The 277,178-nt window shown below is 42.4% G+C and overlaps 37 protein-coding genes and 1 non-coding gene across 65 annotated transcripts; 14 read left to right on the top strand and 24 right to left on the bottom strand.

The window, feature by feature from the left end:
• Positions 1-4,609: 4,609 nt before the first annotated feature.
• Positions 4,610-4,945, bottom strand: LOC135428675 (cuticle collagen 2-like). The gene has a single exon (XM_064682754.1). The coding sequence runs from the start codon at positions 4,943-4,945 to the stop codon at positions 4,610-4,612; it is 336 nt and encodes a 111-aa protein (XP_064538824.1).
• Positions 4,946-10,554: 5,609 nt separating this feature from the next.
• mst (misato mitochondrial distribution and morphology regulator) lies at positions 10,555-12,599 on the bottom strand. The gene is made up of 3 exons (XM_064682762.1): positions 12,429-12,599; positions 11,642-12,365; positions 10,555-11,578 (listed from the first exon to the last, which is right to left on the bottom strand). The coding sequence occupies exons 1-3, from the start codon at positions 12,507-12,509 to the stop codon at positions 10,665-10,667; spliced, it is 1,719 nt and encodes a 572-aa protein (XP_064538832.1). The 5' UTR covers positions 12,510-12,599; the 3' UTR covers positions 10,555-10,664.
• Positions 12,600-12,726: 127 nt separating this feature from the next.
• Positions 12,727-13,630, bottom strand: Mpv17 (Mitochondrial inner membrane protein MPV17). Of its 2 annotated transcripts, none has more exons than XM_064682763.1 (2): positions 13,483-13,630; positions 12,727-13,427 (listed from the first exon to the last, which is right to left on the bottom strand). In XM_064682763.1, the coding sequence occupies exon 2, from the start codon at positions 13,411-13,413 to the stop codon at positions 12,907-12,909; it is 507 nt and encodes a 168-aa protein (XP_064538833.1). In that variant the 5' UTR covers positions 13,414-13,427; positions 13,483-13,630; the 3' UTR covers positions 12,727-12,906. The 2 variants fall into 2 exon arrangements, with proteins under 2 accessions (XP_064538833.1, XP_064538834.1); XM_064682764.1 differs by having other exon boundaries at positions 13,573-13,591.
• Positions 13,631-13,757: 127 nt separating this feature from the next.
• On the bottom strand, positions 13,758-14,974 carry LOC135428668 (uncharacterized). Its single transcript, XM_064682748.1, has 2 exons — positions 14,827-14,974; positions 13,758-14,772 (listed from the first exon to the last, which is right to left on the bottom strand). Exons 1-2 carry the CDS (start codon positions 14,848-14,850, stop codon positions 13,843-13,845), a joined length of 954 nt encoding a protein of 317 aa, XP_064538818.1. The 5' UTR covers positions 14,851-14,974; the 3' UTR covers positions 13,758-13,842.
• Positions 14,975-15,234: 260 nt separating this feature from the next.
• Hlc (putative ATP-dependent RNA helicase DDX56) lies at positions 15,235-17,594 on the top strand. The gene is made up of 4 exons (XM_064682783.1): positions 15,235-15,386; positions 15,450-16,192; positions 16,395-16,856; positions 16,912-17,594. The coding sequence occupies exons 1-4, from the start codon at positions 15,324-15,326 to the stop codon at positions 17,333-17,335; spliced, it is 1,692 nt and encodes a 563-aa protein (XP_064538853.1). The 5' UTR covers positions 15,235-15,323; the 3' UTR covers positions 17,336-17,594.
• Positions 16,234-16,326, top strand: LOC135428728 (small nucleolar RNA Z30a). Its single transcript, XR_010436301.1, has one exon. It is a non-coding gene; the product is annotated as a small nucleolar RNA Z30a (small nucleolar RNA).
• A 183-nt stretch (positions 17,595-17,777) lies between the features above and the next one.
• LOC135428726 (proteasome maturation protein-like) lies at positions 17,778-18,345 on the top strand. The gene has a single exon (XM_064682825.1). It carries the CDS (start codon positions 17,844-17,846, stop codon positions 18,216-18,218), a length of 375 nt encoding a protein of 124 aa, XP_064538895.1. The 5' UTR covers positions 17,778-17,843; the 3' UTR covers positions 18,219-18,345.
• Positions 18,346-19,875: 1,530 nt separating this feature from the next.
• slgA (proline dehydrogenase slgA) lies at positions 19,876-32,123 on the bottom strand. 5 transcript variants are annotated; one of them, XM_064682818.1, is made up of 13 exons: positions 31,944-32,123; positions 29,631-30,531; positions 26,042-26,163; positions 25,557-25,643; positions 25,293-25,477; positions 23,790-23,825; positions 23,317-23,381; positions 22,999-23,177; positions 21,648-21,822; positions 21,419-21,580; positions 21,154-21,345; positions 20,890-21,067; positions 19,876-20,824 (listed from the first exon to the last, which is right to left on the bottom strand). In XM_064682818.1, the coding sequence occupies exons 2-13, from the start codon at positions 30,222-30,224 to the stop codon at positions 20,619-20,621; spliced, it is 2,181 nt and encodes a 726-aa protein (XP_064538888.1). In that variant the 5' UTR covers positions 30,225-30,531; positions 31,944-32,123; the 3' UTR covers positions 19,876-20,618. The 5 variants fall into 5 exon arrangements, with proteins under 5 accessions (XP_064538888.1, XP_064538887.1, XP_064538890.1 ...); XM_064682817.1 differs by lacking the exon at positions 26,042-26,163 and adding an exon at positions 26,903-27,024 and having other exon boundaries at positions 31,944-32,118; XM_064682820.1 differs by lacking the exon at positions 23,790-23,825.
• Positions 32,124-33,669: 1,546 nt separating this feature from the next.
• Positions 33,670-45,554, bottom strand: LOC135428721 (translation factor waclaw, mitochondrial-like). Of its 3 annotated transcripts, none has more exons than XM_064682814.1 (4): positions 43,300-43,441; positions 37,811-38,969; positions 37,648-37,729; positions 33,670-36,161 (listed from the first exon to the last, which is right to left on the bottom strand). In XM_064682814.1, the coding sequence occupies exons 2-4, from the start codon at positions 38,893-38,895 to the stop codon at positions 34,854-34,856; spliced, it is 2,475 nt and encodes an 824-aa protein (XP_064538884.1). In that variant the 5' UTR covers positions 38,896-38,969; positions 43,300-43,441; the 3' UTR covers positions 33,670-34,853. The 3 variants fall into 3 exon arrangements, with proteins under 3 accessions (XP_064538884.1, XP_064538885.1, XP_064538886.1); XM_064682815.1 differs by lacking the exon at positions 43,300-43,441 and adding an exon at positions 41,107-41,232; XM_064682816.1 differs by lacking the exons at positions 33,670-36,161; positions 37,648-37,729 and adding exons at positions 43,535-44,956; positions 45,012-45,554 and having other exon boundaries at positions 38,804-38,969; positions 43,300-43,471.
• A 1,381-nt stretch (positions 45,555-46,935) lies between these two features.
• On the bottom strand, positions 46,936-49,447 carry Sep1 (Septin 1). Its single transcript, XM_064682824.1, has 4 exons — positions 49,300-49,447; positions 47,980-48,172; positions 47,664-47,922; positions 46,936-47,600 (listed from the first exon to the last, which is right to left on the bottom strand). Exons 1-4 carry the CDS (start codon positions 49,360-49,362, stop codon positions 46,976-46,978), a joined length of 1,140 nt encoding a protein of 379 aa, XP_064538894.1. The 5' UTR covers positions 49,363-49,447; the 3' UTR covers positions 46,936-46,975.
• A 379-nt stretch (positions 49,448-49,826) lies between these two features.
• sol (small optic lobes) lies at positions 49,827-60,061 on the bottom strand. 3 transcript variants are annotated; one of them, XM_064682811.1, is made up of 9 exons: positions 59,971-59,993; positions 59,344-59,770; positions 57,870-58,663; positions 56,818-57,811; positions 55,272-55,513; positions 51,980-54,039; positions 51,650-51,916; positions 51,426-51,568; positions 49,827-50,512 (listed from the first exon to the last, which is right to left on the bottom strand). In XM_064682811.1, exons 2-9 carry the CDS (start codon positions 59,700-59,702, stop codon positions 50,335-50,337), a joined length of 5,037 nt encoding a protein of 1,678 aa, XP_064538881.1. In that variant the 5' UTR covers positions 59,703-59,770; positions 59,971-59,993; the 3' UTR covers positions 49,827-50,334. The 3 variants fall into 3 exon arrangements, with proteins under 3 accessions (XP_064538881.1, XP_064538879.1, XP_064538882.1); XM_064682809.1 differs by having other exon boundaries at positions 59,344-60,061; XM_064682812.1 differs by lacking the exons at positions 56,818-57,811; positions 57,870-58,663 and having other exon boundaries at positions 59,344-60,057.
• Positions 60,062-60,570: 509 nt separating this feature from the next.
• LOC135428707 (probable ATP-dependent RNA helicase DDX10) lies at positions 60,571-63,242 on the top strand. Its single transcript, XM_064682796.1, has 2 exons — positions 60,571-61,044; positions 61,099-63,242. The coding sequence occupies exons 1-2, from the start codon at positions 60,676-60,678 to the stop codon at positions 63,163-63,165; spliced, it is 2,436 nt and encodes an 811-aa protein (XP_064538866.1). The 5' UTR covers positions 60,571-60,675; the 3' UTR covers positions 63,166-63,242.
• A 546-nt stretch (positions 63,243-63,788) lies between these two features.
• RhoGAPp190 (Rho GTPase-activating protein 190) lies at positions 63,789-76,135 on the bottom strand. The gene is given in 15 exon segments (XM_064682813.1): positions 63,789-65,753; positions 65,828-65,972; positions 66,074-66,205; positions 66,284-66,677; positions 66,742-66,797; positions 67,200-67,430; positions 68,635-69,072; positions 69,487-69,531; positions 71,895-71,963; positions 72,051-72,293; positions 72,355-72,376; positions 72,378-72,534; positions 72,607-73,192; positions 73,263-73,957; positions 74,843-76,135. Coding segments are annotated over 15 exon segments (4,695 nt in total). The 5' UTR covers positions 76,126-76,135; the 3' UTR covers positions 63,789-65,554.
• Positions 76,136-79,616: 3,481 nt separating this feature from the next.
• Positions 79,617-94,075, bottom strand: LOC135428727 (uncharacterized). Its single transcript, XM_064682826.1, has 4 exons — positions 93,326-94,075; positions 89,778-92,847; positions 83,280-88,632; positions 79,617-82,505 (listed from the first exon to the last, which is right to left on the bottom strand). The coding sequence occupies exons 2-4, from the start codon at positions 92,794-92,796 to the stop codon at positions 79,784-79,786; spliced, it is 11,094 nt and encodes a 3,697-aa protein (XP_064538896.1). The 5' UTR covers positions 92,797-92,847; positions 93,326-94,075; the 3' UTR covers positions 79,617-79,783.
• Positions 94,076-94,319: 244 nt separating this feature from the next.
• Positions 94,320-95,922, top strand: Rpt3 (26S proteasome regulatory subunit Rpt3). Its single transcript, XM_064682822.1, has 3 exons — positions 94,320-94,480; positions 94,578-94,658; positions 94,717-95,922. The coding sequence occupies exons 1-3, from the start codon at positions 94,457-94,459 to the stop codon at positions 95,836-95,838; spliced, it is 1,227 nt and encodes a 408-aa protein (XP_064538892.1). The 5' UTR covers positions 94,320-94,456; the 3' UTR covers positions 95,839-95,922.
• A 372-nt stretch (positions 95,923-96,294) lies between these two features.
• On the bottom strand, positions 96,295-98,689 carry SrpRalpha (signal recognition particle receptor alpha). The gene is made up of 3 exons (XM_064682797.1): positions 98,467-98,689; positions 97,722-98,396; positions 96,295-97,662 (listed from the first exon to the last, which is right to left on the bottom strand). Exons 1-3 carry the CDS (start codon positions 98,581-98,583, stop codon positions 96,529-96,531), a joined length of 1,926 nt encoding a protein of 641 aa, XP_064538867.1. The 5' UTR covers positions 98,584-98,689; the 3' UTR covers positions 96,295-96,528.
• A 555-nt stretch (positions 98,690-99,244) lies between these two features.
• Sec61gamma (Sec61 gamma subunit) lies at positions 99,245-100,422 on the bottom strand. Of its 2 annotated transcripts, none has more exons than XM_064682760.1 (2): positions 100,280-100,422; positions 99,245-99,764 (listed from the first exon to the last, which is right to left on the bottom strand). In XM_064682760.1, the coding sequence occupies exon 2, from the start codon at positions 99,731-99,733 to the stop codon at positions 99,527-99,529; it is 207 nt and encodes a 68-aa protein (XP_064538830.1). In that variant the 5' UTR covers positions 99,734-99,764; positions 100,280-100,422; the 3' UTR covers positions 99,245-99,526. The 2 variants fall into 2 exon arrangements, with proteins under 2 accessions (XP_064538830.1, XP_064538831.1); XM_064682761.1 differs by lacking the exon at positions 100,280-100,422 and adding an exon at positions 100,190-100,208.
• Positions 100,423-100,463: 41 nt separating this feature from the next.
• Rcd-1 (Required for cell differentiation 1) lies at positions 100,464-102,183 on the top strand. The gene is made up of 5 exons (XM_064682759.1): positions 100,464-100,622; positions 100,762-100,832; positions 100,906-101,475; positions 101,569-101,660; positions 101,763-102,183. The coding sequence occupies exons 2-5, from the start codon at positions 100,773-100,775 to the stop codon at positions 101,947-101,949; spliced, it is 909 nt and encodes a 302-aa protein (XP_064538829.1). The 5' UTR covers positions 100,464-100,622; positions 100,762-100,772; the 3' UTR covers positions 101,950-102,183.
• Positions 102,184-102,651: 468 nt separating this feature from the next.
• On the bottom strand, positions 102,652-104,022 carry LOC135428682 (pyridoxal phosphate phosphatase PHOSPHO2). The gene has a single exon (XM_064682758.1). It carries the CDS (start codon positions 104,009-104,011, stop codon positions 102,914-102,916), a length of 1,098 nt encoding a protein of 365 aa, XP_064538828.1. The 5' UTR covers positions 104,012-104,022; the 3' UTR covers positions 102,652-102,913.
• A 651-nt stretch (positions 104,023-104,673) lies between these two features.
• Positions 104,674-121,084, top strand: e(y)3 (enhancer of yellow 3). The gene is made up of 12 exons (XM_064682727.1): positions 104,674-105,294; positions 108,437-111,386; positions 112,701-113,967; positions 114,032-114,336; positions 115,901-115,998; positions 116,080-116,235; positions 116,317-116,766; positions 116,856-117,131; positions 117,358-117,583; positions 117,664-117,904; positions 118,529-118,717; positions 118,796-121,084. Exons 2-12 carry the CDS (start codon positions 108,480-108,482, stop codon positions 119,614-119,616), a joined length of 6,936 nt encoding a protein of 2,311 aa, XP_064538797.1. The 5' UTR covers positions 104,674-105,294; positions 108,437-108,479; the 3' UTR covers positions 119,617-121,084.
• LOC135428673 (uncharacterized) lies at positions 106,404-107,768 on the bottom strand. The gene is made up of 2 exons (XM_064682753.1): positions 107,612-107,768; positions 106,404-107,539 (listed from the first exon to the last, which is right to left on the bottom strand). The coding sequence occupies exon 2, from the start codon at positions 107,526-107,528 to the stop codon at positions 106,851-106,853; it is 678 nt and encodes a 225-aa protein (XP_064538823.1). The 5' UTR covers positions 107,529-107,539; positions 107,612-107,768; the 3' UTR covers positions 106,404-106,850.
• Positions 115,846-122,193, bottom strand: LOC135428655 (pyridoxal phosphate phosphatase PHOSPHO2). Of its 2 annotated transcripts, none has more exons than XR_010436291.1 (3): positions 117,200-117,287; positions 116,293-117,126; positions 115,846-116,188 (listed from the first exon to the last, which is right to left on the bottom strand). XR_010436291.1 is itself a non-coding variant. In XM_064682728.1 (3 exons), exon 1 carries the CDS (start codon positions 122,105-122,107, stop codon positions 121,328-121,330), a length of 780 nt encoding a protein of 259 aa, XP_064538798.1. In that variant the 5' UTR covers positions 122,108-122,193; the 3' UTR covers positions 115,846-116,188; positions 116,293-117,126; positions 121,303-121,327. The 2 variants fall into 2 exon arrangements, 1 of the variants encoding a protein (XP_064538798.1); XM_064682728.1 differs by lacking the exon at positions 117,200-117,287 and adding an exon at positions 121,303-122,193.
• Positions 122,194-124,289: 2,096 nt separating this feature from the next.
• schlank lies at positions 124,290-135,482 on the bottom strand. 2 transcript variants are annotated; one of them, XM_064682804.1, is made up of 6 exons: positions 134,503-135,482; positions 127,127-127,247; positions 126,361-126,582; positions 125,944-126,281; positions 125,717-125,870; positions 124,290-125,140 (listed from the first exon to the last, which is right to left on the bottom strand). In XM_064682804.1, exons 1-6 carry the CDS (start codon positions 134,685-134,687, stop codon positions 124,922-124,924), a joined length of 1,239 nt encoding a protein of 412 aa, XP_064538874.1. In that variant the 5' UTR covers positions 134,688-135,482; the 3' UTR covers positions 124,290-124,921. The 2 variants fall into 2 exon arrangements, with proteins under 2 accessions (XP_064538874.1, XP_064538875.1); XM_064682805.1 differs by having other exon boundaries at positions 125,726-125,870; positions 134,503-135,477.
• Josd (Josephin domain containing) lies at positions 129,656-130,456 on the top strand. Its single transcript, XM_064682779.1, has one exon. It carries the CDS (start codon positions 129,767-129,769, stop codon positions 130,364-130,366), a length of 600 nt encoding a protein of 199 aa, XP_064538849.1. The 5' UTR covers positions 129,656-129,766; the 3' UTR covers positions 130,367-130,456.
• A 229-nt stretch (positions 135,483-135,711) lies between the features above and the next one.
• On the top strand, positions 135,712-144,432 carry Spt6. The gene is made up of 6 exons (XM_064682803.1): positions 135,712-135,869; positions 136,003-136,087; positions 136,790-137,016; positions 137,088-137,207; positions 137,281-137,435; positions 139,140-144,432. The coding sequence occupies exons 1-6, from the start codon at positions 135,831-135,833 to the stop codon at positions 144,205-144,207; spliced, it is 5,694 nt and encodes a 1,897-aa protein (XP_064538873.1). The 5' UTR covers positions 135,712-135,830; the 3' UTR covers positions 144,208-144,432.
• Positions 144,433-144,814: 382 nt separating this feature from the next.
• Positions 144,815-147,272, bottom strand: LOC135428717 (cytochrome b5). Of its 2 annotated transcripts, none has more exons than XM_064682807.1 (4): positions 147,055-147,269; positions 146,907-146,995; positions 146,734-146,805; positions 144,815-145,098 (listed from the first exon to the last, which is right to left on the bottom strand). In XM_064682807.1, the coding sequence occupies exons 1-4, from the start codon at positions 147,160-147,162 to the stop codon at positions 145,011-145,013; spliced, it is 357 nt and encodes a 118-aa protein (XP_064538877.1). In that variant the 5' UTR covers positions 147,163-147,269; the 3' UTR covers positions 144,815-145,010. The 2 variants fall into 2 exon arrangements, with proteins under 2 accessions (XP_064538877.1, XP_064538876.1); XM_064682806.1 differs by lacking the exon at positions 144,815-145,098 and adding an exon at positions 145,211-145,325 and having other exon boundaries at positions 147,055-147,272.
• A 389-nt stretch (positions 147,273-147,661) lies between these two features.
• Ubi-p5E (Ubiquitin-5E) lies at positions 147,662-150,193 on the bottom strand. Its single transcript, XM_064682776.1, has 2 exons — positions 150,040-150,193; positions 147,662-149,214 (listed from the first exon to the last, which is right to left on the bottom strand). The coding sequence occupies exon 2, from the start codon at positions 149,201-149,203 to the stop codon at positions 147,830-147,832; it is 1,374 nt and encodes a 457-aa protein (XP_064538846.1). The 5' UTR covers positions 149,204-149,214; positions 150,040-150,193; the 3' UTR covers positions 147,662-147,829.
• A 564-nt stretch (positions 150,194-150,757) lies between these two features.
• Positions 150,758-175,959, top strand: shi (dynamin-1 shibire). Of its 7 annotated transcripts, none has more exons than XM_064682770.1 (17): positions 150,758-150,776; positions 151,530-152,110; positions 157,191-157,264; positions 157,347-158,103; positions 158,216-158,332; positions 158,419-158,647; positions 158,728-158,885; positions 158,983-159,089; positions 161,075-161,268; positions 162,302-162,421; positions 163,722-163,733; positions 166,254-166,457; positions 167,500-167,593; positions 167,661-167,797; positions 167,880-168,022; positions 171,749-171,895; positions 175,181-175,959. In XM_064682770.1, the coding sequence occupies exons 2-17, from the start codon at positions 151,965-151,967 to the stop codon at positions 175,260-175,262; spliced, it is 2,721 nt and encodes a 906-aa protein (XP_064538840.1). In that variant the 5' UTR covers positions 150,758-150,776; positions 151,530-151,964; the 3' UTR covers positions 175,263-175,959. The 7 variants fall into 7 exon arrangements, with proteins under 7 accessions (XP_064538840.1, XP_064538839.1, XP_064538843.1 ...); XM_064682769.1 differs by lacking the exon at positions 150,758-150,776 and adding an exon at positions 151,152-151,416; XM_064682773.1 differs by lacking the exons at positions 150,758-150,776; positions 171,749-171,895; positions 175,181-175,959 and adding exons at positions 151,153-151,416; positions 171,543-171,679.
• Positions 175,960-179,433: 3,474 nt separating this feature from the next.
• Rop (Syntaxin-binding protein Rop) lies at positions 179,434-187,932 on the bottom strand. Of its 2 annotated transcripts, none has more exons than XM_064682731.1 (8): positions 187,746-187,932; positions 186,040-186,222; positions 185,820-185,975; positions 185,432-185,541; positions 182,279-182,798; positions 181,963-182,198; positions 181,721-181,888; positions 179,434-181,654 (listed from the first exon to the last, which is right to left on the bottom strand). In XM_064682731.1, the coding sequence occupies exons 1-8, from the start codon at positions 187,771-187,773 to the stop codon at positions 181,247-181,249; spliced, it is 1,809 nt and encodes a 602-aa protein (XP_064538801.1). In that variant the 5' UTR covers positions 187,774-187,932; the 3' UTR covers positions 179,434-181,246. The 2 variants fall into 2 exon arrangements, with proteins under 2 accessions (XP_064538801.1, XP_064538802.1); XM_064682732.1 differs by lacking the exon at positions 185,432-185,541 and adding an exon at positions 184,686-184,789.
• Positions 187,933-188,482: 550 nt separating this feature from the next.
• Positions 188,483-194,564, bottom strand: Alp12 (Alkaline phosphatase 12). The gene is made up of 5 exons (XM_064682729.1): positions 194,284-194,564; positions 189,601-190,589; positions 189,067-189,530; positions 188,703-189,007; positions 188,483-188,643 (listed from the first exon to the last, which is right to left on the bottom strand). The coding sequence occupies exons 2-5, from the start codon at positions 190,510-190,512 to the stop codon at positions 188,510-188,512; spliced, it is 1,815 nt and encodes a 604-aa protein (XP_064538799.1). The 5' UTR covers positions 190,513-190,589; positions 194,284-194,564; the 3' UTR covers positions 188,483-188,509.
• Positions 194,565-195,097: 533 nt separating this feature from the next.
• On the top strand, positions 195,098-198,105 carry Efhc1.1 (EF-hand domain containing 1.1). Its single transcript, XM_064682795.1, has 4 exons — positions 195,098-195,264; positions 195,324-195,871; positions 195,936-196,206; positions 196,281-198,105. The coding sequence occupies exons 1-4, from the start codon at positions 195,214-195,216 to the stop codon at positions 197,751-197,753; spliced, it is 2,343 nt and encodes a 780-aa protein (XP_064538865.1). The 5' UTR covers positions 195,098-195,213; the 3' UTR covers positions 197,754-198,105.
• Positions 198,106-199,598: 1,493 nt separating this feature from the next.
• On the bottom strand, positions 199,599-203,490 carry eIF5 (eukaryotic translation initiation factor 5). Its single transcript, XM_064682726.1, has 3 exons — positions 202,568-203,490; positions 201,887-202,369; positions 199,599-200,901 (listed from the first exon to the last, which is right to left on the bottom strand). Exons 1-3 carry the CDS (start codon positions 202,778-202,780, stop codon positions 200,176-200,178), a joined length of 1,422 nt encoding a protein of 473 aa, XP_064538796.1. The 5' UTR covers positions 202,781-203,490; the 3' UTR covers positions 199,599-200,175.
• Positions 203,491-203,635: 145 nt separating this feature from the next.
• On the bottom strand, positions 203,636-206,809 carry LOC135428718 (myb-like protein G). Its single transcript, XM_064682808.1, has 3 exons — positions 206,290-206,809; positions 204,543-204,639; positions 203,636-203,789 (listed from the first exon to the last, which is right to left on the bottom strand). Exons 1-3 carry the CDS (start codon positions 206,807-206,809, stop codon positions 203,741-203,743), a joined length of 666 nt encoding a protein of 221 aa, XP_064538878.1. The 3' UTR covers positions 203,636-203,740.
• Positions 206,810-218,488: 11,679 nt separating this feature from the next.
• Polr3A (RNA polymerase III subunit A) lies at positions 218,489-228,199 on the top strand. Its single transcript, XM_064682768.1, has 7 exons — positions 218,489-218,640; positions 218,713-220,571; positions 220,641-220,786; positions 224,647-225,064; positions 226,151-226,586; positions 226,651-227,689; positions 227,758-228,199. The coding sequence occupies exons 1-7, from the start codon at positions 218,597-218,599 to the stop codon at positions 227,962-227,964; spliced, it is 4,149 nt and encodes a 1,382-aa protein (XP_064538838.1). The 5' UTR covers positions 218,489-218,596; the 3' UTR covers positions 227,965-228,199.
• LOC135428692 (brachyurin) lies at positions 222,078-223,177 on the bottom strand. Of its 2 annotated transcripts, none has more exons than XM_064682778.1 (2): positions 222,987-223,177; positions 222,078-222,919 (listed from the first exon to the last, which is right to left on the bottom strand). In XM_064682778.1, the coding sequence occupies exons 1-2, from the start codon at positions 223,125-223,127 to the stop codon at positions 222,191-222,193; spliced, it is 870 nt and encodes a 289-aa protein (XP_064538848.1). In that variant the 5' UTR covers positions 223,128-223,177; the 3' UTR covers positions 222,078-222,190. The 2 variants fall into 2 exon arrangements, with proteins under 2 accessions (XP_064538848.1, XP_064538847.1); XM_064682777.1 differs by having other exon boundaries at positions 222,079-222,922; positions 222,987-223,169.
• A 3,301-nt stretch (positions 228,200-231,500) lies between the features above and the next one.
• LOC135428665 (GRAM domain-containing protein 2B-like) lies at positions 231,501-275,829 on the bottom strand. 7 transcript variants are annotated; one of them, XM_064682745.1, is made up of 10 exons: positions 273,324-273,455; positions 272,549-272,608; positions 257,709-257,778; positions 242,842-243,156; positions 235,088-235,476; positions 234,453-234,556; positions 234,027-234,390; positions 233,462-233,973; positions 233,262-233,381; positions 231,501-232,147 (listed from the first exon to the last, which is right to left on the bottom strand). In XM_064682745.1, the coding sequence occupies exons 2-10, from the start codon at positions 272,568-272,570 to the stop codon at positions 232,001-232,003; spliced, it is 2,043 nt and encodes a 680-aa protein (XP_064538815.1). In that variant the 5' UTR covers positions 272,571-272,608; positions 273,324-273,455; the 3' UTR covers positions 231,501-232,000. The 7 variants fall into 7 exon arrangements, with proteins under 7 accessions (XP_064538815.1, XP_064538812.1, XP_064538810.1 ...); XM_064682742.1 differs by lacking the exons at positions 257,709-257,778; positions 273,324-273,455 and adding an exon at positions 275,423-275,829; XM_064682740.1 differs by lacking the exons at positions 257,709-257,778; positions 272,549-272,608; positions 273,324-273,455 and adding an exon at positions 265,004-266,158.
• Positions 245,870-247,229, top strand: LOC135428667 (sperm flagellar protein 1-like). Its single transcript, XM_064682747.1, has 2 exons — positions 245,870-246,987; positions 247,047-247,229. Exons 1-2 carry the CDS (start codon positions 246,210-246,212, stop codon positions 247,076-247,078), a joined length of 810 nt encoding a protein of 269 aa, XP_064538817.1. The 5' UTR covers positions 245,870-246,209; the 3' UTR covers positions 247,079-247,229.
• Positions 248,238-249,562, top strand: LOC135428713 (sperm flagellar protein 1-like). Its single transcript, XM_064682802.1, has 2 exons — positions 248,238-248,269; positions 248,327-249,562. The coding sequence occupies exon 2, from the start codon at positions 248,366-248,368 to the stop codon at positions 249,125-249,127; it is 762 nt and encodes a 253-aa protein (XP_064538872.1). The 5' UTR covers positions 248,238-248,269; positions 248,327-248,365; the 3' UTR covers positions 249,128-249,562.
• Positions 275,830-277,178: the final 1,349 nt, after the last annotated feature.

Raw genomic sequence — 277,178 nt, 5'->3', positions numbered from 1 at the left:
GAATTAGGCACATTAAATCTATTATCAGACAAGTTTATCTCGTCTTTTTGGCTTCGGGTTAAGTGTCAATTTGGGCTGACTTTGGGCTTTGTCTTGTTTACCCAAAGAGAGGGAGGAATTAGTTATTAAGCCGAGCCAACTGTTGTGCCAGTTATCCACAAATGAATCCATATTTATTTGGCTGTTATTGAATTTACAATTTGCCAGTACAAATTGAGGTTAGGTTGCACAAAGAACAGGAACTAACTCATGAACTTGAAAAAGGGCTTTGAACTAGTTCAAAGTCACAAATATATACAACAATTTGTTCAATTTATGCCAAGGAACCACTTTTCGAAATAAAATTTTAATGCATTTTGCAGTGTTGTAAAACAAATAAAGAGTTTGCTTTTAAAGTGTGTTTGAAATGAATTACAATCGATTACACTTTTGAATCGATAATTATATTTTTAGCATCTAAGCTTCACATCAAAAAATCTTCATCTTGTGTGACAAATATTCGCTTTAAAACTTTTTTTAACGCGAAATGCTAGACCTCATTGAAAGTGAAGCTAAAGCAAATATAAAACATTTGCGATAAGTACATAATTAGATTAAGGATTTGTTACAAAATGGATCTATCCATATATACACTAAAGTAAATATTTCAGCTTCATACCAAACGAGAAAGTAAGAATATCTTGGGCATACCCCAGATTTAATGCCCTTGTAAACATTTGCCTTACGGTATTGCAGATATCGAGAATGGTGAGGCTCTCAAATGCTGAGCTAAATGAAATATTTTTCCATACAAAGAACTCATTTTTCGACCGATTCTTCCCATGTATGTCTGTATGCATGTATGTATGTGGGTATGTATTTATGTATGTATGTATGCATGCATGTATGTATGTGGGTATGCATTTATGTATGCTTGTATGCATGCATGTATGTATGTGGGTATGTATTTATGTATGTATATATGTATGTATGTATGTAAGCGTGCATGCATGTATGTATGTGTGCATGTATTTGTTTGTATGTATGCGGATATATATAAACATATATAGTTTGTATATATGTACGTATGCATGTATGTCTGTATCTATGTATGTATGTGCGTATGCATATACACTTAGTTTTATATGTGTATGTATGTAAGTATGTTTGTCTCATCACACATTTCATTAATATATGTTTGTATAAATGTATGTATGTATACACGAATTTTTGTAAGTTTGCATGCATATATGCATGTGTATGCATATATATGTAAATGAATGCATGCATATATTTTCTATGTTTATACGCAAGACCAAGTGTAGCTGCGCTGCAAATTACAAATAAAAAACGTATTCTCAACTAATGCCCTACTACTCGATTCTCATAAAGTCAAGTAAGTCTCAGGCTAAGGCTTCATTTCATGCAAAGGAGGCGGCGGCTTGCGCAATCGAGGAGGAGGCTTCAACTGTGTAGGAGGCAGTGGCTGTGGCTTTACTGGAGGCCATTAAAAAAAGTGGTATGTATTATAAACATAACTATGTCCCATTATATTTAAAATAAAAGTAACAACTTTTACAATCGTATGCATGCATTGTAGTTTCCATTTTTGGAAATATTGCTCTACTATGCGATTTTCGCTAATTCGAATAAGATAATAAAAATTATCTTTTTTTTGTTTTCGCAAAGAAATGTTTATATAAAAGTTCGTCTCCCGTCTACTGATAGATAACGATTTAAAAATCGTGTGCTGGAATTTACAGGTGAGTACGTAATTACAAATATTTATCTCTATATATAAAATTGATCGGCCTCAAGCTCAGTTTCAAAGATCTTTGTTTAGGTAATGCTTCGGATTCAAATTCATTACTGAATCTTTAAGGAAATCGGTGGATCAAATATTTGTTGGGCGAAGTTTTAAATTTTGTCCAATGAAACTTCTTTTCAAAGCCCTAAATAAGAACTAAATGAATATGTGTTTCAGCAATTTTGGAAATTTCACCCGCAAGTGTGGAAAATGGGCGAAAAAAGGTTGTAGGAAAGGTATTTGTTTACATTACGATCGGTTTCCAAATCATTTTCAGAGATTTATGTAAAAGCTTCTTTCATTTTCATTGGGAGAAACAGTTGATACCAACTTTTGGCTATGTATTTTGAATTTGATGCAAAAGACTTGGCACGCCATCAAATCAACCTGACACTTGTTGCTAAGCAATGCAGAAGCAGAAGTTCAAAAAACAATTGGGGAACTAGTCACATGTCAGGAACAAACGAGCTCTTGTTACCATCAAACTGGTCAGCTCGTAAATTAAACGAGTGGACTTCAATAAGGTCTATTGATTCGATTTTCCATTTGATTTAAGTACTTGCTGGAACTTAATCATGAACCGAAGCGAACCGAACCGAACCGAAGCCATTTGCCGTATGGCCGAAAGCAAAACAAACTTAACAAAGTTAACTTCATTTGGCCGAAGGCGTCATTTTAACTGTTGCTTACACCGCAGCGCAGTTCCTTAAGGCCTCCTCTAGTCCCACTCCCCCCTCTAGCTGCCACAAGCAGGTTGTCCCTTCTGTCGTCCTTGTCGACATTTCAATGCCTTTTTAATCTAGAACAAAAGCAAACTTAATTTGCCGCAACATCTCCGATGGGCGCAAGAAAACCCAACGACTTTGTCTGCCAGGACTCCCCCAGCCGTATACCCCATCCTTGCTACGCCCAAGCCACAAGTTCCTCTGCTCTCTGCCCCTGGAACTCCGTCTGTAACTCCAGCGACGACGACGACGAGTACGTCACTTGGCACATAATTTAATTACAAGGGGAAGGTAGCTCCCTGGGCCTCGGCCTGGGCAAATTGTTACTTTGATCTACGCCCGCTGCGCCCGCTGCGCCCGCACTTTGTGCAACACTTGGCGGCACTCACTTCGAGTGTTGAATGAGCAACAACTTTGGAGTGCAACGCGTCCTGAATTGTAATTAGTGCCACGCAGCCCGCCAGCTGCCTGTTACGGATAGTCTAGCTCGTGGAGCCGGCTCCTCCGGCAGCTCCAGCAGCTCCGACTGCCTGGCCAGGGCGGTTGGTTCATTCACTTGATTTGTGGAGTGCGCATTTGTAATTGTTATTACGTGTTAAATGCAAAAAGTGACCAAGTTCCAGGACGCCAGGACTACTCCAGCACCAGCACCAGCTCCAGCTCCAGCTCCAGCTCCAACCTCAGTTCCAGTTCCGGCCTCAATTCGGTTTTCAATTTTCCCACTTAAATGCGTTATCGACGCTAATTGCTTAACGCTTGACGCGTGCTTTGATTAATTTCCAACAGCTTTATTCAGCCTTGAAGCTTCATTTATGTAACACCATATTAGCCTTAAAGTTCTACGAAGCTTTCCACCGCATTATCTCCAATTTATCGCTGCATATCGATTAATTTTAGCCTTGATATAGAAGAGAAATCTAGATGTTTATCGATCCATATCGATTATTTGTACGCTCGACAATCCGCGATGCACTTAACTTACATCCTGTTGCAAAAGGGGCAAAAAAGCCATAAACAAAAAAAAAGCTGACATTCTATTTATAAATAATATTCCAGTTTTAAATTGAGTTTTCGTGGGATCACATCGACACAGGTAACGCCTGCATAATCTGGCATAACTTCATCCAAATTGCAAAATTGCAAAAAACAAAAATGCAAGAAAGTTAGATTATCCTTGGCATGGTGAAGTTTTAATGAGCTTGAAGACATTTGCTTTACGGTTTTTGCAGATATGTAAGAATAGGGAAGCTCGTAAAGAATAAAACTTATTTTTCGACCAATTCTTTCTGTAGAGCTATATAATATAGAAGTGCGATCTTGAGACTTGGTACATAGCTTGGTCAGGATATCTCGATAAACAGAAAAGCTCTCCCAATAAGTTTTGACCGATATATGACATAGAGGCCCGATCCGGCATATGTACTGTCTGCAACAGAAAGACGCACCTATTCGCAAAGAAACAGATAGACAGATAGACATGGACAATATCAACTCGACTGTTGATGCTGATCTAGAATATGTTATCTTTATGGGCTTGGAGATATCTCCTTTTATGCGTTACACGTTTTAGGACAAAATTATTATACCCTCTATAAAGGTATTAAAACGTATCGCTCAGTTTTAGAAAACAAACTTTTTTAACCTTTTCGTACGATCTTAAGACAAATATCGTATCCTATAAAATCCATTATTTTTACGCACAACTCTAAAGTTCTTCAATTTAATTTATAATAAAGACATTTTGAGTTGAATTCAACACAAAATTTCTTTATTTTCGATTGAAATTAAAGATTTTTGATGGTCAAAATACTATGCAAAATTTGTGAAAGTAAGGAAATGTTGTGCACTTCGCTCAAATTTCCATTCGTTCATTTGTAACAAGTACTTTCAAAGTTTAAAGAACTTGACTACAATTTTTCATTTTGAAGATAATTTTCCCATAATACCATTTAGCTGTGATCTCATATAAATGTTCTTTAATCATAATATATAGATTTTTTTGTGTGTTTGCATGATCTCAAGTGAATTGAAGCCGATTAACTTCTGCTGCAGCTGTAGTAGAGCTGACGAAAAGAATCCAGAAAAACTGTAGCAGAAACTAAGCAGCAGCCGTGGAATCCTCCGTGGAGATCTCGGTAGTAGTTTCCGTGCTGCTGCTGTCGTCGCTCGGGGCTGCCGTTGTGCTGGTTGTGGATGTCGAGTTGGATGGTCCCCAGCCGCCGGGCGGGCCGCCAGGACCACCGCCGGGCGGACCACCAGGACCACCAGGACGACCGCCGGGCGGGCCGCCGGGACGACCGCCGGGCGGACCACCAGGACGACCGCCGGGCGGACCACCTGGACGACCGCCATCATCACGTCTGGGGCCACGAGGTCCCTGAGCGGCTGCGACGGCCACGACGGCAAGCAGAGTTATCAAGATCAAGGCACGCATTTTAATGAATTTCTTCTTAGTCGATTCCAAAGCTGACTTATGCCCAACTCAGCCAACGGGGCCCCTTATATAGCGATTGTTCGGCTCTACGGCCGGAAAATTACCCGCCGTACAGCTGTTTCAATGCTGACCCAACCCAGCTTGTGTAAATTGACGTCAGGTTTTGGTATTTCGATAGAACCGAGCGTAGCCATGTCTAGACTTAAGATCACATGAACCACAATGGATCACAAATAATGACAATAGAGCAAAATAGATCACAATAGACTGCAAAAATGCTAACATAACCCTGAAATTTCTAAGCCAAGAAAAACTACGTGGATACATCTCGAGCATCCGACGGGAATCGAGTTCTGTTTAAGCCTCAATGCCTTAAGAAATATCTTGATAGACAATAGAAAAGTCGGAAATTCCTGACTGGGAGATAACTTTCGGGTCGTAAATATGACAACCTCACATGTGTAAGTACCAAAGCTCAAGGCCATGACTCGTAAGTAATTTACATCAATTTTTTGGGGAGAAGAGTATCGAATAAGTGAAATATTCGGGATCTGTGCATATTATACGAGGCTGAACATACTAAATTTGGCGTTTCTAGCTCTTATGAGCTGCTAGTTAGGCTATCAAAAACAGAATATCGATATCGATTATTATCGATTTCATGAACATGGAATAAGCTATCGATAATAATCTGCGCATGCCAGTTATAACCATAACTATACTGTAACATATAACGTGTGGAACGATGAGGGGAGCAGAGGCTTAGGTAGGGTATCGCTGTGCTACCTACTCAAATATTTGCATATATGTATGTACATATATGATCGGTAGTCAAAGAATAGGTTGTTGTTGCTATACTGTGCTGATGTGAGAGCAGCTTCCCGACCAGGTCAGGTGTTGCCTACCCTATCATGAGCAACTGGGCCACCTGACCAGATGTTAAATTGTAAGTAAGCACTTAGACAAACTATTAATGATAAGTCAATATAAATATCTACTTTTTATATAATTTTGTCTGTAACATACAATAAAAAATAACATTATTTACATTTACATTTAATTGCATTAACTGTAAGCTACAGCAAAGAAAAAGTCTCCTTTAAATGCCGACAACGATTTGTGGTTGCAAATACAAAGCCTTGCAACATCTTTCTAGAACCTAAGATCATATATTATACGATTATAACACGTGCTGAACATTGTTAAGCAGCAATATGATCGACTAGCAGATACCCAGGTTTCATCTTCAAATTGACTCTTAGAAAATGGCTCTGCTTGCGCTTACCTCAGATCTACCCATACAAGAAAATGGTTGCCTAAATAACTACTGTGCAATATGCTCGACTAGCAGATACCCTAGATTCAGCTTTAAATTGCCTGGACTTACTTCTTCACTCATATACTCACATACTCTCATACTTCACTCATGCATCTTAGAAATTGGCTCTGCTTGCGCTTGCCTCAGATCTGCCTATACCAAAAAATGGTTCACTTTATAACTAATATTCTTTTTACTCGATCAATTAAAGAATTTCAGTGCATAAAGTAGACCAAAAATCAAGAATAGAACTCTAAGACGGACTGATTTTTAAATTTTAACAAAATTTAAATGTAATTTATTTGAGTGTTGTTTAACAACACTAATCGATTCAATCGAAACGTAAAGAATTATCGATAATGTGAAAACAACTTGATGTACAACAAGTTAAAAGCCTTCTCGCAATCTGCTCAACATACTCTCAACGATACTATTCCCATTCCACACGATGAGTATATGCCCTTTTCATCATTATTCCTTGTATACAGGGTATTAACTGCCACAACATCGACCAAGTGCAATTGAAAGATAATATTTCAAGTGTTTTGTAGTTGCAGGCACAGGCACAGGATTCTATTTGAAGGCGAGCGACTGTGCTGCATATTAATGCAGCTGGCTTCAGTTTACGGGCCGCCTACACTTACCTTACGAAATTAAACGAATGAAATTAAAAAAAAAAAGGAAGTAATAAAACTAAGGAGGAGAGAAAAATGTATATAAAATAAATGCAAGTCAATTTAAAATGCGAAGCACAACTTCCATTAAAGACGTTGGCATAATTTTAATATCAAGCTTTGGGCCGAGCCCTTGTTTCCCCGGCAGCTGCTGCCACAGAGACAGAGAGAGACAGTGATAGAGAGAGAGAGAGAGAGAGAGAGGGGGAGGGAAACACAGAGAGAGCGAGAGTGTGGGAGTTAGCTCAAGGAATTGTGTGCCAATCAAATTGAAATTTAATTTGCACAACAATGTGGCAAAAGGGGCACCAAACGAGGCCGTGCCCTCGCTTGAACCCAACTGACCCCTTTAAAGAAGAGAATTATTAACCTCATCATATCGTTGTGCATCCACAACATAGTCCGGCCTTTTATCGGCTGCTCGGCACCACTTCATCTTTGTTAGGCCATCAAATTGTGATTTACTTTCGCTGAGATTTCAATTACGGCCGCTTTATTGCCAATAAATTTTCATATAAATTAGGCAAACGAAAAGTTCGAATTGCCGAAAAACCCAACCCCAACAAAAAAAAAAAAAAAAAGGAAAACAAAAAACAAATACCTCCCCCTCTTGACAAAAATATAAAGGCTTGAATGGCCGCGCGCACGTAGTCAAAGTTCAAAGAGCTGCACAAAAAAAAGAAATCCTTGAAAATTTGCAGCTATACAAAAGATTTTTGCCGTTAAATCAATTGACGCCTCTTTAAATCAGGCCACTCGCCAGTCCGGAGTTCCCAGCGTTGACAGTGGCTCATCGGAGGCGAAAGCACCACAAAGTAAACCCTTTAGCTACCCTGTATTCCCACAGGCAAAAGGTAGCATTGGTCTGTTTAAAGCAACCTATATGAATTCAATTTGTAGTAGCAAATACTCGCTCGAAAACAAACTAACGAATAAATATATATATATATAAATATCTAGTATCTGTTATCTTAAAGATTGCTTCCACATTTAAAGTACTTTCCTCTCTATTAATAACTTAACAGAGTTTAGAATAAATCACTCGCTGCTCAACGAATGTAACGAACTCGAGCTACTCGCTCAAATGAAACAAACGAATGCCTGCATTTGGAATAACCGAATTCAAGCGAGTCTTTTGAATGTGAATGCCAACGAGTGTCGATGCCGAAGGAAACAATTAAACGAATGCAAATATCTGTAAGCCTGATTACATTACAGTAGAAATATTTTGTTATGCATATAAATTATCTTTCATGTGGCATTTACGAAAGCTTCCTATATTTGAATGTATATCAAATGTTTTAAGAGCTGCGATTTTGTTCTACTCATTTTTATATTCATATTCATTACGGTTTTTTTTTTGTTACTTGTGAGCTGTGCAAGCCAAAACTTATTGCTGCTCATTACCAAATTTAAATTACTTTCAAATTTCTTTCCTAATATTTTTCAAAGTTCAAATGATTCGAAAAGTTGAAGCCTCTACTTTCAAGTGTTCTCGCTCGATCTTCGTAAAGAATACATTAATTTGCCTTGCCATTTATCTTGGAGTTGAACCAATTTTCAGCTGTCAGTTATTTGTTAAGCTATGCAACCTTAAGTTAACATAAGCCATTAGCGGATATTACCCGGCTTCGCTTTTATTTCAAATTCAGACATCACCTTTTCACCTAAAAATTGCAACTTGCCCGTAATATATTGAGGCCCCATTTACACCAGCTGCTGTCAATCAAATGAAGCGACAGGACGAAGTGCGCCATTCAAGTTAACCCTTTGACTTGCAGCGGCCAGAACAAAAAGCTGGTCAACACTTTGAGCACAACACCAACAACAACACCGTTGCCTAACATTGCATTGGGGGGGGCTACGCTAAAAGCTAATGGAAGCCTCGCCGTATACAATGAAAGCTCCCTTTGGCGGATATCTCCTTTAACCAGCCGACATTTTTTTTCGACCGCTCTTTTGACCGAACGCGTACCGAACGGAAAAAATTCAGTTTTTTAACGTGTCAAGCGAACAAAATTCCGGAAAATTGAACTTAACAATTAAATTATAGCACGAAATCGAAGTAATGCCCATATTTACATACTTTTATGTAGCCGATATTAATAGGATTTTGCAGATATTTAAGGAACACATTAGAACTATTAAGTGCCGAAATTGATTCTGATATCTTGAAAAACAAAAAAGTTTTCCATACAAGAACTAAATTTTCGACCGATTGTTGCTATGACAGCTATATGATAAAGTGGTCCGATTTGGATACGATTCTGCATATTTATGGGGAGCATAGCGAATCTAATAAATGCCGAGTTTGGTCAAGATATTTTGAAAAACAAAAAAGTTTTTCTTACAAGATCTAAATTCTTGCCCGATCGTTCCTATAGCAGCTATATGATATAGTTATCCGATATCAATATAATTTTGAGCATACGTGAGGCGCATAGTAAATCTATTAAATGCCGAGTTTGATCGAGATATCTTGAAAAATAAAAGAGTTTTCCTTACAAGAACTAAATTTTCGGCCGATCGTTCCTATGACAGCTATATGATAAAGTGGTCCGATTTGGATACGATTTTGCATATTTATGGGGAGCATAGCGAATCTAATAAATGCCGAGTTTGATCAAGATATTTTGAAATACAAAAAAGTTTTTCTTACAAGATCTAAATTCTTGCCCGATCGTTCCTATAGCAGCTATATGATATAGTCATCCGATATCAATATAATTATGCGCACACGTAAGGCGCATAGTAAAACTATTAAATGCCGAATTTGATCGAGATATCTTGAAAAATAAGAGTTTTCCTTACAAGAACTAAATTTTCGGCCGATCGTTCCTATGAAAGCTATATGATATAGGGATGCGATTGGGATATTATTTTGCAAATATTAATGGCGAGCAGAGCGAAACTAATATATGCCGAGATCGGTCAAATTATCTAGGAAAACAAAAAAGGTTTTCTGACAAGAACTAAATTTTCAACCGATCGTTCCTATAGCAGCTATATGATATAGTTATCCGATATCAATATAATTTTGCGCACACATAAGGCGCATAGTAAATCTATTAAATGCCGAGTTTGATCGAGATATCTTGAAAAACAAAAAAGTTTTCCATACAAGAACTAAATTTTAAAACAATTGTTCCTATGATAGCTATATGATATAGTGGTCCCATTCGTCCGACTCCGACATACATATGAACTGCCCACAACAGAACGACGGACCTTAAAACTGGGAGACTAATTCCTATAGACACAGACGGACATGGCTATATCAACTCTGCTGTTGATGCTGATCTAGAATATATATACTTTATGGGTTCGGAGAAGTTTCCTTTTATACGTTACACATGACAACTTTTTAGAAGGGGATCAAAAGTACCAATTCATATATATTGGTACAGTGCTCTAATAAATCTAAAAAGTACCATTTAATTGGTAAATTGGTACATTTCTACCACATGTGGCAGCCGGAATCACAGCATTAACATGTTATTAACAGAACATGAATAATAACATGTTTTTATCAAGAATGCTCTAAAAGTTCTATAAGAGCTAACAGACAAATGAAAATATTTAATAAATTTACCTGTTAACATGTTCTTTGTGTGTGCTAATGTTTAGGTCTTTACGAATCCAGGAACGAATCCTGTTAATAGTGTGTTTATTTAAATGTGTGTGTGTGTGGGTATGTGTCTGTCTATCACAGTTGACGATTCCCGCCTTAGAGATACTGGGAATCTTCGTAATTGTCACGAAACTCGAGTAGCTTATCGACCGCCGTTTCGTACTCATCCCGCTCGAAGCCCGACTGAGAGTAACCCTGCAATTTGGCCACCTGAACGCGATGTGTTTGGGCGTGCAGCGCATCGAGATGCTGACCCAGCTTGCTGGAGTTCTGTATCGCAGCCAAGGCTGGTGCGCTGGCGACACGTGACTTCGGCTCACGCTGCGCCTCACCGGGCAGCATAAAGCCATCGGTGGCAACGCGTGTCTCAAAGATCTCATAGGGGAACGGCAGCTGCGTCTTTAGTGGCAGCGGCGTGGCGGCGGCATGCGTCAGACTGCCATGATAGGCACATTGATAATACAATTGGAGCATTTGGGAGACGCTGTCGCATTTATAGGCGGACATGCGCAGCTGTGGCCCGGCCAGCTCCAGGGGACGCTTGAGCCGTGCGTAGGGAATGCCGCGCGCTACAACCGACTGTACAATATGCGAGTTGCCCGGCTCACAGCCAGGCGTGAGCTGTGTGAACAGCGGACCACTCGCACCCTGGTCCAAATAATCAATGAGATCCTGTTCTTGCTGCATGCCCAAGGGCAGGGCCAATGCAGCCGCGGTCATTTTGCGGCCAGAGGGGCAGACGCGATCGCAGAAACGCAACAGTGTTTCGGGCGTCTGGCGCAGACGATAGCCGAGCGTAACTGTGTCCAAATATGCCGCCAGCACGGCAGAGCTCTGATACAGATTGTCCGGCTGCCAGTGCAGACCGGGCAGCTGGCGCGACTGCAGCGTGTTATTGCGCCAAATGGTCTCCAGCGTGGACAGCGGCGTAAACATATTCGCCTGCTCGCTGAGATGATAATAGCTGAGCACGCTGTTCGCCACACGAATGCCGTGGGCGGTGCGTGGGTCTGCAAAGCACAAGCAAAGATTTAGTCACAGTGGATAACAGAGAAAACCTAAATAGTGCCCACCTGCTTGGGCATAGGCGATGTTGCGTGGATAGTGCAGCGGCAGGACAAAGCTGGCGCGACTGTATTCATCATTCAAATGCTCTAGACACTTGCTGGCCAGTCCACTGAAGCCATCATCAATGTCAAAGAGCATCTGGAAGCCCTGCAGTCCATCGCATTCCTCGGCGTACATGCGTATGCGATCGCAAAAGTCCTCGTTAAAGGACACAGATTGCCACAATTCCACGCCGGCGGCATGTGTGCCCAGCACCTGGACGTCCGGCTGACGCACCAAACCGTGCAGCAAATTAAACGAACGTGGATGGTAACGTGCATAAAGATAGTCCGCCCAGCTGTTGCAGGTACCAGCCAAATTGTAGTCCTTATCCTGCGTATTAACGGCGCCCTTAAGCAAATCCTGCTGATATTCGGACAATGTAGCGGTCGGCTGCTTGCGTACATCCAGCTCACCGTGCGTGGACAGCTTATTCTGTTCGGCCAATTCTTTGACTTTCTGGATTTCATCAGCATTTTGCTCATCCGCCAACTGCAGATAATTGCCATACAGCTCACCCACAACGGGCAGATGGCCCAGCGTGCCCACAAGATCTACGGAGAGCATGCGCGGCGTATAAGTCGTTTGTTTCTGATCATTCCGACCCTCTCTGTAGAGTATGTCATTATGGGGCAACTGCTCCTCAGACACATTGCCGCTGTTCTCCTGATCGTACACAAAGTTTGCCTCCTATGGACATGAGGCAGTGAAAATGTCGACCACTTGTGCGTGACATTTGGTATTGTTGCTTACCTGTTGGTTCCAGAAGTGTGCGCCCACATAATTGGCATATGTACCAAACTGAAATGTCAGTATCTCACGTGTATGGTCCATGTTGTACTTTAATTATGACTAATTTAAGCACAAATTGTCATTGAACGCGCGCAGTGGGCAGCTGCTAAGCGTACCTCTTATCGATTAATGACTGAACTAGTATTTTTTATCGATAGAAATGTCAGCGCAACGTGAACACGTGAATGGCACTCGAACAGCTGATTTGCGCCCAATTTTCAAAAAGTCATCCATGCCCCAAAAATTGAACTCAGAACAGTTTCAGAAACCTGAACGTGTTTACTTGATAACCAAAAATAAATTGGTTGCACAATTTTATGAGTGTACTTCTGTAAGTTGAAGCGAGTTGCTACATAATTATCTTTCAGTCTATTTTAGTAGCGGCATGTATTTACCACACTATTCAGGTCTCTGTGGAGCTACGAATTCATTGGCCATCTTATCGTTCGTTAAGCATCATCGACAAGAAACAATTCCAAAAGAGAGCAATTACTTGCACATAGATGACTTGATACTGCACGGGAACTAAAGTGAAATTAATTGTTTGCGCCAATGGCCACACCATAAAACTTCCTTTCATTATCGTAAAATAGTTTTCCTTTATCCGTTTCACAATCGTTTCATGCTTCTCGCCATTGATATATGGCACCAGATACGACAGAAGCAATGTAAATGGGGGCGCAAAACAGCCTTGATCGATTAACATCTTCTTGATGCCGCGCTGCACTGTTGACTGCTCCTTGACTACCATAGTATCCAGCGCGCCGTACCATTTGCGCAACGAGGGCCCGACAAGGACCAGGCCGAGTGCACTGAACCGTGCCGTGCGGCCGGCGTTCCAATCCTTAAAGTCCCTCTTCTCGACGGCCATTTGTGCGATCATATCACCAGCGCCCATGATGAGAGCCACATTCAGACCCTCGCGTATGTAACCGGACAATGCCATTTTGATTCGTGGAGCTGTAAATGCAATTACTTAAATTAACATATTGGTTTAATTCATACAAGTGCATACAGTTAATTAGGACGCGCCCCGTAACGATTGTTAATTTTGAATTTCCCTAGTTTCCTGTTCGACACAGCCTATTTAAAATATTTAGCCAACCTCAAACAATTCAGATTGCTTAGCTGCCAAAATAGTGTTGACACACAAGCAATCGATTACTTCAAAGCAGACACAATCGGATATCGATAAACAACGCACATGTTGCTGCCTCTTCTCAATCAACCATTCACACTGCAAATGCATTTATGCACAAATAACACCTAACGGCAAAAAAAATTAACAAATTTATCTTGTTACATATATTTAAAATATTTATGTACATAATACATAGCTAAAACGAGAGTTTATGATTTATGTAGTCTTGCGTCTTTACAGCTTCCTCTTTTTTGGACTGTTCAGCGGCAAATTGCCATTGGGCTCCAGCTTTTTCTTTTTCTTCCGCCTTGGCACCACATCGTCATCTTCCACTTTAATTTCCACTTCGCCATTGACTTTGTGCTTGGTGGACTTTTTCTTGATGGGCTGCTCCAATTGGGTTATCTCCTCATCGCTGTCCATCAGTTCCACATAATCGGGATGCGCGCTATCCTGCATGAATTTGGGCGCCACGCCCGTTAGCACCGATTGCCGCACATCGTGCTCCTTTTGGGCCAGCGTCTGCGTGGTGCTCAGCAATTTCCTGCGTATCTTATAGAAATTGCTGGTGGTACGCAATTTCTCTTTCACTTCGGTGCATTTTTTATCCGCATTTCGCAGCTTTTTCGACGTTTTCTTGTCGATCTCAATGCGCGTCTTGTAGTCACGTCCAAAGAACGGATGACGTACGGGCAATCGAAATTTTGGAGGTCCACTGGGTTTTGGAAATTTATTTGCTTCCCCGTCGTCGCCAGGTCTTTCCATATTCAAACGCCGACTAACTACCACATGCCCGACTAGTGGCAGCAATCGCACCGCATATTTGCCCTTGTTGTTGGCATAGCCAACGGAATTTGTCAATGGGTGCTCGTAATGGGTGGTCCGCACCTGAATGTCGCCCACATAACGACGGCCGGGCATCTTGATTCGCTTGCCGGCCAATGCATCGATATCGATGCCCTTGGGGCATTGCATTATCCAGGCATCGTGTATGGCCGGATCAAAGCATTGTATGGGCTCGCTGCATTCGGCCGAGAAGCGATCCGCCTCGATTGCTGCATATTCATTCTCTTCCAGAAATTCACTTTTGCACTGCCTGTGAAATTGGCGAACTATCTTCTTTTCATCTTTAACCACACCGTTCTCCACCTTCAATCGTATCACCTGTAAGTGTATTCAATGTGTGAATATTTGGACTATCCAATACCATTTACGTACTCTCTTCGTATCATCGTGCTCCATTTTAAATTGCTTAATTTTTATAAACAACTGAGAAATACGCGAGACCAAACGCTGCAGCGCCCCTGCACGTGCGCTATCTTGGGCAGTGTTGAGCAATTTTCGAATATATATATATCGATATATTTATCTTAAATTCACATTTTGCTTGAATGCCTATCAGAAATACTTGCTTGCATCAATTACTTCCTTGTTTATTTTAAAAAAACTAGCCTATTTAATTGTATTTAAAAGCAGAGAAAGCAATTTGGTATTTTTTAAAAATGCCTTGTTACCAATATACTACCAGATTTGGTGCAATTGAACCGCATGTTAAGTGTTTTTCGCCAGAATCTACATATCGATTAGCCCAGTTCACAGATGATTTGTGATATCGATAAGTTTTTATTTCGTTTTGACATTTCCCAGCACTGCACGGCCTTCATGTGCTTCGCGTGTTACTGCCGCACGCATTTTGCACAGTTTTAGCGCTCGAAATGAGCCAAACACAGAAATTGCTGCAGTTCCATGAACTGGAGCTGGACCAACGCATACTCAAAGTACGTACGCATCCATTTAGTATATCATGACTTTGCAAAACTAACGCCAATTCCGTGGAACAGGCAATTGCGCAGCTCGGCTGGGTGCAGCCCACGCTTATCCAGTCGACGGCCATCCCGCTGCTGCTCGAGGGCAAAGATGTGGTGGTACGTGCACGCACTGGCTCCGGCAAGACGGCCGCCTATGCGCTGCCGCTCATACAGAAGATCCTTAACTCGAAGATGAATGCCAGCGAACAGTGTGTCAGCGCCCTGGTGCTGTGCCCCACCAAGGAGCTGTGCCGGCAGTCGCGTCAGGTCATTGAACAGCTTGCCGAATCGTGCGGCAAGGTAGTCCGTGTGGCAGACATTGCCGGCAGCTCGAATGATGTGGCCACACAACGGCATGCGCTGGCCGAACGACCAGACATTGTGGTTGCGACGCCATCCAAGTTACTGGCGCATGCGGATGTCGTCGATTTGCAGCACATTGAAACGCTGGTGGTGGATGAGGCGGATCTGATATTTGCCTTTGGCTATGAGAAGGACTTTAAGCGGCTGATCAAGCATTTGCCGCCCATTTACCAGGCGGTGCTCGTCTCGGCCACCATATCCGACGATGTGGCACGCATGAAGGGTCTGTGCCTGCACAATGCCGTCACACTCAAGCTGGAGGAGCCGGATCTGGTGTCGCTCGACCAGCTCACCCATCAGCGCATACTCGCCGAGGAGAACGACAAGCCGGCCATATTGTGTGCTCTGCTCAAGCTAACGCTCATCCAGGGCAAGAGCATCATATTCGTCAACAATGTGGATCGATGTTACAAGTAAGTGGAAGCTAACAACTCCTGCCGGTACACCCATCTACTCCAGCTGATGACACACAAAATCTTCAATGGGATTGCGCAGTTGGTAACAATTGGCGCACGCATGACCATAGACTAATCTTCTCTCTGATGGCAGCTGCTGCCCGCACAGCTGTGGCTATTAAATGCAGCTATACTATAGATACACTTTCGTCTTCCGTAGGGTGCGTCTGTTTCTGGAACAGTTTGGCATACGCTCGTGCGTGCTCAATTCGGAGCTGCCGGCGAATATACGTATACACACCATTAGCCAATTTAATAGGGGCATCTATGACATCATTATTGCCTCGGATGAGCATCTGCTGGAGAAGCCGGCGGGCAAAACAAAGGACAAGTCCCAACGGGATCACGAATCGAGCGCCTCGCGTGGCATTGATTTTCAGGGCGTGAATAATGTCATCAATTTTGATTTTCCCCGCGATGTCACCTCGTATATACATCGTGCTGGCCGCACGGCGCGCGGCAATAACAAGGGTTCGGTCCTGTCCTTTGTCAGCATCAAGGAGTTACCTGTTAACCAGGCTGTAGAGGAACGATTACGCTGTTCCCTGGGCAAAGAGCCGCACCTTACAGTGGACGCCCTGTCGGACGAGCCGCAAAAGCCCGCTGGCGAAGACATCATAAAGTAAGTCAAGTGGCAGCAGCTTGTGCCAACTAATTCTAATAATTTTTACACTTAGACTCTACCAATTCAAAATGGAGGAGGTGGAGGCATTCCGCTATCGCGCCCAGGATTGCTGGCGCGCTGCTACCCGTGTCGCTGTCCACGACACACGTATACGGGAGATCAAAAACGAAATTTTGAACTGTGAGAAACTGAAGGGCTTCTTCGAGGAGAACAAACGCGATCTGCTGGCGCTGCGGCACGACAAGCCCGCTCGCACCATCAAAGTGCAATCGCATCTCTCCCATGTGCCCGACTACATATTGCCCAACGCCCTGAAGCGCGTTGCCCTGGCTCGGCCCAACACGCAGGCGGCCAAACCGACGCGCACGACGGGCGCCAAAAGTGCCTACCAGCGACAGAGCAATGATCCCCTAATGGTTAGCGAGGTGGACTATGGCAAGCGACGCGGTGCGCCCAAGCGGAGAAAAGCCAAATAATTGGCAGCACTTGGCCAAAAGTTGTTCTAGTTTTAGCTCTGGTTATCTTTAAGCGTAATAGTTTCTATACGAGCTGTGAATGCGGCGGATGCAGTGTCAACTCCAGCGTTAATTGTTTTAGGCTCAAACATTTAGCTACGTTTCGACCATTCAAATTCAAAAGGCACTTGCAAAACTGTTTAACACAAATCGTATCAATGTCGGAAAGCTATATATATATATATGGCTTGGTCGAAAATAAAGTTTTGTGTCTTATAAACCATACCGTATTTAATCTTCGTGGTGAAAGTAAATGTTCCTTCTAATTAAAGTAAAACTCTGTTTGACTAAGTGAAAGCTGTTGCTCTTGAGATCCCTTGGATCAGGCGCGCATTGGTCCAACTCCGCATGGATCATCTCTAATCATCATCTCCAGTTCGGAGTGATAAGTTTTTGACATTGTCAAGTATTTCTCACAGATCCCAATTCTCGAGTATTACACAAATTTATTTAGAAATTTCTTCCTAAAATGTTCCACAACGTAATGAGTGCATCCGGCCGGGCTGTGCTGCCCACCGAGCTGAACTGTTTCAGCGAATTGGCGCACACCCATCGTTTGTCGGATTCGCAATTATTTTATGAGGATTACAAGTTTCACACGAACATGCAAATGATGCGCAATCGTGACGGCTTGGGTCCGCCTTTAAAGAGGGGCATGGAACGGTTCGCTGCCCGGCAAACGGGCCGGCTACCCTTTCTCCGATCCAGCAACTTGATGGAGAATGTGCTCACTGGTCGCTTGGAGGATATCTCCTTTGAGGACGTACTGAGCCAGCCCCAGCATGATGAGCACTTGCATCGGCCGCACATCATCGTGGAGCGGGCCATGGGCATCTCTCTCTAGAAAACTACCTTAATTCATTTTCTGTTGCATTAACGTAAGAAAAAAGAAACCAGCCTGTTGCACCGTAAAAAAAAACCCCAAACAAGAGGCAATAGACTAGTAGATACCCTAACCCGCGCCGATCTACCTGTGCTGCGCTTCTTCACTTTGCTTCACTTTATGGTATATGCATGTAAAAGCATCGAAGTCAGATAAATATAAATATGGCACTCAAGGCACAAAATTAGTTTGCTCCAATATTGGGGTTAATAGGGAAGGGTAGCCAAAATATAAAATATCTCTAATCCGTACATATATATATATTATAAGAGAGCCTACATACCAAGTTTTGTTAGCTGTTCGTCGGGCAGACCAGAGATCAAGCCAGTTTCTGCATCCAAAGAAGAAAACGTGATCTATAAAAACAAAAAACAAAAGATTCATGTTTCAAAATATTTCGTTCCATCTCAAGCATTTGTTGTGCTCCCTTTCCAATTCACGCAAATACATGCACAGAAAATCTCGCCTTTTAGGGTGAGCCAAAAAATAATCATATTTATATGATATATTGGATCTATTTGGGGTATTCGATAGTGCAGATAAAAAAAAAAAAAAACATATTTTTAACATTTTATTATTGTCATTGAAATAGTTAACATTCATACAATTATTGGTTTTTCAATTATTTATTATTGTTTATTACATATGCAATGTATAGTTTCGTATATAGAATTACACACATATCATATTTAACTGCAATTTTACGTTATGCCATATATAATAATGAGTGTATATAGAATAACTATGAATATTTCTTCATAAAAAAAAAAAAGAGTACGTTTCAATTCGGTTCGATTACGCGCAATTACATCAAGCACACTGAAAACAACAAACTAGACAAAAACACAACGTCAACAATTTGCGGGTTGGGCGCGGAGAGTATATAGTGGGAAGGGGGGGGGGGGGGGGGGGGGTTGTAGTGTTTGCTAAATAATAATAACAATTGAAAATGTGTTTGCTATTCTTTTTATATATATATATATATATATATGTATATAATTTAGTAAAATTATTATAATAAAACATTCAGTTAGGTTTAGGTTAATCCCTGGGTGGCAACATATACATATAAACATATATATTGATGGTTGCTGTGAAAAGAAACAAATGCAGCGACGACTAGGCCGAGGCGTTCTATCGAATACATATATGCACATTTATGTATGTCTCTCGCTATATATATATATATATGTATGTATATATATATAGGTCTAAACTACAGTTGTTATGCTTAAGGAAACAATATATAAGATCACACATATCGAGGAAATAAGCAGCAGCAGTTGACAACAATTGAAATAGAATTCACTCAAGAAACTAGTCTAAAATGCAGCCACGTAAATATATGTATATATATATCTATATAAACACTTTGCTCTCACACATATATATATATATTATATGCTCTTACTTATAAGTTTTGCTAAAAATGTGGTTTGGTTTACTATTTGTTCTATTATTTTTTTTTTTTTGTGTTTTGTTATTTTTTTTTTCGTTTAACTCGCGCTAGATAACTTTACAAACATATTTTGGTTTACGGCTTTTATTACATACTTGTTTTAATATATATATATATATATATATATGTTTTTTTTTTCAAAACACACGCATAACTTGATAAATGTTGCAACAAGAAGAGATACAAATATTAATGACTTATATCGAAATACATATGCAAGCAACAGGTTCATTAAATAAAATAATTAATATGCATATGGTTCGCTTCTCTTTGCCGTCCGTCTCTTCATTTTGTATGAGTTTGCTTTCTTTCAACTTTTGATAACATATACATGCGTTTATGTATATACATATATATACATACAAATATTTGTATATATATAGATATACATATATATATATATATCTATATATATATTTACACATATATATGTATATATACATATATATATTTAGACGCATACTGCGATAAAACACGTTGAATACAAAATTATAAAGTTTTACATTCTTTAGATCTTATTTTTATGCTGCTCTGCAGTTACGTGTATATTCGGCGCATATCTTTAAATATCTATATATATAAATCGATTTCCATATGGGAATCGAACGCATCTAACGATAGAACACTTAGAATGTAAAAACAAAAGAATAAAAAAAAAAAAAGGTGCGCACACACACAATCCACAAGCGGGATTTATCTCTGTTGTCTCAGGCGTGTGTGAGGTGTTCTTTAGTCGGGTTGTTATTTAAGTTGTTGTTGCTGTTGCGGTTGCTGTTGTCAGGTTTGTCGCTCGGAGATGTCTGTGTATTATTTATGCTATATTCGTTTATCGGTCTGCCCGGACAACATAATAAATCGCAAATCTCGCAACCAGCTGAAGCCGGCGCCGGAGCCGGAGCTGCTTAGATGGGCACATAGTTGCCCTTGGGCTTGTAGAAGAGCTGGCCGCGGAACAGACGACGGCGTATCTCGCTGGCGAGCAGTCGTTTCTCCTTCTTGATCTTCTTCAGAACGCCCTTGTTCTCCTGGGCGCGACGCGACAAATAGGGCAGTACCTCCTCAACGGGTCCATAGGGTATATACTTGTAGGCCGAGTAGCCGGCCTGACCTGTAAAGCGAAAGATTACGCATGAGCCAAAGGTTTGCATGGAAAATATGCATAGATGAACTCACCTAGCGGGAAGGTGATGTAATCACACATGCCCAGTAATTGACCAAAACAGATGACCTTGTCCTCCGGTGAAATGCCAATCGATTTCATATTCTCGATGGCAAAACGGACGGTATCCTCATTATGCGACGCAACCATAATGCCAATCTTGCGGAAATCATCGCCCGAATCCTTCAGCAGCTGCAGAAACAGAAACAGAAACAGAAATTAAAAATCAAATTCAATTTGACGTTGCTTTCGAAAGTGTCATCGGTTTTGGTATTTGCCTTGATGCGACGCAAACACTCGGCCAGTGTCTTGTGATACATGTCTGTGGTGGCCTCATAGTTGGGGTTCACGGGATCGGCATAGCCCAGCGCCTGTGCGCGTCCACGCTCCTGATCCATATAGGCGCCACGTACCAGCTTGGCACCAAAATAGAAATTCTGTCGTTTAGCCTGCTCCAAATCGGTGACCACCTGAAATACAGATCAGTTCAAGGATTAACAAGGATTTAAGTAATTTAGGAGTAGCTTGGTGATCTGAGCTCACCTCACGGTAGGCCTCACGCAAATAGCACTGATAGGTATTGAATACTATGGCCTTGTCCTTGTTATATTTGCGCATCATCTCCAGCGTAATGCGTGAAATCGCTGGCTGGAAATAGGTTTGCTCCGCATCAATCATAATGCGCACGTCCAGCTCTTCGGCAGTCTGTGAGATATAATATCATATGAGTTATCGATTCCTATTCGATCTATTATCCATTCTATATGCTTACCTTTACAATTGTGTTTAGACGACGTATCATGTTTCTAAACATCTCCTCCTCTTTGGGCGCTATTTGTGAGATCAGTCGATGAATTGCACCCGTTATCGGATCGGGCACGCGAAATGTGTCGCTCAGTTGTGAATCCTCGTCCACAATGCCCGACCAGGGAAACAGATGCAGTATACTAGATGGTAGAGAGCGGGCAGAGTTTGATAAAATCAGATTTTAAAGAGCGCAAGCTACTTTATCGAAAGGTTTGTCTAAGGTCTGCACCTTGTGCGTTTAGGGAATTGATAGATTAGTGATATGTTGCTCTGCTGCTTTGCATTACAATGAACCTCTTGATGCTCGAAAAACACAACCATCCCAACTAATATGCAACAATATTTGCTCATATTCTTCCTATCGCACCTGAGCTAAACTAAGCGAAGCCAACCTAACCCTATGTTAAGTAGCCTAACTTTAATTAATCGGAACTAAACTACACTCAACTAAACTAAAGCAACAACCTAACATTTTTACATTCATTTACATTGAGCAAATAAATATCAATTGAAGTCACATTAGAAAGTCATAACTCTATAAATACAGTCATATATTAGCACAAGCTAAAGCTCAGCTGAATAAATTAGGCGAAAAAAGTTAAATTTAGACAGACCTAATAAAAAGTGCTAACAAGTAATTAACTTTTTTAATTAACATAAACGAAAAAGTAGGTTTATCTTCGGCAGGCCGAAGATCTAATACCCTTGCAGATGCAACCTTTTCATAACGATGGGAGTAGGTGTAGTAGGAGTAGGAGTAGTAGGAGGAGTAGGAGGAGTAGGAGGAGTAGGAGGAGTAGGAGTAGTAGGAGTAGGAGTAGTAGGAGTAGGAGTAGGAGTAGGAGTAGGAGTAGTAGGAGTAGGAGTAGGAGTAGGTGTAGTAGGAGTAGTAGGAGTAGTAGGAGTAATAGTAGTAGAAGTAATAATAGTAGGAGTAGTAGGAGTAGTAGGAATAGTAGGAATAGTAGGTGTAGTAGGTGTAGTAGGAGTAGTAGGAGTAGTAGGAGTAATAGCAGTAGTAGGAGTAGGAGTAGGAGTAGGAGTAGGAGTAGGAGTAGGAGTAGTAGGAGTAGTAGGAGTAGTAGGAGTAGTAGGAGCAGTAGGAGCAGTAGGAGCAGTAGGAGTAGTAGGAGTAGTAGCACTAGTCGGAGTAGTAGGAGTAATAGCAGTAGTAGGAGTAGGAGTAGTAGTAGGATTAGGAGTAGGAGTAGGAGTAGGAGTAGGAGTAGGAGTAGGAGTAGGAGTAGGAGTAGTAGGAGTAGGAGTAGGAGTAGGAGTAGGAGTAAGAGTAGAGTAGAGCAAATGAATATACGCACCCCTCCTTGTCGGATGTAACGTTCCGCAAGAACTGCTGCACATCCTTGTTGTCGCCAACGCTGGCATAATACTTCTCGAGATCCTTGATGGTCTTGTGATGGGTGAGTACGTTGCCCTCTCCGCCGACAAGTGCCTCCATGTATTTACGTGTGCGCATTATGACCTCGGATAATTGCAGCTATTAAAGCAAAGGGGAATGCAATTAAATATAGAGCCCAGCCACAAATGGATGCAGTTATCTAAACACTACTCAACTGTAGGGTATATATAAGTATATATACTACTCATACCTTATATAATATAGAATATATACTCACCAGCAGCTGTGGACGGCCCAGGGCGGTCAATTTGATGGCTGTGATGCCAGTTCCGAAGGTGGCGCCTGTTGCAAGTTGGTCGATCGATCGGGTTGTTCGGAAATGAGAAGCATTTGAGAGGTAAACGTGAGTGCATGAATGCAAGGCGAGTAGCAATACGAGGCGAGCCACGGCAGAGGCGTGGCAAAAGGCGTTCAAGTCAATTTTAACTACTCGGCAATCGATATACTACAAGCACACACACACACACACACACGCACACACACATATAAATATAGTTTACATAATAAAAAATGAGCTACAAAAAAAATGGCAAACTAAATCAACGGAAAACTAAATAAATCAAACACACAAAGCAAATGCCAAATACGAGATTTGGCTTTCGGTTGCGAGTTTATTTTTTTTTTATTTATTTACGTTATTTGCTTTTTTTTTTTGTATGTTTCAATTTAACGTTAATTTGAACGGCTTACCCGTTGCCGCAGCACGCGGCTCTTTCCTATCGTCGTCTGGACACACACACACACACACACACACACACACACATGCACACAACAAACATTTGGTTTTGGTTTTCAATGATTATTTGAGGTTAGTTCAATTCCACAACGTTTCATTTTGATTTTGATTTTTGAGGTTAATTCAATTCCACGTTTCATTTCGATTTTGATTTTTGAGGTTATATCAATTCCACGTTTCATTTTGATTTTGATTTTAGAGGTTAGTTCAATTCCACAATGTTTCGTTTTGATTTTGATTTTTGAGGTTAATTCAATTCCACAACGTTTCGTTTTGATTTTAGAGGTTAGTTCAAGTATTCCACATATTGTTAGTTGCGTTTATTGTTAATCATTAATTGGTTTCATTTTCAGAGAGACAGAGAGAGAGAGGAAGAGTCGGTGCCGTTGGTTTTGTGAGAAAGAAAAATGCATTCGAGAGATAAATTAATCAAAATTATAATTAAATGAATCAAGTTATCGCAAGTATACAGAAAAACTAGAAGCTACAAATGTGTCCAATAGAAACTAAGAAATTGTGCTGTTAACTCTTCGGCGTGCCAGAAGTTAAGATACCCCTTGCAGACATATTAAATGATCCCGATTTGAGCTAAAAGACGATTCTATTCAAAATTTTCCAGTTAGTTGACATGTTTCCCACATATGAACTGCTTGACTTCAGCAAAAGGCGTAGTGTATAAATGTTTATTTCTCAGATAATCTCAATTATTTTCGCACAAAGAGAATGTAAAATCTCATTTATGCCTAATGTTTAACCTTTGTAATACCAAAAAGCAAAGCAAAACCCGTTTTGTCAAGTTTTATTTATCACAGTCCAGTTTCTGATTCATTTTACGACCTGTTCCCGAAGCACATTTCCGCTTGAATCAAATTTTCCGGTTCGTAAATAAATACGCATTTATCATGTTAATTAATCATGTTAATTATTTGGCATTTATCGAATTTTTTACATATCATTGAACTCAGCTCAAAGTAAAGGGCGATTCGTAAGAAGGGGAACATTGGAATGAAACACTCGCGGGCGGAACAGCTGGAATTGGGCCGACATATTGTTTTTACATGCTAAAATACTGTACTTTCTTTTTCTTTGTTTTTCGCGAGTTGAAATTAATTTGATTTTAAACCATTTCCCTGTTTAGCCTCAAAAGTGACGAACCTAACCTCAAAAGTGACAAACCTAACCTCAATATTTAGAAGTCGATAAAAAAGAAATATTGTAAGCTAAAGTACAACTATTGCCGGCGGCAAACTAATTTTAGGACCCTTGCAGGCAAACAAGGTAAAGGCAAAAAAAAAAAAAAAAACAAAAAAAAACAAGATTAAGCTAAGATTAAATTAAACGGAAATAGGAAACACAGGGTGGACAGGGTGCACAGGAATGCAGCACAGGGTTGCACAGCACATGCTTTTGATTTGCTTTTGGAGATTGATTGAAAATGATCCAGAAGAGGAGCTTACCCGACACAGCCTCCAGACACTTGATGAATATCTCCATGTTGCGTTCACAGGTCGCCTCGTTCAGATAGAAATAGGTGCGTGCGCTGCTCACCTTGTAGCGACGATCGGCAAAGGATTTGTCCACATGATACTGCGGCAAGGCGCCCGCGTCCTGGGCATTATCACCGGTGCTCGAAACGGAAGATCTGTGAATAGAAGAAGTGAACGAAAAGCGTTTGTGAAAAATTGTTTTATTTGCAACTAAATCCGGACTGTGGCACGTACTCAACTTCACGCTTCTCGGCCTCCTCCTGGCTGATATCCTCTTCGACGGAATAGTCAAGGATGGGCTTGACGCCGAACGAGCGAAGTCTGTGGCGGCGGCGTTTACGAGGTGGGGCAAAAGATTAGAGCGAATAAAAAATGGAGCATTAGAAATGCGGCTTAATAAAACGCGCTTTAAAAAACAAGAGGCTAAAACGGGTGCGGGGCAGGTCGAAGGGCGAAGGGGGGGTGGAGGTGGGGTATATTTGTTGCTGTGCGTGTATTTGTGAGTTTGTGTGTGTGGGATTTGGTATGGGGCGAGGGGGGGGGGGGGGGAAGTGTTCCCAAAATCAACATGCCACATGCCACAAATGAGCGTCGCATTAGATCAAGTTAGTTGGGTTTTAACTGTAAAGTTAAGTTCAAGTTTGAATGACATAGTTATTATATGTATATGGGTATGATAAAAAACAAAACACAAGCGTTTGGATATACGATTTGGGCACCTCTCGAGCGCGGGGACAATCGTGTGGCGATTCTCGCCGGCCACAAAGTGCCCGTAGAAGCTGGACTTCATCAGAATCACAAACAGTTTGCTGCCCAGCACGGCGCGAGCGACTTTTAAAAGCTTTTTATTTTTCAGAAGGGAGAAGCGTTGCACATTGTTTATCGGTTGTGGTTATCGATAGCAGTACGATTATGTTGATTGTAGGTTAAGTTTTATGTTTATCGGTTAAGTTTATTGATAGCAGTACGGTTATTTAGTTTTAAGGTAGTTGCACATCGTTAATCGGATTGCAGTTATCGGATAAGATTATCGATACCAGTACGGTAATGTTTTAATTTGAACGAAGAAGCGTAGCACATCGTTAATCGGTTCAGTGAATCGATAACATTGCGTTCACGTTAATTGTTATGAAAAGGCAGAAGCGTAGCACAGCGTTAATCGGATAAGGTTATCGATAGCAAATGTTATCGATAATAGTACGACAATGTTTTATTTTAAAGGAAGAAGCGTAGCATATCGTTAATCAGATAAGGTTATCGATAGCAGAGGTAATCGACATCAGAGATTATCGATAACAGTACGGTAATGTTTTAATTTTAAGGAAGAAGCGTAGCACGTCGTTAATCGGATAAAGTTATCGATAGATAACAAGCGTAACACATCGTTTATCAGTTATGGGTTATCGATAACCGTACAGTTGTGTAGATTGTCGTTGTTTTATCAGTTTATATTTTTGTTTTTTATACATAGCGCAACAGCAAAGCAAAAGTCGAATGGAAGAGAAAAGAAAAGAAAAAAAGAAAAAAGAAGAAGAACAAAAATATGGTGTTAGTGGATTCAATAATCGTTATACAATTACCTTTCCAATGTGGGTATTATCTTGATCTGATCCTCGCCAGCGACAAAATGGCCATAAAAAGTTGCCTTCATCAATGCTGTAAATAACCTTTTACCCAATACTTTGTTTGACCATTTCATAAGCTGCGATAATTTCGTTTTTAGACAAAATTTTAAAGATTTGTTTTCGTTTTTATATTTATATAAATCAAGGCATATGTATGTATATATATATATATATATATATATATTGGGTTTTAAAAGGAAATTGTAGAAAATTTCAATGTACAGAAAAAACGCAACGAGCAAAAGAAGGGAAAATGAAAATATCGCATATCAAAAAGAACTCATGTTTTCCTACCTCAAAACAAAACAACAACTCATTCATATACGACCCTCTCGCTCGCACACCCACGCCCACGTCATCTGGGCAAAGATCGAGGTATATTTGTCACCTTTTTTTTTTGCTGTACATTTGGCTCTCTTAAGGTACATAAATCATTTGGAATGCCGCCAAAGCAAAGACATATGCAAAGAGTGCGAGAGAGCGAAAAATCAACAGACGATCGTGTCAAGGCCAAGCGCGATGACACAGCATGAGGCGAACTTGCGGCGAATATTTGAAGAGAGCGAGGGTTTGGGTCTGAGCAGGGCTGAGCTGCACTACGCGCGCCTTCTTATGTAATTAAAATGGGAAACGTCAAGCAGCTGCCGTCAAAGCTCATAAAACAAGAAACCGAAAAAAAAAACGCTCACAGGAGCTTTTTGACAGGCACGTGTGATGGACTAAACGAACCGGTTAAAAAGACAAAAGGGGGTGTGGGGGCAGACTCTGACAAGCCAAAAAGAGCAACTAACTGTGTACATGCCTCTTGTGCGTGTGCGTGTGTGTGTGTGTGTGTGTGTGTACTTTTTCAAAACTGGTTACATAAAAGTTGGCAGCGCTGCTGTCTCGAGTACTTTTGTTTTAGTTGTTCTCTTTTTTTTTTCGGCGAATGCTGAAAAGCAAGCACAGGTGTTCGATTTTGAGCTGTGGCCCCGCGTCACGAGACCTGCCAAACAGACGAGCGGTAAAAATAGAATCGCGAAAAAAAAACACACATAAGAACCATTAACATGGCTATTAAGTTGCCAACAAATATATGTGCACATGTACAAAAAAAAAACACATTAATTTGTTGCATTTGCAGCGCTGCGATTACTGCAATTCACGTTAATCAATTTTCCATTAAATCGATCAAACTGTAAACTGTGTAATAATAATCGATAAGCAAATATGCAGGCAACAAAGGCGAAAAAACACACCCACACACACACCTACACGTATACGTAATAATACAAACACAAGCATATATATTTACATATACGAGGGAGAGAGAGTCGTGTTTGCCGTTTTGATTGGCGCACTTTTGGGGGCCTGCCTGTTAAGCATTTACATATGCATGCCCACACACACATACAGATTCAGGTGTGCATATGTGTGCGCCTGACCGACCGCCTGACGCAGCTGGCGTCTGCTCGGCTGGCTTGCGCGCAGTAAAAAGCACCGTTCAGCAACGGCCTCCAACAAGGTCATCAAATGCATTTGATTCGCACACCCGTTGAGTCACAAATTCATTCGCATACACGCTGTGCATCCCCCCTACACAGACACACACACACACAAACACAAGCCAACCAATTGAGGCGGCAATTAGCGCTGCATTCACTCAAATGTTGATGTGTCATTTAAAAGCCATCAAAGCGTAGACAGCTCAGCAGAAGGGGCAGGGCGTCGTCAGTAGCAAGCAGGTAGACAAGAGGCAGCTCAAGTAAGACAAATGACTGACTGAAATAGCCTGAAGAATGTGCACAGAGAGTCGAAAATATAAATATAAAACTGAATATTAGTATAACACAGCGGGGGGGATGGGAACGGGTGCTAATACTTTGCTAATGATTATTTGAGCGTAACGAAAGCTTGGGAACTTTTGTTGACTCTTTGTGAGTGTGAAAAGAGAGAGAATTGAAAGGAGCAGTAAAGCTATAAATTTAAGTTTCATCGAAGTTGTGCTACGATTTAAGAGGAAAATTGGGCTTAACAATGCAACTTAACATTTAGCACGTCATAAATTACTGTCATACATTACACTACACACGCAGAGAGCGGCAATAAACCACAATTAAAGTAGGCTGTGCTAGTCAAGTCCGTAAGAGAGTTGAATTCCTCTAAGGAGAAATGCATTATGCATTAAAGAGAAATGCATTAAGCCTAAGCTTACATAATAAGAGAGCCGACTAACAGAAGGATATCGGGGAGAGAAGTAATGCAATAGCTGCAATGTTATGATATTGCTCGAGAGCAAAATATACCTTAATTGAAAATGGGACAAAATGCAATAAAATAAATATTTTTCTTGCAGCTCAATATGTCAACAATCAATGAGACGACAGAGATGTGAGGCCGCTCAGCTGTGCTTTGGCTCAAAAGCGAAAGCTTAAACACTTTAAACTTGTATACTCAATAGGATAAATGCAAAGCCGAACTCAAGGGAGAGGCCAACCGACCGACCGAATAAAAGAGCGAGAGCTACTCTGAAAAATGGGACAAATGCATTATTATTGAGCTGTAACTCCCAATAGGACAAACGCAGCTAAGAGCAATGTCTAAGAGAGAAAACCAACAACTGTAGTCTAAAGAGAGTTATGTAGATAGATAATGATAATATTGTACATATGTAGATGCATAGGTTCCATTGCGCTCAACTTACCGTCATATTGTGCTCAACCAGCTTCTCGCTGGTGCAGATCATGTAGACCATATAAGCGCGCACCAGCTCCCATGTGGTCTTGCTCTTAAATGCCGCTATCGGATCGTTGAAGCTGACATCGAGTGGATCGCGCTGGGGCTTGCCCTCGGGCTTGCCCTCGGGCTTCGATTGGCAGGGCTCCGCATCGGCTGCGCCCTGTTTGGCGGCCCTGCCGCCATCATCAGCGATCTCTGCAAGCGCCACCTGCGCCTGCTGCTGACGCGCCGCCGAATGCAGGCAGCGAGCGCCGTTCAAGAACTGATTCTGCCAGCACAGCGCATGTTGATGCGAATGCAGAGCGCTCACCATGTCCAGACCAGCATTTTTGCTGCCGCTGCTTGCGTTGGCGTTGCCGCTGGCGTTGCCGCTGGCGTTGGCGCTGGCGCATGCTGTATGTAGGCTTCTTCTATGGCAACGTTTGCCGTTGTTGACAAATGCCGCTGCAGTGGCTAAATAGCCGTTGCTGCTAACGCTGATGCTGCTGCCAACGTTGCGACTGTAGTAAACGAATTTAATTGTTGTACGAGGGGCGCTCCAGGAACGAAGTTGAGCCATTACAGAGCGGAATAGATGCCCGTGGATTCCAAGCTGGGTTACGACTCCTTTCCAAAACTATAGTGAGAGAGGGGGAGAGGCGGCGGTTGAGAAAGCAAGAGCTGCTCTTCGTCTGCTTCTGTTGTTTTCTTCTTCTGGTCTGCGGTTTGCAACACTCACAATTTGCACACACGTTTACTTTTCTGGTTCTTGTTGCTGCTTCTGGTGCTATAAAACAATCTCACAGCTGATTTTGTATTTTTTTTTCGTGCGTTTCGTTGCTTTTTGCCTGCGCTGTTCTTGCTTTTGACTTAAAGCTTTTTTCTCTCTGCAAGAATTATGTGTTATACAACAATTGCAAAAAGGGGAAGAAACAGAAAGAGAGAGCGTGTGAAAAAAAAGAGAGAGAGAAAGAAAGGAGAGGTTAGAGAGCAAACAAAACATACAACTATTTGACACACAACTTGTGCTCCCATACGCACGCACACACACACACACACACACACAAACACAAACGCACGTACACCGAACACCGCACACTAAACAATGTGCACAAAATTAAATTAAAAACGAATTTAAATTTCAGTTGCTCAGCTTCTGCTTGAATTGTTGACGTTGTTTTTCTGTGTTTGTTGTACCTGCCTTATGTATTTATTTTATTTTTTTTTCCTTGCTCTGATTTTTTTTTATTTTTTCGTTTTGCGTTTTGCGCTACGTACGCCGAAACGTTTGGCCACGGCAAAAGCACAGTTCAAACTGTCAAGACGACAGCGGCGAAATGCCAACCGAAGGCGCAACGAGCCGAACACGGGCAACACGAACACATCCGAGCGCACGACAGGCAGGCAGGCAGGCGGCAGTCGCCAGGCAGGCACGCCATTCATCCTGCGCTGCCGCTGTCAACCGCCTCGCTTACATAATGGTGGCGCCCACGCGAAACTTCGCTGTGTGACGTCACGCGTACCAGCCTCCGCTTGCGAATCACGGCGAAATATACCATTGGAGGCGGCGGCTTTAATGAGGGCTGATTTTCTTTTCACTGCTTTTTCATTATTTTTTCGTTAATTTAAATTAAAATGCGCTACAAGTGTGACCACGACAAGTGATAATTGCCGCGGGGCCAAGCACTAATTGGTGTTAATTCAAAAACGTGCAAGGAAGCCAACCTTTCCCCACTTCCCCTTTATCTATCTGCCTACTCAGCAGGGCAGCGAAACCAAGCCGACGGCGAAAATTGTGATTGCTCATTTTAATTTATTAGCGTCACGCTAAATGCACAGCAGACGAGACGCAGTTGCCGCCGCAGCCGCCGCAATCAAATTAATATTAAACTTAGCGGGTTGCATTGCCACAGATTTCAATACATTTAATTATCGTTGCTGATGCGATAGTGAGAGCAGTGCAGAGAGCGAGAAGCGAAAATTGCGCGGCGTCGCGCAATTACAACAAATGCAAATTCATCAAAAGAAATTGTTGTATGTTGCTAAATAGAAATCGCCTACACTCTTACACACACACTCGCACAAAAAGTTGTGCATGGATAGTTATATAACCGTTGCGTGCGCTCCGTTACACTGACTGAGATCCGTACACTACCCATGCATACACAACACACACACAATTCGCCCGTTGACCAATTCGCCGCCGTTTTAATTTCTCTATTTATTTATATTTATCTGCATGTTTGTGCCATTTTTGTACTCGTATCTGTTCGGTATGTGTTTATTTTTCACAACTTACCCTCTCACACATTCAAATTGATATACACAAATATAAATATATGTATGTATATATTAAATGCGCACACGTCTTAAACACTTTCAATTTCTGATGCGCTCTTCGAAATTTCGAAAACTGTAATTTTAAGCCAAAACGGTAAAAGTCATTTTATTATAGTTTTTTGTACTTTATGCTTTGAATATAATGAATTCGGAAAAAAGGTTCTGATTTAGATCTGACAACAAACTCACTGCTGACGTTATGCGTACCTCAGCAAGTGGGGTTTTGGTTTTTTTTCTAAATTTGTTATTCGTCGTGTTGCTGTTGCACGTTTGCTCAGCTGTCAGAGTATACGATACAGATACAACCTTAACACAACTGTGAGGGTCTGAATGCGCGCACCAACTAAATTAAGGCCAACATTGAAGCGAAACTGCTGGCGAAAGCTCACGCGAAGCTTGCGAATGGGTCAAAACCGAAACCGAAACCGCGTGTAGCACAGTCGCAGCGAATGCGGGGAACAGCAGCAATGGCGGCAATGTCAGCTGTTAGCAGTTGTTGTCTGTTGCCTTTTAACTGTTTGCCTTGCACGTGAGGTCTAGCAAAGTGCACATAAATCACGCGCTCGCCATTTTATTTGTTGCTCAACACAATCCTCGCGTGCTTCAACCAATTGGAATGCTGTCGCTTATCTACGCAGCAGACGGTTGGCTGCAGTCGCGAAGGCTTATCTTGCACATACCAAACACACACACACACACACACACACACACACACATGTATAAATACGCAGCGCCGGCTAGCTGTTTACTGTTGTTTTTTGTATACGCACTAGAGTTGCATCAAATCGTTCTTAGCAAGGTTCACTTGAACTGCTCACTGAACTAAACGAACCAACGAAGACTCAAATGATTGTTCGTCGTTCTTTGCAGTCCTATTATCGTTCGAGCACTTATGCGACTTACACCACCAAAACGAACAACTCAAACGTAGAAAACACGACATTGGAACTAACAAAAACAATTCGGAAGATGGCACTGAAACGAAATAGATGAAGGCTTGTTTGTTCAATAAGAATTGAACGACAAAACTTACTCTTTTAAATGAACTACAATGTGCAACTCCACTGGAGCCGCTGAGCATCTGGCAACGCCGCGGATTTGGCAAAAAATGAAGTGCACACGATAATTATCGATAGATATCGTTGTGCAGCATTTGAATTGAAATTGAAGTTCCTTCAGTTTTTTATATGAATATATATGTATATATATTATATTATGTATATGTATATGTTTTGCATAATGTTTCCACTTTCACAATAGATAATAGATAATAAATTATAGCTACTAGTTGTATTAGAAATAATAATAATATTAATTAACAGTTAATAAGCGCAGCACATGTGCATATTTTTGTAATATTGTTTGCTTTTCCACTAATAAAAAACTTAACAAATCGAGCAAAACAGAAACAAGTTTGAAAAAAAAAATTAAATTGAAACTATGCGGCGCCGTTGTTAACAAATAACAAAAAAAAACTAAGAATACAAAACATAAATGTTGATTAATAAAAAAAAAAAAAACAAATATTTGATCTAAGAAAACGTTTTGCGCTCTGCATTTAACTTTAACATGTTGCGTGCCTGGGTGTATGTGTATGTACGTGTGTGAGTGTGTATATATTATATATATATAAGTGTGTGTGTGTGTGTGTGTGTGTGTGTGTTTACATAATATTATTGACTAAATTGTAGATCAACGAATGTCTATTTACTCTCAATGTGTTAATGCCGCACAATTCTCTCAATTTAGAGCTACAGTTAGAGCGTGGCACAGGCACGTATATATCATCATTATCAACATCATCATCATCATCATTATCAACATCATCATCATCATCGCCATCATCATCATCATCATCATTATCAAAGGAAGTAAAACAATAACAATTACTAGATATATATCTATGTATAAATATATAAATACAGCGCTTGACAACGAACTAGAAACCAACATTTATGCGCAATTCTTCATATTTTTCAGCACTTTTTTTTTTAAATATATGTGTATAGATATATGTATATATACAGTATATGTTCCACATCTTATAATATCATATATTATTTGATTGATATATGGGTTCTATCTTATTATATTTTGATTTATTTCGTTACACCACGAGCGATAGTTTTTTTTTGTTATATTTTTCTTTTTATAGTTTCACATTGCTTACTTTGCTGTCGGGTGTGAACGACACCGCAATACCCTGTTAAAACTGTTAAAAAAAATATCTACTTGATGGCAGTGTCTCTCAAACTGTGACTTGCAATTGATCCAGGCGTGACTGATACATACTTTTTTCTTCTCTCTCTCGAGAGAGAAGTCTAGTTAACAAATTGGTTTATTCTAGCTTTTAATCTATAGATTTAATGCACTTGGCTTGCCCCTAGGGGGCGTGGCTAACAATTTTAAAACCTTTTTCCTTTTGGGTTTCTTTCTATTTAGTAAAGTTGCAATTAAATCAACTGAATTGCTCGCTTGAAAATGAAAAGCTTAGAAAAGCAGAAAGTGCATTTTCGGTTTGTGAAAGGGGAACGCGTTATCTGCTTCTTCTTCTTTATGGTTTCTGTTAACAATTTGTTGCTTTGATAAGCTTTGCTTTCTGTTTTCTTGTTTTGGCTATAGTCATAAACTTGGTTTCCAACTAGGGCCGATTTTTTTAAAGCTTATATATGCGACAATTTAAAATTGGTCTAAATTTTGTTTGCTGCGCGTTGAATCACATAACATTTGGTTTCTAATTAGTTGTCAATGTCTGTAAATACATATGCGGATAAGTACAGTCGCAACAAAAAGTGATCTGCTGCGCGCTGCTTGAACAACTAACAAGATGTTGCTGCTGCTGCAACTGTTGCTGATGTTGTTGCTGCTGCTAGTTGGACTTGGTCAGCTCGGTGCGATTGGCGGCCACTTCGGCGAGGATGAGTAGATCTGAGGTAGTGGTCACATCGTAGCCGGCCTGCTCGTAGGCGGACAGCGTCGACGAAGACGACGACGACAGCGGCGGCGATGCGGCAACAGTTGTTGTTGTTGCACTTGTTGCACTTGTTGCTGCAGCTGCAATCGCTGCGACCTCTGCGACCCCGGCTGTACCCGCGGCTGGCTGTGCGCGCGTCTCATTGAAGTAGTAACAGCCATTTATGGTCAGGGGCAATATGGAGGCCACCTCCTGCTCGATGGCGCTGACATCGCGACGCGTGATGCTCTCCTTGCGCGCCTTGCGCTTCTGGCTGCCCACGGCAACAGTTGCTGCTGTCGCTGTTGCTGCTGCTGTTGCTGCTGCTGTTGCTGCGCCTGTTGTGTTGCTTGGGGCGCTGCTGCTGTTGGAGTTGGAGTTCCTTTGCTTTTTGCTGCTGCTGAATTTCTTCTTCTTTTTGGTGCTGCGCTTGCGCTGCAAATACGCATCCAGACTGAGCGCCGGCAGCTCCTTGATCTTCTCCTCCAAATCGAATTCGTTTGAATCGCAATTGCTGCGCAAATTGTTAAGACGCGCCGTCGCACGCACTGCTGTCGCCTCCGGCTGCAGCAGCTGGCCATCGGCTGCTGTGGCTGCGGCGCCGGCTGCGGCTGCGGCGGCGGCGCCTGTTGGCGAAATGGGCGGCGTGTTGCTGTTGGCATCGGTGTTGCCGCTGCCGCTGCCGCCGCTATTCAAGCGGCATTTGCTCTTCTTGGCAATGGCGGCCAATTGGCCTGAATTGAACAGTTCCTGATAGATTTTGCCCTTGCAGCTGCGCGAGGACTTCAGCTTCTTGCTGGGCGTGCCGCGCTCCTCCTCCTCGCTCGAATTGCTGGCGCTGTCCAGGATGCGCTTGTTAATATTATTATTGTTGTTGTTGCTGTTGTTGCTGCTGGGCATGTGCGTGCTCAGGAATTGTGTTGTCTCGCTGAGCACCTGCTGCAACGCATAATCCTTGTCCTGCACATTGCCCGCATTGGCGCTGAGCAACGCGCTCAGCTCGCCCATCTGCGTCTCGTCCGCAAACTTAAAATAGTTGCTGCGCAGCATATGCGCCACATCAGTGGGCGCCCAGTGGAGCTGCTGCTGCTGCTGCTGGTGCTGCTCCTCATTGGGATGTCCGGCGGCCGCGTTGCTGGGACGCGTGGCGAGCGTGCGCAGCGGCGGTGCGGGCAGTTTGTACCATTTGAAATTGGGATTGGCATTGAAAAAGGCATCCTTGTTCTGCAAAAGAAACAACATTGAATTAAATATGAAAGTACAACTCAGTTTGACAGATATGTGTGAAGAATTAATGGGTTTGCTTTTGCGGATTGAGAAACAGTAAATTGTTCCCTGCAAAAACGAATTATTCGACTGATAGTCGAGTCCGATGTCAACAGGAACCTTGGTCATATTTAAGAATCATGGTATATGCAACTAGAAACCGATAAAGTTTTCTCTTGTAATTGTTATCATAGGATCAATGTGAAGTTATGGTCAAGATATCTGGAGAACGACACCAAATCTTTCTAATTCTTGTCTATTTATATGACCCAGGTAGAGTTTCTTGGCGAAAGCCTTAAATCAGAGAGATTTCTAGCATACAAAGAGCCAGACGGATCTACAATATATATATACCTTATCGAATCAGAGCTGTCTCCTTCTATGCATTTACGCATTTCATGACAAAATTAAAAAAAGCATCTTTTACCGGATAACAAACAACATTGCAGCAGATCAGAACGAGAAGGCGCGAACGGGCAAGAGAGATAGCAAGGAAGTGCAGGCGAGAGGGAGATAAAGAAACAAGTCGTGTGGTTGTCCATTTTGTGTGTGCCGGATTGTTCGCCAATAAATGCCGGGAAGTTGACCAATTTATGCTGGAGGATAAGCGCCGTAATGCAGGCCAATAAGGCCGAAAAGTTGACCAACAAATGCCGGAATGCCGAATTGTTGGCCAATATAATCCAGATGTTACATTATATTTGCCGGGAAGTTGAACAATATTTGCTGGAATATTTCCACTTAATGGCCAATAAAATCCGGCATTTCTTTACTATTCAAATATAAATTAGTCTAAACTAAATATATACCACAAGAAATATTTTTAAAACAATATATATTACAATATATATAAGCAATACAATGAAAACCAACAAAAGTTATCGAAATTTTTCAAAAGCCTTCCAAGCCACACAAATCAGCTTTTTCTACTTTATATTTCCCTAAAAGTAACTTAATGCTAGTCAAAAATCGCATAGATTAGATAATGTGCGGCTAACGACTATTGGCGAACAATTTAAATTCAAATTTAAATGTTGAACATGTTGCCAGATTGCTTAATTAAACCATGTGGCAGCACCAATGAATGGTTGTTAAGTTTGGCAGCTAAAGTTTAGCTGAGGCTAAATTGTGATATTAAATTGGTAAACAGAATAAAAAATTAAATAAAAAGTAGAGTTATCGTTAAACCAAAAGAAATATTTAACACGAAGGTTATATAAAGAACAACCGTTGTGCTCATTATTGCTGTTAGTATTTTCTATTCACAATTTACATTTGTTAGTCAAACATGTTGCCAGATCGTTTACTGAAGCTGTGTGGCAACATCAAACAGTTTTGAGCGCTCGCTAATTAGCGAAAGTGCAACTAAAATGTAGGCAATTATGAATTGCAATCTTAAATAGATGTGAAATAGTGTATTATTGAAAATGTATTTAATGTTTACCTGTTGCGCCAGATCGGTGAAGCACTGCTTCTCCTGCTCATCCAGTGCGGCCCACCAGTCGCCGAGTATTTTTGTGATGGCTCTGTTGCATTTATAGTTGAAAGATTTTTGGTTATATTTAGGGAGTTTTTTGTTGTTGTTGCCACAGAGTTGCCAGACTTACCGATTCTCCAGCGATTTGTAGCGCTCTTTGACAATGGCGCGATGCCTTTTACAGAATATGAGAAATGCGTTCATGGGACGTCGTGCGTGATGCTCCGGTCGCATATGCTCCTGATCGACCTTTGACATCAGCTGCTCCTGCTGCAGTTGCAGTTGTAGTTGTGGTGCTGCTGCTGCCGCTGCTACAATTGTTGCCGTTGGTGTCACAGTGACCACATCCACCTCGAGATGCTCCTCGGAATCATCGTCATTTATGTTGATAGGCACATTTAGATGGGTTTTCTTTGTTGGTGCCAACACAGAAGCTTCCTGCTCCTGCTCCTGTTCCTCTTCCTCATCATCATCATCCTCGTCGTCGTCGTCGTCCTCTTCATCTTCCTCGCCCAGTTCGCTGCTGCTGCTGTGCTGATGATGTTGTTGTTGTTGTTGTTGTTGCTGATGACGATGTTGATGCTGCAGTTTGGCATAATTGTGTACATCTTCGATTTGGCGAAAGGCATTTTCTTGGTCCTCAGTCCTTTGTTGCTGTTGTTGTTGTTGTTGTTGTTGTGGCATTGTCCATGCTTCAATAAAGGCACTTTTGGCTATCCCTGTTGTTGTTGTTGTTGCTGTTGCTGTTGCTAATTGCAACTGTTGCTGCTGCTGCTGGTTGTTGCTGCTGCTGCTGCTGGACTGAATGCTGACTTGTCTAAACTGCGGCTCTTTGGTGCTTGCTGAGGTATTTACTTTGCCAGGCGACATCCATTTCAGTGCGGCCTTTTGCTTCGGCTGTTGCTGCTGCTGCTGCTGTTGTTGCTGTTGCGGAAAAGTCATTAGGAAATGCTTTGCGTCAACTTCGCTTTGTGTTATTTGAAATATTTTTGGAGTGGTTGTTGTAGTTGATTCTGCTGTTGTTGCTGGGGCGGCATTGTTGATTAAATTTTGGCTTTTGTGCTCTTTCGATGTTGCTGGCACAATTTTAATGCCACTGCTGTTATTATTGTTCTTGTTGTTGCTGCTGTTGTTGTTGTAGTTAAAATGCAGTGTAATTGCAGCAGTCGCCGCAGCACCTGGGCCCGCACCTGCCACACTAAAACTGTTGATCATTTTTGGTTAAAATGCGCGCCGCGTCGCGTCCTGCTGAATTGCATGGATTTTCTGTTTTATTATTGCCGTTGGGCCTGCGAAGTAAAAACCAAATATAAGCAACAAATTGAAATAGGAATTTCACAAATGTATATCACAGTGTGTGTGTGTGTGTGTGCTTGTGTGTGCATGTGTAAGCGATACTGTATACGTATGCGCGTATGACAGTGCTACCATTGTAGCTTAAAATTGTTAACCATCTGGCAGCACTGCGCGAGTTGCTGAGTTGTTTACAAAATAAAACAGCGAGAGTGGGTGGAAAAGGTATGGTAAAGAGAGCGAGAGAGGTAGCATAAGAGCGAGCACAGATGATATTCGCAAGCGTTCGCTTTGTGTGCGCCAACCACTAACAACAACATGTATCAGCTGTGTGACGTGAATATGCACTAATGTGTATATGTGTGTGTGTGTGTGTTTGCCATTGGCACTGACGCGCCCGTTAGTCGCAAAACAAAAATAAAACAAGAAAAACAACACACACACAAGTTCAATTTTTATTAACAATTATTAGAAATTGTTTGAACGAGCAGAAGAAATTACGACGAGAATTTATTGACCACTCGATATTGATATATGTAAGTTTAACTAACTCTCACTCTCTCTTGCATTGCAAACTTTAAATATAAAATACATACAAACGTGCATGTGCACATACATCTGTATGCGCTTATGAACAAAGCAGCAAAAGTATGTATGTATGTACTACATATGTATGTATGTTACTGGCACACGGACAAACAATTGAAACGTCAGCGTATACATAAGATGTATGTATGTATGCATGTTTTGCATAAATAAAAACACTCATTTCGATTTGTATGTATCTACATACAGATACGAACGCACAATGAAAAACACAACAACGGGGGAAAACAGCAATAAGTCAACTACGCAGCGCGAAAACCAAAGTTTCCAATTGCATGGAATATTTTTCAACACTGACAATAATGTTAAACACTGGCTGCCAGCTAGCCAATTATTGCAAATAACTGTTAAGTCGAATTTGTAGCTGGCGGTTGGCTGGTTAACACATGTTAATTAATTATTAACATTATTTGCATTTTTTGTTGGTCGCTCACTTTTGCTAATTCTACTACTGCACAATTTGCTGACTATTTTTTAAATTTTTTTTGTGACTGCCCGTTACCGTCGGATTTCATATAACAACATAAGCAAAAAAAAAACTACTGTGAACATTGCTACGTGTACAGCTGTGTGACTGTGTATGTGTGTGTGAGAGAGCGAGAGTGCGAATGCGCGCAGTTTCTGTATGTGTGTGCGGGAGATGCCGATGCCGTTGATTTGCCGTTTTGTTTTCGTTGCGATTACTTTGAACTTGATTGTGCCTGTGTGCGGGAGATGTACTGCGCTTAAAGCGCCGTTGTGTGAACGGCAAGTATTTGTAAATTTTAACTTGGGATCCATCTCCAACAGTGTTGCCACTTGACGCATTTGTACCTTCAAAAATGCAGCCACAGTGCACAGCTGTCAGCTGTTACACCGTTGCTTTGTTATTGTTGTTGTTGTTTCGCACCAGCCGTACACGGTCAAGGCCAAAGTGTTGTCGGAGCAACCATTGATGAGAGGTGGTTGCCAGACACGAGGATTGGGGGTGTTTTGTGGCGCCGCGCCGTAACCTTCAAACAAGTTCTCGTTCTAAATTCGCTTCTAGGTTATGTTTCGTGTGGCTTAATGATAAAGGGGGCGTAAGACAGGGGTTGTGTGTTGCATTTGAGTGCAACAATTTTTTTTTTTTTGAAATATTCATGCAATAATATGTACATATGTATGTATTTCTGTGATATTTCGCAGTGTAGTTCATTTAAAAACAAAGATACCGATATGGATATATGTACGTATAAACGTACATACATATAAGTTGCCTATTTACAATATATATACGTACGTAAGTGCACATAAATATGGATGTATGTATATGCAGGCAATGTAGACGCGCGCACACAAACACACACAAAGACGACAAGCACAAAACAGCTGATGACGTTTGTTATTTTGTTCGCAGTGATTATTTTGCAAATAAAACGGCAAAGCAAAACGAAAAACAAAATGTCGTTGTATTTGATTTTGGCGTTTTGTTAAATGAAAACTTCAATACCGAATTGGCGCATTAATTAAGCACAATATAAAATATTTATTTATTAAACAATTTACTTTGAATTTCACCAACAATTAATCGGTGAATCGAAATCGCAATCGAACTCGTACTGCTCTTGTTTAATTAATTTTCAATGTTGATGATGTCAAATGAGAATGAAAACTGACTGTTTTTGTGTTGTGCGGACAGAGGCAACGGCGGCGACGGCGACGGCGACAGAGAAACGGTCGTCGTCGTCGTCGTCGTTGCCTGTGTTTCGTTCAATTGAGCGCAGCAGCAGCAAAAACAACGAAAATGTATTTATTTTTTCTGTTTTTGTTATTGCTTTAGCCAGTGTGCTTGTGTGTTTGTGTGCCTCATCCAATCGCACAAGCAAATAGGCCCGTTGGCTCGCTCACTGTTGAGAGCGAGTATTCTGTATTTGTTCTTGTTGCCAGTGTTGTTGGCGACTCTCTTGCACTTGCGTGTGGGGCTCAGGCTCAGCTGTTTGACTGCCTGTTACTGTTGTTTTTGTTGTAGTTGATGATGGAAAATCGTGTGCAACTGATTTTCATATGCAAATTGGGGGAAACAGGAAGAATTTGTGTTTTCCATGAAAACTAAATGCTGTGATTGGTGGTTTCTTTCAGCTACAATAAGTATTGCAACAAGTATACTTTTCTCTTCGCGGTATGCATATATGTTTGTGTGTGCATGTGTGTGTGTGTGTGCATTGCTGTTTTTTTCCTTTGACTCTTGCCCCTTTTGACATTTTGGCAACTTGGAAGCTTCTGCTATTGCATAATCAATTTTAACAGTTTGTTTGCATTTGCATTTGCCCAGCGTTGCCTACACCAAAGCAGAGCAGAGCAGCAGCAACCGCAACAATGTTATTGTTTTTCAAGGTCACACACACATGCAAGCGCCACAATGTCCCCTACACCCACCGGCCATCATCAGTTGAGTTCAATTGTTGTGTCTTACCGTTCGTTCGCTCTCTTTTGCGCGCGTTGCTCGATTGTTGCGCTCTCGCAAACAAAACTTGCCGGGAGCAAGACACACAACCGTCCAAACTTGCTATCACACATACTCTATTGATGTGTGTGATTTGTGTGTGTGCGTGTATGGGTTTTTGTTTGTGGGGCTCACAGTCTACGGGAGGATACTGTTATGCATTGAATGTGTGCGTATGCGTGTTAGTTTTCAGGGTCAGGGAAATTCGATTTTTTTTTGTCGTCGTTGAAAAGGCCTTAATTTAAGACAATGACAAAGCAATCATTTTTTAAGTGAGAAAATGCGACACGTAAATAACGTTAATGTTATTGAACTGTACTGCGTACAGTCTGTTAATATTGTTTTCGCACAGTTACATATTAAACAAAAAAAAAACTACAAATAATATTCGAAAGTCAATAATAAATGTGATCCCGAGGAACCAAAAATACAGAATAGGCACAATTTTTTAAAAGATAAATGGGCAGATATTTTTATAAGAAATCATTATAAAATTGTCATCAATCATAAAAATAAGTTTAAAGCATGAAGATCGGCTGTGTTGGGAAATTTATGGCAATTGAATGTTTGGGAAGGAAATTTATAAGGGACTTGAGGACATTAAAAGGCCAAGTTTAACAAATCATCTCATTTTTAAGATGGCGTCTAATACTAATGTTAATGTATTAATCAAATGAGAAAATACATTTGGATTATAATAATATATATTTTTCATTTAAATCACTATTTATTATGTCATAAGATATTTAGAAGAAAGATAAAAAGTATTATAGATGGTTATTTGTAACCAAAAACTGTTAAGAAAAATGGGTGCAAAGTCAAAAATGCTAACTGTGCCAATACTTGAGAGTGTGTCTGTATTTGCATGTGTATGTTTGTAAATACGCAGCTGATTCGGGCACTTCCGTGCATTATAAAACCGATATACACACACACCCACACACACACGCTCGCATAAATGTGTATGCAAATAATTGAATATGTATCTGCGCGCACGCACACATCCATGTTTGTGTTTTTCTCTTCTTTTTGGTTTTATTTGTATTTCAAGACAACAAAAAAAAAACGAAATGATAAGGGGGCATTCTTGTGGTGGACAGTGTTATCGACAAAGACGCACGAGAGCAGGGGGGAATTATTTGTTGTGCTTGCGATAAGCGGGGTGTATAAAAAATAAATGATAATGATATCGATAACAATGAGCAGCAGCAGCAGCAGCGGCAGCGGCAGCAGCAGCAGCATCCCATCTCACTCACCCAAACTGCAGTTGACATGCGTGGCGGGCGTCCGGTGGATTTGCGTTTAGCGCTTGAGCACATCGATAAAAGTCTCGTGCGGCACTCGAATGTTGGCAAACATGCGCATCTTCTTTTTGCCCTCCGACTGCTGTTTGAGCAGCTTCATGCGACGCGTCACATCGCCGCCATACTATCGATAGATAGAGAATTGTTATCGATTTTTGTGGCAGTTTTGTGCGGAGTGGCAACTCACCAGCTTGGCCGTTACATCCTTGCGATAGGCCTTGATGGTTTCGCGCGCAAGCACTTTGCTGCCCACGCACGCCTGTATGGCAATCTGCACCATCTGCTTGGGTATGAGATCCTTGAGCTTGTGCACCATTTGGCGGGCAACACCGGTTGCCTTGCTGGCGTGCACAATGCGGCACAGCTCCTCGATGGGCCGCCCATTGAGATGTATGTCCAGGCGGACCAGATGCGTCAGATGATAGCCATGATCCTCATAGCTGAAGCTGGCATAGCCGGAGCTAAGCGATTTGAGTCGATCATGGAAATCCAGTATAATCTCGCTCAACGGCAGCACGTACTTCATCAGGATGCGCGACTCATCGATGTTCACCGAGCTCTGCTGCAGACCGCGTCGCTCCACGCACAGCCCAATTATCTGGCCCACATATTCGGTGGGCGTTATGATGGTGCCCAGGACCAGCGGCTCATAGTACTCTTCAATGTTGGACGGCTCTGGCAGCAAAGCCGCATTCGATATGTCCAGCGTGTTTCTGCCGTGCTGTTTGATGAGCTTGGGATTGCGCAGCACAATCCGATATGTGACCGAGGGTGCCGTTATGATCGGCTCAGCGCCATGCTCCTGCTCCAGACGCTGGCAGAACACCTCCATATGCAGCAGGCCCAGAAAGCCAAGACGCCAGCCCTGACCCAGCGCCGGACTGGAGTCCACATTGACCGTCACCGCCGAATCGTTGAGCACCATTTTGTCAATGGCGCTGCGCAGGGCCACATGCTTCGACTGATCGACCGGAAAGATGCCAGCAAAGACGAGCGGCTGCTGTGGCCGATAAGTGCCGGCAGCCGTCGCCGTCTGATGCTTCAGATGAATCGTGTCGCCAATGATGGACTCTTTGCTGTTGCGCATATTGCAGGCAATGAGGCCCACCTGGCCGGCCAGCAGGCTGTTCACAGCGCACTCGGCCGGACGCAGCACCGACAGACTCTTCACGGGATACACCTTCTTGGTGGCCAGCGACTGTATATCCTGGCCCACTGCCAGCTGGCCGTTGAGCACATAAATGAGATTGAGTGCGCCGCGATATTTGTCGAACCAGCTGTCAAAGATTAGCGCACGAAATGCGCTCTCGCGCTGCACATTTGGTGGCGGTATTGTCTCAATCACACGCTCTAGCACTTGGTCAACACCGGTGCCCAGTTTGGCCGAGACGCGCAGCACGGTGGACGGTTCAATGCCGAACAGCAGCTGCATATCCTTGGTCACCTGGTCGGGCTTGGCGTGTTTGATGTCAATCTTATTGAGCACCGGCACAACGGCCAATTGCCGCTGCTTGGCCAGATGATAATTGGCAACGGTTTGCGCTTGAACACCATGGCAGGCATCCACCAGCAGGATGACACCATCGCAGGCGGCCAGCGAGCGGGAGACCTGCAACGAAGCGGCATTAATCCCAGATAGAAACCGGACGAATTCACGAACCAACCTCGTTGGAGAAATCGACGTGGCCAGGCGTATCAATTAAATTCAGCAGATACAGCTCCTGCTTATATTTGTAGAATATGGAAGCGGTTTGTGCCTTCACTGTGATGCCGCGTTCCCGCTCCACCTGCAGACTGTCGAGCACCTGGTGCTGGCCGGCATTGCGTGATATTGCGCCTGTCAGCTCGAGCACACGATCCGCCAGCGTGCTCTTGCCGTGATCCACATGCGCAATGATGCTAAAGTTTCGAATACGCTTCACGGGCATTTCGGCGAATTGCTGGAGCAGCGCATCCTGCGACAAGTTGGGCGACGCATCCGCCACCGTATCCGATTTGTCTTCCAAACGGGCCAAGGTCGTGCAGAGTGTGCGATAGGCGGCTAGACGCTTCCATGTGCTGTGGCCAGTTGTTTGCGTTAAGTTCCAGCGTATTGTTTTGTACATTTTGCTATGACTTTTAACACATTTTTCGTTTTATTTTTATTTAAAAACAAGCCGGCACATTTTGTAAATGTTACCGCACAACATGTGAGCTGAGTGCGTAGGGATGCCAGCTGGTTTTAAAAAAATGCAGTAACAGCGCAGCAGTTGCAATGGCAATTCATTCACAATATAGTATTTTCTTTTGGTATTCTGTGCAGGTGGCAACGCTGTTAACCGTTTGACCATATTAAGTTTAAATTAAATATTAATTAGCTAAAGCTATTAAAGGCTTGCGATGAAATAGAAAATCGAAACAAATCTAGTTAACTTTAAAGTGTTGTGCTAAATATAGTGTAATTAAGTTTGTCAAAATCATAAAATGCAAAACGGATAAATCTTTGAGCAGGCCCAACACGTGATTTCCCCCAAAATGTGTACACGGAAATGTTTAAGAAATTGTATAAAAAAGCATATATATATATATATATATATATATATATATTTATAGAGGAATATGTAAAGAATTAAATTGTTCATATACAGGACAATAAGGATTCTTTTAACATTAAGTGCGAATATTTTTAGCTTATTTAGAGCGTTGACATTAAGCAATTGCATACTGAGGAGCTTACATGTAAGTGACAATGTAATTTATAATAAAAAAATGAGTTCAAGCACTTAAAGTATTTTCGAATAGCGTTTTTTTTAAAGGTACACAATAAAATACAAAAATGTACATACGATAGATATAAGTATATATATATATATATAGAAAAATAGCTGCAATAGCTTAACGCTCAACTCAATTACTTAGCTTTAGTTATTGATAAACATTTACGCACTTTCTAAATAATAATTACAAAGGCTTATTATAGCACGAGATGGAGGCGATCGACAGATCGCTGTTCAAAGTTTTCTTTAACTTTTTTCTTTCTTTCTTTTTTTTTTTTTTGAGACTAATAAACAGATAAAATGGTTTAACATCGGCAGAATTGGTTTGTTTTTGTTTTTTAGCTTAACTTAAATCCGGTACAAGTACAAATACAATAAAAAAAAAGTTACACATAATTCAATTGTTAATATCGAAGACGTCATGTCTAAATACATAATAGGAATACAGTTCGTTATTCATGTTCATTTCTTTCTTAGGAGTGATATGAAGTTAGTGTGTGTGTGTGTGAGTGTGTGTGTTTGTATGTGTGTGTTGAGATTTGATTTTCGATCTTTGACTTGCAATTATAGGTATAGTATAAAAATCACTAGCTAAATATATATGCACACATATATAGTTACACACATGTACATATATGTATATATATACGAGTGTGTGTTTGTGTTTAGAATGCAAAAATAAACAGATAATTTAGCGCCCATCGTGGATAATCGAAGCGCCAGGCAACTTAAAAACTGTGTACAAAATATATATATATATATATATATGTCTATATATAAATATGTATGTATATATCTATATATATATATATGTAAATTGCACAAACGTGCGCTAACTCCCGCCAAACTCCCACCCATTCCCGTAGATTTGTTCACTTTTGTGCCTGCATGCGCGCCTGCATCTGGGCGAGCATCTCCTGCATGCGTCGCAGCTCCGCCTCCTTCTCCTGCAGTATGCGATCCTTTTCGGTGAGCACACTATTGACGCCCGCCTGTGAGGTTCCATTATTGTCACCACGATCCGACTTGATGCCATTCTCCTTGCCCTTAATGCCCTTGGCCAGGCGATCGGAACGGTAGTTCTCGTAGTGCACCTCCTGTGTTACCTCCTGTAGATCCTGCATGTGTGTGATCAGCATGGTCCGCAGCTTGATAAAATCACAATGATCGGGATTTTCGACCTCGACAACGCCCCAGGGATAGAGGCGGCCGCGCACCTTCTTGCCCTTAACCTCGAGCAGTGTATTGGCGCCGCAGACGGCAAAAGGCACAGCTTCCTTCAGTTGCTTCACTTGCTCCTTGTAGTCTTCGTCCTCATCTGAATCACAGTCGGGCAGTGGATAGATTTTAATGCCATGGCTCTCAATCTCCTGCATAATGCGGCATTTCAATCGCAATATCTCCTTTTTCGTTAGACAATCCGCCTTGGCTATAACAGGCACAATGTTCACCTTCGAGTGCAGCTTCTTCATGAACTCCACGTCCAAGGGTTTAAGTCTGCAAATTTTGAATATACATATTTAATATTGGCCATATTGCTTGATTAGCTGCTTGATTTACCCATGTCCGAATGGCGATATAAAGTAGAAGCAGCAATGTATGCGATTGTCCACAATATTGCGACGATTCAGTCCGCTCTCGTCCTGGAGAAAGCGCTCGTATTGCTCATCAATGTACTCCAGTATGGCGCTAAAGCTATTTGAATTATCGATGGCATCACCGAAACCGGGCGTATCCACAACAGTTAGGCGCAGCTTAACGCCACGCTCCTCAATCTCCACGGTGGATGCCTCCAGTTTGACCGTTTGCTTTTGTTTCTCTGCGCGAAAGTATTTAAATTAGTCGAAGTTTGATATCGAGCTAATTATGCGCTCACCTATGGCATCGGGTATAATGCGTTCCGGATACAAATCGGTCAAGAATAAACTGTTCACCAGCGTCGATTTGCCCAGTCCCGATTCGCCCACAACCATCAGCGTGAACTCAAAGCCCTTCTTTACGGACTTGCGATGCACTTGATTGGGCAGATTGGCAAAGCCCACATAGCCGGGTGTCTCAATGCTGGAAAACTGCACCGCAGACACAATTGATTAATATCAATTTAAATATTTATTAAAGTGTGTTGCATGATCGAGGGGGAGACAGGGGGGGGGGGGTGGAGGGTGCAAAACAGAAACCAATCTGGTTGAGTCATCAGCGGCTTATCTATTGCTGCATTTTTTCTCCCTTGCATTCTCAAGCCAGGCATGACTAGAGCTGAGCGCGTGTCGTGACACGACGAGTTCGCTCATGAGAATTTTGATATTGAAATTAAACATTAAGTAATTAACATATAAAAATATACATTTTAAATATAAGAATCCAGAATCCATGCCATATTCAAATTAAAAAGATTTTAAGTGAAAATAAGGACGCCACGGGCATAAAAAAGCCGCGTGCATTCTGCGCAAGTGTTGTTCGTGCTCGTGTCTTGCTAGAAAAATTCGACACGCGCCCATCTCTATGCATGAGTACAGCTCGTGTCTGCGGGGGGTGGCCGACATCGAAGCCTGGCTCAAAGAAAGTAGCGGCGTTATTTTGGAATGCCAGACACGCGCGAGTTTCTCTTGCATATCTAAGCCGTGCACACACACACACACACACAAACACAAACAAACATGTGCGGATAAGTACATGCACACATTTATTATTTTCATATATCATGTATCTCTATAAGTACACACATACAGCACTTAAAGCCATTGACATTCCCAACAGTGTGTACATATGCATGCACATAGTATGTAGGTCACAGGCCGCAACAAAGGAAGATATACTAAATATGACGCCGACGCCTTTTTTATTTGCCGGCTTTAGTGATTCATGCACTTTTGGCTGAACTAATTTTGAATATCAAGCGACGATTAATTAACTTGCACGCACACAAATATGTAGGTGCATATTTGTGCTTGTCTGTGGTGGTGTGCATGTGCAGCAGTAGCGCATTGCAAGCTGCACACATGAGGAATTTGCATGATAAGCCGCAAACACATATACAAAACAAGAACGCCATCGTCGTCGCGAGCGGGGATTGATACGCTTGATAAAACCGCGCCCTGTATGTCAAAACTGAGCTAACGCGAATAACGATACGACACACACACAAGTACACTCAATTATATGTATTGAATTTATTAAATAAATATACATTACTTACGCCCTTTGTATCAGCCATATTAAAAAAACAAAAATTAAATGACGAACAAAATATGTTGCTCATGAACTGAAATGAACTAGAACCAACACACACTAAATAGCAAGCAGTGTGACCAGCATGTACATTTCTTGAATTTGCCAAAAATGTATCGAAAAGCAACCGAAAATACCTAGAGCGAAGAAACAATTGCACAATTGATTAAAAACAACATTTAGAGATTTAGCTGTTGGATTGAGATTAATAAGATCATATTAAGTTAAAAAAAGTAAAAAAAAAAAATTATTGGCGACGACATAATTACTTTGCAGCTTGTGACCGTTAATGCGAATTAACAGATTCCCATTTTAAAGTTGAACGCAGTGGCAACCTTGGGCAGTGAAAATGAACGGAATATAACCCGTTAATAGTTCAAATTGAAATTCAAAATTTATGTTTTAACTAAAATATGCCAATTGACATGTTATGCACATGTATATGAAATACAGCGACCGTTAGTTGAAATTTGGGATAAATAAAAGTTGTATGGCCTTTATAACTGGTAGTATTTTATTTTTAAAACAATAGACATATTTATGTATGCTAGATCATGACGCACATGCACTTAAATTCAATACAATACAATACATACATCGATGAAATTCAAAGTTTTGATAGGGTTCGGGTATCAGGCCGTTGTTTAACTATATAATTCACATATATTTCATTTCTTTTCTCAATATATTTATTTATGCGCCTGCAACTGCATCGTTAACTATTTCATAGTATACATATACATACATATATTTATGTATATCTATATGTGTGTACGTATGACGTTGACAAAACATCGACTAGAATATGCAAAAATCTCAAAAAATATAAAATAGAAAATATAAAAACAAAAAGAAAATAAACGAAAATATAACCAAAATCGAAAATCATAAATCGAAAATATTATGGCGTAAAGGAATACACATAGATACATATATATTTTGTTTTGAACTAATGCCCCCGCCTCAGACTGCCGCTGCAGCCCCTTCCACTAGGTTTGATCAATTATGTTATCAAGCGCGGCGCATGCAGCCCGTGCACATTCTCGATGGGCGGACAGTGGGTGGCGCCCGGCGGCCCCCAATCGTGCAGGCCGCGCGAATTGGCCAAACGATGCGTCAGCCGATGGGCGATGCTGAAGCCGCCGCTGCCCTCCAGCTGGGTGAGCACAATGATCACCTGCCTGCAATGGGTTACGATAATTAATATACGATAAACTAGTGCTCTAGTCGAGGTGGCACGCGTGAAAGATACCCTGTAATCAGCTGTGACGCGGCGCAAGAAACATTCATGGCAGTGGTTCGGTTCCGGCTCCGGAACTAGTGCCTGAAGGTTCGATGAACTAGAGTTTTCTGCTGTCATGAACACAGGTTCTGATTCGAACCGTGTTTTTTAATATATGTATATGTTTATATATAAATTTTTTAATATATATCCTATCAGTCAAGTTTTATAGTAAATATGGTTCCTCTTTGGTTCAAGTTCAGTTTTTCTTTGGGCTACTGATTCGGCTTCAAATCCAGAAAGTGAAAGAACTTGGGATTCTAGGTTAAAACCGAGTTGAATTCTTCATACAAATGTTGAGAAACTTCTATGTCTTGGGGCTAATCCAAATGATATCAGTAATAAAATATGTTGATCAAACGCGTCTATATACCAAACATCAAGAGAATGTGCTTCAATTATGATCGCAGGATTTGATTGGCGTACCAAATATAGCAGATTTAGCTCTTATAATTTCAAAGATATGATCTAGGAAATCTTTTGATGGGGTCTTTATATATTATATATTTAATATTATTCGAAGTTGGGCGAGAAATTTCATAAAATTAGGGTTTGTCTTAAAATCTTTTTCGTTTTTCACGAGGTTATCCTACAGAGGAGCAAAGATCTAATCGGATTAGTATGATATATTGCTGCTATAGGAACAATGGGTCGGAAATAGTTTAGTATTGAAAGCTCTAACGCATATGTGCTAGGTCTGTAGACAGGGTATTTAAACGTCGGCTTAGCTAAGCTATCTAATCCGTTCGGTTTTCACACATTCGCACTGGTTACAGGGTATATGATTGGGAGTCGGTTTTGCACCTACGCACCTTTGCAGCGGCGGCACGGAATCAACTGTTTTGAGCTCGCCGCGCGTCGATACCACATTGTAGCTCTCCTGGCAATCGCATTTCACATGTATCCACTTATTTTCATGGCGATTCTCCACCATAACCACCAGTCCAGCCCAGCCCTACGGACAGAGAGCGAGAGAGAGCGAGAGAGAGGGGATTAAAGTTAGAACATGGCTAGCGAATGGCTAGATGACATCCACCTTGGTCAAATAGTAGGCGGTCATGCCCTCGCGTCCCTCGTGCCGCTGGCCCTTGGTGAGGGTTAAACTGATGATGGCATCGGCGAGCAGATGGGGCGAGGGTGTTATTTGCTCGACCAGCAGCCGCTTGGAGCTGTGTATGGCCAGTATGCACTGCGGATATTGATGCGGATCCTCGATGCCCGTGTGCCAATGATTGAATGCCAAACAGACGAGCAAATAGATGTCCCGTTCGAGCATCTTGTGACAGCCAACAAAGCCGCGCACCTGCAAAACAAGCAAAAGTAAATACAAAAAAATAGCATGAATTGGGCTTGGAGCAGACGCTACCTGACGCTTGCTATGCTCGACCAGGCGTCCGATCTCTGGCGCCGCCGGCGAACGTGTGCGAAATATGACAACGCAGAGATCGAGCTGAGAGCGTTGCGACTTCTCCGAGTTGCGTTGGCCCTCCTGAAAGAGCGTAAATTCGGCCTCGGTGGGCTCCAGTACGGTGAGCAGCACGCACGAGATGGAGCATAGCGGCTGGAGTGTGCCCTGGAGACGCACCTCATTCCAGCCGGAGCGCACCTTGCAAATGTCAATGCAATCAAAATAGTTGAGCACATCCTCAAACGAGATCCAAAAGACGCCCTCGGAGGCGCCGTGCGGCATTAGAGCATCACGCAAATCATCTGTCCATAAGGCCGAATCATCCGACCAGTCGCCGCGCCACGAATAATGACCCCACGGATTGCGCAGCTTTAGCAAACGATGTCCCTGTATATCCTTAACATCGAGCACCGAATAGGCGTGCCGCGGCCGGAGACCCTTGTGCTGGTACTCCTCCTCGTCGACCTTCATGTTGCCGCCGCCACAGCTGGCGCCCATTAGGAAGCGTACACAGCGCGAACTTAGCAGCTGCGCCCAAATCAGATCCTTGTCCAGCTCATCCTCGCTGGGCATGGGCAACGAGCTGGCCTGCAACGGTATGCTCTCGCAGGGCGCACCGGTTAGCGTGGCCAGACCCTCAATGGCACGGCCCGAGACGAGAGCCTCATAGCAGCCATGTATTTTGGCCACCGCCTTCTCGATGAGCGGCACCCAGAGCTGTTTGCGCTTGGCCTGCGAGTAGACCAAATGTCCGCGCTTGTCGCACGGCAACAGATCATCGACCAGGACGGTCGTCCATTTGCCATCCTTGCAGAGACGCACCTGGTAGGCGCCCTGGGCGCATATCTCCTTGGTGACCAGCACCTCCTTGACCAAATCCTCCCGCTCGGCCAGCACGGCCAGAGCGCTGAGCAGCCAACAGTTGCCAAGCACACCCTGGCATATGTCCGAGGGCAGCGGTGTGCGGAAGACCGCCCATGGCGGATAGGCGCCGCCATCGCAGTTGATGTCGTGCGGTCGGCGCCACTGCACCACCGGATTGCCGCCATCGGCCACACTGCTGGCGGGATTATAGTACAAGCTCTTGGGCGCCGGCGGAAATGAATCATCCACGAACAGCTCGTTATTATCGCGGCAATATTGTATGATATTCTGCCATTTGGTCAACGCCTCCGTCTCCTCCAGCTGACGCAGATTCTCCATTAGTTTACTCTCCTGCCGGATTTCGGTGAGCGCAGCGGCACGCATCGATTTGCGGGCCAGAGCATCCGTGAGCACCGCATGGACCAGGCCGCGCGGACTGGAACAGATGTCGCAGACAACGGAAGCGGCACAGTTCTCATAGGTGCAGGCCGGGCACTGCCATTTCTTAACCGACCCGCTGGGCAGGATCAGCTGCTGCTGCTGCTGCTGCTGCTGTTGCAGATTATAGGAGGAACTGGCCGCCGAGGAGGGCATGGCCATTGATATATTGCGCGGCACTATGGAGCCGCCGGTGCTATGACGCTTGGGTATCGCACCCGAGGAGCTGCGCTGCTGCTGGAGCTGCAGCTGTTGGATAGCTGTCAAGACTGGGGCCACCGCCGCCGGCACGCCCACAGCCGCCGATCTGGGCGAGGGACTGCGCGAATTGCGATGCGCCACCGGCGGCAGCTGCAGCTGGGCCGTTGGCGTCGGCGTTGGCGTTGTGAGTTCACCAACCGTTTGACTGCTGACCGTCGTCGCTGTGTCCTGCTCCTCGTAGGACTGGCCATCGGGTCGCTCGCGCACCGAGTCCACCGGCAGCAGACGCATCGATTTGCAGGCACTGCACAAGCCAACCGACAGCGAATTCTTGAGCGTGCAATGGCTGCAGGTCCAGAACTCGCCCTTGCGCAACGTCATGTCCTCAATGGAGGAGATGCTCTTCAGCTTGGAACCGCCGCACACAATGCACGCCATCGCCGTCGAATAGTTGACCAGGGTGCACTTCTTGCATGTCCAGGGCTCATCGCTGCGCGGCTCCGCAGCAGCTGCAGCTACAAGTGGAAAAAAAAGGTTATATAAATTGTGGGTTTTTATAGCTAAATATATTAAATGGATTTTCCCGGAACAAATTATGACAAAAGATGACTAATTGTAAAAAAAATGCAGATGAAAGCTTTTGTGGTTTTGGGCTGAGCGTTGACCATCAATCTATCAATCAGTCAGTTGATGGTCTTCAGTCATTCTCATAGCCAGTAAATCATTCAGTCAATCATCCAGTTAGACAGACAGTCAATCAGGAAAACCTTTAGTCACTTAGTCGCACAATCAAGTTAGTCAGTCAATTATTTAATTAGTATGTCAATCAGCGAGGCAGTTGGTCAATCAGTCAGTGCGTTTATAGTCAATCATTCTCATAGTCAGTCAATTAGACAGTTAGTCAGACAGTTAGTCAGTCAGTAAATCAGTTAGTCAATCATTCAGTTAGTAAGACAGTCAATCCGGCAGACAGTTAGTCACTTAGTCGGGCAATCAATCACTGTCAATTAGTCAATCAATTATTTAGTTAGTATGTCAATCAGCCAGGCAGTTGGTTAATCAGTCAGTGCGTTTATAGTCAGTCAGCCAATTAGTCAGTTAGTCGGTCAGCCAGCCATTTAGTCAGTTAGCAATTAATTCAGTTCGTCTGTCAATCAATCAGACATTTCGTCTATTAGTTAAGCAGTCAGTCAGTCAATCAGTTAGCCAGTCCATCATTCTGTTCGTTATTCTTTCAGTCAGTTTGTGGTCAGACATTCTCAGTTAGTCACCCAGTTAGACAATCAGTCAGAAAGTTCACCAAGCAATCAGTCAGTCAGTCAATCTATTGGTCTGTCAATCAGCCAGTCAGTTTGTTAGTTAGTCATTCTCGTAGTCATTCAATCAACCAGCTAGTCAGTTAGTCAGTCAGTCAATCAGACAGACCAGCCTGACAGTTGGTTAATTAGTCAGTCATTCTCAATCAGCCAGTTCATCAGTCAATCAATCAGACAATTAGTCAGTCAGCCAGGCATGCAGTCAGGTCATTAGTCAGTGAGCCAGATAGTTAATCAGTCAGTTAGTCTTTCAATCAATCAGACAATTCGCCGATAAGTCAGGCTAAGAGTCAGCTAGTTAATCAGTTGAACAGTCAATCAGATAGTTAAACAGGCTTTCATTCAGTCAGTTGATTAGATAGTCAGTCAGTCAGTCAGTCAATCAATCAATCAGTCATTCATTCAGTTATATATACAGCTTAGGGACTTACTGGCTGCTGCTGCTGCGGCTGCTGGTGCTGGGGACTCAGCTGTTTGCTTGGTTAGTGTCTCGCACATCTCACAGGACTCGGACCAGAGACGATTGTAGGCATAGGAACATTTGCCGCATGTCCACATCTTGCGGCTGCCGTGCAGCAACATCGATTGCGGTTTATTATCGTTGCGCGCCGCTTGAGGAATGAGTCGATTGCTGGCCGGGATCGGTGCCAAAACAGCTGCTGCCTCATGCGAGCTGTTCGCAAGCGAGAGAGAAAGAGAGAGAGAGAGAGAGAAGGACACAGTGTATTAGAGCGAGAGGGAAGCAGAGCACACGCACAATTAAGTGCCAGGCAATTAAATTAAAAACCAAATAAAATTACAAAAATTACATTTAACAATGAGTAAAGCAAAAGAAGCGACTGCCGCTGTTGCCGCTGCTGCTGCCGCTGCTGTTAATTGCCTTTTAATTTGCAAAAATGAAAAACAGAAACAAAGCCTCGACAAACAATACACAACAAATTTGTTATCTTCGGCACACCGAAGTCACGGATACGCTTGCTCTCTAAATTGTGAGTCAGTCGCAATTAGAAAATGCGAAGCTGATAACAGCTGAGAATCTAGATACCCTGTGCACAGGTCTATCAAGGGGCATGCCAGCCTCAACTATCGTCATATTAATTGCTATTAATTAAACATGACAAAGCCTAAAATTAACTCTACTAATTAGTCTGTTCGATTAGCCTAAATAACAAGCTTTTAATTAAATAAAATGCACCTAATAAGCTGGGCGAAAAAGTCTTCTTTAGTAATTAGCTATTAGTTAATATGAACTACTAAGTGGCTTGCAAGTAAATTAATTGATTAATTTTTCAAATAATAAACATGAGTTACAAGACATTAATTACTTTAAATTACTTTGCTCAAGTAGTTCTCGTAGTAAAGTAATTAGCCTTAATAATTAGTATAAATATGATGCTTAGCCCTGGCAATTAACTAGTTGCACAGTTATCGTAATTAACCTGCGTTAATTTCTATTATTTATAATTACTTGAGTAATTAAACGAGCACTAAAGTAATTACTTAAAAACAGTTAGCCGGGTGAGTGAGAAACTACAATTACAAATAATAAAATTGCACCAGAACAAGTAATTGCAATGTTTAAATTAAATGATTTAAAAGTAATTAGAGGGCTCAGCCTTCGCAGCCTGCGGTTAGGGTATACGAAACAGTCAAGCGTGGCGCAAACAATAAACGAAATCAAGTTAACGCACATACACACAGATCAAGATATATATATATATGTATATATATATATATAAATGTATAAATGTATACGCGTTCGATGTATATGCACAATTGCGTATGAGTAAGCTCTGCGCAGTAATTAACAAACAGCAGAAAATTAGAAATATTAAAACAAAAGCGAATTGATAAGTTGTTGTTGTTGTTGCTGTTGTTGTTGGTGTTGCTGTTGTTGTTGTCAAGAGGTGTCAAATGTCGTTAGCTGTTGCTTGACAGCAACAACCGACAATAGTTGCTGTTGTTATTATTGCGTACATTTTCGATTCAGTTGTTTTGCGGGGTCCCTTCCACACCTTCGCGTAGATTGAATGCTCGGATGCGTGATAAAAATCAGTTGCTGTTGCAACAGTTGCTGCCGCTGCTGCAGCTGCTGTGCTGACGTCCGCTTCCATACTGCTAGCTTCATTGCCGCTGTTCTCGGTAGCTGCTGTTGCTGCTGCTCCTGCTGTTGCCGCTGCTGCTGCTGCTGCCTCGCTGCTATTTTCAAATATATCAAAGCTGCTGTTGTTGCTATGGCTACTGCTGTTGTTGTTGCCTAGCAGCAATGCTGCTGCTGCTGTTGTTGATGTTGTTGTGGATGATGAAGTCTCGTTGGTGAGCCTCTTTTTGTGCAGCTTGTGCTGTTTATTAACCTGCGCATAAATGGGTGCCATGGGCTCCGCCCTAAGCTGTTGCTGCTGCTGTTGTTGCTGCTGTGCAATGGCCACACATTCGTTTTCATAGAGCTGCTGATTTAGCTTGTTGCTGCAATTGTTGTTGCTGCTGCTGCTGTTGCTGCTGTTGTTGCTGCTGCTGTTGGCATTATTATTGTTGCTCGTTGTATCACAGTGCTGCATATTGGTATGACGATTGCTGCTGCTGCTGATGACGCGTGTCGCTGGCTCCGACCAATCATTGACAGCTATGAAAACGCCGTTGCGCGGTATAGTAAACTGTGAGGAGCTGCCGCCGCCGCCGCCGCTGCTGGCGGCGCATCCCCTGGTGTTGCTCATGTGTTGGGCGTTGTTGGGCTCCCGCTGCTTCGTGGGCTGCGGTTGGCGCATGGGCTTGGCAACAGCTGTTGGCGCTGTTGCTTTGGCTGATCTTGATAGCGTGGTTATGGTAAAGTTATATTTCTTCTTGGCACAACCGTCGCGCACTTTATTATTTAGATTCTTGTTGTTGTTGTTCTGCTTGCGGCGACAGAAGGTATCATTGGCAATGGCAAAGCGTGAATTGCTGCAGGCAATTGGCGCTGCAGCGGCTGCAACTGAAAAAGTGGACACAGATGAGGCATAATACTAGCTTGGATTCTAATCATGACTTACTGCTCTTGTGTGGCAACAAATGTTGCTGTTGCTGCTGTTGGTGCTGCTGTTGTTGCTGCTGTTGTTGCTGGTAGCCGAGCGAGGCTTCGTAGGGCAAATTGAATATGTCCTTGCCTAGATTGTTTACATAGCAAATGTGACAGCTGCGTGCCGAAGCGGAGGCGGAGGCGGAGGAGGAGGAGGATGAGGCGACGGCCGCTTGGGTAAGCACCGTGCTCTTATCTATGGAATTGCTCAGACTTTGCGTGCGTCTAAAGTAGGCGAAACGGCGCGATTTTAAATGACGCCGATTGGAATGTTGCTCCTCCGGCTGTTCCAGCTGCGAATGATGTAGTAATAGTGGCTCCTCCGGCGGCTGTGGCTCAACGCCGCTGCTGCTGCTGCTGTTGTTGACGCCGCCGCCAGCGACGCTGCTGCTGATGCTGCAACTGTTGTTTAGCTCCAGCTTCGCTGCAAGCGTGCCAGCTGTGGCTGTCGCCGCCTCATGACGTCGCGTGCATAGCGTCTCCTTGTAGATGGGCGCCAAATAGCTAACTGTATCGCAGATGACACAGTGCCATGTCACCGAATTGTTATCCGTATCGCAGGCGCGACAAATCCAGCGGCGATTCAGGGCCGGATTCGAAAAATGACGATATAGCTCTATCGAATTTTTTATATATTTGCGCGTCTCCTCGCAGTCAATGCAATTGGCTGGCAGATTTTGGCTATTGCGCTGCGGACGCTTCAAGCAGCCGCGCAGCAGCGACTTGTAAACGTGTCCTGGCTGCTGTTTTTGGTTGTTGTGCTCAGTTCTGGAAACAGAATGGAAACGGAAAACGTATGCATGGGCAATGGGAACAGTTAACGGTTAACGGACAGTTAACTGTAATAGTTGCTACTCGGACTGGAACTGGAACTCAAACTGAAACTGTAAAGGTTATTTCAATGTGGCCAAACCACCCAAATGGGTGGTTTTTTTTAATTTTTTTGTTGTTGCTTTTTTTCACTCCAAATTTGCAAATTTTTTTTTTATTTTTAATTTTTCTGTTGTGCTTTTTCACTTGCGATGCGCAGTAAGAAACAGCCAAAATTCGGAATCAATAAAATTGTAAACAAAGTTGCGTTTGTTTCGCATCGATTTTCCCCAAAAAACCAAAAAAAAAAAAACTTCTGTTTTTGACAGCTTTTTGTTGTTGCTGCAGTTGCTTCAATTGTTGTTGTTATTGTGTATACTCTGTGTACAATACCCAAACATACACGCACACACAGGCAGTTATACAGTGAGAGAGAGAGAGAGAGGGGGAGGGAGGGAGAAAGAGCGAGTGAACAAGAAAAGGACAAACACGCACGCACACGCACACATGCAATTTTGGTTTTGTTCGGTGTAACGGTAAACTCTGACTGGAGCTTTTGTGTGCACCCAAACACACACACACACACACACATACTAGTGTGTGCATATGCCAATATAAATGTATGTATGTATGCCTACCTGGTCACAGCTTTGTGCTTATCAACAATTGTCGCGACCTCCTCCTCATCACACTCGGCGGCCAGCTCCGTCGCCCCCGCCGCTGCCACTGCCACAGCAGAGCCTGCAACCAGGTTTTCGTGCTGTCGTTGCTGTTGCCGAGGTTGTTGTTGTTGCTGTTGCTGCTGTTGATGTATCCAAGTGCTTTGGTGTCGCGGCGGCTGGGATTGCGTTTGTGACGTTTGCTGATACAATGTTGCGGTAGGACTGGGGAATACCTTGCGCACGGTGCCACAGTTGAAGCATTTTAATGACTCGGTCGGATTGATGGTATTGCATTTGGTGCACGACCATTGCAGTACCGATGATATTGTGCCCATATTGCAGCCACTTGTATTAATACAATTGAAATTTCACATTCGACAAATCCGCACAATTCACGACAATGCTGTATGTGATGAGAGAGATAGAGATAGACAGAGAGAGAGAGAGAGGGGGGCCGGGGCCAGATGCTGATTGGTGGAAGGAAGTTTTGAAATTAACAGCAAGCCGTTGTTAATTGCATTTAACAGTCTCACGCCGCGCGCCCGATTTAATACTTTGAACTGTTGCACCACAACACATATTTAGTATATATTGTGGGCCAACCTTGTTGTAGATACAGATCCTTAAGCAACAATAATGCTAGCGCCAGCCAACCAACCAGCCAGCCCACCGAACCTACTGATGAGCGATAGTTTAGTGACAGTTGGATTGAGTCCTCGTGTAAGTCGTGCCAAACGTATATCGTATAAAATTGATAAGATTAATAGGCATTATTACCTTATGTGTCAACTAAAACCAAAAATAAGAAACAAATGATCTAAGAACGTAAGACAAACTGAGCAAAACGATTATTATAGCGCGATTTCTGCAAATGTGTATATTGTGCGGACACAGCTGTCTGTTAAAATATTTGCCATCTCTATGCATAGCAGTGTGTGACCGTAGAATGTAAAATTTGCACTTGTCGATAACGAGTACAATTACTCAAAGACACATTGATTTGGCGAAACGTATTTGATAAGGCGACAAAATTTGATCGTATCGATTAAATGTTATAGTAATAACATAACCATGAATAAAGCTCTTACTTAAATTGATGATTTGAGAGTGCGCCCAGTTTGGGTTTTTCTTAAAAGTCACATTCTCAAAATATTTCTGATTTTTGTGCTATTGTGTATTAGTATCGATAGCGCTGGTATCTTTAAATACCAAGTATCGATACTTTAACGATATTCGTACCCCTCGTGCAACAGTTATTGAGTGGCCTCAACGTGTTTTGCTTCCAAACAACTCAAAATAGACTGCGCCATGCAAAAGCAAAAGGGCAAAGGTCCTGGAAGACCAGGACCCCGGCCGCCGCCCAAGCAGGGCACCAACCACAAGCCGAACAAACAGCACAATCAGAAACGGGCCAAGGAGCTGTCACGCTCCAAATTGGCCGCAACCGAAACGGAAATCCAGGAGCTGCGTGCCAAGTACGATGAAATTGATGCAAACAGCATCGAAAGATTTGCACAATTCCCGCTGTCGCAGAAAACGCAAAAGGCACTAGCCGAATTCAAGTACACAACGCCCACAGAAGTGCAGCGCCAGAGCATTGGACATGCGCTGCAGGGCAAGGATGTGCTTGGTGCTGCCATAACCGGCAGCGGCAAAACGTTGGCCTTTCTCATACCCGTAAGTGCGGCCGGGCCTAAACCAATTTGATAACTTCTAAACTCATTTGCACAGGTCCTGGAGCATCTGTATATGAACAAATGGTCACGCTCGGATGGTGTGGGCGCCATCATCATATCGCCAACGCGCGAACTGGCCTACCAAATATTCGAGACGCTGAAGAAGGTCGGCAAGCATCACGACTTCTCAGCGGGTCTCATTATTGGCGGCAAGAATCTAAAGTTTGAGCGCACGCGCATGGATCAGTGCAATATACTGATATGTACACCGGGTCGTCTGCTGCAGCATATGGACGAGAATCCGCTGTTTAATACGACCACCATGGAAGTGTTGGTGCTGGACGAGGCGGATCGCTGCCTGGACATGGGCTTTCAGAAGACACTCAACTCGATTATTGAGAACTTTCCGCCCGATCGTCAAACATTGTTGTTCTCGGCAACGCAAACGAATACGCTGGAGGATCTGGAGCGACTCAATCTGAAGGATCCCGTATATGTTGGCTATGGAGCAGCTAAGCCCACGGCTGGTGACACAAAATCTGGCGCGTCGTCGGCGGTTTTGGCCTTGCCCGAGCTGCTGCAGCAGAGCTATGTGGTGCTGCCGCTGGAGGAGAAAATAACCATGCTCTGGTCGTTCATCAAGAATCATCTGAAGCAGAAGATTATTGTGTTTGTGTCCAGCTGCAAGCAAGCCAAATATCTGTACGAAATATTTTGTAAATTGCGTCCAGGCGTTGGCCTCCTCGCGCTCTATGGCACCCTGCATCAGGATCGACGCATTGCCATTTACGAGGACTTTCTGCGCAAGAGCCATGTGGTCATGTTTGCCACAGATGTGGCATCACGTGGCCTAGACTTTCCGGCGGTCAACTGGGTGCTGCAGCTCGACTGTCCCGAGGATGTGTCCCAGTACATCCATCGAGCGGGTCGCTCGGCGCGCAACAAGGCACGCGGGGAATGCCTTCTGGTGCTAACGCCCAGTGAGGAGGACTACATGATTGGTACGTTGCGCGAACAGCTGAATGTGGAAATACGCTGTGTGCACATCGATCCCAAGAAGCTATTCTCGCCGCGCGTCAAAATCGAGGCGTTCCTAGCCCAATTTCCGGAGTTGCGCGCCTCAGCACAGCGCGCTTTTCTCGCCTATCTAAAATCTGTGTTCCTTATGCGCAACAAGCGGCTCTTCAATGTGCTCAGCCTCGATCTGGATGCCTATGCGCAGTCGCTGGGCTTGGCGGTCACGCCCCGTGTGCCCTTCATTGAGAAACTCAAGTGGCGACAGAAGCAACAGGCGGCACAGCCGGATCAGCCGGAGCCGGAGCTGAAGGCCCCATCAACAAGCTTTGGTGGTGGCGATGAAGAGGAGGAAGAGGAAGCGGACGATTTTATTAAGATCAAACGACGGGATCATGATGTTGAGGGTGCAGCTGTCGACCTGAAGCCACCGGGCGCAAAGGCAGAGGAGCAGGAGTCAGAGGAGCCGCTGGTGGTGCCCAAGCGCGAGAAGCTGGTGACCAAAGCAGCGCTGGCCAAGAAGGCAATCAAGAAGAACCTACAAGTCAATTCCAAGCTCAAGTTCGATGAGGATGGCCAAACGCTGGCCGACGAGCGCAATCAAATGAAGGCGCTGACAGCCAGAGAGCAGAAGCAGCACCAGCAGAAGCAAAAGGACGACGATGGCGGCATCAATCTAATGCTATCCAAGGCGCTGCTCAATGAGGAGGATCAATATGATAAGCAGCGTTTCCGTGAGCTGGTCAAGAAGCGGCACAAGCTGCAGCGCGAAAAGCTACGCAAAAAGGCGGAGCGACAGCACAGCGACGAGGAGGATGAGGACGAAGATGATGAAGACCAGCAGCAGCAGCAGCAACAGGATGAAATGGAAAGCGAGAGCGAGCAGTCTGTGGATTTGTCCTGGCTGCCAGATCCGGATAAGGTGTATAAAAAAAGAGGAAATGATGACGAGGACGAAGAGCAGCAGATGGATGACGATGATGAGGATGAAGATGACGCTGACGATGACGATGACGATGATGAGCCAGCCTTTAAGAAGTCCAGGATAACAGACAAGCTAACGCTGCTGGACACCGAGGCCATAGCGGCCAATTTGCTGGCCAGCTAAGCATCATTATAGTTGAAAATCCTTAACAGAAATCTATTTAATAAATGAAAACAACAAATGTAAATGCTTCACAAATATTTGGAAAATGCCCACAAATTTATTTTGCACTCCATAGCCTGACATATAGCTGCATATATATGTGCATATATATACATTAATAAATATATGTATATATATACATACATCTATGCCTGAGAGAGAGAGAGAGAGAGAGAGCGAGAGAGTGTGTGTTATATATGGGAGCGCTCGGTTCGGGAAGAGGGTGGAAGAGGGGGGGCGTTTTGGGGGCATGGCGAGTATGGTTTTTTTTTTTCGTTTTTTTCTTTTCTGGGGGGCATAAAATTTGCTTTTAAAAATATTACACATCACGTCAAATTACATTTTTGTTGAGACATATTTGCATTTTTTTGTTTTTCGTTTCGGTTTTTGTTTCTTTTTAGGCGTATATAAATAAATGCATACACATATATACCGTTAATTCTGCGTATATATACAATATGCATGCACATTCGTGTACAAATAATGCAATAGACACACATCTATACAAATTATACTATATATTGGTTATTTGTTTTGTTTTTGTTTTTGTTTTTGTTTTTGTTTTTCATTCTCTTCTCTCTGTGTTCGCGCATTTTGCTTTAAAATGATTTTTCGCTTTTTTTGTTTTTTGATGTCATTTTCGTTTTTTTGCATTTTGTTTTGTTTGCTTTTAAGTTTGAGGTCCGTTCAGACACAAGATACACAATTATATAATTAGGTTTATAAAAAATTAATGCTCAATTACAAGAAATAACACTTACGCTTATGTTGCCTACGTTTCGTTTTGTTTTGTTTTTTCTTTTTCTTCTTTTTTGTATATTTTGTTTTGTTATTTAGTTAAAATACATATATACATACACATATATGAATATAAGTGCATATATGCATATATATATATTTATGTATGTATGTATAGCAGTTGTATATGTAATGTTTTTTTTTTTTCTTTTTTCGTTTTGTTTTTGTTTTTCATATGTAGAGTAGAGCACACATTTATAATAGCTGAGAGCTAGAGACAAAGATTTTAATTATTTTTGTTTTTGTTTTTTTGTTTTTGCTTGCAATATTGATCCTGTGAGTGGGAAGGGGCCAGGGTTGGGCGGCTGAAGGGGCGGGGTATATACCATATCATTTAGCGCTAATACTTAATACATTTCATCTTTTAGACACATATATATATATGTATGTATATATATATGTGTGTGTGTGTATATATTTAAAGTTTCTTATACATATAAATACACGTAGAAGAACAAGCATGCTTTCACATACACACGCACACACACATACTCTTTCTCACTCAAAATACGCACACGCACACACACACACATACAAAGAGATTCACATTTAGTAGCTGGAAATTGTTTTTGCATTTTGTTTTTCTTTTTTTAATCTTAAGTTTTTTTGTGGCTTGTTTTGCTGCTTGCTCAAGTTGCCTCTGCTTCTTCTTTTTAATTAGACATATGCATATATATATATATATATAAATCTAGCATACATATACATATATGTATATAATATATCATTCGTAATGCTTTAGTTTACTTGATTTTTTGTTTTTGTTTTTGTTTTGTTTTAACATACATTTTAACATACAATACACAATTAATAAATTTGTTTAAATTTGCGCCCCGCGCTGCCCTATCCCGTCGGCGAAATAAACACATACATACATACATATATACAGATAACCATATACATATATACATATGTATTTATATAGATCATATGGAACTATAGATCGGGCGGCGTTTCGGCGCGCAAAACCCTATGCGTTTACATATATCACGGAAACACAACAAAGCCATTAATACAAAATATAATATGCATATATATGTATATGTATAATGTATAAATGTACATATACACATACATACACATATACATATATATATATATATAGAGTTATACATATACATATATAAAAAATAAATATACCCTACTTAACTAATTGGTTTATACTTTTTGCAATGCCAAATACTTTACAGACACACACATTCAAATATACATATAAATGGTATAAATATATATATATATATATATATATAATATATATATATATATATGTAATTGCATATATATATATATATTGTTTGGAGTAAATATGCATTTTCATACTGTTGCGTTTACAAAATTTGACGACAATTTGTCGCGACTTGCTGCCTGGCTTTCAATTACATATAATTCATGATTTTTTTGTTTTGTTTTGTTTTTGTATTCTTTAAGATCTTTAAATCGATCGATGGGTTCTTTCCATGCATCCTATATGGGGCCTACTGTTTTGGCTGCTGGCCTCCTATTGCTGGCTCTTTCGTTTTGGTGTCGTCTCGCTTCGATCTGTTAGCCTAGCCTAAACCATAACGAATGCGTCTTTGCCACAGAATAGATAAGGGAATTGATCGATCATCGTTTGGACAATATCCTCCAAATATGGGCGCAGCTGCTCAAAGTGTCCCATATCCGTAAAATCAATGGGTATCAATGTGGGCCACCAGCAGATGGCCAGATTTTTGCTATCCATGCTGTTCAACTTCGAGTTGTCCGAGACGCTAGAACATGTCGAAAAACAGGTGAAGGGGTGAATGCGTGTTTTAAGGCAATCAATGGGCGGGGTCAGACTTACTGCACAAAGTGCTGGAATATATATTTGAGTATGGCAAAATTGATGGGTGGTAATTTCTGTAGCAATGATTTTAAAGCTATTAAACGGCAGCTGCGATCGGTTTTCACCTCCACGTTCAGTTTGGATGAGCCGACGCCGCGGGAGCCTACGAGAAGCAGAAATGAACATGAGCGTTAAGCCGAGCATATATATATATATATATATATATATGTGTGTGTGCGTGTGTGTGGGCAACAGGCAACTAACCGGCAATCTCCTCCAGTTCCTTGATAATATCCTTGCTAAAGAGCGGCGGCAAGCGTTTAGAGAAGAAGTCCTTCAGCGCGGTAGCCACCGCATTCACCGGAATGTCCAGCACGTCAATAACTGTATTGGTATCTATAAGGACAATTGAAAGACGAATTAATATACATACATTTATTTAAATAAGCCGAGGCTTGGCATTTTCGGCATTACCCTCCTCGAAGCGCTGAAAGAGCATATCGACATGCGCTCTGCTGCCGGGCACACGGTAGATGCCCTCCGAATCGAGACCCTCCTTCTCGATGAACTCAACGCATTTGATTAGAAAGATGGGTATCTCATCCTTGTCGGAGGTGATCATTAGCTTGCCAAATTGCGCCTCTGTTGTTTCGGTCAGGCCTTTGGCGTTCTGTTTGAGCTTGCGCTTGAGCTTCTTCTCCTGCTCCTTCTCCTTCTCCTGCAGTTTGCGCAATCGTGCCGTCTCCTCTTTGATGCGACGCTTCTCCAGTTTCTCAAAGTCCTTCATGCATTTGGCATTCATATTGTATTCGGGCAAATTCTCAGCACCAAATATGCCCGCCGCCGTCAGTTCCGGCACCATTGAGTACTATGGGAATGATCATATGCATATATGTTAGATTTATATTTATGTAGATCGTTTTTAGACCAACCTCTGGCGATTTGTCGCTCTTCATAAACTCGGGCACGACGCCAGCCTCGGCTTTTTCTAGAGTCAAAGAGAGTCAGAGTCAAAATCAGATTCCAAGCAAAATATGCTTGTTAACATATGTTAAGGCGATATGTTAATGTTAATGTTATGTTAACATAAGGAAAGCATGCCATGTGTTACACAGGCTAACAAAAAAGTGCCTAAAGTAGACAATATGTGCACATAAATGTTTAAATAACTTTGTTAATAACATGAAATGCTTCCATTACGTTTGAATCAGATTTAAATTTGTTTTACAATGTTTACACACAATTAACAGCTGCTTTACATGTGTGAAAGCTGTTAGTAACAGACTGTGTTAAAGCTATTAAATGTTACATGCCAGCCAAACGAAAGTTAATTGGAATTAAATTCTTTTCGAGAACAAAAGCGAACGGAAAATTAAGACACGACACATACTTTTCTCACCTGCAGCTGCAACGGCGGCCATGCGCTGATAGTGCAACGGAATCTCTGGGGGACTCACGTAGGCGCCAAATGGCGGTACACGTGGCGTCTGCACCGGTATGGCGACCTTCTTCTTTTTGTTCTTCTTGGTGGTTGCCGCCTTCTTGTTGGCCTTATAATACGCATTCTGTTGGCGCACGCGACGCTCCGTGGAACTAGCGCAGCTATCCGACTCGGTGCAGTCTGTGAAAAGGATGAGCAAAAGGAAAAGGGGCATTTTTATTTAACTATAAACCGAACCATAAACCGAATCAGCAGCTAAAAAAAAAACAGCCGTACCAAAAACTGAACCAAACCATTTTGACAGACAACATTGTAACATGAATGAATTAAATATTTCAAATAAAGATGGTAATAAAATGGGAGAAAGTTAAATGAACCAAATTTCGAACCGAACCGAAACGAAGGCTCAGACAGCCGAACCAAAACCTGAACCAAACCATATTTACAGACAACATTTACACATAATTGAAACATGGATAAATTCAAATAAAATGGCAGAAAATCAAATGAACCAAGTTTCGAACCGAACCGAACCGAAACCTGAACCAAACCATATTAACAGACAACATTTATATATAATTGAAACATGGATAAATTAAATATTTCAAATAAAGATGGTAATAAAATGGCAGAAAATTAAATGAACCATGTTTCGAACCGAACCGAAACGAAGGCTCAGACAGCCGAACCAAAACCTGAACCAAACCATATTTACAGACAACATTTACATATAATTGAAACATGGATAAATTCAAATAAAATGGCAGAAAATTAAATGAACCGAGTTTCGAACCAAACCGAACCGAAACCTGATCCAAAACATATCTACGGACAACATTTATATATAATTGAAACATGGATAGATTAAATATTTCGAATAAAGATGGTAATAAAATGGGATAAAATTAAATGAACCACGTTTCGAACCGAACCGAAACGAAGGCTCAGACAGCCGAACTGAAACCTGAACCAAACCATATTTACAGACAACATTTATATATAATTGAAACATGGATTAATGAAATATTTCAAATAAAGATGGTAATAAAATGGGAGAAAATGAAATGAACCAAATTTCGAACCAGTTAGCCGAACCGAAACGAACCAAAACCTGAACCAAACCATATTTACAGACAACATTTACACATAATTGAAACATGAATAAATCAAATATTTGAAATAAAGATGGTAATAAAAAGGGAGAAAATGAAATGAACCAAGTTTCGAACCGAAACGAAGGTTCGCATACTGAACCGAACCAGCGACAATTTTTGTACCTATTTGACCTATTACCTAAAGTGAACCCGTGCAGATCTCTGCTCGGGAATCTTTTGATTTAAATGGTATGGTATGATGTAATGTTAACCAGACGTTGAGAACGCACCTTCGTTTTCATAGATTTGCTCGTACTCGGCCAGCTCCTCGGAGTCCTCGTCCTCGCCATCGAGCTGGGCATGATCATAGCGTTTGGGATCCTTCTCACAGCCGGGCTCACAGCCAGCCATATAGGAGTCAGCCATGCTGCCGCTGCTGGTGAAGTTCATCTTGGCGACCGCATCGCTGACCAGCTGAAAGTTCTTCATATTCAGCTTGCCCGGTTGCTGTGTGGGTAGCGTGAAAGTTGAGGAGCTCATGGCACAGTTGCGACTGGGCGCTTCACCCACCTTCAGCGTTTGGCTCGGACCCTTCGGCCGTATCTTATTCAAATTGGAATCAATATGCCTCCGGCCGGTTGTATACGCATGCGTCGAACCGCTGAAATTATTCCAAATCGAGTTCTTGTTCGTGTTGCGACGCGCATCGCTCTTATCCTCCAGCCATTCTGCAAATTAGGTAGGAATTTGTAAAAATTATATGATTTCCAGCAAAACAAAAACAAAAAACAACAACAACGACAACAACAAAATCAAATCAAGTCAAAACGCAAACAAACAATAAAACAATCAAAATTCAAAAGAGAGGATCTCTTAGCTAGGCTAAAAAGCGAGCAGTGCGGAATTGGAGCACAGGACAAAGAACTTTTCTTTTATGCTCGTATCTAGATGGGTTTTCTTCTAAAACTAGGGACTGGGTGTGCGGCGTGTCTGGTGGGGAGCGGAGGGAAGAGGGGAAGGTGTGTTAGAGAGGGCTTCGCTAAAGATCGTGCCGGGGTGTGTTCAGGCAGGGGGTGGGGGGAGTGGTGCGGGGGGGATTAGAGCGACTAAGTTACGAGTGGAAAAAAAAACAGAAAGTTAACCTGCATCATGGGTGGCCAATGAATCCTTTGACCCGCTGACATCCGCTGCTTATGAAATGCATGAGTGGAACAAAGAAAAGGCAAAAGGACGAAAGAAATCGTGTATGGAAAAAATACAACAACAACAAGAACAAGAACAAAAATATAATACGCATTAAAAAATGGCAACTTTTTTTTGTTGAGCAAGTTTTTTATATATATATCATATTTTTCAGCTAAGTTAGTCAGAAGAAAAAAAAAAAGAAAAAAACTATACAAAAATAAAAGAGAATAAAGAAATGCTATTTACAATCGAGGCAAAAAAAAAGAAAAATGTAGTTGTTATTTATATAGTATATATATATTATGTACATATCGCAACTGAATATAAAGAAAATAAAGGAACGCAGAGCTAACAACGGCAAGCCGAAGCTCAAATACCCTTGCAGACATTGTGGCTTAAAGGAGAGCACAACTCTCTCTCTTGTGGGGAAATTATGCCTAAAGGATATAAGATAATGTGAAGCTTATAAAAGTCAAGTTTAAGATATAAACTTTTGGATATTGATTTGAAACTTGATTCGTCAAAGTTTTTACTTTCGGCTGTTTTGCATTAGATATAGAGAGGATTAATCGGGCCGACTTCTATATGACGACGATATGCCCGCATTTGCCCATGGTAAATAGACGGATCTAAGCCAATTTGACAAGACAGATAAATATGGCTATAATGACTCGATTTTGAACGAGAATATATATATATATATGCTTTATATTTTAGACTACTTGGCCACTGCAAGGGGTATAAAATCGGGCTGATGATGAATGAAATTCAGGTTTGAGGTCAGTAGGATTTACATATATATATATGTATAGGTATATAGAAAATATAGATGAAGTATTTGTACAAATTGGGCATATGAATCGGATGGAGGAGGAGGGGGGGGGGGGGATTGGGGGGGCTGGGCTGGACAATCATGAATGAGCAACAATATTTACAGTTTACGTTTTGGCTGTAAAACGAAGACCAAAACGAGTAGAAGCACAAATAAAACTAACAAAAGGAACAAAATGAAAGTTACTAACAAAAAAAAAACGAATAGATGAAAATAAAATTGTTATGCATATACGATTTCATACGATATAAACGAGTATATAAGAAAATATTCAATTAGTTAGATTACATGTTATTTCTTCCAAACTTGATTCTGAAGCCGAAACGAATTGACTCTTATATGTGCATGTAATGAGCTGATGATCTGGAGGGGCTGGCTCTGGAGGAGTTGTTGGAGGAGGGAATATCTGGAATCCTGTTTTCATTTTTTTTCGTTTTTTTTCGTTTTTTTTTTCGTTTTTTTTCGTTTTTTTCGTTTATTTTATTTTAAATATATATATGTATATATATATTAATTTGTTTTTTGTTTTAGTATATATAATATAATTATTGGTATGCAATAGGCAATGACAACAACGAATACACACACACACAGAGATAAATCGATAAAAAAAAAAAAAAAAAAAAAACAATTGTTATGATTAATCATTAATAATATGTGTTATCATTATATTGGGTATTACAAAGAGTATTATATGGTTTTTACTTAATATTTGTGGGCTTTGGTTAGATTTTGGTTCTGGTTTTTGTTTGGTTTTTTTTTTTTTTTTTTGGTTGTTGTCGGTTGGGTTCGGTTTTCATTACAAGCAAATGAACATGAATTTCAATCCAATCAATGCTCTGCAGCATGACCAGCTAAATACCCTGTAAACACTCGATTGTGGCGGTCGGTTTAAATTCGTTTCTTATTAGCTTTCTTTAACATAGCGCAATTGTGGCAAACAACTTTTGCTACTGAGTGCCAAAACCAGTTGAGAATTACAAGCAATTGTTAGCTTGACTCGTGAATTCAATATATATAACTTTATTAAAGTTTCTAACTTTACTTTCAATGTGCACTAAATAATAACACTTTAGGTATATTTAAGTGTTATTACAGGGTATACAATAAACAACAGTAGTTAAAATGCACTGAGCAGCCTGCTTAAGTGAGACGAAAACATTTACAGGGTGTTTAAGTTTTACCCAAACCATAAAAGGTCTATAAACCAAACTATGATTCAAGGTACACCCTATGTTGTTTGTATAAAATAGAGAAAGCATCACTGCCGGTTAAGTGTTGTTGATTACAGGGTATATCAGCTTGCATGGAGCCTGAGCAATGTTCATATACAAGGTAAACGTGTTACATATTATATATAGGTTTATATACATATGCTAACTGATTCGATTGGGTAGCGTAATTAATGGTATAGTTTTTTTTTTGGCATGATTGATATGGGTATTTGGTCTTTTGTGGTATTTAAAGGGTGTCAGTTGATTGTTTTTATTGTTTTTTATTGGTGGCATATTTTAGGGCCAGAAGTAAACTTACTTTGATGCAGGTGTTTGGGTTTTTCGTTGTTGTCATCATAGATTTCATCTAGTGATATATCTCTTTCTTCTGTAAGTGCAAAATGCAAATGAGTATCGAATTTGTTGTGTGTATATATATATAATATATTGTGTGCAAGGGTGCGTTTTCACCAACCATTTAATGAGTTGAGAGATCGTGTAGGAAGCATTTCGTAATTCTCACTGCCGGAGCCATCGGTGCCCAGCGTATTGGATAGCATATAGCTTTCGTGCCGCGGCGGCGGACGTGGCATTTGATTAACCGAATTCTCAAGCGTACCCTCGCCCGAATCTAAAGTAATTGACTCCTCCACATGCAGATTCTCCACCTCGTATTTGTTATCCCAGGCGGTCTTCAGGAATGGATTATAAAAGGCAACTGTAAGGCAAATTTGATTTGATTAAATTTCGGCTAAGATTTGAATGCTATATGCACATACACTTGACATATTGATCCGCTGAAGAAGGTCATGAAGCTGCCCTTGTAGCGATCGGCCAATGCATTGCCCTCGGTGATGAGAAACTGGCAGATTTCATTGTTGAAAAATGCATTAACACCGCCGCTCTCCGTCACAGCGACCAACTGCAATGGAATGTTGGCATTCTGGGCGGCCAAAATGCTGCGGGCAAGACAAATCCAAATATTAAATATATATATGCATAAATATGGATTAAATGTGGGCTACACCTACTTGAGATTGGCCAGCGAGGAGCGTCGTTTGGCCGAATAGATGTATATATAGCCATGTATTAGCTCATCCCGATACTGATTGGTGCCATGGTACGAGGACAATATGAATTCCACACGCCGCTTGGCATCCCCAATGAATACATCGACAATTATGCAATGCTCATTGGCCTTGACCAGCGTCGACTCGGCGAGCAGGGGCTGAACAATGTTCTCAATATCATATTGATCGCCGCAATAGATGCAGACAAGTATGCGAAGATCTGTATGATTGGACGATGGATACGGCTCGTAGCTTTTCATTTCGCTTAGCTTCAGTGAGAGTATGACTATATTGAGTATATCGTAGACATATTTCTGATGATTCTGCGTATGATCGATGAAATCGCAATGCAACATCTCGGATAGACGCATGCCCTCGCTGCGCAGATACTCGACTTCGTTCTCCTTCAGATCCTGCGGCTGATAGACCAGCACAATGGGCAAGTTCTCAAATTTGTCCTCCAGCTCCAGATTGCATAGCAGCGTGCGCTCCAAATTGTCCTTGAGCGTCTCAAACGATTGCTGATTGGAGTAGACGCAAATAAGACCTGAAAACAAAGAGATATCAGTATTATATATAGATGTGCAATTATGTTATATAGATTCCAATCGACTTACCGCTCGAGTAAACGTCGATGGCCTTGAATGCCTCCATGTCGCCATTGGCAATGCGATAATTGAGATAATATGTTTGCTTCTCATAGATATACTCGCCCTTGCTGCCCGTACAGATGCGTATGTCGTTGAGCAGATCGCTGGCCAAATGCTCGGAGCCCACAATCAACAGATTCAATGTGCGTTCGCTGCCATTGCCGGTGGTCTTCCAGCCGCCAACATTACCGCCGCCGCCCAACGTCTTATGATTGGCGGCCGACTTGTCGGAGAGCACCTCCTCAATCAGATTGTCCACACAGTTGTTGAAGAACGGGCAATGATCACGTATGGGACAGTGTATGAAGCGTAAATGCTGCACCAGCATGACGCGTCGCTCCTGATCGAGGCGATCGAGCATCTTGTAGCGCGAATCCTCCTGTATGACATCCGTGATCTGTCTGACATCCTCCTGTGTGATAATGTCCACGTTCTTGAACTGAAGAAAATATTGCGCATGCTCCAGCAGCAGCTCAACGAAGTTCTGTTTGCTCTTCTCAATGATCTCGTCCTGGTGTATATCATAGATTTGCTGGCAATCGTGCTCGGACAGCGCCTCAAAGCACTCCCTGCCCATGAACAGGACACGCACCTCCGACAACTGTTTGCCGGGCGTCACAAAACCAGATTCCTCCAGCAGCATCTTGAACTGCTGCTTCCAGCTGCAAAGCGTGAGTAAAAAGAACATCAGTGATCAGTTTAATATATAAATGTACATTTATATGTATATCCCATTATTACATATCAATCACTAGCTAGAAATTCAAATGGGGAAACCCAAAGAGAGGACTTTAATCTTGCTAGCTTTGCCAATTTTCAATTCTCAACAAGTTAAGGCCAGGAATCATTTTCACTTCTAGAGTTTATAGCAAATAGATATACGGACAAACTGCTCACTTTTTGTTGAATATAACTTATGATTTGTTGGTTTTTCTATATAGATAATAACCGAAAATGAGTCGGGCAAGCCTTATAGCAGATATATAGGCCAGAGATGGGTTTAAGGAGAAATGACAAATAGATATATACTGGAAAAAGTTTTGGATAGTAGTTGGATAGTCTATCAGTTACTTTAACTAACTGTTATAGTTGGATAACATTTATTAAATCGGTAGATAGAGGAAGCTTATCTAGATGCCGATAAACAATATATGAAGTTCAAATACATGCATATAATATCTGTAGAAGAGATAGATTCAATAAAACTTCCTAGATAGCAAGAAAGTATTCAAAAAAGATTGAATATGAATAACTCTCTACCTAGTATAAGTACTAAATCGATAACAACTGAAGAATCGATAATACACTATATAATCGATGTATAGAAAATAATGAAAGGAGCTAGAAGATCGATAATGTAATAAATTATAATCGCTATATAGACAAATATTAAGAGAGCTAGATAGAAAATGATCTTTGAATTAAAAACAGCTTCACAATCTATTTGATTTTCAACTTTTCTGGTTATTGCAATCGCAATAGTTTCTATAACCAAAAAAAAATATTAATCGATCAATCCTTAACCAATGTCGATTGATTAAACTTACCCGATTTTCTTTTTGTCCTGCTGCACCGAATTCAAGTAATTGCGAAATACGGTCTCCGCCTCATTGGTCTCGAGCACATCGAAGGGTATGCGCGCCTCATCCTCGGCCTCGTCCATATCGAGCAGCTCCGTCCAGGTGGCCTGTGGGCACTCAAAGAAATACTGCTCGAACTCAATGTGATTCTGTAGATAATTGCGGGCGCATTCCCACGCGTCGTCGTCGCTTATGTTGAGGGCACTGATGTCCGGCAACAGATACTCGAGGGCAAGGGCGAATTTATCTAAATACTGATGCAGCTTCTTGTTGAGATGATCGTCGCGCAGCTTCTTCATGTGGCGACGGAATAGCTTCTGGCCGGCCTCGTGTCCGAATATGTTGAGGAACTCGTTCCATTCGCGGAACTGCGATAGCATCTTGGAGCCCTGCGACCACAATATGTGATAGTCTGTGATTTGGTTGCGTATCAGCCGCGTCACGGCCTCGGAACGTATATCGAGCAGTTCCTTGCGCGACTTGGCCGATTCCTGATACGAAATGATCTTCACGCGATTCTTCACCTTGTCAATCATCTGGGCAAGCATCAGAAAGGCCAAATCAATATTGATGCTCTCGTGTGCCGATGTCTCGATCAGCTGCACGGTGCTCTTGTAGTCCTTGCGCTGGCTAATCTTTTCCGCCTCGCGCACATACAGCTCGTAGGCATCGTCGTTCTTGGTGGTCACCAGCACCAGCGGCTTCTTGTTTTTCAATATATTTGCAATGGCATTCTGGACAAACTCCACCTGCTTCTCGACGCTACGATTTGGCACTGGACTCACATCGAAGACAACCACAAAGCCATCGATGCTCAGCCGGCCATCCGGCATGACCTTCTGTTCGTACTCCTTCTCGATGCCCAACTGATTCTTGCATATGTACATGAGTTTCTCCGCAGAGAAGACTTTGGTGGCGGTGCAGCGTTTCAGATATGGATCCATTTTGCCCACTTTGAAGGCTTGGAATGTGGAATCATCCATGAATTCCGTTTGCTCGATAATATTGAAATTATATTCAACACCCTCGTCCGTTGTCTTGCGCACCTCGCCCCAGTACAGAAAGTGATCATTGTTCACAATCCGACCGCTAAAATCGCTCTGACTGAGCACTGATATGTGATCTATAAAATAATCATCGGCCATCGGCCGCATAAATCTGTTGCATAGGCATGATTTGCCGACGCCAACCTGGCCGCGATCCTTTTCGGTCCCGGATAGTCCAATGACCGAAATGTTGAATTGACGCATCTTGTTGTACCTGCATAAAGAAAGGGTATACAATAAATAAGGTGTCACAATAAAGGTGGAAATGCCGAGTAGAAGTTCATCTTTAACAGGCATTATAATTCCAGAATTCATTCAAGGATTCTTTTGAAGATTAACTATATGAATAAATATGTGGAAAACATTTGAAGGGATTTTAGTTAGACAATTTTATATTAAAAATGTGTAAAAATAGATAGTAAAAAAAAAACCAAATGTATCATAGTTAAGAGCTTTAGGCTAAACTTTTTCTATAATACTCAAAATTCTTATCCATATCCTAGCTTCCGGACGTTTAATCGGCAAGTTCCTGTCGAGCGTCTGAGCTATTCATACCCAATAGACGGAAGTCCTATCTCACAAATATTCGATATCCTTGGGTTATAAAAAACGTCTGCTCTTAGTTATTCAATTCTATAGTCAAATTCCCAAATCTAACACATATTACACTCAAGGACCTAAAGACCAATTTCGGTTGATGCTGTATGCAGAGTGTGAGCGGAACAAAGTCGCATGTATTCCCTTTTACTGGTTACAGGGTATAAAAGGAAACAAAAAATAAAATAAAACAACAACAACAGCAAGAAGAAGAAGAAGAAGAAGAGCTCCGCAGTTGTGACTTTGGCCGCACTGGGATACATCCACGACTGGACATCTCGCGTACGCAGAGAGCCTGCGCCTAGCGTACACACACAGCCGGCGCAGTCAAATGCAAATTACCACCTGCCACCCCCGCCCCCGCTGCTCCAACACTAGCAAAAAAAAAACCCACTTATAACATTTACACAAATTTCAAATGTAATTTTGCAATTATTATTTGTTTTGTACACACACACACACACACACACGCACGCACGCGCGCACCTTTAATTTAACAACATTATATTGTTTAAATATGTTGTTTTTTGGTTATTATTTTTTTGTTTCTTGCAAAGTGTCTGCAAAAACTGAAAATCCTTTTGTGCCTGCTGCTGCGCTGCTGCTGCGACAAACGCAACTAAGCTAGAAACAGAGAGCACAACTGACCAGAGCGTTTCAATGAGCGAGCGAGATAGTGCTGGCGTACGAGAGTGTGTGAGAGAACAGGCGCGCGCGATGTTGGGAGAGCGAAAGCAGAGACGGCAGCAAAAATCGTGAGAGCGAGTCACTATTCAGTTATGTGAAATGTGGGTGGCGTTTTGTTGTTGTTGTTGTTGTGGTCCTCGTTTGCCCTGTGCATTTTTGTCGTCTGTTATCCTGCTCTTTTGGCTGCCTCCGCTAACACATTTTGCAGAAGCGAGTGCTCTCCGGGTTCTGTGAATGAACACACAAATTCTACAAGCGATTGCAATCGCTTGCGTATGCGTGTGTGTGTGTGTGTGTATATATGTGGGTGTGTACTTCAATAAAAAGCCACAACACTCAACCTTTAATTGAGTTTTTCCGGCTATACAAGAATTACACAAATATGCGACACAGTTGCTGTTGTTCTGCGGCTGCTGTAAGTCGCGTTCCAGCTACAGCGTTGCCACCTTTTGCGCGATTCATCTGCAAAAGGCCTGGTAAATGCAACTGCAAGTGCAGCACGCAGAATCAAAATGTTTCACGCTGAGTTGTGTAAACGTTCCCAGCAACAGATTTCCTGTACAATGTGTGTACATTCCTTCCCGGGCTGCACAACAGCAATAACAAAAGAAACAACTATGATTAGAGATGGAAGCCGTCGAGTTTCTCTTACAAAAACCACAATATGAAAACACGCAGGATCAAAAATTTGACCAATACTACACGATATGAGATTCATGACAATCCGCTTTTCAAGTTCAGCGTTGCGAATATTTAATATTTTTTTTTAATTTTTTATTTGGATTATTAATTAGTGTCTTTAGCTTTCCTAATAAATTTCGAATAAATAGCCTGTGTATATATATAGTTTAAATTTGATGATATTGTTTTCTTTGATTTCTGTGTTATGTATCGAAGTGCCCAACACGGACATGTACGAACACGTCTAATTTAAAATTTTAGACACGAGCATGTCATGCTGAGTCCTACGTGTCACGAGATCCAGCACGACAAGGGCCCCACTCTAACTTTTATAACAACAACAACGACGACGACCCTTGTTTAAGACTCTCTGCCTCTCTTTCTGTTTTGTTGTTGTTGTTGATTCTGTCTGAATAGTCTTGGGCAAAGAGCGTCGAGCAGCAGGGCGGTGACGGCGCTGTGCAGGGGGGGGCCCTGCATGTGCAGCGAATGTTTAATGGCTCCAATCGGCTGCCAATTTTCTGAACTTCATTGAGTTTTAGCCAAGTTGTAGGACACAAATCGGGGGAGTTAATGGAGGAGGGGGGACTGTGATTACCTGCAGTTGCGCACAAAGAAGCGGCCGAGTGGGTAGCAAAAGAAACGAGCAAACAACGCTCACAGACGCCAGTTGTCGATTCGGCGTTACCGATTCCCGATTCCGCTTTCGATTCCCGTTGTGTTCGTTTATCTTGACTTTGTTTCGTTCATGTGAATGTGGATGCTGCGAATGGCATCCAATAAAGTCTTCTTCTAATGCTCCTTTGGCAGCAACAGCATCCACCAACACATACACAGAGAGAAAGATGGAGAGAGTATGGGAGAGAGTTTCACAGATTTGGTCAGTTTTTTATGCACTGCAATTAGACACTTGAAAATGTGCAACAAATTGGAGTTGTACATTTATTTGCTTTAATTATTTTCCAACCAGCCACAGCCAACAGCAGCAGCATCAGCAGCAATTACACACACGTACACACACGCGCGCAAACCAAGAGAGCGAGCGTGTATACAAGACAATTACGAATCAGCATCGAAAAATACAACAAAAAAAAAATTGGAAGCGCAGAGAGAGAAAGAAAACTTCCGACGCAAGTGAAAAATGTCGAGGCGTTTACGGCAATTTATTTTTGAATTTCACTCACATGCTGTATTAAACGTTTGATTCAATTACTCACAATTATTGCACTTGCACAGCTCCAATGCGTTTATGAAACGTTATAAAAATTAAGAAAATAAAACTATTTTTATATATTCCTCATCCGAGCTTCAATCTGCAAAACAATCTGAGCTACAAATACAATCGATGGCAACTAAACGATACCATCGTTTGCCTTACTACATTTGCGCTGACCATCGATGACATTTCAGGTAAATAATCGATATCTAGAGTTGACACTGCGCAGCCTAACAGATAGGCTAAAAAGGCAGTTGTAAAGTTTTAGGTGCAAAATAGTTTTTAAAATGCAGAACATTCGTTAAATTCAAGCTGTTTTCTGTTTGTTTAAATGTTGTGTATTTAGAACAACAATTTGCAGCTTTCTATGGCCGCGCTGCGTACTAGTTGCTGCCCCCGCAAATATCGATAAGTCGATAATTGTGCTCAAATCTTTATTTGTTGCTCGCGCAATTTTTGTTTATTAATTATAAATACATTTAATAAAAAAAAAAATAGAATAACCTAAATAATGTAACGCTTAGATGTGTGTTTTAAAGAACGAAAAAATATATATGAAATACATTTTTTGCTTGCCGCTTCAATAAACGCGTATGCATAATAAGTTGTGTTTGCAATTGGCAGTTGGCAGTTGGCAGTGTTCCCGACGGCGCAGGCGACGCAGGCAACTGTGCATCGCTTCTAGCATTTGCGCTTGGGCGTGCGCCGCTTGACGCCGCAATTATCCACCTTCTTGTTGCCCTTGGCAATGGCCAGCAGCTTGACCAGCTTCTTGTGCGAGTCACCAACGATCCAGCCGTGCTTCTGATACTGCTCGCTATCATCAAAGTGCTTGGGCGGCGGCGCCATCAGCTGTTGTTGCTGCTGCTGCTGTTGCTGTTGCTGCTGTTGCGTCTCGTTGGGCGCCGCGCCTGCGTCTGCTTGGGCTTGTGCTGCTGCCGCTGCCGCCGCCGCTGCCTCGGCCGCCGCTGCTGCCTCCACATTGATGCGCCCAAATTCATCATCGCTGGAGCTGCTCCAATAATAAAGCTGCTTCTCGCTGGCCGGACGCTTCCTGCGCGCCGGCGACTGGCGATGAGTTTGCGATTTACGTTTCGTTTTTAAGTTTTTGTTGCTGCTGCTGCTGTTGTTATTGTTGTTATTGTTGTTGTTGTTTGTTGCTGCTGCTGCTGCTGCTGCTGTGGCGGATCTATTGTTGCTGCTGCTGCTGCGCGGCTTCTGCTTGGCACTGCCGGCTGCCTTCTCCTGTTGCTGCTGCTGCTGCTGTGGCTGTGGCTCCTGGCAGTGATTCATGTCCGGCGCCTCCACTTCGACTGGCTGCGCCAGCGTCCGCTGCTGCCGACTGCTGCGTGTACGCTGCTGCTGCTGCGCCGGCGTCGTCGTCGTCGGCTGCTTCGCTGCCTGCGGCTTGCCACGCTTTCTACTGCCCGCCGCTGGCGTCTTCGCCGGCTTCTGCGCTTTGGCTGCGGGCTTGCCACGCGTTGCCTTCGCCTTAGCCGGCGTGCTCGGCTCTGCGGCGCTGCGCTGCCTGGCGCGTTTTGCCTGCGGCGGCGCTGCCGACGTCGATTGCTCCACTGGCTGCAGCTGCTCGGCTTTGCGTCCCTTGCGGCTTTTGGCATTTGCCACGGTCTGTGTGGACTTTTCCCTATCCGCACGCTTGTTGCCCGCCGGCGTCTCTTGCTGTGCGGCCGCCGCTTCGCTCGTCTTCCGCTTGCGTCGCTGCTCCTGCTGCTCCTTTTGCTCAATTAAGGCTATGATATCCTTGGTGGAGAGAAACTCTTCGTACTCATCGGAACTCCATGTCTCCACCAGCTTTTTGGGCCGATTTGTTGCGCAGCGTCGCTTCGATTTGCGCTGGCCCTCATCGATAAGCTGCTCCAGATCCTCGGTGCTCATGCCCAGCTCCGTTTGCAGCTTGGACAGATCCTTGCGCGGCTGGCGCGCTGCAGCTTTCGTTGTGGCCGCCTTGCGGCCAGTTGCCTTGCCGCTCTTCTTCGCCGTTGGCGGCGCTGCGGGCGCTGGCATCGCAGCTGGCGGCGGCACGGCCACGGGCTCCAGCTGTTGCTGTTGCTGCTGCTGCAGTGCAGCAGGCTGCCAATCAAGCGGCGCTGCAGCGGGCGGCACCTCATTGAGCGGCGTCTGCTGCTGCTGCTGTTGCTGTTGGGGCTTGGCGGCGCCGCGCAGCTCATCGAACAGCTGATCGAGCTGTGCCTTGTCCTTGGGCGCACTCTTCACGGGCAGCTTGGGCGGCGTTGTGCCCACCTTGGCGCTGCTCGCATGCTTAAAGATGCGGCCCATGATGAGCGATTTGTTCTCAAAGGTTTTGGCCGTGACGCGACTCGAGCTGCTGCTGCTGCTCTGCTGCGTGCTGGACGCGGCGGAGGAGCTCGAACTGCTCGACGCGCTTGAGCTGGCCGCGGAGCAGGCTACAATGCCAATCGACGGCTTGAGCTGTTGCTGTTGCGGCGGCTGCGGCGGCTGCTGCTGCGGCGGCTGCTGCTGCTGCTGCTGCGGCGGCGTCGTTAGCTTTACACTATCACCATCAGCATCCGCATCGGCATCGGCATCCACATCCTCGCAGCTGAGCGTACCAAAGTCGTAATCGTCGCGATCCGAATAGCTGGCCGTGGACACGCTATTGTTGTCCTCGGTTAGCAGATTGACGCTCGTCTTGGGCTTCTGGAAGGTAATTGGCGCCTTCTCCTCGAGTCCAATATTCTTGAACGGACGCTCCGGTATGATGATGCGACCCGAGACGGGCGGCAACGTGGCGCTGCTTGCAGCAGCCGTTGCGACCGTTGCGACCGTTGCGACCGTCGCGACCGTTGCCTTGATTATGGACGAGGCGTGCATAATTGTCTTCGACGATGTGGAGCTCTGTTCGGCAACAGTTGCTGCTGCGGCGCCTGCTGCTGCTGCTGCTGGTGCGCCCGGCTGCAATTGTTGCTGCTGCTGGTGCGGCGGCTGCTGCTGCTGCTGCTGCTGTTGCTGCAACTGTTGCTGCTCGGCCGTGGCCGCCAGCAGATGCTCCGTGGAGGTGGGCAGGGTCTGAGCCGGCATATAGTCGACGCCCGGCGGCTTCTCGCTGCCCAAAGCAATGTCCGCCAATTCGGTGAGCTTGCAAACGGCACGGGCCGTCTTCGCCAGATTCATGTCCAGCTGGAGATTCGTCACATTCGTCTCGTAGCCCTTCATGGCGGCCTTTGTCTTGAAGCGCGACGTTGTCATGTTTGTCGCTGTCATCGCCGAGAATTGCGATATGGCCGAGTAGCTGGGCGAAAGACGATGATGATGATGGTGATGATGATGCTGCTGCTGCTGCTGCTGGTGATGATGATGATGCGGATGCGGATGCTGGTTATGCTGATAATGCTGATTATGATGATGATGATGGTGATGATTGCTGGAAGGGCACAGAGCAAAGAGATATGATATATTAGGAAAAACTAAGTTGAGGGGAAATTCTTCATAGTTCCTGGAGCAAACTCTTAATCTCCTGCTGGAGAATTGGACTTGTTATACCCTTACAGAGGGTATTATAATTTTGTCATGAGTTGTGTTACGCATGGAAGAAGACATCTCCGAAGCCATAAGGTATATATATTCTAGATAAGCAACTGCCGAGCTTATACAGCCACGTCCGTCTGCCCATCTGTCCCTGTCTCTACGTCTGTCTGCTTCCTTAAACTAATCTCTCAGCTCCATCTTTCTGTTGCAGGCAGTACATAAATTGGAATGGGCTGGATCGGGCCATTATATCATATAGCTGCCTGTATAGAAAACTTGTCTGTTTATCAAGATATCTTAAACAAATCCGGAATATCTGCAAAGGGAACATTTCTGTAAGAGTATTCAATCTTCGGCATGCCGAAGTTATCCTCACTTTCTTGCCTTCTTTTTTAATTTTTTTATTTTCCCATCCCTTATCCAACAGCTAACTAGCTTTGGCTGGGAATCAAATGTAGCCTAATCTTTTTGCTCCTCCATGTTCACTTGCTTTCAATTCTTGCATAAAATATGGTCTAAGATTTAAACTTTTCCTGGATATACATTCAACCTTGCTAGTCCTTCATGTTGACTGCCTTTCTCTTCTCTCCGTTCCCTTTTTTCCATTCTGTCAATGCTTCAATTTTAGAGATTAGCTTTTACTAAGAATTGGCTATGATGTTTCACTTACGTGGGCGTTGGTGTGGGCGTGGCCGCGGGCGGATTACGAAACAGCTGCTGGATGACAGGTTGATGGGAAACAGCCGGAGCCGAAGCCGGAGCCGGAGATGTCGCTGGAGCTGGCGTTAAAGCTGTTGCTGTTGCTGGCGCGGGGGGCGCTGGAACAGTTGCAGCTACGGCAATTGTTGGCGTTGGCGTTGGCGATGGCGATGGGGACGGTGATGGCGATGGGGATGCTGGCGGCGGCAGTGACTCGGCAGCTGGCTCAACAGTTGGCGGCGGCTCGAGGGGCTTGCGCCCGGCGCTGACAATCACAGATGTATTCATTGTGGCCGTCGGTGGTCCGCTGGGCAGACGCGGCGTTTCGGCGCTCTTGAGGATGTTGCAGCATTCGTAAAAGAGACGCTCGTCAGGATTGAGATTAAGGCGGGCGGCGCTGTGGGCGGGACTCGAGTGCTGCTGCTGTTGCTGCTGCTGTTGGTTGTCATGGAGTCGCAGGCTCTCCTCGGTGATGACATGATGACTAGGCGGCAGCTGCTGTGCAGGCGATGGAGCAGCAGTAACAGCAACAGCAGCTGCTGCTGCTGGCATGGCCTGCACCTGGACCTGCAACGGCGGCATAAGCACCGAGGCGCGCACCTGTTGAGGCGGCGGCGGCGGCGTCGTCGTCGTCATCGTCATCGTCGTCGTCGTCGCCGTCGCCTCCACCAGCGGCAACTGTTGCTGCTCCATTGGCGGCGGACTGGGCGGCGCATTGCTCTTGGACTGCAAGTACTCCAGCTCGGAGAGCTTCGATACGTGGGCCAGCGTCATGTTGTGCTTGGACAGTGATGTGGACGTGAAGAAGCTCTTGCCGCACAGCTGGCAGGCATATTTGTCCGCATCCTCCAGTTGGCCGCCGTTGCGCGTGTTTCGCTTCTTGGGACGGCGCGTTAACAGAACGCTGCGACGTCTACGACGCCGGCGACGTCCGTTGCGGCCCAGATCCTGTGAGTAGCTGGTGTACACGCTCATCTCATCATCCATGTCCATGTCCATGATCTCTGTATTGGTATTCTCGTCGTCGGTGCCAAAGTTCGAGTGCTCATCATTGAGATTCGGTGCGCTGCGCACGCTCATCGATGTCGGCGGCCGATAGAATTTGTCCTGTTCGTCCTTTTCCTGGTCGAACTCATCGTTGGCAAACTCAAAGTCCTCATTCGTGGCCGACATGATTTTCTCATTCACATTTTTAGCTATTTCCGTTAAATAGTTGTCCTCCTCCTCCAGATTGTCGCCGTGTTGCTGCTGCTGCTGTTGTTGCTGTTGTTTCTGATGTTGCTGTTGTTGTTGTTGTTGCTGTTGCTGTTGTTGTTGCTGCTGCTGATGATGTTGCTGCTGTGATTGCTGCTGCTGCTGCTGCATTTGTTCCGGCTCCTTGTGTATGTTTTTATTCAGCCGCGGATCGCGACTGTAGGTGGGCAGGGCAGCAACTGTTGCTGTTGCTGCTGCCGGCTGATGTTGTTGTTGTTGTTGCAGTTGCTGTTGCTGCTGCTGCTCTTGTTGTTGCTGCTGCTCTTGTTGTTGTTGCTGCTGCTGCTGCTGCTTTTGCTTCTGCTGCTCTTTGGCCGCCGTGCATAGTATGCTCGGCCGGAGTATGCAGCTGGCGGGGGGCGTGGCCTTGGCCGCCGCCTCCTTGGCCTGCAGCTGCTTCTCGATGCCAATGGAGAAGTTTTCCAGCGAGGATTTCAAAGCGCTTATGTTCGTCTCGGGGCCCAGCGGCGCCGCCTTGCCGCGACCGCGTCTATAGTAGCAGCTCTGGCGACGCTTGGGCCGACCACGGCCGGCGGCTGGCGCTGCGTCAGCGGCCTCAGCTTTGCTGCGCTTCGTGTCGCCAGCTGCAACAGTTGCCGGTTGGAGTGTGGCATTGCGCTTGGTGCTGGACATGAGCAGCATGCCCGTGAGCAGCAGATCCTCGCTCTTCTCGTACGCCAGATTCTCCAGCTTCTTGAGATTGTCGCGTCGCGCATTGTCGATCTTGAAGCTCTCCAGCAGCTGATCGGCCACAATGGCTGCCAGCTCGTTTTTACGTCGACGTCGCTGCTTCTTCTTGGCATCCTCTTTGGGCGGCGTGGGCGTAGGCGTCGGTGTGGGCATGGCAACTGGTTCGGGCGTGGGCGCAGGCTCAGGCTCAGGTGTTGGCTCCGGCTCGGGCTCAGGCTCGGGCTCCGCTTCAGCTGGCGGCGCTTGGGCCAGCTCAGATTGCGCCAAGCTGTGAAATCCGGAGGATGTGTTGTTGTTGTTGTTCATGTTGCTGCTGTGCTCCTCCAGCAGGGGCGTGGCGCTGCGTCGCGTCGAGGTCCCTGTTGTTGCTGTTGCAACTGTTGCAAATGTTGCTGCTGTGGCAAATGTTGCTGCTGTGGCAAATGTTGCTGCTGTGGCAAATGTTGCTGCTGTGGCAAATGTTGCTGGTGCTACAATTGTTGTTGTTGCTGCTGCTGCTGTTGGCGGCGCCACAGATATGACAGACACGGGCATGGCTGGCTTCAACGTGTGCGTGTCGGCAACTGTTGCTGCTGCTGCTGCCGGCAGCGGCAGTTGCTGCGGCAACGGCGACAACTGCCGCTCGGGTGATGCCTGCCTGGGGCAGATTGTTGGGGGCGTTGGCGTTGGCAGGGGCGTGACCGTAGCCATGGCCAGGGGCGTGACCGTAGCCATGGCCAGCGGCTCGACGTTGCCATTTTGCGGCATTTGGCTACACGCCAGCAATATGGGCGTTTCTGTGGCAGTGGGCGTGGCTTGTATTGTTGGCGGCAACGCAGCCAGCAAAAACTCCGAACGGCAATCGATAGTCTTGGAGCGCATATTGCGCTTCTTTGGCGTTAGATGCCTGGCGGGCACAGCAGCAACTGTTGCCGCCGGTGTAACGGGAGCTACAGTTGCAGCCACCGGCACAGGAGTGGACACGGGCGCGGGCACCGGCTCGGGCACGGGCGCTGCTGCAGCCACGCCAGATGCTGTGCTGAACAAAACACCGGGACTAGGCGCCAGCGGAAAATGTTGCTGCTGTTGCTGGAGATGCTGCTGCTGCTGTTGCTGGAGATGCTGCTGCTGCTGTTGCTGCTGTTGCTGGAACTGTTGCTGTTGCTGGAACTGTTGCTGTTGCTGGAACTGTTGCTGCTGCTGGAACTGTTGCTGCTGCTGCTTGTAGAAGAGTTGCTGTTGCTGCTGCTGCTGCTCGTCGTGCTCCTCCTGCGGCAGACTGGCCTGCACGGCCAATATAACCGAGTTGATGGCATCGTCGATATGATTGTTGATCACCTCGTCCATGCGCGTCACGCTGGGTTTCTCCTTTTTGTTGGCCAACTCCGCGGCGCGCTTCTTGGCGGGCGCCTTCACAGTCAGCGGCGTCTGCGCCACCAAGGCGGACATTGGCACCGGCACCGGCAGCGGCAGCACCGGATTCCGCACCTGCGGTATCTTGAGCAGATCCAGATTGGAGTAGTAATGCGCAGCAGCAGCAGCGGCTGCTGCTTCTGTGCCGCGCACGAGCGGCAGCGGCAGGCCCAAGCCCAGGGGCAATTGCTCCGGAATGGGCGCCGGAGCTGGCGATGGTTTGCGTTTGGTTTTATTGGACAGATCCAGTGGCTGCATCTCCTCCAGCTGCAGCAAATTGCGCGCCTCAAAGCCGCAGATCGTTTGACGACGCGCGGGCATTGCCGAGGCACGTTGTTGCTGTTGCTGTTGTTGTTGTTGCTGCTGCTGCAGCTGCTGCAGCTGCTGTTGCTGCTGTTGCTGCTGCTGCTGATGATGTGCTGGCGGCTTGACATGACTGAGATTTAGCGGCTGCTGCGGCTCCAACACATAGCTGGCCGGCACTGGCAGATACAATGGCATCTTGGGCAGCAGCATTGTTGCTGCTGCAGCTGCTGCTGCAGTGGGTGTTGCTGCGGTGAGAGTTGCTGCCGCTGCAGCTGTTGCTGCTGTTGGTGGTGGTGGTGGCGGTGGCGGCGGCGGCGGCGGCGGTGCTGGCAGCTTGACGGTCACGGGCACAGGCACGGGCAGGGGCAATGGCATCGGCATCGGCATCGGCAGTGGCAAAGGCAGCACCGCCAGCGGCAACTGTTGCTGCAGTGGCAATTGTGTTGGCACCATTTGCTTTGTTGCTGCCTTGGTAGGCGTGGCACGTCGCGGCAACGTTGCCAGCACGGCCGGCAGAACAACAGGCTTGACGGGCAGCGGCTGAGGAAGAGGCACAGGCACAGGCACAGCCACAGGCAGCGGCATCGGCAGCGACGGCGGCGGAACAGCTGCAACTGTTGCTGCTGCTGTTTTTGCTGTTGTTGCTGCAACTGTTGCCTTCACAGATGCAACTGTTGCCTTCACAGGCACAGCTGTTGCCTTCACAGGCGGGGCTGTTGGTGCTGTATTTGTTACTGTTACGGCAACTGTTGCTGCTGTTGCTGCTGCTGCTGCTGCTGCTGCTCCTCCTGCCTCCTCAGCGTGCGGCTTAATAATGCGCCTGGACATGGCCTTGCGTTTGGGCGTCTTCGGCTGCAGTTGATGCTGCTCAGCTGTTGTTGGCTCTGCTGCCGGCAGCAATGGTTGCTCCTTTTCCGCCGGCTGTTGTTCAGTCTTGAGCTTCTCCTCCAGCTTGCCCGTCAGCATGGCAATGCAGTCGCTGATGCGCTTGCTGCGCTTGACAGGCTGCTGTTGTTGTTGCTGTTGCTTGTTGCCAGCAACTGTTGCTGTTGCGGCTGCTGCTGTTATTGGTGGAGTTGTTGTTGTTGTTGCTGCTGCTGTTACGGCGAGCGTTGTTGCTGCCGGCGCTGGTGTTGTGGGCGGCGTTGGCATCAGCTGCTGCTTGCTGCTGTGCGTGGGCGAGGTAAAAGTTGTTGTTGTTGCTGCTGATGCGACAACAACAGCAACAGTCGATGTTGCTGCATTGGCGGTGACTATGCTGGCAGTATTTACGGCTTTTGTTGTGGTCGTTATTGGTGTGTTGCTGCTGCTGCTGCTGCTGCTGCTAATCTGGGCATCGCTGACGGGCAACAGCTTGGCCTGCTGCTGCTGCTTGCGACGATTGCGCTGCTGTTGCTGCTGTTGCTGTTGCTCGGCAGCAACAGTTGCTGCTGCTGTTGTTGATGATGGCTTGGCGCGCACGAGGCGCGAGCGTGTATTCCGCAGCGCGTGATGATGCAAATGATGATGATGATGGTGCAGATGATGATGATGATGGTTGTATAGCTTCTTGGCGCCGCGCGATTGCAGCTTCTTATTGGGTTTGCCCTGCTTCTTGGAGCGCTTCTTGTTGTCCATCGGGAAGATCTTTTTGCATACACGCTTCGCGGGCAAATTCTCCAGCATTTTGCGTATGGATTCAGCTGAGAGAGAGAAATGGAGAGAGAGAGAGAGAAATAAGTAAAATTAGTCTGAAGCCGTCAGAAGGAGCTGAATTTTTCCAGCCCCATTTTCCAGCCAGTGCGAGAGTTTTTCCCAAAAGTATTGAACACATCTTCCACAAATTTACACAAACATTTTTGAAATTAAAGTTTTTCGAATGAGAAAATTCGCGGAAAACTGCATGAAAAAGTTGCTGTTTCATGCAGTTTTCCGCGAATTTTCCAACCTTTTGCTTAGATTTTTCAAAATCCAAAAAATACGTGCTCATTAATTTTGTATACAGAGCTTTGAAACTGAGTCTGAGACCAATTGGATGAAAATCATGTTTTAAACAATTTTCCGCAAAAGTAAATGTGGCTTTTCCGAGCCGTGCGGAAATCGTGTTTTAGCATAGATATTGAAAAGTGCATGGATTCCAATTCAGATGAAAACAAAAAACAAATTTGTTAACTATGGTTTCTCTACAATTTTCCGAGATTCGATGGAATTCAATTTTCCGAGACATTCGGAAGAAAACTAAAAAAAAGTGTTTTCTACGAATTTTCCCCAAATTTCCGATGGAAACGATTAGGGCTGTGCGTTGACCATCAATCAATCAATCAGTCAGTCAGACAGTCAATCAGTCAGTCAATCAGCCAGTCAATCAGTCAGTCATGAGTGAAGAGATATTGTTTCTTTTTTGCAGGGTGAGGTTGCAAAGGGTATTTAAATTCAGTTACAAAGTATGTAACAATTGGTGGAAGACATCTTCCAGCCCATAAAATATATATATATATATTTGTAATCGATGCATATCGAGAGACTTTTCGCTATAGCCAGGCTTAACTGTCTCTTTTCACACTTGGTCGAAAATTGACTTTCTTTATGAACAATTTTTGGATTCTTCAAGTGATTTTACATAATATTGATTAACAAATGCAATCATTAATATCGGACAGGTATAACAAAGGGTTAGACATTAGTTTATGTACTTCAACATCGGACCACTATAACCTATAGTTCCCATAGGATAAAACGGACGCAAGTTGGGGTAAAGTATAGAAATCGAGAGTACTTCTAGCCAGAAGGATTGTCAGGATAGTCAGCCAATATCTGCCATTTGGATTGGCTTCACTGTAGCACTCACCATCGCTGGGTCTTTGACGCGGCGGCGTTTTAGTCTTGTTCGAATTGGAGTTGGAGCAATTGGAGCCGCTCTCCTCGGAGGCATCATTGTTGCCCGCCTGTTCCTGGCCAGCTCCCGCCGACTGCACCTGGCCCTGCTTTTTAACCTTTTTGCCATTTTTGCGCAGAAGCTGAGCAAAATGCTTGGCGGGCTTATTGCAGGCGGTGCGTCGCTTCTTGGAGCCGCAATAATAACGATATTTACGCTTTTTGGCCAATGACCAAACATAATCACCGGAACAGTCCAGCATATGGCGATAGAGATCCATCAGGCCGCTGCATTTGCGGCCACATTTCGTACAGCTGGCGGGCGCCGGCTGTGAGCTGCTGCAGCTGTAGCTGTAGCTGGAGCTGTGACTGTGACTGAGACTCAGACTGAGGCTGGCTGGCGAGCAGGCGGTGACGTTCTGTGGCAGCCCTTTGATATCGCTGCTGTTGTCATTGTCCTCCACAGACGTAGACGTCGAGTTGATGTTGCTGCTGCTGATGCTGCTGTTGCTGCTGCTGTGGCCAGTTGCTGTTGTTGTCGCTGTTGTCGCCGTCGAGCAGGGCGAGGCGCTGACTGTGGCCATGCCAAAGGCCATGGAGACAGCCGAGCAATTCGATGAACTGGATATGGACTCATCCTCGACAACGGCGCGCTCCTGCTTATGCAGCGACAGCAGCTGCTGCTGATGCTCAGCCGCATATCGACTGAGCGCACGCTTCGGTATAAACAGATGCCGCAACAAGTTGCCCGCGAGCAGCTCACGTCCCACCAGCTCATAGTGTGTCGCATAGATGTGCGAATGGCGAAATGTTTTGTGCTCCTCGAGCGCTTTGCGCTGCTCAAACTTGGCGCCACAGCAGATGCATAAATACAAACGTGGACGCGCCCATTCGCCGCTGAGCACCAGCGTGGTGGTGGTGGTTGTTGTTGTTGTTGTTGTCAGACGATGATGCTGCAATTGCAACTGTTGCTGCTGCAACTGTTGTTGTTGCTGCTGCTGCTGCTGCTGTTGGCGCGGCTGCAGCTGGAGCAGCTTTAAGAAGCTTTGTTCGGCGCCTGACTGTGCCGGCAGCAGCTGTTGTTGTTGTTGTTGCTGTTGATGCTGCTGCTGCAGCAGCAACTGTTGCTGCTCCGACAGTTCCTCCTTAATAATCGCCTGCTCGTTCTGCTCCAGCATTATGTGCGGCAAAAGGCGACGATCCAGCAGCAAATGCAGCTGTTGCAGCAGTTGCTGTTGCTGCTGTTGTTGCTGCTGTTGTTGTTGCTGCTGTTGCTGCTGCTGCTGCGCCTGCTCCAGGTCATGCTTCTGGCGCATGGTCAGCTGCGTCCACATGTCCAGCCGCGACAGGTCGCGCAGACCCATAAACGGCTGCTTTAGCTTCTTGACCAAACGGCCGCCCTCGTTGATAATCGTAAATTTCTTCACATAGTCCCATTTCCATTTCCAGCTGTGCTTTGTGTGCGGCCGCCTGGCCGCCTTGGCCAGTGGCAGCGGCAGCGGCAGCGTCTCCAGCCCGAGGCCATCGCCAAACTGTTCGGCCGTAAGCAGTGTGGGATACGCGCTGCACAGCGCCAGCTGTTGCAGGCTAGCCGCGGCGGCGGCAGCGACAGCGGGCGGACTGTGCGCCGCGGTGAGGGGCTGCGGCGGGGCGGGTCCGCTGCGCAGGCGTCCGTCCAGGAAATGCTGCAAATTGTGGCGCACATTGAGCACCACATCTTTGTAAAAGTTGTCATCGAAAACATGACTATGGCTGGGCATCCGAAAGTGTGCATCGTCCGGCGTGCAGGCAACTGTTGTTGTTGTGCAGCTGTTGCTGCTGCTGCTGCTGCAGCTGCTGCTGCTGTTAATGCTGCTGGCAGCGGCAACAGTTGCCGCCGTGACAGCTGTTGCGGCAGATGCGATGGTTAAAGGCGCCGACGCTGCTGCTGCTGCCGCTGCCGCCGCCTGACGTTGCGCAGCCCGACTGCTGCTGCGCTGCTGCAGCTGCTGCTGTTGCTTGGGCGTGGCCGGAGCGGAGGTATTGCTGCTGTTGTTGTGCTGCTGCTGCTGCTCCCGTTGCTGACGTGCGCTGCGATTGCGCTGCCGCTGCCCGGGCAAACGATTCTGGGTGAGACCTAGGCGAAACAGCACCGGCTCCTCGGCACCAATCATGGAGGACGTCTGTTGTTGTTGCTGCTGCTGCTGCTGCTGCTGATGTTGTTGCTGCTGATGTTGTTGTTGTTGCTGCTGCTGTTGCACCGGCAACTGTTGCTGATGCAAGAGTCGCATGTGACTGTGCAACTGCGCCGCATCGTTAAAGCGCAGCTGGCACTGCTGGCAGCCAAAATACTTGTCCGCATGGCTGGCGATCAGATGGATAAACAGCTGCTCCAGCTGCTTGGCGGGCAGACAGATTGGTGGCGTCAACGCTTGCGACTTGGACTTGTTGCAGTGCTGACAGCCCGGAAAGTGGGCGTGGCTGGGACTGTGACTGTTATTGCTGCCACTGCTGCTATTGTTGTTGTTGTTAGTCGAACGATTGCTGCAGCGTCGCTCCTTGCGTTCCGTATGAAATTTGTCCACATGCTTGGACTGCAGCTTGCTGGACGCGAACTTCTTATCACAGTACAAGCATAAAACTTTGATAAAAGCCGTTGCCGAATATTCCTCAAGTTCGCGCTGATGTTGCTGTTGTTGTTGCTGCTGTTGCAGCTGCTGCAGTTTCTCGACGAGACGCGGCAACCGCTCCAGCGGCACGCTGCATACCAGCGAGGGAGGCAGCGGGGGCTGTTGCTGCTGCTGTTGCTGCCTGTCCAACTCCAGTTCCACATCAATTGGTTCCAATTGCTGATCTGGCTGCTCTCTGGGCAGGCTGCAATTGCGCTTTTTGCGCGGCGGCGTTGCCAGCTTTTGTGCGGTTGGTCCAATTGGACTGCTTTTGCCATTGACCTGCTGCTGCTCTTCGGAAAATTTGAAGCCACGGCGCAGGCCAAAGCGCGACATGGTCTTCATGTGGAAGCTGTTTTTGTTCTCTCAATGTTGCCACTGCTGCCTATTAAATTGCTGTAGTACAAAGTACGATAAAAGAAATGAAAATCAAATATCAAATTAACAAATTGCACTGCCTCAAAAAAAGTATGTGTGTGCGTGTGTGTGTGTGTGTGTGTGCGGTTGTGTGCATGTGCATATGTGTACATGTGTGTGTTGTCAGTGTGTCCACAATTGCAGCAGCATCTTAAAATCAATAAAGAACAAACAATAATGCGATAAAAGCAAATAAGCAAAACGCATAGTTAAAGCCGAGCGCACATTTTGTTGACGAATGTGCGCAAATAGCAAACTAAGCGAAAAAGAAATAGAAAACAGCATATAAACAAAAACTAAACGCACGCACACACTTTGCCCATACATACACACACTTATGCACATACACATGCATGTATGTTGTGTGCATATACATATGTAGAGTTGTAATGAAAATTATACAATAAACATTTTGTACACACTATTTGTGATAAGTTTTGTTATTTCTTTAGTTTACCCCGCTTTAAACACTGCTCCTCAATTTTGCCGCCTGCCTGCACTGCTGCCGCCTTATGTAGATTTATAAAAAAAAAATATTTTTTTCTTATTATATTCAACTTTATTTGTTGGCCCTTTTGTTTTGCTGCTTGAGTTGCGCCCGTATTGGCGTATTTATATGTTTTGTTTTTTTTTTCGTTAGTTCGTTTGAAAATATTGCACTTGAATTTATTGCTGTAGCGTCAATTGCATAGGTTTGGGCATGTATTAATTGAAAAATGCACAGCATTTCTTTTTATTATTATGTACTTATATTTTTTTCCACCCTAACAACTGCGTTAGGAGGTATCTAACGTTTAGCCCAAATCGATGCGTGCGTAGAGCACAGACAGTGGCAGCAGCGGCTGTGGAAGAGGTAGAGGGCAGCGCAGCACCAACCAGAAGCAGCGGCGGCGACGGCAGAGATGGCAGCGACTACAGGACACTGAGTTAGAGGTGGTGAACGATTTTTCTCTGGCACGAGCATATGCGGTTTAAAACAGTCCATTTCCATTTCACTAGCCGCATTTAAGGCTTAACCCATTGTATGTGCGCTCAACTCATTCACTAATTGTTGTTGTTTTTAGTTTTTATTAACTATTATTTTAATTCTTCACACACACACGCACACGGCACACACACATATTTAGTTGCTCAAAATAAATGTGTTTTCTTATGAGAAGAATCGAAATCGCCTCAAAAAAATGGTTGTGCTGCAGTAACAGTGTGTACACACTGTTGCAAAAAGTGCTTATTATTCTGATTGGGTATCGATACCCGCAGCCACGATACACTCTATTTTTAGATTTACATTTTTGTATTTATTTTTGTTAGCTTATTATACTAGTTTATACAACTAGTTATTTATGTATTCTTTGTTTTCCCGAATACTTAACATAATATGAACAAATAATTAAATATCGATAGGTCACTAATTGACACTGAGTGGAACTCTTATCGATATGTGCAACATTACCATATCGTCAGCTTGTTTTTGACGAGTCATTTGGTTGCTTCGTCTTAATTTTTAATATCGACGGCCAGGCGGCATTAAAAGAATAAAAATTTGCATTCATCATTGCACGCAAAACGTTAAAATAATAAGTACAACATGGATATATTAATGCCAGAAAGAGTAAGTACTGTGCTAGCATTCGGTTTTGATTATAATATAATCAAAATGCAATTTTTATAATTTGAAATTTTATTTTATTTTTTTTTTTTTCTACCAGGACGAGCTTGATCTAAAGCTGAAGGATGCGCATAGCTCCCTGGATGAATTGGACATAGATGATTTGTATGTTCGTTATAAGGTATGCCGCACATTAGCTAACTTCTTTTTTGCCTGAGCTCACACATAATTATCTTCAGAAACTACAAAAAACATTGGAGTTCATTGAGGTGCAGGAAGAGTATATCAAGGATGAGCAGCGCAATTTGAAGAAGGAGTATTTGCACGCACAGGAGGAGGTGAAGCGTATACAGTCGGTGCCGCTGGTGATTGGGCAATTCCTCGAAGCTGTTGATCAGAATACGGGCATTGTTGGCTCCACCACGGGCTCAAATTACTATGTACGCATCCTGTCCACCATCGATCGTGAGCTGCTGAAGCCCTCAGCCTCCGTGGCGTTGCACAAGCATAGTAATGCATTGGTTGATGTCCTGCCACCAGAGGCAGATAGCTCCATATCGATGCTGCAGCCGGATGAGAAGCCAGATGTTAGCTATGCCGATATTGGTGGCATGGATATGCAAAAGCAGGAAATACGCGAGGCTGTCGAACTGCCGCTAACCCACTTTGAGCTCTACAAACAGATTGGCATTGATCCGCCGCGCGGCGTACTGATGTACGGTCCACCTGGCTGCGGCAAAACCATGCTGGCCAAGGCGGTGGCACATCATACCACCGCCTCGTTCATACGTGTCGTTGGCTCAGAGTTTGTGCAGAAATACCTGGGCGAGGGGCCGCGCATGGTGCGCGACGTCTTCCGTTTGGCCAAGGAGAATGCGCCGGCCATTATTTTCATTGATGAAATCGATGCGATTGCCACCAAGCGTTTCGATGCCCAAACCGGCGCTGATCGTGAGGTGCAGCGCATTCTGCTCGAGCTGCTCAATCAAATGGACGGCTTCGATCAGACGACCAATGTGAAGGTCATTATGGCGACCAATCGTGCCGATACACTGGATCCGGCACTGTTGCGTCCCGGTCGTTTGGATCGTAAAATTGAGTTCCCATTGCCCGATCGTCGCCAGAAACGTTTGGTCTTCACAACAATCACATCCAAGATGAATCTCAGCGAGGATGTGGATCTTGAGGAGTTTGTCGCACGGCCCGATAAGATTTCTGGTGCCGATATTAATGCCATTTGCCAGGAGGCTGGCATGCATGCTGTCCGCGAGAATCGCTACATTGTTCTGGCCAAGGACTTCGAGAAGGGCTACAAGAACAACATCAAGAAGGACGAACAGGAGCATGAGTTCTACAAATAGGCATCTAGTTTCAACATATTCATTCGCGTTTTTCTAAACCTACAACTAAACACACAAATATATATATATATATAAAATCCTTAATCCCTATGGACTTCAGCTCATATTTTATTGCATCTTGTGGAGTTTTTGTAATTCTATTCCAGGTCTATAGTAAATACACCTTTAAGTAAACAAAGTAGACGGGCTGATTGATTGATTGATTGACGAGCAAAGCACAGTCCAAAGTAAGAGCGATGGATACCGATGCTTATGCGAGTGGAAGATTGTGGAAAATTGGTGGAATTACAAAAATCTATTCATCTACTTGTCTTCGCTTATCGGCAAAACCAAGTCCACTTAAATTACGATCAATTTTCTTGAAAATTGAATAGACATGTTATTCTACATAGTTTTTAAATCTATGTGTCGTATGCCCGCGCAATGCCGGTTAATACTTGATACACAACGCTGATGTAATCGACAACAAATGTAAAAAGTGCATTTTATTTGTTGTGCCTGTACACACACACACACGCACACGCACCCGCCCAGAGCGGGCAACATATATATATAAAGACACAAAAAATCAAGTGTAAAAACAAAATTGTTGTATAGAGCATGAGAATTAAGTCCTGCGTTTCCCCAGTTATTGTTGTTGTTGTTGTTGTTGTTTTGTATTGTTGCTATTGTGGCTATTGTTGGTATCGCTTATTTCATGAGGGAGTTGACAACGGCATTCACATTGATGGCTTTGAGGTCCGCATAGGTCTGGCCGGTGCCGACGAACACGATCGGCTGCCCGGTGATGTATGTCATGGAGATGGCGGCGCCCACTTTGTCATCGATGGTATCAAATTTGGTTAGGACGATGCCGTCGATGATGTGTGGATTCTCGTTGGATGAGTAATCGGCGAGGGATTGATTGAACTTGACCAGCTGATCGACAGCCTCGTTGCCGACAAGGGCTTCGCCGACAAACAGCACCAGATCCGGATTGTTAACCTTGATTAGCTTGGACAGGGAACGCATTAGCGGCTCATTGTCCTGCATACGGCCGGCGGTATCAACGAGGACGACATCAACTCTCGTATCGTGGGCATATTTGATTGCCTCCATGGCAATGCCCGCCGCATCCTTGCCATAGCCCTTCTCATACAGCTGGACCATGGTGCGATTATTATGCTTCGCCGCCGGATGCAATGCATTCAAATGGCGCGTATGCGTGCGCAGCTGCTCCACGGCGCCGGCACGAAACGTATCACAGGCAGCGATCAGCACATTGAAATCGTTCTCGATCAGCCAGAAACAGATCTTGGCCAGATTCGTTGATTTGCCGACACCATTGACGCCGCAGAAGATGATCGTGTAGGGTTTGACGTTGCGCTTCGATTCGAGCGCGTCGCGTATGATGTCGATGCGCCGCTTGGGCGACAGGATGCGCACCAAGGATTGCGTCAGCGCCTCCTTCACCATATTGGCAATGCTATCGAATGTGCCCATTTGTTTGCCCTCCAGCGATGTGGCCACCGAATCGCACAGCTTGGCCGCTATCTCAGAGGCCACATTCTTCGATATCAAATGATCGCGCATCTTCTCCAGCGCCGGCTGTAAGTCACTAAGCGTCATCGTTTTGGCGCCCACAATGCCCTTGAAATAGGATAACAATCCTCCGCTCTTGGGCTTCCTGGTCGCCGCATTGTTCAGCGGTCGACGCTGCTGCTGCCGCTGCTGCTGCTGCTGTTGTTCTTCCTGTTCACTGTCTTCGCTTGCCTCACTGTCGGCAGCATCCGAGTCGCTTTCCACGTCCAGATCACGTATGCTGCCCTGCATGGTGCCTACCAGCTGTAATGAGATTTGAATTAGGTTTTTTAGCCCGCCTGCTGGTAGTGTCTGCCACTTACATCATTGTTGATGGTCTGCAGCTGCACATCGTCGGGCGCATCCTTGGACCGATCCAGCAGCATGGCATCCTTCGAATTGCCGCCCAGATCCCAAACACGCGGCTTTTTGCCCGCCCTCTCCTTCTCCCTGTCGATGGCGCTGAGCTTGTTGGGTTTCGCCTCCACCACCGCCGCTGCCTTTTTGGTGGGCGTCAGTTTCTCGCGCAGCTTACGGCGATTCTCCTGGATAATATCAGCATTGCTGCGTGGCGGCGATGACGGCTGCGATTTGGGCGCCGGCGGGCTCTCCTGTATATTGACGCGCTTCTCATTCGTCACGCTCTTCTTGTCGTCCTGCAGCATCGAGGCGACGGTTTTCTTTGATTTCTGCGATTCATTGTAGGAGCGCATCGCCTTCGGCGCCTTGCCCTGTTTGGCGGATGCCTCCTCGGCAGCACCGAGCACCAGCCGAAACTCTTGCTCGAACTCGTAGTCAATCGACAGTCGCTCCTGGGGGCCAACGCCACCAAATTTCTCCTGAAATGCCGTCTGCATGTCGGCCAGAAAATTGTCCAGATAGTTGAGCTTGATGACCTTTTGGAAAACGGCCGCATAGACCACGTCGAGCTCATTGTCTAGTTTGAATTGCACCGCCAGGTGATCCTCCTCAAAGTATTTGGACTCTGTATTTCGTTCCTAAGCACAAAAAACAACAGCAACAACAACAACGTTAACAATAACAATAACAAACATTCGATAGACTTGCCTCCAAAATGACGCCACGTATTAAGCTGTTGATGCACGCCGCATAGTTCTTGCCCGATTCATTCGAATTCCAGAGCACAATGCCGCCTTTTGTGAATATGACCACAAAGTCTAACATTTTTTATTTACAAACAAATTAGCCAACAATTCCTGTTGCAATGAAAACGGCGACAAATTCAACTGACCCAAGTACCAAACAACAGTTCCAAACGCATTCCACGTCACGAGCACGAATCCGTCATCGATAGTTATCGATATATATATTTATGCGAAAGAGAAAACAAAGTCAAGTTGGAACTTTGAAATGCTAATTAGATAGCGAATATGGAATACCCTGTAGACGCCTTGTTGAAAGCAAATTGCTTCTATGGTTATTTGTTAAATTAATTTGACATTTGTGCTTATTTTTTATTTTTATTTTTTAGTGAAGTTCGTAAATATGGAAACTTGGTTTCAATGACTGCTTTAGTCATATTATTGAGAGTATATTTGTAATCCAATATAAATGTAATCAATTTTGCTCGAATTTAGCTGGTCGAGCCCAATTTATAATTTGCATTAAATGAAATAGAAACATTTAAAATTTCAATGATGTACTTAACACGAACACTCACGAACTTAACACGAGCATGCACGACGTGTGAACACACGACTAGCGCCCAACTTCAAAATGAAGGCATCAGCTGGGGGCGCCCAGAGATACCAATGGATTCCATGTTTACCGTAATATGACGCCATGGTTGCCCAATCCCGCAAGAATCATAAGAAACAGTCTTCAATCGATTTTCGATTTTTTGTTTATTACTGACGCTTATTAACTAACGTTCATGTGTTGTGAATGGGATTTTGAACATTATTGCAATACATTTCACATACATGAAAATTTTGTTACAAAAAAGAGAACATTCGTTGAATGTACATAGTGATTGGTGTAACTATACAGAAAAAAAAATTAAAGTATATTTATGTTGTTTAGGCGCGAAAAGAAATATGCTACGTAAAATTGATGATTATTATTGTTCATCTCCTTCTCCTCCTGTCTAATTGCCAATCGCCAAGATTTACGAGCCAACAATAATGTTGTTAATGGGAATATGTATCAGCTTAACAAAGAATCCAATGAAGCCCATGATGCAGAAGCCAATGGCAGTGGCAATCGCAATCTTTTGGAATTCCTTGCGGTCGGGCTTCGTGCAGCGCTTGACCAGACGAATGGAGTCCTTGGCAAATGCACGGCCAGGCTCAGCGAATTTCACAACTTTGTCCATGGCTACGTTTAATGTGTGTGATATTTGAGAGCTGCAAACGGATAAAAATCAGTTACAATTAATATTCAATTCAATGATATGTACGCATGTATGCCATGCATGGTATTTTTTTAATGTAATGTGGGACAGCACTTTCACACAATCACAACACACGATGGCAACGCCAACGTCACGACGACGCAGACGACGTGGCAGCCGACGACGATGGCGACGTCACAGGTGAAACTTGGCTGGTGTAAAAAGCCGCTGGTTAATTGTGTTTCGTGAGCTGCTGCTTTTCCAAAATTTAACTAAACAGTTAAATGTATTTTGTTTTAAACAATTTGTTTTTTAATTGCCGTTTTTTTTTAACGAACAATTTGGGCTGGCAGCGCCACGCATTGCCTTTTGCGGCCGCAACTACAGTTTTACATACGTAAGGCTCAACTTATTTTTTATACATTCATTCAAGCTTACACTATTTGTTTATTAATATGGACTTTATAATTGATTTAAGCAAATAATTCGAGTTGACAAAAAAATAATAAAATTAAGTTTAGCACGCACCTCCGTTTACTTTGATAATTTCCACACGAATGACTGTTCGTTAAGTTCGTGTAGGCTGCTACGATACGAATTTGTTTTGACAAGTTCCACGTCAAAATGTCAAAAAACAAAAAGCAGTGTTGCTTTGAACCACACCGTTGCCAGACAGTGTTAGTTTTAACAGTGGCAACACTTTTATCATCTATCAGCTGCTGCAACAAATTGAGCCGACATCTTATTTTTCGGTCGGCATTTTGCTTGCTCATTTTTCATTTAAGTGAACATTTATCGCTAATACGAATATTCAACAACAATTCGTACAATTGTTACGCATTATTTACGTACAGTTGATTGTCGCTGCGATGTGAGTTAAGGGTGCCTCAAAAATAAGAAGAAAAAAGCCGAACGCGCTTAAAAGTTTTCTCGCAAAGCCAAAAAAGCTAAACTTTTACGGTACTTGGTAAAGCTTTCGTTTAACTTTTCGTATTTTTGGTGTTTAACAGAAATATCGAGGATGAGCGCACAGCCCAGCCCCTGCATGAACCCCCAACAACAGCCTACTGAACAGGAAAAGGTGACTATTCTAGCGCAATTTGTTAAATACTAGTATATATATATATCTAATATGGTTAAATGTTTCTGTGAAGGTTTACCAATGGATCAACGAGCTAGCTCATCCGGATACACGTGAAACGGCCCTGCTGGAGCTGAGCAAGAAACGTGAAACCGATCTGGCGCCAATGCTATGGAACAGCTTTGGCACCGCATGCGCTCTGCTCCAGGAGATAATTAGCATATATCCATCAATAACGCCCCCCACACTGACGGCCCATCAATCGAATCGTGTGTGCAATGCGCTGGCGCTGTGGCAGTGCGTCGCCTCGCATCCGGAGACGCGCACCGCCTTCCTGCAGGCACAGATACCACTCTATTTGTATCCATTCCTATCGACCATTTCGAAGACACGACCCTTTGAGTATTTGCGTTTGACCAGCCTGGGTGTTATTGGTGCGCTGGTGAAGACCGATGAGCAGGAGGTGATTACGTTTCTGCTCACCACCGAAATTGTGCCATTGTGCCTCACCATTATGGACAGCGGCTCGGAGCTGAGTAAGACTGTCGCCACGTTCATCATACAAAAGATATTGCTGGACGAGTCGGGCCTATCGTATATATGTCAAACCTATGAGCGCTTCTCGCATGTCGCCATTACGCTGGTAAGCTCGCTTGCTGCACTTTTGAGTCTCTCGTTTACGCTCTTTCTCTCTCTCTCTCTCTCTGTCTCGCTCTCTCTATCTGTGTGTGTAAAGGGAAAAATGGTCATACAGCTGTCGAAGGAGCCGTGTGCGCGCCTCCTAAAGCACGTCGTACGCTGTTATCTGCGTCTCTCCGACAATACACGGTAAGTGCCAGTGCCAGGCATGCATCCATAATAAGCTCATGCATGTGCATTAACTTTGCTTTCTCTGTCTCTGTCTCTGTCTCTTTCTAACCTGTTGAGCAGCGCACGCAAGGCGCTCGGCCAGTGCCTGCCGGACCAGCTGCGCGATGGCACCTTCACACAGTGCCTGCAAGATGATAAATCCACCAAGCAATGGCTGCAAATGCTCATCAAAAACTTGGAACCGGGCGCCGCACAGCAGCCGGGCGCTGATCCCCGCCAGATTGGCATGTCGCCATTGGGCTCCTAAAACATAATTACACCCACATACACCACTTCCCTTCCCTTCCCATCCCTGTACTACCCTTACCCCTAGCCACCCGTCTGGCCAGACGCTTGTTTAAGAGTTAAGATTGATTTGTTAATGTTTAGAGTTAAGCAACCAACTTGTAAGTTGTAAGAACCTTGTTGAATGGAAATGTCCTGCATTTAGGTGCACAACTGATCCATATAAATATATATATATATATGTATACATACTTTACATTTTGAACTGAAGCGAATGAATGTGAAGCTAATTAGAGCCTTTGCCAAACTAACAAAGCAAAATGAAAAGTTTGCAACCTTTTTCTTTTGCTTTCCATACAAATTCACAAGTCGCTTAGGTACACATAGTAGGTTATGCTAATAACTAATCTCTCTCTATATATGTATATATATCTACTATTAATTTTTGCTAATAAACTGTAAAAATGTAAGTAAATCAATGCGTGTGTTTGTGCTTGTGGGGGGGGGGTGTGCATTTAGCAACAACTTTAAATTCATTTATTTTGTGGGTTATACACATAAATATATATATATATGGATATATATGTGTGCGTATGCATATAGTATATACAAACAATATTAATTACAACATTAATCCATTTCACGAAACAAGTTTCTCTTACACTTATCAACAGCTGCGAGCACAAAATATACAAATAACACTGAATTACATATTAGATGAGTGTGTGTGTGTGTGTGTTTGTGTTGTGTGCATAATTCTACATTGATATTTATTTATTAGTTAGCATATTTGTATACATATATAAACATTGATCACAACAAAGATTTGATGATTTCGAAACCATCCATCAATTAATGTAAATATATATATATATATATATATGTGTTTATATATATATATGGCTGTTTCAAATATAGGTATACATATATGGATTTGTAAAAATTTGGTTTTTGTTTTGCACAAGCATTCTAAAAAATTTGTCTGTCTACTCGGCTGCAGCGGGTGCTGCAGCTGTAGCCACGGCGGACGCACGTCTTCCGATTTCCGCCAAGCGAGTGGCATCCAAATTGTGGGCCTGCGATTCGGTGGACGGCGGACCCTGCAGCTGGGGCAGCACACGGATCTGCTCCAGCAAATCGAAGCCGTTGCGCCATATTAGCAAATGGGCGCGTAGCTTCAATTTGTTGCGATTCTTAATCAAATGCTTCTCCATGGCAAATCCTTGACGGGCGCATGCAAAATCGCAGGCGCGCTGACGCAAAACTGGACAAATATCGTTGTTGCCATCGCCAACGTAAAAAACATGATCGTAGCGTATATTGTAGCGCAAATCCTGCTCAATAACAAAATGCTCCAAGACACGGCCCTTGCACAAATTGCTGGCGCTTAGCTTGCAATCGGTTTGCTGATGATATGCACGCACCAAAAGCTGACCATGTTCATTAAACTCGGCCGGATTTGTGAAAATGGCATTGAAACAATCAGAGAGATTGTGTGCACGTAGCCATTCGTCAATAAAAATACTATTCGAGTCACTGATGATAATCAAATCGAATTTCATTTTCTTCTGCAAATGCTTGATGAGACGCACAAATCCGGGCACCTCCGGTATACAGCGTATGGTGTCGCGTATTCGCGATTCTGGTACTTGTTGCGCATATAATAAACGGAATATTTCGGCCATATATTCGGTCCAGCACTCGTTTTCCATTAGCTCGGTTAGGGCACAGGAGCTGATTAGCTCGTTGGGCAACATGTCGCGCACCACAGTGTCCGTATTCTGGGAAACAATTGTGTGGTCAAAATCGAAGGCGGCCAAGCGCCGAAGCTGCTGTTTGCCCAGGCCGCCGCTGTTGGTTGTCTGTGCGGCTGCAGACGTTGATGGCGTCGACATTGTTGCGGCGAGCTGCTGCACTTTCACTTGCACCTGACAATGCCCGAATGCCAATGGGTTTTTAATTGCCCACTGATTGTAGTGGGCAGCAGCAGCAGCACCAGCTCGAATTTGGCTTTCGTATGTATGTATTTCGTGTTTAGCTTTGGGCAACTTTGACAGTAGCTTTATTAGCGTCAGCGTTGCCATCCGTTTTGAAGCTTCTGGCAAGGCCACCCACCTCCAGGCGATGGCGGCGGCGGCGGCGGCGGCGGTGGTGAAATTAAGCGCCCCTATTTCGATGTTTAAGTTCTATATGTAATTATCGATAGGCGTTGAGCTTTAACGTTATTTTATTTGATTTTCTCAATATCGTTTTTTAATTCGTTTCTATTTTTAACAGAAAAACATTGACTTCACTTATATAAATTTATACTTACATGAAACGTTTCAACAGAATCGGCGCAGGGCAATGGGCTGGTGTGATAATGCGGTTAAACAATTTTGGACTGATTTGAATGGAACACATAATTTAGTTAGTTTTAATTTAAAAATGCTAAATTCTATTTTATTTTGTTACCAGATAAGTAATCGAAAACTAATATACTTATTGAAGATATGTGGTTACAAGCTTTTTCTAATACGAGCAACATAGCGTCTCTTTGCCACACAAAAACATAGATATTAACTATATTTTGTGTGCTTTAGCTAATGCTCGTTTTATTTTTAAGTTTTTTAAGCATTTAGTAAAATTTCAAATATATTATGCATAGGCAGTTAGCTTTAATAGTAAATATCGCAAGCGAATTTGTTTGTAACATTGAAATATCGATGTATCGATATGCTATCAACATCCCTACATTTTCATTTCCATTTTGTCGTGACGAGTACGGTAGTGTTATATTCCAAGCGAAAAAGAAAAAACACTGTCAGACAGCGAACAGGGCATACATTTAATAATGAATTGTTAAAACGATAGGTGCGCGCCGAAGTAATATTGCGTATGTTCTACGAGCAGTTGAAACAGTTAACAGTTAACGTTATTTTTTTATAACAAATTTATGCGTCGTCGTCTGCTGCTGCTCAATCGTTAAAAAGTGCGTGGAAAAGTGTACGAAACCAATACACGGAAAGTGGGACAACCGAGCGCTGCGCTTGTTGGTGTATGTGCGCTGTGTGTGTGTGTAGTGTGTATGTTTGTGTGCGGTGTGTACTGTGTGTGTGTGTGCGAGACGAGTACAAGTACGGGTAATTTGTACCGACTACAGTCTCACGTCAATGTGTACGACAATGTTTTTTTTTGTATATTAAATAAATAGTACGAAAAAGTGCAACGAAATGTTTACAAAGTGTGCAAATAAAAACAAAACATGCTCCATGTCTTAACACACACCGACAAAGACACGCGCACACCAATATACACGCGAATTGCATGCAAAGAGAAGGCGCTCAACTTCTACTCCATCTTCTTTTGTCTGACGTTTTGCCGCATGGTGAGTTTATTGCCTGCCTGCCTGCCAGCCAGCCTGCTGTTGTTGTTGTTGGGTCCGTTTTCGGCGTCTTTTGCTATGTAGCTGCGTCTTACTGTTTTTTTTTTTTTTCAACGACTATACTCGCTGATTTTTTTTGCATTGCCTAAGGCGCGCAGCGCATGCATTTGTTGTTGCTTCTACCGCAGTTAATATTTGTTGTTGCACAGGCGCCGTTGCCGTGAGTTGCGCGGGGGTCGCTAATGCAGATGCATGTATAAAAGTACAATGCATTTGTATGTGTGTATATACATTGTGCACATGTATATATGTATTTTTCTCCATGCAGCGGCACGGGCGATTGCCTTTCATGCTGGTATTGGTTCGTTCGTGTGTGTGTGTGCGTGCTGTGGTGAATTTCTGGCTCGGGCCCCTGGTGAATTTGGCAGTGTTGCCAACACATACACCACGTCGCAGTCGCTGTCATTTGTTGTTGCTGTAGTATTGCGTACCAATGTGGCGCGGTTTTCTCAATTTCTGCTGCTCTCGACAGACAGCTGTGTGCCGCGCATGTTTCCACGCTTACGCAGCGTATTATTAACAACGGTACGTTGTTGTTGTCGCTTTTTGCAGGTTTCCCTGTGCTTTGGCGGTGCGTTACTGTTTACGCGGCAATTTGTATGTCCAATATCATAATAAGCAAAAATTAAAAGCCCGGGCATTTATCAAAATATTCCCATCGTCCATTTTTTTTTTTTTTTTTGGCTATAAATAACAAACAATAAGCACATTGCGTTTACTCTTCCCCTCTATGTTTGCCGGTGAATGAGTGTGTTTGGGAGCTTTTCAACGCGAAGCTTAAGTAACTGTTACTACATATTTGCGTAAATAGCGAGAGTGCAATGGGAAAACGAAAACAAAACAATAGATACGCACACTCTTGCCCCGCTCTATATACATACATATGTATATAATTAATTACTGTTGTATGTGTATGTAATTGCCGCTAGTTGTTGTAAGTTGTAGCTTATGAACGCCAATCACAGGGGCGGCACTTTGAAGTAACGGTTCACTCAAACACAACAAATTAAATGTTACAGAGAAAGAGAGAGAGAGAGAGAGAGAGAGATACATGCATTTTTTAGTCGTTTAATTGTTATTTTATGATTCAATAAAAGCATATGAATTATAAAATTTATTTTTAAAACGTTGTCCGTTTTCAAAAATTGTGCACAGCGAGAAAATTTTGTGCCGTTTCGTTTGGTTTGTGTACTGTGTGGCGTGTGTGTGTGTGTGTGTGTTTGTTTGTGTTTGTTTGCATGCATGTGTATGTGTGTATGTGTATGTGTGAGCGTGTGCCGAGTTCGTTCTCCTATTGTGGGGCAGCAATGTGAACGCGCTGCGCTTAACATTATTATTTGGTTTGCCCTTACCCCCACACACCTCCACTTAAAGCCTCACCCGCGCTCAACAATATTGAGACACAGACACACATATACACACACACAGACACACACATAGAGGCACAGACACACTCACATATGCAGACAACTGGCATCTTACTCTCTTCCAAATTCTACTTATTTCTCTTCTGCTGTGGCTGCGGCTGGATTTATTGTGGAATTGCAATGCGCCTCGAAATCTTCGACGGACGCTGACGGATAAACTGTGCTATTGACTTCACTATTTAAATTCTCTCCATCGTCATCATCATCATCATCATCATTTCCATCTCCATCTACTTCATCATCATCATTCTCATCATCATCATCATCGTAGTCATCAGCATTCCGCTCCAAGCGCAGCAATTTATCCAGTTGAGTGCGCGTAAATCGGAGTATCGGTTTATGTCTGCGCAACCGCTGGCATCCCCAATAGAACATTTCCTCCGTCTCAGGCAATGCGTCTGTCTCCAGCAGTGGCTCCTTTTGTTGCTGCACCACCTGGTTGGCTTCAGTTGAGCACGTTGTGGTCTTCGCTTCCGTTTGCCGCACAATGCAGGCGTCCTTACACTGCCGCTTCACTGGCTGCCTATCCTCGATAGCCAGCTCACAGCAGATGACACGGAACAGCAACCAGGCGCCAGCGAGGGCCATCATAATGTGTTCCATAAGGCCAAAGCGGCACCTACCGCCTGGTACCGGCATCAGTACCAGATTGGTACCCGGTATCCGGCCACCCGTTGCTAGCGCCCGAAATAGGCTCAATTGATCCTTCATTGGTTGCCATACCGGCGCTAATATCAACTGCAGCAACATATAAATAATTTCTGTCGGAAAAAGAAAAACAAATACGAATTACAAGCTTGTCTGTTGAGGCTTACTTCTGATGCTGTTATCACCTTAACCACCAGTACAATTTTGATCCAATGGCTGAGGCCAGAGGTCTGTTTTGAAATAATATAATTTACAACATTCACACGACAGATTTTCATAAGCAGAGCTAGTTGTTTTTTTTTACAATTAACACCAAGTGTTACCAGTCAACTGTTATCGAACATTGTATATTAAAGCTTTGCGATATTTATCGATAACAATCAAGTGTGTCGATCCTTCCTTGAGCGAACATTTGCTTTGGCGTGCTGCCACTTTGTATGTGTTTTTCCTTGGCATATTTTGACTTTACATCAATGTTCATTCATGCGTGTGTTCACTGTATTTATTGACAGTTGGATTGGACTTATACTTTTAGAGTCACAAGTTCAAGTGACGCCTCTTTTCGACTTCAACTGTTATTATGCTGTGCACAGGGTATTGCGCGATCGGTTCTAGACGATTGCGATATTCATGTGTTGAGCGCGATTAAAATATCGATATATCTGCAGTCGGCCCATTTCTACTGAGTAACTGAACTAGACAATTTTGAACGAAAGAGCAGTCAAAACTCTTAAGAGCGAGAGCTTATTTTCTTATATTGCTATGTGAAGCGCGCCTAAAGTATCGATACTTTTGTTGTTTTTCTTCTCAGTATTAGAACAGTTAATTTTGTTGGATCTTCTCTGTTTTGGTTTTATTCACGTTCGTTAAGTTTGTGAGAAACGAAGAAGACTTTCGATTAGTATTTAACGAAAGTAATGCGCATTCATGTAAAAGCAAAAGTTTGTAACTGCATATTTTGTTTTGTAAAATTCTCAACTAATCAAGGATTTTAATTTGGTTATTTTCAGGCAAAAGCAAACTGCGTTTTGGTGTGGATAAAGGAATAAAGCAATGAATGATTTACGCCAGCAACAGGTACAGGTAGCAGCAACATCATCCTCAGTTAGCCTGGCAGCAACGCCACTCTGCTCCAACAGCTCCACGAGCAGCAGCAGCAGCAGCAGCAGCCACAATATCAACAGCAACAGTTCCAGCGCCAGCGTCAGTCCACGTTCCAGCTCCAATTCGAATTCGAGCATCGGTTCGAACTGCAAATCAGCCATAGCGACGACGACGACAACAACAGGCGGCAGCAGTCTCCAGCGGCAGCAGCTACAGGAAGAAGAGGAGGACCAGCAGGTGGTTAGCTCCACATCGTCGCCGGCACAGCGACAGCAGCAGCAACAGCAGCAGCACCACCACCACCACCAACAACAATTGAATGTGTCGACAGCAGCAACAGCGCAGCGCCAACAACAGCAACATCAGCACCAACAACATCATCATCAGCAACAACATCATCATCATCAGCAGCAGCAGCTGGTGGGTCAAATAACCAGCACCACAGCATCGCCGCCGCAGCACAGACTGCGCGACGATGCGCAGCTGCCAAATAGCCCAAGCAGCAGCAGCAACAACAGCACTGGACCATCAGGAGCAGCAGCAGCAGCAGCAACAACAACAAGCGAAGCAGCAGCAGCAGCAATGGCCGCCACAGCTTTAGATGTGAATGGCGAGGAAAACAATAGCAGCAGCGGCGGCAGCAGCAGCGGTGGCAGCAGCAGCAGCGGTGGCAGCGGCAGCAGTCATAAGCTAATACTGAAGCTCTCCAAGCACGGCAGCCAGACAAGCGAATCTCTAACGGGCAACGATGAGCGACGCGTGGAGCCGCTGCGCATACAATTGCCCACACAGTTGCCGACAACGAATACGGCGCAAATGTTGCAGGGAGTGCAGATGGTGCAGCCGACGATGGGGCAGCAGGGTATTGTGCCGAAGATAACAATAAGACCAATTAAAGCGCAGCAGGATATGGCAACGAATTCGGATGCGTCGTCATCGTGCTCATCCTCGTCGTGCGCCGATGACGAGCAGCTGCCACACATTGTGCCCAAGCTGACGATACGCGCCGCCAACGAGGAGCGTGTGAGTAGCGTTGTGCCCAAGTTAATAATCAAGATGCCCGATGCGGGCGGAGGAGGAGGAGGAGGATTGGGTGGATGTGGAGGAGGAGGAGGAGGAGGAGGATGTGCTGCAAGCGAAGCCAGCAATTGCCATAGTCCCCTCAAAACAGTTGGTGCAAACGCTGCCCTTGGCCCCACAACGGGCGCATTGCCCAAGCTAACCATCAAGACCACCAAATTGGATGGCAACGGTGGCAGCGAGACGCAGCTGATCAGCTGCAGTCTGTCGCCAGCATCGGCGTCCAGCTCATCAGCCAGCTCCTACTCGGGCAGCGACCAGCCGCCCCCAGCGATGCCCACAGTGCCCAAGCTGATGATCAAGACAACGCACGCCGGCAGCAGCTGTATCAGCAGCGCGGAGCAGCAGCAGCAGCAGCAACAGCAACAACAGCAGCAGCAGCAACAACAAATAATACCAAAGTTAACCATCAAAACGGGCGGCAACAATAACCAGGAGCAACTGCAACTGCAGCAGCAGCAGCAGCAGGTGCAGATGCAGATGCAGGCTCAGCACACGGTGATTATGACGCACGATGCTAAGAATGCGCAATCCATACCCAAGCTGACCATCAAGACCAAGTCAATTGAGCTGGAGGATGAGGAGCAGCAGCAGCAGCAACAACAACAATTGGTGCCCAAGCTGACCATCAAGACGAACAACAGCACCGAACAGCAGCAGCAGCAGCCGCACCTCAAGCTAACCATCAAGAATCTGTGTTCCCCCAAGCACAAGGTGCGCGCCGTGCTCGAAGAGAAGGTCAGCACCTTCTCCTCCAAGCTGACGCTCACCAATGGCGGCGACAATACCAACATAGCAGCAGCAGCAGCAGCAACTGTTGCCGATGACAGCGAAGCGGATGAGCAGCGTCGCAATTCCGATGATATGGACATTGATGATGCGCTCTCCAAGGAGCATGATCCCAAAATGTTTCACAATCTGCCGCCGGCGCACAGCAGCAATGGCATTGCACAGCAGCAGCAGCAGAAGCAACAGCAACACAATATTGTGGACATGGTGGATCTGACTTCATCGCCCTCGCCGGGCTCCTCGCCAGCGCATGTCAACAGCAATAGCTACGCCACAGCAGCAGCAGGAACAGGAACAACAGCAGCAGCAGCAGCAGCAATAAATCGCAGCCTGTCCACAACTCAATCGCAAAATCTGTTGCTCGAGTGTCTGCAGATGCGAGCAGCAGCAGCAGCAGCAGCTGCAGCGACATCAACTGGCAGCAGCAACATAAACATCAACAACAACAACAACACAAACAGCAGCAATCCCGCCTCGCCCAACTCCAATATACTGCTCAGCCAGCTAACAGCGCCGCCCAAGAGCTTCAGCAGCAGCAGCAGCAGCAACAACAACTTGAGCAGCAGCAATTCAACAGCAGCTTCCAAATATCCGCAGCTAACCGAACGGCTGATGGCCAATGGGGCAGCGGTGGCTGTTGCAGCAACTGTTGCTGCTGCTGCCGCACAGCAGCCGATTATCGATTCCATTGAGATTCTGGACACGCCCGAGGGCAGCCCACACTCACAATCGACGCCCTATATGCAAAGTGCCTACGAGTCGGAGGAGACGCCGCCGCCGCCGCCGCCACCAACGCAGCTCAGCAATCATCTGAATCACATGAATCTAAATCTAAATCTAAATCACAAGCCAGACAATCAGCAACAGCTGCAGCTGCAATTGCAGCAGCAGCAGCAGCACAACAACAACGAGAACCATTTGAAGCGCCAGCAGCAGCAGCACCAGCACCAGCAACACCTACAGACCGAGCCAGAATCTCCCAGTGGCGTAAGTAATCCATATATGGAAATCTATATACCCTGTTCCCATTCAAAATAGCTCAAATAGGGTATACTGCAGAGGGAAGCTTCTCCTAGCCCCATTAATATAAATTTAGAGAAACAAAGTTGATCCAGGAGAAGCATATAATTTTCTTTCTCTCGATAACTACCCGATTACATTTTTATAATATCGATAAATATCGGTTTTGTAACAGTTTTGTTTCGATTCTCGTAGAGGATAAACAGATAGGAAATATATCACTCTGTTGCCATAAAAATTACAAAAATAGTCTAACTAGTTTTTTGGACTTTGGCAAATACACAAGCTCTTATATTTGTTTATAAAAGATTTTAAATATTTCTTACGATAGCTTGGCGCTGGGTATCTGCTAGTCGGTCATGCTATACACCATAGCACACTTGTTTAGCTAGAAATCTATAGGTAATACGAAATACAATTACTCATATTATGTCTATTTAAGACAGCTCTTCTTTCTGCCCTGTGCTTCCTAAACGGTTAAAAAAGTAGTTCAAATAGATCATTTTATGCCTGAACTGCATAATAATATATAATTGTATGATCATTAACATTATGTTAGTTCTATATTGATCGGTTTTCTTCTACCCTGACGACTCTGTAAAATATACTGAAGCCACAATCGATATATATACATATATTATATTGTATATACTATAAGACTCTTATAGATATTCTGCTGAACCTTGAGCCAGTTCAAGCAAAGTACCATATCTGTTAAAAACCAAATTTAAAGAGTTTTTTATTTAAAAAATATGTTGAAAACTTGTGCAATTCGTTATTATATGACCTATTACATATACTTTTCCAACTATTTTTGATATAAGATACGTTTTTTTTTTTCTGTTTGAACCGTTTTGGCGTCAAATCGTTTCATACTTCAATAAGTTCCCAGCTGAACCTCTTTTTGAACCAGTTTCAAAGTTAGTTCAACTTGTTTTTTATTCACAATAAACCAAAATCTTCACCATCTTTATAGCATGAACTTAGCTTTTCGGGTGAACTAGTTTTTGAATAAGTTTTTATTTTGTAAAAATTAAAAAAAAATATAAAAATAATAAAAAAATAATAATAATAAAACAAAAATGATAATAATAAAAAAAAATTATAATAAAAAAAAATAAATAAAAAAAAAATTATAATAATAATTCAAATAAAGTTTTATAACTACCTCTAAACAAAAAGATTTATAGCTGAACCACTTTTTGGCTCGCCTATGAACCGGTTCATTTTGATTAAAACCTTAACTAATTGCAATTTTTCGATATTCCCTTTGCCTTACAGCTGCCGCCAAGTAAACAGCGGCGCCTGGACAACAATGAAAACGATCAGCAGACGCACAACTGCAGCAATGACACGGCAGCAACAGTTGCTGCCGGCGCAACAGCAGCAGCAGCAGCAGGAACAACTGGACAACAGCCAACGCATCGCAGTCGCAAGCAGAAGCACGAACGCATACTCAACACGGAGCTGGAGGAGGCACAGCAACAGCCGGCGGCGCACGTGGAACACGCCCTCAGCAATGGCAGCCTGCTGCTGGCCGAGGAGCGTCTGGCGGTGGCGACAGCGGCGTCTGCCTTCAGCGAGCAGCTGTCGTCGCAGGAGGCGCACGTATCGGCGGCCGGGACACCGCTGCCAGTGAGCGGCACGGGCAGGCGGCGGGGGCGACCCAAGCGCAATGCCACCGAGATGACAACGACGCCAGCGACGACGACGCCAACAACGCCCGCGCCACCAGAAACGCTGCTGGAGGCCACCATGGGGGACAGTGCGGTGCAGTCGCGACGGGTGCAGCTGCTGCGCAAGCGATTGGCCATCGACATGGTCAGTGCGGAGCAGCCGGAGCTGCTGGCAACAGCGCACGCGGCACCCACGGAGCTGAAGCCCATGGAGGAGGATGCCGCGCAGCAGTTGCTGGCGACGGCGGCGGCGATGACAACGCCGACGCGACGCAACGAGCAGCGGCCGCTGCGTGCCACCCGACGCAGTGCAGCCACGCCAGGCGGCACACCAGCCGGAACGCCAGCAAAAGTAACGCGCAAGCGACAAAGCAAAGCTGCAACTGCTGCTGCTGCTGCTGCCGCGGCGGCGGCGGCGGCGGCAACTGTTGCTACTGCGATGATGCCGCGTTTTGGCGGCGACACGGCCATGGAGAGCAACAACAATGGCATGGCCTATGCCCTGGCCACACAAATCGATCTAACCATGTGCTCATCCTCATCCTCCACCAGCAATGGCAGCGCCGCAATAACAACAACAACAGCTGCTGCAGCAGCAGCACAAGCAGCAACGGCAGCAGCTGCGGCTGCGGCTGCAACTGTGGACAGCAGCAATTGTTCCATGTTGCCGCCAACAACAATATTATCCTCCTCCGATCCGCTGCCGGATGTCATCTTTCAGCCCAACGACTTCTCATCGATAACAGCCACACAGCAGCTGCGCTCGCCGCGCACCAACAACAACAACAACAGCAACACGAACAGCATCAGCGGCGGCAGCCAGCATGATTCCCATGATGAGGACAACTACAGCGCGCTGGAGAACTCTGGTGGTAAGCCTGCCCTGTGCTAACATTCTCCTTACGCTCCACTAAACCCGCCCCTTTTTGCTTTCAGATGAATCCTCGGCCCAGGGCAATCTCTTGAGCGGCTTTGGCAGTAGTCCAGCGGCGCCTGTGACGCCAACGCGCGGACGCGGACGTGGACGCGGCTCGAGAGGCGGCGGCGGCGGCGGCGCTGGCTCAGCGCGCAGCAGCAGCGGCTCCAGTCGCAACAACACAAATGCCGCACAGCCGCGTGTGCCGCGCATGAGTCGAGGCGCCAGCGCCGTTGCCAAGGCCATCGCACAGAGTCGGCCGCGCTGCGTGGGCGGACTCAAGCACCAGCCGGATCCGGAGCGGCTCAAGGGTTTCTTTAGTCCGGTAAGTTACAAAGTTATATATTTAAAAAATATTTTATGTAGTTATTTAAGAACACATACATATGCAACATTTTGGTCGGTCGAAAGTTCTCAGTTTGTGGCACATTCATGAATTTAGATCTTTAAGTTACTTGGGTTCCAGATTTTTTTTTTTATTTATTTCTATGGGAAGTTTCAGGGTCAGCCACGTGATATTATATACAGAAATACCAGGAAAAAATCTAATTTTATTTTTGTATGGCTTCTATATAGCAGACCTCTTTAAAATAAACAAACTTAAAAAGAAAGCTACCAAAAGTTATAAAAAGCTGTTTCTTATACATATATTAAGAAAATAGATTAACGGGTAATATATAAATTTCAGTAAAATTAAAAAAAAAAAACATTTTTTCTTTGTTTACATTTTGCCATATAGTAGCTTATAAAAATATATATACCAAAAATTCCAATACCTAGTACTTATAGTTCCCCCCGGGTTATTCGCAGAAGTTCTTAAATACTTCTGCTACAATTTATTAAAAAAGTTCAAAATTTCTATATATAATTTATTTATATTTTTTTATATATATGATTATATATATTATTATTTTGTAGTTAAGAAAAACAACAATCATGTGATTTTCCCTAAAAAAAAGGGTATTTGCAATTCGTCACACGCTGCAGTATCGAAAGTTTCTTTATAGCTGTTTCTTCTTTGTGCCTCTTCTTTGGCATGATTCATTCAAAGGATACCGTGCTATATCTGTCTCTCCTCTCTATGTGTGTGTGTGTGTGTGTGTGTGTGTCTTGTGGCTGTGCTCTATAATATTTATATGATAATTTTCATTGTTTCACCAATGCAACTTGTTTATGTTTTATTACGTAAATGTTGCTCACATGCACACGCAAAGCATACACACACACATATACATACTCATACATGCAAATGCAAACAGTGCTGTGTCGTAATTAAAATCAAAGGCGCGCGCGCGCTGCATTCATTGCCAACTGCTACAAAAAACGCATACGATTGCAGCAATAATAATAACAATAATAATAACAAAAACAACAACATCAGCAGGCAAACGGCAGCACGCGACCGCAGTAAGCAGCGCTGCAGCAGCAGCAGCAGCCGAAACGCGTTGTTGTTGTCTCTTCACCTGTGATTTTAATCAGCTGAACATTTTTTTTTTGTTGTTTTCTGTTTTTTGTTCGCTCTTGCTCTCTATTGGTGTGTCTATAGCAATGCTGGACGGCGGCAAGCTAAGCCACCTTCACCACACCTGCTGCGTCGCTGCTCTCTGCTTGAGGAGAGCTCAGCATGTGCGCTTCCCCACACAGTTGGCGTTTTGTTTTTTCATGCATGCTGGCAACGCTGTCACACGCAGCGCTCTCTTGAGTTGTTGCGCTGCCCACTCTTGCGCCCTCTGTCTCTTACTCTCTCGCGATGGCGCTGCCGGCGTCGCAGCAACCAAAATCAATGCACAAATTTACAAACAAAAAAAAAACAAAAGAGAAAAGAAAACACAAATTTGATGATGTTTGTTTGTTAATGTTTTTCAATGCTTTTTGTTGTTGTTTTGCAGTCACCGCAGGTGTTCGAGGAGGACACACGCATGAGCGCCGATCTGAATAACAGCAATCAATCGGTAACGAGCATGGAACCTCCGTTAACGCCACAAAAGTGAGTATTATTTTGAGTTTTATTACCGTGCGCCACTCAATTAACACTCGTTGCTTTCGCCTTTGCCTTCTCCTCGCTCAGGCAACCGGACTTCCTCAACAACGAGGAGTCGCAATCGTCCATGTTGAGCGGCGTCAGTTTAATGGACTCGAATCAGGGTCAATCTGTGGACGCGATACTCGGTTCGGCACTGAAACGACCCAAGAAGAAGAAAATGGAGATTTGCGTGGCCGAAGAGTGAGTAGCATATTGCATAGCTCCCCATCCCCGCCCGCCCGGAACCATCACACTCACCATATATCCTTTGACCTTTTGCAGTACGGATTTCAAGGCATCCAGCATTGCGGAGTATGATTGGCCGCCGCCCAAGGGCTGTTGCCCGTCCAAGAATCGCGACACCTTCATGATACAGGAGCAGGTGGCCCTCTATCTGGGCATCACCAGCTTTAAGCGCAAATATCCCGATTTGCCGCGTCGCGCCGTCGACATGGAGGAGCGCAATTGGCTGCAGGAGAAGGGCCTGGTCAGCGAAAAGATGTGCGATCTGGGCATCACCGCTGTCTGGGCCTCCGACATACTGGACATCATGTATGCCGATTTCTATGACAAGTACGAGGAGTACAAGGAGTACATACGCCAAAAGCATCTGCGCGACATCGAGGCCAAACAGAAGGCGCTCGGCCTAACTGTCGGCAATGGGCGTGGCCTGCAGGCACGCGATCGCGCCATGCTCTCCACCAGCAAATGGAATGTGTACTTTAACAAGACGTAAGCCCTCACCCCTGTCCTGACCACACACGAGTCATTTCATGAGACATCCCCAACTAAATCGTCTTCCCTTTCCCTTCCCATTGTAGGCGCAAGGAGGAGCGTGTCGCCTGCCTGGATCTGCAAACGTTCACCATGAATTTGCCGGTGCCGCGCACAGCGGCCAGTTCCACGCTGTTGCATCGCTCCATCACGAATGTGGTGCGCGAAGCCGCTCAGGCCGAGAATATGCCAGCGCCGCCCCAGCTGCTGGCGCCGCGGGTCTATGATGCCGCCTACCAAGACTCCGATTACGTCTATCCGCTGGCCCTGGTGCCAGGCCAATTTACGTCCAACTATCGCCAGCTAACGCCTGCCGAGCTGAGGTGAGAAATAAACAAACCAAAAAATAAGTCTAGTTTTCTTTGGCACGCCGAAGTTGAAATACCCTTGCACTCATTTATAGCAACTATATCATATATCCTCATCTGAAATTAACATGATTTTGCCATATATTAAAAGCATGTTAATGTTCATAACTTTCAAGAATAATAATAATAATAAGAATATAACACAAATGGCATGCAAAACTAATGTATCTTCTTTTTGTAGGGCATACCCGCTGAATACAGCACTGGATAAGCCGCTGAAGCAGCAGGAGCAGCTGCTGCTGCCCGATGGTGTCAAAGCTCCGCCAACGAAGTCACAGACAGCGGCGCTGCGGCGCAGTCAGCGTTCGCGACAGCAGCGCAACAACGATCCGGCCAAAACAAGCAGCGCCTCCGATGCCAGCGGCAGCAGCAGCAGCAGCAGCAGTGACGCCAGCAGCAGCGAATCTGTAAGTAACAATCACACATATACACACACACACACACATACATCTTCCACTCATGCATATTTGTTATTGCACTTTTATAGGACAGCGACGCTGACAGCGACAGCAGCTGCAGCAGCAGCGCCAGCAGCCACAGCAGTCGCAGCAGCAATAGCAGCACCAGCAGCAACAACAGTTCCATAAACTCCGCCAGCGAAACTGAGCAGAAACGCGAACAGGATGCCAGATTGACGTCCAATTGCGGCGTCTGCCAGCGCACACAGCATCGCAATGCGAGAAATATGCCCGAGGCCTTTATACGCTGCTACAGCTGTCGGCGCAGAGGTAAGTGATGGCCTCGATATAAATCCCACATGGGATATTAAGGGGACTTTTTGTAATTAAAACAGTGTTACCCATTTTTGAGTAGCCAAGTAGGGGGAAATGTAGAAATGTTGAAAACTGAAAGTTGCCTATTTAATTGAATAAAAATGCATAAAGATTAAGCTCTGTGATATATTTGCAAAGTAATATTACTTGCTGTGCTCGTCGAGCTGATGCGAGTAAGAGTTACAGTGAGTACTTTACAAATATACCATACTAGTTTTTCTTTTTGCCAGTATCAATTCGTTTATTTTGCTTTCAAATATAATTCTCTGAATGAAAAACTTCACTTAATACACGTCAAAAATCTTCCGGTTTCTAAGTGTTACCGTTAATTCACTTAAAAAAAAATAGGCCAGATTAGACGATAAACCAGAAAAGTTGGCAACGCTTCTGTAAAATTAAATTTAACGAACTTAAAATATTGCCAATCGGGCGCTTATTTAGGGTATTTTTTTGTATGTGCAGTCTGGCAATACCAATAGCTGTTGTTTTAAGCTGCAGTTCGTTGAGTTTCGTTAAAGAAAAGAAATATTATTAATTATTAATTTCAAACAACTTTGTTTGCAATCATTTAATTTACAGTGCATCCCAGCTGTATTGAGATGCCGCACCGCATGGTCGGACGTGTGCGCAACTACAATTGGCAGTGCGCGGATTGCAAATGCTGCATCAAATGCGGCAGCAGCCAGCAGCCGGGAAAAATGCTCTACTGCGAGCAATGCGATCGCGGCTATCACATTTACTGCCTGGGCGTCAAAGCGGTGCCCGAGGGTGAGTCTCTATCAGGAGTTGCATCTATATGTATATATATATATATATATTGTATAACGTTAACTGTTTGCCCTTTAGGTCGCTGGAGCTGTGAACGCTGCTCAATTTGCATGCGCTGCGGCGCCACACGCCCGGAGGGTCTGCCGCAGGCGTCGTTGCTCTCGCCAAATGGCGTCAGCGGGGGAGGGGAGAAGTGCGTGAAGCCTGTTAAACACAAAAAGGTCAAATGGATGAACGAGTATCGCATCGATCACATCACCAAACTGCGCGAACACTGCGCCATGCTCTGCGTGCCCTGTGCACGCGCCAAGCCCACCAAGCGAACGCCGCCCACAACGCCCAGCGGCAGCAACGGCAACGGCAACGGCAGCGGCAACGGCAGCAACAATAGCTGCGCAGATTCGCCAACATTAGCTGTCCAGTTGCCGTTGTCTGTGCAGGCCAATGGCGCCACGGATGCAACAGCTGCGCTCAGTCCAAGAAGCTGCAGCAGCAGCAGCTGCAGCAGCAGCACGGCGAGCATCATCATGGCGCCGCCGCTGGCAGCGGAGGCAATTGCCGGCGGCGGCGGCGGCACCCTGCCCATTGGCGGCAAGCGAATGCCACAACAGGTGCAACAGCTGGTGGTGAACAGAATCCAGGACATGGCAATAATGCAGTGCAGCACCACCACCAGCAGCAGCAGCAGCAGCGGCAGCAGCAGCAGCAGCTTTAATGATGCGACTGCGTCAACAGCAGCAGCAACAATAATTGCGACAACAGTAACGCCCGCCGCCAGCAACAGCTCCAACTCAGTCGCAGCAACAGTTGCTGCAACAGCAACAATAACAACAACCACAACAACAGCAGCAGCCACAGCCACAGGAATTGGCATAGCTCCGCCGCCGGTTGTTGCCTGAGTGGGGGTTATACGTTATTGTGCCAAGCGCACTTTAACGGACTTGTAGTAAGCGCGGGTCGCCCCCCCCCCCTGCCTGCCACCCTCCAATCAACCCCGACCGAAATCCTAAACCACCAACCCTGCCTAAACAGCAATCCCCGCCTATCCCCCTTCTCCCACACACACACACACACACACAAGTGCATAGTATTAACAAGCAAAAACACAAGCTATTTTTGTATATGTATGCGGTTGGGCGTATGTTTATTGATTATATATATATATATTAATGCAATTTTTTTTTGTTTTATCTTTAATTGTTTTATATTCATATAAATACAACTTAATTTAATGCCCACAATAATTATGTTACTTAAGCGATCGCAAGATAAATATGTTACGGACACATGACAACAAAATGATCAACAAATTTATGTTTATGCCTAAGTTGAGTTTGTTTAAATTAGCGAATAAGTCACAATACACGCCCACACGAACACACCCACACGAGAACACCAACAACAAACACACACATACACTTGGAGTTTCTTAGCTGCATTTTAGTTAATTTTACTTTTTTAATTTTTTAATTGTATGCAAAACTTTTGGCGTTGCCACATGCCATTTAACAAGTGCAGCAGAATCGTCTGGCAACGTATTTACAATTTCTTAACTCATAACAACCTCTTTCTTCCTTATGCCCATTCTCTTTGTTCCTCATTCATTACACACACGCACACACACACATCGCCTCTACTTTTAGGACATCGCATATTGTGTATTTTTTTCTTTTGTGTTTGTTCGTTTCGTTTATAATATTTAAATATTTATATATCGAAACATATACAAAAACAATTATGTCTCTATGTACGTCGTTAGCCTATAAAATTGTACTATACGAATAAATAAGCTACAAATAAAAAATAACATATGTAATAAATGAAATTGGGCCGAAACTACTATAATATATATAAATATATATATTTTTTTTTTCGTTCAAATTGTGTATGTACTTCTTAATACTATTTTTTGTAAACTGTAAGCTAGCCATGTAAATGATTTAAGCCCAGAATGCAAATGCATATGTATGTGTGTATGTTCATATAGGCGTATGTGCATGCATATGTACCTGTGTATGTGTGTACATATAAGTAGTGTCTTCTTATATATTAAAAAGTATATATATATTTTTTTTTGTTGGGCGGCAGCTGCTTTGTGCTAGTTGCTTTTGTAATGCAACAGCGACAACAAACAACAAGAAGCAACATTTACTATTTAATTAGGCCTAAGAATGTATTATACATGTAATTTATGCTAACGTGCACACACACACACACATAGATATACACAATTAAAAAAACAAAAGAGAACAGTTAAGCACAAGCAACAACAAAATGAAAATTATTTAAGTAAATGTGTGAAAGAATTTCAAAAAAAAAAAAAAAGAAAGAAAGAAGGAATAAGAAAAAGTGGCAACGCTGACAAAACTTGACGTTTCACAAAACTAACGCAATGAAATTCGTCTACTTAAACAAGCGAGTTTGGTAAAAATCTAATTTTCCATTGAATTTTATGCAATAAGACCTTAATAAGTGAATTACTATACATATACATAGTTATATATATATATATATATATATATATACAAACCAGAAAACATATTTATAAGTCGAATAAAACAGCAGCATTAATAATTTTGCCTTACCTAATAAATTTCTTTTTGGCTGCCCTCACAAATGCAGAACCGTTGCAAATAGCTTGTCCTCCAGCTCATGGCCATCCCGCCAATGGAGCAGCTGGCAGCTCAGCTCATGCCGATGCGCGGGCAACTTATCGTACAGCTCCTCGCCCCGCCGTATGCAGGCGACGTCAACGGGACGCAAACGGCGAATGGCGCACAGATCATTGCAGCCGTCGCCAACATAAATGATGCGCCCGTAGGCCACCTTGCAGCTGGACATGAGCATGTGCATGACGCCGCCCTTGCACATGTTATGGGGACACTGGTCGCAGTGCGTCTGCTGCTCGTACGGCTCGACCAGCAGCTGGCCGTCCGGCTGCACGCTGGCCGGATTCGTGTGGACGCCCGCCTTAAAGATGTGCTCCAGACCGTGCGCCGCCAGCCATTCGCCAATCATATAGTCATTCGCATCGCTCAATATGCACATATTCAGCCCCGGATAACGTTCCATGCGTCGCAGCAGATGCAGCATGCCCGGCACCGGCGGCAATCGCCGCGCATGCTGCCCGATCTGTGCGGCACTCAGGCGCTGCTCCAGCTGCAGCAGCCGCAGCACACGCTGGATAAACGTTAGCCAGTCGGAGTTGTTGATCAGCGCGGACAGCTGCTCGGTGCGTTGCTCCGGCGCAAGCAGACGACTCAGCGCCTGGTACGAGTCCACGTCGATGATCGTCTTGTCGAAGTCAAAGGTTGCCAAGAGGTGTTCCTTGCGGCTGCCAAAGCAGCGCCACAACGCCGGCAGTCGCGCCAAATAGCCACTAAATAGCATTATACATATACATATATTGTGTTTATTGAATTTGTTAGAAATAACAGCAAATTTTATTTGATTGGGGCATAAGAAGCAAATGTTGAGTTTCATTTATTTATTTGTTTACACTCAAACAAGAAAGAAGAGCGCAAAGCATCGCTCTCTTTCGCTCGCTCTCGCGCATTTTTTTTGGCACTTCCTGTCTCCGTCTGGCAACACCAATGTATTTCTGCCCTGTGCAAATGCATGCAACAGGCAGCAGGGTTGTCGGCAGAAAGGAAATTGAGAACTTTTATGTATGTATATGTGTATGTATGTACATATATGTTTGTGTGTATGTGCTTGCGTGCATGTATATGTGTATGTATGTATGTATATGTGTATGCATGTTTATGTGTATGTATATATATGTGTATGTATATATGTATATTTGTATGTATGTATGTATATGTGTATGTATGTATGTATATGCGTATGTATGTATGTATGTATATGTGTATGTATGTATGTATATGTGTATGTATGTATATGTGTATGTATGTATATGTGTATGTATGAATATGTGTATGTGTGTATATGTGTATATACATATGTATATGTTAATGTGTGTATGTGTTTGCGTGCATTTATATGTGTATGTGTATGTATGCATATGTACATGTACATATGTATGTATATGTGTATGTTTGTATTCATACGTGTATGCATGTATATGTGTATGTTTGTATGTCTATGTGTATGTATGTATATGTGTATGAACATATGTATATGTGTACGTATGTATACGTGTATGCATGTATATGTGTATGTATATATATGTGTATGTATGTATATATGTATATGTGTATGTTTGTATGTATATGTGTATGTTTTTGTGTATATGTGTTTGTTTGTATGTATATGTGTATGTATGTATATATATATGAATGTATGTATATGTGTATGTATGCATATGTGCATGCATGTGTGCATGTATGCAGATATATAGCTATGTTTGTATCGATATACGTATGTGCGTATGCATATACACTTAGTTATATATGTGTGTGTATATGTGTATGCATATATGTATGTATTTATGTATGCATGTGTGTATGCGTATGTGTATGCATATATATGTAAATGAACGTATGCATATATTTTGTATGTTTATACGCAAGACCAAGTCTAGCTGCGCTGCAAATTCAAAAAAAAAACGTATTCTTTACTAATGCCCTACTACGCGATTCTCATAAATTCAAGTAAGTCCCAGGCTTGGGCTTCACTTAATGTGGAGGAGGCGGCGGCTTCAACTATGGAGGAAACGGCGGCTTGAATTATAAAGGAGGAGGCAGCTTGAGCTATGGAGGAGAGGGCTTCAACTACGGATGAAGCGGCGGCGGCGGCTTGAGCAATGGAGGAGGAGGAGGAGGATTCAACTGTGTAGGAGGCAGTGGCTATGGCTTTACCGGAGGCCATTGAAAAAAGTGGTACGTTTTATAAACATAACTATGTCCCATTATATTTAAAAGTTATAACCAATACAATCGTATGGATGTATGTTGGTTAATACATACATATAAGTTTGTATGTATTTTGAGCTGAGCTGGCAATGAACAATAAACGTACTTGTAGACAATGCTCTCCTATGCGATTCTCACTAATTCAAGTTACCTAAACATGATCTCTTTTCAGTTCTTACAGATAACGATTACTTAATCGTGCGTGGGAATTTTCAGGTGAGTACCTAAATTCAAATATATATTGATCGCTGTATATAAAAATGTTTGTCCTGACTCAATTTCTATATAGGAACATAGGTAAAAATTTCCCACCCCCATAACTCGGACAAATCTCAGCCGATTTTCATAAGCTTTGGCTTTTTGTGCATGGTTTAGCTTCTAAATCAAATTGGCATCTAAATCTGGCAACATTATTCTTGGTCAAAATTCATGTGAAAATGCTATCCTCAAATATCCTATATAGACATAGATCACAATTTCCCACCCCCCATCTAAGTCTGGCAACACTATTCTTGTATATCATGTAACGGCTCATTGTGAAATTCCTTTTCCAGTTTTTTTTTGTTTATGACAACAGATTCTGGAAGATGCAAAGTCTTGGTTTGGTTGTTTTCTTGGCGTACATACATTTATTTATTATTTGGGAAAACGTACAGTTAAAATATTTACAATAGCATTTGAATGTATTTATTATTCGGTTTTAAATTGTTTTCTCTTGTGTAAGCGAATTCGTAGCGAATTTTAATTTTTTAAATTGTATTATATTATTTTTTTTTTTTCTGCTTTTGCTGTGTGTTTCAACTTCTTCGTTCCAAGCTGTTTGTTGTTGTTGTTGTTTTTGTTGTTTCTGTCATTTACAATAACGGTAATTCAAATAACCATTACTTGCCCTTGCCTAAACTATGCATATAAAAAAAATAATAACTGTTTTTTTAATTTTTTGTTTGTTTTTTTTTTTTTTGGTTTAACACAAAACTTTCTATAAATAATAATTGTCGCGCTGGTTAGACACGTGTTAATTTATTTGAATTTCTAGTTGCGCAGCTACTTACTCGCATTTTATTCAAATATTTTCTTTGAATTTTCTTTTTTTTCAGATAAAAAAAAAAAATTGTTTTTCTTTTTATAAAATATAAAAAATAATAATTAACATAAAAACGTTCTGAACTGGTTTGGTTTTTGTGTTTGTTTTTGTTGCTGTTGCTGTTTTTGTTTGTTTTTGTTTTTGTTTTTCTTTAATCCTCATTTTGCAGTTGTCGGCTTGTTAGTTCTTCGGCATTGCCTTCCAATAAATCCGCCGACTTCCAGCCAACAACAGCTGCACAACAGTTTAGTTTGCTGCTGTTGTCGTTGCTGCATCGGTCGTGTGATTATTGGCACTGCTGTTGTTGCCCCTCTTGCGCTGGTTGGCTCCGCCCGCTGCCGTTGCTGCTGCTGGCGCAGGGTTGCCAGATTTGGTCTTTGTGCGCATCGAGCCGTTGGCCACGCGCACATTCCCTGAACTATCTGTGAGATCTTCACTATCACTGGAACGTATGTCGCCGGACATCTGCAGAAGCACAAGAAAAAAGGAGTAAAGTAATTAGTAAAGCAATTGCTTTATTGCAAGCATGTTGTTGATTGGATTATTCATAAAATGTACATATGAATGTGATGATTTAACAATGAATAGTTATTGCACAATGTTTATTTTAAATTCCCCTAAATCTTTGGTAAAATAATGTCAAGCTCGTCATCAGTCGCTCACTCAACCCTTTGTTGCCCATCACACTTCCACAACTTGTTACCATTCGGTAACACACCACAGTCCGTTAACCCTTTTTGTTTCTTCCTTGCCCAGCATGGCATGGTGACTACCATTTGGTGACGTCACAACTTCTAATATACTCAAGTGCAATGTTGGCTAATTACAAGAGCGTTGCCATCTAACATGGAGAATAGCATTTGGTGACGTCACAACTCCTAATAAACTCAAGTGCAAGAGCTCTCTCTGTCTGTCCGTTTCGTCATTTGCGTAATGTTATATATCCCATTCATTCGCCTTAACTTATTTTTAAAGCATGCGGGGAGCATTAAAAATGTGAAGGTATAATGGATTACAAAATGGTTGAAGATGAGCACGTACTAAACTTACCAGACCCTTCTGCAAGGAGTCGACCACAATCTTCAGAATCATATAGGTCCAGATGACGTGCAGCACCAGCAGCATTAACAGCAGCGAATTGAATATATAATAGGCTGGGAACATGGGCAGAATGCGAGGTGCCTCCACAGATGCGCTGCAGGTGGTCGAACAAAATGGTAAACGATAAGCAATAGTTTTTCAACGAGCTATTTTGTTGGTTATGTCACCTGTAGATAATGCGCGGATAGAAGCCCAGGCGTGTAACAATCCAGACAACCGTGAAGATGGCAAAGATCGCATCGCACACCTTCTGATAGTTGGCATATTTGGTCAACTTGGCGGCCTCAAGGAATATGTCGGCACAATCGTGCACGACCAAAACCAGGGAGCCAACGCGATGCAGGTTGCACACCCAGCTGAGCGACATTAGCAACAGTGTGACCATATGATGTATAAACATTTGCCAGAAATCCTTGCGCTTCACATCAAAGAACTGTGTGGCCGTCAGGGACCAGTAGAACGACATCGATATCATATAATACCACCAGACATCGTCACTCACCGACTGCAATGGGAACGCATTTGATTGAGTGTGATTGTTTGATAAAACGATCAATCAATCTACATATTTATGAAACACTCACCTGATGAGGATAGCCATACCAGCAACTCTTGACATCCCAAAACCAGGGCTTGTCCCACAGCACTATAACGCCGAATATAAAGCTATACAGATAATACAGGCACCGCCATGTGTTCTCGCAGAACTTCACCAATGTCGACGGCTTGTCCTGGGCGCGACGCAGGCGCCACCAGCGCTCGATTTGACGCTCAGACATGTCCGCCTGCTTGGACAGCGGTGCCAGCTGCGTGGGGAGGATCAAAAACAAAGGAAATTTCTTTTAAAAACTGATTGATTGATTGACTGATTGACGTTGACTGCACAGCCCAAAGCGTAAGAGCTAGGCGCATACATATTTCACAGATAAATACTTATTTGATATTATCTTCGAATTCCCTCAGAAAGGAAATTTCTTCTAAAAACTGATTGATTGATTGGCGTTGATTGCACAGCCCAAAGCGTGAGGGTGCATCGATTTTTCACAGTAGATGCGCGTTTTGTAATGCACCAAGTGCAGATAAATACGTTTTAATCAATTAATAATCTTCGATTCCCCTCATATAAGATAAGATTGGAATTTTCCGCAAGTGTGCAAAACGGTTGCAAGACTTTTCTTTTTTACCAAACGATTGGCTAGAAATTAATTGTGAACTTGTACGTTCCAAAAATGTGGGAAATAGATTTGAATTTCAATGTAAAGCACTCTGGCCCGGGCAAAGCCGGGCTACGCATGTTGATTATTCGTCGAATACTTGGTTAGTAATTATTTGATAGAACTCGTTACTCACCCACTTGTGGTCCAAATGCGATGATTTGGCATATGCCAACTCTAATGTAGGAACATTTGCCGCTTTCTTAGGTCTAGAGCTTCTTATGCCCAACGATTTGCCAATTGGAGATATCCAAAAGCTGCAATAAACCAACAACAACAAATTTATAGGGTATATATACACACACACACACACACATATATGTAAATCGAAATATGTCTAGTTATGCGGTAGAGTTATTTATTGGAATAGATATGCAATTTGATTATGAATCGTACATTCGCAATGATGGCCAATATTTAATCAAAGGCGTCGTAACTTACAAGTAGACAGACTAGCGACTACCCTGTAAACAAGCAAGTTGTGAAGTACGTAGCTTATCAAATACCCTGCCTGAGTGTGTAGAAGGAATATAAATATCCTGAAAGCTAGCAAGATTTGTTTTGAGTATGGGAAATGTTGCAGAGTGGGGGGACTAGGAGACACTCTGTAATCAAGCAACCTATCCTTAAAGAGAAAAAAAAAGGAAAAACAAGCACATCTAAAGACTTAAACATACACTGTTACCAACTCTATGATAAGGAAGTAAGGACATTCCCTTGTGTAGAAAGACTAGCAGATACCCTGTAAGCAAACCGACGAAACGAACGGCTTAGAAAGACGCATTAATATACTATAGCCAAGCAAACTTCTTAATAGTTGAAATATACCCTGTATTAATGCAGCCTGCCCATGAAGTAGAGTAGGGTCGCCTAGCAGATGCTCTGTAATCATTCCAAAATATACCCTGTAACCAAGCAGAATCTAACCCGTTAAGACTAGAAGGAACCAAGTAGCTGGTTAAAAGTATAGGAAATCCCCTCTAACCCAGAACACAATTCACCAAGTTCTAGCATACCCTGTTTCTTTAACTGACTCTGCCGCATTTATTGATTGCCATGAAATTTGTAGGGCAGTTAATTAGACAGCTGATATAAACGCATACTAAATAGCAACTGTTTATCTTCAAAACTGTAAATATTATTAGTTTCTATCGATTATCGGAGCTGCGAGGCAAGAAAACAATATTTTTAGCTAAACTTTATCTGCATATGGTAAAAAATTTCATTTATATTTGGCATATTCAATAGAATTTGTGAAATCGTGCAATCTATTTATTCATATTTTCTTTAAAAAACCTTATCTAGGAAAAATCTAGGTTCGCAAATGTAATTTAATTACAAATTGAAGTTTGGCAACAGCGCACAGAATTTAGTTCAGCGCAACTTTGCAAACCAAACACAAGAACTTCATTTTGGCTCAACTATAGAATGCGGAAATTTGCTTGCAGCACATTGAAATTCCACACCCAAAAAGCTACATTTGGGCAGGCCCGGCCATACCCAACTGTACCCCGCCGTCTGTCTGGCACGTGTGAAGCATGGCAACACTGGACGACAAGTGTTGGCTAGCGGCCATGCATAAGTAATTGGGGTACAGCATAGGCGCAGCGCATGGCATTATAGCTTGGGTCTTGACGAACGCTTTTCGGAAGTTAATTTGCTAATGAAATCGAAAATATGGCTAGGCCCCAGTCAACCCCAGATGATCCCCCCCTTCCCCCCCTCCTCTTCTCACTCTCTGATCAAGAGTCGATCGGCAGGCGCGTCTGTCTGGCATTTTAAATCAATTGGCTTTTGTTTGCATCAGCTTGAGCTATGAGCGAACGTCCCTAAAAATAGAATTAAGGAAGCCGATAAATAATTACTTGAAATTATATATTTATTTCTCAACAACAAGGGCCAAAGGGTCGACGCATTGGATTTGATTTGCTTGCACTCTGAGAGGAGAAGCGTTAATTATAATAATAATAAATTTAACTCGACTCGAGCTGCGTGCATACATTACCCAAACTGTCACACTACGGCGCTGACCCCCAGCTCAGCCAAGTTCAAGTTCAAGAGCCAAGCACAGAAAATATCACAAATCTAATGTGCGGCCTGGTCGACTAGAGCATCAGCTACATTATGGCAATATAAAGAAATATGTATATGATAGCAGCTGGTATTCTGCTGCTTTTTGTCTTTGCATTTTCATTATCAGTTTTTCACTCAATTTCCACGCGTTGTTGTGAATTTCTCTAGATGAGAACATTTGAAATTCCATAAATTTTTTCTACTCTTCGATTCGTTATGGGAGCCACTCCCAAATGTGAGGTACATGGTTTCATATGTAGCCAAAATGACCAGTGTTGGGTAGCCCTTATGCACTAATATGCCCCAATCATTGGCGGGCAGCGCAGCACAAGCACCAGCACATGTTATTTATTTTCAAATAAATTTGGGCTTGCGCCCGCATAAGTACGCAATTCATATGCATGCACGCCCGCTTCCACATAAATACGTACGTACAGTATATATGTATGACATATTGGTTGGGACAAGCTTAGAATTTGTAATGCCCACTTATAGGAAGCGCGTGGAAGCGTGCACTGCAGCTAATAAATATTAAACAAATATAATAATAACAATAAGAAAACAAATCTAGTAACAACTCGTCAATTGACAGTTGACAGAAGAAAGAAATTGATCAAATTGCCCGCTACACAACACTAACAACACCAAACACCAAACACCAACACTACTCGATACTCCCCGCAACAGCAGCAGCCGCTGTTCGATGTCTGCGAGAATCTACCACGAACGACAGGTGGCGCAACTGTGCGCACTGCACGCCCTTAACAATTTGTATCAGCGTCGCAATATGTTCACCAAGAAGCAACTGGATGGTTACTGTTATGCGCTGACGCCACGCGTCTGGCCGAATCCGCATCGCTCGTGTCTGGGCTGGGGCAATTACGACGTGAACGTGATCATGTATGCCGTGGAGCAGCTGAACTGCGAGACCATTTGGTTTGATCGAAGGCGTGATCCCCATTGCCTCAACCTGGCCGAGATCTTTGGCTTCATACTGAACATCGGCGCTGCCGTGAGCCTTGCCTACTATATTCACCTGCCCGGCGTTCGGAACCGGCATTGGATCGCCTTGCGCCGCATCGAGGGCAATTACTATAATCTGGACTCGAAGCTGAAGCAGCCGCGTTGCATTGGCAACGAGCTCAAGTTCTTGGACTATCTCCGGCAGCAGCTAAAGCCCGAAAATGACCATGAGCTATTCATTATTGTGAGGCGCCAGCGTCAGCAGCAGCAGCAGGAGCAGGCAGAGCAGCAGCGCTGGCTAAGGCCCGAGTATCGGCCCATGCAGGAGGAGAGCGAGTAAGCACACCAACACATATACACATACATACATACATACATACATACACACACAGTCACACCATACACGCGCCCCTAGGTTTACAATAAACATTTTTACTTTGGCATCGATAACAACAGTTTATAGCGATAACAGTTGTTGCCGTTAGCATTCGCTGTGCGTGCAGGTAATTACAGTTACGTACATACATATACTATGTGCATGTGTGCGTGCGTCTCCAGCTTATGCCAATTTAGCTTTTTTAACGGTCGATCTGGCTTCCCTTTTTTTTCATTGAGGCTCCCAAACTTGGCAGGCGCCTGCATTTCTGGCTATTTATAAGACATTTTGAAATACCATTGTGCTTAGTCGCCTCTCACAGATCAGATATACATATAATGTATATAGGATATAATCAAAGGCTGTGCAAAGAGCAGACCCATGCATTCAATTAGTTAAAAGCTATATTACATATTATTGTTGATTTGGCACGTTATTGGCTTCCAGTTATTGCGATTCTTCTTCTCTATTGTCTCTAAGTCGTTTTTACGGCATATGAAGTACAAGATAACAGTGAAGTAGATCGTGCAATAAACAATAAAAATATATATTTCTGCATTAGAGTGTGTCAGCTTTTTTAAGGAGCACTTCTCCATTCAACTCTGCTATTTGTAACAGCTTTTAGCTATTTTTCGTTAGTTCTCAACACTGGTTCCACTGCGAATGCAACCACTCGATTAGCAATTAACGATAAAAGCCATAATTATTGTGAATTAATGTGAAACGCAAATGCATGCTGATATGCATTTATATTCGTATGTTTGTACATAAAAGCGACCAAAATTACAGTAAGTCCGGCAAATGGCGCTGTTATCAGCACATGCACAACAACAGAGCAGAGTGTTGCCATTTCGGCAAATTACAGTGTTGTGTGTATACAGAAGAGATGCGAGAGGCAAAGAGCGAGCAACACATTCGCTTGTTAATGATAATTCAACACGCAAACGATTGGACGACACAGTACAAAAAAGTAAACACATTAATATACTGTACATAAGTATAATACGATGACGATGACTCATGCTCTTTAACATAAACCTTGGACAGTGTCATTCGAGCATTTTTGCGGCGATAACAAGATCAAGATGAATTCGCTGAACTAGCTAAGCCGACTGTTATCTCGCGCTGTTAAACAGCTGATTTAAAACCACAATAACATTGTTGTTGCTGCTGAACAACAGCAGCAATGCTGCTAATTGCCGTTTAACATATTTTTCACCGCTCCCGCTAAATGCGTGTGTGTGTGTGTTGCCGGCGGGCTTTTGTGTGCGTAAAGCACGTGCACTTTTTGGCCTTTCGCTTGGGCAAACGGTAGACGATAGCCACGGCGATAAGCCAGCAAAGAAAAAAACTAGTTTGGATTAACGACAACAAACAATACAATAGCAACTGGACACACTACATATAAAGTATGTATATGTGCTTATGTTTATTCTTGGAAGTGCGCGAAATGTCTATGGAGAAACTGCAGTTCAAGCACACGCACAGACAATTGTCGCCGGCACGACAAATCCACCCCGCGCTTGGTTTTAGCTATTAAATAGATTGCATGCGTGCATGCATGTGTGTGTGTGTGTGTGTGTGTGCAACTCTGTTCTTCTGTGTGTGGGCCAATTTTTGAAAATGAACTTTTAATTTGATAGCATTTGGCTGGCCGCACGTTATGAGGGTCGTCTGATACGTAATCGCAATAAATAAACAAATACACATATAATTTACACATATGCATGCATAAATTTATATACTCCCACCTTTGCACATACATAAATAATTATCGCATGTTGTATGTGTGCATGCTACTTTGAATGGAATTGTTCACTCTTTTTTTTTATAGCATTCCAGTGTGCGGCCAATTTGGAAAAGCTACCCAGATTCGCTGGGAATGGAACGGAACTGAGTCACAGTCGTTCACACCACTGACTCAAGCGTGTGTCACACACACAAACACACACACACACACACATGCACACATGCACCACCCACACGCAGCTACGTATGTATGCTTGTGTAACGTAATCGCAGATAACAGCGCGCATTATCAAATTTTTATTCAACTTTTACGTAAATCTTGCGCGCAAATCTTATCAACAAATGCTCAAGCTGTGCGAACGGAGTGGCGCACAATGGAGAGTGGATTCTTGTTGTTGGTGCTGCCGCCTGCTGGCAGTCGATGCCACACGCACGCACACACTCAGCTAATTTGTTGGCGACCCTGAAAGCCAATTCTAGTTTCAGAAACACTGAAAATCAAAAAACCAGTCAACTAAATAGCCCTGACAAACATTTAAGCAATATGCGGTTATAGTTCAGTAGAAGCGTCCACAAGACTTCACTTCGTGACGTCGACCGCTTAACATTTAGTCCAAAAAGTAATAAAAAGAAATATTGGAATTGCGGAATGGAACGCATTGCAGGTGTCCCACATACATGTATGTGTGTGCGTGTGTGTGTGTGCTTGTGTAAATTTTGTTAGCACAAATTCACGTGAACATTTGTAATTATGTTAATTACAACATGCGAAATGCACGCAACACACACACACACACACACACACACACACTCACGCCGCGAGTTGTAAGTGTGTGTTAGCTTTGCGCTAAGCAAATGTAAGGTTAATTGGCCCAAATAAGCGGCAAATGGCCCGCTGCACAGTGTGCCAAGCTCTGCAGCAAATGCTCTACTGCACAGTGTGGTGAATGCTGAAGAAAAAATTTCACACATAAAAAAAAAGAACCATATATGATAAGAGCCCTTATCAAAAGCCTTGCTGGAAAACACCTTCGTAGCATTATGCATTTCGTTGGAATTCAATTGACTCACATTTAAACTCAAATTTCATTTGTAATCTGATTATAATGTGGGGACATGAACCCATTATGACTAATGCGAGGCACATCGTATTGATTGCAAATGAGATGTTCGTGACAGTTTTTACTACTGCAATCGCTTTTTTGCATGCCAGTTTTAAAATAATCGCAAACAATTTCCATCTCCAACTCATGCGCACGCTAGCAAATTAATTTAATTTGTGTTTTTTCCAATTGGCTCTAAAGGTTATTCCCAAAGAAAACGAAAAACAACAGATTAAATTTTCGAAAAGAAAACAGCGAGACAAGTTTTTTTTTGTTATAAGACAAGGTAAGGCGTAATAGTTAAACTAAATAATAATTTAAATACTATTTTGTTTTTTTGAATCTTATGTCAGAGTTGTCACTCTGATATTTTGAGACTTTTTCAAAAGGATGCACACCACTGTTCGGTACATATACACATACACATGCACATGTACCTATGAGAAAAAAGCAATTGCAGGGCGCCGTTGACTTTGCTGTTATTGTTATGCTTGTGTTTGTTTAGTGCATACAAGTAAACAAATAGCATTTATTATTATTATCATTTTTTTTTTTGTAAACTAAACAATTAGTAAGCGCTGTGCGCGGTACGGACACCGCAGAGCAGATCGGCAGCGCTCTCATGTTTGTGCATTTGTGGGAAATTGAGATTCCAATGGAACGCGACGTCGACGCCGACACCGCTGCTTTTGTTGTTGTTGAAATTGAAGAAGTGGATGAAGGAAAACAAAGTTGCAAGGCGTTGGCAAAGGGAGGGCAACAACAAACACGCACACACACACACACACATAACTGAATACATACAATGTTGGGCGTTTCCACATGAGGTTATGTTTGGCTTAAAAGAGCAAAAATATAAAAAAAAAATATGTATATGTGTATGCGTATGTATGTAGGTGTTTGCGGCGGCGGCGTCAGCTTACTGTACATTGCACAGCATGCATACGCACACAAACAAACAAAACGAGCGTATGCCTGTGTGCCGTGTAGGTGTGCCTGTGTGCACAATGCCAGTGCTTGAAAACGACGCGGTCAATGGGAACATTTACAGTAAAATAAACCAGCACACACAAACACACACACAAGCCTAAACGCCGCATAAGTTTAATGAATTGCGGCGAAGCGGCGACGCTGGAAAACGCTAAAAAAAAAAAAAAGGGCGTATATACACTACATGTGTGTGTGTCATAATAACTGTAAGTTGAAATATGCTTGTATGTATGTTCGATTGAATTTTCTTTTACTCACCGCTCCAATGTGTAACGCACCAGCATAACGACAGCGGCCAATGGAATTGGCCAAATCAGATCCCGATAGTTGGCGTGCACAACATCTGGACGGGAGCCGGGCGCTATGTCCGCCCATGTCGTATTTGGCGGCAGCCAAATGTGCGTACTCCAAAATGCATCGGTGACTTTATTGATTATGTCCATGCTGGCTATCTTAAATTTCTCTTCGCTTCCTTATATTTTGCTTTTACTTAGTAACTGTTCTGCTTCCGTCTTTCTGCTGCCTCCAGTTCTCTTTATTTTTTGTTCTCCACAGTTTGTCTTCTGCTGCGGCACAACAAGACACACGCACACAGGGCGGCGTTGAATTAACAGCAATTTCTATTTGACTTTAGACGGGCGGCTTGCTCTGTTGAGCTTTATTTGGGTTTTCTGTTATAATTTTTTGTTTTTTGGCCTGACTTCTGATTTGTTGCTTTTGCCTGACGGTTCTAGTGTTCTTTTTTTCCCTAGTGTCTTTTCATACTTTTTTTTGGTATGCCTTCGTCGTTGTCAGTTATACATATATCTTACGTATACATAGCTATATTTGTGTGTGTGTGTGTATGTGCGGATTTTGAATTCACATTAATTTATGGAGCACAAAAAAAAAATTAAATAAAATCCACCACGCGTTGCGAGTAGCAAGCACACAAACACTTCTGTACACACACACCAACGCGCACTGAGAACTAACCGCCGAAAATGACAAGCACAGTGGTCGCCGCCGCCGGACTCACAGGAAACTAAGCTGCGTGCAGAACACTTAAAATATCAGAGTTAACCGAACTGTTAAGTTAAGCTTAACTGTATTAAAAAAAAATAGGAATTATATTAATAATAATATGCGTATATAAACTATATATATATGTATATAGATATAAGAAGCGCGCACACACGAACCGCTTATTTATTATTATCGAGTGATGGTTCGTTCTTGCTACCCGCTTGACAGCATTGCCAACACTGTCGCAAAAGTTGTCAGTACTTGAAGGCACATGATGATTTGTGAGCAAATAAGACTGTTATGCTCTACATGGGCTTAGTGATGTGTAAAATGCCCGCTCTTACACGACTGCCCATGCTTATCGCATGCGGCATTTTTCATATCGATAGCATTTAATGCACCCCTCAGCGCATTGACAGACCTGCATGCATTTAACAACACTGCTGCACACTGTTTTTGACGTTTGTGCTTCTTCATCTTTGCGTTTTTTTTTTATTGTGACACTGCAAGCGACATTTATTGTGTGTTAATTTTAGTTAAATTCGTTTTTAGCATATAATTTAGTTATTTAATTTATTACAATGGCTGAATTTCTGGACTCTGAAGCCGCTGAATCGGAGGTATGTCTGTTTGCACATTTTCCGAGCGCGCAAAATGCGATTTCTTTGCATGCTACGCGCTCTGTTGTAGACGCGTGTGTGTATATGTATATACAATATACGTATATGTATTGCATTTTCTTTTCGCCTGCAGGATGAGGAAGAATTGGATGTGCATGAACGGAAAAAACTAAAAAAGCTAAAAGCTGCTGTGTCCGACAGCAGCGAGGAAGAGGAAGGTGCGTATCCAACTAAAATCCCGCCCAATTCCACAAATAATAAGTCAAACTACAATTTTGTATATAAAACCCGTCAGCCAGTTTTGACTGGGCTATTCCCATTGTTCCCCATGGCCCAATATGCGTACTCTCTGCGTATACATATATGTCTGTGCGTGTGCAATATCTGGCATGGCTTGGACAATTGTGCACCTAGTTTTCCAGCCAAGGCAGGTGTCTGCTATTTGTTTACAACTTTGAGGTTATGTGCGTGTGTTTTGTATACCCTTTGCGAAGGGTATTTGAACTGCGTCACGAAATTTGCACCGCACTGAATTGAGCTCATCTGCCAGTCCATATAATATGTATATGTACTCTTATTCGTATGTACACACGAGTTGTTCTGGCTTTGCCCGCCTGTCTGTCCATTTTTGCGCTAACTTTTGCAAAGTTCCGTCTGTTTGCGTAGTGTATGCAAGGGTATTTAATTAATCAGTAGCTAGTCCTTCTTTTCGCAACTTCCGAAAAACAAAAAACTTGCAATGTTTTATTTATAAATCGAGGCACAATGCAATTTATTGATTTTTCATTAATGAGCTATAGAAATAAAAGTTTATTCAGCCACTGTTCAAATATTTATTTTATCTATATCTATATTAAATTGGGCATATGCTGCCTAAGCCAAAGATTACATTAAACTAATTGTATTTGGCGCATTTTCAGATGATGAGGAGCGTTTGCGTGAGGAGCTTAAGGATCTAATTGACGACAATCCCATTGAGGAGGATGATGCCAGCGAAAATGATTCGGACACTGGCAGCGGAGGTGACGAGGATGGCGGCAGTGGCAAAAAGCGTAAAAAGCATGAGGACGATGATCTGGACGATCGTTTGGAGGACGACGATTACGATCTGATCGAGGAGAATCTGGGCGTTAAAGTTGAACGACGCGTAAGTCCTGCCAGAGAGTCCCTTCATAGTTCATAGTTCTATCTTTAAACTATTTCCAAATTGTTTAACAGAAACGTTTCAAACGCCTGCGACGCATTCACGACAACGAAAGCGACGGCGAGGAGCAGCACGTGGACGAGGGACTCGCGCGCGAACAAATCGCTGAGCAGCTATTTGATGAGAACGATGACGTAAGCATCCACACTGCCAGGACATACGCAATAATACTTTCAACTAATCATTCACACACACACACACACACAGCAAAGCATCGAAAGACGCAGCGAGCGCAGCATTCGGGAGGCAGATACCTTCGATGACGAGGACAGCGAATCGGATGCCGATGATTTTATTGTGGATGACAACGGTCGTCCCATTGCCGAGAAGAAAAAGAAACGTCGACCCATCTTCACAGATGCGTAAGTACAGCCAATATAATTACACATCTTCGCAAAGTCTGGCATTCAAATCCTTAACCAAATTAGTACACAAAACAAATCAGATTGCGTCCGAGCTTCTAGCAAATATCTACGTCTTCTTGTACCTTCATTTGTACTTTCTTATCTATATATATAAGACGCCAGCTCTTCCGCTACTTTCTCTGCTTTGTTGCTCGCTATAGAAACTTTTATCTCTCATCAAATCTGTGCTTATTGCCCGATCGTATTTTGTTGGACACAAAGTTCACATTAAAGTATGTGCATATTCCAAAAGCAAAAAGCAATGCATAAGGTTAACCAAAAAGTTAACCAATAATTTAAAGTTTCTTATTGCATGCAATATCCTACTTGCCAAAATGTGTTGCATTACTTTTAAAATCGCCGAAAATGTCAAAAAGTCCTTAGCTGCAAATCGATAGTTATCGATTTTAGGCAATTTTACATTCATTTCAGATATTTCAAACTCAAGTTGCTTTGCTTATGACTTACGAAAACTTTTATTCTTAGCAATCGATTCGTCTTAAGAGTTAAATAAAAGTCCATTTCTGAATCGTTTCATTTTCGTTTTGCTCAATCGATCAATTAAATCGATTTCGAAACGCGTTTTATTATATAATAAATATTATTTTGCTGATATTTTTTGGTTTATCTTGCCACTTACTATTTCGATTTCAAAAGTTTGTTCGTAATCAGAAAAAACTCGTATAGACTCGGATCTCAGATCAATTGTAAATATACTAAAAATGCATCCTTTTACCAATTTATAATTTTCAATCGGTGCAGGGTAAAAGTTATCTATTGATTGATTGATTGATGGACTTGAGTGAAGGTTTTGGTCAATGGAGTTTTCATAAAGGGATAATAGCAATTAATAAGATCACATAAACTTTTGCTGTTACGTCAAGAGTATTCAATATTCATAAAATTGATGCAAATTATCTTGTTTTGCATTATTTGATTGATTTACTACACAAATTATTGACATACCTAAAGCACTCAATTGTATAAAGCAATGTTATTATGATAACAGTTCGCGTAGTTTAGCAAATTTGCCTGTTGATTAGCTGCATTTTATATGGTCTAGGAAACTACAATCGATTGATTGATTCGAATTGATTGATTGAATATTTTTCAAGGAATATACGAATTGAATTAACAAAAAATATATTATGAAGATTATAAAATAAAGTAAAATAAAGTGAATGCAATGAATATGATCTATATTGAGGTTCTGTAGCTACATGTCGTTTGATTGATGGATTTTTGATTGATTGATTATCATGATTTAATCGTACAAATTAATATAGTATATATTTCTACTTTATATTAAAAAAGTTGTGTAATTTATCGTTTGATTGATTGTTAATTGATTGATTGATTGAATGTTTTGCTTACAAAGGAATATTCGAATTAAAATAGAATATATAATAATGAATATTTGAAAGTAAAGTCATGGATCCTATATTTGGCCTCTCTAGCTGCATGTAGTTTGATTGATGGATTATTGATTGATTGACTTGATTGCAATATCAATAAAAACAATGAGTATAGAATAAATATGTGCATAAGGACTAATTGATGGGATTACAGACTTTATACTAGCAAAGTTGTGTAATTTATTGTTTGATTGATTGTTTATTGATTGATTGATTGATTGAATGTTTTCTCTTCACAAACACACAGCTCACTGCAGGAGGGTCAGGATATATTCGGCGTTGACTTTGACTATGACGATTTCTACAAGCCCGAGGAGGATGAGTACGAGGAGGATTCGGAGGGCGATGAATACGATGAGGATCTGCTGGGCGGCGATGATTTTCGTGCGGCTAAAAAGAAGAAGTCACCGAAAAAGAAGGCCATCAAAAAGACAATCTTCGATATATACGAGCCGAGCGAACTGAAGCGCGGCCATTTCACAGACTTGGACAATGAGATACGCAAAACGGATATACCGGAGCGCATGCAGCTGCGCCAGGTGCCGGTGACAGCGGTGCCAGAGGGCTCCCATGAGCTGGACGACGAGGCCAATTGGATATATCGCTTCGCCTTCTGCAAACAGACCGTATCCGAGCAGGAGAAGGCCGATAATCGCGAGAAGATGCGCAAACCGCCGACGGCTGTGAATAAAATAAAACAGACGCTGGAGTTCATACGCAACCAGCAGCTGGAGGTGCCGTTCATAGCGTTCTATCGCAAGGAGTATGTGAAGCCCGAGCTGAATATCGATGATCTGTGGAAGGTCTACTACTACGATGAGCGCTGGTGCCAGCTCAACGAGCGCAAGAAGAAGCTGAAGCAGCTGTTCGAGAAGATGCGACAATTCCAGCTGGAAACCCTCTGCGCCGATCCCGACAAACCGCTGCCCGACGATGTGCGTCTAATGCTGGACAGCGACTTCGAGCGCCTCAACGACGTCCAGTCCATGGAGGAGCTCAAGGATGTGCACATGTACTTTCTGCTCAACTACTCCCACGAGCTGCCCAAAATGCAGGCCGAGCAGCGACGCAAACAGCTGCTGGAGAAACGCGAGCAACGCGCACGCCGTCAGGCAGCTGCCAATGCGGGCAGCGATGGGGAGACAACCGGTCCGGATGCCGTTGTCCCAGAGAGGCCGGACAATATTGTCGAGCTGGACGAGGCCGAGGAGCTGGAACTGGCCGCCGACGAGCAGCTAAAACAGGCGCCCAACAGCAGTCCCTATGCGGTGTTCCGCAAGGCGGGCATCTGCGGCTTTGCCAAGCATTTCGGTCTAACGCCCGAACAGTTTGCCGAAAATCTGCGCGACAATTATCAGCGCAACGAGGTCAACCAGGAGAGCCTCAGTCCCACAGAGATGGCCAAGCAGTATCTGTCGCCGCGCTTCATGACCGTCGACGAGGTGCTGCATGCCGCCAAATATGTGGTCGCACGCCAATTGGCGCAGGAGCCGCTGCTCCGCAAGACCATGCGCGAGGTGTACTTCGATAGGGCGCGCCTCAATATACGTCCCACCAAGAATGGCATGGTGCTGATCGATGAGAATTCGCCAGTGTATTCGATGAAATATGTGGCCAAGAAACCGGTCGGTGATCTCTTTGGCGATCAATTCATTAAGCTGCTCATGGCCGAGGAGGAGAAGCTGCTGGAGATTAAGTTCCTGGACGAATTCGAGGGCAATGCGAATGCCAATGGGCCGCCCGGCGATTATGTGACCGAGGCGACGCAGCTCTATCATCTGGATCAGTTTGCGAAGAACGTGCTCGAGTGGAATGCGCTGCGTGCCGAGTGCGTTCAGCTGGCATTGAAGAAGTGGGTCATACCCGATCTGGTCAAGGAGCTGCGCGCCACACTGCACGAGGAGGCGCAACAGTTTGTGCTGCGCTCCTGCATAGCCAAGCTCTACAAATGGCTAAAGGTGGCGCCCTATAAGCCAGAGATGCCGCAGCATCACAATTTCGAGGAGTGGAGCACCTTGCGCGGCATACGCGCCATGGGCCTCGCTTACGATCCGGATCAGTCGGTGGCCGCCTTCTGTGCGATCGCCAGCCCCGAGGGCGATATTTCTGATTATCTGCGTCTGCCGAGCATACTTAAGCGCAAGAACTCGTACAATGCCGAGGAGAAGGCACAGAAGCTGGCCGATTTGCGCAAGCTGAGCGACTTCATCAAGATGAAGAAGCCGCACGTTATTGTGATTGGCGCCGAGTCGCGGGATGCCCAAATGATACAGACGGACATACGCGAGATACTCAAAGAGCTGGAGGCGAACGAACAGTTTCCGCCCATCGAGGTGGAGATCATTGACAATGAGCTGGCCAAGATCTATGCGAATTCCAAGAAGGGCGAAGCCGATTTCAAAGAGTATCCGCCGCTGCTCAAACAGGCCGCATCCTTGGCACGCAAAATGCAAGATCCCCTCGTCGAATATTCGCAGCTGTGCGATGCCGACGACGAGATACTCTGCCTGCGCTACCATCCGCTGCAGGAGCGTGTGCCCCGCGAACTGTTGCTCGAACAGCTCAGCCTCGAGTTCATCAATCGCACCAGCGAGGTCGGCCTCGACATCAATCTAATGGTACAGAATTCCCGAACGGTCAATCTACTGCAGTATATCTGCGGTCTTGGGCCGCGCAAGGGTCAGGCCCTGCTCAAGCTGCTCAAGCAGAGCAATCAGAGGCTCGAGAATCGGACACAGCTCGTCACCGTCTGTCATCTGGGACCGAAGGTGTTCATCAATTGCAGCGGCTTCATCAAGATCGATACCAGTTCGCTGGGCGACAGTACGGAGGCGTATGTTGAGGTGCTGGATGGTTCGCGTGTACATCCGGAGACATATGAATGGGCACGCAAAATGGCCATCGATGCCATGGAGTATGATGACGAGGAGACAAATCCGGCCGGTGCACTCGAAGAGATACTGGAATCGCCCGAAAGACTCAAGGACTTGGATCTGGACGCATTTGCCGTCGAACTGGAACGCCAGGGATTCGGCAGCAAGAGCATCACGCTCTACGATATACGCAACGAGCTGAGCTGCCTCTACAAGGATTATCGTTCTGCGTACATGAAGCCCAGCGCCGAGGAGCTCTTCGATATGCTGACCAAGGAGACGCCCGACTCGTTCTATGTGGGCAAATGTGTTACGGCCATGGTAACGGGCTTCACATATCGCCGGCCGCAGGGCGAGCAGCTGGACAATGCGAATCCGGTGCGCATCGATGACTCGGACAGCTGGCAGTGTCCGTTCTGTCATAAGGACGACTTTCCGGAGCTGTCCGATGTATGGAATCATTTCGATGACAATAACTGTCCGGGTCAGGCGTCCGGCGTGCGTGTTCGGCTGGAGAACGGCCTGCCCGGCTTTATACACATCAAGAATCTGTCCGATAAGCAGGTGCGCAATCCGGAGGAGCGTGTCCGTGTCTCCCAGATGATACATGTGCGCATCATTAAGATCGATATCGATCGCTTTTCGGTCGACTGCAGCTCCAAGTCGGCGGACCTCAAGGATGTCAACAACGAATGGCGGCCCAGACGAGATGCGTTCTATGATTTTGTCACCGAGGAGCTGGACAATCGCAAGGTGACCGACGCCAAGGCGAAGGCCATGAAGCGCAAGACCTATGCGCGTCGCGTTATTGCCCATCCGAGCTTCTTTAACAAATCGTATGCGGAGGTGATTGCCATGCTGGCCGAGGCGGATCAGGGCGAGGTGGCGTTGCGTCCGAGCAGCAAGTCCAAGGATCATTTGACGGCCACCTGGAAAGTGGCCGACGACATCTTCCAGCACATCGATGTGCGCGAGGAGGGCAAAGAGAATGAGTACAGCTTGGGTCGCAGCCTGTGGATTGGCACCGAGGAGTTCGAGGATCTCGACGAGATCATCGCACGTCACATCAATCCCATGGCGCTCGCTGCACGCGAACTCCTTCAATATAAATACTATAAACCGAACACGGCGGCGGCGAATGTGAATGAGCGCGACTTCATGGAGCAGCTGTTGCGCGAGGAGAAGGGCCGTGATCCCAAGAAGATACACTATTTCTTTACCGCCTCGAAGAGCATGCCCGGCAAGTTTCTGCTCTCGTATCTGCCCAAGACGAAGGTGCGACACGAGTATGTGACCGTTATGCCCGAGGGCTATCGGTTTCGCGGCCAAATCTTTGATACCGTTAGCAGTCTCTTGCGCTGGTTCAAGGAGCACTGGCTCGATACCACGGCGGGCATGTCTAGTTCGGCGAGTGCCACGCCCTCTAGCAATACGCCGACAAATGCGCACAACATGATGCGACCACCGCCATCCGCATCGCTCAGCTCAATAAGCGGCATCGGCGGCGGCATCGGCGCATTCAGCAGCTCGGGCAGCATCTCGGGCGGAACGCCGCGCAGCGGCATCAGCAGCAGCGATATGCGCACCTCGAGCGCCTATTCGGTAACGCATTCCATTGGCGGCGCCGGCTACGGCAGCAGCGCCGCCAGCAGCGGCCTCCCCATCAATCCCGCCGGCATCGGACATTACGGCAGTGGCAGCGGCACGGGCAGCGGCAGCGGCAGCACGCCCACATTTGGTGCGCACATCAATACGCCGTATACGCCGAGCGGCCAAACGCCGTTCATGACGCCATATACGCCGCACGCCACACAAACGCCCCGCTACGGACACAACGTGCCCAGCCCCAGTTCACAGTCGAGCAGCAGCCAGCGGCATCATTATGGCGGCACGCCCCGCTTCTATGACATGGCCAGCGGCAATGCCTACAACAGCGCCAGCCTCTATCACCAGCAGCAGCATCCACACCACCACCATCACCAGCAGCAGCATCATCACCAGCAGCAGCAGCAGCAGCAGCAGCATCCACACCACCACCACCAGCAGCAGCAGCAACAGCAGCAACAACAGCAGCAGCATCTGCAGCAACGTGCCAAAGAGAACCTCGACTGGCAGCTGGCCAATGATTCCTGGGCGCGTCGCAAGCCGCAACATCAACAGCACCAACATCCACAGCAGCAGCAGCCACAAGGGCCGCAGCAGCCACAACAACAACTGGGCCTGGCCATGAGCCTGGGCCTGAGCATGCCCAGCGCTGCTGGCTATGGCGGCGCCGGATCCACGCCCACAAATGAGTATCATACGAGCAGCGGCAGTCGCGGCATTGCTTTGGGCACGGGTAGCGCCTCCTCCAAGTCATCGGTGCGCAGCACGCCGCGCACAAACACATCGCCGCACTCCATGAACCTCGGTGACTCGACGCCCCTCTACGATGAGAATTAGGACTCCCAATTTTGGATGGCAGACTGGGTGTGTGTGTGCTTGCGCGTGTGTCTGTAGTGTGTATGTGTGTGTGTGTATTGATCTGGATTTAATTATATATATATACATAATTAATAAGTATATTACTCTGTACACTCACAAGTTAAGCAAACGGAAACTCAACGCAAACCCTAAGCATTAAAAAGCATTAATAAAATAAATACACAACAAAAAGATAAATTCAAATTTCATAGCGCTTAATTCGCATAACATTTGCCTGTTATGTTAACATAACATTTGCCTTTCAACATTCTCCTTTCATTTTAACATAACCATTTTCCTTTCATATTAACATCAAATTGCAATGTTACATTTAACAGTCGATAGATTGTCATCGATTGTGACAGTGCGCTGGCAACGCTGCGCTTGCTATTTGTATCCTGCAAAACAAATTCCCTAAAAATTGCCTTTTAAAAAATTTCCCAAATGGGTTTTTTTGAATTAGAAGGAGATAGCTGATAAATTTCTATGCAGCTTTGAATTTTTGAGCGGGACAGAGTAGGATAAAAAATATACTTAAACCAAATTAGAATTTATGAAAATAATAAAAAAAACACATTTTGCTTGCTTCTGTTATATAAGAATTGTTCTATTTAAGACTTTACAGGTTTAATATCAACGTTCTTTACAAAATTACAATATCAAAAAGAGTGTTTTTTTAACTAGTTTTGTTAGATTTTCAAACGCATCACGGAATGAAGTTGAGTGTTTTTGTAACATTGCGACGCAGCCGGTTGCCGTTTGCCGAGTCCTGCTGCAGACACTTAGTTATTGGCCGTTGCACGCTTGAAGGCATAGATGAGCGCCATGCCCAGCAGAATGCCGCCCACGGCCAGTCCGATTTCCCGGCAACTGTTGCAACAGAAACAAAGCACATAATCATATAATATATACATACATATGTACATTCAAATCGGGGCAATATTATTATTAGTGGGTGGGGGGAGGGAGGGAGGGAGGGTATTGTGTTCGGTTTGGATTAATGCAAGATGCAACATTGTTTGGGCGTGGCAGGCTCATAACTGGCGCTAGCATTCGCATTCGCATTGTCAGTGGCATCATTGGCAGTGGGCGTGGCACTAATTAATTAAACCAAAAAGAATATCAAAATAAAAACTGATCAGAGAGAGCAAGAGAGAGCGAGAGAGAGCGAGAGAGAGCGAGAACGGGCAGGCGCAACAAGACTTAATGGAATTTATAGGTTTCATGCTTCCATGATGTGCTTTGTGCTATTTGTCGAGCATTGATAAGATACAGCTAATAATACATATATACATATATACACACATACGCGCCCACACATACATGTACGAAACCCAGCTAGCGTGCTGTCTTCCGCCCAGCTTCCGCCCGTGCAGGTGGATTACGCTGAACAGATTGCAAGTGCGATTAAATTGTATATATAATTATTATTAATTTATTCAAAACGTTTAGAAGCAACCGGAATAAGTCCAAAAATACGTTAACATCGCTTTATGCACAGCTTGCCGTCTATTTTTCACCTTTACAGGTGGAAAGCGCGACTTAAATTCCCAGCTAGAGCTGTGCGTAGCTCACCAGGCAACTTATGGACCGTTTTAAGGCGCAGTTAAATAAAAAACAGTATTAGGCATACTTTGCCATAGACGTCGATTTTAGCAATGCATCTTGCTTAATTTTAAGGAATTTTTTGAAGAAAGTGAAAGAAATCTTTGAAATGGATTTCAAACATCTTCCACTCTAATGCTGATCAAGAACATTTATCTATGCTATACGAAGTCGGAAGTTACACAAAATTAGTATTAGAATCATATAACAGTTGTTCGCCTATTTTTCACCTTTGCTGGTGAAATTGCGCTGTTAGGCAAGCTAACAGTCTGTTAGTTTGTCAGCACGAGCTGTAACATAAATGTTATCTACATATATACATACATGTATATTGGCGCGTTTGTGTGTGTGCGTGTGCGTGTGTGTTAATGTGCACATTTAATTTCGATTTCACAACTTGTTATAAATTTACATGCTGAATTGAGGTGTTGATCAGCTTTTGTAGAATTTCACTTTGGTGCTGGCGAAGGATTTGAAGCTTGAAAATAGAATATATATATATAGAATATATACCCGATTAGCAAATCACCATGCAGGGTATACAATAATTATGCTAGGTTAAGGACCAACTGTTAATGACAATGGATTCTTCCTGATCGCGCTCTAATTGGAAAACTTGTCAAGCGTAACCGGTTCCAGTTGCAGCTGACTCGGGCATGCCTTTTAGAATGTGTGTGTGCGGGTTAATTAGCTGATGATGATGCAGCCAATTGCTGATGCTCATGATGATCGAGATGATCGAGATGATGATGATCATGTTGTTGCATGCACAGAACAGCTCACAATCATAATCATGCGCACAAGCTCATCACGCTCTGTTTTCCACAAAGCGGACGCCATTTGAGATGCCAATTTTTGCTGTTGTCGGTTGTATAAATTTTGTTAATCGACCAAACTCACCCGACGGGCGGCTTCTTCTTTTTAATATCGCTGGCCGCCAAATTGCCAATCAGGAACTTCTTCATAATCTCGCTGAAAGAGACAGAGAGAGAGAGAGAGAGAGGGGGGAAGAGTGAGAGACTGAGAGAGGGCGGGGGGAGAATTTAACAGCTGCTGTTATCTTGAAAGCTTACCGCGCCTCCTGGCTGTGGCCCACATCGATGAACTCCTTGGTGCCATCGCGACCAGCCACAGATTTCAGGGAATCCTCGCCGCCAGGATGCTGTAAGCCATTTGTAGTTTAATTCCTTGGTTTTCTTCTCATCATCTTTTGAATCTCACCTCTTTCAGAAACTTGGTCAGATCGTAGACTTTGTCCTCGATTATCACCCACAGATCGTTGGACTTGTTGTGCTTCTTCACCTCGGCTAAGCTGATTTCCTTGCTCATTCTGCACACTACGCAACACCAAATTTACTACAAAATTACAAAACAAATATGTGTGCACGGAGTGTGTGTGCGTGTGTGTGGTGTTTGTGAATTTAACTTCGACTACAGCTGTTGTCAGTGATGGCAGCACGTCAATATATCGATTATTGCGGCGAGTTTTCAATATCGATTACATGTTCCTAGCTGAGCTATGTGACCGTTTGCGTTTGTTGCTTCAAATATTTGTTGGTTAACAGACCTGCAGAAATAACTTCATACGTTAGAATAAATGTTATCATATCGGCAGCAACTACAATGTTCAGCTACATGTTGCTGGCTGAAACTGTTATGTTAGCAGTTTATTTTTTGTTGCTTCCCAACATTTGCTAGTTAACATAACAGAATTTCCCCTCTACAAACGAACTAACATTGACGAATTCATTAAAGACGTCCATCGCATACCCTGTAAAAACTGATATCCTTACAAATATTCAAGCATTGCATAAAAAAATGAACTTAATTTGAACGCGCACAAAGAACTTTATTGAATATTTAAATATTTTGGAATTTTGAGCATAATTTACTGCCAATTAACATGAACTACAGGGAATACATTTATGTTGTCTATTTGAGTACATTTAGTAATTTGAAAGATTTATATATTGCATTTTTTTAATAGTGTTCAAATCTAGGCACCGCCACGCAGACGCAGAACCAAGTGCAAAGTGGACTCCTTCTGGATGTTGTAGTCGGACAAAGTACGTCCATCCTCCAGCTGCTTGCCAGCGAAGATCAAACGCTGCTGATCTGGGGGAATACCCTCCTTGTCCTGGATCTTAGCCTTAACATTCTCAATGGTATCGGATGGCTCCACTTCCAAGGTGATGGTCTTGCCAGTCAAGGTCTTGACGAAGATCTGCATGCCACCACGCAGACGGAGAACCAGATGAAGGGTCGACTCCTTCTGGATGTTATAATCGGACAAAGTACGTCCATCCTCGAGCTGCTTGCCAGCGAAGATCAAACGCTGCTGATCTGGGGGAATACCCTCCTTGTCCTGGATCTTAGCCTTAACATTCTCAATGGTATCGGATGGCTCCACCTCCAAGGTGATGGTCTTGCCAGTCAAGGTCTTGACGAAGATCTGCATGCCACCACGCAGACGCAGAACCAGATGAAGGGTCGACTCCTTCTGGATGTTGTAGTCGGACAAAGTACGTCCATCCTCGAGCTGCTTGCCAGCGAAGATCAAACGCTGCTGATCTGGGGGAATGCCCTCCTTGTCCTGGATCTTGGCCTTAACATTCTCAATGGTATCGGATGGCTCCACCTCCAAGGTGATGGTCTTGCCAGTCAAGGTCTTGACGAAGATCTGCATGCCACCACGCAGACGCAGAACCAGATGAAGGGTCGACTCCTTCTGGATGTTGTAGTCGGACAAAGTACGTCCATCCTCGAGCTGCTTGCCAGCGAAGATCAAACGCTGCTGATCTGGGGGAATGCCCTCCTTGTCCTGGATCTTGGCCTTAACATTCTCAATGGTATCGGATGGCTCCACCTCCAAGGTGATGGTCTTGCCAGTCAAGGTCTTGACGAAGATCTGCATGCCACCACGCAGACGCAGAACCAGATGAAGGGTCGACTCCTTCTGGATGTTGTAGTCGGACAAAGTACGTCCATCCTCCAGCTGCTTGCCAGCGAAGATCAAACGCTGCTGATCTGGGGGAATGCCCTCCTTGTCCTGGATCTTAGCCTTGACGTTCTCAATGGTGTCCGAAGGCTCCACCTCCAAGGTGATGGTCTTGCCAGTCAAGGTCTTGACGAAGATCTGCATGCCACCACGCAGACGCAGAACCAGATGAAGGGTCGACTCCTTCTGGATGTTGTAGTCGGACAAAGTACGTCCATCCTCGAGCTGCTTGCCAGCGAAGATCAAACGCTGCTGATCTGGGGGAATACCCTCCTTGTCCTGGATCTTGGCCTTAACATTCTCAATGGTATCGGATGGCTCCACCTCCAAGGTGATGGTCTTGCCAGTCAAGGTCTTGACGAAGATCTGCATATTTCCTGTTCCTAAGAAAAATTTAAAAACCAAAATGGAAATATGTATTTGTGTGTATTTAGGTATAAAGTGAAAAATCGATTAAATGCCAAATATGAGGTCACACTGACACATGCAACCCTGTACTATAAGAGCAAGAGCTGCTTTTATTTGCTACCCTCCTCAAAAGAAAGTGCGCAGTAAGTTTTTTTCTGCGTCATGACCTAGTTTTGAAAAACGGAACAAACGCCTGCGCACTATAAAAGTTAGCTGATAACAAGATATAGACACAATTTTATGTATGCATAACTACCTTAACTTGCATTAATTCGTACATTTAATTTCACAACTTCGAAGTCATTTCAAAGAATGACTAATTTGTTTCAATAACCCCCGCAAAGCTGTGTGTGTGTGTATGTATGCATGCATGCATGTGTGTAGGTATATGTCAGCTGCACTTGTTCTTTGTTCGACGCCATTTTGAAGTAGACCATAAAATGGCGTTTACAAGTACGCAGTAGTTGTACGTACATACATACATATATGCATATGCATTTACAGTAAATTTACATTCAGCACAATAATTTCGCTGTTTACATAAACATATTCATGGCCAACCAATTTTTTTCGTTGCTTTCGCACAAAGAAAAAGCGAAGAAGCTTTATTTAAGACATATTTTCGACTTGTACTAATTTTCCTAGTGTGCATACGTATATACATATGTGCGTATGTGTGCGTGTGTATTACATGCACAAATTTTCTTTGTCTCGAATGAAGTTATAATTTCTCAGTTGTGACCAACAAAATATTAAATTTATTGAAATATCTATACGTTTTATGATAGTTATGTACATACCTTTTTATATTTTAAAATTCACTATAATTTTAATCAAGTTTAAAATTGATTTTTTTCTTTCACTTCTTTGTTGTTGCACTAAATGCACTTAGACACGTCTGCTTTGGCTGAACACTGAAATACTTGTGTTTGAAAAGTTGCCACTGCAAGAAAAATGTAGTTCATAACAGAGTTTCGAATGAGAACGCGAATCGATTTTCTCAATTCTGTTAGTGACTTGTGCTATCGAAAGAAGTATTGCCAGCCGCGAAAATTAGGTCTGTTAGCTCGCTTGGGTCTGTTATGCGCTACTTGAGTCGATTTTAAAAATGCCGATATGTGTAAATGCCATAATGTTAATAAAGTATTAAAGATATTTGTGATTAGTCAAACAAAAGTTCACAAATCTTAAAATCAGAGCAATTGGACATTTTAACAATAGATCAAAAACAAACCTCATTTTTATCTATATTGATATAATGGCGCAGAAAGCCATCTAAATATTGTTACAACAATTATGGCCATCATAATTAACAAATTTAAGAAAAGTTTGAATGCTTTTGAGAACTAAAAATATTAAGTCTTTGGATAAATTATTAAATGTTTAAGCTTTATTCCAGCCGATATTGGAAAGTGCGCGATTGCATTTATGATCTTCCCTGGTAGTCATATCGATAATGTGCAGCCACTGAAGAGTATTTGTCATCGAATATTCAGAAGCAAAAACAAAGCCAAAAGGGGCGGACGTAAAGCGCTCGGTACGCGTAATTTACTTGTAATTACTCATTGTCGCCTTTAAAAACTATTCGGAAGTTGTGTCGGCCGTTGACGACAGCAGTTAATCATTTTTGCACACCTAGCTGAACAATTCAATATCTTGACATTCAGTGGTTTTATGCCAAGCGAGCAACTCCTTTCTTCGTGTGTGCTTGCGCGTTTGTGTGTGTATGCAATTCTACACTTTGGTATTCTTTTTTATTTTTGAAATTTCTACGTGCTTGTAAATGTGAATTTTATTTCGTCTGTGTGTCTGAAATCAAAAGTATAAATTTAAGTTTTTAGTCTATCGGTATCGGTTAGCTAAAATTCGCTGTATAGTTTTTTTTTGATAAACAACAAAACAACCCTGCGCGCACACACAAAAAAATCATATGCAAGAGCGCAGCAACATTAAAACCCGCCCCAACGCGTCGCGGCCGCCGTCGTCGTCGTCATCAGCAGCGCAGCCACAAACGGCAGAAGTTAAAGCAAAGGCACACTTACGTTACGCGCTCGCTTGTGGCGTTTCGATGCCGTCGAGTTAACGTGTTGTCTCTGTTGTGTGTGTGTGTGTATGGTGTGTTCTGTGTCTCTGCTGGATTCTAATAAGAACATTTTTGCCGATATATTTTTTCTGCAGTGTGTGCTAATTTTTTTTGCTGTTTTTTTTTGTATGTTGTAATTTTTTGTATCTGTGTTGTTTGTTTGCGCGCGACTTACGCAGTTAATTTTCTTTCTTTCAATAACAACAGCAGCAGCAACAACAACTAAAACACAAGTGGCAGTGTTTGTTGGTGTCGGCAGAGAGGAAGATAGCGTTTCGTTCGCGTATATACATATACATATAAACATATATATATATATATATATATATATGTATGTGTGCGTGTGAAAGAGAGACCAAGAGAAAAACATTCACAATCAGTTTGATAACTACAAAACGTAACAGTGCCGCAGCCAGCAGCAGAGTGCAAAGCAGCCGTGCAGCAAACATCGAGCAGCGGCCAGTGGCAGAGGCTGAGGCGTAGGCGTCGTCTTCGTAGCTAAGCGCTGTTCACGCAGCAACAGCAATTAACTGTTAAACGTTACAACAAAACACTTTGTGATCGTGCTTAAAAGGGAGCCAGAGAGAGAGAGAGAGAGAGAGACAGTCAGCAAACTTGCCAACCGTCTTCGTCAACGTCACCATGGACAACTTAATCCCGATCGTCAATAAGCTGCAGGATGCATTCACATCGCTGGGGGTGCACATGCAATTGGACTTGCCACAAATTGCCGTCGTTGGTGGACAGTCGGCTGGCAAGAGTTCGGTGCTGGAGAATTTCGTGGGCAAGTAAGTGGTCATCCAAAATGTTTGTGTCTCGCTCTCCACAATACATACAATAAGAAGAAAATCCATATTTTTGCGCGAAAGCTTTGCTGTCTGTGCATGTGTGTGTCTGTGTGTGTGTGTGTGTGAGAGAGAGAGTTCTGAGAGCGCATAGCGTCTATGTGTGTGCTAGACTCGGGCTCTCGCCGTTCGCGCATACATACGCACTTATATATGTGTGTATATGAGTGCGCTTGTGTTTGTGTAAATTTTGGTGAATAATCAATGAAGCAGCATTCCTGGTCTTTGTTTTTTTTTTCTGTTCACTCTGTGGGTGTTTTTGCTACGAGCAGGTGGCCATCAATAAAACCCGACCTGCACCTCCACCTCCCCCCCCCCCCCCCACGCTCACACACACACCCACACGTTCATACAAATGTATATACAATCAAGTAAATGCGCATCCAGTTGTACATGGTCAGCGTTCTAGCAGCATTGGCATTGGCAGCGGCAGCATAACAACCACCTTACACAAAATGCTGCACACATATGTATGTATATAAATACAAGCGTACATAACACGCACAGCACAATATATTACAGAGGGCGCCACTTGCATAGGATCATCTCTGCTGATTTTTGTTGAGCTTTCCAAGTTGCTCGCATATCTTACGCATGGAGACACACACACACACCCATACATATTTATGCTGGGACTTAAAGTTTCGTCGAGTGCGATAAACTCGCTTCCAATAAAAAGACACAAAAACAGTACCAGAAAAAAAAAACAACGAAAACAACAGCGTTTTTAACGATACTGTGCGCTCTCTCACACTCGTACACACATTTCTCTCACTCAGTAAAACGGTTTTATTTGGGGGCCTTTTTCGCTGGCTGCGCGGCGCTCATTGCGCTTCGTTCGTTTTTATCTATCGGCGTTTGCGCCCGCCCCCTGAAAATGCGATGACAAAAAACAAATACAATAACCCACAAAATACTTACGCCCCAAAAAACGGGCAATGGGCAAACTGAAAAAGAAGAGAGAAAAAAATCAATGCATGCTGACATTTCCTTTTGCAGCGCACATGCTTTTGTTTCCTTTTCTTTTGTGCGCTCGGTTCTTTCTGGGCCCAACACCGCCCACACCTCCGCTCGCTCCGCGCTGCCACACTTCACTTTGACATTTATGCAATGCTGTCGCTGTCGACGTCGACGCTAACGCTAGCCTACATTTTTGTAGTTGCTGCTTCTGCCCCACTCCCACCTAAATACATACATTCGAATCCGCCTACTGCTGTAACTTTTGTAACTGTTAATGAATGGAACGCGCGCTCGCTGCCATTTACCCCATACACACACCCACGCATGTATGTGTGTGGGTGTTTGTTCTATGCAGAATTGCAAAATTATATAATTCTCTGCTACTGTTATATGTACGTGATAAAATCCTTTTGTAGCTGGCTCCACCTACTAACAGCATAACGCACACACACACATTAGCATGCACAGCACATTGTGTTGGTGTAACGGCATGTCTGACCATCTTATGTAGCTTCTCTGGGGCTTTGCTATTTATGCTTGTGTATGTATGTCCTTGCTGCAAGCACATAAATACACACACATTTATATAGGTGTTTTATATGTATTGCAAAAACGTGGGTGCCTTTACACTCTTGGCAACTTAAGTGCTGTGTATATATATTCAAGAGAGTCTTTCCTTTTCATACATTTTGACATGTAGTTTTTCTTATGTAAGCTGGCGTGCAGTCAATAACAACAAAAACAACAACAGCAACAACAACAGAAGCAGCAGCAGCTTAGCCAAGCGCAGTCCATTTGCTGAGCCATTACTTTTCGCATGCGCCGGCCGCACACACATATGTATGCATCATACATACATGTATGTGTTATCATATACATGCTTATACATATCATGTACATATATAGATACACATGCCTAGGTGCATACATATATGTACATACAGGCATATATGTATGCTGTGTCTGTGTTAATGACCTAGTTTTTCCTCTTTTTCTTATTATTTTTTATTTTCCACCGATGCTGATGCAGTTTTTTTGTTCTCATCAATGTCAGTTTATGATGCTGCATAGAGTGCATGTCAAACTGAGCATGAGCTTTAACTTTGAAAGAGAGAGAGAGAGAGAGAGAGAGTGAGAGAGATGAGTGTTCAATGTCAACTCAACAGAAGCAGCATCATCAGCCGCAAAAGCTCGGTTCGAAATGTCAATAGTTCATGGCACTTGCTGTTAATGCTGAGGGCAGGCGCTCTCTCTTAAATATCTATATACATATATGTATGTATATGTATACACACATAGACGGTGTGTATGTGTTCACATAATGGTTACTTGACATTATCGCTAAATGGGATATATTTTTATGAAGAGCATTGCAGAACGCAGTCTACATACATATGTATGTACATATATGCACACAAACTAATAATATGCATATATGTAAACATTTTAATATAGACACTGACGCATACGCGCACGCAAATAATAGAACAAAAAAAACAAAAAAACTTTGCAAAAACAAAGATGTTTGTAGCTCAAATAAAAGAAGGGCAACAGCCTATTGAACTGAGCAGCAACGCTGCCTGGAAACATAAAAGACAATTCAATTGAAATAAAAGAAGAAAAAAAGAGAATGAAGAATGTTAAAACGCATCAAATCAAAATTGCAAACATTAAAACGACAGCGAAAGCAAAGAGAGCCAAAGAATGCGCAGCAGCTGATCTCATGAGTGCGCTCGCTTGTGTCTGTGAGCTTATTTTTGCGCTTGCAGCAGCAGCAGAGAGCGATCGACACTCGCTCTCTCTCTCTCTTTCTCTCTTTGTGCAGCTGACGCAGCCGGCGTGGTGCATTTGAGCACATACTTACGCATATGTGTGTGCGTATTAAACTACAGCTGCTGGCTACTTTACAGTTTAAACTGCACGCTTTTTGAACTCTGCTAATTGTGAGCAACTAAAGACGAACAGTAATAAAATCAAAAATTCATGAGTACTTTTGAGTCACATTGTTGTTGTTGTTCTTGTTATTGGGGAGTAATTTATTTAGGAAAAAGCTGCTGCTGCTGCTGTTTACAAATGCACTTACAATTATTTCCCATGCACACACACACACACACACACAGACACACGCACATGTAACAGAGTTACTCATCAGAAGTAATTGATAACATTGCATTTTATGTACACTTGAATAATTCTGTTTGCGTTCGTGTGTGCGTAACTTTAATGCTGTGTGTACATATGGGCATTTATTTAGAACTTTTCTACATACACATGTATTGCTTATGTGTTGCAGCGATAAGATAACGGTTTAATCCCTACCACGCCCACGTCTTTTGAACTCGCTTTCAAAATTAGTTCCACATATTTAATAGTGTTTTATCAAAGTTTTAGGGCAAAAAAAAAAAGAAAATAATGAAAAAACCGCACCCCTGCCGCCGCAGCCAACAATATCTATCGATGATTCATGTTCTGTCATTATAATTGATATTGTTTGCATTATCGATAAGAATTTTGCTGCCGCTAATGCTGCTCTTGTTCTTGTTGTTGTTGTTGCCGTTTGGCAATATTGTTTATTTGCGGCGGCTTTTGTTGACTTTGGTAGATTTGTTTGCCATAATAAAACAGGTCAAAAGTGGAGCCACAGCCATAATAAGCCCCCTGATCCACATACATACATATATACTTGTATGTATGTTCTCTTATTTGGCTTGCCTGGCGCTCAGCTCGCTGGAAGCGTATTTCCCAGTCAATTAATCGCACATGTTGCACGTTGTTAGCTGGCTTTAATGACTCTTCCCACAACTTAAAAACATTGTGTTTTTTTTTTTTTAATATATTGTAATAATAACAAAAATATCACAAGCTAATCAAAGCAATTGGGTGCCGTAGAACAATTAAGTGGCCCGATAATTGTGCCATCAACACCTGTGACTAATTTTTTGTTTGTTCTCTTGTTGTTGTTCATAATTGAGTTGGGTTTAACGACGAGCTCACTGGAACACTGGAAGGTAACAGCAATGCGGCTGATGGCTATTAATATCATTTTTATTTCGTTTGTTCCCTTTGGGAAATTATGTTGAGCGAGCCTGTCAACTTTCTGAGCTGTGCTCCCTTGTCGCTCTTGTGCTCTCACGCATTTGATAAAAGAGCTACAGATTTATATTGCTGTGAATTGAGTCGTTGTGTAACGTTGAATTTCCTTTTTTATATAAGTTGGGAAATTTACAATTTCATTACTCTATTGTGTAACAGTGAATTTCCTTTTCTATAACTTGTTAACAATTTACAGTTTCTTAACTCTATGCTATGTGTGTAGCGCTCTTCAAGGATTTCATACGATTAAATTGCCAAACAAATTGTTTGCTACGATTCTCTTTACTCGCATTACTCTGACTCGCTTAGGGAAATTCTAAGGGTTTCGTTAACTCTCGGAATGTCCACCTTTTGTTTATTTGTTCCCCTTTCTTTCATTTGGGCAATTTGTTAAGCGAGCCTTGAGGAAATTCAAACTCTGTGCTCTTTTACTCTCCGGCTCTGTTGTTACACTAATTTTTTACTGCTGTCTTCCCTTTCTTACATTCTTGTTTGCATTTTCTTAAAATTGGGCAATTTAAGGGATCTGTGAAATTTCCAGGTTCTCTTCACTATTTGCGTCTTTTAAGAGATGACTCAGAAATCGCAGCGATAAATGCAGCATATAAAGTAGATTTAATAAACGTGTTTAGTTTTTAGCAAGTTCTTCTTGCCGAGCGACTACTGTATTTGAGGAGCTTGCTAAAAATTTGCCAACTACTTGTAAAACATGCTTATCACAATTGATAAAAATCAAATCAATTGTTCATTTCCAATTACAGCGAACAGCTGCAAAAAATAGCAAATAGTATAATTGTACACAATGATTAATAAAAATAAGATGAAAAAACATTTTGAGTGACGGCAACTACCGCAAACCCTCACAACCACACACACACACACACACACACACACGCATCTCACTGTTATAAAGTATAAATAATTACTACATATATATTTTTGTTGAATATTTTTCATGTGAAACCCACAGAGACTTTCTGCCCCGAGGTTCGGGCATTGTGACGCGCAGACCTTTGATTTTGCAGCTGATCAACGGCATTACCGGTAAGTACTTAATCGTATACGATAAACGCACTGATATACGATATATAGATATATATATATGTGTGTGTGTGTCTTATTTTAGAGTATGGCGAATTTCTGCACTGCAAGGGGAAAAAGTTCTCAAGCTTCGATGAGATACGCAAGGAGATCGAGGATGAGACAGATCGTGTGACGGGCAGCAATAAGGGCATCTCAAACATTCCGATTAATTTGCGCGTCTATTCGCCATACGTGCTCAACTTGACGCTGATCGATTTGCCTGGCCTGACCAAGGTGGCGATCGGGGATCAGCCGGTGGACATTGAGCAGCAGATAAAGCAAATGATATTCCAATTTATACGCAAGGAGACCTGTCTGATATTGGCCGTAACGCCGGCCAACACCGATCTGGCCAATTCGGATGCACTCAAGCTGGCCAAGGAGGTGGATCCGCAGGGTGTCCGCACAATCGGTGTCATCACCAAGCTGGATCTCATGGACGAGGGCACCGATGCCCGTGACATACTCGAGAACAAGCTGTTGCCGCTGCGACGCGGCTATATTGGTGTTGTCAATCGTTCGCAAAAGGATATCGAGGGGCGCAAGGATATACACCAGGCCCTGGCCGCTGAGCGCAAGTTCTTCCTCAGCCATCCGTCATATCGCCATATGGCCGATCGCCTGGGCACACCCTATTTGCAGCGTGTCCTCAATCAGCAGCTCACCAATCACATCCGGGACACATTGCCCGGCTTGCGCGACAAACTGCAGAAGCAGATGCTCACCCTGGAGAAGGAGGTCGAGGAGTTTAAGCATTTCCAGCCGGGCGATGCCAGCATCAAGACAAAGGCCATGTTGCAGTAAGTGTGGACCCCATTATCAAAATCACTTTGGGGAAGAGATCACGCAGTAGTCTTTTTTTTTTTTTTCACCTTGTCTACTCACATATTTTTCTTTCGCCGACTTCTACAGAATGATCCAGCAGCTGCAGTCGGACTTTGAGCGGACCATCGAGGGCAGCGGCTCCGCTTTGGTCAATACAAACGAACTGTCCGGCGGTGCCAAGATCAATCGCATATTCCACGAGCGGTAAGCGTAATGCAGCTCAGTCCACTTTCTGTTTCACTTTTAATTTGTTAATTTGTTCTCTTTCGTTTTGTTTTTTTTTGTGGCAGTCTTCGCTTCGAGATTGTGAAGATGGCCTGCGATGAGAAGGAGCTGCGCCGCGAGATCTCGTTTGCCATACGCAACATACACGGTATTCGTGTGGGCCTCTTTACGCCGGACATGGCCTTCGAGGCGATCGTCAAGCGGCAGATAGCGCTGCTCAAGGAGCCCGTTATTAAGTGTGTGGATCTAGTCGTACAGGAATTGTCCGTGGTTGTGCGCATGTGCACAGATAAGGTGATAAGGGCGTCCCCCCCCCCCCATAACATATCATCGAGATCACCTGATCAAAACTGAGCACTTCTCTTGCTTTGCAGATGAATCGCTATCCACGTCTGCGCGAGGAAACTGAACGCATCATTACCACACATGTGCGCCAGCGCGAGCAGCGCTGCAAGGAGCAAATCCTTTTGCTCATTGACTTTGAGCTCGCCTACATGAATACCAATCACGAGGATTTCATTGGCTTTGCCAAGTATGTCTTAACCCAGAGCACACAACAATCACGTTTACCCTTCCCTAACGAACACTTCCTTAATTGTACTTTACCTTTATATATATTGTTGTTGTAGCGCTCAGAATAAATCTGAGAATGCGAATAAGACCGGCACCCGACAGCTGGGCAACCAGGTCATACGCAAGGGTCATATGGTCATACAGAATCTGGGCATCATGAAAGGTATGTCAACTATTTTACACACACACACACACACACAATTTCCGCAGCCGCAACACCGTCCAACTATCAAAACAACAACATCCGATTGCACTATTCTAACCTTCCAACCTACCACCCAACTACTATATCATTCCAATTTATAGATGTATGCATTTTGACTGGGTAGCATTGTAGAACTGTAGTACAAATTCTTTTCTATGCTTAACACTTGGGTCGTAAACCCTATGAATATAGTGTAGCATTTGCTTAAGTAATTTGAAAGGGTTTTTCGAGTAACAATATCCCAAATGGGAAATTATGTAGAGCAACGAAAATTCCTATTGGAATTGCCCAAGCTTTGTGACGGTTATTTTAGGGAAATTACATAAAAGTACCTAAAACAAAAAGTGCTTAAGTAATTAGAAAGGGTTTTTCGAGTAACAATATCCCAAATGGGAAATTATGTAGAGCAACGAAAATTCCAATTATAATTACCTTTGTAAATTACCCAATTGCTTTGAGGATTATTTTAGGGTAATTAAAATTATCGCCTAAAAATGTCATGAAGATTAATTCCTAACGCAAAATGCTTTTTAATTTAATTAAATTGATCACTAAAGTATTTCATTTTAGTTAAAAGAGAAGTTCTTTAATTATAATTATCCGAGTAATTCTGTACGGATGAAATGTAGAACTCGGTAATTTCCGTTGTAGTTACCATTATAATTATTTAAATAATTGTATTAAGTATTTACTAATGAAGATTTGAACCTAAATACATTTTGATATTTAGCATATATATTTATATAATTAAATATTCAAATCTATTAAGGGTCAGGAATATCTAGTATTTACTAATGATAATCACAAGTGCCTTATATATAAGAACTTCATGAAGAGTTGACTTAAACCGTTTGTAGTTCGATATACCATATGTAGTTCGATATATTAACCTCTATAACGATTGTTGTAGCTATTGTATTAACCAGATCTCTCGTAGAAGTGCCATAAAGTAGAGCTTGAAGCTGTATTGACGATCAGTCGATAGGCAGAAGAAGTGTCAAATGCTTATCGATTTATCGATAGAAAAATGAAAACTGCCCAGCAATCGATAGGTTTAATACTTGTGCCATATCTAACAATCTAACGAGAGATCTCCGCAGAGAGCATTTCCCCAATAAGACTCTCAGCAGGCATAAGACTCTCTTCAGCTCAAGTGCGCGCCTCTTAGATCCCGCCTCGAGTCTTCGTAGTCGCGAGTATTTAATTCTCGAGCACCCTTTAGGCATTATTCCGTAACGTACTTTTGATTGATTTACTTGAGATTTGTTTGTGTCTATTTTTGTGTGTTTCTTTTTCTTTTGTTTTTGTTTGCTTTCTTTTGTTTTTGTTTTTTTTTTGGTTTTTCCTATTTGAACTTTTCTTGGTGTTTTTCTTTTCGGTACTGTACTTTTAATTTCTTGACATTTGTCGCGTAACTTGTGGAAAATTGAAAGCTTTGCTGAGGTTTTTGCCACGCATACTTGGTTTGTATTCAACGATCTTTAATTATGTATATAATCAATTACTTAATTTTACTTTTATTCTTTCGATTATTGCTATAAACAACAACAACAACAACAAAAACAAACAACATTAATGTGCTGTACTTTCTGCAATGCTTGAACTTGAACCCGAGCCAGTCGATTTCGAGTCCGGCTCAAATTATGCCCCCAAATTATCCCCGTATCCCGTACTCCCCGTCCATATTGCATTCCCCGTCCCCCAACTCATACACACTCTCTCTCTCTCTCTCTGTCTCTTTATATATATATATATACTCCATATCTATATCTATAACTATATATCTTTGTAGTATTTGCGTAACTGAAACGTATTTCTTTTTTCATTTTCTTTTTCTTTTATTTGGTATTGTTGTCGAAATATTTGCACAACAAATTGGATTTTGTTTTGTTATATCTATGTATTATTTTCTGTTTTCTGTACTTTCTGGTCTCGTTTTGCAGGCGGCTCGCGTCCTTATTGGTTTGTGCTCACATCGGAGAGCATCTCCTGGTACAAGGACGAGGATGAGAAGGAGAAGAAATTCATGTTGCCGTTGGATGGTTTGAAATTGCGCGATATTGAACAGGGCTTTATGTCAATGTCTAGACGTGTTACATTTGCTTTATTCAGTCCCGACGGACGTAATGTTTATAAGGTTAGTAATTTTTGTTAGCATACAAAAAAATGAATTCCGAAACAAAGTACAAAAGACATCTTAAGTAGATGGAGAAAATTTTAAACAACAAAAACAAAAAAAAAAAAAAACATTTGCAATCACAACAAATATTATTCAGATATTATTATTCGAATATTATTTGTTGCGGTTCCAACAAGAAATTACATTCAATTTATTACAAAAAAAAAACAAAAACAAAAAGAAAAAGAAGAAGAATTCATATATATTTTGTTTCTTTTGTTCGAACAATTTTTGCGTTCAAGTTGTTGCCCTCCACAATTTGATTCTTGAGTTGAAACTAGCTCCAAAAACTAGTTCCACCAAATACGAACAATTGATTAATTTTTTTGTATAAGATAAAAATTACTATGTTTTTATCAACATTTGTGTCAAATCGAAGCCAACAAAAAAAGACAAACCACAGGTGCGCCAGTAAGGCGTCCGCTTTTTTTTCTGGCCTCGATTTGTGAGCATGACATGAAAAAAAAAACAACCAATAACTGGCATTTGCTTCGATAGAAACTATACACACATGTATATATATATATACAAATGTATATATACATATATATAGAAAAGACAACCGATATACCGTAAACCGATAAACCGATAAACCAATATGCCACCGATACAAAACACTAACTAAACTCTGGTCCAAGACATACGCCAGCTGCGAACCACTTGACAACTCAGCCAATATATAGAAAGCTAATAAAACCCAACAAAATACCGAACCAACCAATGCCACCACCCGTCCAAGTACTCGTAACCGTAACCGTAATCGTTACCGTAATCGTTACCGTAATCGTAATCGTTATCGTAATCGTAATCGTAATCGTAATCGTTATCGTAATCGTAATACGTTGTCCCATATACCAAATGCTTGACGAAAATACCTATCCATTTGTTCTCTTTGCGCTTGGACGCTTCTCTTTCTCCTGCACACTAACACACACACACACACACACACACACGCGACACACACACACGAATATACATGTTGTGCATTTAGGATTACAAACAACTGGAGCTGTCCTGCGAGACGGTCGAGGATGTGGAATCGTGGAAGGCATCATTCCTGCGCGCCGGCGTCTATCCCGAGAAGCAAGAGACCCAGGAGAATGGCGATGAGGTGCGTAAATCCAGTACTAATTCAAGTAGTCTAAACAATTGCTAAAAAAAAAAAGAAATACTATCATAAATTAGTTAGGTTCTAAAGCTGCTCTAGTCTTGTCGTATGTATGTCTATGTGATTTTTTCTTCTCCTCCGATTAGATAACAGCGCCAACAAATGTCAATTAACATATGTACATCTTGCCTTATCATGACATTAATCCTATCTACACTCTATTCTCTGTATTTGCCGCAGCATTCCAGCATTCCGAATGTTTTTCATATGCCCCTAACTCTTCCCTCTTTATATGTAAAGCCTATGCGGCAGAGTCAGACTCGATCAGTTGGACAATCGTTGAAATATGTAAACAACAGATGTTAACACAGCATTTAACAGCAAATGTCTAGCTATTGCTTAACATATGTTCAATTCAGGCAGTTATCAGTTCGTACTTTACATGATTGCTTTTAGCATTGCTTTTACTGTAACAGCTGTTGAACATTACATTTATGCTTACAGCTATTTAACATGTTGTTGCTATAACAGTGCGTCTTTTGCGCTCCGTTGTTTGATCTGATGTAAACTTAACTTATAGCTGCTTAACATACTGTAAACATAAAAAACTTACCTCAGACTCTCAGTTGTTGGACGTAACATAGAAGTCTTCAGTTAGACAAGAATGTGATCGAGTTATTAAGGCTGGCAGCTATTAAGTTAACAGTGCGCCTTTTGCAACAACGTAATGTATTACAGCTTATGTTAACTTAACAGAGAAATCTTCACTTAGACAATAACATGATCGAGTTACTTGACTCTCAGTTGTTTGATCTAATGTAAACTTAACAGCGCTTTGTTAACAACGTAATGTATTTCAGCTGCTTAACATACTGTTAACATAAAAAACTTCACTTAACCTAGACAATAACATGATCGAGTTACATGACTCTCGGCTGAACTCCTCTTCTTTCAGTTTAATTCTTAACAGCAGCAGCTCGTAATCTGTGTGTAGTTTGTCTCTTTGTGTGTGTGTGTGTGTTAGTAAATCATGTACACACACACACACATATATATATATGTATATCAATATATATAGAGAGAGAAACAGCTCGTGTATCATGTGCTGAATGTGTACTTGGTATAACAACTAAAACTGTAGGATACTCTAGATCTTAAGAACTAACTCTTTGATAACGCAATAACTCATTCAATGTTTCTTTATTTATATATATTTTTAAAACGTTGCGACCCCAAAAATAATACAAATACTTATATATTTGAAATATATAAAAATGCGTATAATAATGTGTGGTATATGCAGGAAGGACAAGAGGTTTGTTTCTTTTCATCATTTTTAGCATATACTTTGCATACTTCCTGCGCTCGCTCTCGCTCTCGCTCGCCCTCTCTCTATCTCTATCTCTCCGTCTCTCTCCCTCTCTGTCTGTCTCTATCCTCTGTTAAATCTATTAGACTTTGTTAATTTTATTTTCATTTTTCAATTAAATTTCATTTTTGTACAAAATAAATGTTTTCAAATTGGGGCTCAAAATTTGAACTAAACTCTAAATATCATCAAATATTCTGTTGTACTAAGCTAGCGGCATTTGGCTTACACTAATTAACATAAATTTGGGCCGTACAAATCTGGTTTTCAATTTGGGGACACTTTCAACTCTTCAACCCGTTTAAAGCTCCGCTTTCCGTTTTCTGTTTCTGGCATAATATTAACAAATCTCCCAAAAACTGTGGTGTGTGCAACAAGTATTGTATATGTATAACTCTAGATCAGCATTCCATACATCTTAAATATATATACATATATATATATGCATAAATGATATATATTTTAATTTTACAATATTTTTTATCAATTATTTTCTTCTATTTTCCCGTCCACGTACCAAACGAAATGACCAACACACACACACACACACATATATATATATAAAAAAAATAAAATAAAATAATACCAATTGTAATGCGAACAAAAAAAATATATATATATATCAATATTCAACCGTTAACAGCAAAAAGTATGTTCACTTTTCTCTCCGTTCAACTCTTCTCTTCAACATTTACTTGTTATTCTAATTTGATGCATTCGTATTGTAAATCCAATTAACATTGGCATTTGATTTTTCGATAACCTTTAATTAACACACACTTTCGAAGTAAACACGATTTGAGTATTTGTAATTAGCATAGTTTAAGTTTTTATCGCTTCTTTCCAATTTCTAAACGCTTTCTACAACACTTTTTTCATTACATTTCCCCCCCCCCAAGTTTGCTATTGACAATATTTGTACGATCGAGCTGGAAAAACAATCGATAAATTCACGTTCTGGACTATCGATAACGATTCCAGCTCCTGAGTACAGTACACACATTCACGCATTAAATATTTCTTAAACTTTAAATTCAGCTGAAAATAATTGAAGTTCCCTTCAATTGGATAACTCGATAGATCGCACCTAACCTCACCTTCAAAATAGACAGGGTTGTCACACATTTCTCTAAACAATTTCTTTAGAGAGATTTAGCTCTGATCTCGATCCTATGGAATTCCACCTCATCATAAATGCCATTGGAGAACGCAAAAGTTCCCACTTATCTAACCAGTTCCTAACTATCTAGCCTAACATAATGTGCAGCTAAATGAACTAGTTCATTTTCCTTTAGAGTTCAAATTTCTTGAAGAGAGAGACTAAGATCCGATCTCGATTCCAGCATACCATAACTCCAATTGGATAACGAAAAGGTTCCTACTAATCCAACCTATCTAGCTAATGCGCATCCAAATGAACTAGTTCATTTTGTTTTAGCTCCTATTGGTTCCCAGCTCTTCCTAAGGTTAAGTCCCAAACATTCTATTAAAATTTGTAAATACAAAAATGTAGATGCATCCAACACAACAGTAAATACGTCGCCTACTAAAACTAACCTGAAACAAAATGCAGCTCTAATGAACTGGTTCATTTTCCTGAAGCTCTTACAATTCCATTTGAATTGACATTTCTTTAGTGAGATTGAGATCTGATCTTGATTCTTATGAAACACATGGTAATTTCAACTTAACATAACTTCAATTCTACCTAACCTTAAATGCAGTTAAATGAACTAGTTCATTTACCTCAAAGTTCCTACAATTCCCATAGAACGCCAGAGCTAAGGCTAGGTCCTAAGCAGCATTCTATTAGAAATTGGAAATATGCAACTCTATTTGCACCCGACACTGCAGTAAAAATATGTTGCCTACTAAAACAATATTTGTAGTTATTAATTATGGTATTTATTTGTTTCTAAACTAAAACTAATCCGTTCGATGCCCAAAAGCAGAAGCAATACCGTAAAGGCTTACACGTTTATTATTTAATTCTTGTTGTTATTGTTGTATTTTCTATGGACATTTCAAAAAAATGAGAATATCTTTTTCAAACTTACTTTCTTAGTTCAATACAAATTAGCGTGTAATCAAAAAACACTTTCTAAATTCAACTAACACGAAAAAAAAAAAAAAAAACCTAAATTCTATTATACTAGAGAAAAAGGAAATATGTATATTTCTGAAATTTGTGATCTAATGCTTTACTTTTTTCGGCTGCACTTTTTGGCGTTTTATCGATTGTACAAAACTTCACACACGTTTTTTCATTTAATTGATTGTTTCTTCGTTTTTTTTTTTCCATTACTTTTGCCCCACCCTTCTAAACGAACCAATCAATCAAAACGAACAATTATAAATAAAACACCCATGTTTAAAATCCATGAACAAATTGAAAATCGTTTATCGATAATCGATAACAAACGCAAAATATGCAAACGACAACAACAACAACAACAACAACAACAGTCGGCCAACGAGGAGAGCTCCACGGATCCACAATTGGAACGCCAAGTGGAGACCATTCGCAATCTAGTCGACTCGTACATGAAGATCGTCACGAAGACCACACGGGATATGGTCCCAAAGGCCATTATGATGCTGATCATCAACAATGCCAAGGACTTTATCAACGGAGAGCTGTTGGCACATCTCTATGCCTCCGGTGATCAGGTACACACTCAAAATGCTAACAAGCTTACAGCCGAAAAGTAAATCAGTTTTCGTATCCATTTTCCTAATTTGCGATAAGAATATAACACGCAAATTAGAATAACACGTCTTTAATCAATTACTGTTCAAATCAATCAGTCGGACAGTTAATCAATCAGCTGGTCAGTCAGGCAATCAGTGAGTCAATCAGTCAGTCAGTCGGTAGTCAGTCAGTTATTCAATCATTCAGTCAGTCAACCAATCAATTAATTCATTAGTCAGTCAATCAGTCAGTTACTCAGTCAGTCAATCAATCAGTAAGTCAGTTAGTCAGTCAATCAGTTAGTCAGTCAGTAAGACATCACTCATCCAATCGATCAGTCAGTCAGTCGGTAGGTTGGTGAGTCAATCAGACAATCGGTTAGTCAATCAAGTAGACAGTCAATCAGCCTGGCAGTCAATCAGCCAGTCTGTCAATCAGCCAATGTCGGTCAGTTAGTCACTCAGGCAGTCATTCAGCTAGTCAGATGATCAGTCAGTCAATCAGTCAGTCAATCAGTCAGTCAATCAGTCAGTCAATCAGTCAGTCAGTAAGACATCACTCATCCAATCGATCAGTCAGTCAGTCAGTAGGTTGGTGAGTCAATCAGACAATCGGTTAGTCAATCAAGTAGACAGTCAATCAGCCTGGCAGTCAATCAGCCAGTCTGTCAATCAGTCAATGTCGGTCAGCTAGTCACTCAGGCAGTCATTCAGCTAGTCAGATGATCAGTCAGTCAATCAGTCAGTCAGTCAGTAAGACATCACTCATCCAATCGATCAGTCAGTCAGTCAGTCAATAGGTTGGTGAGTCAATCAGACAGTCGGTTAGTCAATCAAGTAGACAGTCAATCAGCCTGGCAGTCAATCAGCCAGTCTGTCAATCAGTCTGTGTCGGTCAGTTAGTCACTCAGGCAGTCAGTCAGCTAGTCAGATGATCAGTCAGTCAATCAGTCAGTCAATCAATCAGCCAGCTGTGTATTATTCTTATACCCAATCTCTAATCTGTATCTCGGCTTGTCAGGCACAAATGATGGAGGAATCCGCCGAGTCGGCAACACGGCGCGAGGAAATGCTGCGCATGTATCGCGCCTGCAAGGATGCCTTGCAGATAATTGGTAAGTGTACGATGTTGAGTTATCGACAAAAACCCAAAACTAAAAACTGGCTTCAATCCGACAACAGGTGACGTCTCAGTGGCAACTGTATCAATGCCATTGCCGCCGCCCGTAAAGAACGATTGGCTACCGAGTGGCTTGGAGAATCCGGGCCTGTCGCCGCCCAGTCCCGGCGGCCCACGCAAGCCAGCACCCACCGCACAGGTAAGCCGCCGCACTTTCCCTTTCAATCTCAATTGTCGATTGTCAATTTGGTTTCGTTTTGTTTTGTTTTCTGTGCGCGCAGGGCTCGTTGGGTGGCCGCAATCCACCATTGCCGCCGGCAACAGGACGTCCCGCACCGGCCATACCGAGCCGCCCCGGCGGCGGTGCACCTCCCCTGCCAGGCGGTCGGCCAGGCGGGGCTCTGCCACCCCCATTGCTGCCCTCGTAAGTAGACAAAAAGTATTTGTTGTTGTTATTCTTAGTCGCTTTCGACTCGGCTGTTGTAACTTGTACCTTGTGCGCGCTCTGTACAGTTTAGCTATAGTATATACATACATATATATATTCGATTTTGTCTACTCTCCAGTATTTCTTTTCGTTATAAATTATATTTATTATTTTGATTAATTACTCTTATTTGATTTATCGACGATTGGGACCTCTTTTTATATGCAGCCAACAAAAATAAAACACACTACACACAAACGCATACAAACATGCACATAGGCATATATATATTCTGGATCTCGACTATATATATATATATATGACTTATGTGCATGTTTACAACTCTGTACACAAAAGTTATTATTTGAACCTTTTCATTTGTTAAGATTAACCTGTTTTTTTTTTTCCTTCTCCATTTCGTGTGTTGTATCAAAGACATCTTTGTGATATGTCCTTGCAGCGGGTTTTATTAATTTATGAGCATATAAACACAGTGAACACTCGCTAATGAGAATCTGTCTGCTTTCATTTAAAAAAAGTCCTCTTTTTAGCCTAAATAATTGTAATTACCTTTTAAGGGATTCATTCGAAAATCATTCAAAAATAATACAGTTGACATTCAAGAACAATTCCTAGTTTTGAAAGTTTCTAATTTCTAGAAGTTGCAATTAACCAGAAACCACTTTATCATGCTTTAAATGTACCGATTCCACGCGGATAATTTCAGCAGGGAAATTTTCGATTTTCCACATATTTCTATCTGGGACTATCAGATCCAGTTCACATATATCACGTAGCTGTACTAAGAATAATGGGAAATTAAGTTCATGTACAGTGAAAATTACTTTATTATAAAGATATCAAAAGCAAACTCTGCCTCATGTTCCTAATATATCGAACCTCTACATCATAAAGTTATTGTACAAAAATCAGTAAAAAAAACAAATTTAAATTTATCCATATGCAGAGGGATTAAATAGTCTTAGATTTGTGACCAGGCTGAGGATATTTTTATAAAGTACCAAATTTGGGATATTTGTATAAGTTTTCTGTTGAGTACATAAAGTACCAAATTTGGGATATTTGTACCACATGTGGCAGCCTCGCTCATAATTTCCCTTATTTCATCTGTCTGCAAGGGTATTTAAGCTTCGGCAGCCCGAAGATAACTGTTATTTCGTGAATATATTTTATTTGTTGTTTATCTTGTAAGAGTTTTTTTTCAGCAGATAGTCTGTAGTCCCACAAACAATCTATAAATAGTTAAGAACTCATCGTGAAATTTGCATAAACAAACGTAAATTAGCATAACCGGCCGAGTCTCTTTAATTTTGTTTGTATATATCTCTTTGTCTATGATTTGGGGTTATTTTGCGAAGGGACAAGCTGCCAGAATTGGTATTTGAAATCGTTTCTTTTTTGTTGTTGTTTTTTTTGTTGTTTCGTTGTTTTTGTTTGTGGTGCCCCTCAGTTTAGAAAGTATTTGTAAAAAATATATAAGAAAAAAGAAAAGACAAACTTAACAAAATATAACAAAACAAAATCGTTTGTTTCTTCCTCTCTTTTTTCTCTCTTTTTCTCAAAAACAAAAAAAAAAACATTTGTTTAAATGCGATAAACAACAAACAATGTCAAACGTAAAACTGTTAATACTAACGCACACACATGCACACACACTCTCGCACGCACACACACGCAACGCTCACATGTCGAACGCCGCTTACAACGCTAACTGTAAAATCAACGCTGCAGACGTCGCTAAGTTGTCAGCCACAGCCACAAGGCATTTACTCCCTCTCTAACTCCTCTCTCTCTTAAAAAATTAACTAACCAAAACGCTTTCGCTTAAATCAACCAACAAACCGAACAACCAACTCAACCAATCGATCCGATCCGATCCGATCCGATCTGATCAGCCAATTGAACCGAAACTCTTAAGTGCAGGCTCGTGTGCTCTCGCTCTCGCTCGCGCTCTCTTAGCAAACGGGGGCGGCTGCCATCACCCACGCAAAAGCTCGCTCAGTAAAAAGCAACAACAACTACAGCAACAACGATGTCGACAAGAACTATGCAAAGAACGTTAAATATTAAAAAAAAAAAACATCTACTCGTATATACATACATACAATATCCGATGCGTTCGTTTATAATTATTATAAGAAAAAAAAAATATATATATATACAGTTTAAATTGGAAAAATGCACACACAACCTATTGATCAAAGCACAGTATTACATATATATATATATATAAATATACATGTATTACACATATGTATATGTCAGCAGCTGAGAGAAGATTATATCAGAACTGTAAACGCTCTTTAGATTTCTTCATAGTGTGTTAGTTTTGCTTTAAAAGGAAACTAAAGAGAGTAATTACAAATATCCTAGAGAGCGGACGCGCCAATGCTGAGCTGAGCCGTGGACTTTTCTATTGTTAGGAGAGCAAATGCATACACATATATACAAACATATTAAATATACGTTATGAAGAGAAAATGAATATAAGATGAGATATACATACATATATATATATATATGCTTAAGTTAACTAAAGTACCTTTTTTGTGTTGTTGTTGTTGTCGTTAAATAAAACTAAAGCATAAAAAAAGAGATATTGAACAAAATATACACATACATTCTATATATATATATATATATAAATATATATATATATATATTTATGAGCTACTCATTAACGGGACAAGAACACGGCAACAAAATTCCACTAAATCATACATGATATTATAAATATTTAATGGGCAAAAAGTTACAAATTAATTGTTCAGTGTGCGTACGTAAAAAGAAAACAAAAGCAAAAGTAAAACAACTAAATAAATACCTAGTATAATTAAATTGAAAGTATATGCGCACACATTTCATTTATATACAAACTACATACAAATATACACCTATATATTAACAGACTGACAGACATGTTCGAATATTTTTGGCTGGCACTGTGCCCAGTCGAAGTGCTGCTTCCAGTTCTCTTCCCTTCACAGCCTTTGGCCAAGTCCCGTTTTCTGCGCACTCTCTCTTAAGTCAAGTTGAGGTGTTTTTCTCTTTTGCTGTGCTCGCGGCAATCGGCCAATTTTCGGTGCAAACAGTGTTGGCAAACGCGGCTTGTGTTTAGTGTAAAATAACTTGTTTACATTTGTTTTTTTTTTTTGTTTGTTATTGCTTTAACTCATTTGATAACCAAATGTATTTGTTTGCTTTGTTTTTGTGCAGCTTTTTTTGCTTTTGTGCGCCTAGTGCTTTTATGTTTGTGTGTGTGTGTGTGCATACAGCTAATGTAAACAACACATGTGTGTATGTTTGTTTGTATGTATTTATTAACATTTGCTTTGTTGTTTTAAAACTCAGTTGAATAATTCGTTTTTTGTTGCTTTGTCTATTAATTTTATATTAAATATTATTTCTTATGATTTGTGACTAAAATTAAACAAATACATTCACCACACACACACACACACACTCACACACTCACACACACAAACACACACCACAGAGCCAGAAGCAGCGAAACAAACAAATCGATAAAAAGGGGTTTCAAGCGTTCCGATAACTGTTTGATCACATAGCCCAGCGCCTCTTTAGTTTAGTATTTTTTCTCTTGCAAAACAAAGCAAAACAAAAAAAAAAAAAATCCCAAAAACCAAAAAAATACCCAAGAAAGAAACAACAAGAGTACAAAATCCTTTTACAACTTTCAAGTCGCGTCACTGGAGCTGTCGGCGGTGCCTTAACACAGCAATCGGGCGCCAATCGCTACATCCCGGAGAGCATGCGCGGACAAGTGAATCAGGCTGTGGGCCAGGCGGCCATGAATGAACTCTCCAATGTCTTTGCCACACGGTTCAAGTAAAGAAACTCTGCAGCATTGCAAACAAAGCAAGAGAGCAAGAGAGCCGGCCAGCCAGCGAGCGAGCAAGCGTGCGTGCGAGCGAGCGAGCGAGCGAGCGAGCTAGCCAGCTAGCTAGCTTTCAAGCGCAACAGCAAATTAAAAGAAAGAGCAACATTTAAACGCGCACGCGCACGCACACGCACACAAAAGCACATTTACAAGAGAGCGGGTGCTCTGCGTCTGCGCCAGCGCCTGCGTCAGCGCCTACTCTTACCATTGCAATTTTTTCCACTCATAATTGTTATGTTATTTATGAACGCATATTCATGTTATGCATTTCTAATCTCTTTTATGTATACACGTATATGTGTCCTGTGTGTGTGTATGTCGAAACTAAATTTTACCTCTTATCAAAAGTTAACATTTGTGTTTCTTTTCCGCTTTACGTTTGTTTTATTGTCTTTTATGAATTGGTTAACTGTGAAAAATGTGCTCAATCAGTTTTTAAGTTTTTACTAACTTGCATTTCCATCGAAACACATTCCGTTGCACGTTAGAGCTGGCAAAAACTATCGATAACATTCCAGTACATTTAAGCGATCGATATCGATTTTGGCTGTTTCTTCAAAACTTGCAATTTTCACTATGTTATTAAGCGATAGTTTTGCAGTTCGATGACCCACACACACATGCATACAACTAACACGTACAAGTGTTGCTTTCGATAAATTATACACACACACATATATATATATATATATATAAATTAAAATATATATTAGAGGGGAATCTCTTAGATCTAAATCGAACTAAAAGTTGTTAATTACATTTTACGATGCTAACAATGCACAATGCGAAATTAAATCCAAACATATACATAGTCTCCCTCTCTTTCTATCTAACTTTGAATATATATATATATCTGTCTCTCTCTCTCTCTCTTTCATTTAGATTGCTTGAATGCAGATTTGTAATTGTTGCTAATTGAGTTTTTGTGTAGTTCTTAATGCCAACTTATACTATATATATATATGTATATGTATTTGTATTTGTTCAATGCGCATCATTTGTCTGATTTGACAGAGATATATATATATATCTATATATATATATATATATAGCGAAAGAGAGGCAGAATTAGAGTTAGCGAAGTTTAAATGAATTATACGATATATAAACAAAACATTTATGACAACTATTACTACATGTATGTATGTGTATTCATATGTATGTAAATGTATATTAAACTAAGCACAACAAAAAAAACGTGAAAAACAAGTAAGAAATGTTGCAGAAAAACAAATCAACATGAACTTTAGTTTGTTGATTGGGAAAGGCAAAAAGAGAGAAGCAATTTTAAGAGATATTTAATTTCTACCCTTAACAGTACATTTCACTTAACAGCTGTTAAGTAGAGCTCACTGCTACACCTAACAGCTGTTAGCTAACATGCACAGCATAGCTTTTATGTCTAGCAAAATACAGTATTCAGCTTTTGGTGTTATCGAAATTATCGAATGAAAAAATGAAAAAATCGTAAATAGTTTTGTTGTATTCAGATAAACAATTGGGAATTTTATTTTTGCATATTTTGCCCCATTGTTATTGTAGCTTATGCGTCTGAAAAAGTATGAGCATGAAGTGTGCAGATATCGATAATTGTAAAGGAAATATCGATTTTTTGTTTGTTTCAAACGATTCATGTTTTATTTTAAATATATATCACATGTGCACAGATTCGGGTGTCTGTGTATATTTATTATATGTGTATGTTCTATATATATATATATATATATCTATGAATACATATAAGCGTTATGCGCAGCAGTAATCGATTAATCGATAGCATAATTATCGACGATACGCGTAACTCCGCTCAGCGGTGGAGCCGAACAGTTAAAACGAAACAAACCACAGATAACCGATAATTAAATCGATAACCAATCGATTGTAACTATTCAATTAAACATATTCCCATCTCGAGTTATATGAATATAAACATAGAAATGTCACAAGTATTTAGCTCCAATATGTGTTTGTTTAAGTAAACTAAAGTACACACACACACACACACACATACACACACGCACACATACACACATACATATACACACATATACAAAGAATAGCTTACATATATTTATTATGTACCGCAGACCTTCAAAAAGCAAACCCTCTTGAAGAGCCCAACCAAATGTAGCCCCTATCAATTGCTGTTTATTGAATTGAAAGTTGAAAGAAAAATTATATTAATAAAAAGAAAAAGTATTAAGTTAATATGCCAAGCGCATGTCACGATTACATACATACTTATATATACATATATGAAAGAAGGCCGTAAATAAGAATGGAATATGTGAGACGAGGGGTAACTACAATGTTATAAATAAAAACAAAGTATATATATATACATATATATATATATATAAAGAAATATTTAAAAGAAAAAAATAATATGAAAAAAGAACGCGCTTGATTGTTTTTTACTGTAAACAGCTTTCAGGTTCTCTTAAATAACAGCGGTGTTAAAAGCGCGCTCTCGCCTGCAGTGAAAGGCGACACTGTTAGCTAACAGTGGCCAGTCTTGAGCTGCTGTTAACTTTTGCCCAGCATTAACATTCAATTCAACTATCATTAAAATACTTCATTGGTTCATGCTCGCTAACAGCACTGTTAAAGTCGCGCTTGCATGAATACTGTTAAGCATTTAGCTAGCATTAGATGCCAATTGCAACAGAAGCCCAGCTGGAATGGAAACTTATTTGAAGGGCAATCAGGCTGCTGCCTGTTCAACTACTGCATTGCATATCCGATTGGAGTTTTAGTTAACAGCGAGCACACATGAAACCTGCTATTAATCATTTGCTCTGCCATATTTTCCTGCGAGTGCGGCTGGAAAGTACTTTGAAGAGAGTTAACAGGCTGTTCGCTCTCTCTCTCTCTCACTCTCTGTTACATCCTCTGTTTTGTTGTCTTGTTTTGCTAACATCTCTTTTGTTGTTGTTGCTAACTGGTGTTGGTTACGCTTTGGCCATGCTCTTAAACAGTGCCAATGAATTAACATAAGTTTGCTGTCCTGCCGGTGAGTTGACTCTTGACTATCTAACTATCAACATATCTCTCTATGCATTACTGCAGTCTCTATTTAAGCTCTTTTTTTTTTGCTTGTACGCAACTTTCTCTTTTAAGTATGTAGTCTCTTTAGTTTTACACACTCAGCATTTGTTTGCATTTATATTATTATTGAAATTTGCATCTATTTATGTTCGTTTGGCTAATTGATGATTGATCTCTATTCACAGTCGGCCGGGCATGAATGCCCCGCCCAAGCTGCCCGATCGCCCCTCCTACTACGGCAACACGACCAACGGCCGCCCCTACTGAGCGCAAGCAGCACGAGTGCACGTTGGAGCGGGACAGTTGGACACAGCGTATACAGAACTTCGAATTTCGAATTCGGAGTGTGCTACTGTTAAGCGATCACTGTAATTCAATTTGTATTATTTTGTATGTATGTGTTGATAACAGGCAGCTGCACAGCTGTGCATGTGCGTGTGCGTGTGCGTGTCTGGAATTTTACTCCCCCCTCTTTTTTTTTTTTTTTTGTTGTTGTTGTCAAACTGTACTAAAGTGTGTAGTATAACACTTTCGACTGGTCCCCCCTAGAAATGCTAGACATATCATAGTTAACATATATCCAAGCTGTATGTAGTTATATAATTTACACACACACACACACACACACACACAGACACATACACAGACAGTGGCCTAGACACATGCATATAATATATATTTGTAGTTAATGCTTAACGTTAAGTTAAGAGAGTTAAGCGCGTAAGTGAAAAAAGCAGCCTCAACTGTCATACAGTCATACAGTTAAACCGTTATACAGTCATAGAATTTAGCACAGTTCTCGTTGCCAGCTGTGCTAATAACTGTGTGTATATGTATGCGTGCATACATATACATTAACAGGATATCGTTAAAGTTCAACAAAGAAAAAACAAAACAAAACAAAACATTTCTCTGTGCATTGTAAATATTTCAAATAATTGTTATACAAATAATGCTTATTAAACATATACAAAATATGAATAAAACATGAAACGCTTTAAATTCACAATATTTTCCAAAATATGCATATGTAGAAATATATAAATATAAATATAAATATACATATATATATATATATATATCGTAGGATTTGCAATTATCAGATAGAATTGTGCGTCACCTCTTTTATATGCATATACAACTATCTATAAATTAAATAAATATATATATATAAATAAATAAATAAATAACAAATATATATATATAGCTTTAAATTAAACAATTCTGGCGAAAATCTAAATCGATTAATATTAATATTTTTTATATAATTTATATATATTTATATATAAATTTACACACACACACACACACACACAACCAATTATACATTTTAATTTTACACTTTAATTTAAGCAATAATAGAAGAAGAAAAAAGAACACAAATTGTATGCATTAAATTAATGTTATTTAAAGCAAATGCAAATAATAAAGTTGAAAAATTAAATGAAATTAACGAGAATCGCAATTTAATTCATCGAAATATTACAAAAGTGTGTGTTAGCTTTGATAATTATATTTTTCCGATTTTCGGAAATTGCGTCAAATAATTATTCCAAAAAATATCCCAAAAAACTAAATTTTGGCATCTCCTGTTCTCCTGTTAAAACAAAATAGAGAATGTTGATCGATTTTCGATTTTGCAACGAACCAAGTTTCGAACCAAAACCATAGCCAAGAACCAAACCCAAAGCGGCCATTTTTGTTGGACTCTCCGCAAGTCTAAGTGAACAGTCCAATTGGAGTACCTACAGCGAAATTCCAGTTTGATTTATGCAAAATCAAGAGTATTGGGAGGAAATGTAAAAAATGATTGTGTATGTAAACGATCCAATTGGACTGCCTGCAACTAAAATTCCTATTTGATTCATGCAATGCAAAGATGTTTATCTAAGTGGACAGTCCAATTGGACCGACTACATTGAAATTCCTATTTAATTTACGGACTAGAAGAGAATTGGCAACCAATTAAGAGACGTGTATTTTGCAATGCATAGATGATTTTCGGAGTAAACAGTCCAATTGGGATACCTAGGTCGGAATTCGTTAGCGAAAGCGAATGGGAAAGAAGACATAGAAGACATAACCTCTGAGCAATAAAAAGAAGAGTATGTATTTTTTTTAACCTTGCAATGCAAAAATAATTATCTTAGTAAGCATTCCAATTGGACTATCGATTTGAAATTCCAATTTGATTTAGATTTTGACTAGAAGAGTGGCAATGCAAAGATGTTTATGTATGTAAACAGTCCAATTGGATTGCCCAAGTCGAGTTTCCTATTTGATTTACGAAACTAAAGAGAATTATATAGTTCTAACTTTGCAGTGGAAAGATGATTATCTGATTCCAATTGGACTGCCCTTTCGAAATTCCTATTTGATTCAGGAAATATAAGAGAGAGAGAGAGAGTAAAGAGAATGGAATGCAAAGATGATTATGTTAGGAAACAGTCCAATTGGATTGCCCTATAGAGAATTGACCAAATCGAATAAGACACAACCAGCCGACCCATAAAAAGAAGTGTGTTTGTTTGTTTGTTGTTTTAACTTTGCAATGCAAAGATGATTATTATTATAAGTTGCACTGTTATAATTCCTTTTGAATGAAGTTAAACATTGTTGAAATTTGTTCTTATTGGTGTTGGTGTTGGTGTTAGGTAATTTGTGGTTGGACAACAGGGTGCCGCACAGAGCTGCAGCTGCGAGCGGCGTGGATCACCCTGTGCCCGCTTACAGCTGAGGTTAATTGATTTAAAACGTGCGCTAATATTATTTGTTTATGCTTTATAGTTCCTTCTAGTATATAAGTAGTATGTTCTAACTCTGAGTTTGTTCTTGGTGTTTTATGTTAACATATTTTTGTTTCCATTTCTTAATCATTTATTGCTATTGCTTTATAGAAGCGTGCGCCTGGCAAAACTTGTCTTTCAATTTCTGTTCTTCTTACTTTCGTGTTTAACTTTTAGTTTGTTTGTTGTTGTTTTCTTCTTCTTCTTCTTCTGCTTCTTCGTTTGCTACTAGTTAATTAATTTTGTAATTGTTAATTAGGTTTAAGAAATTGACGGCAATTCTTAAATATTGTATGTATAATTATTCTTTGAGTGGAGCTCGTAATTAAATTGTTGTCTTCCACTTTGAAAATTATTTTGCGTATTTGTATGTATATATGTATGTATATATTTATAAATTTTTTTTAGTTTTCTTTTTAGATTCTGCTTATGTAAATATCCGAAAAATGTTCTATTCGTAACTAGATTTATCATTAATTTCAATTCTTGACAATTATGCTAGGAAATTACAATAGAAATAAACATTTCGGAAATTTCTTTGCATTTATACTTATTAATGTATGCATGAGTTGTATACTGTTCTTCTTCTTCTTCTTATTCATATTCTTGATAATTTTCGAAATAGTATAATATTGATCTATATATTTGATATATGTATTTGTATTTAGCCAAGCGCGAGTCAGGCGCAGGCAATGCGAAATCGAATCGTGTGTCTATATCCAATATCCAATTGGAATTGCAGATTTGGAATCGCACATTGCCCAAGGCTGAGCTCGGTCTTGGGCTCGGAATTGGGTTTAGGTTTTTATAAGGTATGTTATGTTTAGAATACTGGCTTAAATCTAGATAAATGGCCGCTTTGTCCAGCCACAAAATGTTGAACTAATCTACGAACCTTACGAACAATTCTTTTGTTGTTGTTGTTGTTTTTGTTTTTGTTGTCACAAGCAATAAACATTTAAACGTGAATTCCGAACAATTATCGGCGCCCTCTCACCGACATGCCGCACACATGTTTACCAACACTGTCGCGCACGCGCACGCGCACGCACGCACGCACGAGCAGGCAGCCAACGCACGCGCGCAGCAACGCCGGCAATTCGCCAGTGTGATCCTCTCGACTCGATGTTGGTGAGTTTTGGGCGCGAATTGGCCGACGCTGCCCCCCTGGTTGGTGGGGTGGTTGGCTTGATCTTCGGCTGTTGTGCGCCAACTGTGTGTGTGTGTGTGTGTGTTTGTGTGTGCGTGCTCGCAAGTGTGTGCGTGCGCGTGTGTGCGTGACTGAGCAGCGTGCTCTCTCTCGCGCTCGGACACGGTCGTATTGGAGTGCAAGCTTTGGTGTGTTGGCAGTGTGGTGTAATTTGGCAATTCACCACGAGCCAACAAATTTGATTTGCACAACAATCTAACTGGAACTGGAGCATTGTCTAACTAGAGTGCGGAAATCGGGCAAGGCGCCAACTAGAGCTAATGCATAAATATATGTTTTGTATTAATTGTAAATATTTGATTTATATAAGTATTAAATATTTGTAGAAGAGAGTTAGTTTTCTTTTTAAACTTACTTAGCTACGTTTTAGAACATGTCTTACTTTTGTTTCTTCTTGTATATGTAACAATTATTTATGAACAATGAAAAAAAGAAGTGCATATAAAAAATAAATCAAGTTTTTGATTTTATTACATAATAACAAATGTTAACTATTAATAGGTGAAATGAAAAGAGAGAGAGAAAGAGAGAAACATATAATACTTTCAAACGATATTATAGAATAATAAATATTTGTTAATTATACAAAACCATTAAAGAAAAATATGATAAAAATGCATTTGGTTTGAAATTGCATTCACACACACACACACACACACACAAACGCATGCATGTGTGTGCGTGCGTGTGTATGTACGTACAGATACTACGGTTATTGGATCGAATGAATATTGTAGCATTGCGGTATGGTTGTATTGGAACTGGAACTGGAACTGGAACTGGAGTAAATGCAATTTGTCGCTACTTTGCCAATAAGAATGCGTTCGCATTCGCAGGATTAAGTATTGGATTGGTATAAGTAAGCATATACATACATAAATATGTATGCATATGGTAATTGGTAAGTATCAATATAATGTCTTGTATATGTATTGTATAAATAGTTATCGTTTAACATTGCCTTCGTTATAGCTATTTTTATATGTATAACATGTTATTTAAAGCTTTTTGCAAGTATTTCAAAAAAGTATTTCTTCAAAAATGTTAAGTTTAAGTTTTTGTTTTTTTGTTTTTTTTTTGCATTTGACTTGGAATACACGTAGTTCGAGTTGTGGAAGGCGCACAAAATTTGTTTCAATTGAAAGACTATATATATATATATATATATTTATTCTGTAACTGCAAGTTTTAAATATTGCTTTTCAATGTTAGTTCTTCATTTTTGGTTATTCTTTTTCTCGTTTCTCTTCTTTATGGGCGTTACGCTACAAAATTTGAATCACAAGTTTCACCACGGCGGCGCGCTTTGCGTTGTATCTGAGCCAAGTTTATTTATGTGTGTGTGTGTGGATGAGTCGCTGTGTGTGTTTGTTTTATATTACGGTGCTAGTTCGAATTAAAAGTTGAGTAATTATAATTACATTTCGATAAATCGATAAACGTTTGCCGCTAAAAACTCATTTAACATATGCTTAACATTTTTCTGTTATGTGGGTTTTAAAAGTGGGATTTTTTGTAAGAATCTGCTCGCAGAGTTAATATACGTATATAACATGTGTTTGGATTTATATGTATGTAACTGAATTACAATTTTAGCATAACTACATTTTACTAATTCGTCAAATTGTGATGTACATAAACAACAAACAGTTTTCGCTTTAACTTTCCATTCAAGTGTTAACGTTGTCAGGGTACATAATTGATTTTTAAATTTGTTTATAATCATTGAACTATCATAAATAATTAGTAAACATTGTGTACACACATAAATACATTGTTGAAAAATATATAAATATATGTGGATGTATAATTTCATAGGTTACGAATTCACATATTATCCATTATACAATTATGGGTATATAGTGCGATAATAGGGTGTTATACATAGAAGTAAGTTAACGCTTTTCCATTACATATTGGACTGCACATTAATATAGATGTATATATCGTATATAGTATATAATTTTGTTGTATTGTTCTTTCGTTTTGTGGGTTAGTTAGTTAAGAGGTGCACATAATGTATGTCTACTGTAGGGTGATCAATGAACAGATGCTCCATATGCATCTTCCTACACAATTTTTAGAAACTAAAGACTCGACAACAAACATATATATATATATATATATATATGCATATGTATATATATAGATATAGATATATCGAATAACAAATTACAGGGCTGGCTAGATGTAGTAAGCATAGTTGTGTTTGAGTTGTGTTTTATATGCTTTAATTTCTAGATGCTTCACTGTATCTAATCCTCCTTGGAGAGGCTGCCCAGATCGCTGAGAAAGATTTCGGGCGAGAGAACGTGCGAGGAGCCGACTAGCACCTCCCAGTTGCGCACCGAGTTGGTCACCTCATAGGCGCAACGCATTTCCGACATGCTCACGCCGCCCACTATGAAGATGATGAGGCGTGGCACATTCTTAACCTGCGTCTGTGCCTTATCCTTGTGCCAGTGGCCATAGCGTGCGCTAGTCGGTGCATGGTAATTGGTATTCTGGGCGCGTCCCTCGAGGAACGGGAAATGACGCTGATCCAGCTTATCCTCAATGCAATCCTCCATAATGTCCTTGATGACTGGCGTCCAGCGCGACATTTGATAGGTGCTCTCAGTGATGCGCTCCTTGCGTGGCACCGAGTAGATCTTCTTTCGTGACTGCAATCGAAATGGCATAAATATAATTAGAGGATCGGCTGCCTGAATTGACCTGGCCATACTCACATCGGCAATGACATTGATGCCCAGATAGCTGAGATTGCGCACCATGTCCTGATCCTTGGTGGACAGCTGTGCGTGTGTAAACAGCTTGGTCAGGTTCTCCTCGGAGATGCCGTTCTTGATCATCACATAGAGCGAAATGATGCGCACCTTATCGTAGTTGGACACGTTCTGCAAAAAAGGAACCCGGCTAGTTAGTCTTAACTGTGGAATCGGGCTTTTTGTTTTAAGGGCATTTCGCGTACCGCATCTAGCAAAATGGGCACAATGTTGCGCATGTGATCCTTGATTTTCTCGCCCTCGGCATCAGTGCCCATGGCCAGATCCTGTTCGACGCGGCACAACTTGTCCACATAGTTCTGATACGATTTCATGCAATCCTCGGCCAGATGCAAATGGGTTGAATACTTGGACAGCTCCTTCTGATACTGCGGCATCTTCTTGATCATCTGCGATAGATCGCGCATCGACGACTTGTCAGCTGTGTAATGGAACGCATGATTAGCTGTGCCTGTGCCTGTGCCTGTGATTGGGGTGAGGGTGTGGAAGATGTGAACATACCGGAACTCATGCGCTTGGAATCGGTAAACTTCTTGAGGTTCTGTGTGACCTGTGTGGAGACAACGGCAATGTGCTCGTGACGCAGCTCCACCCACAGGTCATCGTTCTCGTCGAGCAGCACCTCCTTGTCCGGCTGGTTGGGACCGGGCGTATAACGGTACACATCATTCACAATGGGCAACAGATCATAGGCCATCGCCTGGAGCGTTAGCTCGTGCAGCAACGGCGACACGCAATCAAAGCCGCGATCCAGAATCAACAGCTGCGAACGGGCCTTCTCCGGGCCCTCGCCCATTGTCGGCTCATCGGCCTTGTAGGCATCCAACTTCTGCTGCACCGAGGCAGCCAGATCGATGTTGCGATCCCAGTCGCTGCGATAGCGCACGTTCGGGTACTCGCCCAGCGTGGCGCACAGCGTTGCGATCTGCTCGGCAATGCGCTCGATGTGCTTGCCGCGTATCGAGGCGAATGCCGGCGAGTAGAGACATTGGAACGTGTCCGGCGAGTCCAGCGAGAAGACCTGCGACGCATCACACAAAAGAGGCGACCCGACCAAGGGTAGAACGACCAAAACGATTTCACTATTAATTGGTGTACTTGTCGACTTCAATGTTATCGAATGTTATCGAGTGTGTGAACGTGAGGCTAACTACATTTGTATGTCTGTGTGTGTGTGTGTGTGTGTGTGTGTGAGTATTTACAGTACAGCAAGCAAATGTTTAAAGAAACGCACACTTTCAACCATTTCGCAACACTGCCTTATAACAGAGAAAAACAATTAATCGATAGGTTTTTTAAATTCAATATTTGCAAGATAAAAAGGAGTTCAAAGTGCTGAAGATATTCTTGAGTCAATAGTTCGATATGCGGAGTCATTTTATAATTCCTTTGAAATTCTGCCTTGCATTGCGCTTTGTGTATCGAAATGAGATCAAATAATCGATAAATAATTAGGTTTATCGATTATTGATATATGCAAGTTGAATGGTAGTTATTATCATCAGTAATTGCTCTATTGACTTGAGAAGTTTTTTCTAAGTATTAAGTTTTAACGATTTCCCGAAGTCCATTGGTTATATATCTTTAAGATCTTTACAATATTTTCTCGATATGATTGAGCGAGTAAATCTACATTTGCTTGCTGGTCTCTTGTTAAGCACAGTTACATGTTAAAGCGAGAGCGACATGCAGCGCGCTCGGCATGCAGAACGTTAGCCAAATGAGAGCGCGTCTGTAGCGAGAGAGAGAGACAGAGCGAGAGCGTTGTGTGTGTTTGTTTGTGTGAGAACTTATGAGCTAATGAGATACATATTTACATAGAAAGTGGCGAGAGAGCACGCAACCAATTGACAAATTGTTACATTTATAGGTTATGCAGTCATTTTTGCTGTTTTTTATTATATTTGTTACTGTGGTATTTGTGTGTTACTTTTGAGCCCTGGAGTTGTACTCGCCGCATCACAACATGACGAATAACGAGTAAGCAACAAAACGAACGAGTGTTGCTTAAACGTGCCTGGTCACTTTGTGTCTGGTTCAGCGAGTAGCGTTTTCTTATGGAATACTTTCGCGTTTTGCTTGTTATTATTATTTGTTATTATTGTTAAATTGGTATGCTTTAATAATTGATATACACAATGATCGCATGTGTTAGTGTTTGGTTAGGCACGATTTGCTTTTCTGTATACAATTCACATACATTAAATTGAACACTACAAAACAAGTTTAACAAAACTTAAGGAGATTCGAGACTGGAGGCGTTCAGTTAACGCTCGGAAATGTGTCAGACAGGCCCATGGCTTGGCTTGCCAGTGTTGGAAAGTGATTTTTGGTTAAGGCCAAGACCAAGCGCTAGAGCCTAGAGACACGATTGGATGGATAGTTTAGTTTTTAGTTGATGTGTCAGTATTTACAACAACAAGTACAACACATATAGTACATATACATATATATATATATACACATAGACAGTGACAGAATTAGACAGAGACAGCGAATGTGTGTGTGTGTGTGTGTGTAAGTGTGCGTGTGTAGGGGGGGATGGACTTAAATTGGCTATTGAGCATTGAACAACACTTTTAAAGAGTGTTTCAAAATGTTCCCAAAGAAATGGAACATGAAAATAACAGTTAATAACAGAGAACAGAGCGAGAGAGAGATAGAGAAAGTAGGCAATAGAGCGGTAAAGAGAGAGAGAGAGAGAGAGATAGAGAGATTGTGCTTAGGTTAACTAAGACTTAGCTTGGATTCGGGTTTGGATTTAAACATAAAACGCTCTTGCACTATACAGATGTCTGTTTACGGAAAGGATATTTGCTTTGTCTATGTTACAGGAGAGAGATTTTTGGTTTTTGTTTTTTTTTTTTTTGGGTTTTTGTTTTTTGGTTTTTGTTTTTGTTTAGCGCACCTGGCATTCATATGGTAGAAATGCAATATTAATCTCCTTTAGAGTTTTGATCTTTCTTGCAGCGCACGATTTACACAAATCGTTAAATAATTCCTCCGGGCAAACTATAATTATAATTATACGCACATCAAATGTTGCTTTCGTTTTCTTTTTTTTTGGTTTTTTTAAAGCTACAAAATATGTATAGTATATAGTATAAAATGGTATTATTATGTAATTGTAATGCATGTGAGCATGTATGTGCGAGGCAATTGGTTATTTTTCTCTTTTGCATTCTAAATATAAGTATATTTGGACTTGATAAGACTCGATGCCCATTCGTTTTGTATCTGGTCGCTGAAAAGTAAACTTATTGAGCGTTGAAGTTTTCGGCAAAGTTACGGAATAAGCGTTAAACGAAAATAAAGCGATAAAATGGAAAGTAAAACAAATGTGGACGAAACAAAAGGCATATAAAGGGACATATAACAAAATGATGAAGCATTCAAATATGATAAATAGTTTTTTTTGTCAGTTGAAGTTAAAGTTGAAGTTGCACCCATTTGAAGTTAGTTGTGAAAGCATTTGAAGACTGAAACGCTTTGAGACAAATCGCATCGGAATGCACGATCGCACAGCACAGGGTGATTAGTAGTAAGTAACGAGTAGCGAGTAGCGAGTAGCGAGTAACTCAAACGAGTAACGAGTGTGTAAAATGGGCAGTTAGAAGTGTTTTTTTTTTAGCTGTTCTTTTTCACTCAATATACCTGTGCTTCATAGGCCAAAAAGGCAATATTGATCTCTTTGCAGGTGCGCACATAGCGTCGACAAATGTCTTTGTGCGATTGCAGCATTTCGAATATGCGGGGCGGTATCGCTACACGACATACACATATATATATATATATATATAATATATAATAATCATAGCATCGTATACAAACAGGAGGGGATTCATGGAAAAATTATAAATAAATCGATATAGAGAAATTAAATGGAAATTATGGAAATCATAAATAGCATTAGATGATTATCGTTTCAGAGTAACCATACAGACATACAGTCACGCGCATCAAGTACTAAATAATTGATATATATATATATATAGATATATTATATATAGATTTAAAGCCTGGCCAAACGGCTGGCACATACCCTCGGTGAAGAAGACGTGCGCGTAACGGTACATGGGACGCGCCGGATTCTCAAAGTCGCGAATCAGGGAGCGCACAGACTCATCCGATGGTGTTATCAAGTAGATGGCATCCATTGTGGGCAGCGGCTCGCGCTTCTTGTGGATATCCTCCACCACTGGGCCAAGGCACAAATGTTATTCGACATGGATACAAATATGTTTATTGTTGATTGCACTTACATGTTATGCCCTCGGCGCTAATCTCGTGCATCTTGGTGCAGGCGGAGACCATGCGCATGCCCAGCTTATCCACCACAAGCACACGCCACTCGATGCCACCTGCGCCGGCTGCCTTTGGAGCAGCTGCAGCGCCCGCTTTCTTCGGTGGCGGCGGCTTGTACTTCACCACCTCGTTCATGATCTCTATAAAAAAGAAAGGCAAGCTCATGAATATTTATATAACTGTGCATGTGTGTGTCTGTGTTTGTCTGTGTATGCGTGTGTTTAACAGTGTGACCCATTTTGTTTATTACCGTTAAATCTGGATTTTATGAGATTTGGCAGAGGGAGTTATAACTTTTGGATAGGATATTGAATCCCAAAAGGGTACATCTACGATATTATTAAGTATATATAGCAATCGGCTCGATGTCTGTCTTCTTTTATGGAAGCTAATCTTTGAGCTACCTTGATAATCCTTGGCATAGATATGTCCATTAGAGAGAGGCGCCTCCAAAGGCTACACCCCGGCGATCTATCTATAAGGCGAATCATTTAACTACCTTCTTGCTCCGTCTTTCAATGCAGGCAGAATCAGGCCATTTTAGCATGGAAAAGAAATATTGTTGGCGGACTCTACTCGGGTTAACCAGAGCTAAGGCCTACAGCTTGAAGGCTTGAAGGCAGTCACAAAATTATTATATAAAATCATTTGCATTAGCTATGCCTGTAGTCAAATAAATAAAAAGATTGCTGAAATCTTTTTTTTTGTCAGTTACAAATAACTTATTCCAAGCGAATTGGCTTTGGCTTTTTCTTTTTTTGGCTTTTTTTAATCCTCTTCCCCCCCTACAATTAGCTTTTTTTTGTTGCCTTCCAAAAGTTGGCAGCACTGATGCGTAGTTACATTATGTGGAATTAACGTTTTATCATATTTATAGTGTATAATGTTGGCCAGAGGCAAAAGGCAAGAGTATTACTCATAAGCCTGATGAGTCAGAACCAGCTAAAAACCCAACAATAGTACAAACAAGCAGCGAGAATAATAACAACAACGTGAGAAAAAGTGCATGAAATAAGCCACTTAGCGAATGGCGTTGCCTGATTGATTTTATTCCCGCTTGACTCGTCAATCAGCGCATATTGAAAGCAATTCCCATTTGCATAGCGAAGCGGTGCCAGATAGCTGCAGTCAAGCAAAAGGCAAAGTGAATCTGTTAGACGACGACGCGAAACCGTTTAGGTGGTGGTGGAGGTGGTGGTGCGGGGGCAGGGGCAGGGGGCCCCATTATAAATGCTTATCCTGCGGCAAAGGTCACCGCAACCCCCGCAGAGGCACCCACGCCTGAAAAGCGTTGCGCGTGGGCATTGCCAGTGGGTGTTGAGTGTGGGTGCCGTAATTGTCGTGTGTGTGTGTGTGTGTGTGTGTGTGTGTGTGTGTGTGTGTTTAGAAAAATCGATGAATGCTGTGGTGCTGGGGCAGCTTGTTTGATAAGAATATGTAAATGCAGCATTTTTTGCATATCAGTGGATGCCAATTAAACTGGTTCGCACATAAATAAATAAATAAATGTGTGTGTGTGCTTAGAGGGGCGTCATTTTTATCACAACCTTGCCTATGGGCTGTACATGTGTGTGTGTGTGTCTCCCTGTGTGTGTGTGAGTGAGTTAGTCAGAATAGCAGCAGTTAAATTAAGTCGTATTGGAATGTTTGTCATTGCACTTACTCTGGCCGACCAAAACTTTTAACGCCATATTTGCTGGAATTCGTTGTTTTCACTGGCACTAACTGGCCCGGCTGTTAATCAAAAAACTATTTAAATTTTCTTTATTTATATTTCTTTGCGGTCGTCGCACAAACGCAATACCCAAATACTTTAACAATAATGAATGTCGAAAAATGTATCACCACTGCAACTCAAAACGAAAAAAAAAAATAATAACTCAACACCAAACGTCGGTGAAAACGCGGCTAGTATTTAATTGTTTATGGAAATCGATGCGTATTCTTTTTGTATATAATTGCAGCTTGTATGAAAGAACTCCAAACTTTTTGCTTTGCAGGGATGGCACAAAACATCGATATGCTTGCCGTATCGATATGTGGCTATGGTTGCGATAGTCTAGTTAAGGCAATGGGTATAAATGGTATCGATACTTAGATGTGTATGTGGCTTGTCAGGCAAGGAGCGCTTGAGAACTGTGCTAAACAATAAAGGACACGCATAGATTTAAATAAAATAATATTTTCCTTGCATACTTCATGCTCCCACTCATACAAGATCAACACTTTTTCTCTTAAATGCTAAATTTGTATTGTCTGGCAGCTCTTGAAATACGATGTGGCAGCTCTGTCAAAAATAACGCGCAAATTTGTAATTTTTAACGATCATATCTTTTTATTTGCGCCTAACACTAAAAAACAAAACAACTTATCACAATATATAATATAAGAGCAAAAAAAAAAAATAATATTATGCTATATTTAAATCTATAAAGGCATCAGCTCCGCCAAGGATTCGGCGATTGTGCTATCACGAAAGCGTCCAATTCTTAGTGCATAGGAAATGACGTGCGCCACATAGCTCTGCTCGTGCACACCATGGAACAGATAGGACATGGCGCCTAAGAAAACCAAATGTAATTAGTTGAATATTCTCATTCGGTGTCCATTGCACACATACCACGCGCATGGATCGTCACATCGGAGCCGCCGTGCAGATTCTCATCCGTGTTGATGGCCGCCTGCTGTGTGTATTCCCAGTCTGTGGTATCACTCAGAGCCGGATTCTGACGTTCCATCCGCTCCGGGTCGACCTGAAAGCCCTGGTAGCTGGTGCCGTATGTGAGCGTCGTGTATGGCGTTTGCTCGGTCTTGGAATTGCCGGCCAGACCCAATATGTCAGCGCCACGTTCCGGATGCCCGTTGATGGTCAGACTATGGGAATGGTCAGCGGTGACAATCAGCAGCGTCTCGTCCAGCTGATCCCTGTGCGTAAGTGTCGCAATTAGCAATTGTTGAAGCCGTCTCTAAATGTTGGTACTCACTTGGCTTTCAGATGCGCCTGGACCGCTTGAACGGCCTCGTTCAGGGCGAGCACCTCGCTGAGCGCCTTGCGCGCCTGACCACGATGGTGCGCCTGGTCGATCATGCCCGCCTCGACGACGAGCAGATAACCCTTATCGCTGTTGCCCAGCACCTCGAGCGCTTTTATTGTCATATTGGTTAGAGAGGGCATGCCGGCGTCGCTGGCATCCCGCTCATGGTCGTACTTGAGATGTCCATTGGCAAATATGCCCATCACATAGTCAACGTTTTGTGTATCGAGATTCCTGAGCTGACCGTTGTTTTGGACCACAGCATGCGATTGGCCTTTTCCGGTCTTGAGCATCGCCCAGTCCCTGATGAGATTGCGTCCGTCCGCGGCTTGACCCGCCCACATGTCGACCGGATCATTCGCTGTGCCGGTCACGTTCGACACCAGCATCTGGCGACCGCCACCCATGATGACCTGCCAGATAAGTTGCTCTGCATTATTATCTTGATCTTTTGCTATTAAACGATTTTGCCAGAATACTCACATTGATCTGTTGGCCCGTTGACTGCTCGACCAGCTGGCGTGCTATGTCCTGGCAGCCTTGCTGCTGCGCCTCCGCCGGCATGCGCGTCTCGCATTCCCACCGGCGATCCGGCACATGGGCGTACAGTGCAGCGGGCGTGGCATGAGTCACACGCGTGGTGGTCACAAAGCCCGTGCGCATGCCGTCCACTTGGGCCCAGTTGAGTATGTTCTGTACGTGATGGGCCTCCGTCAGCGAGGCGCTGCAATTGCCCAGCGGCACGGCGGCATCAACGCCGCCCGTCTCATAGTTGGCCTTGACGCCGCCAAAGAGTGCCGTGGCCGTTGAAAAGGAGTCCGGCACCTGTTTATTCGCACAGTAGGTCTTCAGCAGGCCCATGTGCGGAAAACGCTCCCAGCTGAGCAGGCCCTCCTCCTTGAAGCCATAGATGCGCGCCGCGGTCACCGTATTCGGACCCATGCCGTCGCCCACAAAGAGCACCACATTCTTGGCCCGACGGCGATTCAGCTCACGATTCAGTGCCAGCTTGAGCTCATCTATGCCGCGATCGTACCACTCCTGCTGCTCCTTGGGCAGCGTCACATGCCAATAGGCCACCGTTTCCATGTCGCTGACATCCGCAGCGAACTCATAGTGCACCAGAAAGCCAATGCACATGGCAATCATTAGCACCGCAGAGAAGCTAACCGCTATGATGAATACCTTCGATTTGAACACATTCTTTTGCTGTTGCCGCTGTTGCTGCTGTTGTTGCTGTTGTTGCTGCTGTTGCTGTTGCTCCGGAAGGGCTTTGGCTCTGGGTGTGCCGCCGTTCGAATTGGCAAAATTGTGACTCGAGTCCAGGCTGTCCAGCTGCACCTCAATTAGGCCCATATCGCCCAGCTTGGTGCTGTCCGTGCCCGTGGATGACATCGCAATGCCTGAATCTTAGCTATCTATTGACTCACGTCTGGCTCGGATTGGTGCGCGCTGATTAAGCTTTATGCGGCCTGTAAAAGTCAGATATATGACACAGCTGCAATCTCAAGTACTCCCCCCCCCCTCTCTCTCTCTCTCCCCTTTAAATTCCGATAAGAGAGATAAAAACGGAGCAACCCGCACCTCCACCTTCCAAGCACGATTACAACTACGCTCGCTCTCGACCATCCATTAAATACCCAAATGGCAAATTCGATTACACTTAACACCAGCTACGACTCGAGCCGCGCGATCAACGTCACGGCCTCAATTTGTGAATAGACTAAATCCCACCCATTTGCCCACTTATAGCTCCGCTCCCGCCTAGACAGCTGCTCCGTACGCTCCCTTTGGCCGGGTCTCGATTAAGGCACCGAGTGCCTCCCGAGCAGCGGGGCCGTGTGCTTTCGGTCCGTCTGCGTCTGCCATGTTGGCTGACATTTTTCATTTTACAAACTCGCTCTCATTATACTCTTGCCCGAAAGGTATATGCACTATTATGTATGCCCATATATATTGCATTTTATTCTAAAGTTTCTATTACTTTTAACAAATTTATTTCAAATTTTTTCCGGCACTCTAATTGTGAGTTCTCTCTCCTGCTCTACGACCAGGGTATATTAGCTATATCACATAAAATAACTCATTTAAATAGATGAAATTTTACATTCTAATTTTTTTATTTTATGCACCGAGTAATCCTTAAAACTCGGTCTGATTGCTTTTTAGAAGAAATGTGTGTGTGTATGTATGTGGGCGTGTGTGTGTGTGCGTGTGTGTGTGTGCGTGTTTGTGTGGGCGTGTGTGTGTTAGTGTATGCATGCATTTACATATGTATATATGTATGCATGCATGCATGCTTGTTTCCTAATTCCAAACGCAGACGAGGTTTATTTGACGCTGTGCTGCTAATTTAAATAAAACGAATTTCTGCCAAGTGCTCTCCTCCTCGATTCTCAAGAATTCAAGTAGGCTCTGCAGTTTTTCATGCTTAGCTAGTAGTGTAGTTTTTTTTTTTCGTTGATGTTGTATATGATGTTGATGTTTTTGTATGTATGTATGTACATACATGTGTATATATGTACGTATGTATGTATGTATGTATGTTTGTATGTATGTACGTATGTATGTATGTATGTATGGATGTATGTATGTATGAATGTATGTACATATGTATATATGTATGTATGTATATATGTACATATGTATGTATGCATGTATGTATATATGTATGTATGTATGTATGTATATATGTATGTATGTATGTATGTATGTATGTACATGTGTATGTATGTATGTATGTATATATGTATGTATGTATATATGTATGTGTGCGTGTTTGTATGAAGGTATGTATGTATGTATGTATGTATGTATGTATGTATGTATATATGTACATGTGTATATATGTATGTATGTACATGTGTACATATGTATGTATGCGTGTTTGTATGAAGGTATGTATGAAGTATGTACATATATATGCATGTATGTGTGCATTTATGTAGGTATCCGGACATGAATTCTTACATGTACGCATGCCTGCATTTTTGCATACAAAACAAACATCCTACATATATGTCATACATACATATGCATATATGCAAACTTAAGACTTATCTCAAAAAATCTTTGCAGTGCAATTACCACCGAGGAAGCTTGGATTCTGCGAAAAGGGTGAAACACGTCTGAAATGATTTTTCGTGTTGATCTTGGGAAATATATTCCAACACGAAACATCACCCAACAAATCTCTAACCGCTATTTCCACCAAGGAGGAATGCATATTCCAAAAAGTGCGAAACACCCCTCAAATGAATTTGAACGAAGATCTTCGAAAATGAGTTTGAGGCCGACCGGATGGTAAACAAAAGAGTTTCATTGCCGGTCTTAACGTGCACCCTCATCACATAAGGTAACTACAGGGAAAGTTTTAGCTTCCTAGGCCTTGCGCTCTTCGATATTGATAAACATATATTGTTATATATTTGTATACCTATAATAATTGATACACAATAATTTGTGGATCTTTAAATTTAGTAATTCCCACATTTTTCGCCTATATGAAACTTGATTGATATATTATTTTGTGTATTCCTGTATATATGTATATATAAGAGGACTATCTTAAAAAGTTGTGCTTAAATGAGGGACACATATCTGCTGTCGCTCTCAATCCCATTTTTTTGTACATAAACTTTATTTATGTACAAAAAAATATGTTAAAATATTTGCGTATCAAAGTTCACATGAATGTTCCCACAAATATGGTTCACCTAAATTTGAGATGATTTTAATAATTTCCATATCTTTAAGTAAAAGCTAACGTTTTTTTGCATAAAACTTTCAGGCTAAATGAAAAAAATAAGTGAAAGTTTGGGATTTGAAATCAATTGTGATTGTAATTTGCATTTGCAAAACTTTAACCAGGGTCAATTGCCGTAGCTCCTCATAGCTACTTGATGCTTTGTTAGTTCTTTGAGAATTTGTGGTTCTATTTTTAACAAATCTTCGAGTCAGATAGACAGATACTTGGGTACGGCATCTGCGGTGCGACCAGTCTGAAGAGGTGCTGCCCGAATTGGCTCGAAGCGGGCCTTCGATAAGGTTGATTGTGAATAGCGTAACGCTATTTATGACCACTTCAATTTGGCCGAACGTGGTGCAGAATATAGCTCAAGTGGTAACATATATATATATATATATGTGTGTGTGTGTGTGTGTGTGTGTGTGTGTGTGTGTGGCATGTTTATTAATCAGCTGGGCTAGATAGTCTCTGATGATTTGATTGGTATCAAGTCGCAGATGCGTCATATTTGCCAGGCAAGGAAAGTGAAAATACTAGACGACAATCGCAAAATGTTCGATTCTGTCTGACGTACATTGTTTTATATGATGGATGATATGCGGGCCTCTCAACACGATTGAACGAACGATTAGCAGGAGGCGGGCTGGGAGGGGCCCTCCCCCCTTTGTAATTACCGAATGGCGCGAGATTTCATCAGGGTTTGAATAACAAAATGATCATTCAAAACGGATTTATAATGAAGTTAGCCAGGCATAAAAACTTAAGGTCGGATAAGTTGAAAGAAAAAACTCAACTATTATTTACCCGCAGAGATATGTATGATATAATCTGAGGGCGGCTGGGCTTATAAATAATGTGTAAACTATGTATGTGTCTGGCACGATATCAAAAATCGGAAAGAAACGCATGCAAACCTTATCCTCCCCTTCCCCCCCCCCCCCCCCCAAACTCACCGACGTGCCATATTCTTTGAAAGTAAAAACAAACAATACCCAGAACTGGGGCTCAATATGCCTGGCTGGCTAACGGTAAATAAAACACTTGTTTCGGCCAATTTACTGTAATTGCGGGCGTGTGGGCGTGGCACACGTAAATACATATACATATGTACATATATATATATGGGTCTGGTTTGAGTGCACTATTTTTAGGCAGTGGGTACAACTAATTGATTTATATCAAAAAATAACACAGAACAGAGCTGAGAGCAGGAAGAGAGAGCATCGCTGAGAGAATCTATCTATCGTAACCCCCCCCCCCCTCTTCCCCCCTCCCGCTCAGCCATAAAATGCTGAGCAGAGTGTAAAACAATAGAATGATTTAACAATTAAGGCGTTCAACTATTAAGATAAAAATGACTACAATAAAAAAATATCAAAAAAAAAAAATGGGCAAATTCTTAGACAATGTTTACTTACCTAACATACACATAAGACACTTGCAAATATACGTTTTTATTTAATCTATATCTTTGGCCGTTAAAAGACATCAACAGCGAGGCTGCCAGTTCATAGTTTTGATTATTTTTTTTTGTTGCTTTTATAATCGTGTGACAAATGGCTACGTATGTATGTATATTTGTATGCTCTTTGCCGAGTTATTAAAAAACAAAAATTTTGTATTTATTTGTACAATAATTTCGAAATGTTAAACTCAACACAAAACAAATTGGTCCGTTCGCAGCAAAAGTTGCTGGCGTTTTGCGAGTCGCAAGTCGTTTAAGCTAAATGAAAACAAGAAAGCTAGTTTTATGCGAAACGCACACCGACACTCGTCTACCCTAACCGCAGAACGCGGCGCAAATGCTGCCTTAATTGGCAGCAACATTTACTGTTAAGAACTTATCAACTGCCCATTTAGATGTGCGTTTTTCACTTTAATTAATTGTTGTTGTATTGCACAAACAATATTAAATAGTTGATGGGCCACAGCGGCTGTCCGTTCAACAACAATAACAAAACATCTGCTGCCATAGCAATTGAATGTGAGAGAGCGAAAGAGCGAGTGAGATGTCAAGAGCATGCGCTCGCGGCGCTAACATTTGACCAACAGCTGTTTAGCAGCTGTTATCGATTGGCACGCGGCGCCCGATGTTAGCCGAGCAGGCCATAACATTTATCGAACGACGACTGTTATCGAACGGACGGCATGTGGCGCGCGCCATGCGAGCAATTCAAATAGTAGGCGTGTAAATTGTGAGGCACTTCGAACGGATGCGAGTACATGCTCAGTATTTAGCGTGTTACACAATCAGTCAGTCAGTCGCACGAAACAAATGCTTGTCTTCAAAAATATATACACAACTGAAAAAGTATTGAACAGAACATACAAAATATAAATTAATCAAGATGTTGCGCATACCAGGCATGCCCCTCCTGCCGGGCACCCTCTTCCGTGAAGTAAGTACCAAGCAATTTATTTACTTATCTGTGGATCGGCTCATCTCACCATTTGTTAGGTTAATAAAGTGTACTATCCCAAATCGCAAACGTTGCTCAACTTTCGCGGCATACCGATGCTCAGCGATCGCCAGCAGTCGATGCCCGTGGATCCCGCCGGGGTTGTGGTCGACATTAGCTGCCCGCCGGCGAATGCGCATGCGCTGTATCCGCCGCGTTCGGGGCCACGCTTACCGCCCTGGCTGGCCTATGACAAGAAGGTGCTCAGCTTTCGCGCCTATTTCAAACAGACACTGCAGGAGAACTTCCATGCGCCGTATATGGTGAGGCATGTGAAGATCTATTACTATCTGGAGGATGGAACGCTCGAGATACACGAACCGAAGGTCGAGAACTCGGGCATTGTGCAGGGCTGTGTGCTGCATCGACAGCGTGTGCCCAAGCCGCCGCCCTGCGAAAACGAAAGCCTCTCGATAATTGATCTCAATGTGGACAAGACGGTGCTGATCTTCGATCGCAACTATCACATAGTCGACTGCGATCGCTTCACACGGAATTTTCTCAATAAGCGCGGCATTGTCGTGCCGGATCCGGTGATGGCTGCCATGTGAGTAGCCAAATATATATATTATTAAATTATATATTTTAACCATTTGCCAAATTATGGTCAGCGATCCTGCCGAAGCGGTGCGCAAACGTGGCCAGGCACGCGCCAGCAATCCGCCCGAGAAGCGGCATCCGTTTGCCCAGTTCCTCAAGTACGATCGCCAGATACTCAAGTTCCAGGCCTATTGGGACGATCGCACCGACATGGGCGATGTGCGCAAGCTCGAGGTGTGCTACTACCTGGCCGACGACACCATCGAGGTGAAGGAGGCCCACATACGCAACTCGGGACGCGACGGACCAACCGTGTTCCTCAAGCGCGGACGCTTGCAGCGCGTAAGTAATCCCGCCCGATCACCGATCACCGATCACCGATCACCGATCACTGATCACATTACATTCATTGGTAGGAATTCGATGGGATGCTGCTGCCGGGTCAGCAGACGCCCGTGACGCTGCTGAATGTGCTCGGCTCGTCCCGGAATGTGCGCTACTGCGTCGATCCGCTCAATCTGGGCAGCAAGGAGATTCTATATTATAGCCAGCGGGATCTGCAGATCGGCAGCGTGCTCAATGTATACGGCCGGGCCGTGGTCATCACCGACATGGATCCGTTCACCAAGCAATATTATCGGGATCACTATGGGATCGATGAGTTTACGCCAATTCCGATGCCGACCCGATCGGATGTCTGCAAGCCGTACGACAAGTCCGGGCGCATGCTGCCGCCGTTCAATGGCTGGGGCAGCTACGAGGATTCTGCCGGCAATTGTATGTCCATTGTGATAAAGCGTCCCAAAACAGATTTCCGGAAATTCATCAAATTCGATCGCTACGTGCTGCGCTTCGGTGCCAAGATGCTGTCCACGATACGGGAGAACTGCGAACGGATCTTCGTGATTAGCTACTATATGAGCGACGATACGATGCAGGTGCAGGAGATAGCGGTGCGCAATTCGGGCTTCCTGGGCGGCGTATTTATGAAGCGGACGCGCGTCCTGATGCCCGGCCAGGAGAAGTTCTCGTGCAAGCAGCCGCAGTATTATAGGCCGTGCAATTTCTATATTGGCGGCACCATGTCCATCAAGGATTTCATATTCCATTTGGTGTCGGCGGATGAGTTCACGCTAATGTATATGGAACATCATCCGGAACAGTTTCCACACTGCAGCATCGAGCTCATCCTGGAGAAGGTGCGCAAGGCTCTGGAGCCGCGCATGGCACAGTTTGTGTCATCGTGTGTGCCCGACTGCACGGATCTGGAGAAGAAAATGGAGAAGCGCACCGTTTTCGTATCATTTGAGAGCTTGAAGGGCGCCCTGGTGGCGCTGATGGGCAACACGATCAGCGATCATGAGATCATCACGCTGTGCCGTCACTTTTCCGGGGAACAGGCGCCGCCGAATGCCTGCGCCCGGGACAAGGTGCGCGCCTCGGCCCATTTGGAGATCAAGCGTTCGCTGTGGAATGGCCGGGATGAGCTGATGGAGCATTTCCATCACATCAATCCGACCAATAAGCCATTCCTGCCGGAGACCCAGGTGCGCTCAACGCTGCGCGGCTTCCGCATGCCCTTCACCCTCGAGCTGATCGATAACATATTGTCCGTGCTGAATCGCAACGATTGCGATGATATCGAGGTGTGCGACCTGATGAACTTCATCGATGTGTCCTGCACCAAGGGCTGCGATATGCCGCCCATCAACTATGCCTTCGAGCTGTGCCCCAAGTTGCCCTTCCAGTACAAGGGACGCGTTGTGGACTTTGGCTGCTTCCTCAAAGCCCTCAACCTGCCCCTCAATCTGCCCAGCAGCAATGCCCAGCCGGCCAATATGATCGGCGAAGCCAGAATATTGCCACCCTCAGACATAGTCGATTGTTGAACACACCGATCCTCGATCCTCGATCCGTGATCCTCGATCCTTGTTCCATGATCCTCGATCTCTGATCCCCGATCCAAACGCTGCTCAGTGAAGGGAGGCCGAATTATGTTCTCGTCTCAATTTAATATGTTATGCAGTTACACTTTCTAGCTGTTGTCGTAGATAGATCGAAATTTCTTGTGCCACATGCATCGGTTTAGCGGACAATCAGACATTAGGAACTATCGTGGTGTAGCATACGTACAATACCCCAAGAGTAAACACAAGCATCAGACGTCCAAATATATTTTAAATAACAACAACAAAATATGTAAAAACAAATTAATAAAAGCGTATAGAAGTTAGAACTTAAGCACCTATCGTTGTGAACTCGCTTGGAATATTATTCCAAACCTAAGTCGACCCGTTTACTCCCTATAATAAGCTGCAAAGGTTCTAGGAACTCCGCTTGAGGTCCTTAGTGAAAATGCCTGGACAATAGGCTTAAGGTTAAATATTCTCATGATCTGAAGGTAGGCTATCTTAATCTTCCAAATATTGGGGAATACTTCCTTAGGAAATCCTCAGCTAAGCATATTTGCTTTGTAGTTCTCAGTCAAAATACCTCGATCCTTAATTTGGCAATCCCTAGTCGGAACTGTGGGTTAGCCCATTCCAAAAATGGTAGACATTCTTCCTATTTTTACCTTGAGACTGAATCAATGAATCAGAGCTAAAGCTCTTGCTTAATCTTTTAGCTAACATCCTTTGTCCAAACTCCTAAGGAATAAACATAGGACACAGCGTTGCTCTGATATTGATGATAGGCAATCTTTGGCTTGGCAATTGGGTAAGTCTTATGCAGTATACTTAGTTGGACATAACCATAGACGATCCTTGTTTGGAGGACATTCGTTTAGCAAGGTACATAATCTTTATTAAGGAATTCCTTAGTTAGGGACTCCGTAGTTTGGATAACCCTTCACGAACCTCCTAACTCCCAGTCCCGTAAATAATTTGCGTTTTCTGCATTTTTATAAGTCTCTATTTATTAATTTCTTGAAAATAGCATATTGGGTTTTGCAATAAAAAAAAAAAACTAGGATATTTTAATTAAATAATAACTTACAATAAGAAAAATTGTCGCTTATCAAGGAGGGAGAAGGGGGGGGGGGGGCAGATCCATCTGTTTAGCATCAAGTGATGTTGTCAAAAATGCAGCTAGTCGTATATTTTTCTTTAGGCATATTGTGTTTAAAAGCTTTTTAACGTTTATTACTTTTACATCAGTTTATGCTTAATAAATGTCGGAACAAAGTTGAGAGTTAAATAGTTTTTGTTGTTGTTTTTTTTTTTTTTGGGTTTTGTTTCAGCCTTTCCCCCAAAATGGATTTTCATTGTTTAGTTAGATAAGTTAGCAACTTCTCTTAATTATTTCGGGTATATATTTATTGAAAGCCAAATGAGTTTACAAAAATTTTACTGAATAACTGTTTAAATTAAAATTGGTCGCATATACACATTTATATATATATATTTAGTTTTTTAATTGCGATTAGCTTAAGTACTGCACTTAAAATTAATTAAACATTTAAAACAGATTAAAAAAAAAAAAAGAAAATAATTTGGTATATCAAAAGTGAAATCAAAAATTATACCGTGAGATGTGCTAAACTAAAGGATATCCAGAATAATATATAAATTGATATAATAATAGAAAAGAAAAAAAGTACACTACAATTGAAAGCCGAAGGTGATTAATTATTTATATTGTTGTTGCTCTTGTTGTTTTTGTAGCTGCTGCAGTTTGTGTGTTGCAATGCGAGTTAGGGGTATGTTAGGGTAATGTTAATCAGCGCCATAATATACTAGATCGAGTATGTGCATTTAATTTAAATTTAAATTTTGTGTTTATTGTTACAAATGGGTATATAGGATAATGCAAATGTGATTACAATCGAAATGTAGTTAAGTCGTGAGATTAGGCGATTCATCATCAAAGTTAAGCGGGCGCCCCCAAAAAGTTGGCTCGCTGGGCTGGACAGTTGTTGTTCTTGTTCTTGTTGTTGCATTGGTTCAACTCGCTACTCGTTGCTCGTCACTCGCTACTTGTCACGCGTCGCTTGCAACTCGTTACTAGCTACACGTCACTCGCTACTTGTTACTCGCTACTTGTCACCCACTTCTCGTTAGTCGCTACTCGTCCCTCGCTACATGTCACTCACTTCTCGTTAGTCGCTACTCGTCCCTCGCTACATGTCACTCACTACTCGTTACTCGCTACATGTCACTAGCTACTTGCTACTCGGTACTCGCCACTCGTCACTGATTTGCTTGTCCTGCCGTCTTCTGTCCCGAACCATGCGCTTTTCCAATTTTGGCCAACCCCTAATCCACAAACTGATGCTGCTATTGCTACTGCTACTGCTACTGCTGCTGCTGCTTAGATCTCATCGATATCTATCTCGTCGCCATCCTCTTCTTCCATGGCGTTCTTCTTGTTGACAGCGGCAACGGCGGCACTGACAGCGGCTACCTTAAGGGGTTCGACACGTGCACGATCATCATATTCGATTTCCACATCCGAATCACCGCCAGCATTGTTATCCTCGTCAGACGACGAGTCCTCCTCCTCGGCATCCTTGAGCCATTGGACAAACGGTTCTACTCTCTCGTGTATCTCGGTGGCAATCTTCTTGGAAACATGACGCTTGCTCACCTTTTGGGCCCATTCGAGTATCACCTTCTCGTCGAGTATGTCCAAGTCGTAGAAGATCTTAAAGATGCCGGCCACCTTGCTCATCAGTGTGTTCGCATGCAGATCCACGGTCTGCTCGATGCCGCCAATCAGATAGCGCTGACCCTTCGGATTGTTGTGGGTAAAGCGCAGCAGTAGAATGCGATTCTTGCGCACATCGTGAATGATGTTCTCGGTGAAGAGCAGTTCGGCCAGCACCAGCGGCGCCTTGTTAACAATATCCAATCGCTCGGCCTCAATCAGCAGCTCCTTGTGCGTGGGCACATCATCCAGCTGCTTATTGTCGCGCTTGTTCTTCACCAGCTCATAGAAGATGTCGATACGTTCCTTTTCTGTCTTGTCGTAGTCATCGGAAATGGTCATACCCTTGGCGCCATCGGTCAGGTCCTGCAAACGTGCACGGATCGCTTCCTGTAAGTGGAAGAACAAATGTTGAAATACATAAGAATTTCCAGCAAACATTTCTGTTAACTGCATAATGTTACTCAACAAATGCAAATCGATCTTATAATGCAAGCCTTCACAGTTGCATGTTAACTACTCTCGCAAATAGGAACGCAGGCGGTTAAAGGCATGTTAAGTAGCTGTTAAGCAAGGATTATTAAATTCAAATCAACCTCTTTTTATTTTGTAAGTCTTTTAGAATTATGCCAGCTGATATTCCAATTATATGCACGTTAATGTACCATAATAAAGCAGCTTTAGAAACTGCAAGAATAAAAACAATGGCAAGCTGACAAACAGCTTTTGCTAATTGATAACAGAAATGTGATACCAGCAGAATTTAAGCTGGTATTATATCTGTTAATGATAAAATACTTTTATGTAAAGCTGGTATTACAGCTGTAAATGTTAAATAGAATTATATGTTAAGCTCGCCTACACTGTTAACTAACTCTTGTGCGCTAACAGTAACATTTCCCCCATACTATTAAGTAACTGTTAATTATAGCAATGTTAATAGAATCGTTATTTCTGCGAATTGATAACAGAAATGTGAAACCAGCCGAGTTTGTGCTGGTATTACATCTGTTAATGCCAAAATATTTTCATGTTAGGCTCGCCTACACTGTTAAATAACTATTGTGCGCTAACAGTAACATTTCCCCCATACTATTAAGTAACTGTTAATTATAGAAATGTTAATAGAATCGTTATTTCTGCTAATTGATAACAGAAATGTGAAACCAGCCGAGTTTGTGCTGGTATTACATCTGTTAATGCCAAAATATTTGTATGTTAAGCTCGCCTACACTGTTAAGTAACTCTTGTGCGCTAACAGTAACATTTCCCCAAATTTATAGGTAACTCTTAGTAACAGCAATGTTAACAGAATCGTTATTTTTGTAAGATCTAGGTTTATCTTTGTTGATTTCAGTCGAAAAATATATCTCACCTTGGAAACATCAACGCTCCAGCCGCCATCGTCATCGTCCTCGGTAATGCTCTTCTCCGGTATGGCGGCGCTGATCTCAGCCTCGGTCTGGCTGGCATGATTGGTGCCATTGCCGCCGTCGGATTCGCCGCCCGAATTGTTGGCCATTGAGTTGTTGGACATGGAACCATCGGAATTCTCGTTCTTCTGCTTCTGGACACGCTTGGAACGCTTGCCCTCGGTCAGGGAGGAGCCCTGTGCGGCCGGATTCAGTGATGGTGGATTCTTCACAATGTACGTGTTGACTTTATGGTTGACCTTGAGCAGACCATGGAAGCCACAGGCCTTGCACGATTGCGAGATGGTCTGGTTCTTGGCCGAGACGGTCAAATTGGTCTCCGGATTATCGCATTCGGGACACAGCACAAATTTGCGAATGAAGCCATCGAGCAGATCCTGCAGCTTGTTCACATCATGCGACCCATTCACAATGAAACGTTCGTTCTGCAAATTGGAAAGTATACAAATGTGAATATTAAATTAATGGTATAATGGTATATAAGCTAGCACTATTTAGGGTGGAAGCTATCTTGAAACGAGAATTCCACACGCAAGCGTGGAAAATGGGTGGAAAACAATTGTATGATGAGTATACTGAGTATACTCTCAAAGAGAATATGTAATTGAGGCGGATTGCCCTACCTTATGATCGAACTGCGTTTGGGCGCCCAATTCACAGCCAAAGTACTTGGTCGGATAGGTGGCTGGACGGCCGATGGCGCGTGCCACTTCGGCCATGTTGACCAGCACCGTTTTGATGCCGTTGCCCTTGCCCTCGACTTTGGCCTGTAGACGCGGCATCTTGTAGCGATAGAAGATGTCCGTCACGCTGCGGTTCACATTGACGGTCGCCATTTTGCAGCTGTACAGTTAATGCCTCTTCCGGTTCCGTTGATGCGATGCTGGTTGCCTGACTTGATTTGATTGTTGTTTCTATGTTTTCTTCCAGCTGACTATCCGTGGATGTGTGTGTGTGTGTGTCTGTGTGTGTGCTGGCGGCAATTGGGAGAGGATGGGAGGATTCTCGTTCAGCGATCCGGGAGTGGGTGGATCGATCGGTTAATTCCAATTGTCTATGGTGGTTTGTGCGGCTGGCAGCGCCAATTTGTTGACTTTAGCGGCTATCTTGCAGTTGCTTAGCGCCTCGTTCCCGTTCATTAAATTTGCTTTTGGCTCAACCTGCTTTTTGATCGCTTTGATCTCTGTCTCTCTATCTCTCTCTCGCTCTCTCGCTCTTTCCCTCTCACGCTGAACCGGGAGAGTCTTGAAGAGAATCAGCTAGTTGTTGTGGTTATTCTTGCTGTTGGCTGTTGCCGCGAATTCCGTTTCCGTTTCGGATTTCGACTGCAAATTCGCTTCCACTGGGCATCGACTCGTGCATCCAAAATGTGGGCAACTCAGTTACCAGTTTTTCTTTTTTTTTTTTTTTGTGTGTGGTTTGTTTATGTTTTGGAACCTCTTTATACAGAGTTTCTCTAGGCTTCCAGTCTTCCACTCCTCCACGTCTTTGTCTCTAAGCGGATTTGGGTTTGTGGTTTTTTTTTTGTTTTGCTTATGTTTTTTAACTAAATTTTTTTTTTTTTTTTTGTTTAGTTTTTTGTGTAGTTGTGATTTATTCTGCCGTCTCCTATCCCCTTCTATTCGTTTGTAGTGCGGGCTTTACTGTAGTATATGCTGTCTATATATCTGGCATAGTCTTAGCTATTGGTGTTTTTTTTTTGTTGGTTTTTTTTTTGTTTTTAATTTTTTTGGATTTTTGTGTTTTTTTTTTTTGAATGTTTAATAAAAAACTATTGGAACGGTACAATGGTTGGCTCACGTGTACCTGAACGGCTGTAACTTCCGATGTCTGTTACTTGAAGTCCTGCAAAATGGAGAAAATGCAATCGATTAGTTTAAGAAAATCAGTTATAAAGCATCTCTAAAGCTAACATTTGGGACGCCAGCTGTAAATTGATAACAGTTTAATGTTAACAGCAGGGTAGCTAACAGACAACTGTATGAATAGGGATCACCAACGTCCACTAACTGTAGTTAACAGTGCTGATGTTAGGTATGAACGGAAAATAACATATGTTAAGCTAATTTCAAAATATGACAACAAATATTAACTGTGGCCAATAGCATCATTAACAGATCGAAATCTTTAGCCTATGTTAACTGAAGTTTCACATGATTCATGCTAAGACTGGAAGCCTTAGACAACTTATTTATCGTGAACTACAACGTTTAATATAGAGACAAATGGACAGCAGCTACTAACTGTAGCTAACAGCAATGTTAGGTTTAAATGAGTTTTAAGGCGTTATGGCAAAATATTCTCTATACGTTAAATGTATTTCTCATTAATATGGCGAAGTGTGGACGACAACTTTCAACAGACAAACGGTGTAAAAACGCAATGTTAGGTGAATTTAAACTTTATTTATATGCTAATTTCAGGCATAATTGCGTGCTTAAAGTTTTCAAGGTAAACAAGGTAACACACGCACAGATACTAATCAATAGCAGCTGCGCGTCCTGTGTGCACGTGTGACCTATTTCACAGAGCCGTGACCGCGAAGCGTAATTAGATGGGATATACTATATAAAATATAGAATATAGAATATAGCTTACCGATGACTTATAGTTCGCCTCTTTGAATTCATGCACAGTTCGAAGCCTTTACTCCGTTTTTGTGGAATTGGAGGTGCGCCTTTTTTTGCTGGTGTTTCTGGAATATTCAAAGAGAATCGATGAGTAAATGGAACAAGGTGTCTAATAAAGTGCATTCAAGTGCATTTGGATCAAGATGGAAGATGCATGTACATATTATACATATGTATATATAGTAAACGTGTCGACTTGTTGGGAGATCATCCCCAGAGTCTTGGCTTACCCACATAGGTATACAGTTAGGCCAGCTTTCGGAACGGTGCATAGCAAGTGAACATTGGTAACCCACTTCGACACACTAAGGACACTGAACTGGACAAATCGCAATGGTTGCTTTTCGATTGAATCTTGATCTTCGAGTTGTTTGGTTGCTGGCTGGGTTTTGTGGGTGTTGGTGGGATGGTTTTAGGTTGGGGTGGGGGGGTTGTTGGGTGGTGGGTGGTGGGTGGTAGGGGCTAGAACGATCGATCGGTTGCTCGCTCTTACGCCAGCCTTTCAATGCCGCCTCATCGAGAGCTTAATGGACTGCTAGCATCGGCTCTCTCTTCTTCTTTTTAAACGCAGTAATTTTGAAGCAAAGCTTAACCAAAAGTTAGACCACATCAAAAATATTGTTAACGCTTCGCTATGTAGTCGAAATGTATATAAATCAATATATATATAATTATATATATATAGCTATATAACTATATATATATATATATATATGTTTTATATATATATATATATATATATATATTTGAATAAAGTTATCTTGATTTCACGGCCAATTTGAATTGCATTTGCATTTGCATTTCTTGTTCATCAACGGGCAAGAGAGACAGAGAGAAGTATGTGCCAGTCACTGCAAATTTGAGATTTACACTGAGAATTTCGCTGGTTATATATCGAATAATTTCAAAATTGAATGCCTGGAGTGAGATTTCTATAGCTGCTACTCAACCAAGCCTCTTAATGACAGCTATTTCAAAATTCTGATTATTTCTTACAAAACAAAAAAAAACACAGAACACAGTGCCGAATCGATTCATCGGTTAACATTTTCCTACTCCGATTATGAATTTGAATAAAATATATATATATATATATATATATCTTTCACCTTTCCTTATGCAAATGCATATGGTTAAGAAATACGTGTGTTAACTTGCAGGAATATGTTAGTTTTATATCGAGAAAGTTGAAATTTCTTAGCCAAAAGCCGAGCTATTAGATCAGCCAGACACAGGCGAGTCGAATTAACAGCAGATGTTACACTGGATCTTCCATATATGAACTTAACAGCAGCAGAGTTGCATTCTTTAACAATTCTGTTATTTGACCAACCACAAAGCTCCTTTTTTTGTGCTATGTTAATTGGTTAACACTTAACGAAACTAAACTTATTTTAATTTATAAGAAGCAAAAACTTTACAAATTTCTTTAAGTAATATCTAGGTGAGCACAGCACAGTTGAATATTATTTGAACTTTGTTACTTTTGAATTCCCAACAGCTGCTTAGTCGCGCTCCTTAACTACTCTGTTAGCCGAACATTAAAGAACTGATTGAAGCAACTTAACGAAGAAGAGTGCAACACGAGTAGAGCACGAGCAAGAACGGAAACACACCACAGAGCTGTTCGGCTCTCTCGCTATGTTAATGAAGGGGGGGGTGGGGTGTGGGGGAAAGGGTTTCAACTGTTGTGTGTTGAAAAACTGTGAACTCACCGCTGAGGCTGAGGTCATAGGTAATGGCCACAGTATGTCGCTGGATGGTTAAATCGCACAGCATATGATGCAGCTCGCTTTTATGATTCGTTGTCACGAGCAGGAGCTGAACGAGCGCGGCCAGAAATTGCAATGGCAACGTCCACGTCAACGTCAACGACAACTTCGATTGCTTGGGCGGCGTCAGGTTGATGTCGTTTACCCAGGCAGTTGGCACACACACCACAGTGGCTAACAGGATCTTCTTGTTTACAGTTCTGTTTGCACTCTCTGCAAATCTGTTAATGTTATTCTTGCAGTTACAGTGGGTCACACTGTTACTGTCACAGTTACGGTTACGTTTACGGTTACGGTTAGGGTTACTGTTGTTACTGCTGTTAGTGCTGTTGGCTGCAATTGTTACCGTTATGTTCTGATTTCGATATGCCAGCGATTTTGAGTTGTTGGTAATTTGTGTGCAATTGGTATCGTTATCGTTATCGGTATCGGTATCGTTACGTTGCAAGCGACACGTTGACATCAACGTTCGATTGGTCCGACGGGGCAACACGAAATTAGGAAAATAACAACGATAAAGAGTAGTTGGCATTAATGGAGAAAATAAATAACACCAAGATTCAACACACGTGTCAAAGCGTGTGCAAATTGTGGAAAAGAGACAACAAACAACAAAAAAAAAAAAAAAAAACCGACTGAATGTTTTGTGTGTGTGCGCGTACGCGAGGCCCCTCGAGTTCGACCTCGACCTGAACAATACCCTCTAATCGATCTGAACGATCAATTCTGGTGGTGTTGGTGCTATTGTTTCTGTTGTTGTTATTGTAGTTCTTCTTGTTCTTGAAGGATGCTGTAGTGCTGCTGCTGCTGCTGCTGCCGCTTCGATATCGATAAATTGGTTTATCGTTATGCGTTTCATCGATGGTTCTTGATGATGTGCGCCGTGTGTCCCGTGTTTTACTCTTAACTGTGTATTTTCTGCTCTTCTGCTGATTTATTGGACCAATTTGGTGTGTCACATTTGAAAAACTATATATATAATAAATGATGCTATGCTATGCAATTGAATTGATTGGAAAAAATATGAAAACTCAATGTAAAACAAAACCAAAATCGAAACTAATACATTTGCATACATATACGGCAGTCATATACATAAGTATTATATTCATATGTGTTTTCATCCACATATGTAATTTCGACTTGAAATGAAAAGCAGTAACAATTACAACAACAACAACAACAACCACAACAATAGCAACAAGACAAGGACTCCATTTCACACACACACACACACACACACACACACACACACACACACACACACACGATACAGCCAGCCGCTCGAAAAAAAATCCAATAATTACAATGCCAATTGGCACGCACAATGGTCTCTGGTCTTTAGTTCACTTGTGCCAAATTTTTGACTATGGCAATTTGGGGGCGTGGCGATTAGATATATGTGTATGTTTATAATTGTTGCAGCTGCTTTAATACAATTTTATGTTGGTTTTCCGTTTTTGTGCACGCACGCACACACAGACACACAAAATGCGTGGAAAATTTTTCACGTAACGCGAACAAGTCGGGGGAAAAGAAAAGTCAAGTCGAAAACTTGCGATGGGCTTAACGCTGACGAATAAACTGACTGACTGACTGTTGACTCGGCGATGCTGAGAGAGCCCAAGTCCTGCAAGTGCCTGTCTCTCCGTGTGTGCGTGTGTGTGTGTGTGTGCATGTGTGCATGTGTGTGTGTGTGATATGCTCCTGGCGGGGATGGAACAGAGCACACACACGAGCAGCAGCAGCAGCAGCAGCTCGGGCATGACTGCGCATGTGTCATGGCCCTGCAACAACAAAACAGATGTTTCAAAGAGACGGCAACCGTTCCACCAACCAACCAACCCACCACCTACCGCCTGACCGCCCACACACACCACAATTAAATGCAACTCTGCGGCGCATTTGAGGTCAATTTAAGCATATGTTAGGCGCCAGCGAAGCGACGTATTCGCAAATTATGTTTTTTTCCATTTTTTTTGGGTCAGCCGCAAAGTAGGCAGCAACAAAACGCTCGATAAAACAAACGAAAATAGCCAAAATGTCAGCAGCAGCAACAGTAACAAAAACAAAAACAATAACAATAACAGCGCAACAACAGCGTAACTGCAGGTCACGCAATGTGCAACGTGACAGACAGAGAGTAAGAGGGTGAGAGAGCGAGAGAGGCTAAGCGCACGCAAGTGCCTAATCACATGTAAACTATAAGACGTGCGTGCGTGCAAGCGAGAGCGAAGACCTCAGCAACAGCAACAGCGAAAGCTGCTGTTGCTGCACTGCGAACAGCTGCGAGCGAGAGAGGAAGACGGCAGACGGGACAACGTGACGGCGCTGCTGCTGCACTGTGAACAGCTGAGAGGAAGAGAGCATTTCTGTGGAAGCTGAGCGTGTCGTTTGCAGAACAAATACACGAACTGGAGCTCGACTTTCAATTGGCAGGCACTTCCCAACCTTTGTATACCCTGGACACACGCAAGTACTATTTAATAAAATAGAGAGCAACAATATTATTTTGCATGATTTATGAATTGATTTTGCTAGAGCAATTAAGTAGCAGTATTTCTAGAGTCGAAATTATAGAAATTTAGCAAGGTTTTTGAACGAAAGAGGTTCGAGCCAAGAATTTTAGGCTTTTCTTTGTATCAGTCCCTTCCTTAACCTGAGCTAGACTGTATTTAAATATGAGCTAAGTACGAAATATATATATTTCAGAAGCTCTTAAACATACAACAATGTATCTCTTTTCGATAAATGAAAATATATTTAAAAAAAATAAGATAGTATATAAAAGTATAAAAATATTATAACCATCATTATATCTTTTAAAATTTTAAAAAATAAGACGAGGCAACCTGAAACCTGGAGACCTAAAGGCGAGACGCTGGTTCGAACCGTCAACTGAACCAACGACTTTTCTTTTAACAAACAAATACTGAGACGTTCAAACATATTAATTAATTTCTTTTTATTGTGGGATATGGCTTCTAATTATGATGAAGATCTAAATTAAGTTGGCTTTAAACACGCCTTTAATATTATGTTGTATCTACATTATTTACTCGAAACTTGTTTGAAAATGATCTGTAATCAATTTATGGCCTCTTCTCTTTGCATTTTAAGCCTATTTTTTGTTAAGTGTTCAGTTTTAAGAAAACTGATTACAGGCAACAAAAAATACGCAGTCATTGCTTCTGTTAATAAGTTTAAATAAAATCATTTGACTAGCTTTTTACCGAAAACTGGTAATTTACTTGAAAAGTACCGAAATTCTAAAAAGAAATTGATTAAAAGCTCAGTTTGAAGTGCGTCAATTAGCAATTAAATTGACGAACTTGTTAAACGGATTACAATTTCGGGCATCAATAGACGAGGCTTCAAAAGAGCACCAGAGTTACCAGGTATTCCCCACAATTGTGGGGGCTGGCTCTTTGTTCGCAACGCCCTTTAAGTATGTTTACTTAGCTGCACTTGAATAGCCATGAAGACTCTTTCTTTTCTTTTTTCTTCTTTCTAGAATCGCATGACAAATGCAATTTGCGATGGCAAAATAAATGTACACACGTATAATATACAGTTTCTATGTGTAACTATATCTATATATGTATATGTTTATATGTCTGTATATACATATGTATAGATTGTGCAAATTAATGAGCAATTGTTGCAGCAGAGATTTCTCGTTATCGCGCGTTTCATTTGCGAGATTGAAAGAGAAAAGTATCGAGTATTCAATTAAAATGAAATGAAAGATACTTAATTGGATTGCCTTACAGAATTTCACGGAAATCAATTAATTTTCCTTAACAAGTGCAAATGCAAGAAGAAGAAGAAAAAGCAGCAGCAGCAGCGAATGCAACCCCAGTCGCATAATTCGAGAAAATCTTTACGTCCACAGATGTGGCAGGGGGGATTCATTTGCGTAAACAGATGGCACTTGATGGTAGGTTGGGGGTAAGGGGCTTGGTTTTGCGTAAATAGACAGCAGGCTTACGCCTGTTGCCGCGTGCCTCGCTTTTTTTTTTATCTAGCTGCAACAGCAACAACAGTTAGGTAAATGCGTCAATAAAATATGTTGCACAACGTGACAACGCAACAAAACGTGGCCAGAAGATACCAAGAAAAAGTAGCTTTAAATTGCTTTAAAATTATACAAAAAATTTTCAATTACATAGAAAAATACAGCTAGAAATTGCTTCAAAATGATCAGCAATTCTTAAAGATACAAAGAAAAAGTAGCTAGAAATAGATTTGAAAATTCCCAAAGATACCAAGAAAAAATAACTAGAAAAAGCTTCAAGCTTATCAAAAATACTTAAACATACCAAGAAAAAGTAGCTTGAAAAAGCTAAATAATTATCGAAAATTCCCAGTTGTATAAAAGGGATATTCCCTCGATCCACGATGTCAGCCTGATAGTCATATGTTATTTTGAGTCCGAAGCATTTTTTGAACATTTGTCTGGCAATGTGTAATTGAGGCTCTTCCAACACAATTTAGAAAATGGTTTAGAGCTACAGTTAAATATAAACTCATTTTTTTATATAACAATGAGCAGAATGGAACCTTTTTCGAATCACAAATATATAACGTAACAAGATATTGGAAGGGATCTAACATATATTTGTCAGGAAATTGACCGATAAAGTACACACTCACATTTAAGAACTTATCCAACAGGTAACATTCGTATCAATTTTTCTGTTAACGCCATTCTTCGACCCTTTAAAATAGCCAGATTTGTAGCAGAAAGCAATTTATCAACATTTTCTAGCTGTTGCATTTGCAAAACAGCTAAATCTAGCTTTAACAACCCGACTAGCGAATACCCTGAACTCTCTTCTACCAACACCAAATGCAGCATGCGATAGTTAAAAAATAAAAGCTATATGTCTCACAAGCTACGAGATTTGCTTAAAAACCTCAATCGAAATAATCGATAAAGATACTTGATATACACCTAAGTCTGTTTTTACACGGTAGATTGGTTCCAGAAGAAGCCGTGTAAAAAAAACCGTGTAAAAAAAGACATTGATCGTTTACAAAAATGGGTGATTTGTTCCTAATCTCTAAAACCTATTAAAATTAGTGAAAAACAAGAATTTTTAAGAACAAGAATTCATGTTTATTTTATTAAATCAAATATATAATGCTTATTTTCACAAGCATAGTAATTAATGATAAAAAAGATATGCACTCTAATCTTAAAAGTACATAATATAAATTAGAATGTATGGCAAGTTCAGGAACTAAACAACTATGTTGTGAACGAAAAGAATAGGTTATACAATTTTTAAGGTAAAAAATAAAATAAATACAGCAACATAAATTTAATTGCTGTCGTCATCAGTTATTCGCATTCGCTTGCTTCGAACGCGTATACATTCACTATCATCGCTGGAATAATTTTGAACTGGACTTTCTCTTGCTCGTTCGGCATCTACATTTTGAAAAATGAACTCTGTTATGAGCCGTTGTTCGCCAATTCTTGCTACCTCTTTGTATAATTCCTTGTAACGAGCCATACAAGAATTCAGCTCACGTTGGAATTGTGCAGCTCTTTCGACATTGGGATCATTTTTGACGAAATGGTGTCCTAATTTATTTGCAGGTTGAAGCCCTTCTTGAATTAAATTTTCAGTTAATTTTACAGGTTCTTCACTATCACTGCTTTCTATAACATCAGCATTCTGTGAGGCAAAATGTAATATTTCTTCAGCGGCTTTCTGATCTCCAGAAGCAATCTCGCCCTTGATTTTTATGTTATGAAGCGCATGCCTATGGAGAAATCCCCTCATCCAACCTGTGCTTGCAGAAAATACGTAGCTCTTCTCAGCAGTTGTTTGTGTGGATGTAGACGGTTGTTCGTCTTTTATCATTTTATAGAACCTTAATGCTTGCTGTTTGATATTGTTTCCGTCTACGGGAATTCTTTTTTGGGCATTTTCCTCCAGCCATATTATGAGTGCTTTTTCCATTTTTTCTTTAACAGCATCTCTAGTGTATGATGAAGACTTAACAGATAGGTTCGTTCCAGAAATCACCGATTGCCTATAGCAATTTCATTTTTCTTTATAGTTCTTATTCTGGCTTCATTTAAACCGAACGTTTTACCAAGAGCAGTTGAGCCTTCTCCATTTCGAAGGCGATCTAAAATTTCAATCTTGGTTTCCAAAGAAATTGCCTTCCGTTTTAGTTTTATATCTGACATTTCCTTTTAGGGATACATAAAATATTTTACAAAATTAAAAAACATAAATAACTGAATAAATACAAAATATTTTTTGGCTTACCTTTTATCTTAATGCGTTAAAATTAAATTTAATGGAAAATCAAATTTGCCTGCAAAAAATTTCTTAACAAAACACGTCTTATTGCATTGACAGTTCACAAAATATTAACACGTTTCAATTGCTCTGACCAGTAAATTTTATTGTATGCACATAAAGGGAATTCCCCTAAATTAGTGCTATTCACATTTGCTTTGACCAGTAAAAATTGCTTGTACGCGCTAAAAGGGAATTCACTTAAATCTTTAAGCTAGTGTTCGCAAACTATCGATAGCACTATCGATACTATCGATGGTTTCAGACTTTTTTCTTTCATAAATACTTTTTTGTGATATGAACATACTTCGCAAAAATTAAATTTGACAAAAAAAATTTAAGTATGTACATAAAATTTCAAATCGTGCTAAATGGAATAAAATCGTGTAAAAAAATTAAAAATATTCAATTTTCAAACCGTGTTATATCAAAACCGTGTAAAAAAAGACCGTGTAAAAACAGACTTAGGGTATATATATCGAGAAGCTACATGTGAAGTTTGCAGACTCTAGCTCTTGGTACCTAAAAGATTTGCTCAGAAATCAGGATTATCGATAACGCTTTTTATAGGTTGCTTGGAAACGAGGAAAGTTATCGTTTATCGGAAACTAACTCGTACTGCGCGGGCACTAGGAGGACCTACGTTCAAGATTTGAAGTCTCTAGCTCTTATAGGTTCTGAGATCCTTACATTCACACATACGGACGGACGGACGGACGTCTATTGCTGCTGATCAGGAATATATATGTACTTTATAGGCTCGGAAATGCTTCCCTCTGCCTGTCACATACATTTAACCCCTTATTACCCATTTTGAATGGGTTCAGTGTATAATAAAAACTAGAAAAAAAGGGGCCTCACTGAACGCGACAAACAAACAAAGGGAGGGGCAACACGAACAACAAGTGCCACGGCCTGTTAACTGGCAACAGAAATACACAAAATGCCAAAAAGTGAAAGACATAAACAATTGAAATGCCTCAAAGTGTACAGTAAAACCCGGCTAAAGCGAACACACACGTTTACAGTTGCATTTCTTGACTTTTTTGTGGCCAAGGGAATTGTAAGCCTGAAAAATGATTCGAAAAGGAATTTACATTCTTTCATAACTATTCCAATATTCGTATATCTGTATATCAAATGATTAGTATAAAAATAATTGTTCTTTTCGACAGGCCGATCAATTGCTCTAGCAACTAGTTGGTAGTAGTCCAAAGTCAACAAGATTTTGCCTAGACACATTTAAGAAGCACAATGAAACTCGTCAATGCAAAGCTCTTTACATAGGATAGACTACTGTGCCTATGCCAGTTATAATATGGATACTGCCTGCCACTAAAGAGCGGATCCTTGCGATCAAGAACATATATGTGACGAAATTATAATACCCTCTGCCTGGTTAGAAAAATCATTAATTGTCGCTTCGTCACAAGTTGATTTGCTGCCATTTAGTTGTCTGTCCGTTGTTAGAGTTTTGACTGTATTTGCTCGCAGGCAAGTTTGGAAGATTGATTGCCCGTTCTGGTGATCTGACCATTTAGGTTGGTTTCACTGTGCGAACATAAGAAACAGACACGCAAATGCAGATAGATCGCAAGCAAATACGACCTAGAGCGAGGGATTTGCAGTCGAAACTGTGGCATGTGCTGATGATACCCTCGGCGCGGCGCGTGCTGCGCGGGGCAGTTCGACCAATGCCATAAACTGGTTTTTCACTTTTATCAGTGCTTTGCTTTTGTTATTGTTTGAGTGCGCGCTTGCAAAATGGCAAACAAGAAACAGAAGACGGGGGAAAAAAAAAACCCACAAAGGAAATAAACAAAAACAAGTTGGATTTGAAGTACCGAAGTGCTGCTCAACTACATAGATATCCTGTACGAAATGCAGCGTTCCACAGAGAGTTCCCCGAAGCATAAACAATAACAACTTAGAGTGCCTTTATCGAAGCTGAATGACTAGGAGATACCTTAGATTCCGTATGACATTCAGATATGCCTACCCATCAAATATTCCAGGCCTTGCATTTGAAAAACGGATCAAATCCGAAAGAAGTCGACATTATGAAAAGGTAAATAAGCCTCTATTAGTTTAAAGTAAGCCTGATCTGTATTTAAATGATCAATACGCAAACTCAAAAGACCCCATTTTAAACAATTTTAATGGGTATTTAAGCCAAAACTGTCTGCTATTAAAATCAAATGGAATTGGTAACCAAACTGGCCATTTTGAAGGGTGCCGCGGCATGGTTAAGGGGGAGGGGACAGGGCCATTTGATTGGGATTGATTGCGCATTGTGTTTTCGGGCAAAATATAATATCAATTGCGGTTAGTTCCACTCCAAACATACGATTAACAGCGCGCTGTTAATTAACAGTAGCAAAAAATGGCAAATATGCATGTGTGTGTGTCAATCGGTTACGGCATGCGCACATTAAGCTTAACAGACTACAACAAAAAGACACACACACACACACATAGAGACAGGCGTACACAAGAGCATGCCTGTGTGTGTGTGTGTGTGTGTGCATACATGTATGGGAGAAGAAATGAAAGAAAAGTACACGTCGCATGATAATGATGTTCACGTTCATGATCTTCAATTGCGTAGGCGAAGCGAAAGAAAACACTGGAACGTTTTTCTATTATTGTTGCTGGAAAATGCCTCAGATTTCGTTTGGCTCATTAAAGAGAAAATATATATAATAGAAAATTTGTAAAACCAATATGAAAGAGGCTTTCTAATTAAACAGAAATAAGCCTGCAAGTGCAGCACACACGCACACCCACACCCGCACACACACACACACACGCACACAAGCACACACAGTTGATGTTTATAAATAGTTCCAGCATATGCCAAGGCGAATAAAAACCTTGGGCCATGCGTTCGAGATAAATAAATATAACCAAATAGTTCCGATTACGGAATCAAGTGCAATATACAGATAAACATATGTATATGGAAAATTCCAGGTATACGCATCTGATAGTCGTACGTTTGTATTATGAAGTAAATAATGCTTGAATCAATTTAAATTTGCCATGAATTGACTTTTGTTCGGGCAACAAAAGGAGGTAGCTGTCATAAGTAAAGAACCCAGATTAAAGAGAATCTACAGTGACGGAAAAACTAGTAGGTATGCGTTCTATAAAAACGCAACTGTCCCGTATTTGTATCTTTTTAGTTACTATATACTATATACTATGCTATGATATTTAATCGCATTTTATGTCGAGATTTTGGATTATGTCAGCTAAAGGAATTCCATTTCGTAGAAATTTTCTTTTATATTAGCCATTTTTAAGATAAGCTTGTAATTGCTAAGGTATTTGCATATGAGCGGAAAGAAAATGTTTTCCTTTCAGGTTTTAGTCCTGATTGACACTTTGCTCCGTTGGCTGGTCTAATTTGAAGGATCCCATCGTGAAAGCGGGTCCATCCCCTAGCAGGACGTGTCTGTTCACACAAGAAGCGATCTGTCGCTGAACTTGCATAACTTAATTTACTATTCTTTGCTTAACAATATAACAGTCGGAATTAATAATAGTATATATGTATGTAGATGTGTATATATGTACATGCATCTCGTGTGCTGGGGGCAATTGAAGGTACTTACCACTTAATCTTTCAAAAGTCATATAAGATATTATGTTTCCCCTGCTTGGGGTGCGCAATGCAATCTCACGAATTAGATAAGGAAGTGTATGAAGAAAATCTTCTCTCCTCTCAACACACGTTTCAAATTCTCAACGTTTCGATTTGAGGCTTTTGGGTCTCTGTCTCGCTCTCTCTGTTTCTCGTCCACACAGATGCCTGCTCGCTTTTGTTTTGATTGGGATCGATGATATATAAAAATATATATATATATATATATATTTATATATATAGAAAGGTATTTATATGCTGGTTAACCGTGATTGTTTTGTTGTGCCTTTGTTTTTCTTTTTTCTTTTTTTTTTTTTGCCACGTGAGAATTTTCCGCAACTGTAAAAAATCGCTTCGCGTTTTGCGATGGCCGCTGGCAGCGCTAAACCACGCGAATTGCTTTTGGTTAATTATTGCTGTTCGCTTGTGCAGCTGCTGCAAAAACTCTGCAATGAAATTTAAATATATATATTATATAGTTGTTTGTTTGCGCTCATCAAAATCAAAATACAATAACAAATATTTTCGACTGCATTGCAATTAATGATGCAAAATGTTGAACAATATGCAAATGTTAATGGCGCATGTTGCCCAACAGGGGGCATTCCTCAGCTGTTAATTTGCTGTTGTCTTTTTCAGTGTGCGTGCGCGAGTTTGCGCATGTGTGTGTGTGCCTCGATCAATTTGTTGTTGTTGCTTTACGAACAACGAAATGAAACGAAACGTGCGCAGTACACTAAAAATATAAAAACGTTTGGGATATTCCTCTACAAAATAATACTTAATAGCGTTTGCAAAATCACGCACACATACATAAGCAAAACGGCAATATTTGTGCGTGTGTTTCGTGTATTTGTTTGCGAAATTGTTATTGACTCGTTATCTTTTCAGATAGTTCACTTGCTACTTGCTAAGGGGGAGGCCCTCTCGAAAAGTTAAAAAGTCGACAAGATATAACGCCAACAGTGCACGTAATTTTAATTTGTACTGCACACACACATACACTCACTCGCACACACACACACACACACATGCACATGCACAATGAAAGCAGCCACGCCATTTAACCATTTTTGAGGTTGTGTCTGCCACTCTGCGTTCATATTTTTACCTTTGTTTAATATCGCAAACAAATACAGATCTTCAATACAATGATTGCATAGAACGTTGGCTTTTATATACGGGTTTATAATGCGATTTGCAACTGATTTTCCACGGAGATACGACGACAAACTGCTGTGCACTATTAGTGATGTACAGAAAGTAACAAACTATCGATAGATCAGATCAAAAACTTTAGTTTTGGAGACATCGCGTAACGGGTAACGATGCATCGCATAGGGATCGGCATCGAGTGTTGATATTCGAAAACAATTTTTAAGAATATTGAAAATAACGACATTAGGTTAGGTTAATTATGGTCTGTGAATTGCTTCAAGTATAGAATATAATGCGATCAACAAGTGATTAGATTAAAACATGTACGTATTCAATTTATTATGTTTTCATAGCACACTGTTTTTGCTTAATTGTGAGTGAGATAAATTGGTTTAAATTACAACTAATAGCTTAACTAGTCACCTTAGGAAGGGAATGTATTTGGCTTTAGCGCCTTAGTTAATTAGAAGTATTTCATAGGTTATTTTCGATTGACTGACAATAGGCATGCAAAATATCACAAGAGCAAAATATATTTCGATGACGATTAACTATGTACCGATAAACTCCAACACTGACTGTTATTAGAAACCAATTATTTTACATAATTCTTTTGATTGTGGAAACTAATTTGTTTCTGTGTGTTTTATACTAAAACAATTATATGCGACAAATTGATTCTTCAAAGAGAGAGATAAAGCAGAAGATTTTCGGCAGCAGCGCTGCTACGTCGAGGATCACCTTTGCCCATTGGTTGATTGTTATTGTTTTTGCCGCCATATGATGCAAAGTGTGACCGTGCAAACGAAGGATATAAATCCTCAGCCAAAAAACTCGTTCAGTAAATGCAAACTTATTGCTTATTAACATAGAGCGAGTTTGAAATTATAAATTATTAGCCTGGCTAAAGCGAATATAGAAAAAGCCCTTGATTAATTGTAAGCGCCATATGTTTCACCAATGGCAACATTTAAGTATTGCAATTTTAGTCAAGAATCGATATTTTGTACTCATTTCGATACTTGCGGCACCGTGGCCGGCAGCGTGTTGTCATATGGTTTAAAAAACTGAATATTTCTGATTGTTTGCGGAGATAAACACGCTGTTGCATTGAATTGACGCCATGCCCAAGGAACAGTTTCGCGCCTCGGCGCTAAACAAGAAAATGTAAGTAGCTGGGAGTGGCTGCCAAGTGGGGCGAATTGCGATTTGTAATGGTTTTGCTTTTTGCGGGCACAGCTCACATGTGCAGTTTGGCATTAGCGGCGCCGACGAGATCCAGCAGGAGTCACTGGTGCGCATCATATCGAAGAATCTGTACCAGGCACAGCGTCAGCCGGTGCCCTATGGCGTCCTGGATCGCCGCATGGGCATCAGCACAAAGGATGCGCTATGCGAGACATGCGGCCAGGGTCTGAACGAGTGCATCGGCCATTTTGGCTATTTGGATCTGGCCCTGCCCGTCTTTCACATTGGACACTTTCGGTCCACCATAAATATACTGCAAATGATATGCAAGACGTGCGCCCATGTTATGCTGAAGGCTGAGGATCGTGCCGCATTTGAGAAGAAGCTGCACAATCCAAATTTCTCATATTTGGGCAAAAAGGCGCTGCACTCCCAGATGCTGGCCAAGGCCAAGAAGGTGACCAAATGTCCGCATTGCGGTGCAGCCAATGGTGGCGTCAAGAAAGGACCCGGTCTGCTCAAAATCCTACACGATCCGTATAAGGGGCGCAAAAAGGATGCCGTCTTCACCAGCCACATGGACCAGATGTTGCGCTCCACGGAGCTGAATCGGGATCTGAACCTAACGCTGAGCAACTACAGCGCCGCCGAGGAGCTGACACCTCTCATGGTGCTCGATCTGTTCGAGCAGATACCCCAGAGCGATGTGGCGCTGCTGGGCATGTGCTCGCGCGGTGCCCATCCGAAGCATTTGATAGTCACACGCGTCTTTGTGCCGCCCGCCTGCATACGGCCGTCGGTGCTGTCGGAGGTAAAGGCCGGCACCACCGAGGATGATCTCACAATGAAGCAGAGCGAGATTTTATTGATTAACGATGTGATACAGCGTCACATGGCCACCGGCGGTAAGATAGAGCTAATACACGAGGACTGGGACTTTCTGCAGCTGCACGTGGCGCTCTATTTCCACAGCGAGATTAGTGGCATACCCTTGAATATGGCACCGAAGAAGACGACGCGCGGCATTGTGCAGCGCCTGAAGGGCAAACAGGGACGCTTCCGGGGCAATCTGTCGGGCAAACGTGTCGACTTTAGCGGCCGCACCGTCATCTCACCGGATCCCAATCTGATGATCAATCAGGTGGGCGTGCCAGTGCGCGTGGCCAAGATACTAACGTATCCGGAGCGCGTGAATCCGGCCAACATACGGAAGATGAAGCAGCTGGTCCGCAACGGACCCAGCCTGCATCCGGGCGCCAACTATGTGCAGCAGCGCGGGTCCAGTTTCAAAAAATACTTAGCCTATGGCAACCGGGAGAAGGTCGCCCAGGAGCTCAAGTGCGGCGATATTGTGGAGCGACACCTGCGCGACGATGACATTGTGCTATTCAATCGACAGCCCTCGCTGCACAAGATGTCGATCATGTGCCATCGCGCCAAGGTGCAGCCGCAGCGCACGTTCCGTTTCAATGAGTGCGCCTGTACGCCGTACAATGCGGACTTCGATGGCGACGAAATGAATCTGCATTTGCCGCAAACGGAGGAGGCACGCGCCGAGGCCCTGATACTGATGGGGAATCAATCGAATCTGGTGACGCCCAAAAATGGCGAGATTTTGATTGCGGCCACACAGGATTTCATTACTGGCGGCTATCTGCTCACCCAGAAGGAGGTGTTTCTCACCAAGGAGGAGGCCATGCAGCTGGCCGCCTGCTTTCTGGCCAACGAGGACTCGACTATGCGCATCCAAATGCCGCCGCCGGCCATTTGGAAGCCGCGTCGCCTCTGGACGGGCAAGCAACTGTTTAGCCTGCTGATGCGGCCCAACGACGACTCCAATGTGCGCCTCAACATGGTTAACAAGGGTCGCAACTATGCCGGCAACATGGATTTGTGCGCCAACGATTCCTGTGCGTATGCAGCTCATACATTTTTATTGCCTATTGTTATCTATTTAACTCCATGTCCGACTCTTTCAGGGATACACATACGCAACTCGGAGCTGATGTGCGGCACCATGGACAAGGCGACCATGGGCTCCGGCACCAAGCAGTGCATCTTCTATCTGCTGTTGCGCGACTTTGGTGAGGCCTTTGCCACCAAGGCCATGTGGCGTCTGGCCAGGGTGCGTATGAATCTCCCTCTCCCTCTCTCTCTCTCTCTGTCTCTTTCTCTCGCTCTCTTTCCCTCTTTAAACCATTTAACAGTTGTGTTAACAGCTTGTTAACATTTTGTATGCCCTTGCAGTCGGTATTTCAATTTTGGCAAGCAATGTGAGAGCCTTAGAAGACATTGGTGCTAAATAAGAGCCACATTTTGAACGAGATCAACTGCCGAATCGTTATAGCCATGTCCATTTATCTGTTTGGCAAAGAAAAGGGCGCCTATTTCTGCACTCTGTCCCTTTGCTTATGTTAAAGCTGCCAACTATTTGTTGAACATTTAGTTCTTGTCGCAAATTAGCTTTGTTTATTACGTTATCACAACTAAACTAAACAATTACGAGCTTTAACAAGCTCCTTTAATTATAGACAAGCAAATATCCGCATTTTATCAAGATATTATATTATAGTAGGATATTTTGTCAGAGGGCCTTTAGCCGTGCCCACTTCTAAGACTTACTGTTCCTCGCATACAGCTTAGAGTCACATATCGATTGTCTAGCCTATCTATGTCCGCTTATAATTCTCAAACAGTTTGGGCATTAACGTTTTCTTAATATCGAAAGTGCCTAATAAAGCGCGACTATTTCCGTTGTGTACAGTCGATAACATTGATTCGATAACAAGTATATTTAAGCCTTGGCTTTAAACCAAGCACATATGCAATCAAAAAATAACCCTCTTTAACAATTACAAAAGCTAAAATGAATAAAGTAAGAACAGTTTCCTTTGATTTTTGCTTTGCTGTGCAGCCCACTCGTAAGCGATAACGATAGCCCGCGATAACAAGGCAAGCAAGTGAATCCGATAACAATGATATCGATATCGATAGTATAAATGAAAACATCGGCTGAGGAAATACCTGCTCGAGTGATTTTTCAGCCGCAGCTGTTCGTTCGATAAACGATAACAGTGGTATCGATAAACTTGCTATCGCTAGATATTTGAAAGCAAGTAAAAAGTCTGTTCGTTATCAATTGATTAATCGCTATCAATGGATCATTGATGAGCGAAAATTAAAAACGTTAATGTCAATGATAGTCCAGAGTAAAGAATCGGCTGTTGCTTCTGAACTGACAACCGGAACTGGGCCCTTGGCGCAGTCGATGACGATAACGATAACGATAACTCGATAAGAAGAGACTTGAAGATAATGCTCAATTGTTCTAGAATGGTTTGCATCAAGGCACGTGGAACCATGAGTTAGGGGCGGGGTGGAGGGGCTCGTCTATCTTATCTGGGCTGGGAATTCGTTTTTGGTTTATTCGAGTGGAACATTTGCGCTTTATTTGCGAAATAGAAGGAAATGGATCAAAAATAGAAAGATAGAGAAAGAACAAAAACAAACTATCTCATGCATGGAATCTTCAGCTGAGGGTAAGGCCCGTCGTCTCCGCGATATAGTCGAGGAACGAAGTGATCCGCACATAGCCAGACGGATAGCCGGCGGTGCACTGATCCTCGGCCACAAACGAATTAATGCCAATCTGTATCCAGCCGCCCGCACTGCTGCTGTACACGATTAGCGGTCCGCCCGAGTCGCCGCTGCAGGTGGACATGTTGCTGCCCGCATTGCCCTCCGCGCAGATGGTGGAGTCGAGCACGACGCCCGCCCCGAATATGGTCAGGCACTTGTCGTTGGCGATGATCTGCACCTGGGCGTACAGCAGCTCCTGCGAGTAGTCCAAATACTCGTCGTCGATCAGGCCGAAGCCCGCGATGGTCGCCTGTGTGCCCACATAGCTGTTGGCCGACTGCGAGCTGGACACCAGCTGTATGGGCTGCACGCTGCTGGAGAAGATTAGCGGCTGGGGTAGCTGCACCAGGGCCACATCGTTGTTCATCTTGTCATTGTAATTGGGATGCACGAACAGCTGGGTGGACGTCATGTTCAGCGCCTGCTCGGCGTTCAGCTCGACGGTGCCGAAGACCAGATAAAGCGAATCCCTGCCATAGGCACAGTGGCCGGCGGTGAGCACCCAGCTATTCGATATGATCGAGCCGCCGCACAGCAGATCGTCCCATTCGTCGCGCTTCAGTATCACCTGCCACGGAAACTGTCCGGCCGCTGCACGCTGACCCGAGATGATCCGGCCCTGCTGTAAATGCGAATCAATGTACTCTCGGCAATCCTCTAGACCTTTGCACCATATTAACACCTACAATGTCCAGTTGTTGTTCGGCTGCTGCGGGCGCTGCCAGCGCCGGCAGCACCGACTCCAGCAGCAGCAGCGCCAGCATTGTGCACTCCACTCCGTTGCCCAATCTTTTCAAGCCACGTTTTATCCTTCGAACAACTTTCATTGCCTTTTTTTTTAAATTTTTTTTTTGGTAATTTTTCTCTTTCTCTGCGCGCGTTTGTTGCTCGGCTTCGTCTGCGCCGCGTTGCGTCGATTTTCGCAATTATATGCTGCCTGCATGCAGTCACAGTCCACCCCCGCCCTCTCCCTCTCCCGATCCTCCCCTGCTACTGCTCTCGCTCGCTTGGTTGTCTTTCTGTACAATTTGTTATTAACACGGCCTGTCGTGTTCTTGTTATTTGGCCAGCTCGCGTCTCCCAGCTCCAGATAAGATTAATTACTCACACGCCAATTCTGTCACACTGTCTCTGTGCCGCTCTGCTGGCGTCGCTGTCGACGTCGCTGTCAGCTGGTTAAACTCACTTTGCCCTTTGCTCTTCTCTCTCTCTCTCTCTCTCTCTCTCTTGGCAATTCCTTTTGTCCAACCTGGTTAGCTCTTATCACTGATAATGCGAAGCGCTTGCTCTGCTACACTAAACAGCATAATTGAGTTGCGTTTTGGCTCAAAATCTGCTTTGTAGACTCTCTCTGATTTCTTAACTTCTCTCTTCCTACCTCATCTAACCTTTTTTTTTATAAAAAGAGGTGTCACAGATTATTTGCATATTAGTTTTGACTCTCTATACTCTCCTATATTTTCTGTTTCCCATACAATCAATCTTCAGTAGATGAGTTGTCTAGTGCACGAATCCAGAGTCGAGTCCTTAACAGCATAAAACTCTATTGTCATTAGGGGACAGTATTATATTTATCTATATAATGTTGATTACCACATCCCAAACACACTTGTCTGGGATTCGAACCTGGGTCCAACGTTGTTCGCGTGCCTGAATAATTGGATTACTTAGACAACTCATCTACTGGGGACTGCTTTACTTTTGCCACAGATCAGCCCTGTAAAAGTACTATAAAATCCAAACACAAATATAAACCCATGTATTTGGACAGTTCGGCTTCGAAAGCCTGTCGAAATTATATCACTAAAGATGATCTATTAAACCGTTTAGCATATATTCCAACTCTCGCTACTTAAATTATTATCAAGCCTTGCTAAAGGACGCAAGCTACGAACAAAACGTTTACGAATGCCGCGCAAAGCGGAAACGAAAAACTCAATATTCTCTGGCGAGAGAGTGAATGTCTTAGAGCGAGAGCTGAAAAATGAAAAACTGTGTCGTGAACTGATTTTCTATTCAATATTAGGTCAAATTCATTTGTAGACTCAATCTTGCAGTCGAGTGTAATTTAATTAGCTCACCTGCCTGTCGCTTGTATCAACCAATTAAATGGCATACAACGAATTATTTACGTGCTAAGCACCAGCTCCTCGGGCCCCTTCGACCGCTGTCGCTGCTCTGTGACGGGGTTTATCAGAATCTGGCGATGACTTTCGCCAGAATTGTTTCTGGCGTTAGCCATGACGTGACTTAACGGCCTTGTTATTGGGCCTTAATTTTAACAAGTACTGGGAATTCACCAAAGACTATAAACTATAAATAAGTCTTTTGTTTTTTTGCTTGCAGATCGCATCGTATTTTATACAGAACCGCGGATTCTCCTTTGGCATCAGCGATGTGACGCCCAGCGAGAAGCTGCTGCACCACAAGCAGATCCTCTTGGAGCGCGGCTATGCCAAGTGCAACGAGTACATCGACAAACTGAAGGCGGGCACCCTGCAGTGCCAGCCGGGCTGCACGCCCGCCGAGACTCTCGAGGCGGTTATGCTGCGCGAGCTGTCTGGCATACGTGAGCAGGCGGCCAAGACCTGCTTTGCCGAACTGCATCCGACAAATAGTGCCCTGATCATGGCACTCAGTGGCTCCAAGGGCTCCAACATTAACATCTCCCAGATGATCGCTTGTGTCGGCCAGCAGGCTATCAGTGGCAAGCGTGTGCCCAACGGCTTTGAGAATCGTGCTTTGCCGCACTTCGATAGACACTGTAAGTACAACTCGCTGTTAGTTACTCGTTATATGTCACTCGTTACTTTGTACTTTTCGCCTGCTACTCTTCCTTTCGTCGTCTTTAAGATATAACCTCTCTCCTTTACCTAGTTATTGATCCCACATCACTCGTTATTAAATTGTTGTTCAAATATCACTCGACATTTGTCAGTCGTTACTTTTGCCTTGTAGCTAGTTATCGTTACTCGCTGTATTATCACATTATTTCATCTTTCTCATCACATGTCAATTTTTACTCGTCGCATGTCACTCGCTGCTTATGATTGCTAGTTGCTGGTATGTACCATTTGGTACTCTCTATATGTTACTCGTTGATACTTATCACACATAACATGTACCATATTACATTCCCCTTCGTTACTCATTGCATGTTATTTGATGCCTATAAATTACAACGCTTTGGTAGTTACATCTCATCCGCTACTCGTTATCTGTCACTCGTTACACCTTATTGCTTCTCATATTTCACTTGATTACATGGGTAAACTTAAGCAGATGCATACTTATTACTCGTTACATGCTACTCTTTGCTGGTTACTCGCTGTTCGTTACATTTCATTTGTTACTAGTTGCTCGTTACTTGTAGTTTTTGGCTGGTTTTTGCAGGCTACTTGTCACTTTTCACTGGTTACTCGTTGCTCGTTACGTTGCTTGTTATTCTTATGGCAAGTCACTCTTTACTATTCACTCGTCGTTCAATACATTTAATTTGCCACCAGTTGCTCGTTGTCATTAGACGCTTGTTATTCTCATATGGCAGGTCACTTGTCACTCTTTACTAGCTACTCGTTGCCCGTTGCTCGCTACATTTAATTTGCCATTAGTTTCTTTTGGATCATTATATTTAAATTACCACCGGTTACTCGTTGCTTCTTATTCTTCTTAAAACAGGCCACTCGTCACTCTTTACAAGTTACTCGTCACTCGTTAAATCTAACCTTTAACTTGTTGCATGTCTCGTTACACTAAAAACTTCTTTGACATACCACTCGATGCATGTTAAGTTTTTATTCGTCACTCGTTATTGACCACTCGCTACTCGTTACCATTTGATTTGTTGCAGCTGCTATTCCCGCCGCTCGTGGCTTCGTACAGAACAGCTTCTACTCGGGATTGACGCCCACCGAGTTCTTCTTCCACACAATGGCCGGACGCGAGGGTCTCGTTGATACGGCTGTGAAAACCGCGGAGACTGGCTATTTGCAGCGTCGCCTGGTCAAGTGTCTGGAGGATCTGGTGGTGCATTACGATGGCACCGTGCGCAATGCCATCAACGAAATGGTCGACACCATTTACGGCGGCGATGGCCTCGATCCCGTTTCGATGGAGACGCGCAACAAGCCCGTCGACCTGAACCATCAATACGACAATCTGCGCGCCCAGCTGCCCTGCGGCGAGCAGCAGCCGCTGGACGCCAGCGAGATTCTGAGCGTGGCGGAGTCGCTGCTCAAGCAGCCAGAGTTTGTGGAGGCGCGTCTCGACTTCAAGCTGGACATAACGTAAGTCAGTTGCCAGGTAGATGGACGAGATTAGAGAGTGAACCATTCCATTCCGTTTCGACAGCGCGCACTTGAAGAACATCTCGAAGCGCATTGGCCAGCTGCAGCAGCAGTACGGGCCGAAGCACAGGACGTTGTGCAACCAGATCGAATGCCTTAGCCGGGAACAGCTGCTGGAGTTTCTGCGCCGGATCAACGATCGCTACAATCGGGCTGTGAGCGAGCCGGGCACCGCGGTTGGCGCCATCGCGGCGCAGAGCATTGGCGAGCCGGGCACACAGATGACCCTAAAGACGTTCCATTTCGCTGGCGTTGCCTCCATGAACATAACACAGGGCGTGCCGCGCATTGTGGAGATCATCAATGCGACCAAGACGATCTCGACGCCAATTATCACAGCGGAGCTGCGCAACAATATGAGCATGGAGTTCGCCCGCCAGGTGAAGGCGCGCATCGAGAAGACAACGCTGGGTGAACTCTCCTCGTATGTGGAGCTGGTCTGCGGTCCGCAAAGCTGTCACCTGGTCATTGGCATCGATGCGGCGCGCATCAAGGTGCTCGGCCTGCACATCGATCTGGACAGCATCATGTGCAGCATTCTAAAGTCGCGGCTGCGCATCAAGCCCGCCCAGCTGCACGCGGTGCCCAAAAAGTCGCGCATCATGGTGCGCGTCGAGGCGACACGGAATGCCACCATCAATGCCGAGCTGGCACGCCTGGCGACCACCATACAGAACGTGGTCGTTGCCGGCCTGCCCAATATAGCGCGCGCCGTCATCGCCGTGGACGATGCCCATCAGCCGCCCACCTACAAGCTGTGCATCGAGGGCTACGGCCTGCGCGAGGTGATCGCCACATACGGCGTTGTCGGCGAGCGTACGCGCAGCAACAACATCTGCGAGATCTACCAGACGCTGGGCATTGAGGCGGCGCGCACGATCATCATGAGCGAGATCACCGATGTGATGGAGGGTCACGGCATGAGCGTCGATTGGCGTCACATTATGCTCCTGGCCAGCCAGATGACCGCGCGCGGCGAGGTGCTGGGCATCACGCGACACGGCCTGGCCAAGATGCGCGAGAGCGTCTTCAACTTGGCTTCGGTAAGACGGAATCTTCTTCTGCTTGCTTCTTCTACATTTGTTCACATACGCTTCTCTCTCTTTGGCAGTTTGAGAAGACGGCGGATCATCTGTTCGATGCCGCCTATTATGGCCAGACGGATGCCATCAATGGCGTCTCGGAGCGCATCATCTTGGGCATGCCGGCGGGCATTGGCACCGGCATATTCAAGCTGCTGCAGCTGCACGAGGACAAGCAGGTGCCATCGATTGAGCCGACCCTCTTTCATAAGCTCGGCCTGCATCCGTTTGCCTAGCCCGGATAGTATGCGCCTCTAACTCCGCCCGCCCGCCATCATCCACTCAGTTCCTGTGAAATGCCGTAGCAGCTAGTTGTTAGCCCTTAGTTAGTCCACCTAGTTGGGATGTGTCGCCATGTTCCCATTGCCGCCAAACTGTTTTAAGCTAATTCCCTTTACCTTCGCTTCGCTGACCCCAACAGATGCCGAGCGTTAAGTTTAAATTAATAAAGTTGACCATAATCTGTTTAAATATCAGATTTAACATATTTTATATCCTTAAGTCCCGCTGCAGCTACATATAGGTAACCCCAAGGATTGGATGCCCTTGCGGACTTACAATTGATGTACGTTAGATTTAAATGCTTTTATACAAAACTCTATTTCCGAAGGACTTTCTCTTCGGGTAAAGCAATCTAGATGTTGATGAGAATTTACTTAGGTATTGAAAACATGGATCACTGGTATGGTAAATTAATCAGGATTGTCACAAAATGTTCCTATGTTAGCCAAATGTTATAGCAATACGCTACGGAAGATGCCGAGATTTGAACTGTCTGTCAAAAAAGTCTGTGCTTAGCAAAGTTTCAAGACAAAAGCTTCAAAGCTGAGCGACTATTTTGCCTTGAGAAGAACTTTCGAATCGGCTGATCAAGCATATATATATATATATACTTTTTGAGGTTGTAGATTTGTTTTTGCTTTTAACACACTTCGTGACAAAATTATAATATAAATTAATAATTAAAGAATAATGTGCATATAAGGATTGCTTTCTTTTTAGCTATTATCAGCTTCTCAGTCGAAACTTTTTCTAGATTATATAGAAAAACAAATTCAGGGAATTACTTTAAAGCATTTTAATGATAATAGCTAGAACGTGCATATAAGTAAGTCGATCTGCCTGGAGACTAACAGCTTAAAGAAACAACAAATAATTAAAATAGAGTTCGGTCTGTAAGTATATAATACAATATGTTTAATTTGTAATCCTTAAAACCTGAAATTCGTTTCCGATTAATATTCGTGCGACTCTTAATTAATATAATAAAAATAGCTTTATTATAAAATCTGAATATAATTATAAAGGATTCCAGTTTTACAAGAACTATAACTTTACAATAATAATGTTGCCAGATTTAGATGCCAAATTGTTTTTGTATATATGTATGTATGTATGTATGTGTGTGTGCGTGTATATATGTATGTGCGTATATATGTATGTATGTGTGCATGTAAATTGTCTTGTAAAATACCAATAGCAGACCAATTTGTCTTGTTGCGCCGCATATTTAAATAAGAAAACGTATTTATTAAAGCTGCTCTCCTCCTCGATTCTCAAAAATGTAAGTAAGGCTTGCAGGCTTCACCTATGAATTATGCACAGGCGGCTCCAACGCTGGAAGCAGAGGAGCAGGAGGAGCACCAAGGGGGCGGAGCAGGAGGCGTAGGTATGTATGTAGGTATGTATGTATGTATGTATGTATGTATGTAGGTATGTATGTAGGTATGTAGGTATGTAGGTATGTAGGTATGTATGTATGTATGTATGTATGTATGTATGTATGTATGTATGTATGTATGTATGTATGTATGTATGTATGTATGTATGTATGTATGTATGTATGTAGGTATGTATGTAGGTATGTAGGTATGTATGTATGTATGTATGTATGTATGTATGAATGTATGTATGTATGTATGTAGGTAGGTAGGTAGGTAGGTAGGTATGTATGTATGTATGTATGTATGTATGTATGTATGTATGTATGTATGTATGTATGTGCGTGCTTAACTAATTCCCTTCTACTCGATTCTCATGAATTCAAGTAAGCCTCATAGGCTTCACTTCAAGTGCAGGAGACGGCGGCCCTAACATTGGAGGAGGCGACTTTAATTTTGGAAGAGACGGGAGCTTAAACAAAAGAAAAAGCGGCTTTAATCTGAGAAGAGGCGGCAGCTTCTACTATGGTGGAGACGGCTTTAACTGTGGAGAAAACGACAACAGGCGGAGCCGGCGTTCTTGAAGAAAGAAGAAGGCAACATTTTCAATATTGGAGGAGACGCTGGCTACGGTTTTTGCGGAAGAGAAAATTGGTGCGTATTAAAAATTTAACTATGTCTTATTATTATGACAATCGTATATTTTCAAGTTTGTGTGAATGTATTTGTACACATACATGCACATGCAAGTATTTAAATATGTGTCTATGTTGAGCTGAGCTGAACATGAACAAAAAAGTATTTTAAAATATTGCTCTACTACGCGATTCTCACGAATTCAAGTGAGGCTTAGCAAGCAAGCTGTTTTTAAACTTTCTTTTTGTTCTTTCAGGGTTGTTTTTATATAAGAATTCGTCTCCCGCCTACTGATAGATGCTTTTAAAATAAGCGTGTGTAACAGGTAAGTACCTAATTTAAAATATCTCTATGAAATAAATTGTTCGAACTGTTCGCACTAACTAATTGACTGAGGGACTGACTGAAAGACTACAGTGAAAATTTCAGCTTCCTAGCTCTTAAAGGACAACCCGTTTTATATATAGAGATAAATATAGATGTGTACTTCTCCTATAACTATTAACATTCGGAAATTATAAATTTCAGTTACTGGAAGCTAAAATTGTTATAAATATTTAAATGTCTTTCATTTCAAATTTTTATATTAATAAGTTTTCTTTTGCGTAACATTCCCATTAGCGAGGCATCACTGTAACAGCTATATTTATATCAGGAATACTTGGAAATAGCTCAATGCTTGTCAAAGTCATGGACATTGATAAGGACTGAATATGTTATCTATCATTAAATATACCCCCATAGCAAATACGAGCTACCAAATGGGTAATACCCATTATATCCGCAGGTGTAGCTAGTAGAGTATGCACGACCTGAAGACTGAGAATGTTGCATGTGAGTCCTGTAAAACGTTCGCAGATTATAGATTATATTAGCCAAGTCGAAGAAAAGAGTTATCAGGATAAGAATTTTATAGGGTAGCTGCGCCTAAGTGTCCATAGGACAAGACCTGAAAGAAGAATACCCTGTAATCCACAAGTGTGTGGGGCATTTTGAGCACATCCCGTTTGAGCCCAATCAAATACAAAATTTCCATTATTTTCACTTCGTAAATTTATTACATAAATATATAGTATATAATATATATGTAGTTGTATATATATTTTTAAAGGGTATTTGCCTTGCATGAATGTAACATATAGAGTTCTATAATTATAAAAAAAGAAGAAAAAAAAACAATAAACAACAAAATTCGTTCGATATTCCATATAACCTTGCATAAGATAAAAGTTTTCATTTAATAAAGAGATAGTTTTTTGGGGGTTTGCTTAGAATAGGAGCATGGAGCATAATTAAACTACGCAACAAAATAAATGAAGCATAAAATATTAATAATAATAATTAATGGAAACGAAAAAGAAAAATAAAAACCAACTTAAATATGCATATCACAGGATTATTTTTATACAAAGAACAACATTTCAAATAGTTCAATTTTCGATGCAAGATGCAAAAAAAGGAAAACGGAAGAAATCTTAAATTGAAAACCTTGCAAAAGCTTCACATAAGCACTTTAATTTTATTTCAATTATTTCATGAAACTTAAAAACAAAGCAAAACCTTTTCATTATCCCTCGGTCTGTTGGAGCAGGAGCAAAAGCAGGCATAGTTCAGATATACGATAGTATTCCATATGGGATTAGTTATATATATATATATAGATAGATATTGGCTACATTTCCATTTGGGGACTTCTCATGCATATTTAATTGAGCTTAAGACTAGTAAAAAAAAACTCGTTTAGCATAGAGTACAATTAAATATTTCAGTTATTTATGATCTCATCTAGAATTATAGATATATATATATATTATGAATATAGCTAGGTGTATATGAACTATGACTATATAAAATTGTTTACTTTGGGCTTTGGGCTTTGCTTCACCTGCTCGGAGCCGACTAAAACTTAAATTTAAAGAGAGAGTGCGCGCAGGGGTGAGCGGAGGGTGCGGGGGGCGGTTAATAAACCTTTAAATCAGTCACTAACATCGCCATCGTTGTGGGCGTGGCTGGCTGCCGCCTCTGCCGCCGCCTCTGCCGCCTCCCCCTCCGCCAGGGGCTGCCCGTAACCGTTTCTCCTGTCATGAATTAGCATCGAGAGCGTCTCCAGGCTGCGGCGCACCTGTTGAACAGACAGCAAAACTTTGATTGAGCTTTTATTTAGGTTTATAAGTAATATAATAACCAAAACAAAAAGTCTGTCTGCGAGGCCTTTGCTTGATAAGATTATGCAAAATGCTTGCCACACTTTTTTGCGATTGATTTCCCATTTCTCGATTGCATTTGGAAAAGCTTTCGCAATATATTAAAGCTCTTGCCTCTCTCAATGTCCTGTCACAATTTTCTCTTTCAGTTCATTAAAGTTCAAAAACATATTTTAAGCTCTTTTATCTTTCTCTTCTAGTCTAATAATTAAATCCCTTCAAATTTGTTTCTTTTCCGACTTTCGATTGTCCGATCGATTACATTACAGTAAGAGCTTTTACAAAAAACAAAAAGCTCTTGCCTCTCTTAATGTCCTGCCATAATTCTCTCTTTTGATTCATCAACGATTTTAAAGCATAAGCTTTAAGCTCTCTCGTTCTCTCTCTCTCGCTCTCTGTATTTGTTATATCCTCTCATAAGCTTTAAGCTCACACACCCAGCTTTATTAGCAGCAAAAGCTTTCTCTCGCTCTCTCTCCCTCTCTCTGATTTTCTCCCTCTCCCCTTTTCTCTCTATTTTGGTAGCCAGCAAAAGCTTAAGCTCTTTCTTCATATTTGCTTTTATGTTTACAGTTCTTTCGTTTGACTCATGGAAGATAGAGCAAAGCTTTCTCGCAACGTTTCCTTCTCTAACTTATTCTATTTTACTTTCTTAATATCCTTTCACACTTTTTCTTTTCATTCATGAAAGTTTAAATAGGATTTGCTTAAAGCTCATGCGCCAAGCTTTATAAACAGCAAAATCGATCTCTCTCTCGCTGTCTCTCTCTTTATGGCTCTCTCTTAATGGCTTTTATAAAGCTATCTCTCTCTCTTCCTGCTTGATCAAAGTGCTGACAAAACAAGACAGAGAGAGAAATAGAGAGAGAGAAGAGTGTGTGAGGCTTCTCTTCCTTTTGATCAACGTGAACAGCAGCTCGCTCTCTCTCTCTTACTCTTCGCATTACCTGCTCTCTCTCTCTCTCTCTCTCTCTCTCTCTTACTCTTCGCATCTTACAAAAGTATCGTTTCCGGCAATTAATTCGCTCTCACCTTGGATATTTGCTCCAGATTCTTGGATAAAATGTGTTGAGCTTCGGCCGTGCTTTTGTCCTGCAGCTCCTTCTGCCAGCGCAGGGCCTCCGCGAAGATGTCCTCATCGTTGCCCGAACGCTGTGCAGGACACAAGAGAAAGAGAGAGAGAGAGAGTTAGCACTTGATCTTCTGTAGGAGTTGGAGACTGAGCAGCTTACCAGGCTGAAATCGACAGGCGTGTTGTAGAGACTCGTCTTGGCCTCGATGTCCAGGATGCGATAGAGCAGAAAGACGGAGAAGAGGGCCAGCATAATGGCCAGCATGATGCCCAGATAGAGTACGTGCAGTTCGGTGAGCGTCGGCAGCCGCAGCCTGAGATGCGAGCGCACCGAATGCCCCAGCCTGCTCAGATGGCCCCCCTCGGAGCGGGCGGGCACTGTGCCGGTAGCCGCTGCCACGCCCACGCCCCCACCGACGCCCCCACCGACGCCGACGCCAACAACAGTTACGGGCGATGACGAGCTGGACGGCGGACCGGAGCTGGAGGCAGCCGAGGCAGTTGCAGAAGTGGACGCCGATGAGTTCGTGGAGCGGCTGCCAGCGCCGGCCAAGATGAGCACCGCGCCCGCCGCCAGCGTCGGCTCCTCGTAGTGGACAATGGGCGGCGCGGAGCTGCGTATGGTCCCCTGGCCATGGGCCAGGTCCAGTGTGGAGCACTTCGTCTGTAGATCTGCGAGGAGTTAAGAGTTAGAGCGATTCACTGGACTGGCATGGAACACTTACCGGAATGCCTGTCGCTGCCGGGGCGCTGTCGGAGCAGCATCTGTGTATCCAGTTGGGCAGCTGGCGCCGAGGGATCGCGCAGATGGGGCGGACTCTCGTTGCCGCTGATCGAGCAGCTGCTGTCGTCGTCGAGTATATACTCCTCGGTCAGCTCGACGTCCGCGGGCAATGGCTTGGGCAGTATTTCGGCGCCGGTGGCCAGATGGCTGCACACGGTGCACATCAGCCGGAAGGCCGACTCGCGGCTGATGAAGCTGCCGAACACGTGACGTTCATCTGCGGTGGCCACGCCCACAGCGTTTGGTATTATTTTGGCCGTTTTCTCCTTGGAGATTTTCGTCACCGACGATGTGGGAATAACAACCTGTTCAATGTTCAATCCACCGTTAGATGGCGCCACCTAATCGCAGTCTGGCAAACACTCACCTTGGTCACATAGCCAAAGACATTGGAATAGAAGGCGAAATGATCATCCGTTATGTAGAGATGGCCCTGTAACGGTATATCGCCAACTAGGGCGCACGAAAAGTCTACAATTCGCGAGAGAGAGAGAGAGAGAGAGAGATAAACGGTATTAATAGAGAAGTACAGTTATGTTGTGGTTCAGTCAGCTTAAGCTAGCCCAGGCTAAAGTCTACAAAGGGAGAGAAAAGTACAGTTATGTATGGGATTTAGTCAGCTTAAATAGGCCAGGCTAAAGTCTACAAAGGGGGCGAGAATTAACGGTATTAATAGAAAAGTACAGTTATGTTGGGATTCTGTCAGCTTAAAAAGCCCAGTCTAAAAAAGGAAGAGAAAAGTACAGTTATGTTGGGATTTAGTCAGTTTCAACAGCCCAAGCTAAAGTCTACAAAAGGGCGAGAAAAGTACAGTTAAATAGCCTAGCCCTAAGGTTATCATTGAATGTTTCTGAGCCAAATCTTGATTTTTCACGACAAATGTTAAGAAATCTTTTCTTATTTGTATGCCCTTGCCGAGGGTCGAAATTCGAATGCCCTCTAAAAAGCAGCTGTAGCACGTAAGTTGTCAACGGGAGGCGCCACCTGGCGGCGAGTACTTACAATTGATAAGCTTCTCATCTTTGGAGACCTGCGAGAAATGCCGATGAAACTTTTTCACGCGCGAACTGGAGACTTCCTTGCGCTTCTTCTCCTTGTCGGTTGGCGTTACGGCAACTGCGCCGCCTGCAGCTGCTGATGTTGCCGCAACGCCAGCGCTGGCAGCAGCAGCAGCAGCGGCGGCGGCGGCGGCGGCGGCAGATGTTGAGGAGATCGCTGCCACCGCCGACGCCTGCTGATCATGTTGTTTGGCCGTGTTGAGGCCTTTGCCCTGGCCCTGGCTAAGGGTTTGACTGTTCCGGGGACTGGGGCTGGGACTGCTGGCGAGGCTCTGGGCGCTGCCGCTCGACTGCAGCGGTCCGACGGAGCTGCTGTAGCTCTGGGGCAGGGAACTGCAAGGTGGCAGAGAGAAGAAAAAAAAGTGGTTAATTAAGTCTACAAGTTACAATTGCCAAGAAATACATATTTCAATCTATGGAGAGTTTAAGTTTTAATCCAAGCGAATTGGCAACGCCAATTTGAGCGGGGTGGCAACACTCAACGAAGTCTAGCTGCAGTATGGCTAGGCTAGGTAGTTAAACTGCCTCTTAAACTTTGACAGGTGCTTGTGGAGTTTGCTTAATGCGATATTAAACAGCTTAACTAGCTGTCAAGTTGCAGATTTGACAATCGATTGTCAAATGTTGATCGTAAGTTAAAGATGTGACAGTTAGTTAATTTGTTCTGCAAATCAACAAATATCTCATGCTTCTTAAAGCACATCGAAAGCTATTTTTATAGCTTTTGTAGACAAGTTTCATTTTTACCTGTTCATTTCTCTCAGATCCTCTCACTCACTCTCTCTCTCTCTATCTCTCCCTCTCTTTCTTATATGAGGCTCTCATATAGAAGACACGTATGAGTAGGCTGCGCGAGCTTTTAAGCTCTGTCATTGCACGCTTGGCTATGCAGGCAAAAGCTCACTAATACACACACACACACACATTAACTAATACTTAAGCACATGCAAGGATTGTAAATTAAGAACAGCTGATTGTGATTGTGTCCAATTCGACAGCTTTATCGGGCGTTAGCTTAAAGATACACCAAATGCCCGACCATGGCCACAGACTTTGACAAGGTTCGGGAAGCCTTTTAGATAAGGCTTGGGCTTGTCGAGAGCCTCAGCTTAGCTTCATCTGCCTGGCTGGCGACGGGTTAGACTAAGCCAAGGTAAGGCCAATCGATTGGCCATCAGAACTTTACGATGGAACATGGGCAACTGGTGGAATACCTTTTTACGGTTTATGGCCCAATTGAATGCAGTAAAATTAGCGATACGCGGCCCACGGGGAAAGGCTAACCGTGGCCAGCTACTCGACTCGACTCGACTCGAGATAGACAACAGGTGTAAAAGAGCGATCGGGTAATGTCAACGTCACGGCTAATAAGTAAATGTTAAAACGTGATGATTAGCTATTAGTATACCCTGTACAAATTGAAAATGGCAAAAGGAGGGTATACAGGCTCTGTGCAAATGTATGCAACACACAAAAGGCGGCATCTTTGCAGCTATAAGAGCTTTGGATTTGAAATTAAATGTATACACATTTTCAATATTATCGATAAATATCGATTTTGAACAAAATATTTTAGTCAAAGAGCAACAATTGCAAAAGCTAACTTTGAAATTAAATACAAATAAATTTTTTCTATTAGACGCGGAACGATATCCTTTGCGATTTACATACTATCGATAAATGTCGATTTTGAAGTTTTATTTTTATTACAGTTCAGGAATTATAAGAGCTACAAGCTTGAAATATAATTTATAATTGTTCGTCCATCATACGCAGAACGAAATACTTTGAAATTTCCATGTTTTCGATAAATATCGATTAAAAAAAAAGATATTTTAAGCATAACTCAGGAGTTATAAAAGCTAGGAATTTGGCATGTAGCTTCATCTTTTTCGGACACCTTCCCTATTGATTGTGAAAATCACAGCTGTGCCGTGCACAGGGTATCTGCTAGTCGGGCACTCTCGATGGGAGCTTTCTTGTTCTTTTTAGTTTTTGTTTTTGGCTGGTGGAATCGAACATTGATATATTGAGAGAGCTTATCGCCAGACGAATGAGTCGATTTATGGTTAGAAGCTCATGACAGTCTAAGGATTTACAATTGACAAGTCTCACGCTTTATCTAGCCCGCTCTCTCTCTCTCTCTCTCCCTCTCTCTCGCTCTCTGTCCGTCTGTCGCACCACGCTGTCTCGGATCATAATGATCTAATATTCTGAGCTAGCCTACCCCCCATGAACACATTCCAAAATAAAGACTGATAAGGTGTCAAGGGCTGTCTTATATATTTACTTTTTATCTATACCACGAAGCGGCGCATGAATCAGCCGAAGCGTCGGCTCAGCAGCCAATCCCCGGGAGGTGACCGACCTATAATAGGTGAACCTTAGTATATATATATATATATAGGATAAAGCTGTCCAGTTTTGCCGATAGGCGGCATTTAATCTTTTAAGGGTTTGGGGTCGGGCAACTATAAGACTAAACTGGTCTGAACTCTGGCTGATCGTTGAGTCATCTCGTCAAAATGTTGTCATTGTTCAACAATAAACGTGTTTTTTTTTTTATTTTCTTTTCTCAGTCAAAGGTTCGCAAGAAGCCAATTGGGTTATCGGGGAAATGTCAAGTGCCGGGCGAGTATTATGAAATATGCTCCGGCTCTGGGGAAAAGATTGCGGAACAAACAAAGAAAGCGTTTAAATATAAGTCTTGCAACAGACTTACGTAATTGCGTTACGAATTGCGACTCTCTGTTTGGGATATCAATGGTAATGTTACGTTACGTAAGGCTGTTACGTTATTGTTACCATATACCACAGGGCACAATGTTAACTCTTTGAATATATGGAAAGAGGTCTACCAAGAACAAAATCTGAACACTTTCTTTTCAGATGAAAGAATATACTTCACTTAAATCCCATTATAATATATATTTGTACCATAAGCGAAATCTGGTAATGTTCTTTTAGGATCGAAGAAAAATATACTATTACTCAAATAAAGTATAGTAAAGATGAGCAGATATTATTCTATAGAATGCCCCAACTTCCCATAAGTTGAATGAAATAATATGAATTCAGGTAGAACTAGAATTTAGTTTCAAACTAGATCAATTTACAAAAACAAATTTGACTTTTGAAGGAAATATTTATACATTGAAAGCTTTGCTAACGGATAGTATGGACTTATAGTCTAATTCCACTGTCAACATTTCTTACATTTTTTGCGAGTGTAAAATTTGTTGCCAGTGTGAAATTTTTTCATTTTTCACAAGAGTCCATTAAATGGAGCCCCTATTTCGAGGCCGAATTATTTGACTTTTGGAAGGAAAACTTTACTTTACGTTGATCTCAAACCGATCAGCTGTTTATTTCAGGAATCGGTACTTTTGTCATTCATATGTTACCGACAACTGACACTTGCCAATGGAATCGCAGAATGTGAAGTTTGTAAATGTAACATATTTTGAGCATATCGGAATCGGGCTATTATTCTTAAGTCTAGTTAGTTAAAATTGCCAACCTTATTTTTCTATTACACTTTTTTTAGCAGGAAGAAAGCTCTAACCGCGGGCTTTTACTCAAACGAGCTTTTACTGTATTTCATCACAAATTCTCATTTTTGCGTGTTAAATTTCTAGAAAAAACACTTAGCAAAGGATTTCAATAAACATTTTAGATGAATTTTCTTAAATATTATTGAAATGTTGAATAAAAGAAAGAAAATTAGAAAGTGCCAATTCTATTTTATATAGAATTCGCATTTCTAAAGTTAACAACTGAAGTCCGCGCTTAGGGCACAATTTCAATGTTCTTTACTACGTCATCATCATGATGAATGCACCGTTCTTATACAACCTTCATCGTTGGAGTAACTCTTGGCTTTCCAAATCTATGCAAAACAAACGCAAATTCGCTTCACTTAATCATTTTCAAGTCAAGCCCTTTTTTGCTCTAGTTCTAATTCTGTTTTCAAGTGAGGCTCCAATTCGCCCTATTTGCATATCGAATTCGCTGTGCACTTACGGCGTGGAATTGTAGTGTTGTTTAAGCTTGGCATTCGCCTTTAGCCGCTCGACGCCATCTTGTGCGCTGCTCTCTTTTGTAGTGCGCTCTCGCAGGCTGCTGCCGGCGCTGTTGCTGCTGCTGTTGCTGTTGCCGTTGCTGCCGGATTCGATGAGGGACATGCGTTTAAATGTGCGCGCCACGGTGCGTGCGCCGCCGACGACAGCGTCGCCGGCAGCATAGACAAAGCTGCGTTCGCGGGAACGGGAAAGTGAGCGCGCGTTGTTCTTGCGGCGTCTAACCACCGGCGGATGTGTGATATTGTTGTAATCGTTGCTCTCGTTGAGCGCATCGTTCTCAATGCTCTCACTGTTGTTGTTGTTGTTGTCATTATTGTTGTCATCAACAACGGGCGCTTGCAGTGAATCATTCGCCGCGCTGCGAATATCAACGCGCCCCGTCGCTGGCGTTCCCTCGTCCGCGGCAAGATCCTGTTCAAAGTAGACGCTGAGTCGGCCATTGCTGCGCGGATTATCCCCTACATTCATTATTATTTGCTTTACTTAAAATTTGTTTTAGTTAGACACAGCACCAACAAGAACAAAAAGAGAATACATATATTGAAAACACGCGCTGTCGATTGCATTCGTAATGCAACCAGACACTGTAACTGTAACCGAAGCTGTGACTGGGCAAAAGCAATAGAACTGTCAACTGTCAACGGTCAACTGGTAACGGTGCTTTTCTTCTTGTTGCTCCTCTTTGTTTTTGTTATTTATTCTGTTTCGGATGCGCCGTCGCCGTCCGTCGCTGGTCGTGTTGTGCGCCAGCTTCTCGCGTTAACTGAAACGTTTAACAGCGCCGGCAACAGCAGCAGCTGCCGTTGGGCATTTACCATTGCCATTGCCGGCGTCGACGTTGCCAGCAGCAGTAGCAGTAGCAGTAGCAGCAGACGCAGCAGCGTCGGCAGCGACTGCGCTGTGCCGTTCGCCGTTTGTTTATAACACGCTTCAGTCCGGGGAGCGCAACAACAACAAGGAGCAGGCTGCTGATCAACGCATGTTATACCCTCGTTAACAGTGGGGGGACTTATCGTGTAATTCCATGCGCTGTTGTGAGCTCTGTTAAGTTATTGCCATGTTTATTTTAAGCATAAGAAATTGCACTTATTTATTTGTTATTATTTATGCCTAATGCATTATATTATTATTGATAAGCATTTAATGTCATTATTATAATTATATTATTTTAATACAGTCTCTTAACAGTTGCTGCGTACAAAACGAGATACCCGTCCATGGCAGCACATATGCTACAGGGCATATTATGAACATGTGAATGTGCTTTGTTTTGCTTTGTCTTTGCTTTTATTTTTACTGTTTTCAGTGATTACAGACGCCTTGAGATAACACTTGGTTCTATCACAATTAGTTAATTGTTAAATTTTGAATTCTGTTCGACATTTGCTTTGTTTTTGTTTTTGTTTTCTTTTCGTTTACAAATTAACGGATGAAGTGTCAATTAATTATTTAACTATCAGTTATCGTTCAAAATTGTTCAGATAATGCATTGTCGAAGAGAGCGCGTGAGAGCCTCAGCTACTTCTTATACATACATATACTCTCCTATATAAACATATGTATATAGATTTTATCAATGGACTGCTTTGTCTTTGCTCAAACTTAGATAACAGCTTTTGACAGCAGGTGTGGTAAGGGGGGTTGTTGTTGTTGCTGTTGTTGTGGACAGGTGTGTGTTCGCGTGGGATTGTCCTGTAAACGGACGCCCCATCCTCTTGGGGGCCAATCCGAGCCAATGATTCATCATGGAACACTTTCGAGTGCTCCATAAAATATCTTCCATTGATTATGCGCTGTTAGTTGACATTTAATTGTTTGTTCAATTGGCAACCTGTTGAGTGGCCGCGTCTCTGACTCACCCAACGTCAGTCGCGGGCGTATTTATGAAGGGGGGGGGGGGGGGGCGTGCCGGAGCTTTGGCACGCGTTACCCTCTTTGATTTTATCACTGCGACTGGGGAGCCTTCCATGTGAGCCGCATGAATCATTGGGCCTTATCAAACATGGTTTGGGGGCGGGCGAGCAACATGAATGCAATTGTGTTAAAGTTGAATGTTCAGTTCTGTATAAATATTTAACAACATATGTTTGGCCACACGTGCCATCTGTGTTTATCAAAGAGTTATCTATTTTTTTTTTCACAGGTGAGCTGAGTAAGCTACTCGCTCGAATGTGTCACTCAGCATTTGATGGCAAGTAGCGAGTGATTTGTGTGGGATCAGAGTGACCACCATGTTGCTTACGCACACTTGTCCGAATCTAACGAGTTATTATGAGTAACATATTCGCCGGAATGACTCATGGTATATCCGAGGGGTTTCTAGTAACACAGTTGCAAGTCTAAGTGACAAACTAGATGCTAAAGTAACTAACGAGTAGGAAGAGACGACTGTGACGACTACTCGCTGAACTGAGGAACGAGTGACGACTACTCCCTGAACTGTGGAACGAGTGAAATGTTGGAACGATCAATTACTACTCGTTGAAATATGGCACGAACGATTACTACTCGCTGAAATGTGGAACGAGTGAGGTCTACTCGCTGAAATGTGGCAAGAGTGATTGCGTTTTGAATTGGAATGTGAGTATTCAGTAACTATATTAGAGATTGTAACGAGAAGGTAAGCGACTATGAGGCTTAAAAAACTAGCAAGTGCTTTGCAAGCTACTCGCTCGTTTGTATTTCGAAACTAGCGAATGCTTACGCGCTCATGTAACTATTTGCTTCATGTAGCAAAAAGGCTTCGGCAATTTTACACAGTAACACAAAACTAACTTCCATGCAAAGAAAAACGCGGCATACATTGTCTAAATAGTAACGAGTTGCGAGTAAACTGCTCGCGTGTATATCTTACAATATATTTCAATAGCATTTTAAGGAGTAAACTAACCTACTAGCTCGTTTGTTTTATGCTGATTTAAATGCCTGCAGCTCACATTTGGCGAGTAAAAATGCAGCGAGTGATGCGAAAAATTACTCGCTGATGTTAGATACCGTTGATGCTCAAGCCTAATGGGAAACAATCTGTGTTAATTGTGTAACTTACTTATAACTTACTCGTTGGTTGTCTAAAGTCTTGACATAAGCTATCAATAGACTTGTTTGTCCGGGCAAATTGATAACTTCTGCTGCAGCTGGCTGTACCAGTAATCTATGTTGTTGAATGTCTGCCACGCACAGCTGCTGGCAAACACACCTGCCTGACCCTGTCCATGGACCTTGGGCGGCATTTAACGGGGGCATCGCGTTTAGCAAATGGCTCAATCGAATTTTACGAGCTACAAAATGTAGCCATTGACGATTTTAGATGTTTTCTGAGAAACGTTCGGCTTATCAACGCGACTGCCGCATGACAGCCAGGCACGCCCATCGTGTGACCAGCCGCCCACCTGACGAGCAAACACAATAAAACCAACAACAACAACAACAACAACAAGAAAACACATGCCTATTGATAAGCTGTTTGCCAACAGGTGTGCAGAAAGCAGCGATCAGCGCTGTTAACTGCGCTTTAGCTGTATCTTATCGGCATATTGGACCAATTGCCAAGCCAATTACAAACACGCACACACACACACACGCACACACAAACAGGTAGCTAATTGGTGTGGCTCACCTGTGCTCCGGGCCCAATGTCTCCGGCAGGGATAACTGTGCAGCGTATTGCTGGCGTCGCTGTTGCAGCTGTTCGCTTAGAGTTGCTGCTGCTGCTGTTGCTGTTGCTGCTGTTGCGGCTGCTGCTGCTGTTCTAGGGTTGTCACCAGCTGTTTGTCCTGCTGCAGACAGCTGCTGCGGTGCCATGGAACTTGTTGCACGCTCATCGGTGCCGCAGTTGCTGTTGCTGTTGGCTTGGCCGTTGCTGTTGCTGCTGCTGCTGCTGCTGCCGTTGTTGCCACCCGTCGCAACTGTGCAAACAACGCTGCTTGTCGATCTGTTGGTTAATCAACGCCAACGCGGCGCATGAGTAATGTGTGCCACAAAGCGTCAAACCGAACAATTCGTTGTATGTGTGTGTGTGTGTGTGTGTGTGTGTGTGCGTGTGCGTGAGCGGGAAAAAAACTGTTGCATGCTTTTAGGCGGCGACAAATAAGAAACAAATTCGCCGCAAAACTAACGCAAGTCGCGCCTTGCTTTCGGCTATGGTTAAATGCATGTGTGTGTGTCTCTGTGTCTATGTGTGTGTCTCTGTGTGTACATTTTTCTTATATGCATAGATATGTCTAAATATATATAAAACATAATCATATACATTAAGATATCGAAAGTGGGCAAAATGAATAACATAAATTCCTCTTAGCTTAAATAACAGACAGGCGTGTATTACCCGGCATTGCTCGGACCAAATTTCTGTTCGCTTCATATATGTGTAGATATATAGATTAATATAAAAATGGGCAAAATGAATATCATGAAGTTCGCTTATATATGAGACTCGCTGCATTATCCGGCCTTGACCGGTTCAGGTTTTTCTTTTCTTTCTACAAATCTTAGATATTTCTTTTCACCCATTTACCCTCCTGGAACTCCTTGGCTTAATTATATATATACAAAAAAATTTATTTGAAATTGATCGGATGAAAAAACAAAAAATTTGCCATGAAAGTTTTTCACTCATTTTACACACTTGTGAGCGATTTCAAAAGTCGTTGAAGCACGTATTCATTATTTTCTAACGCAGAGCTTCGAAAACGAACTCACAGACGAAAATCAAAGTCTCACCTTTATAAACCTTAACCCCGATTTGCTAATAATATGGATTTTGCAATAAGTGTGAAAAACGTCTCAAATCACTTTTCACAGAGATAATTGGAGCTGAGCTTGAACCCGAAATTTGGCACTGCAAAATTTCCCTGTTAAAAAGGGCGAATTTGGCGAAAAGCGTGAAACAATTCTCAAATGAGGCTCGCAGCTTAGAAAATTAGTTTGAAGAAGATTGAATAGTAAGCAATAAAGTTGCAAAAGAGCCTCTTCCACGATTTTTCCACAGATGCGGGTGGAATGCAAATGAAATGTTCTGAGATGTTGCTCTTTATCTAAAGTCTCGTTGGTATTTGTCTGTCTAAAATCCACACAGAGTTAAGCTTTTTGCAGAAGTTTGCCCCTTTTTTTTTTTGATATGTCGCATATCGGATTTCATCGGAAGTGAATTGAAAAGGCCTTGTAACGTTTATGTTCATTCTGTATATATGAATTGCAATTACATATTTGCTGTGCTAATTGAGGCGAAGAGCGTGCAGCACGCAAACTAATTAGGGTCGAGCAAGTCACTCAATTAATCCATTTATCCATATATAGAACATATGTATATATATTGATACCTTATAAATCGTTTCTCGTATTACATTTGAGCCGATTATCGGACCATAAATGCGTCATTTGGTCTCTTGAATTATTCAAATGCACTTGGCAAGTGCGTTGAGACTTTTCCGGATGTCCTGACGTGCCACGTCGCCAACGACTCCTCAGCCAGATCCTGTTGTGCCTGGCAGGCATCGACAGGTGTAATGACAGTTTTGGCTGCATATTTCATGAGCTCTTTACCGATGCGAGCAGCTGCCCAACAAATTTGCTAATTTGCCGAGGGGGGAGACTCATTAAAAATTATATATGCCTCTTTTTTTTTGCCCTTTAACGCTTTTTAATCCGTGCCAGATGTTAAAAACTTTCACGCAAACTTATGAGCATTATGATAATTGCGAATTTTTTATAAGGTTTGGTATTGCGCAACTCTGGCAAGCCGTGTGAAAGTCTCAAGCCTCTAACAAGCATGGAATATACGCGTTGACAACCCTTTTCAATTTAGGTGTAGTTTGATAATTCTAATAAAAAATGATGTTCGAATGAGTTGACAACCCTTTTAGAGATAAATGCTCACAAATTACTGCAGATCTTTAAAATGGAATTGTTTACAAGCTTTGGTTACTTTAATAAAAAATGATAATCAAATAGCTTGACAGCCCTTTTAAGGAAACGTAAAATATAAATATTTACAATCTATGGTAACCCTAGTAAAAAATGATGATCAAAATTGTTGACAGCCCTATTAAAGATAATTGTTCAGATATTTTTGTAGACACTTACAATACAATTAATCACAAGCTTTGGTGACGTTGACAACCCTATTAAGATCGATATACAGAAATTTTCGTAAACACTTAAAGTAAAAGTATCTACAAATTTGGATAGCCTGACAACCCTTTTGCAAAACGTTGGCTACCCTTAATCAAGTATTAGACAACTTGGCCACACTAAACATGAAAATCTTTTGCACATTGGCAACCCTTAAAATTTAAACCTTTAGAAAATAGGTATTTAAAAACTTTGCAAACCTTAAAAGATTTATGATCAGTTGCGAAACTCCACAAAGGTTTTCGGTGGTTCAAACCCAAGCTTTGAGGCTCGCTTTTGCCAAGGTAAAGTTATGATATTTTTTTAAGCCAATATCGAGCGAGTTTATGGAGTTATGGACTACTCTTTGACTACTTTTTCATCGACTCTCTTTCGACTTATCTCTTTTCAGCTAGAGAGAGTCCTCGAACTAAGATCTGAAGAGCTTTATCGGAGCGAGAGAGCTTTGAGTTTGGAGAAATCTAGTCACCTTTTGGCTAGCAATCGAGGCGTGCGTCAGCTGTGGCATTTACGGATTGTCAGTTGCTTTTGGGGAACAGCACACAGAGCACTGGAATAGTGTAATAAATTTAAGTTGTAAACGTGTTTCAATCTTTTTTTTTCTTTTATATTTAGTTTTAAATTTGCTAAAAGTGGGAGAGCCCAATTCAAATTAACATCATCGAACAGAGGAACCGGCAAAAAAGGCGAAAAAAAAAACCGGAAAAAAAAAACAAGACAAACCAAGTTGAATTCCGAGAACTTACAGAGGATTTGCGAGTAAATCGAAGAGAGCTAAAAACCAAAAAAAAAAACAAAAAAAAAACAAAAAAATACGAAAAGAAAAGAGTTAAGCATAGGGGAAGGTGGAACAGCATGCCGAAACAGTCGAGCAGCGTGAAGAAGACCTCGCTCAGCGCCGTGGAGCAGTACGAGCTGAACCAATGGCTGGAGGAGAATCGCATCAATCCGTCGAATTTGCGGCGCTCGTTTACGGACGTGCTGCCGCTGGCCCGCCTCATGTCGCGCTACTATCCGGATATGATTGACCTCAACTATTATCCGCCGCGGAACAGCGTTCAGAATAAGCTGTGCAATTGGGAATCGTTCAATAAGCGCGTCCTGGCACGCCTCGGCCTCCAGCTGACACGCGACCAAATGGTGCGCGTGGCACGCAGTGTGCCCGGCTCTGTCGACCTGTTGCTGTACAGCGTGATGCGTGTCCAGATGGCGGCGGAGCGCAAGGCCCGCGAGGAGCGGCCCAGCACCGAGGACGAGGACGAGACTCAGTCGGCGGACGAGCCGGATGACACGAAAACTCTCAACGAGCCGGAGCTCTTGGCCAAGGCCAGGGCCAAGCCAAAGTTGGAGGGCGTGCGCCAGGTCGTGGGCATTGCGGAGACTAAGGATACGGTCAACAGGAGCCTGAAGCAGACGCCGGCGTCGCCATTGAAGCGTGCTGCCGCTGCAGCGGTGAGTGTGAAAGCAGCTGCAGGTGTTGCACGCGGCGGCGGTGGTGGCGGAGGCGGAGTCGGAATCGGAGGCGTTGGTGCAACAACTGGGCGCAACAAGAGGGCGCAACTGGCGATGTCAGCGGCCAGCAGCAAGGATCTAAACCATTCAACGCATCCGGCAGCATCCCGGCAGCAAAGAGGTGAACAACTTTGTGAGCTACCCAAACAACGTACGGTACTTTATTCCATCTATATGCAGGCCGTCAATCAGCTGCAGCGAAAAAACGCTAAGATCGAGCGATTCGATCAGTGGAGCGCCCATCTGGAGAATATGTTGCAGCTGAAATGCGAGCGCATCGACGAGCTGCAACGTCAGGTGGCTGTCGCAGCTCTGGCGAGTCGCCACAAACCGTTGCGCCTGCGGCATCGACGATCGAGGCCCAAGAAACGCAAAATGCAGCTGGCCATGCTCGAGCCTGCCGTCAAAAGGTTATAGTACCAAACACACATAGACACATAGACACACACACAGACAGACAGACACACACACACCCAAGCACACACACACACATATATATATACACACTCCTCACACACATAGCCTATAATATCATGTTGTATCTGTTCTCGACTGCTCACACGTTCCGCTGCTTCCGCTGCTTCCACTGGGTCCATTAATTCCACTGATTCGTGAAAATCCTTTTAGGCAAACGCTTTGTTGGTTTCCACACACTATTTCGGCCAACTCGAAGGTCATTAAGCAAAGACAAAAAACCAGTACATATATATATATATATTTATATATAATGCTCCCAAGTGTATTTCAAATAAATTAACACATTCATTAAATTCGTTTATAATTCCCACAGAGTTTTAGCATAAATGTGAACAAGTGTCGTGGAGCTTTTGTTAAAGCTCAGCTGAAGCGAGAACTCATCGCGAGCGAAAGCTCAGCTTGCGCGAAAGCTCAGCTTAAGCAAAAGCTCAGCTTGAGCAAAAGCTCAGCTTAAGCGAAAGCTTTAGTACAACGTTTTTGAAAATGAATTGCTCTATTTATTAATTTTAAGCTTCATCTTGGTGCTCCTGCTTAGAACATAAGCTCATGTGTGCTTAAAAAAAAAGTCGTGATAAAGCTTTAGACATCATTCCTCAAGCTAACTGTGCTTCTGTTTATAGCAAATGCTGTCTTGAATAACTCGGGTGTTTATTGTCCGATCGTAATGAAATTTTCAGGGAACATATATGAAAAACAAATGAGTGCAAATAACAAAGCACAAGAGAATATCTTGAAAAACGTTTTTCTATTGGATACGGTGGCGAAATCTTCTACGACCTTCTATTTTTGGCGGTTTCTGGTTGTCTTTTCGGCACGTCGTTTTCGGCTTCAATCGGAGCAAACGCTGCGTCAGTTTTCAGAGTGTCGTATTTTTTTTTTTAAAGCTCACTCGAAAACATTCCGAGCTCAATATATCATAATATTCAGTGTGTATTAACCCATATATCTATATATATATTTATTTATTAAATATTCTGAACTAGAAGAAACCACGTGCCGGGCGTTTGGTAGCGCCTAGCAGCATGCACACAATTACCAGCAAGAAGCTCAACAGCGAGGATATCGCCGAGGTGCACAAATGGCTACAGCAGAACGATATAAATACGACGCGTTTGCGTCGCGAATTTTCGGACGTCTTGCCGCTGGCGGAGATGATGAAGCGCGATCATCCGCGCCTGGTGGATCTCAATAATTTTCCGAAACGCAGCAGCGTTCAGCTGAAGGTGGCCAACTGGGAGACGTTCAATTACAAGGTGCTGACCAAATTCAATTTGACATTAAGTCGCGAATTTATCGAGCTGCTATCAACGGGAGCACGCGGCGCCGCCGAGGTTCTGCTCCATGAGATAATGCGGCTAAAGAAGCGACAGCGTGTCGTCGAGACACGCAACGCGATACTGGCCCAGGAGCAAATCTGGGAGGAGAACGACGAGGTGAAAACCGTGGTGGTCAACAAACAGGTCGGCGACGGCATTGTTCAGGTACCGCAAAAGATGATACTCTATTCGCTGTACGAGAAAATGGCGCGCGACAATCTGGCCAAGGAGGCGATCATTGAGTCGAACCAGAAGCGACTCGCCCACATGGAGAACATCATCAAGGTGAAGACGGAACGCATCGACGAGCTGCTCATGCAGATGGGCAAGGCCCCAACCAAGCTATGCACCAGTCCTCGTCTCCAGTGCTCCAGTGCCACACGGGTCCCCTCCACATCTCTGATCAGCTACGAGGCCTTGGGCGCCATACGCAAGCGACATCCCAATACGCCCGCCTCATCCGACTAGAGCCCTGATCTGACATCCGCCCGCCCCTCAATCGGAATTTCCCGTTAATTATTACACACACACACACACACACACACACACACACACACACACACGAATCATATATATACATATATATATTTATTATTAGCGTAAAGCGAACCGTGGTAAGCGCAAGTTTGACCAGTTGCATTCCCAGATTTCCTTCAAATTGTATTTCAGAGTTACTTTCAATTTCAATTCCACATTTCCCCGCACGTCTCGGCAACTCGAACACACAATCTCTCTCTCTCTCTCTCTCTCTCTTTTTTCTTCCGGGGAATCAGATTTCAAATTTTGAGCGAGCTATCCAAAATTTTAACAAGACAATTTTTAAAAATTGTAGTCGATAACGTAAATGTGTGTGCTCTACAAGTAAAACATCGCGTGACAGCAAATGGTTTTCCGAGTTTCAAATCGGTTGCTTTTCTTTTCCCTGAAATCCTAACCTCACACAGCTGGGCGGGAGCTACGCCTGACAAAAACTTTCAAAGAGGAAATCAGGTGCCAAAATGTGCCCAGCTAAGCCGCTGTTCCAATTCCAATACGTTCCAGCTGGCAGACAATGTATAATGAGTCGCCTATCTTTGAGTAGAGCCTTTCATTTTCATTTAAAGTGTTTCGATTCCCACTCGTTCCCGGCAAGTTTATGCGCACATGCCAAACCTTTGGCAAAATCAAGTGCCTAAATGTATATTTCTCACAAGCTGTTCCAGCTGTTCCATTTCCAATACGTTCCAGCTGGCAGACGATGTTTAATGTCTCGCCAATCTTTAAGTAAAGCGTTCCATTTTCACTTTAGAAAATAGTTGAACAGTCGCTGATAAAAGTGTTTCATTTCCCACTCGTTCCCTTTTCCCTTTTGGCAGATGCTGAAGCATAGCATTACTTAAATTTGTGCAAAGTGTTGCATTTTCTGTTTGTTCCACTAAAGAAATGGCAATTGCGAACCAATTCCACTCGTTCCAGCAAATATCGAGTAGTATTGAGGGCTTATAGGAACATATTTTTTCTACTTTAAAATTAATGAGTCTATTTATTGAAAATTTTGACAATCGTTGATATTCTATATATTGCTAATTTTGGGTGCCACATAAGATTTTCACTCGTTCCACTGCATTTCATTTCACCTAGCAATTAGTGGAACAGCTTTGGAGCTAGTGTTTCAAATGCCACTCGTTTCAGGTGATATCCAATAAGCCACTTGCAGTACCGACATTCGCTTAATATATTTGTAGTGTTCATTTTAGGAGGGTATCAAAATATCGTCATGAAATGTGTCACGCATTAAAGGAAACATCTGCTACCCCATAAAGTATATATATTCTAGATCAGCATCAACAGTCGAGTTCATATAACCATGTCCGTCTGTCCGTCCGTCTGTCTGTCCGTCTGTCTGTTTGCGAACTAGCCTCTCAGCTTGGAAGCATTCGTCCTGAAACTTTTCAAGGTTCCGTCTTTCTGTCGCATATGTCGAAACCGGCCGGATCGGTTCACTATATTATTTAGCTGCCATAGGAACGATCGAAAGGAACGGTCAAAAAGTAGATTCCTCTATGGAAAATTTGTTGTTTATCAGGATATCTTAATCAAACTCGGCATTTATAAGTTTCACTCAGCTTCTCATATATATGCAAGATCTTATCAACATCGGGTTACTATATCCTATAGCTGCAATAGGAAGGATCGCTTGAAACCCAAATTCTTATAAGAAAAACTATCTTCTATATGGAAGTCTTTTTCTCATTTGATTTAAACTATAGTGATTATATATGAACTAAATCTTAAGAAGATCGCCGTGATATTTATATATTCGAATCTAAGAATTCTAAGATATATAGCTGTGTAGGAGGAATCGATCGAAAAATTAGTTTGTCTATGGCAAAATATTCTGTTTTTTCAAGATATTTCGCTATTCTCACATATATTCCGAATCGTAAGGCGAATATCTACAGAAGAGATATCCTAACTATCTTGTTTATTTTTGATTACTTTATCAAATCTCTGGGATTCTCTGGGATTCTGGACCTTTCGGCGTGCAGCAGATATCCTAACTATCTTGTTTATTTGGTTTGTATTTATCTCTGGGTTTTCTTGGCCTTTTGGCTGTGAGGTTAACTTTAATATTCGTACCTGGCCTTGAGCAAAATGCGTTTCTTGCCTTTTTGCTGGGAGCTGACCTTTGCCTCTGTCGCTTGGCTGCTGCTGCTGTCGTTCTTGTTGTTGTCGTTCTTGTTGTTGTTGTTGTGTCGATTCCAGCTGTTGGGATGGCTAACAGTTAGGCTCTGGGCGAGACAGAGCAGAGCGCTGCCGCTGCCCGTGCGATACATTCGGTTGTTTTTGCTCCTCGGGGGGTTTGTTTGTTTGCGAGTATCTTGCAGATACACGCGCTCAAATTTGCAGCTTGATAGCTTAATTAAATTAAGTTTTATGGTCTTGTTGTGGGCGTGTCTCTGCCCGTACATATATATATATATATATTTATATGTGTTAATATATTAAATGCCACGTGCGACATCAGAAACAAAACACAATTCAGCATATGTGAGGTCAGTAGTCGCACCTCGCCGAGCGTCTTGAATTGCAGGTGCGAATTTAATAGCAAGGCGAGCGTATTCGTACATATATTCAGTTTATTCGTGTGTGCGATTGACTTGTGCCCGCAATTAGCATAGCTGGCCAATTGACTACTTCAGTTTTAGCTTAGCACGGCACAAGAACACGACGCTGACTGTTGGCCCAAATGTGTTCACGCAGCAGTTTTATACGAAACCTGTCCGGGTCCAATGCCAGGGTTGCAAACGGCAAGGCACCATGGCAACTGTAGGATGAGTCATGGTCTTGGCTCGGGAACGCTTCAACTGCGTTTTACGACCAATTTCAGGCGCGCAGCTCAAGTACTTTCGTAGTTATAAGGCTGAACCGCTTGTGAACCGGTTCAGAGAATTTAAAAATAAGTTGTTAGGGAATCTATTTAAGCTTATAAGATCTTTCAGATGGGCTTATTTGTTATGTATACAAAAATGTAGTGCGGCAACTTCAATACTTTCAGTGAGTTTAAGTCGAACCACTTTTGAACCGGTTCGTAAAGCATGGGGAAAAAGCTGTGGAATGGTTCAGTTGAGTTGCCAAGGTGCTGACGAGTCATTTAAATGCAATTCCTCTTAATTCTCATCAATACAGCACACAGCTCTGAAGCCAAACCACATTTGAACCGGTTCGGAGCACATAAGCTTAAGCTGTTTATGAGCACGCTTCAGTAAACAGGCTCGTCAATGTTAATTAAAATTACCTTTCATTAAAATTACAATATCATAGCTCATATTTTTATAGAGATACAAAGTCGAACCATTTTCGAACCGGTTCGGATAATATTAAAACAGACAACATCACAGAGTTCAGCTGGGTTAACTGGTTATATGGCTAAGCGTATTACATTTAGGCAACGTGATTTGAAGGAAAGGTTCGGCTGAAACACTTTTGAACCGGTTCAGATAATATTAAAACAGACAATATTACAGAGTTCAGCTATGTTATTATTATTATTATTATATTTCTGCAATTTAGTCAAAGGTTCCGGTGAACCACTTTGAACCGGTTCGCAAACCATTTAGGTTTCTTCAATCAAACTGATTTTCTTGTCAGCTTTTAGAATACAAATCCCAAATATGATTAGATAAACGCAAAGCTCTCAAGCCCATGAACTCGGAGCGGCGTGAACCTCAGTGGTTCCGCCATGAACCACAAACAAAAGTTCACAAGTTGCGCATCACTTAATGTTTATTTTGGTCTTTTGGGGGTAACCACGCCCGATTAGGCGCCGGAGTCAATTGACAGCTGTGCAAATTCTCACGGCCCTGCCCGTGAAATTTTTGCGAATTGCATTCTCAGTTTGATGTGTGTTAAGCCGAATAAGTGTTAATACGACCAGAGCAGAGCTGACGGAGGAGTCGGGTCCGCTGCATACGAGCACACGTATCGATTTCCAGAGTCTGGCTATACGGCTATACGAGCAGGAGCTTATGCAACACGCATTTGCCACTTGCATTATCATATATACGAGCAATTATGCACACATATGCACTGGGAGAAAACTCTTTGAACTAGCATGTACCGTTTTTTTTTTTTGTAAATTAAAGTAGGTTTTTTTTTGGTCTTGATTATTGTATGTTGAATAAGAGAAAGAAGCGCACGTGAGGCGAATGCTTGTGACTAAAATCGGTCTATAAAGTCCGATCTTTATGACATTTTTGGGCCTTAAACATATTCAATTGCAATCTCTGCTCTTAGATATGAAATATTTGAAAATCAAAATACTTTTTCACCTCTTCAAACTAAACGTAAAGCTGAGTACATACATAAGTGTTACTCGGCGCAAATATTGTCACAAAATCAATTTTTATCGCTATTATAGAATGGAAATCGAAAAAAAAGTGTTTAATTCCATCTGAAAAGATGCCAACTTTTTGCCTTTGATATAATATAGTAATGTCTTATAAAAAGTCAAATCTGATAAGGCATTTTTCGATAGTTCAACATTCAAACAAATGCTGTAGATCGTTTCTCTCAGTGTGGGCGTCAAACCCCTTGCAATAGCATAGTTTGAGCTGGACAAGGCCAAAGTTTATTAACCCATTGTGAGTGTGTGCGTGTGTGTGTGCCCCCGCGGGAGGCAGGGCGGGGCATGTGGACGGTAACCAAGGCAAATGCAACGCAAATTGCATTAAGCGACAGCGTGCCACCCCCCCCCTCCCCCCCCCTTTACACTCCACCCCTATATGCTGCGGGTCAGCATATAAATTTCATGCCTCGCGGCTATAAGAGTTTTTGCCCGAGCGGGGCAAGGGGGTAAGGGGGGGCGGTGGTAGGCGTAGACAAATGTCGGCACGCAACTAATTAAATGGCGACGATGTTGTCTGAGCCAATGGCAACCGCCCCCCGCCCCCCTGCGCCCTGCCCCCGCCCTGCACGAAATAAAGTGCGAAAAATAAACTCGCGCGATTTGAATTCCAGCGGAAATTGTGGCATTCTCTCAGCAGATACCCTCCCCCCTTCAGTCCAGCTTCATTTATTAATTATGAAATTTACAACAATTAAATAGTCAAAAGTTTTTCCGCTTACGCGCTGCGAAACGAGCCCCTCCCCTCCCCTCCCCTCTCCCTTTTCTTCCGCTTTCAGCCAACCAATTGACAAACAGTTTTCGGTATTCAAAATATTTACAAATTGCAGAAAATATTTGAAAATCAAATAAAAAAAAAACAACCGTGTTTTCTTGTGCTAATGGAAATGTAGGCGAACATTTTCTTTTGACGTTGCTCGTAAATAATTTGGAAATCTGTTGAAAATTCTATTTATTAGCGCCCACAAACAACAAACTGAATCCCGGAAGAACTACAAACTAAATATACGAATGACAAAAAAAAGCGTGACCGAAGATTTAATACCCTTGCAGACATTTGCCTTGCAATTTTGGTGATATGTGAGACTGAGTTTGATGAAAATACAAAAACTAATTTAAAAACTATATAATATAGAAGTGAAAGATTGATAGGACTTGGCTCAGGTGTAAGCCGTGAATGCGAGGGCTGGTCCAGATATCTTTATTTTCAACCGATCCTTCCTATTGCAGCTATATGATATAGTGGTCCGATGTTGACAAGATCTAGTATATATGTGGAGAGAATAGTAAAACTAATAAATTCTGAGTTTGGTCAAGATATCTTGATAAACAAGAAAGCTTTCCGTACAAGAACCTACTTTTCGACCGATTCCATCTATGGATATAATATAGTGGTCCGATCCGGCCGACATATGTTTTCCCTGCATCAGCAAGAAGGACCTAAGCAACGTGTCAAGACAATAGACAGACGGACATGGGCTATATCAACTCGACTGTTGATGCTGATCTCGAAAATATATACTTTAAGCGTTCGGAGATGTCTCCTTCTATGCGCTACACAGTTGACGACAAAATGCGAATACCCTCTGGAAGGGTATCGCCAAAGAAAAGCAGAGAAAAACTAAATATTAACGAGCATTCACGTTACATATAGTCCGTCTAAATATCTACATATGGAGAATATATTACTGGGAAAAACACACACAAACACGGACACAATATCAAAGAGTTTTGGTTTTTCCTCCACAGTGAGTCATGGATATATGCATATAGGCTGCATATTGGTACGATTGAGCATATGTATATATATACTATATCTGTATATATATGTATTTGCTTGCCTTATGAGCATTATGTATATTGCGTATATATCAGGCATCAATGCTTATCAGCTTGGAAGGCATAAAAATAGCAAAGTCACACAACAACAGGCAAGTCAGCATGACCGAGCGGAGGTTAATTGACTAGCAAATACCCTGTAATATGGATCAAAGTGGCCTATTATCAGCTCGAAAAGCACAGCTAACAATTATATATCAAAAATTTCTTTACTTGAACTAAGTGCGAACTTCTTATTTAAAGATCTTTCTCTCTTAATTCTGTTATTCCGAAAATTCAAGAAAATAATACGATACTTCAGTTAAGTCTCATTTTTATTGAGAAGGTTTTTTTGCTTTTTTAAAGCATGCAATTTCCTGTTTTCAGTACGTTTTACTTAATTCAAGACTCTTTTTAAATCTTTTAGTGCTCAATTTTGATTTAAGCACGTTTCGTACTTAATTCAAATTGGTTCGATTATTGTAGAACGATATATATTTGAAATTTTGCACGAAAAGTTTCATTCCTACAATTTTAAACGTAAATTTTCTCTCAGTGTATTTTATATTTATGCATTTATTAAAGCTAATCAAATAACTTCTGTGTATCCCAACGTATATTTATATATTCAAAATATATTATAGGGAAGATTTTAACCCAATATAACGCCTATATCCCCGGGGATATAACCCGGGTGTAAGCAGGGTGCCTCCCCTCACCCCTCTCCCCTCTCGTTGCCCGCTCTGGAAACATTTACATCTATCCTTATTTTCTTATTGTTCACGTTTCCAGTCATATTATTTACATAAATATTTATGGTCGCGTCTTCTTCCGCACACTCCGCCCATCTGGCATACCCCTGGCTGTGCTCATTTGCAGGGTATACAATCGCTTGTAAATGTTGAATGGCATAGTAAAGCAATAAAGTGGACATTCATATAATGCATATCAATTATGAAATACCTCCGAATATCCAGCTGGACGCAACCCCATCGAAACTCGCAAGCAAAGACTTGAATCTATTTTGGGTAAATTTTTGGGCCCAACTTATTAAAGCCATTCACATATATTTCTTAGTAGAAATCGAACTATTCAAACCGATAATAACTCTTATGGAAGATGTTATTAGACGTAAGGAAGATCGGTTAAGCAATCGAGTTCTGGTATTTGGGGTTAGATACATAGATCTGGGTTCGGATATTTTATGATAAAGTGTTGGAAAGTTAAATGAAATAGTGTTGGCAAGTTATGTGATAAAGTGTTGAGAAATGATATGATATAGTGTTAGGAAGTTATGTGGTATAGTGCTGGGAAGTTATGTGATAAACTGTTAAAAAGTTATATAATATGATGTTGGAAAGTTATAAAAGTCAAAATTCAGATAACCGACTGCAAGATACCCTGCTCGCACTCTTAGAATAGCTGAAAACTGTCGAATGCTTCTTTGTATATTGAATTAGTGGCTCCTAAACTGTAAGACCAAAGTGAGTTTCAAACTGTAACGGCTCAATCTTTAGAGCATCTCAGCAAACTTGTCAAGTCTAGCTCTAAGAATATACATATATATTGGATTGTTCAATTTGAATCGAGAGCCCGACACACAACCAATATACTCTCTTAGTCACTTGGCGAACAGAGTATTAACAATCTAGGCAATAGCATGGCAGCCTATTTTGTTTTATGCCAGCTTTAAAATCGACTGCCATAAATAATTGCCTGCTCCCCTCCAAAAACTGTGCACACAATATGCTTGCTACAAATCGAGATGTATATACGATAGAGATATAAAATATTTAGTATCCCACCCCTCCACCCTCCACCCGTCCCTGTCGCTTCTCATCTATCATTGATTTGGCATGGCTAATGGCTCATCGCAAATTTCTGTGCAAATATGTTTATGATCTGGCTGTCATTAGTATATATATATATATATATCTACCATATGTAAACCCACATATATATATATATACTCTATAGTCTGGCATTTCACACTGAACAGCGCTCAAAATGATTTATGACAATATTTTCGTAACGTTCTTTTATAATTTTGATGATATAATTACGACAATTTATTAGCTTGGAGCTCGGCTCGTCTTTCTGTCTGTTGCTTCTGTTGGATTTATTCAATTCGTTTTTGTTGTCTTTTCGGGTTTACGTTTTTTTTTTGAGCTTAGCGTGCGATCTTCTCTATTTATACTTTCATAGAGCTTGCCGGCGAGCCGGTTCACACGTTTCAATTATATAATAAAAGGCATTAAATTGGGGTTATATATATATACAAATGGATATATATATATGTGTGTGTGTGTGTGTGTGTGTGTGTGTGTGTGTGTGTGTAGGAAATACTTGAATGTTCTCGCGTCGGCTTTGAAGTGCCATTTTCCGTAAACATATTCATTAAAAACTTGATGCATACCTGCAAAGAGAAGAATTCAACCAAATGTTCTTTAGATCGCATTATATTTTATATATATTTTATGTAGCTTATTTCAAGAAGTATATCTTTTATATAGTATATCTTTCTATATATTCAAAGGTGTAAGGTTTGGGTCTAAAAGTTTTCTTAAACAAAAGTTTCACTTCAGGCATTTGTTTCTTGATGGAAATGCAAGAAGTAAACCTTTTTTAATCCATATAAATAGTTATTAAATATGACTTTTCGACTTGTGAAAAAAGCTACCAATATAAAACGAGACGCGGATTTCGAAAAAATGCATTCATTCATGAAAAAGTTAAAGTTCGGCTCGATCCAGATTACATCAGTTTTAGTGCAAATCATTTTGAATTCACCTCACGGAATATGCGTGGAAAAGGGGTTAGTTCAAATAAAATAATGGGAAAATCAATACGCAAATGTCAAAGCCAGATCTCATTTATGCTCAAGTTTATAAAACACACTCGATTTTTACACTTGTCAAAAAAATCTATCAAAATAAAAAACAGACACCTTTCACGGATTTCAATAAAAATTTACCAACAAGCGGCAAACAATGAATGGGAAGAATTCGAGTTTGAATTGAGAGTAAGATACTTCAACAGATCCAATCCGATTTACATTAGTTTTAGTTCATTTTCCGTACACCCAAGTGTTAAACGTTACGCATTTTTGAAATTCACCCACACAAACGGAATATGCGTGGAAAAGGGTCAGTTTTAATCAAATAAAACAACAGGAAAATCAATGAGCAAAGTCTAAGCCATATCTCAAATATGCACACATATCTTTTATACACATCTTAGTAAGCATCTAGATACCCTTCTCTTTATACCCTTGCAGAGGGCATTCGCATTTTGTCGTCAACTGTGTAACGCATAGAAGGAAACATCTCCGAACGCTTAAAGTATATATTTTCGAGATCAGCATCAACAGTCGAGTTTATATAGCCCATGTCTGTCTGTCTATTGTCTTGAAACTTTGCTTGGGTCCGTCCTGCTGATGCAGGGAAAACATATGTCGGCCGGATCGGACAGCTATATTATATCCATAGATGGAATCGATCGAAAAGTAGGTTCTTGTACGGAAAGCTTTCTTGTCTATCAAGATATCTTGACCAAACTCAGAATTTATTAGTTTTACTATTCTCTCCACATATGTATATACTAGATCTTGTCAACATCGGACCACCATATCATATAGCTGCAATAGGAAGGATCGGTTGAAAATAAAGATATCTGGACCAGCCCTCGCATTCACGGCTTACACCTGAGCCAAGTCCCATCAATCTTTCACTTCTTTATTATATTGTTTTTAAATTAGTTTTTGTATTTTCATCAAACTCAGTCTCACGTATCACCAAAATTGCAAGGCAAATGTCTGCAAGGGTATTAAATCTTCGGCGTGCCGAAGTTATCCCTACTCTCTTGTTCTTCATAGTTTCGGTCTATTTCACAGTTCGAACTGCCGTCAATTTTGTTTCTGTCTCAACTCTTTATTTGCTTCTTTCAGATTTCGGTTCTTATAACATTTAAAGTTTAGCAACTAATCGCGCTCGATTTGATTTTCAAAGTGTTTTCTTTGGGCAACGCACTTTCACTCACAACCAAAAAAAAAACAAAAAAAAAACATAAATAAATAATAACACAAACAAATACAAATATAGTATAGTACAAGACGACAATGAATTATGATATGTCAACATACCGAAAAAAAAATAATAATAATAACAGACACAATAAAAAATAAATAGCAACAACAATTTTTGGGACGTGCACAAACTTTTTTTAAGCTGCTTCTTTTGCTTTTTCGAAATTTTTTTGCTGTTGTTATTTTTATCAACTTTTTGTTTGTTCGAATTTGCGGCAAAAGTTTCGCCGGGCCGCTCGACGGCGACTGACAAACTGAAATATGTGAAATTATTAAAATCCATTCAATGGCATCTAACTAGAAGCACACACACAGAGACACACACACACACAGAGAGAGAGAGAGAGACACACACACACATGGGTGGAAGAGGGACAGGTATATGGACTGAACGTTTTACTGTCAATTGAATGTGAAGTGTGTTTCACAGATCGCAAAAGTTGAAGGCAGGCCAGGGTTGAGGGTCGCGGGGTGCTCTGTGTGTGTGTGTGTGTGCAGGTTGAGAGGGGTGTGTGCGTGTGTGTGTGTGGCATTATCAGCGTGTTTATATTAAGTGTGACACTCGTTTATGGGTGTTTTGTTCGAGTGCAATGCATTAAATGCAAGCGATTATCTTTAGACCCAAAGCTAATCTCAGCCAAACGCTGCAGAGGTGCTTTGTGGCTGGAAGGGGGGAGGGGGATGGGGAGGGAGGGGGGGGGGGGTGCAGTCAGCGTATTGACATGCCTTAATCATGGTCCACATGCTCGACAGATTATAGATCGTTGGTCTGAGTCTCACATATGTATAACTGGAGCAGGGCACAAGCTATTCATCTGCACGCAAGGCACTTGCCAGGCTTGTGTTAGAGCTTGAAGCTTTAAGCGAGCTTTAAGCTGAGCAAAATAAACTTTAAGTTCTATTTACGTAAAGATTTGATTTAGGTTACATTAAGTGCAGCTTCAAAGGGCACCTTTCAATCTAAGCTTTAGCTTTTCCAAAGCTTCAAGCGAGCTTTTAAGCTAAGACCAAAGGACTTTAAGCTATATTTACTAAAAGATTTGATTTATAGTTGCTTTCAGTGCAGCTGTAGCTCGTCTCCAGCTTCATTCAATCTAAGCTTAATCTTTTTATCAAGCTTTAAGCGAACTTTAAACTGAGCACAAGGAACTTTAAGGTATATTTACTTAAAGATTTGATTAAGATTAGTGTGATTGCAGTTGTAGCTCGTCTCAAGCTTTAAAAACACTTATTTCAATTTAAGCCTGGTCTTTTTTTAAGCTTTAAGAGAGCTTCAAGCTGAGCAAAACGAAGTAGTTGGTTATATTTAGTTAAATATTGGATTTATGGTTACTTTTAGTATTGTTTTAGCTTGATTCAAGCTAAAAAACTACATGTCAAGCTGAGTTTAATCTTTATTCAATCTTTAAGCGAGCTTTAAAAGCTTTTTACCTTAAGATTTGGTTTGAATCTTGTTAATAGCTTAAAACAAGATTTTAAAAGAAACCTTAAAGCTACAAAGCTCATTAAAGCTAAAAAACCACGAATAGAACGCTTTGAAATATATCTTTGACAACTGTATTCCGTCAAGAGCTTTAAGCTAGTGTTAATGTAAAATATTTCAAGTTCATTTTGGTTCAACATCAACTTGAAAAGCTATAAAATAGAGCTAATGTAAAAGTCATTTGCAGAAATCTCGAAAGCTCGTTAAAAACTCATTAGCTTCAGCGTGTGATTTCCTTATTTGAGAGCGTAGCTAATTTTGCAATTAAACTCCAGTTGCGACAAATATTATTCAACTCAATTAGTTTCCTTTTCAGCTGGAGTCATATTTGCATAGCTTATAAGATATTTAAGAAAAAGACACGCTGTAAATTTGTTGTGGGGCAGCTACTTTTTATCGAGGGGGCCAAATACACAGAAAGTGAACTTTGTTTTTGCTCGCATTTCAAGTTTTTTGTCACTTGATGCGTTAAAATTCGCAACTAGTTTAAGCTGTGAGCCAGTGCCAAGCTCTGAGCCGGGTTCTTGGCTGCTCAGTTTTTCATTTGCCATTTATTTTCCATTCTTGAATAAGGAATTGTTCAAAAATCAATTAAATAATATTTGGGCTTTTAAAAAATCGCAATTTTTCGACATTTTTTTTCTCGCAAATTCAACGCAAATAATTGTTTACACGTTTTTTCCGCTTCTCGTAACATTTATTTAATTAATTTAGAGCGTTAAATTTACAAATTGCAAATGATATTCGCAACCTATAACAAGCAATTGACCCATTTGTGTTAATGTTAACACTGTTAGTTGCCGCGCAGGGGGGGGTGCCAATACGGCATTCTGGGGGGGGAGGGGGGCTGGGAGCGTGACATGTAATGCCAAGGGGGGTCGGAGAGGGGGAGGGAGGGGGGGGGGGTGCCACTTGAACGTGCATCGGACGACGCCTTTGATAAGAGCGCTGGAAATTCAATCAACGCGAATGCACTCGAAAAATATACATATATATTCACTATTGTGAGGCAAAGTGAATCGCCCACATGTAAATGACACTCACTTGCACACACACACACACACAGAGACACACACACGCGTAGACTTTACACTGGGAATGCATTGGACATCAACTGAAAGCGGAGGCGCAACAAATTGCACGCATCTCGTCGCACAATTGAGAGAGGGTTGGCATTTGTTACCCCTAGGGGTAACTGGGGGCACATGTATACCCATATATATATATAGACATATATATATACATATATATATATATATATATATGTATATTGCTTGTGCGTACAAATGGCACACTGCCTGTGGCTGCAGCTGAACAAAAACAAGACCGAAACCGAAACCGGAGATGCCACGCTTTATAAACTGTATTAAACCCATTTATAATACATATAGATATACTAAGAAAGCCCTTACCCCTGCTCTTCCTATATATATATAATTATATATAGTTCTGCAAAATATTTGCCATTTGTCATCGTTGCTGTTCGAGATATTGACACAGATTTCTTGGGAAACACCTCTTTGAACTCGATTTGAAGAAAAATAATTCACAATTTCAAATGAAATCATTTTAAACATTTTTTCCTTTTTAAACTAAATAAAGATCTTTCGGGAAATTAGAGATTGATTCACATGCAAACTAGAAAACTTTTGCGAAATTCTCTAGAAATTCGAAATTGATGCGTAATTTAAAATGAAAAATTTAAAAATAATCTGTCCTTTATTCAAACTATAAAGTTGAGAGCTTTCGACTTTTTTTTCGGAATTTAAAGATTGATTCACATTTTAAAAATGTTTTTACTTTTCAAACTTGAAATATTCAGGAAATATATTTTTGTTGGATCAATTTTAAGCTGATTGAAAAAATTGGGAAATATATTTAAGTTTTTTTAAGCCTTTTTTTTTTTTTTTTAGAAATTTTTTAAATCGATTTACAATTTAAATCAAAATCATTTCATTTTTTATTTCAAACTCGAAACTTGAGAACTTTTCGAAAATTGTAACATTTTCAGAAAATATTCGAAATGAATCACAATTTTAATTGAAATCATTTTGAAAGCGGTTTTTGCTTAGAACCTTCAAAAATCAAAGCTTTAGAAACTTTAGATAAAATTGAAATTATTTAAAACAGTTTTTGACTTCAAAAAAAAGAAGTATAGAATTCTCAAATTACCCAAAACTAACGATAGTGCAAATATTCACATACATTTGATCAATTGGGATACAAATTGGGAAACTCTTTTGGAACCGCAGCATTTCCCCTTTGCGAGGTATCACTGTGAGTTTCTTCTTCCTGCACTTTTTTGGTTCAGTCGAGAAATCAAATCTTATTGAAAATATTTGCCTAATGGCTTATATATGTATATATATATATTTATATGGATGTTTATGCGTTGACGTCCATCACATTATTTGGAAATGCAAAATTTGTTTTTCCGTGACGTCACAGAAATTCCATTGTTTATACGAGGCTCAACTTTGGCAACGACAATTGCAGCGCAGATGCCAAATACGTTGCGCAGCCCAAATTTGTCTGGGGCATTATGTTGTTGGCTTTGCGTAATTATATTTATCTATCGATCAGTCCGTCATTCTGTCAATCTGTCATTCTGTCAATCTGTCAATCGTCCATTGCGGACACTCGCCGCATGCAAATCGGAAGTTGAAGAGCTCTCAATTTGTTGGTGGTTGTCGTTGTCGTCTTTATACACAAATCGATCGGAACCGGCAAAGTAAAGGTACAAGTGAGCGTGCCTGACTGCAAGATACCCTGTAACTGGGCGGCGTTATCTAAGAAGTAAAATATTCAGGGTGTGTCTATACCATACGAGAGCCTGCATACAAAAGTTGACGATTCTAGCTATTAAAATCCTCGAGATATGGCTAAAGAAATGTAGCTTTAAAACTGATATTTATCGATATAAGCCCCATAATCTATATTATACCAGTTTCCCTGTCTCTAGCTATTAAATTCTTTGAGATCTGGCTAACTATAGGTTTGCCTCAATATCGATATTTATCGATAGTTCGATATTATACCCCATAATCTATAGCGTACCCAAATGTGATGTCTCTAGCTATGAAAGTCTTCGAGAAATGGCTACAAATGTTTGATTTGAAATCGATATTTATCGATAATTCGATACTGGTATGAAATAGATTTACGTATATGCATTTGAAATGTAAGTCCTCTAGCTCTTATAGTTTTCGATCTTGGCTAAACCGACTCAGTTTGACGGCCCAGATCAATAATATATGTAATTTGTTTCCTTCTGCCTGTTACATATATTTGCACACAACCGGAATACCCTATTATCCTCATTTTTGCACTGGGTTCGGGTTATAATGAATGCAAATCGATGCCTGACACTGGCTATCAATTCTGAAAATGTGCTCAGCTTAGCTATTATAAGAGCCAAGTCTAGTCGAGTGGAGAAGGGGGGGCCGTCGCATCCGGTCTGATTTGTTGCAGCAGGTTGAAAAGCTTGGCCTTGACTTTTCTGGCCGTACATGTGCAAAAATCAATGCCCACAACAATGGAAAAGGCTGCACGGCAGTACCAGGCAATAAACAGGGGGGCGTATACATAATACGAGGGTCGCTCAAAAGCTCAACAAAGCTCCAGTCAGATAACCTAGTTTGAAAGCACATGAAAGCTCTATGAACAAAAAAAAATTAATGAAACTTCTGTGTTTCGAGCGGGCTAAAAGCACATGAAAAGCTTACGTATGCTGAAAGCTAATCAAGCAACTAAAAGCTATCAAACCAATCACAAATTAAACGCAAGCTGCAAAATCACACGAAAGCTCCGTGCAGTAAGAGCACACAAAGCTCTAAAGGAAGAATAAGGACAAGTTTTTATAAAAGCTTTTGCATATGAAGATTTTAAACACTTAAAAAGCTCGGTAACGTACTTGAAAGCTCATTAAAGCCCCACAGATGCATTTGCAAGCTTTCAAAGCACATGAAAGCGTCAAAAACTTGAATTTTTGAGTAGCAGAGATGACATTTGAATGCATTTGAGTCCCACAACTGAGGGTCTATCCCCCCGAAAAGCTCAATTAAAGCTTCTTACCTGTTAGCCCGAAGAGCGCCGTCGCAGATATCCACAGCCTGGCCGAAATACTGTTTGTGGTCACCCAACGCATCATTGTTGAGCAGCAGGACAAAGGGCGTGGGCAGGAACTCATCGAGGAGATGACTGTGCGCCTGGGCCTTGCTCAACATGCTGATGGCCGTGGCTGAGGAGCACGAGGATGTGGTCGATGTGGACGATGTGGACGAGGCGTTCGATGAGCCCGGCGAGGGCGATTCTGTCGCTGTGGGCGTGGCTATCGATAGCTTGGACGCGTGCTTATTGGAGCCAAAGCTGCGGCGAATTGACTGCAGGCTCTGGCGCAGAAAGGACTCGCGTTTGATGTTGTCGCCGCGTCGCTTCGCCGGCTGCGGTTCGAGGCACAGCGTCTCGTTGGCCGTCTCGAAGTGCACCTTGGCTGGCAGCGACTGTGGGCGTGGCAGCTGGCCATTTGCCGCGGGCAACTGCTCGAGCAGCTCCACGAACTCGTGCGGACTGCGGCGCAGCAGCTGTGCCTCCTGCTCGCTGATGAGCTCCGAGGCCAGCTGCTCCTCCAGCGCCTTGCCACGTTTCGCCTTCGTCTTCGCTGGCTTTTGTTTGTTATTGGGCTTCTTCAGGCGCGCCTTTCTCGTGGGCTGTTCGCCGGCGACCAGCATCAGGGAGGCGATGTCCGGAAATGGCTTCAGATCGGGCGATCTCAGCAGCTCAACTTTGCCACCAGACGGATTGTTAATAATATTATTATTATTATGATGATTATTGTTGTTGTTGTTGTTATTATTATTATTAATATTGTTGTTGTTGTTGTTGTTGCTGCTTGGCTTCTCAATGAAGCTGTACGATTTGATGAGAAACAAATTGGATTTGTTCTTTTTGGCCTTTAGCTGCTGCAATGTGCTGTCCGCCTCCGTCGATGACTCGACGTTCCCATCGCCGTTGACCTCCTCGCTGATTGTGGCCATTGTTTGAGTTCCTTCTCTTTTGCTTATTATTTCACAATGTTCTCTCTCTCTCTCCCTCTCTCTCTCTCTCTCTCTCTCTCTCTCTCTTTTATTTACTTATTTTCTGCTTAGTTTATTGTTCTAGTTGGCAGCCTTTGCGTGTTTTCACTATCAACAACAACATCTTCTCGATCAGCTCTCTCGCTTCTTTGGCTCTGGCTGTAGAAAGAAGGGCAGAGCCAAAGTTATTTTTATGCCGTCGCGTTGACATTGCCCGAGTGTGCCGGAGCGGAGCAGAGTGCGAGCAGTTCAGGCAACGGGAGGTCGATCAACTATCCCACACACACACACTCACACACACACACACACACACACATGTGATATTGAATGGCTGCATTTGTATTGGTGAGCTTTCGAAAGCTCGCCTGCAGCAGGCGTGCAAATAGCAGCTGCTGCTTCATGCGTGAGACTCGTCTGTGTGAGTCTCTTGTGGCAAAGCGGGTTTGAGCCGCATCGGTTATGATCGGTTATGACCGGTTATGACCGGTTATGACTCATGAACCGCAATTGACATATCTTTTAAACTACAAATCGGCCCTTTGTTAACTCAAACTTAAATCACATTAACCTGAACTGTAAAGTCAAAAACAAAAAACAATTCTTTTAAATATCGAAACGCTTACGATGTTCTTAGCTGGATACCTATAAGTCTCTTGTTTCGATATAGAAAATATATTCGTCTATGGCTGGCTACTCTCTCGATTTTTAAGATATCGTAATTATACTTGAGTCTTTTACCTACAAGCACCAAAAAGTCAAAAATTCTCCATTAAAATCGGAATCAATACAAATTCTGATATTAGAGTAAATATATGATATGTTTCTTAATTGTTTTCTTTATTTAAGTATAGCATTTTAAAAAAAAAACTACATTATATTCAATAATTTTTTGTTTTTCGAAAATTTAGGCTATTCGAAATTCGAATTTTAATTGGAGTCAGCTCTGAAAGTGCTTGATCCATTGCATTTAATTATAACAATCATATATCATATATGTAGCTCCAATTGGAGCAGTCTTTGAAATTGTAAATTTTCAATTATTAACAGTTTTGGGTGCTTTTCTTTATATCTCGACTAAGCAATCTAGACCCTAACAAATGTTTAGATATTATGGTGCATAATCTGTCTGTCAGGGTATTTAATCTTCAACACTTAAAAAAAAAAAAAAAATCATATTTCACGCTGAATTCACAGTTTTGGCCAATTGTCTGTCATCTGTACATGTTTACAGTTAAAAGCCATAAAGCTTACAGTTCTAATGTGGGACCCGACATTATCATAGATCTCTTAATTAAGAACGAAATTAATTTAACAGTATCTGCTAATTTTTATATAGTTAGCAGCTCTGTTAAAAGTTATTTATATGCCTGAAATATCGTTAACAAAGAGCTCGCCCGAGTGCCAACTGATAATTATTCGAACTTCAATCATGATTATCATAGATTTAGATAATAAATATATATATGTATATATATAGTACAATAAACAAGGCTTTCTTTTGCGTAATCGTACTGCAGATGCGCGCTCTCTTTCTAGCATCAGCTGTTTGCCTATGCATGTGTATGTGTGTGTGTGTGTCTGTTTGTTTGTGTGCGGGTATTTGCTAGTGAAGTTCTTTTGCCCCTGTCAAACAATAGATGGCGCCACGCAGCAGCCGCCCGGCATTTGACAACACTCTTCTCTCTCCCTCACACACAGGCACGCACACGCTCTCACTACGCGCCGTACGTGTTGTTGTTTTGGTCTGGCCAGCAGCTATTTGCTGTGCGCGTGTATTTGCTTTTACCGCTAGTTGTGGTTGTCGTTGTTGTTGTTGTTGTTGTTGTTGCTGCTGCTGCTGTGGAGTACAATTCTTTTCTTATTTAATTTGAATTTGTTCTTTGCTTTTTTGTTTTTTTGCATTTATTTTTGGCCACGACACACAGCCAACAATTTCCGTCACTTTTTGCTTTATGATGTCACTTGGCCGTACTCCCGGCTACGTAAATGTCTACGGCTCCGTTTCCCGCTAGCCGTTGTTTTGCGAAAAATGTTTGATCGAGGTTGTTAGTTGTTAGTTTGTTTTGCGCGTCTTTCGCTTTGTTGTTGTTAACGCCAAACTAATTCGCCGCAATTTATAAACATTTACACTAAAATGGACTTTTTATTTGTTGATAAACTTTATTGTTGTCGTGTATGCGCGCGATAGCTGCTAACGGCAAACAAAAAACAAACCGAGCACACGAAAAAAAATTTATATATGTACATATATAAAAAACAAAAAAAAAAAACTGTTTATGTATTTGAAAAGAATAAAAACACAAAATGTGGAAAAGCGGCCACCGCTGCTGCTTGAAAAGCGCTCTCTCGCTCGCTCTCTCCCGCTCACTGGCTGCCCGTCCGCTTTGTCGTTCGCTTTCGCACTGAATTTGAAATTGAAGCGCCGTTGCGGCCAGACCCACCGTCCAGCCAGGCAGCCAGCTGAAGCAGCAGCAGCAGCAGCAGAGGCAGCAGCAGCAGCGGCAGCAACAACAGCGGCTGCGGCAGCCCTACATCAACAATATCTGAGACGACGCGGCGAACAGGCAACCACATACGACGGCGAATCGTGGCCACATGCATGCATACGATTATGTCTGTGTGTGTGTGTGTGTGTGTGTGTGTGTGTTTGTGTATTTAACTTCTTCGGCGCGCTTATCATGCTGCGTTGCGTTGGCGTCAACGTCGACGTAGTCGTCGGCGTTGCTTTTCTGCTATTGTTGTTAAGAAACTTAACAATGAAAAGAGAAAAGAAGACCCGGCCGCAGAGGCAGACTAAAGTTCTGTTCTCGCTCGCGCTCTCTCGCTCTCTTTTTCCGTCTCGCTCTGCCTGCCAGACAGGTGTTTGGTTTATCTAAGGAAGCAGCAGCTGATGCCAACAGATCTGCAGCTGAGATTTAACTATTAACTATTAACCGTTAAGCGCATGTTGCTGTGCCCACCTTTCGCTCAGCGAATTGGTTTTTTCTTGCCAAATTTTCTGTTATTTTTCGTGTTATTTTTTTTTTTAGCTGACCCCAAAACCGTTGACCAACAGACAACACACAACACTTTTTTGTTTCCCTTTGGCTCCACATGATGATTTGTCAGTTTTGCTTTTGCCATTGTGCAAAAATAATTAAGGCGAAAAATAATAATTATACAGCATTAAAATATACAGACGAACGACTAAGACTAAAGAGAAATACAACAACCCGTTCGCGCCCTCACCTGACCAACAATGCGCTATCTTACACGGAATAAATGGCGTGGTCGGGGTGGGGGCTGCCCCTGCCCCTGCACGCCCGCTAGCCGCACCCACCAGCCAATGTTCTCTAGTCTTAATTGAACTTTTACCGTATTATTTTCGATAAAAATCCAAAGATAAGTGGGCGAGCGTTTATCGATATGGCAACACTGTTGTTAAGTGCTGCACTAAACTGAATTCGCCGCGGCGCCCCCCTCACCACATCCCACCACACACACACAGCTGTCAAGTTCGGCGCGTTGTAAACCCAGGCGCTAGTCATGGTCACCCCACAGATGAGCTATGCAAAACCGCATCCGACAAAAACAACAACAACAACAACAACGACAACAAGTCGCAACCTTCACTTTGTCTAACTCTTGATCTGCTGGGGCCTCTGTATATACCCTGTACCCCTTAGAGTTAGATACAGATGAGTATGATAAGGTTGTGCTTATTCATGCAGAAGAAAAGGCAGGGTATCCACGGCTACAAAGCTTATAATTTCGTATGCTATGTGGGTAGAGCCAAGTTCAAGCTTTCAATATCGGAATCGATAACAATTGGTTTGAAACCCAGAACCTTGAACCCTCTTGACATATAGCTTTCGCAGATCAAGTATATTTGGAACTGCTTGTTCTAGTTCCGATAAATATCGATATTAGGCCCATCTTTTGAGTAGATATTAGGGACTATAAGAGTTAGGAGTACCATGATTTAATATGCTGATTATCGAATACCATATTTAAGATTCAATTTAAAATTCTGATTTTAGAATCGATAATATATCGATTTCCAGCCGCCCCGTTTTGGAAAGGTCTGCGAAAGTCAGAGACCAAACAGTTTGAAATGCAGATCATCATATATCTTACCTAGATGGGATATGTATATCAGATTTGGAACTGCTTCTCTCTTTGCCAAATCGATAAAAATCGATTTCTAAACTTTCTTTCTAAATGATTTTTGGTTAACATAGAATATAGAAATCTGAAATTTGGTAGACAGATTATTATTTACCATAGAAAATTGGCAAATATGCTTCAGAAATATTGTAAATCTGCCAAATCGATAAATATCGATTTACTGAGACGCTTTCTTGAGTTAATCTATAAGATCTGAATATCTCACTTATGTTAGATTTTTACAAGTGCATAGATCAAGTCTATTGCAGTTTTCCCAAATCGATAAATATCGATAACAAGTCGAAATGTATCAAAGCGCTGTGTTTTAGTGCACTTCAGGCCTGTTTACAGGGTATCTTAGGGGGCAGCACTCACGACTAGCGCACGCTTAACTTGTTTGGCTTTTTTGTGGGGCGTCACTTTCATGGGGCGTTTTGTTTGTTTAATAGTCCCATTAAAAGATATGATGTTGTTGTCTCTGTGAGCAGGTTCCCGCGCTGGGATCGGATCAAAGATGGGCAAGAGCGAAATAAAAGCTCAAAGTGAAAACGAGTTCGTCAATGAAAATGTTGCAATTGGCAACTTTTCCGGGCGAACGCAAATCTATTAAACAATAAAACGTCACGTTGATAGCAAAGTTGCGTAAGGCACGAGGGTAAAAAAAAAAAAAAACAGAACAAAAAAACACAGAAATCAAAATTAATCTTTGCACCCTCCAAAAGCCATATGACTAATGGCTTCCAGGTGTTCGACATTTCGGCAGATATGACAGCAAAATATGCTGTACACCTGGCCAATGAACTAAGTAAATTATGATACGAACATGTATACTATAAGAGCCCTATCTATCGATATTACTGCGCCCTCAACAGGTGGCCCATTCGTAATATCTAAATGGAACCCGGAAAAGCACCTCACGGGCTTCCCATGACTAACAACTGTCTCTCCTATCTATGCTAGTCCATATTCCCACAATTGATCGCGCCCAGCGATCTATCTAGCACATATTCCTCATTAACTTTCTTCTTTCCATATTCGAACAATAATATTGTCTGTATTTAATGGAACACAAGTTAAGATTCCATCCATTCGCAACTTTGCAACACTGTTGCCATCAAAGATGGATCAGCAGTGTTGCAAAGTTGCAAATATATATTGAATTTAAGTTCGAATCTTTGTAAACTTGATTTTCTTTGGTAGAAATAATTAAAGTTCCCGATTTCGTTCATCTTTCGGCAATGCAGATCGACACCGATTGAATATATATATAATGTCTAAATTAATCTCGATTACGATTCCTGATTAGCGGAACGATCGCAACATTTAGATAGACGTGCATCGCTTGAAGACCACCCAAATTCTAAAAAACAAATTCATTTTAATGCGCAGCCAAAAATATTTTGACACAATTCGCCAAAATTGATGACCATAGACACCCCGAACTACAAACAAAGATGCAAGGCATATATACTTATTTCTATATACTTAGTATAAGGCATCGGGCAGAAGTGAAAAACCATTTCGCAGCTTCCATGCGAAGAGATGCGATCGTGCTATCAGTCACGACTATGCGAATGGAGGACCGAGAGGCGATGACAAAAGAGTTTTAATCAAAACATCTCGCTCTTTGGCTCTGGAATTGACGTAGTCGGATCGGTGCGACTTGACGGTATATAGTATATCGATATGGTTGGTCTAATAAATCAGAGCACGACACTTATTCAAACAATACGCCCGATAATGCCGCGACACACACGCGCTCGTCTGATTATCAACAACTAGTTCCTACCGCTCCGCAGTTCTACATCTCTCCCTCCCTCCCTTCCTCTCTCTCTCTCTCTCTCACTCTCTCTATATATAATCTGTTATCCCATGTGTGTGTTTAAAAGGGGCGATAGGTCGTTCAACTTGATGCTACGCTCTAGCCCATTTTTGGATCGCCCATATCTGATTATATAGCATCAGCTGCTGAAATCGCTTCCGAGGAGCTCAGAAATTAAGCCAAAGATCACGCTTATTGCTTTCCGAAAATATACGACCAAAAATTCCATTCGTATTATGAATCTTTGCAATATTTTTGTTTACATTTTATAGTTAGCAGCGAGATGCTTAAAAATAGAACTCAAGGAAGCTTCAAATTTAGTTCACGAAATGGACTTTCACATTGAAATCCACATCTGGGATCTTCCGCTCCATTTCTTTATCGTATCATTGGGAATTGTTTTGTATACAGATGGAAGATTTGATGTCAAAGGTCGCTTAGTTATATTCCATTACCTATCTATAGGTTATATTTAATGCTGTCAATCGGAACAGCTGCACATAGATCGGGTACTTAAAGCTCATAAATTGGCCTTTGTTCGGTTTGTTTGGATTGTCATATTGAATATGGACTCACCTGGAATGCTTCCGTTTCGCATTGTCGCTTAGCGAACCAGTTGTGGCAAGTTGTGTTAATCTATAAAACAGAGAAGCAGATGACACTTTACAAACATTTGTCAATCAAAATCAATAGATGAAATCAATTATCTACCATATATGTATATGAGCCCAATTGAGGCTACCTTTGTTAGACACATCTAATTATATGCCACAAAGCCACATACCAAATTTCAGCTAAAAATCCCTTGTACTTTCCGAGTTACGATAGTTGGTATACATAAATATATGGTAAAAATGTTGCTCTGTTCAGACTTGGCTGATGCAGCTCTGAGCCTTGGTAATTAACGGTATACTGTGTGTGTTTACACGCGCTGTTTAAAAGTCACACCAACCATCGGACGCGTGTCTATTTGGAAACCTTGACACAGACTCAGACATAAGCCAAAGGTTATGCTTTCCACTTCCATAACTCACAGTTACACAATCAAAAGGAAGCCCCGAAATGCGTGTGTGTGTGTGTGTGTGTGGGTCTCTTCCTCTCTATAGCTCTCTCTCTCTCTCTGGGGCTGCAGCAGCAGCATGAAAGAAATGAACAAAACAAACACAGCGAAAAGTGAGAGCAAACATTTTTGTTTGAGCGAATTCAGCGAGCACCCAACCCACTCGACGCATAGGCCTGTGCTGCCGTTTTGCCGCAAAAGCCGACTTGCACACATACACACACACGCTTCGCCGCTCTATATACACACACACACGCATACACAACAATTGCTGCTAGGGGGCGTGCTCACCTTGATTTTGCGTTCGCACAAAGATTTTTGCCAAATTTTCGCAAGAGTTTTACATGCTTTTGCGTATGGTAAAAGTTTTCCCAACACTTTTTGCACTTTTTGTGAATTGTTGTTGTTGATTATTGTGCGTGCGCCTTAACTGTGGCTCTCGCTGCTGGCGGCGAATTGCGAATTTCCTGTTTTAATTGCCTAAACTGCTGCACAAAACGATATAGTACTTTGCTGTTGTTATTTGTTTTTTGGTGAATATTTGTATTTTTATTGACGCTGCGAATGTTGGCAAATACCGGAGAAGTTCCGTTGACGACACGACGCGCTGTGCACTCAATTAATATGGCAACTGAGGCCGTTGCTGCTGCTGCTGCTGCTGCTGTCGGTGGCTCTGTTCTTCTGTCTCTGCGGCATTCGCAGCAGCAGTACCGTTAGCCTGCAGCGACGTCGCAACGCCGCAGCTGTGTGTCGCTGGGTGGTGGTGGGTTTGTGCGGGCGCAGCGGTGAGCTTGCAAGCCACCACCAAATGTAGGCGCGCACACAGTGGAGCATATTCGCAATTTTGTGCCTGGCCCAAAAGATGCGAGAGCGCGGCGAATTGCATGCGTGTGTGTGTGCGTGTCCTGTAAGCTGCACATTGAGTTAAAAATCGCGGCATTAGCAATCGGTGCAACGCTTAAAGCGCTGCCTATGCGAACCCAAAAGATTTATCAAAGAGTGGCACACAAATCACCCCATTGCTGTCAAGAGCAGCAGCAGGCAGATGAGAGCAGACTAAGAGAGAGACAGATAGAGAGCGAGAGCGTATGCAAATATTACTTGTCAATACACACACACAGACTCACGTGTATACATATAAATACATATGTAATGGCAAGGTATGGCGAGTTCTGCACAGATGCTGATTCTTTGCCCGGCATTTGTCGCACTCGCACTGCCACGTGAGAGCACTGGGGATTTTTTTTTGCTTGACGCAATCTGCGCATGCACATACACACAAACTCACATGCATGGGGCACATGACATTTTATGCTTGTATGCGCACCAAAAAAAAAAAGTATGTAGGGAGCAGTGCTGCCCATTCCGTTTTTTTCCGGACAAAACTGGCTATTCTTAAAATAGCGGGTTTTAGTTAGCTTCTTAGTTTTAAAACATCAACATATTATACAACATTTTAAATGAATTGTAAATGATAAAAATTATCTGAACAGCAAAATCAATTATCAGCAGAAGTTATTACTAAATCTATGTTTTTTGCACTGACTTTTCACTATATATAGCCTTTTTGACTGTTCAAAAGCTGACAGCACTGGCCAGGAGGCCTCCTGCATGTCGAGTGTTATCAAAGTGACGTAGTACACCCCACGAATCATATGAACATATGTATGTATGTACATATATACTAGCCATATGTTAAAATGTTGAGCTTATTAAATACCTCGTAGTTGCTTTTAATTGTAATCGAGGCGAGTAAATATTTGACGCGTGACGTCAGTGCACATAGAACTATAATCTGTCACTATTCATTCAATTAGATTTATTTTCGTGTCCCGTGAGTGGCGTGACGCGCAAGATCATTGTGGGGGCCCATCTCTCGCCGCACGAAAGCAGAATCCGTAACAAAAGCCAAGGAACAAGCGAAAGGTCAAGCTCATTAGCTGGCGCTGATGTAAGTCGCGCAGCGCCACCTAGCGGCTGCCAGGCACAACCAATCGTTGAGCTCTCTTTCTCTGTGTGTGTGTGTGTGTGTGTGTGTGCATTTGTTTATTGAGCTAACGAAAACAAAACGCAAAGCTAATGCAATAAATTAATTGGCAACGAGGGGCAGCCGTCACGCCAAAAAATGTGCCCAGCTGATAGATAAACAAACGAAATATATGTACATTATTTGTAAATGTTATACAAATAGCATTCCAAATGCGCAACAGCCACACAAAATAACAATGAAAATTACATGAAAATCATATGGTGCGGTGACCTTGCAAAGAAGCGAAGAGCGCCAATTGGAGCGCAGCGCAAGAAATGGCTCAATTTTTCGCCGCGATCTGCACAGCTCGCCGCGCACAAACATTGTGGCTGTGAGCTCTGCTCAACTGTTTTTCACTCACCGCTCCTCGCTGGCGCTGAAGCCCACCGATGCAGTTGTCACTTTGAGCGTCTGTCGCAGCAGCGAGCCCAAAACGCTGCGCGTCGCCGCGGACTTTTTAATGTTGCTGCTGCCGCTGCTGCTGCTGTGGGTCCGGCTGGGATCCGTGTTGCAGCGCGGGCGAAAGATCTCGTTCAGCTGCGTGTGGCGTGGCGGACGCTTGCGCAGCGGCTGCGGCGAGGCCAATGGCGATGGATCTGGCGTGTCCTGTGTGGGCGTCAACGAATTCGCCCGGCCGCGGCGGAACGGCGAAGCCGAGCGACTGGTCATTCGCGGCGTAGCGCTGCCGCTACCGCTGCCGCTGCTGCTGCTGCCGGCGCCACTGTTGTGGGCGGGCGGAGTAAGGTAGTTCATTTTATTGATAAAACGCTGCGTTCAGTTTAGTTTAGTTTTTATTTATTTTTTTTTTTTGCGTAAGCACGAATCGCACGCTTGGCTATAACCACGGCTACTCAGCGAATGTTGGCCACAGCGGCAACTGTTTAGATTCCTCCTCGAGCCAGGGCCTCGCGAATGTTGCATGCCAAAATGCGCAAGGTGAAACAAATAGCGGAAAGAAACAACGACAACAAATAACTAAATCAGCTGCCACCGCCCCCTTTCACCGCTCACATTATCGAATTGACGAACAATTGGCAAGCGAAATGGCCATAAAAAACGGATGGCAACAAACTCAAGACAAGACTCAAAGGCAATCGACAATAGCGCCGACAGCGATGTCAACGGCGACGGCGACGCCGACGCCAATGACAGACAATCAACAGCTTTGACATAACCGTTATTCAGGAGCATGAGGTACAGTTTGCAAGCCAGCATTATGTTAGGTTTAAACAAATTAAAAGTAAGTAAAAGAGTTCTAGGTTAGGATTAAACATTTCAAAATCAGACAATATTTATTTAATTTTTTTGATGTTAATCGATAGTACTGATTCTCACGAGTATATAGTGGTATAAAATTACGAAATCTGACATTATTTGGCCGAGATATGCAAAAAAAATCATAAAAAAAAGGTTGACATTACAAACGAATCGATTTTTGGTCAACAACTTTTTTTAACCCATCGATTTTAAATTTGTTTGGATGCAAATTGATAGTAGGGATCCCTACTAATTCAAAAAGGTATAATATTTCAAAATCAGACAATATTTACCCGAGATATTCAATAAGAATCATCAAAAAAGTTTTGATTTTCGAACCGTTGACTTTACAAACGAATCGATTTTGGTCAATAACTTTTTTAACCCATCGATTTTTAATTTGTTTAAATGCAAATTGATAGTAGGGATTCCTACCAATTTAAAAAGGTATAATATTTCAAAATCAGACCAAATTTACCCGAGATATTCAATAAGAATCATCAAAAAAGTTTTGATTTTAGAACCGACCCCGATTTTGAGAAAAAACGTTATGTAACCCCTTGTCATTTTGTTGATTTTGTTGTAGTGCTTATCCTTACGAGTCCAAAATGGTATAAAATTCCCAAAACGGACAGTATTTGGCCGAGATATACCAAAAAATCATCAAAAAATTTTGACTTCACCAACGAATCGGTTTTTGGTCAACCAATTTTTTTAACCCATCGATTTTTAAAATGTTTCAATGCAGATTGATAGTAGGCATCCCTACAAATTCAAAAAGGTATAACATTTCAAAATCTGACAGTATTTACCCGAGATATTCAATAAAAATCATCAAAAAAGTTTTGATTTTCGAACCG

Source organism: Drosophila montana, unplaced genomic scaffold (assembly GCF_035044405.1).
Source record: "Drosophila montana isolate Dmon_TW-CO22-7 unplaced genomic scaffold, ASM3504440v1 contig_2496_1, whole genome shotgun sequence".
In the NCBI taxonomy this organism is placed as follows: domain Eukaryota; kingdom Metazoa; phylum Arthropoda; class Insecta; order Diptera; family Drosophilidae; genus Drosophila; species Drosophila montana.
This window is presented reverse-complemented; position numbering and strand designations above follow the sequence as displayed.

Bases quoted from the DNA above. Each gene is read 5' to 3' on its own strand.
- LOC135428675 (XM_064682754.1), bottom strand. From the start codon at position 4,945: ATGCGTGCCTTGATCTTGATAACTCTGCTTGCCGTCGTGGCCGTCGCA.
- mst (XM_064682762.1), bottom strand. From the start codon at position 12,509: ATGGACCATACACGTGAGATACTGACATTTCAGTTTGGTACATATGCC. The intron at 12,366-12,428 runs GTAAGCAACAAT...TCATGTCCATAG, and splicing joins CACACTTCTGGAACCAACAG to GAGGCAAACTTTGTGTACGA. The intron at 11,579-11,641 runs GTGGGCACTATT...TGTGCTTTGCAG, and splicing joins CATCGCCTATGCCCAAGCAG to ACCCACGCACCGCCCACGGC.
- Mpv17 (XM_064682763.1), bottom strand. From the start codon at position 13,413: ATGGCATTGTCCGGTTACATACGCGAGGGTCTGAATGTGGCTCTCATC.
- LOC135428668 (XM_064682748.1), bottom strand. From the start codon at position 14,850: ATGGAGCACGATGATACGAAGAGA. The intron at 14,773-14,826 runs GTACGTAAATGG...ATACACTTACAG, and splicing joins AGCACGATGATACGAAGAGA to GTGATACGATTGAAGGTGGA.
- Hlc (XM_064682783.1), top strand. From the start codon at position 15,324: ATGAGCCAAACACAGAAATTGCTGCAGTTCCATGAACTGGAGCTGGAC. The intron at 16,193-16,394 runs GTAAGTGGAAGC...CGTCTTCCGTAG, and splicing joins AATGTGGATCGATGTTACAA to GGTGCGTCTGTTTCTGGAAC. The intron at 16,857-16,911 runs GTAAGTCAAGTG...TTTTACACTTAG, and splicing joins GCTGGCGAAGACATCATAAA to ACTCTACCAATTCAAAATGG.
- LOC135428726 (XM_064682825.1), top strand. From the start codon at position 17,844: ATGTTCCACAACGTAATGAGTGCATCCGGCCGGGCTGTGCTGCCCACC.
- slgA (XM_064682818.1), bottom strand. From the start codon at position 30,224: ATGGCTCAACTTCGTTCCTGGAGCGCCCCTCGTACAACAATTAAATTC. The intron at 21,581-21,647 runs GTAAGCATATAG...TATATCTCACAG, and splicing joins GTCTAAACACAATTGTAAAG to ACTGCCGAAGAGCTGGACGT. The intron at 21,068-21,153 runs GCAAATACCAAA...CTGTTTCTGCAG, and splicing joins AGTGTTTGCGTCGCATCAAG to CTGCTGAAGGATTCGGGCGA.
- LOC135428721 (XM_064682814.1), bottom strand. From the start codon at position 38,895: ATGATCAACAGTTTTAGTGTGGCAGGTGCGGGCCCAGGTGCTGCGGCG. The intron at 37,730-37,810 runs GTAAGTCTGGCA...TAAATGCAACAG, and splicing joins TACAAATCGCTGGAGAATCG to AGCCATCACAAAAATACTCG. The intron at 36,162-37,647 runs GTAAACATTAAA...TTTCTTTTGCAG, and splicing joins TCACCGATCTGGCGCAACAG to AACAAGGATGCCTTTTTCAA.
- Sep1 (XM_064682824.1), bottom strand. From the start codon at position 49,362: ATGAGCAACATATTTTGTTCGTCATTTAATTTTTGTTTTTTTAATATG. The intron at 47,923-47,979 runs GTGAGCGCATAA...ACTTTCGCGCAG, and splicing joins CATTATACCCGATGCCATAG to AGAAACAAAAGCAAACGGTC. The intron at 47,601-47,663 runs GTAAATCAAGCA...CAAAATTTGCAG, and splicing joins ATATCGCCATTCGGACATGG to ACTTAAACCCTTGGACGTGG.
- sol (XM_064682809.1), bottom strand. From the start codon at position 59,702: ATGGGCACAATATCATCGGTACTGCAATGGTCGTGCACCAAATGCAAT. The intron at 54,040-55,271 runs GTAAGTCCCTAA...TTCCACTTGTAG, and splicing joins AGCCGCAGCAGCAGCAGCCA to CTGCAGCTGCTGCGGAGCCG. The intron at 51,917-51,979 runs GTAGCGTCTGCT...CTTGTTTTGCAG, and splicing joins TCGAGCATAGCAAGCGTCAG to GTGCGCGGCTTTGTTGGCTG.
- LOC135428707 (XM_064682796.1), top strand. From the start codon at position 60,676: ATGCAAAAGCAAAAGGGCAAAGGTCCTGGAAGACCAGGACCCCGGCCG. The intron at 61,045-61,098 runs GTAAGTGCGGCC...TCATTTGCACAG, and splicing joins CGTTGGCCTTTCTCATACCC to GTCCTGGAGCATCTGTATAT.
- LOC135428727 (XM_064682826.1), bottom strand. From the start codon at position 92,796: ATGAAGACCATGTCGCGCTTTGGCCTGCGCCGTGGCTTCAAATTTTCC. The intron at 88,633-89,777 runs GTGAGTGCTACA...TCTCTCTCTCAG, and splicing joins GCGTCAAAGACCCAGCGATG to CTGAATCCATACGCAAAATG. The intron at 82,506-83,279 runs GTAAGTGAAACA...GTGCCCTTCCAG, and splicing joins ACGCCCACACCAACGCCCAC to CAATCATCACCATCATCATC.
- Rpt3 (XM_064682822.1), top strand. From the start codon at position 94,457: ATGGATATATTAATGCCAGAAAGA. The intron at 94,481-94,577 runs GTAAGTACTGTG...TTTTTCTACCAG, and splicing joins ATATATTAATGCCAGAAAGA to GACGAGCTTGATCTAAAGCT. The intron at 94,659-94,716 runs GTATGCCGCACA...AATTATCTTCAG, and splicing joins ATTTGTATGTTCGTTATAAG to AAACTACAAAAAACATTGGA.
- SrpRalpha (XM_064682797.1), bottom strand. From the start codon at position 98,583: ATGTTAGACTTTGTGGTCATATTCACAAAAGGCGGCATTGTGCTCTGG. The intron at 98,397-98,466 runs GCAAGTCTATCG...TTTTGTGCTTAG, and splicing joins TACGTGGCGTCATTTTGGAG to GAACGAAATACAGAGTCCAA. The intron at 97,663-97,721 runs GTAAGTGGCAGA...ATCTCATTACAG, and splicing joins TGCAGACCATCAACAATGAT to CTGGTAGGCACCATGCAGGG.
- Sec61gamma (XM_064682760.1), bottom strand. From the start codon at position 99,733: ATGGACAAAGTTGTGAAATTCGCTGAGCCTGGCCGTGCATTTGCCAAG.
- Rcd-1 (XM_064682759.1), top strand. From the start codon at position 100,773: ATGAGCGCACAGCCCAGCCCCTGCATGAACCCCCAACAACAGCCTACT. The intron at 100,833-100,905 runs GTGACTATTCTA...GTTTCTGTGAAG, and splicing joins AGCCTACTGAACAGGAAAAG to GTTTACCAATGGATCAACGA. The intron at 101,476-101,568 runs GTAAGCTCGCTT...GTGTGTGTAAAG, and splicing joins CGCATGTCGCCATTACGCTG to GGAAAAATGGTCATACAGCT.
- LOC135428682 (XM_064682758.1), bottom strand. From the start codon at position 104,011: ATGGCAACGCTGACGCTAATAAAGCTACTGTCAAAGTTGCCCAAAGCT.
- LOC135428673 (XM_064682753.1), bottom strand. From the start codon at position 107,528: ATGTTGCTGCAGTTGATATTAGCGCCGGTATGGCAACCAATGAAGGAT.
- LOC135428655 (XM_064682728.1), bottom strand. From the start codon at position 122,107: ATGCTATTTAGTGGCTATTTGGCGCGACTGCCGGCGTTGTGGCGCTGC.
- Josd (XM_064682779.1), top strand. From the start codon at position 129,767: ATGTCTGCGAGAATCTACCACGAACGACAGGTGGCGCAACTGTGCGCA.
- schlank (XM_064682804.1), bottom strand. From the start codon at position 134,687: ATGGACATAATCAATAAAGTCACCGATGCATTTTGGAGTACGCACATT. The intron at 126,583-127,126 runs GTGAGTAACGAG...CTCCCCACGCAG, and splicing joins CGCATTTGGACCACAAGTGG to CTGGCACCGCTGTCCAAGCA. The intron at 125,871-125,943 runs GTGACATAACCA...GACCACCTGCAG, and splicing joins TATCCGCGCATTATCTACAG to CGCATCTGTGGAGGCACCTC.
- Spt6 (XM_064682803.1), top strand. From the start codon at position 135,831: ATGGCTGAATTTCTGGACTCTGAAGCCGCTGAATCGGAG. The intron at 136,088-136,789 runs GTGCGTATCCAA...GCGCATTTTCAG, and splicing joins CAGCAGCGAGGAAGAGGAAG to ATGATGAGGAGCGTTTGCGT. The intron at 137,017-137,087 runs GTAAGTCCTGCC...ATTGTTTAACAG, and splicing joins GCGTTAAAGTTGAACGACGC to AAACGTTTCAAACGCCTGCG.
- LOC135428717 (XM_064682806.1), bottom strand. From the start codon at position 147,162: ATGAGCAAGGAAATCAGCTTAGCCGAGGTGAAGAAGCACAACAAGTCC. The intron at 146,996-147,054 runs GTGAGATTCAAA...AATGGCTTACAG, and splicing joins TGACCAAGTTTCTGAAAGAG to CATCCTGGCGGCGAGGATTC. The intron at 146,806-146,906 runs GTAAGCTTTCAA...TGTCTCTTTCAG, and splicing joins GGCCACAGCCAGGAGGCGCG to CGAGATTATGAAGAAGTTCC.
- Ubi-p5E (XM_064682776.1), bottom strand. From the start codon at position 149,203: ATGCAGATCTTCGTCAAGACCTTGACTGGCAAGACCATCACCTTGGAG.
- shi (XM_064682770.1), top strand. From the start codon at position 151,965: ATGGACAACTTAATCCCGATCGTCAATAAGCTGCAGGATGCATTCACA. The intron at 157,265-157,346 runs GTAAGTACTTAA...GTCTTATTTTAG, and splicing joins GCTGATCAACGGCATTACCG to AGTATGGCGAATTTCTGCAC. The intron at 168,023-171,748 runs GTAAGTAGACAA...ACAACTTTCAAG, and splicing joins CCACCCCCATTGCTGCCCTC to TCGCGTCACTGGAGCTGTCG.
- Rop (XM_064682731.1), bottom strand. From the start codon at position 187,773: ATGGCGTTAAAAGTTTTGGTCGGCCAGA. The intron at 185,542-185,819 runs GTATGTGCCAGC...TATGTCGTGTAG, and splicing joins GCACGTCTTCTTCACCGAGG to CGATACCGCCCCGCATATTC. The intron at 181,655-181,720 runs GTGAGTATGGCC...TTTCGATTGCAG, and splicing joins GCATCAATGTCATTGCCGAT to TCACGAAAGAAGATCTACTC.
- Alp12 (XM_064682729.1), bottom strand. From the start codon at position 190,512: ATGTCATCCACGGGCACGGACAGCACCAAGCTGGGCGATATGGGCCTA. The intron at 189,531-189,600 runs GTGAGTATTCTG...CTTATCTGGCAG, and splicing joins CAACGGGCCAACAGATCAAT to GTCATCATGGGTGGCGGTCG. The intron at 188,644-188,702 runs GTATGTGTGCAA...TGGTTTTCTTAG, and splicing joins TGTGACGATCCATGCGCGTG to GCGCCATGTCCTATCTGTTC.
- Efhc1.1 (XM_064682795.1), top strand. From the start codon at position 195,214: ATGTTGCGCATACCAGGCATGCCCCTCCTGCCGGGCACCCTCTTCCGT. The intron at 195,872-195,935 runs GTGAGTAGCCAA...AATTATGGTCAG, and splicing joins GATCCGGTGATGGCTGCCAT to CGATCCTGCCGAAGCGGTGC. The intron at 196,207-196,280 runs GTAAGTAATCCC...ATTCATTGGTAG, and splicing joins AGCGCGGACGCTTGCAGCGC to GAATTCGATGGGATGCTGCT.
- eIF5 (XM_064682726.1), bottom strand. From the start codon at position 202,780: ATGGCGACCGTCAATGTGAACCGCAGCGTGACGGACATCTTCTATCGC. The intron at 202,370-202,567 runs GTAGGGCAATCC...TCCAATTTGCAG, and splicing joins AAACGCAGTTCGATCATAAG to AACGAACGTTTCATTGTGAA. The intron at 200,902-201,886 runs GTGAGATATATT...TTCCACTTACAG, and splicing joins GGAGCGTTGATGTTTCCAAG to GAAGCGATCCGTGCACGTTT.
- LOC135428718 (XM_064682808.1), bottom strand. From the start codon at position 206,809: ATGTCAACGTGTCGCTTGCAACGTAACGATACCGATACCGATAACGAT. The intron at 204,640-206,289 runs GTGAGTTCACAG...TGAATATTCCAG, and splicing joins CTATGACCTCAGCCTCAGCG to AAACACCAGCAAAAAAAGGC. The intron at 203,790-204,542 runs GTAAGCTATATT...TCCATTTTGCAG, and splicing joins AGGCGAACTATAAGTCATCG to GACTTCAAGTAACAGACATC.
- Polr3A (XM_064682768.1), top strand. From the start codon at position 218,597: ATGCCCAAGGAACAGTTTCGCGCCTCGGCGCTAAACAAGAAAAT. The intron at 220,787-224,646 runs GTGCGTATGAAT...TTTTGCTTGCAG, and splicing joins CCATGTGGCGTCTGGCCAGG to ATCGCATCGTATTTTATACA. The intron at 227,690-227,757 runs GTAAGACGGAAT...TCTCTTTGGCAG, and splicing joins GCGTCTTCAACTTGGCTTCG to TTTGAGAAGACGGCGGATCA.
- LOC135428692 (XM_064682777.1), bottom strand. From the start codon at position 223,127: ATGAAAGTTGTTCGAAGGATAAAACGTGGCTTGAAAAGATTGGGCAAC. The intron at 222,923-222,986 runs GTAGGTGTTAAT...TCGCATTTACAG, and splicing joins CCGAACAACAACTGGACATT to CAGGGCCGGATCATCTCGGG.
- LOC135428667 (XM_064682747.1), top strand. From the start codon at position 246,210: ATGCCGAAACAGTCGAGCAGCGTGAAGAAGACCTCGCTCAGCGCCGTG. The intron at 246,988-247,046 runs GTGAACAACTTT...ATCTATATGCAG, and splicing joins AGCATCCCGGCAGCAAAGAG to GCCGTCAATCAGCTGCAGCG.
- LOC135428713 (XM_064682802.1), top strand. From the start codon at position 248,366: ATGCACACAATTACCAGCAAGAAGCTCAACAGCGAGGATATCGCCGAG.
- LOC135428665 (XM_064682740.1), bottom strand. From the start codon at position 265,965: ATGGCCACAATCAGCGAGGAGGTCAACGGCGATGGGAACGTCGAGTCA. The intron at 235,477-242,841 runs GTGAGCCACACC...GCCACCTTGCAG, and splicing joins ACATTGGGCCCGGAGCACAG to TTCCCTGCCCCAGAGCTACA. The intron at 234,391-234,452 runs GTGAGTGTTTGC...AACATTGAACAG, and splicing joins TCTTTGGCTATGTGACCAAG to GTTGTTATTCCCACATCGTC.